At 44.0% G+C, this 288358-nt stretch overlaps 5 protein-coding genes across 10 annotated transcripts in view; all 5 read right to left on the bottom strand.

Moving 5' to 3' along the window:
* Positions 1-9838: 9838 nt before the first annotated feature.
* On the bottom strand, positions 9839-161267 carry klhdc8b (kelch domain containing 8B). Its single transcript, XM_039007425.1, has 5 exons — positions 160892-161267; positions 86741-86905; positions 79838-80062; positions 44010-44111; positions 9839-10035 (listed from the first exon to the last, which is right to left on the bottom strand). The coding sequence occupies exons 1-5, from the start codon at positions 161265-161267 to the stop codon at positions 9839-9841; spliced, it is 1065 nt and encodes a 354-aa protein (XP_038863353.1).
* Positions 11270-19581, bottom strand: LOC120059345. Of its 2 annotated transcripts, XM_039008334.1 has the most exons (8): positions 17537-19581; positions 16522-16585; positions 16094-16192; positions 15847-15990; positions 15509-15629; positions 15349-15420; positions 12219-12290; positions 11270-11695 (listed from the first exon to the last, which is right to left on the bottom strand). In XM_039008334.1, exons 4-8 carry the CDS (start codon positions 15988-15990, stop codon positions 11490-11492), a joined length of 615 nt encoding a protein of 204 aa, XP_038864262.1. In that variant the 5' UTR covers positions 16094-16192; positions 16522-16585; positions 17537-19581; the 3' UTR covers positions 11270-11489. The 2 variants fall into 2 exon arrangements, with proteins under 2 accessions (XP_038864262.1, XP_038864261.1); XM_039008333.1 differs by having other exon boundaries at positions 16522-19581.
* Positions 161268-199474: 38207 nt separating the features above from the next.
* Positions 199475-205842, bottom strand: si:dkey-32e6.3. The gene is made up of 5 exons (XM_039007671.1): positions 205223-205842; positions 204531-204925; positions 202888-203048; positions 200557-200689; positions 199475-200417 (listed from the first exon to the last, which is right to left on the bottom strand). Exons 1-5 carry the CDS (start codon positions 205536-205538, stop codon positions 200241-200243), a joined length of 1182 nt encoding a protein of 393 aa, XP_038863599.1. The 5' UTR covers positions 205539-205842; the 3' UTR covers positions 199475-200240.
* A 266-nt stretch (positions 205843-206108) lies between these two features.
* Positions 206109-250211, bottom strand: usp19 (ubiquitin specific peptidase 19). Of its 5 annotated transcripts, none has more exons than XM_039008340.1 (25): positions 249876-250210; positions 246738-247038; positions 234725-234853; positions 230929-231065; positions 230207-230740; positions 229753-230089; positions 229369-229528; positions 229196-229267; positions 228970-229085; positions 226404-226585; positions 226038-226230; positions 225758-225891; positions 225434-225592; positions 225200-225310; positions 224590-224700; positions 224240-224482; positions 222985-223103; positions 222672-222815; positions 213516-213856; positions 213249-213359; positions 212877-213093; positions 212496-212648; positions 211759-211925; positions 210933-211108; positions 206109-207605 (listed from the first exon to the last, which is right to left on the bottom strand). In XM_039008340.1, the coding sequence occupies exons 2-25, from the start codon at positions 246892-246894 to the stop codon at positions 207465-207467; spliced, it is 4344 nt and encodes a 1447-aa protein (XP_038864268.1). In that variant the 5' UTR covers positions 246895-247038; positions 249876-250210; the 3' UTR covers positions 206109-207464. The 5 variants fall into 5 exon arrangements, with proteins under 5 accessions (XP_038864268.1, XP_038864267.1, XP_038864265.1 ...); XM_039008339.1 differs by having other exon boundaries at positions 226404-226591; XM_039008337.1 differs by lacking the exon at positions 206109-207605 and adding an exon at positions 207849-209709 and having other exon boundaries at positions 226404-226591; positions 229369-229525; positions 249876-250211.
* A 450-nt stretch (positions 250212-250661) lies between these two features.
* lamb2 (laminin, beta 2 (laminin S)) overlaps positions 250662-288358 on the bottom strand; it is a 42359-nt gene continuing 4662 nt past the window's right edge. Inside the window, exons 3-34 of the mRNA XM_039008341.1 lie at positions 273190-273359; positions 272943-273078; positions 270356-270429; positions 269385-269573; positions 269002-269065; positions 266114-266313; positions 265829-265949; positions 265485-265673; positions 265053-265232; positions 264741-264853; positions 264067-264146; positions 263834-263969; positions 263550-263708; positions 261152-261279; positions 260866-261001; positions 260097-260289; positions 259855-259998; positions 259369-259600; positions 259100-259269; positions 257009-257233; positions 256654-256871; positions 256299-256395; positions 254531-254903; positions 254195-254379; positions 253788-254029; positions 253453-253656; positions 253153-253297; positions 252757-252964; positions 252062-252203; positions 251794-251970; positions 251554-251713; positions 250662-251296 (exon numbers count right to left, since the gene is read on the bottom strand). Of these exons, the coding sequence (XP_038864269.1) occupies positions 251160-251296; positions 251554-251713; positions 251794-251970; positions 252062-252203; positions 252757-252964; positions 253153-253297; positions 253453-253656; positions 253788-254029; positions 254195-254379; positions 254531-254903; positions 256299-256395; positions 256654-256871; positions 257009-257233; positions 259100-259269; positions 259369-259600; positions 259855-259998; positions 260097-260289; positions 260866-261001; positions 261152-261279; positions 263550-263708; positions 263834-263969; positions 264067-264146; positions 264741-264853; positions 265053-265232; positions 265485-265673; positions 265829-265949; positions 266114-266313; positions 269002-269065; positions 269385-269573; positions 270356-270429; positions 272943-273078; positions 273190-273359 (5327 nt within the window). The 3' untranslated portion in view covers positions 250662-251159. The remainder of the gene's footprint in view (positions 251297-251553; positions 251714-251793; positions 251971-252061; positions 252204-252756; positions 252965-253152; positions 253298-253452; positions 253657-253787; positions 254030-254194; positions 254380-254530; positions 254904-256298; positions 256396-256653; positions 256872-257008; positions 257234-259099; positions 259270-259368; positions 259601-259854; positions 259999-260096; positions 260290-260865; positions 261002-261151; positions 261280-263549; positions 263709-263833; positions 263970-264066; positions 264147-264740; positions 264854-265052; positions 265233-265484; positions 265674-265828; positions 265950-266113; positions 266314-269001; positions 269066-269384; positions 269574-270355; positions 270430-272942; positions 273079-273189; positions 273360-288358) is intronic.

Below are 288358 nucleotides of genomic sequence, written 5' to 3' on the forward strand. Positions count from 1 at the left end.
TTCCGTTTCTGGTGCTTCAGAACATGATGCTGCCCAGTCATCAGGCATCATCTGGGGGACGTTATCAGGTCTGTTAGAGGGCTGACTAACTGGCTCCTCTCTTCTGGCTGGTCAGTACCAAAGCTGAGTTATTAAGAGGTCTGGATATCAATATTTCTCTGTTGAAATATAACCTAATCAAACTAATTGTTTGGGCTGATGATCACCTCACCTCACGTTATAGGAGTAAAACAGTTCCTGCTGATTGTCAGTTAGAACATGAAAGATGCCACACACAACAGATAAGTCATGGGAGTGTCCTATTTGGACTCAGATGATTTGTATTGGTTTTCAGGAGAATTGACTGAGGTTCAGCAACATATCTTATTGGCACAGCTGTTCCTCTCCTCATCCATACTGTACCATGTATAGGAATCTCCTTCTCCAGATGTGGATGTGCTGTGACATAATTAGTGTATCTTAACCAAAGCAAACTTATCTGGCTTCATGGCTTCAAACATCAATTGAACCCCTCTGTGATATTCAGACACATACCGTAGCCTCCCTCATTGAGACAGGAGTCAAGACACACAGACACACAGTGCACTTGATACAGTCAGAGATCATCAGCAAACACCATCACCGTGGTTACGCACCATGGAAACACGTCACAGCACAGCATCATAGAGAGATAACAGGCCTTTGTCAACACGACAGGGCAACACCACCACAAACCTGACTCTGTACAGCTCAACCCACACAACACAAATAAACACCTGTAGGAGAAGCACTGTGGGGATAAAACAACAGAGATAACATCAATTATTTAAATACTCATTTCTTTTGGAAGGAAAAGCAACAATACTTGACTCACTATAACACAGTAATGCTACTCGCGGGTGTGACACAGTGACTGTTGCCTGGACACCACATGGTCACAGTGAACCGCATAAAAACAGAGGCTTTGATGGTGAAAATAAGACACAGTTCTGAAATGATTTCCATCAATCAAATGTAAGTATGTTCGGAAATATGTAGTGTATGGACTCATCATACACTATTTTATCCCATGAAGAGAAGGCAGAGAGACATGTTATAAAACCTGACTGAGTCTAATAGACTGTTTAAGGAGATCAGTACTACAAAGAAAGCAAATGGGGAAAGTAAATGTACTGAACGCTCTACAACACTGTACTATGTTTATAAAACCAGCAGCGATGAGATTACAGTACAGAACTAGAGTAAACAGCAGTTTACACGGTTGAGTCATATGTCTCGTCAGCGCCAGCGGAGCACATCTGAAAATGTATTTTACCTCGGAAATGATATTCAGAACGACAGAGAAGCCCCATAGAATGCCTTGAGGGTGTGTGAGCACTGTCTAAACTGAACTGTACTCAAGAGCTTAGAAACCAGGGTTTATTTTCTACAGAGGAGACTGTGGGCCCCCTACAAACTGCTAATGAATACAGCATTCTCTCCACTGATGAAAATGTATTTACGTACGTATATACATATATGTGTTATATTCATCATTTTATGGTTGTGCCACTAACCCTGCTGAGTCACCCCCTAACTAGCCACAGCCCCAGCACTCCTAGCCAGTCACAGACCGGGCCTTCCTTACCAGCCACAGCCCCAGCCCTCCTTACCAGCCACAGCCCCAGCCCTCCTTACCAGCCACAGCCCCAGCTCTCCTTACCAGCCACAGCCCTCCTTACCAACCACAGCCCCAGCTCTCCTTACCAGCTACAGCCCTCCTTACCAACCACAGCCCCAGCCCTACTAACCAGCCACAGCCCTCCTTACCAACCACAGCCCCAGCTCTCCTTACCAACCACAGCCCTCCTTACCAACCACAGCCCCAGCTCTCCTTACCAGCTACAGCCCTCTTACCAACCACAGCCCCAGCCCTACTAACCAGCCACAGCCCTCCTTACCAGCCACAGCCCCAGCCCTCCTTACCAGCCACAACCCTCCTTACCAACCACGGCCCCAGCTCTCCTTACCAGCCACAGCCCCAGCCCCAGCCCTCCAGCCTGTAATTTAGCACATCAAAGGTCTGCGCAACAGGAGAAGCTGATAAACACAATAATGAATAAAGTCATGAACCAGGTGATTCTTTTATTGTAATGTTAATTTTTGTTCCTGTTGGTGAGAAACATGTTGTATTCAGGGCATCATTGGTAAAGAGACCCTGGTCTCAATTGTGTTACCCTGAATAAATAAAAGTCAATAAGACAACCAAAGAGAGCAGAAGCCACAGCCTGAACAGGTGTAGGAGACAGTTGGGCCAGCTTAGGTTAGGATGACATCCTAAATAAAGTAAAAACTCATGATCCAGAAAATGTGGGGTTGTACATAGGTGGCCAAGGAAAGGAAAAAACTTGTATCAATAAAATACATACTAAAAATATATTTTTAGGACAAGCAAATGTGAACTCCACCCTCTGTCCTCTAATACTAGCTCTAAAACCACTCCTGCTCTCTCTATTTCTTATCTGGTCCTTGAGAAGGCAAGGCTGAACAAGGAAGGTATTTTTACAGGAGGGCTCAGGAAAATGCAGCACGGTCTTTCTATTAAAGGGACATTTTACCACTGCTCTTTTACTGTATATGTCCATTGGGAGTCCCGTAAGCCGGCGCACAATTGGCCCAGCGCCGTCCGGGTTTGGCTGGGGTAGGCCGTCATTGTAAATAAGAATTTGTTCTTAACTGACTTGCCTAGTTAAATAAAGGTTAAATAAATCAAATAAAATGTATATGTTAATGTGTCATAATGTATCATAAAAAATGTTTACTTCCTCACTACATGCAAAAGCGAGTGTTTCTGCAGAAGAAACAGGCCATCTACATTTCCTGGTTGTACGCAAACTACAATATCCAGAATTCATAGCGAATTCATATCAGAACGTACTACCACCCCTGTCGAGGTGGATCCAGTTGAGAATGGGTGTCAGCAGGTAGCTAATGTTACTCACTGGACAAGCCACTCGGTCATAGAACATCAGCTTGAGAATAACTATTTATTTTTATTTTCGTGTCGACAACAACTGTAAAGTTCTGTCATGGTGTGGTGCTCAGTACCTGGATGTGCAAACTACAAGCAAGAACAGGATGATGGGGTAACATTTCATTGGTTACCTTACTAAAGAAGTCAAGCAGAGGTAACATAGCTAAAATATCTACAGTAGCTAGCTAACTAGCTAGCGAACTACATTTGTTTATCTAAACCAAATTCTAGCTAGCTTTCATAATATGCTGGCTAGATATCACAAAGCAAATCAATGTAATTAGCCAGCTGCTACGTAACATAAACTCACGTAAACTCGTACATCGCCTTGGTCCGTACAATTGCCCTTATTTTAGCGCCCCAAAAACGTAATACTTCCAGATCAACTGTAATGTCAATACCATTGTAAAGCACAATTTCTCCCCTTTCCAACAGAATCAATTACATGACCTAAACGCTGCCCGTTTCTGCATAATTGAAGCAGGCAATGAGCCCCGTCGGGTCTTTTTAAAAATGGCGGGTGGGGAAGCGAAACTAATGAGTGATAGTGAGAAGGAGAGATGTTGTGTGGGAAAATTGCTTTTTTTCACTCGATCTGTCCAACTTATCACCTTATCGCCTCTAAAAATGTAAATAAAACACTATAGAGAGTTTATATAATGTGTCATTACATACCTATTTGAAGGGTTGTGTCGAATTTGAATTGGGTTTTTAGGGCGGTGCTAAAGTGATCTTAGAAGTAAACAGCGGCTTTGAGAATGATGATCGCATGCAATGATGATGCAAAAATGACTAGGCATCCCCCCCTTACCCCCGTCACTGTCCATTTCTTGTTTTTAAACGATGAGAGAATCGCTACGCCTGGTGGAGAGAGATTGTAAGGCAGAAATAGTTGCTTTATGCGTGCTGTACGTTACGACATGACACGTCACGATGTAACGGAGGGTCCGTTTTTTCAACTTTTCTCCAATACTATAGAGCCATTACCATGTCGATCAACCCTTGAATAGAAACCTAGTTCACACCCCCGATTTTGAAGTCAACACAGTCGCTACAGTCCCATTAGTTTTCTTTGTAGCCTCGTTTGAATGATGTGGTTGCACACATTTGTACGGAATGGGGTGAGTTTACGTTATATGGCGATGTGATTTGTAACTTTGCAAGCTAACGTTAGGTTACATTAGCAAGCTAACTACCACAGAGGCTAACATGACTAGCCTTTGTGTTCCCGTTCAACTTATGCAGCGGCATCAACATCAAGCTCAGCACCAGGTACTAGTGTAAGTCACCTTTTCCTTCCATGACTCCATGAGCAAAAAAAAACACTGGAGCTTGGGATTAACATGGTCTGTGTCTAGTTGTCATAGTTGGTTTGTTTAGAAGTAGGCTACAACTTTTCTCTGTATTATGGAGACTTAGTTGATTGTTTATGCAAAACCTGAAGTCTAAATTGGAGAAAAACATGAGTTATTAGTAAGGAGGGGATGGTGTGGGTGACTGACTGGTGTCTGTTGGGGGTGTGTATTGTGTGTGACAGTTAGTATGCATTATCTATAGACATACTTGTTCAAGTGTGAATTGATGGGGACAAAGTAGTACAAAGTTGGCTAATCACTGACTAGTGTGTGTTCTAAAGACTCATCCTGCTGCTGATGATCTTGACACCAGCTTTAGTAGTACAGATCCTGTAGACCCATTGGATGAGAGCTTTCAGCCGTGAACATGCTTAAGCTCAACTTCATCTGACTCGGAAGAGGAAAAGACTGCACAGGTCTGGCAAAAACTCATGAAGTTCTGCCAGACCAGCTGCCATTGCCCAACACAAGACAAGGTTTACCAGATTAAGAACATTCAGGACCCTGCCTGGAATATTCAACCAACACAACATCCATATTCAATTAGAGTGATGTTGTAGTATAATATAGAATGCCTAGTATGCTCACAACTGCATTGTGGTATAGCTATTGCTAGCTCAGTAGATATAAACTCAGCAAAAAAAGAAACGTCCTCTCACTAACAACTGCGTTTATTTTCAGCAACTTAACATGTGTAAATATGTGTATGAACATGACGAGATTCAACAACTGAGACATAAACTGAACAAGTTCCACAGACATGTGACTAACAGAAATGGAATAATGTGTCCCTGAACAAAGGGGGTCAAAATCAAAAGTAACAGTCAGTATCTGGTGTGGCCACCAGCTGCAATAAGTAATGCAGTGCATCTCCTCCTCATGGACTGCACCAGATTTGCCAGTTCTTGCTGTGTGATGTTACCCCACTCTTCCACCAAGGCACCTGCAAGTTACCGGACATTTCTGGGGGGAATGGCCCTAGCCCTCACCCTCCGATCCAACAGGTCCCAGACGTGCTCAATGGGATTGAGATCCGGGCTCTTCGCTGGCCATGGTAGAACACTGACATTCCTGTCTTGCAGGACATCATGCACAGAATGAGCAGTATGGCTGGTGGCATTGTCATACTGGAGGGTCATGTCAGGATGAGCCTGCAGGAAGGGTACCACATGAGGGAGGAGGATGTCTTCTCTGTAATGCACAGCGTTGAGATTGCCTGCAATGACAACAAGTTCAGTCCAATGATGCTGTGACACACCGCCCCAGACCATGACGGACCCTCTACCTCCAAATCGATCCCGCTCCAGAGTACAGGCTCGGGTGTAACGCTCATTCCTTTGACGATAAACGCACATTCGACCATCATCCCTGGTGAGACAAAACTGCGACTCGTCAGTGAAGAGCACTTTTTGGTGATGGAGGGATTGTGCGTTCCTGCAATAACTTGGGCAGTTGTTGTTGCCATTTTTTTTATTTAACCTTTAACTAGGCAAGTCAGTTAAGAACAAATTCTTATTTACAATGAAGGCCTAGGAACAGTGGGTTAACTGCCTTGTTCAGGGGCAGAACAACAGATTTTTACCTTGTCCGCTCGGGGATTCGATCTAGCAACCTTTCGGTTACTGGCCCAACACTCTAACCACTAGGCTACCTGCCGCCATCCTGTACCTGTCCCGTAGTTGTGATGTTCAGATGTACCGATCCTGTGCAGGTGTTGTTACACGTGGTCTGCCACTGCGAGGATGATCAGCTGTCCGTCCTGTCTCCCTGTAGCGCTGTCTTAGGCGCCTCACAGTACGGACATTGCAATTTATTGCCCCGGCCACATCTGCAGTCTTCATGCCTCCTTGCAGCATGCCTAAGGCACGTTCACACAGATGAGCAGGGACCCTGGGCATCATTCTTTTGGTGTTTTTCAGAGTCAGTAGAAAGGCCTCTTTAGTGTTCATAACTGTGACCTTAATTGCCTACCGTCTGTAAGCTGTTAGTGTCTTATCGACCGTTCCACAGGTGCATGTTCATTAATTGTTTATGGTTCATTGAACAAGCATGGGAAACAGTGTTTAAACCCTTTACAATGAAGATCTGTGAAGTTATTTGGATTTTTACGAATTATCTTTGAAAGACATGGTTCTGAAAAAGGGACGTTTCTTTTTTTGCTGAGTTTATGTATATAATGGAGTTTGATCAAATGTTTTATATAATCTTTTTTCCATGAGTACTGACAAGTGACTAAATGATTCCAGCTGCATCAGAAACCAATAAAGTGTTGACTTCTGGATCAATTCATTGTGATATTCATTAAATGTATTTGGAAGTAACTACCTACAATCTTACTACTACAACAAATGATGCAGGGAGTTGCTGCATCATTTCAACTTTAATTTGTTTAGAATTAAACATGTTTTAATAAAATAATAGAATAGTCTGTCAATGTGGCAAATAAGTAGACATGGCTTCTATTCCAGACATAGTTTATTTGCTCTGGAGACCAAGGTGAGTTTACACAGCAGTATGCAGGAACAGTTATGGCAATGTACTGTATGACATTTATACAGTAGAAGAAAAATATACTACTAACACCTATAATAAATACTACAGTTCTACAATGTGAATACTTGCATATGGCCTGTTTGGGCGGTGCAGTGAGGTGTTCAGAGTCACTTTGATACAAGGGGAGATTGTTGTTATGGACCTTACACTCTCCTCTTGAGTCATCAACTTATTTGTATCTAACATACTGTCCTCTGTGTGAGGGATACATTGCTAATATGGCTCCAACAACACATGCAGGCAAGGGGATTCGGTGCCTAGCTTCTCCCATGTAGAACAAACTCCCAAAATAATCTGTAGGCCACCAAGAAGTATTGTCTGTAAGAGAATGACAAAAACACTATTAGACTTTCATGGGCAATTGTTGTGTACTGTCTGTATTCCTACTGTAGCAGCACGATGCAGAATATTTCACATCACACAGGCGCACATTAGCTAGTTAGCTACTGAGGCTAGCTAGGCTAGCTAGCGAACGTTAGCTATCTAGCGAGCTACATTAGGCTACAGTACATTTTGGGTATAGCAAACAGAGCTAGTTAGCTTAACTTGGCTTGTGGTATTAGCAAGCCCTGTTATGGCCGAATCGATCACAAAATTACACTGTAGTGAAAAATACTGTCTCATGTGAAAAGAGAACTTAGCTAGCTACCGACAGCAAAATAACTTACTTGTTTGTCATTTGCCCTCCTGGTCCAGCTGGTCTAGGCTGCCTCCGCCAGTTGATCTTGAAGGTTCTGAAGAACGTCTCGCGCACACCAAAATCCATATGTGAGTCAACTTCAATGGTCTGTCACATACACATGATCCATTGGGTCTGCAGTGACCTCCTCCAGCAAGAGAATTTGTTGAGCACAGACAGCACAGTTCCTCTTTTGTTGGCATGGCTGGACAGCACCCGCATAGGTACCACCAGTCGGAGTCTAACCGTGGCTCCCCATCGTTGTTTGCTGGTCTCGCAATTCTTGTTCTCGCTGTCTCAACTCGGCTTCAGTGTATTCCGGCTCAAATGAATAGGGCAGTATATCCCTATGTTAGTATGTAAAAGAACATCAAAAAACTGTTTCGTCGTCAAGCTCTTCTTGGAAAGAGGAATTATCAGAAGCAGCCATTGTAATTATTTTGCCATCTTGGATAGACAGTGCACGGTAACATAGCTCCCGTGTAGAAACTAGTACCGACGCCATTTTGAAAAGCAAAGTAGGGCTCCTGTCAGGCTGTAGTCTTTACAAAGCCAGGGAAAATTTGTCAACCTAGGTATCCTGCGATGTCGTGGCAGATAGGAACATCGTTGAGACAAGTCCAATGGCTCTATTGAACAAGGCCAACCATATCTACTCTCTGCTAGCATGTATGTGTAATTGGCAAAACACAAAGGCCACAATAATTGCTACAAAACATGACTCCATTCATTTTTAGATCAGACAGCAGGCTCAATCAAACAATTATGTCATTGGTTGAACTCTCCCGGGGTGAAAATAAAAAATACTGCTATGGTGCATAATTATGTCTGAAACACCTCTCATCACTCATAATTATGTCTGAAACACCTCTCATCACTCATAATTATGTCTGAAACACCTCTCATCACTCATAATTATGTCTGAAACACCTCTCATCACTCATAATTATGTCTGAAACACCTCTCATCACTCATAATTATGTCTGAAACACCTCTCATCACTCATAATTATGTCTGAAACACCTCTCATCACTCATAATTATGTCTGAAACACCTCTCATCACTCATAATTATGTCTGAAACACCTCTCATCACTCATAATTATGTCTGAAACACCTCTCATCACTCATAATTATGTCTGAAACACCTCTCATCACTCATGTCTGAAACGCCTCTCATCACTCATAATTATGTCTGAAACACCTCTCATCACTCATAACTATGTCTGAAACACCTCTCATCACTCATAATTATGTCTGAAACACCTCTCATCACTCATAATTATGTCTGAAACACCTCTCATCACTCATAATTATGTCTGAAACACCTCTCATCACTCATAACTATGTCTGAAACACCTCTCATCACTCATAATGTCTGAAACACCTCTCATCACTCATAATTATGTCTGAAACACCTCTCATCACTCATAATTATGTCTGAAACACCTCTCATCACTCATAATTATGTAGGGAGACTGGAAAAACTCCCCAAATATTGTTTAGCGGTGACGTTTCCATTTACAAACACACTTCCAATTTCCCTCTCTTTCGCTCTCTTTTTTTAAGCCGCCACCTAAGGATTATCTGAAATAAATACACTTTCTGAGCATGCACTTTGTCCAAAGCTCTTGAGGTAAAATATATTTTTCTCTAAAAAAGGGAAATGTTGCTTTGTGCCAAAGCACTCTTGTCTCTGGATGCTACAGTGCAGGGATGGGCCTGGCCATTCTAGAGGTGGTATTCATGGTGTGTGGGATTTTAACACCACGTGTATAGCAGTGCTATATTCACACACGCCTGGCTGTGAAGGTACCAAAACACAGACAAATACCCCAATGTTATATCCTAAACTCTCTACTTTTTTAAGGTGATAGAAAAGTGTCTAAACAAGCCACTGCAGCCTGACTGTTGTAGTGAAACAGATATGGCCCGAAGTTCCTTTAGTTTCCAGAAAAGTACCCTGTTTTTTCCAGAAAAATGCTGTACTGTTCAAAGGCGTCTTTTGTGTAGTGTGTGTATGTGTTTCTGTGGTGTTGTTTTTTGCTTATTTATTTGACTCCTCTTATGTCTCTAAAATGTAGAAAAGTATTTGTTTCTCCATTGAAAGAAACAGGTGTCAGGGTCACTGTCCTTGATCCTGCCCACCAACTGCAAGGTCCAAAGGCAAAAACAAAGTCTGTATGAGTGTCTATCACCTGCACACATTGAATTTGCTTGCATTGAGTCCTTCGTCTGTCTCTGTGTACGTGTGTGTGTGTCACACAGTCTCTCTGAGACAGAGAGCCTCCACGGCGTTGCTGGGTCCCTGGGCCACGCCCCCGATGAGAAACAGCATGTTGGGTGTCTGCAGGGGTGAACAGGAGCAGCGGGGACTGGGCATGGGGGCAGCGTACTCCCAACTCCGCTTCACAGGATTGTAGCTCTCCACCGACGACAAGGGCGACGGCTGGTTACCTGGACACACACACACCGATGAGATCATGAACACCAATTTACAAATAGTTTGCCCCCTAAAATTAGGACACAGATGGATCTTCCCTGAAAAAGAACAGCTATTCCCTTCTTAACATGAAAATGTGACCGTCAATATTTTACAGTTGAGCTAACATTATAGAGAGAGCAGTAGAACACAGGATTGAAGCTTCACAAATAGCTCTGTGTTAGTCAGTGCCTGGCGTAATAGAGGAGCACAAAGGCATGTCCTGTGTTACCCCCCTCACAGCCACATCATTAGTGTGGCTCGCCTCCAAGCTACTCCATCACTCTGACCTGTCTGGGGCCGGGACTGCTGCACCCCCCCCAAATGTCACATTGACGCACACACACCACAGGAGACAGGCAGACCTGTTCATCTCTCTCTCACTCACACACACACACACACACACACACACACACACACACACACACACACACACACACACGGTCTTGCATTTCTAACCAATTTAGGACTCCTCACATTTACATACCTTTTTAGGACCCTGCTTTCCAGACATCATAGAAGCACAGAAATTACACTCATGAGCTAGAAAAAAAATCTAATATGAGGAAATCACCGAAAGTTGCTGACTTCTTGAAAAAAGATCACTTGTAATTTTACCACCTACTTGAGACCGCACATTGCAAATCAAATCAAATCAAATTGGTCAAATACACATGGTTAGCAGACGTTAATGCGAGTGTAGCGCATTGCTTGTGCTTCTAGTTCCGACCGTGCAGTAATATCTAACAAGTAATGTAACAATTTCACAACAACTACCTTTTACACACAAGTGTAAAGGAATGAATACGAATATGTGCATATAAATATATGAATGAGCGATGGCCGAACGGCATAGGCAAGATGCAGTAGATGGTATAGAGTACAGTATATACATATGAGATGAGTAATGCAGGGTATGTAAACATTATATAAAGTGGCATTGTTTAAAGTGACTAGTGATACATTTATTACATCGATATTTGATGCATTCATTCTATTTTATGACTGAAAATATTGCATGTAGAATGCCACAATGATGCAACACGGATGGCAACTCAACGGCTGTAGTGTAGTTCTACTGTAGTGTAGTTCTACTGTAGTGTAGTTCTTCTGTAGTGTAGTTCTACTGTAGTGTAGTTCTTCTGTAAAGTATTTAAACTGGAACAACCATTTCAGTAATGGAGTCATTATATCCAAGTAACAGATTAATAGTTTAGAAAAATGTATTTTATTTTTCTGTAACATTCAAAGTCAGCAGGCTTTGTATTCTTGAGACCTTAGTCACTCCAAAAGTGAACAACCCACCTGGGAAAACTTCCCCCAAACAGAGTGAGATGGAGGACATTCATCAACTGCCTATGAGCTTAAGTCAAGTAAGTCCCATTAAATCCTCAGAGGTACACCAAGATAGAAGCATCTCATACACTTATTATCTCTGATCTGCAACTATTCTGTTGTGTACATAGAACTTTACTGCTCTCCAGTCCCTGTTTACTAGCGCTTGGCCAGAAGCAGCAATGCATTTCTCACAGTCTTGTTTTCCAGGCGTTTTTCCCATTCGGATAAAATTCATCAAGGAATCTTCAACTGCATCCACCTCTATTGTCGACCAAAACCTTTTTGTTCCTTTGGCACCTTTGGAAAGAGATGACATTATGAATGACTACATTAAATAAAGGTTGAGTACAATACAGTATGTGTTCATCTCTGTATTAACTCTACCAGGTTGCAGCTGTATCTGCAGAGAGTGTTGAGGTTAAACTAACAATCCCAACTAAATAACTACATAGAGAAGGATGTGAGAGAAGAATGTGCAATGCTGACATCAAGGCAGAGTCAATCTGTATGAAATCTAAGCCCATCAAAAGGTTTGCAATGTAATCCTTCTAATAAAAGCAATACTTATTAAATTAAGTTCCCTCACCCAGGAAAAACAATGTAAAGTGTGGTAATCCTTCTGTGTTATCATCTATCCTGACACACTAGTTCAGATCTAACGTCTTGACTTGTGTCCAATCCAAACTGAACCGTTCTGTGCTGGCATGGTTGGAAATACACTAACTGATGAAAACAGGATTGATCTGGACCAGCACAGTACCATAAGCTGACACTACAGAGTGAAAACGCACTGACTGAAGGCAGCAGGAAACATGCTTACTGTGTGAGCCTCTCCTTTGTCCCAGCTTTCCCTTGGTCATTGGCTGTTTGGCCCGAATCGCTGACATCTCTCCTGGAAAACATCAGTGGAAATCATGTCAGTTTCACCCAATCCAACCTATCAACCAATCCATAAGCGATAACTGTTGGAAAAACTCAAAATGCAGGTTTATAACAGCTGTGCCATTCAAGCCTATTGAATATGGTATGAGAGGGACGGCTACAGCCACCCAAACCCTACAGATACAGCCATGTATTGAGAGGGGAAAGCACAATACCATGCTGAAATGAAGGCAGACTCCATCCTAACCTTTTTCACACCACTGTACAATCCAAACTGAACCGTTCTGTGCTGGCATGGTTGGAAATACACTAACTGATGAAGACAAAACAGATCTGGACCAGCACAGTACGGCCAGAATACTTATGGCACCGACAGAGATGGTCGCCTCGCTTCGCGTTCTTAGGAAACTATGCAGTATTTTGTTTTTTAATGTGTTATTTCTTACATTGATACCCCAGGAAATCTTAAGTTTTATTACATACAGCCGGGAAGAACTACTGGATATAAGAGCAACGTCAACTACCAACATTAAGTCCAGGAATATGACTTTCCCAAAGCGGATCCTCTGTTTCGACTATCACCCAGGGCAATGCATCAGATCCCAGTAGGTGACCCAAAACAACGGCGCCACAGATGGCAGATGGCGCGGTCTTCTGGTCAGGCTCTGTAGACGGGCACATCGCCCACATCTCACGAGTATACTACTCGCCAATGTCCAATCTCTTGACATCAAGGTAGACGAAATTCGAGCAAGGGTTGCCTTCCAGAGAGACATCAGAGATAGTAACATTCTCTGTTTCACGGAAACATGGCTCACTCGGGATACGTTATCAGAGTACGTAGAGTCACCCGGTTTCTTCACGCATCTCAGAAACAAACATCTCTCTGGTAAGAAGAAGGGCGGGGGTGTATGCCTTATGATTAACAATTCGGGGTGTGATCATAACAACATACAGGAAACTCAAGTCCTTTTACTCACCTGACCTAGAATTCCTCACAATCAAATGCCGGCCGCATTATCTACCTAGAGAAATCTCTTCGATTATAATCACAGCCGTGTATATCCCCCCCAAGAAGATACCTCAACGGCCCTGAAAGAACTTCATTGGACTCTATGTAAACTGGAAACCACATATCCTGAGGCTGCTTTTATTGTAGATGGGGATTTTAGCGAGGCTAATCTGAAAACAAGCTCCCTAAATTTTATCAGCATATGGAATGCGTGACCCGGGCTGGCATGATTCTGGTTCATTGCTACTCTAACTTCTGCGACGTATACAAAGCCCTCCCTCGCCCTCCTTTCGCAAATCTGACCACGACTCCATTTTGTTGCTCCCAGCCTATAGACAGAAACTAAAACAGGAAACGCCTGTGCTCAGGTCTGTTCAACGCTGGTCCGACCAATCTGATTCCACGTTTCAAGATTGCTTCGGTCACGTGGACTGGGATCGAGTTTATTTGAAAGTGCATCAGTGATGTTGTACCCACGGTGACTATTAAAACCTTCCCCAACCAGAAACCGTGGATTGATGGCAGCATTCGCGCAAAACTTGAAAGCGCGAACCACTGCTTTTAATCATGGCAAGGCGACCGGAAACATGACCGAACACAAACAGTGTAGCTATTCCCTAGGCAAGGCAATCAAACAAGCTAAGCGTCAGTATAGAGACAGAGTAGAGTCGCAATTCAACGGCTCAGACACAAGACGTATGTGGCAGGGTCTACAGTCAATCACGGATTACAAAAAGAAAACCAGCCCCGTTGCGGACACCGATGTCTTGCTCCCAGACAAACTAAACAACTTCTTTGCTTGCTTTGAGGACAATACAGTGCCACTGACACGGCCCGCTACCAAAACCTGCGGGCTCTCCTTCACTGCAGCCAACGTGAGTAAAACATTTAAACGTGTTAACCCTCACAAGGCTGCTGGCCCAGACGGCATTCCTAGCCGCGTCCTCAGAGCATGCGCAGACCAGCTGGCTGGTGTGTTTACAGACATATTCAATCAATCCTTATCCCAGCCTGCTGTGCCCACATGCTTCAAGAAGGCCACCATTGTTCATGTTCCCAAGAAAGCTAAGGTAACTGAGCTAAATGACTAGCACCCCGTAGCACTCACCTCCGTCATCATGAAGTGCTTTGAGAGACTAGTCAAGGACCATATCACCTCCACCCTACCTGACACCTAGACCCACTCGAATTTGCTTACCGCACCAATAGGTCCACAGACAACGCAATCGCAATCACACTGCCCTAACCCATCTGGACAAGAGGAATACCTATGTAAGAATGTTGTTCATCGATTACAGCTCAGCATTTAACACCATAGTACCCTCCAAACTCGTCATTAAGCTCGAGACCCACCGCCCTGTGCAACTGGGACCTCGACTTCCTGACGGGCCACCCCCAGGCGGTGAGGGTAGGAAACATCTCCACCCCGCTGATCCTCAACACTGGGTCCCCACAAGGGTGCGTTCTCAGCTCTCTCCTGTACTCCCTGTTCACCCATGACTGCGTGGCCATGCACTCCTCCAACTCAATCATCAAGTTTGCAGACGACACTACAGTGGTAGGCTTGATTACCAACAACGATGAGACGGCCTACAGGGAGGAGGTGAGGGCCCTCGGAGTGTGGTGTCAGGAAAATAACCTCACACTCAACATCAACAAAACAACCTCAGGAGGCTGAAGAAATTTGGCTTGTCACCAAAAACACTCACAAACTTTTACAGATGCACAATCGAGAGCATCCTGTCGGGCTGTATCACCGCCTGGTACGGCAACTGCTCCGCCCACAACCGTAAGGCTCTCCAGAGGGTAGTGAGGTCTGCACAACGCATCACCGGGGGCAAACTACCTGCCCTCATGGACAACTACACCACCCGATGTCACAGAAAGGCCAAAAAGACCATCAAGGACAACAACCACCCGAGCCACTGCCTGTTCACCCCACTATCATCCAGAAGGCGAGGTCAGTACAGGTGCATCAAAGCTGGGACTGAAAAACAGCTTCTATCTCAAGGCCATCAGACTTACACTGACTGAAGGCAGCAGGAAACATGCTTACCGTGTGAGTCTCTCTTTTGCCCCAGCTTTCCCTTGGTCATTGGCTTTTTGGCCCGAATCACTGACATCTCTCCTGGAAAACATCAGTGGAAAACATGTAATTTTCAAACAGGACATTGTAATTAAGAATAGGTCCATGTGTATGTAAAGTATAGACATACCTGTCAGATTTTCTTCATAAAAATTGCCTTCCTCTGATGATCCTGGGACATAACCATCTACACTGTTGCCAATGCTGGTTATTGAGTCATCAGTCTTGTATCCAAGCATAGCTTTGGTCAACTGTATTGAAGAAAAAAATTATATTGGATAACTAGACAGATGACAAAGTATTTGGACACCGGCACATTTTGATTAGTTACGACTGTGCTCCTCTACTTGTTTATGTTATAATACTATGAATATGGGATGAAAGTGCACACTTGCCCATCTTTGATTTACAAAGCTGATTCACAAGAACTTACAGTATGTGCTGGTGTTGAATGACACTTTAACTTACGTATATACTGTCTGTTCTGATCAACGGTGGTGCATCATCCAACACATTGACTATCGACCCAGAAGTACTGGCAGCCTCAGAGGTACTGGCAGCCTCAGAGGTACTGGCAGCCTCAGAGGTACTGGCAGCCTCGGTGTCTGACATCTAAGGATACAATAAAATGATATTAGTCATGTGCAAATTAGGCAATAGGATATGATAACGATTCAACCATCCCCAGTATCCTCATTCTAAACAACTGACAAACCTGCGCTTCGGGATTTATCTTTTCCTTTTCAAATCTGGCCTCACAAGTTGAACTATGCTTCTTTAGATTTTACATGCGCCTTCTTAGCCTCTGCAGTGCCTTTGTAAAGGAAGACAAAAAGAATAGTTGAGACTTAATAGAATGACAAGATTGCTCGGCACACAACAGGGGATGGGCTGGGGGACACCAATGACTGTTATCATTGACTAATAGAGGTCCAACAAACATCTATTACAATTTCTGTTTTTTTAAACTACTTTCAAGGTAAAAAAGCAAGTATAAGCATAACATAAGCACATTATGCAAGTTCCTGCATGCAACTAAAGCTGAATCTGTTTTTATGGATGGACTAAAAGAGAATCAGTATGAGTGGTTTGGCTAAAGCAAGGCAAGCGTACTCTAAATACTAGGCAAATCAGAAAACATACCGCATTGGTTACTTTGTAGGTTCCTGGACTCTTATCTTCCATTATGTTTTAGATCTTAAAAAATCTGTGTAAGAAATAGGGATTTGGTTAAAGAATCTGCCAATATATGTATGTATTGTATGTATGTATTTTTCAAGACAGTGAATTGTCACAGTCCTACCAAAATTGACACTTTCCACAACCCTTATTCTTGTTGTGGTGTTTCACTCTTTTATGTGCAAAAAAAAAAAGAACTAGGAACCGCACCACGCCCCTCCCCCCACCCAAACTAATGTCCATGGTTTTCAATAAAAAAAATCTGGTCACTTATTTCTTAATTAGTTTAACATATTTCTTATTTTCATCTGAATTATTTCAATGTAAAAAACGGTATTTGGGTAAGAAAGGGCTATAAAAAACGGGCGCAACTTCAATACATGAATTTAATGAGGGGGTTTAAATATTTTAACACACATACAGGCTTATAACTTGACAAAATAGATGAAAAGGAACTGGCTTTTCTTGCTAGCTTGTTACACTATAGCAATATTATTTTCCAATGCATGTAACATTGTTAACCACAATCATGTATTCTGAATCAAAGACACGTTTACCAATTATGCTAAACTTATTAGCTAGCTTGCAACCATAGCTAGCATATTATTATTTTTTAACTAGCATGGGTAGCATGCTAACCGTTAGCTAGCACGCTAACCGTTAGCTAGCACGCTAACAGTTAGCTAGCACACTAACCGTTAGCAAGCCACAAATAACTATAAGGTAGAAACATGCAAAGTAACAATTGCGCATTAATGAATTGTTTGGATAAACCTGCCAATTTCAATCTGTCATGACGCAGTATATCTGACACAATGCGGCTTTCAGACATGTCAATGCATGTTGGATTCCACCGAAAGACATACATGACTGACATTAATTCATTAAAAATAAAGACAACGAGAACATGCATTGCTTGTCAATACACCAAATACAATTTTAGCTAAAATATTGGTTAACAGTTTAGTTAATAGCTTACCTTCTTGCATGAATGCAAACATCTGCAACCATCCTCCTCTTCCTTAAAACACGTGCTGCACAGCTACTTCAGTGGTGATCACGCTCAGGCAGGGACAGGCTTGCCAGGTCAATTTCAAATTTCTAGGAGTCTGCTCAAAACCAGACTTCAAAACCCACCTTCACTAGCACAATTTTAGCAGAATACAGGGAAATTAATGATTTTTTAAAAATGCCATGTTGGTAACGTTGCAATATAGAAGTAGTATAACAACTTCCACCTAGCGACCAAAACCTTTCACCTGCCGCAAAGTTTTAAAAGTACATCAATAAACCACAAAATAGTGTACATGGCAACCTTGGGCAGAGATTTATGCTGCAACATGGGGGAGGGGGAACTGTGTATCTTTTATTATTATTATATTTTTATTAACAACAAATCAATACAGGAAGTACATATGGGAACACAAGTATATATAAATAATATACAAAGGACAGGGGAGGGGGGGGACTGTGTTGACCTATAAAACCTTTGATAGTTTGGTACTTTTGTGCACTTTGCAGTGGGGGAGGGGCAGGACCTCAAGCGGAAATTATGGCCAGTAGATATGCATAACAATGATTCCATCAGCCCAGATTTCTGAATATGTCTGCAATGTTATTACTGTTAGCCACATTTCCTTAGACAATTTGGGTTTGTAGCTTACACAATCAGTATCAGTGAGGTGTTAAGTGCAGCTACTTGAATGGTCTGTACATGAGAGATGGAGTGGTGGATATGTACATTTTTCACTGGGGAGACTTGCTGACACAAAAGTAGCTTATGGCAGGTTAATATTCGATCTAGCAACCTAACCCATCAGCAATCAGATGAATTACCTGCCCACAGACCACTCAAACAGCCTACTGATATTAACAACAGAGAGTTATGGGGAGGGAGGTATAATCAAAATGTCTGCTTAATGCTTTTGAGGGAGCAGCAGAAAAGTGTACCCAACCTGGGGTACAACTTGCTAGAATTGGTAGTTGAAGCAGTAGTAGTAGCCATGCAATGGCAGTAGTGTTGTAGTTGAGTCACAAAAGTCAGAGTCAATTCACAAGACCCTATGGCTACTCTGAGTTGAGTCAAAGTCACCAATGTTGGAGTCAGGAGTCGAGTCACAAGTCCCTATGGCTGAAATCAGAGTCCCACTGTTTGGTCCAAGAGTTCAAGTCTAAGACAATGGGTCCATATTAACTTAATATTAAGTTATTAACCCAGTCAGATAGTGGCAGGAGGAATTTGATCAATCATTTTTCATATCCCCTTTCTTTCTGTGCCAACAAATGTTTATATGCTACAGGTCAACCAGATTGTCAGCTAGCTAGCTAATTAGGTAACATGTTGAACATGGTGTGGCTGCACAGCTTCTTCATATTTGATGTAGTCTAAATAGAAACTGAAAGACACAGACAGACAGATACACCTCTATAAACTATACTGATGTCAGATATTAGTGGCTAATGTGCACATTCTGTGGAGGTCAACTAGATCTGTTAAAAGGTCTACAGCAACAACAACACATTTTATGTTTGTGTTAGAGAGCACATAACATGCCTATCTGAATTTAACTTAATCATTTGAAATCACATATTTCAATGTTAAGCTTTGATTTGTAACATTAACTGTTTTTCAGTGCATAGTAGTCTACAAGAGTCTGTAGAACAGGTTCATATTAGTGGTACAGTTGAGTGAAAATTCCAGCCAGCAGTTGAAATTTTGATACATTGTATGACACACCCTACACTACAGCCAATCATTGAGCAGCCTCCCATCCCCCTCTCCTTTACCAGGTCATATGCTGTATATTAAGGCCACATATAAGTATTAATGAACAAACAGCTATAGACTGTACTGAAGTCAGATATTAGTGGCTAATGTTAACATTCTGTGGAGGTCAACTGCTCCTAGATCTGTTAAAAGGTCTACAGCAATAACAACACATTTTATGTTTGTGTTAGAGAGCACATAACATGCCTATCTGAATTTAACTTAATCATTTGAAATCACAAATTTCAATGTTAAGCTTTGATTTGTAACATATTAACTGTTTTTCAGTGCATAGTAGTCTACAAGAGTCTGTAGAACAGGTTCATATTAGTGGTACAGTTGAGTGAGAATTCCAGCCAGCAGTTGAAATCCACCCACAACCACAAAGTCATATACACTGCTCAAAAAAATAAAGGGAACACTAAAATAACACATCCTAGATCTGAATGAATTAAATATTCTTATTAAATACTGTTTTCTTTACATAGTTAAATGTGCTGACAACAAAATCACACAAAAATGGTCAATGGAAATCAAATTTATCAACCCATGGAGGTCTGGATTTGGAGTCACACTCAAAATTAAAGTGGAAAACCACACTACAGGCTGATCCAACTTTGATGTAATGTCCTTAAAACAAGTCAAAATGAGGCTCAGCAGTGTGTGTGGCCTCCACGTGCCTGTATGACCTTCCTACAACGCCTGGGCATGCTCCTGATGAGGTGGCGGATGGTCTCCTGAGGGATCTCCTCCCAGACCTGGACTAAAGCATCCGCCAACTCCTGGACAGTCTGTGGTGCAACGTGGTGTTGGTAGATGGAGCGAGACATGATGTCCCAGATGTGCTCAATTGGATTCAGGTCTGGGGAACGGGTGGGCCAGTCCATAGCATCAATGCCTTCCTCTTGCAGGAACTGCTGACACACTCCAGCCACATGAGGTCTAGCATTGTCTTGCATTAGGAGGAACCCAGGGCCAACCGCACCAGCATATGGTCTCACAAGGGGTCTGAGGATCTCATCTCGGTACCTAATGGCAGTCAGGCTACCTCTGGCGAGCACATGGAGGGCTGTGCAGCCCCCCAAAGAAATGCCACCCCACACCATGACTGACCCACCGCCAAACCGGTCATGCTGGAGGATGTTGCAGGCAGCAGAACGTTCTCCACGGCGTCTCCAGACTCTGTCACGTCTGTCACATGTGCTCAGTGTGAACCTGCTTTCATCTGTGAAGAGCACTGGGCGCCAGTGGCAAATTTGCCAATCTTGGTGTTCTCTGGCAAATGCCAAACGTCCTGCACGGTGTTGGGCTGTAAGCACAACCCCCACCTGTGGACGTCGGGCCCTCATACCACCCTCATGGAGTCTGTTTCTGACCGTTTGAGCAGACACATGCACATTTGTGGCCTGCTGGAGGTCATTTTGCAGGGCTCTGGCAGTGCTCCTCCTACTCCTCCTTGCACAAAGGCGGAGGTAGCGGTCCTGCTGCTGGGTTGTTGCCCTCCTACGGCCTCCTCCACGTCTCCTGATGTACTGGCCTGTCTCCTGGTAGCGCCTCCATGCTCTGGACACTACGCTGACAGACACAGCAAACCTCCTTGCCACAGCTCGCATTGATGTGCCATCCTGGATGAGCTGCACTACCTGAGCCACTTGTGTGGGTTGTAGACTCCGTCTCATGCTACCACTAGAGTGAAAGCACCGCCAGCATTCAAAAGTGAACAAAACATCACCCAGGAAGCATAGGAACTGAGAAGTGGTCTGTGGTCACCACCAGCAGAACCACTCCTTTATTGGGGGTGTCTTGCTAATTGCCTATAATTTCCACCTGTTGTCTATTCCATTTGCACAACAGCATGTGAAATTTATTGTCAATCAGTGTTGCTTCCTAAGTGGACAGTTTGATTTCACAGAAGTGTGATTGACTTGGAGTTACATTGTGTTGTTTAAGTGTTCCCTTTATTTTTTTGAGCAGTGTATATTAAGGCCAAATATAAGTCTTAATGAAGAAACTGCTATAGACAATACTGAAGTAAGATATTAGTGGCTCATGTTAACATTATGTGGAGGTCAACTGATCCTAGATCTGTGACTTTAAGTGCCTAAAGCCAACTCTAATATACAGTACCAGTCAAAAGTTTGGACACACAAACTCATTTAAGGGTTTTTCTTTATTTTTACTATTTTCTACATTGTAGAATAATAGTGAAAACATCAAAACTGAGAATAATACATATGGAATCATGTTGTAACCAAAAAAGTGTTAAACAACTCAAAATATATTTTATATTTGAGATTCTTCAAACCCTTTGCCTTGATGACAGCTTTGCACACTCTTGGCATTCTCTCACCCAGCTTCACCTGGAATGCTTTTCCAGCAGTCTTGAAGGAGTTCTCACATATGCTGAGTACTTGTTGGTTGCTTTTCCTTCACTCTACGGTCCAACTCATCCCAAACCATCTCAATTGGGTTGAGGTCGGCTGATTGTGTAGGCCAGGTCATCTGATGCAGCACTCCATCACTCTCCTTGGTCAAATAGCCCTTACACAGCCTGGAGGTGAGTTTTGGGTCATTGTCCTTTTGAAAAATAAATGATATCCCCACTAAGCGCAGACAAGATGGGATGGTGTATCGCTGCAGAATGCTGTGGTAGCCATGCTGGTTAAGTGTGCCTTAAATTCTAAATAAATCTCTGACAGTGTCACCAGCAAAGCACCACCACACCTCCTTCTCCATGCTTCACGGTGGGAACCACACATGCATAGATAATCCGTTCACCTGCTCTGCGTCTCACAAAGACACAGTTGGACCCAAACATTTCAAATTTGGACTCATCAGACCAAAGGACAGATTTCCACCGGTCTAATGTCCATTGCTAGAGTTTCTTGGGCCAAACAAGTCTCTTCTTATTTTTGGTGTCCTTTAGTAGTGGTTTCTTTGCAGCAATTCGGCCATGAAGGCCTGATTCACGCATTCTCCTCTGAACAGTTGATGTTACTTGAACTCTGGGAAGCATTTATTTGGGCTGCAATCTGAGGCTGGTAACTCTAATGAACTCATCCTCTGCAGCAGAGGTAACTCTGGTTCTTCCTTTCCTGTGGCGGTCCTCATGAGAGCCAGTTTAATTATAGCGCTTGATGGTTTTTGTGACTGCACTTGAAGAAACTTTTAAAAAGTTATTGACATTTTCCTCATTGACTGACCTTCATGCCTTAAAGTAATGATGGACTGTTGTCTCTGTTTCCTTACTTGCGCTGTTCTTGCCATAATAGGGACTTGGTATTTTACCAAATAGAGCTATCTTCTGTATACCACCCCTACCTTGTCACAACACAACTGATTGGCTCAAACGCATTAAGAAAGAAAGAAATTCCACAAATGTACTTTTAACAAGGCACACCTGTTAATTGAAATGCATTCCAGGTGACTACCTTATGAAGCTGTCAAGAGTGTGCGAAGAGAGTGCCAAGAGTGTGCGAAGCTGTCATCAAGGCAAAGGGTGTTTACTTAAAATAATGTCAAATCTCAAATATATTTTTATTTGTTTAACACTTTTTTGGTTACTATGTGATTCCATATGTGTTATTTCATAGTTTTGATGTCTACAATATTATTCTACAATGTAGAAAATAGTAAAAATATAGAATCCCTTGAATGAGTATGTGTGTCCAAACATTTGACTGGTACTGTATATCTATTTTGCGGTTGGCTAAAGCCTCAAGTATGAAGGTAGGGTGGCCACGCCCATCTCGTTTATGAACTTTATGGGGCCTAAGGCCATTTCTAATATATAGATGCTGCTATTGGCTCAGTATTCAAGTATGATGTCGGGGGTGCCACGTTGTGCCACCCAGTTAAGTTACAAGTGTCCAGGGGCAAGCCTTCTTATATCAATGGTCTGATTAGCTCGAGACTCACATACGCATCTCCCCTCATTGCCATAGACATGTTTAAGCTATGACCCCCTAGACAAATCCCCTCAATAGCTTTGAAGACTAGAAATGTACGAATACCCTTAGTTAGATAGAATTTGTAAACGTTCCAAAAAGGGCCAAAAAAAACGGATAAAAATCTGTTTTTATAATATGTACCAGTTCATGAGGGTTGCCTAATCGCACACATGACATTTTAGAAAGATGTGACCTTTTTAACCCTTTGAAACAGCCCCTATGACCCCAATTCAAGGCACTTCCGGTTGTCACAGGAAGCTGAAAATAAACACATATCCTCATTGGGGTAGGCTTTTACAGAATCCTGAGTTTCAAGTCTTTACGTTAAGAACTGACTGATTTACAGAGGGTTGAACTCAGTGTTTATACAAACTGCAGGTTGGGTATATCAAAACCACTTTTAGGGTAATTTAACCACTTCCGGTTGCTCTAGGAAGCTTAAACTCAACACAGGTAATCCTCATAGTGGCCTGATGGATTGTCATTGAAGACAGCTTGAGATGGCAATCATAACCCACATAGGCATCAGGTTGAATTTAGGGCAGCAGGCAATGTATTCCTATGGGGAGAGATGTCAATGTAAACTGTTAGAAGAAAACACCCTGTTTTCACTGTTAAGGGTTAATTCCACACTGTCAAGGTTAGGCTTGCACAGATCGGGAGGACCTTGGGAAGGTTCCTGTGATTGAATTGTGCTTCTAGCCTCAACGGTTCTGCCGCTGTCACCCAAAAGCACCTCACATTTAGGTCAGGCTTCGTTTTGGGCCTTGTGCTAAGACCTTTCTGGATGTCAATATCGTTCCCCAAAAACGTCAGAGACAGCTGCTCTTCACATATGTGGCTCTGTATATGGCCCCCAACCATAATCTGGAAATATATTAAATTCAGACTATACATGGATACATAGCACTACCTAGGTGGAACTTGTAAGTCCTCCAAAAAGAGCCAAAAAAAACGGATAAAAATCTGTTTTTATAATATGTACCGGTTCATGAGGGTTGCCTAATCACACACATGACATTTTAGAAAGATGTGACCTTTTTAACCCTTTGAAACAGCCCCTATGACCCCAATTCAAGGCACTTCCGGTTGTCACAGGAAGCTGAAAATAAACACATATCCTCAATGGGGTAGGCTTTTACAGAATCCTGAGTTTCAAGTCTTTACGTTAAGAACTGACTGATTTACAGAGGGTTGAACTCAGTGTTTATACAAACTGCAGGTTGGGTATATCAAAACCACTTTTAGGGTAATTTAACCACTTCCGGTTGCTCTAGGAAGCTTAAACTCAACACAGGTAATCCTCATAGTGGCCTGATGGATTGTCATTGAAGACAGCTTGAGATGGCAATCATAACCCACATAGGCATCAGGTTGAATTTAGGGCAGCAGGCAATGTATTCCTATGGGGAGAGATGTCAATGTAAACTGTTAGAAGAAAACACCCTGTTTTCACTGTTAAGGGTTAATTCCACACTGTCAAGGTTAGGCTTGCACAGATCGGGAGGACCTTGGGAAGGTTCCTGTGATTGAATTGTGCTTCTAGCCTCAACGGTTCTGCCGCTGTCACCCAAAAGCACCTCACATTTAGGTCAGGCTTCGTTTTGGGCCTTGTGCTAAGACCTTTCTGGATGTCAATATCGTTCCCCAAAAACGTCAGAGACAGCTGCTCTTCACATATGTGGCTCTGTATATGGCCCCCAACCATAATCTGGAAATATATTAAATTCAGACTATACATGGATACATAGCACTACCTAGGTGGAACTTGTAAGTCCTCCAAAAAGAGCCAAAAAAACCGGATAAAAATCTGTTTTTATAATATGTACCGGTTCATGAGGGTTGCCTAATCACACACATGACATTTTAGAAAGATGTGACCTTTTTAACCCTTTGAAACAGCCCCTATGACCCCAATTCAAGGCACTTCCGGTTGTCACAGGAAGCTGAAAATAAACACATATCCTCATTGGGGTAGGCTTTTACAGAATCCTGAGTTTCAAGTCTTTACGTTAAGAACTGACTGATTTACAGAGGGTTGAACTCAGTGTTTATACAAACTGCAGGTTGGGTATATCAAAACCACTTTTAGGGTAATTTAACCACTTCCGGTTGCTCTAGGAAGCTTAAACTCAACACAGGTAATCCTCATAGTGGCCTGATGGATTGTCATTGAAGACAGCTTGAGATGGCAATCATAACCCACATAGGCATCAGGTTGAATTTAGGGCAGCAGGCAATGTATTCCTATGGGGAGGGATGTCAATGTAAACTGTTAGAAGAAAACACCCTGTTTTCACTGTTAAGGGTTAATTCCACACTGTCAAGGTTAGGCTTGCACAGATCGGGAGGACCTTGGGAAGGTTCCTGTGATTGAATTGTGCTTCTAGCCTCAACGGTTCTGCCGCTGTCACCCAAAAGCACCTCACATTTAGGTCAGGCTTCGTTTTGGGCCTTGTGCTAAGACCTTTCTGGATGTCAATATCGTTCCCCAAAAACGTCAGAGACAGCTGCTCTTCACATATGTGGCTCTGTATATGGCCCCCAACCATAATCTGGAAATATATTAAATTCAGACTATACATGGATACATAGCACTACCTAGGTGGAACTTGTAAGTCCTCCAAAAAGAGCCAAAAAAACCGGATAAAAATCTGTTTTTATAATATGTACCGGTTCATGAGGGTTGCCTAATCACACACATGACATTTTAGAAAGATGTGACCTTTTTAACCCTTTGAAACAGCCCCTATGACCCCAATTCAAGGCACTTCCGGTTGTCACAGGAAGCTGAAAATAAACACATATCCTCATTGGGGTAGGCTTTTACAGAATCCTGAGTTTCAAGTCTTTACGTTAAGAACTGACTGATTTACAGAGGGTTGAACTCAGTGTTTATACAAACTGCAGGTTGGGTATATCAAAACCACTTTTAGGGTAATTTAACCACTTCCGGTTGCTCTAGGAAGCTTAAACTCAACACAGGTAATCCTCATAGTGGCCTGATGGATTGTCATTGAAGACAGCTTGAGATGGCAATCATAACCCACATAGGCATCAGGTTGAATTTAGGGCAGCAGGCAATGTATTCCTATGGGGAGGGATGTCAATGTAAACTGTTAGAAGAAAACACCCTGTTTTCACTGTTAAGGGTTAATTCCACACTGTCAAGGTTAGGCTTGCACAGATCGGGAGGACCTTGGGAAGGTTCCTGTGATTGAATTGTGCTTCTAGCCTCAACGGTTCTGCCGCTGTCACCCAAAAGCACCTCACATTTAGGTCAGGCTTCGTTTTGGGCCTTGTGCTAAGACCTTTCTGGATGTCAATATCGTTCCCCAAAAACGTCAGAGACAGCTGCTCTTCACATATGTGGCTCTGTATATGGCCCCCAACCATAATCTGGAAATATATTAAATTCAGACTATACATGGATACATAGCACTACCTAGGTGGAACTTGTAAGTCCTCCAAAAAGAGCCAAAAAAACCGGATAAAAATCTGTTTTTATAATATGTACCGGTTCATGAGGGTTGCCTAATCACACACATGACATTTTAGAAAGATGTGACCTTTTTAACCCTTTGAAACAGCCCCTATGACCCCAATTCAAGGCACTTCCGGTTGTCACAGGAAGCTGAAAATAAACACATATCCTCATTGGGGTAGGCTTTTACAGAATCCTGAGTTTCAAGTCTTTACGTTAAGAACTGACTGATTTACAGAGGGTTGAACTCAGTGTTTATACAAACTGCAGGTTGGGTATATCAAAACCACTTTTAGGGTAATTTAACCACTTCCGGTTGCTCTAGGAAGCTTAAACTCAACACAGGTAATCCTCATAGTGGCCTGATGGATTGTCATTGAAGACAGCTTGAGATGGCAATCATAACCCACATAGGCATCAGGTTGAATTTAGGGCAGCAGGCAATGTATTCCTATGGGGAGGGATGTCAATGTAAACTGTTAGAAGAAAACACCCTGTTTTCACTGTTAAGGGTTAATTCCACACTGTCAAGGTTAGGCTTGCACAGATCGGGAGGACCTTGGGAAGGTTCCTGTGATTGAATTGTGCTTCTAGCCTCAACGGTTCTGCCGCTGTCACCCAAAAGCACCTCACATTTAGGTCAGGCTTCGTTTTGGGCCTTGTGCTAAGACCTTTCTGGATGTCAATATCGTTCCCCAAAAACGTCAGAGACAGCTGCTCTTCACATATGTGGCTCTGTATATGGCCCCCAACCATAATCTGGAAATATATTAAATTCAGACTATACATGGATACATAGCACTACCTAGGTGGAACTTGTAAGTCCTCCAAAAAGAGCCAAAAAAAACGGATAAAAATCTGTTTTTATAATATGTACCGGTTCATGAGGGTTGCCTAATCACACACATGACATTTTAGAAAGATGTGACCTTTTTAACCCTTTGAAACAGCCCCTATGACCCCAATTCAAGGCACTTCCGGTTGTCACAGGAAGCTGAAAATAAACACATATCCTCATTGGGGTAGGCTTTTACAGAATCCTGAGTTTCAAGTCTTTACGTTAAGAACTGACTGATTTACAGAGGGTTGAACTCAGTGTTTATACAAACTGCAGGTTGGGTATATCAAAACCACTTTTAGGGTAATTTAACCACTTCCGGTTGCTCTAGGAAGCTTAAACTCAACACAGGTAATCCTCATAGTGGCCTGATGGATTGTCATTGAAGACAGCTTGAGATGGCAATCATAACCCACATAGGCATCAGGTTGAATTTAGGGCAGCAGGCAATGTATTCCTATGGGGAGAGATGTCAATGTAAACTGTTAGAAGAAAACACCCTGTTTTCACTGTTAAGGGTTAATTCCACACTGTCAAGGTTAGGCTTGCACAGATCGGGAGGACCTTGGGAAGGTTCCTGTGATTGAATTGTGCTTCTAGCCTCAACGGTTCTGCCGCTGTCACCCAAAAGCACCTCACATTTAGGTCAGGCTTCGTTTTGGGCCTTGTGCTAAGACCTTTCTGGATGTCAATATCGTTCCCCAAAAACGTCAGAGACAGCTGCTCTTCACATATGTGGCTCTGTATATGGCCCCCAACCATAATCTGGAAATATATTAAATTCAGACTATACATGGATACATAGCACTACCTAGGTGGAACTTGTAAGTCCTCCAAAAAGAGCCAAAAAAAACGGATAAAAATCTGTTTTTATAATATGTACCGGTTCATGAGGGTTGCCTAATCACACACATGACATTTTAGAAAGATGTGACCTTTTTAACCCTTTGAAACAGCCCCTATGACCCCAATTCAAGGCACTTCCGGTTGTCACAGGAAGCTGAAAATAAACACATATCCTCAATGGGGTAGGCTTTTACAGAATCCTGAGTTTCAAGTCTTTACGTTAAGAACTGACTGATTTACAGAGGGTTGAACTCAGTGTTTATACAAACTGCAGGTTGGGTATATCAAAACCACTTTTAGGGTAATTTAACCACTTCCGGTTGCTCTAGGAAGCTTAAACTCAACACAGGTAATCCTCATAGTGGCCTGATGGATTGTCATTGAAGACAGCTTGAGATGGCAATCATAACCCACATAGGCATCAGGTTGAATTTAGGGCAGCAGGCAATGTATTCCTATGGGGAGAGATGTCAATGTAAACTGTTAGAAGAAAACACCCTGTTTTCACTGTTAAGGGTTAATTCCACACTGTCAAGGTTAGGCTTGCACAGATCGGGAGGACCTTGGGAAGGTTCCTGTGATTGAATTGTGCTTCTAGCCTCAACGGTTCTGCCGCTGTCACCCAAAAGCACCTCACATTTAGGTCAGGCTTCGTTTTGGGCCTTGTGCTAAGACCTTTCTGGATGTCAATATCGTTCCCCAAAAACGTCAGAGACAGCTGCTCTTCACATATGTGGCTCTGTATATGGCCCCCAACCATAATCTGGAAATATATTAAATTCAGACTATACATGGATACATAGCACTACCTAGGTGGAACTTGTAAGTCCTCCAAAAAGAGCCAAAAAAACCGGATAAAAATCTGTTTTTATAATATGTACCGGTTCATGAGGGTTGCCTAATCACACACATGACATTTTAGAAAGATGTGACCTTTTTAACCCTTTGAAACAGCCCCTATGACCCCAATTCAAGGCACTTCCGGTTGTCACAGGAAGCTGAAAATAAACACATATCCTCATTGGGGTAGGCTTTTACAGAATCCTGAGTTTCAAGTCTTTACGTTAAGAACTGACTGATTTACAGAGGGTTGAACTCAGTGTTTATACAAACTGCAGGTTGGGTATATCAAAACCACTTTTAGGGTAATTTAACCACTTCCGGTTGCTCTAGGAAGCTTAAACTCAACACAGGTAATCCTCATAGTGGCCTGATGGATTGTCATTGAAGACAGCTTGAGATGGCAATCATAACCCACATAGGCATCAGGTTGAATTTAGGGCAGCAGGCAATGTATTCCTATGGGGAGGGATGTCAATGTAAACTGTTAGAAGAAAACACCCTGTTTTCACTGTTAAGGGTTAATTCCACACTGTCAAGGTTAGGCTTGCACAGATCGGGAGGACCTTGGGAAGGTTCCTGTGATTGAATTGTGCTTCTAGCCTCAACGGTTCTGCCGCTGTCACCCAAAAGCACCTCACATTTAGGTCAGGCTTCGTTTTGGGCCTTGTGCTAAGACCTTTCTGGATGTCAATATCGTTCCCCAAAAACGTCAGAGACAGCTGCTCTTCACATATGTGGCTCTGTATATGGCCCCCAACCATAATCTGGAAATATATTAAATTCAGACTATACATGGATACATAGCACTACCTAGGTGGAACTTGTAAGTCCTCCAAAAAGAGCCAAAAAAAACGGATAAAAATCTGTTTTTATAATATGTACCGGTTCATGAGGGTTGCCTAATCACACACATGACATTTTAGAAAGATGTGACCTTTTTAACCCTTTGAAACAGCCCCTATGACCCCAATTCAAGGCACTTCCGGTTGTCACAGGAAGCTGAAAATAAACACATATCCTCATTGGGGTAGGCTTTTACAGAATCCTGAGTTTCAAGTCTTTACGTTAAGAACTGACTGATTTACAGAGGGTTGAACTCAGTGTTTATACAAACTGCAGGTTGGGTATATCAAAACCACTTTTAGGGTAATTTAACCACTTCCGGTTGCTCTAGGAAGCTTAAACTCAACACAGGTAATCCTCATAGTGGCCTGATGGATTGTCATTGAAGACAGCTTGAGATGGCAATCATAACCCACATAGGCATCAGGTTGAATTTAGGGCAGCAGGCAATGTATTCCTATGGGGAGAGATGTCAATGTAAACTGTTAGAAGAAAACACCCTGTTTTCACTGTTAAGGGTTAATTCCACACTGTCAAGGTTAGGCTTGCACAGATCGGGAGGACCTTGGGAAGGTTCCTGTGATTGAATTGTGCTTCTAGCCTCAACGGTTCTGCCGCTGTCACCCAAAAGCACCTCACATTTAGGTCAGGCTTCGTTTTGGGCCTTGTGCTAAGACCTTTCTGGATGTCAATATCGTTCCCCAAAAACGTCAGAGACAGCTGCTCTTCACATATGTGGCTCTGTATATGGCCCCCAACCATAATCTGGAAATATATTAAATTCAGACTATACATGGATACATAGCACTACCTAGGTGGAACTTGTAAGTCCTCCAAAAAGAGCCAAAAAAAACGGATAAAAATCTGTTTTTATAATATGTACCGGTTCATGAGGGTTGCCTAATCACACACATGACATTTTAGAAAGATGTGACCTTTTTAACCCTTTGAAACAGCCCCTATGACCCCAATTCAAGGCACTTCCGGTTGTCACAGGAAGCTGAAAATAAACACATATCCTCAATGGGGTAGGCTTTTACAGAATCCTGAGTTTCAAGTCTTTACGTTAAGAACTGACTGATTTACAGAGGGTTGAACTCAGTGTTTATACAAACTGCAGGTTGGGTATATCAAAACCACTTTTAGGGTAATTTAACCACTTCCGGTTGCTCTAGGAAGCTTAAACTCAACACAGGTAATCCTCATAGTGGCCTGATGGATTGTCATTGAAGACAGCTTGAGATGGCAATCATAACCCACATAGGCATCAGGTTGAATTTAGGGCAGCAGGCAATGTATTCCTATGGGGAGAGATGTCAATGTAAACTGTTAGAAGAAAACACCCTGTTTTCACTGTTAAGGGTTAATTCCACACTGTCAAGGTTAGGCTTGCACAGATCGGGAGGACCTTGGGAAGGTTCCTGTGATTGAATTGTGCTTCTAGCCTCAACGGTTCTGCCGCTGTCACCCAAAAGCACCTCACATTTAGGTCAGGCTTCGTTTTGGGCCTTGTGCTAAGACCTTTCTGGATGTCAATATCGTTCCCCAAAAACGTCAGAGACAGCTGCTCTTCACATATGTGGCTCTGTATATGGCCCCCAACCATAATCTGGAAATATATTAAATTCAGACTATACATGGATACATAGCACTACCTAGGTGGAACTTGTAAGTCCTCCAAAAAGAGCCAAAAAAACCGGATAAAAATCTGTTTTTATAATATGTACCGGTTCATGAGGGTTGCCTAATCACACACATGACATTTTAGAAAGATGTGACCTTTTTAACCCTTTGAAACAGCCCCTATGACCCCAATTCAAGGCACTTCCGGTTGTCACAGGAAGCTGAAAATAAACACATATCCTCATTGGGGTAGGCTTTTACAGAATCCTGAGTTTCAAGTCTTTACGTTAAGAACTGACTGATTTACAGAGGGTTGAACTCAGTGTTTATACAAACTGCAGGTTGGGTATATCAAAACCACTTTTAGGGTAATTTAACCACTTCCGGTTGCTCTAGGAAGCTTAAACTCAACACAGGTAATCCTCATAGTGGCCTGATGGATTGTCATTGAAGACAGCTTGAGATGGCAATCATAACCCACATAGGCATCAGGTTGAATTTAGGGCAGCAGGCAATGTATTCCTATGGGGAGGGATGTCAATGTAAACTGTTAGAAGAAAACACCCTGTTTTCACTGTTAAGGGTTAATTCCACACTGTCAAGGTTAGGCTTGCACAGATCGGGAGGACCTTGGGAAGGTTCCTGTGATTGAATTGTGCTTCTAGCCTCAACGGTTCTGCCGCTGTCACCCAAAAGCACCTCACATTTAGGTCAGGCTTCGTTTTGGGCCTTGTGCTAAGACCTTTCTGGATGTCAATATCGTTCCCCAAAAACGTCAGAGACAGCTGCTCTTCACATATGTGGCTCTGTATATGGCCCCCAACCATAATCTGGAAATATATTAAATTCAGACTATACATGGATACATAGCACTACCTAGGTGGAACTTGTAAGTCCTCCAAAAAGAGCCAAAAAAAACGGATAAAAATCTGTTTTTATAATATGTACCGGTTCATGAGGGTTGCCTAATCACACACATGACATTTTAGAAAGATGTGACCTTTTTAACCCTTTGAAACAGCCCCTATGACCCCAATTCAAGGCACTTCCGGTTGTCACAGGAAGCTGAAAATAAACACATATCCTCATTGGGGTAGGCTTTTACAGAATCCTGAGTTTCAAGTCTTTACGTTAAGAACTGACTGATTTACAGCGTTCGCCACAATAACATCTGCTAACCATGTGTCTTTATATACGGTATGTTATACCATATATGGCATCTTGCCTATGCCGCTCGGTCATTACTCATCCATATATTTATATGTATATATTCTATTCCATCCCTTTACTTGATTTGTGTGTATTAGGTAGTTGTTCTGGAACGGTTGTTGTTGAATTGCTAGATTACTTGTTAGATATTACTACAATGTGTCCTAAAATGGTTACAAATACAAGACTGTGTGTGTGTGTGTGTGTGACAAGAACATTTGATTTGATTTGTTTTGATACGCTGCAGTATGGTATGTTACCACCAGGTGGCTTACAAAAATACCCCCTTCTTAGGACCCTGACAGTTTTGTGTGATTTTCAAACCAGGCATATTAGCATGCTATTTGCAGGCTATTCCAATGGTTTCCCTAGTTGAGACCATGGTTTTGGACCTAACTTGGTCAAAGGTCCTAATATGGAAGGTGTTTATATAAGTTGAGGTCCTAATACGATCTCAAAAACGAGAACACACACACACACACACACACACACACACACACACACACACACACACACACACACACACGTGAGCATGCACTTTACACCAGAGGAGGAGCTATAGGAGAACCATTTCATTGTAATGGTTGGAATGGGATACATGGAAGGAAGTCAAACATGTGGAGCCGGGTCCTCTGACATACACACATGATCAAACTAACACAACTATACTACCTACTATTGAACAATGTGAAACACACTCAACCTATTTCACTCTGTCACACATGAGCACACACACAAACACACTTCCGAAATTACACACAAAAACCAAAAAAGATAGCAATAGGCATGTAAGTGCTATTCTAAATAAAGGCATTTTTAATTCCACCCTCCAGTAAGGTTATATACTCAATGATACGACAGAAATTGATGATAAGACAAACGTGTCTAAGACTAGGGCCCCGGGGGATAGCTGTGTTGTCGTCTTGAACTGGGGGGTCTGTCTGTCTAGTTTAGCAATGGGATCTGCCTCTCAGTCTCTGAGCCACAGGTGGAATTATGCAGCATGTTGCATCCATCCAGATGGCTGGGAGAGTATACTGTAGTCCATGGGTGTCAAACTCTGGGTAATTATATTTGGCCCGCGAGACAATACCAAATTACTACTAGAGCTGGCCCACCGGTATTATACAGCGCATTCACCGCTAATACTACGAATCCCATAATGCTCTGCTGTTGTTTTCGCGCGCCAATCAGGACAGGACCCAGAAACGCCCTCTCCTCTGTGACAGAAGTCATAGCAACATAGACGCTACAACTGTCAGCGCGCTATCCCTTCCCAAAAATCGCGAAAAGAAAGGCAGAAAACAGGAGCTTTCTGGACAAGTGGGAGGCAGAATATCTGTTTACATATGTAAAAGACAAACCTGTTTGTCTTGTTTGTGGAGTCAACGTGGCTGTAAGTAAGGAGTACAACATTAGACGACACTATGAAACGAAACACCATGACAAATACAAGGACCTGGACATGACTCAAAGGAGCCAGAAAGTAGAGGAGATGAAAAGAAGTTTGGTTTCACAACAGAATATGTTCAAAAAAGCCACATCACAAAGTGAGGCTGCTGTAAAGGCTAGTTATATAGTGGCAGCAGAGATCGCAAAATCAGCCCGGCCCTTTAATGAGGGAGAGTTCGTGAAAAAGTGCATGATGAAAGTTTGTGACCTCGTATGCCCAGAGAAAAAGTAAGCATTTTCAAACGTGAGCCTGAGCAGGAACACAGTAGATTTCTTCAGCTCAGAGCCTGAGCCCAGACATTGATGAACTAGCATCCAAGAAGAGATGCCAGGTATCTGGCTTGGGCACATCAGATTAGATCAGTGTGCAATAATTAACGTTTTCTTTGTGCACTTTTTCTTGCTACAAGGCATGGGCTTGAATGGTTGATTGATTTATTATAATTTTATTTGTAAAATTATTAGCCAGTGGAAAAAGTTTATTTTGGTATTTAAATCAGAAGGCTGCAAATAGAAAAGAGGCATACGATTTTTATTTAAATTTTATTTATTTAATAAATGAATGCCATTGATGTGTTTTTCCATTTGAAATGCGATTTTGCATGTCTCCACTATTAAATTATATATTGTATGGTAATAAGCGATGCTTGTTCCATATTCAATGTTAAAGCAAAACTTGTTTGGGTCCATATTAAAAGGTTCATTTGTTCAATGTTGGCCCGCGACTTTGTTCAGGTTTTACATTTTGGCCCACTGGGTATTTGAGTTTGACACCCCTGCTGTAGTCTGTAAAAAACATTTAAATGCACTAGGGGAGATTGTAAGAAGCAAATTAAAACTTGAAATTAACTCAAAAACAAAGCACAGTTGTCACATTTCAATGCCTTAAAATGTCATCTAAAATGGGATTACATTAGAATTTCCCCCTACAGATCTATACAGCCTTCTCCACTATCAGTGAAAGAAAAAGTACATAACGTTTTCTAAATGAATAAAGAATTAAAAACAAAGATGTCTTGATTGCATATGTCTTCACACCCCAGAGTTAATATTTGGTGGAAGCACCTTTGGCAGCAATTACAGCTGTAAATACTTTTGACTCTTAGGGCAACATATCTCCATTGTTTTTGTCAAAATTGCTCACGCTCAGTAAATTTGGTTGGGAAGTATTGATGGACATCAATATTCAAACATTGTCTCTTATTTTTCAAGATGATTTTTGTCAGGACTGACACTGGACCCCTCAGGACCACTCCATTCTGGTGTGTCTTTGACATGAACATTTGTGTAATTGTCCCACTGAAAATAAACCTCTACACCGGGTTAGGTATTCAGAAAACCCAGGCAGGTTTTCCTGGGCTTGGCTCCTTTCATATCCCCAGTCACTGCCACCACATTACTTGGAAATACAGAGCATTTCACTATGTGATGTATTGTATTTGATTTGACCAAAATCTAAAGTTTTTATTTTAAGCCAAAAAGTGCATTTATTTGCTATGTTGTCTTGCAATATTTTGCATGGGCCATGTTGTAAACATAATGGACAATTTTAAATAGATTTAATACAGGCTTTCTTCTTTTCACTTTTTCCTACAGGCCAGTAATGTGGAGTGAATGCAATGTTGTGAAACTCTGTATTTTCAAGTATTGTGGTGGCAGCATCATGTTATGGGTATGCTTGTCACTGAAATGGACAGGGAGTTTGTCAGGGTCAAAATAAATACGAAAGGAGCAAAGCCCAGCTTAAAAGTTAGAGGAAAATATCAGTCTTCTAAATACTTAACCCTGGGATAGAGTTTTATTTTTCAGCGGGACAATTACATAGATGTTAATGCCAAAGACACACCAGAATGTCTTTCCAAGAGGTGAGTGTTCCTGAGAAGTCCAATCTCAGTCCTTAATTTAAATCTGCCTGAATATCAGGGACACGGTTTGAACATTGCTGTCCAGGAATGATTCCTAACCAAAATTATCTATGCATAGTCACTTTACCCCTACCTACATGTACAAATTACCTCGACTAATCTGTACCTCCGCACATTGACTGGGCACCGGTACCCCCTGTATATAGCCTCGTTATTGTTATTTTATTGTGTTACTTTTTATTATTTTTTACTTTAGTTTATTTGGTTAATAATTTCTTTACTCTTTCTTGAACTGCATTGTTTGTTAAGAGCTTGTAAGTAATCATTTCACGGTAATGTCTACACCTGTTGTATTCGGCGCATGTGACAAATAGTTTGATTTGAATTTACTTAGCTTGAGCAATTTTGACAAAATCAATGGCCAGTTTATTTACCCTGTTCAGGAAAATGGTTAGCTCCTACAGACAGTGACATTTGCATCATGCTGATGGCAGAGTCAGGATTTGGCCCCATCCTGTCTGGTGTCAATGTTTTTCTGGCACACATTAGATCCCTTGATACCAATTGAGTAATGTTTCCATGCCCCAGAGAATTCAGGCTGTTCTGGAGACAAAGGGGGGTCCGACCCAGTAGTAGATGCCTGTACCTAATAAAGTGGTGAATTAATGGATGTTGTCCTTATTTATAAGGATTTACAGCTATAAATGCTGCCAAAGGTGCTTCTACCAAGTATTAAGGCTTCATTACATTTACATTTACATTTAAGTCATTTAGCAGACGCTCTTATCCAGAGCGACTTACAAATTGGTGCATTCACCTTATGATATCCAGTGGAACAACCACTTTACAATAGTGCATCTAACTCTTTTAAGGGGGGGGGGGGGGGGTTAGAAGGATTACTTTATCCTATCCTAGGTATTCCTTAAAGAGGTGGGGTTTCAGGTGTCTCCGGAAGGTGGTGATTGACTCCACCTTGACTCATTAGGTGGGAGTTGCTCTTTTGTATTTATTCTTATTTTTGCAATGTCTCTACGCACACTCACAAGGCCCTACACACTACGCACACTGATACTCCAACACATACAAACACTCAGTCCATCATTTGCTCTCACACACATGCAGTAATATGCACATACATTTATACTGACTAAACACACACACCCACTCACATACAATCATCATATATGCTGCTGCTACTCCGTTTATCATATATCCTGATGCCTAGTCACCTTACCCCTATACATATCTACCTCTATCACTCCAGTATCCCTGCACATGGTAAATATGGTACTGGAACTGACCCTCTATATAGATAGTATGCTTAATTACTTCATATTCTATTCAACACAACAATGGGCCTCAGGACCTCAGAATGATCTGTTACTGATCCAACGTTACAGCTGGTTTAGTAACCGCATCAACAAAATGTTCTGTAACTTTTTAAAAACTACTGCCATTTTGACCACTACCCCCAACAAGTCAGACAAAAACTTAGAGCATATGAAATCCTCCTCTAATTTTCAAATCTGAAAACAGAACAGGAATAGCTTCTACCAATCAAGAGGTAGAGCTGTTTTAGTAACCCATCAACTGCTTTCATTAACCTTTTCACCATGTGTGTTCCGCCTCATTAATTCACATAGAAGTAGACCATTTCACTGTTGAGGACAACTTGAGGCTTGATTGAACCAGACAAGCACCTCTCCAGTGTTTCCCCAGATCAAGTATGCAGACATTTGCGCAGTCTAGCACGAACTCCGGCACATTTTCTGGCTGGCGCTCGCATTGCCTTCATTGTTGTTTTCCTTACAAACAATAACTTTGGACATGTGTGCGTTCCAATCAGTCCCTTATTTTCTGTAAACCGTGTGGTTGTTTCTACTGTAGCATATCATATGTATGTATGGAGCATTGTGTATTCACTGTTTTATTCACGTTTTCAAGTTCTGGTGACAAATCATGCATTCTAATTCTTGCAAAGATTGTAATGATGTGTATGATGTGTGTAAAATACTTTTTTTTTAAGGTTGTACTGATTATGATGATCTAATGCTCAGTCATGTGCTAGCTATGTGTGGCACCATGTTGCTGACAATATACAATGCATTATGGGTGTCATGTAAACAACTGTCAACTGTCAGACCAAAGATGTTATAACTTAATTAAGTGAATGACGTTTCACTCATCTTTCGAGTAAACTTCCGAAAGTGAATGAAGTGAATGACCGTAGACGACACACCCCTTTCAACATGCATACCTCAAACAGACCAAAAGTATCTTTGGTTGACGCGAATAAACAAAAATAGTGGCGTGCACAAATTACCCATTGTCTGATTAACTCAATTATTTTGATAAATGGTGAGCTCACCCGTGATGTGATGAATTGTAAATAGTAATTTATATTAGCTAATTCATTTTGTGGTTTCTGTCAGCCAAGAGTTAGCTAAATATGACTGCTTGTGTTACGTCAGTCTTTCCTCAGTTAGCGCTAGGACAAATGTAGCCTACATTTTCCGGTTTGGATGATTGTGTTATGTTGTCTCTACTTCTATGAATGTCTGAACACTGCATCCCAAAATACACTGGTCACATTCAGGACATAACTTTGTAAGGACTGTGTTTGTGCAAAATGTTTCTGTGAAAATAACAGTGGCCAGCTCAAACGCTGACAGTTGCGTCAATTGAAACTGGACATTCTAAATAAGTGTTCTAATCACACCGGTTTGAGCGTACGCTGCAGGGGCCACTGTAGAATAATCACACCCGTTTGTTGGTATATGTCAAAGGGTTAAAGATGCAGTAAGTCTTGTCAGAAGCTAGCAGATTCATTACTTTCCAACAACAGCAAATTCCAATAAAACTACATCATGTTTTGAAGTTCACTTTCCTTGCTTTGTTTAACAACACTGTCATGACTTGACTTTAACATTCATCTGAAGACTGTTATTTATCTAATAGACTGTTTAATTGTCACCCAATTATATTAATAATGTAACAATTAACTAATTAGGATCTGGGGCACCACGAGAGCGGTTCTTTAAAGAGTTACCATCTCCCGAATTAAACTCTAAGGGTGGGTTGCACCAAGATGAATTAACACTTAAACTGGGTTAAATCAAGGTTTATCTATTAATCTTGTTGGACCCAATTTTAAACCTAGTTTTAAATTAATCCTAGTTAAATTAAATCCTTCCTCTCATCTAAAATTAGTTTTCACTTTAAACCTAGATTCATTTTAAGCCTATTGCTCAATGGTTCTACACAACTGGATGTTTCCAGATGGTGGATGGGGACCTTTTTGGACTCCACAAGTCAACCGTCTGCAGGATTGTAGTCAGCGTGTCCAGTGCTATTGTCCAGTGCTATTGCCAGTCTGAAGAATCAGTACATAAGGTTCAAGCCTACAGAGGAAACAGCAACTGGATTTTACAGGAGAGCTAGATTCCCAGGTGTACTAGGGGCAATAGACTATGCACACATTCCTAATCCCAACCCTGGAATGGAGAACTATTCCGTAATCGGAAAGGTTACTGCTCCATCAACGTGCAGGCTGTCTGTTATGACAAAGGTCAGCTCACCAACATCGTAGCTAGATGGCCAGGATCCACCCATGACAGCAGAATCTTTGACAATAGTCGTCTGTGTGCAATGCTGCAAAGGGAGGTCTAGTAGGTGACAAATATATGCCTGGATATGCCTGTCGTGGGTACCTTATGACTCCCCTTTTAAACCCGCAAACACAGAAGAGAGAGCATACAACACCTCTCATATCCTGGCAAGAGGTCTAATAGAGAGAGTTTTTGGAGTGTGAAAAAAATGATTCCCCTACCAAAAGGAGGGGCTCTGCACAAAGATGGACACTACACTGACAATCATTATCGCAGTGCCGCTTCTGTGTAACTTTGGCAGTAGACAAGGAGACAAGCTACCTGAGGAGGCTAAGAAGCACCAACCTGAGGAGAATGTAGAAAATGGAAAGGTGCAACATGCTACCAATGCAAATGGGAATACTGTGAGGAGAACCATCCGGGCGTTCTGTACTAACAATAGCAATCAAGCACCCAAGTTAACTTGCTAGCTACTTCCAAACAAAAATGAGAGAACAGCTCACTGAACATTACTCGCCCTAGCAAAGCTGGTTAGGCTGTTTTCTTTTCCAGAGCGTTGGTTTCTGCAACTGTGCTGTCAGATTGTCCGTTTGTAAATTCAGAGCGTTTCGCTCTCAGAGCGCACACTGGCCGATGAGTAGGGTTGATCCGAACGTTCTGACCTCACAACGCTAGCTAGGTACACAATAAACCAGAATCCCTACTCATGACGTTACTACCCTGCATGAATCTGCTATCCAACCAGCTATCCAACCAGGTTCAATGTTAGCTAGCTAACATTAGGCTATAGCTAGCCAAGAAAATGGTTCTGAGATAAGTAATAAGATTAAACATGTAACGTTAGCTAGCGAGCCAGCCAGTTAACATTAGCTAGCTAGCTAACAGTACACTTTAACTTGAAAGGAAAAGACTTCATGTCAAAATTAGAAACGTGTAATATCTGAAAAATCTGAAAAAAATGAATTCCCAAGTTTATCAAGACATTTTGCAGGAGAATGTCAGGCTATCTGTACGCCAATTGAAGCTCAACAGAAGTTGGGTGATGCAACAGGACAACGACCCAAAACACAGAAGTAAATCAACAATAGATTGGCTTCAACAGAAGAAAATATGCCTTCTGGAGTGGCCCAGTCAGAGTCCTGACCTCAACCCGATTGAGATGCTGTGGCATGACCTCAACAGTGCAGTTCACACCAGAGACCCCAAGAATATTGCTGAACTGAAACAGTTTTATAAAGAGGAATGGTCCAAAATTCCTCCTGACCGTTGTGCAGGTCTGATCCGCAACTACAGAAAGTGTTTGGTTGAGGTTATTGCTGCCAAAGGAGGGTCAACCAGTTATTACATCCAAGGGTTCACATACTTTATCCACCCTGCGCTGTGAATGTTTACATGGTGTGTTCAATAAAATCATGAAACGTATAATTGTTTGTGTGTTATTAGTTTAAGCAGACTGTGTTTGTCTATTGTTGTGGCCTAGATGAAGAAAAATGATGACCAATTTATGCAGAAATCCAGGTATTTACAAAGGGTTCACATACTTTTTCTTGCCACTGTAGCGACTTAAATGTGCATAAATTTGCATATAATACCAACCAACAATAATTGTAATTCTTGAACCATTCACAACTGTCACATGTTCAGTGTATCTTATCCTATCAGCCAACCAATCAATTAATATTTTCATCTACCTACTTTTTCAACTAGTTACATTAATAAGGGATCATAGCTTTCACCTGGCCAGTCTATGTCATGGAAAAAGCAGTTGTTCTCAATGTTTGTTATACTTACTGTATATCCTCCACAATCACACATCTTATTCTCCCTCCACCACACACAAAGTAATATCTCATATCTTTAGGAGGGTCAGTCAAAGTGAGTTCTCTCCTCAAGCCTCAGGATTTGTGCTCCTATCCGTGTCATGATACGCCACCAGCTGCTGCTAAGTTTTTCTGGTTTCCATGGAGACACTCAATGAGCTGCAGATGATATGGACTGGTCAGTGGGGGTTAGGCTACTGTTGTTATCATAATTTCTGGGGAGAACAAAGTGCCGAGCTGAATCGTCTTTTCATGGTAATCAGAGTACTGCTCAGACCTGCTCCTTTTTTATCTTCACAGGAACACACTCCGCCATAGCGCTGTGCGGGAAGAACCGCTCCTCCACTCCGCTCTTCTCGGCGCTCAAAGCTTCCTGTCACGCCTTTGATTTCCAGCCCAGCTTCCCAACGCTTCTTATCAACCCACAACCCAGCTCCCTCTCTAACACCTAACCTATATCTCCCCCTCTCTGCTACTAGAAGTTTGTCTTCCCGAGGGGAATGTTTTTACTAAATTGGATTTGACCACGTGTTCTGTGTCAAATGGACCAAGATCATTTTGAAAAAAAGTTTTCATTTAAGTCTTCTAGCAGACGCTCTTATCCAGTGACTTACAGGAGCAATTAGGGTTAAGTGCCTTGCTCAAGGGCAAATCGACATATTTTTCACCTAGTCGGTTCGGGGATTCAAACCATCAACCTTTCAGTTGCTGGCCCAACACTCTTAATCGCTAGGCTACCTACCACCCTAATTGGATTGGCCTCAGCAGTGTAGGTTAGTGTCATAATGGGGGTTCTAGCAGAAGTGGATTAGGCACACCACAGCTACTGCTGACCACTTGCCTGCAATAGATTTTAGGACAGAACTGAACAACGGCACAAAGAAATGTGAGGTCACCGACCTAAAAGCAGCTAAAGAGGGTTAAGCTTCGGTGACTAAATATCACACCTGAAATAAGCCAATCCCTGAAATGACCAAAAGACATTTAAATCATTAGACCTCTTAGGATTTGTTAGGATGTGTGTGTGTGTGTACACATGAGTGACATTCTATTGGGCTGTGCACATAATTGCATATCATCCACCTTCACACAGCCATCTCTTCAAAGTTAATTCAAATATTTTCTAATCATAATATTCATACATATATCAATGTGTCTTCTATATGTGATAAGTGAGGGGAGGTCGAGAGAGGGGAGGTCGAGAGAGAAATTAAAATATTTGAGAGAAAAAAGACAGTGGGAGAGAAAAAGTGAAGATACTCAGAAATGTTTGGGAGACAGATGAAGAGAGAATACAGAGATAGAGTGAGTTGGAGGAGGAGGCTCCAGCTTTTCAATGGCAATCTGATGTCACCCTGAAAAGCAGCCCTTTGTCTTCCACACATCCAACACTATGAATAATAAATAGGTGCTTCATTCAGCCTCAAAAGACAGAGACAATTCTCCCAGCTGGCTGTTAAACTAAGAGCAGATCCCTCATTTACCAGCTTTTGACAAAAGTCAGAGGAAGGGAAATATGCCATATAACATACGTGAATCAGAATCCAAAAATATCCTTCTTGGATTAAAATGATCATGCCCAGACTCTGTTGACATTTCTGAGTGTAACATTTCCTAATTCGTTCTCTCCTCCCGTCTCTCTGTACCAGCCCCCCCCCCCTCCCCTTGGTCAAACTGTATTCTCTCTCTTTGCATCCTCTCTTCCCTGTGTCTGTCCTCTCTCTACATCCCTCTCTCCCTCTCTCCTTCCCTATCTCTTGCACAGAGACAGTGGGAGCAGTTCTTATGACTCGCTTCATTGTCTCCTTAAGCTGTGACATGGAGACCCAAATGAACAAATAAATTAACCAAATTACACAGAATGTGTACAAAGACAGAGAATAGAATACATTCCCACAATGTCTCATTATGAGGTAAACACTGCTTTATATCCTACTGAGCCACGGCTATAAATGTAAACTGCTTACAATCATGCAGTGGAGGAAACCCTAACCCTCTGATTACTTATTCTAAACATGATTCATTGTTTTTTTACAGTATATTTATGATGCAATTCAATCAAGGGGAAAATTAGAAAGCAATGGGAACTTCATTTGCCTAAATTAACATGATTACTTCTCATGGTGTGACTGTCACACTGTGTTACTAAGATTAATGCGCAGGTGTTTTGTTTGTTCACATGAACTAGACCTTGAGGTTGTTGTTAGTGCTGTACGTGGTGTTGTTATTTGTCAGGGTCAAGTAGTTTATTGGTTCTGGGTTATTTTGGAACCCAAGCATCTATTTGGGCAGTAAAGTGCTCACCTAGTCCACCAGCAACGATGACCCTTCCACCGAGACATCCGGCCACAAAGTCTGCTCTCTTAACCCTCATCCTGGAGGTTCGGGTTGGTTTGATCCAGATACCTGCAACACACAGGGGTCAGAGGGCAAAGGTCAGAGAGGAGACTGTAACATCAAACACTGTTTGACATAAATATTCCAAAATCCCTTTCCAAGCATCATTAACTACATGTATCCAACATAAATGTCTAATACAACACAGATGGTTGACCTATTTACAGTGAGGGGGAAAACAGCACCGCTACTCTAAATCTGTATCTGTTGTATGTCTTTCTCTCCTCTCTAACCCTCTCTCCTTGCCCTCGACTCTGCCTGGGTCTTACTCACCACCTCAGTGTTTCCATCATTCCCTGACACTGCCATACCCTCTCTCTCTATTTGCCCCAGAATCTTTCCTCACTCTGCCCCTATCTAGCTCTCCCTCTTCCTTTCCTCTCTCTCTATCCTCGTTCTCTCCATTTCTCACTCTCTGCCCCATTTTATCTCCCCCCTCTCTGATCTCTCCCTCTCTTTCAGGTAGATAATGTAGATGAAGACGAACGATACTATAGATAGGGAGGCTGCCTTTGCTAAGCCTGGGGGAGCTCCATGAATCACTCAGCGCAAAGAGGCCATCCCAGGTGCACTCTGCTCTGGCTGCGTCTGGCGACATGTCTGCCCCACAGCAGATTACATTTTCTAAATTTGGGACAGCGTGCCCTCATTCCCTCTCCACCCTCCCCTTTTCTCCTCTCTCCTGCACTGCCGGCTAAAAGCCTGACTTCAAGCGCTCCATCTTCTCTCCGTGCCAGGTCTGTCCAGTCCGGGAGAGGACAGCACTGTTAAGGTAGATGAGACACCATTTACTTCAGTGGTTTAGTCACAGCAGCAAAGTCTGTGACCTCAGGCAACCCCTGAACTTTCCCTGATAGCTCAGCAGCTCACAATAGGAGGCAAAGAGAAAACCCAACACCTCTCTATGTGACAAATCAAGCTCTCTGTATGTGAGAGACCAGAACACTCCAAGGTCCAGACAACTCAAATGACTGTTACCAGAGTGTATGCAGCCCAATCATAACTGTCATTAAAAAAAGCGATATAATTAAACAAAAACACTGGATTTGGAATAATGGACAGAAAGAAAATGTGTCACTAATGTTATTATTTATTATATCCCAGAATGTACAGTTCAGATTCTTTCCCTATAAAGCCATTGCTCCAAAGCACACCCTGTGAGCTTAGAACAGACACTGTTGTTGCTAATTTGCGTTCTCCAAAACGAATTGAACACTCTTAATGAGCCTTCAGCACTTGGATGAGTAGCCAAGAAAACAACTAGGAGGTCAATAAAGGATGATAATAAGGTAGGGAGCGAGGAGGGTAGGAATAAGGGGGTAGATGACAAGAGAGAGAACATGGGTCGCGTTGATGAGAGAGGAAGGGAGAAGGAGAAATATGCAGTGTGTGAGTGTACAAAACTTTAGGAACACCTTCCTAATATTGAGTTGCACCCCGTTGCCCTCAGAACACCCTCAGTTCGTCGGGGCATGGACTCTACAACGTGTCGAAAACATTCCACCGGGATGCTGGCCCATGTTGACTCCAACGCTTCCCACAGTTGTGTCAAGTTGGATGGATGTCCTTTATGTGGTGGACCATTCTTGATACACACGGGAAACTGCTGGGCGTGAAAAACCCAGCAGCGTTGCAGTTCCTGACACACTCAAACCGGTGTGCCTGGCACCTACTACCACCCTGTTCAAAGGCACTTAAATCTTTGTCTTTCCCATTCACCCTCTGAATGGCACACATATACAATCCATGTCTCAATTGTCTCAAGTCTATAAAATCCTTCTTTAACCTGTCTCCTCCCCTTCATCTACACTGATTGAAGTGGATTTAACAAGTGACATCAATAAGGGATCATAGCTTCACCTGGACAGTCTACAATACATCACCAAAAGTATGTGGACACCTGTCTATGTCATGGAAAGAGCAGGTGTTCCTAATGTTATGTACACTCAGTGTTTTTTTAGGGAGGGAGAAATTGCCACATGCAGAGAAAGACACACGCACGAACACACACACGTATATATACACTACCGGTCAAAAGTTTTAGAACACCTACTCATTCAAGGGTTTTTCTTTCTTTTTTATTATTTTCTACATTGTAGAATAGTAGTGAAGACATGAAACTGAAAATAACACATATGAAATCATGTAGTAACCAAGAAAGTGTTAAACAAATCAAAAAATATTTTATATTTGAGATTCTTCAAATAGCCACCCTTTGCCTTGATGACAGCTTTGCACACTCTTGGCATTCTCTCAACCAGCTTCACCTGGAATGCTTTTCCAATAGTCTTGAAGGAGTTCCCACATATGCTGAGCACTTGTTGGCTGCTTTTCCTTCACTCTGCGGTCCGACTCATCCCAAACCATCTCAATTTGGGTTGAGGTCGGGGGATTGTGGAGGCCAGGAGATCTGATGCAGCACTCCATCACTCTCCTTCTTGCTAAAATAGACCCTACACAGCCTGGCGGTGTTGGGCGGTGTTGGGTCATCGTCCTGTTGAAAAACAAATGATAGTCCCACTAAGCCCAAACCAGATGGGATGGTGTATCACTGCAGAATGCTGTGGTCACCATGCTGGTTAAGTGCGCCTTGCATTCTAAATAAATCACAGACAGTGTCACCAGCAAAGCACCCCCACACCATAACACCACCTCCTCCATGCTTTACGGTGGGAAATACACGTGGAGATTATCTGTTCACCCACACCGCGTCTCACAAAGACACGGCGGTTGGAACCAAAAATCTCCAATTTGTACTCCAGACAAAAGGACAAATTTCCACCAGTCTAATGTCCATTGCTCGTGTTTCTTGGCCCAAGTAAGTCTGTTCTTATTATTGTTGTCTTTTATTAGTGGTTTCTTTGCAGCAATTCGACCATGAAGGACTGATTCACACAGTCTCCTCTGAACAGTTGATGTTGAGATGTATCTGTTACTTGAATTTATTTGGGCTGCAATTTCTGAGGCTGGTAACTCTAATGAACTTATCCTCTGCAGCAGAGGTAACTCTGGGTCTTCCATTTCTGTGGCGGTTCTCATGAGCGCCAGTTTCATCATAGCGCTTGATTGTTTTTGCCACTGCACTTGAAGAAACTTTCAGAGCTCTTGACATTTTCCGCATTGACTGACCTTCATGTCTTAAAGTAATGATGGACTGTTGTTTCTCTTTGCTTATTTTAGCTGTTCTTGCCATAATATGGACTTGGTCTTATACCAAATAGGGCTATCTTCTGTATACCACCCCTACCTTGTCACAACACAACTGATTGGCTCAAACTTATTGAGAAGGAAAGAAATTCCACAAATTAACAAGGCAAACCTGTTAATTGAAATGCATTCCAGGTGACTACCTCATGAAGCTGGTTGAGAGAATGCCAAGAATGTGCAAAGCTGTCATCAAGGCAAAGGTTGGCTATCTGAAGTGTTTAACACTTTTTTGGTTAGTACATGATTCCATATGTGTTATTTCATTGTTTTGATGTCTTCACTATTATTTTACAATGTAGAAAATAGTAAAAAATAAAGAAAAAACGTTGAATTTGCAGGTGTTCTAAAACTTTTGACCGGTAGTGCACACCTCTATCTACAACCTTGACCTTCTCTTGGTTGGATCCATCACGTCTCTAGTGCGCACGCACGCACGCACGCACGCACGCACGCACGCACGCACGCACGCACGCACGCACGCACGCACACACACACACACACACAGCAGGCAAGCTGGCTGTGCAGTGTAATGGAAGAGGGCAGTCACAGAGTGGCCAGAGCAATTTCCGCCCCAGAGGGGGAGAAGCAGAGCAGCCAGCGGCTCAATAACAGATAAGCTTATTGGAACAGATTGGTTTTTCAGCACAGGCAAATGGAGGCAACATAACATGTAAAAATAGCCAGAGGGGGAAAAAGTGAGGCAGTTTAGGAAGCAGGCACAACTTCCCCTGCTCTCTGAGGATAAATGGCCATTTCTTCTCCCACACAGTGTTTCTGTGCCCAGGGCTCTCTTAGAAGATCTGTCTGCAGCTCTACTGCTCCTCTACTGTTATGATGTATAGGATGATAGCTACAGCAATGACATACTGGAACAATCTGCCAGTGGACTCTGTCTCTGTTTAAAACTTACTGACACACATTGATGGTTTGAGGTGCTAATTCAATCAAGTACAGGCTCCTTGTTGGTTTGACAATCTTAAGCCCTGAGACTTTGTTTCTGGTATGTTGTTGCCTTATATATATATACACACACACACACACACACACACACACACACACACACACACACACACACACACACACACACACACACACACACACACACACACACACACACACACACACACACACAGTGTGTTGACTGACAGGTGGGTTAGGCAGAGAACAGTGCCCCAGCTGGAGTATAGAAGCCGTGTGTTTATTTAAAGCCCAGAATCAATCCTCTCTCTCTTTCACACACTACCACTTCTGACTCCAATCACCTCGCTCAATAACCCACAGCCTACCTCTCTCTCTCTCACCCACCGCAGCATCTCCTGCCACATACCCTGACATCTCCCCAACGGGAGGATGCAATATTCCTCTCCACTACATTTCCAATGACATCAAGCGGCCGGGAGTGGAAAGGAACATATATAGCCTAGTAAATGCAATCCCTCCATGTGGTCCCATTCACTGAGTCTCTGGAGGAGCAGAATGTGCTGTCAGAGGAATTATGGGAAAAGGATCCCTATCTTGTTCGATATGTGAAAATGAAGCCTATTACTGAGCAGAACAGTACTTTTTGAAATACGGTGGGCAATATGGCATTGAGGTCCACGTTGGTCTCCTTTGTGCCATCCATTCTCCAGATTGTCTGCTCCATCGACTGACTGACAGGAGTGTATTCATGATGACATACACACACATACATGCCCTCATTAAAAATACACATAGATCTTTACAGTCTGTCTGTGTCAGAGTCATGTTTGAATCTCAGGTCCTCCCTCCGATACGCATGATGGATAAATATAGCCTGTTAATCAGGTCCACTCACACACACACACACACACACACACACACACACACACACACACACACACACACACACACACACACACACACACACACACACACACACACACACACACACACACACACACACACACACACAAAACCAGGGTCTCAGGTTTGATTAATTGCGTTCTGAGATTAATTACAAAGATCAATGCGATAATCCACAGGTCTCATGAGGCGAAAGGGACTGTATAGAAGCCCACTCCACATGCCATTTTCACACGCTGCCACGCTTAGCTTCCAACTGTGTGTGTGCCTGTGTAGTATATGTACTGTATGTGTGTGGCTGTGTAGTAGATGTACTGTATGAGTGTGGCTGTGTAGTGGATGTACTGTATGTGTGTGGCTGTGTAGTGGATGTACTGTATGTGTGTGGCTGTGTAGTAGATGTACTGTATGTGTGTGGCTGTGTAGTAGATGTACTGTATGTGTGTGGCTGTGTAGTGGATGTACTGTATGTGTGTGGCTGTGTAGTAGATGTACTGTATGAGTGTGGCTGTGTAGTAGATGTACTGTATGTGTGTGGCTGTGTAGTGGATGTACTGTATGTGTGTGGCTGTGTAGTGGATGTACTGTATGTGTGTGGCTGTGTAGTAGATGTACTGTATGTGTGTGGCTGTGTAGTAGATGTACTGTATGAGTGTGGCTGTGTAGTAGATGTACTGTATGTGTGTGGCTGTGTAGTAGATGTATTGTATGAGTGTGGCTGTGTAGTATATGTACTGTATGTGTGTGGCTGTGTAGTAGATGTACTGTATGAGTGTGGCTGTGTAGTAGATGTACTGTATGTGTGTGGCTGTGTAGTAGATGTACTGTATGTGTGTGGCTGTGTAGTAGATGTACTGTATGTGTGTGGCTGTGTAGTAGATGTACTGTATGTGTGTGGCTGTGTAGTAGATGTACTGTATGAGTGTGGCTGTGTAGTAGATGTACTGTATGTGTGTGGCTGTGTAGTAGATGTACTGTATGTGTGTGGCTGTGTAGTAGATGTACTGTATGAGTGTGGCTGTGTAGTAGATGTACTGTATGAGTGTGGCTGTGTAGTAGATGTACTGTATGTGTGTGGCTGTGTAGAGATGTACTGTATGTGTGTGGCTGTGTAGTAGATGTACTGTATGAGTGTGGCTGTGTAGTAGATGTACTGTATGAGTGTGGCTGTGTAGTAGATGTACTGTATGTGTGTGGCTGTGTAGAGATGTACTGTATGTGTGTGGCTGTGTAGTAGATGTACTGTATGAGTGTGGCTGCGTAATAGATGTGTGTGGCTGTGCTGTGTTGTCCCTCTCGTGCTGTGAGAAATGCGGTGGAGGTGAGACAAGGTCCTGAACTGTTCTACTCTCCGTTATAGCTGAGTCCTGTGGATCACATGGATGAAATCACCCTCCTCCACTTTACCGGCCGGCCGGCAGGCAGGCAGGCAGGCAGGCCGGCAGGCAGGCAGGCAGGCAGGCAGGCAGGCAGGCAGGCAGGCAGGCAGGCAGGCAGGCAGGCAGGCAGGCAGGCAGGCAGGCAGGCAGGCAGGCAGGCAGGCAGGCAGGCAGGCAGGCAGGCAGGCAGGCAGAGGGATTCAAGTTCATGGGGTTTTAAGTGAGAGGAAAGGTAAAGAGAAGGAGAATTGTTTGACAGATGAAGAGAGGAGGAGATGGCTAAGAGGGGTGGCATCAGTGGAGTGGTGAGAGAGCGGCGAGGTGTTACTGACAAAATGTGAATGTATTTTTGATGGCATCATTGGATACAACCGTAACATGCTTTTACAATACAAAGAGTGTGTCAGTGGTTGAATACAGCACAAAGGGAACACAAGTTGTGTATGAACAGTACTATTACAGCGATAGCCGGGGCATAATATCTAAATAAACAGCGGTGAAAACAGAAATCCAAACACACTAGGTTACACTCCCAAAGTCTGTCAGTGGACATGATCAACTCTAATACAGGCAATTAGACTTAGAAATGAGGCCTGTTGTTTGATTCTGCAGTGCTTTGTCACTGGGTTGAATAGTGAAATAAGGCACAGTCACACGCGCTAGGGAGGTAGCGTAGGAATAAAACCCACAGAAAGCTTACTTACAGCTGGCCTCAGCCCGTGAAACACACCCCATAATCTACTGTACAGTCCCTGTTCATTACCCTGAGCCCCAGAGAAACCATATCAAATCTGCCTCGCTGGCTGATTCTACAGACGAAAATTAAGACAAATAGGTAGTTTAATACGAGAGATAAACTACTAGAAGTGCCCTAGCTTTACGCACAAAAAACATATTTATTTCAAATTTCGTGTTGTTTACATCCCTGTTAGTGAGCATTTCTCCATTGCCAAGATAATCCATCCAGCTGACAGGTGTGGCATATCAACAAGCATATTAAACAGCATGATCATTACACAGGTGCACCTTGTGCTGGGAAAATAAAAGGCCACTCTAAAATGTGCAGTTTTGTCACACAACACAATGCCACAGATGTCTCAAGTTTTGAGGGAGCGTGCAATTGGCATGCTGACTGCAGGAATGTCCACCAAAGCTGTTGCCAGAGAATTGAATGTTCATTTCTCAACCACAAGCTGCCTCCAACGTTGTTTTAGAGAATTTAGCAGTACGTCCAATCGGCCTCGCAACCGCAGACCACGTGTAACCAAGCCAGCCCAGGACCTCTACATCCGGCTTCTTCACCTGCGGTATCATGTGAGACCAGCCACCTGGACAGTTGATGAAACTGTGAGTTTGCACAACTAAAGAATTTCTGCACAAACTGTCAGAAACCGTATCAAGGAAGCTCATCTGCATGCTCGTCGTACTCACCAGGGTCTTGACCTGACTGCAGTTTGGCGTCGTAAACGACTTCAGTGGGCAAATGATCACCTTTGAAGGCAGCTGGCACACTGGAGAAATGTGCTCGGATGCACGGATGAATCCCGGTTTCAATTGTACCGGGCAGATGGCAGACCGTGTGTATGGCGTTGTGTGGGCGAGTGGTTTCCTGATGTCAACGTTGTGAACAGAGTGCCCCATGGTGTCGGTGGGATTATGGTATGGGCAGGCATAAGCTAAGGACAATGAACACAATTGTATTTTATCAATGTCAATTTTAATGCACAGCAATACCGTGACGAGATCCTGAGGCCCATTGTCATGCCATTCATTCACCACCATCAACTCTTGTTTCAGCATGATAACGCACGGCCCCAAGTTGCAAGGACCTGTACACAATTCCTGGAAGCTTAAAATGTCCCATTTCTTCCATGGCCTGCATACTCTACTCACCAGACATGTCACCCATTGAGCATGTTTGGGACACTCTGGATCGACATGTACGACAGCGTGTTCCAGTTTCCACTAATATACAGTGGGGCAAAAAAGTATTTAGTCAGCCACCAATTGTGCAAGTTCTCCCACTTAAAAAGATGAGAGAGGCCTGTAATTTTCATCATAGGTACACTTCAACTATGACAGACAAAATGAGAAAAAAAAATCAAGAAAATCACATTGAAGGATTTTTAATGAATTTATTAGCAAATTATGGTGGAAAATAAGTATTTGGTCAATAACAAAAGTTTATCTCAATACTTTGTTATATACCCTTTGTTGGCAATGACAGAGGTCAAACGTGTTCTGTAAGTCTTCACAAGGTTTTCACACACTGTTGCTGGTATTTCGGCCCCATTCCTCCATGCAGATCTCCTCTAGAGCAGTGATGTTTTGGGGCTGTTGCTGGGCAACACGGACTTTCAACTCCCTCCAAAGATTTTCTATGGGGTTGAGATCTGGAAACTGGCTAGGCCACTCCAGGACCTTGAAATGCTTCTTACGAAGCCACTCCTTCGTTGCCCGGGCGGTGTGTTTGGGATCATTGTCATGCTGAAAGACCCAGCCATGTTTCATCTTCAATGCCCTTGCTGATGGAAGGAGGTTTTCACTCAAAATCTCACGATACATGGCCCCATTCATTCTTTCCTTTACACGGATCAGTCGTCCTGGTCCCTTTGCAGAAAAACAGCCCCAAAGCATGATGTTTCCACCCCCATGCTTCACAGTAGGTATGGTGTTCTTTGGATGCAACTCAGCATTCTTTGTCCTCCAAACACGACGAGTTGAGTTTTTACCAAAAGGTTCTATTTTGGTTTCATCTGACATTCTCCCAATCTTCTTCTGGATCATCCAAATGCTCTCTAGCAAACTTCAGACGGATCTGGACATGTACTGGCTTAAGCAGGGGGACACGTCTGGCACTGCAGGATTTGAGTCCCTGGCGGCGTAGTGTGTTACTGATGGTAGGCTTTGTTACTTTGGTCCCAGCTCTCTGCAGGTCATTCACTAGTTCCCCCCGTGTGGTTCTGGGATTTTTGCTCACCGTTCTTGTGATCATTTTGACCCCACGGGGTGAGATCTTGCGTGGAGCCCCAGATCGAGGGAGATTATCAGTCTTCCATTTCCTAATAATTGCTACCACAGTTGATTTCTTCAAACCAAGCTGCTTACCTATTGCAGATTCAGTCTTCCCAGCCTGGTGCAGGTCTACAATTTTGTTTCTGGAGTCCTTTGACAGCTCTTTGGTCTTGGCCATAGTGGAGTTTGGAGTGTGACTGTTTGAGGTTGTGGACAGGTGTCTTTTATACTGATAACAAGTTCAAACAGGTGCCATTAATACAGGTAACGAGTGGAGGACAGAGGAGCCTCTTAAAGAAGAAGTTACAGGTCTGTGAGAGCCAGAAATCTTGCTTGTTTGTAGGTGACCAAATACTTATTTTCCACCATAATTTGCAAATAAATTCATTAAAAATCCTACAATGTGATTTTCCGGATTTTTTCCCCGTCATTTTGTCTGTCATAGTTGAAGTGTACCTATGATGAAAATTACAGGCCTCTCTCATCTTTTTTTTGTTTTGTTAAATTTTGTTAAAATTTTATCCCATTTTCTCTCCAATTTTCGTGGTATCCAATCGCTAGTAATTACTATCTTGTCTCATCGCTACAACTCCCGTACGGGCTCGGGAGAGACGAAGGTCGGAAGCCATGCGTCCTCCGAAGCACAACCCAACCAAGCCGCACTGCTTCTTAACACAGCGCGCCTCCAACCCGGAAGCCAGCCGCACCAATGTGTCGGAGGAAACACCGTGTACCTGGCCCCCTTGGTTAGCGCGCACTGCGCCCGGCCCGCCACAGGAGTCGCTGGAGCGCGATGAGACAAGGATATCCCTACCGGCCAAACCCTCCCTAACCCGGACGACGCTATGCCAATTGTGCGTCGCCCCACGGACCTCCCGGTCGCGGCCGGCTGCGACAGAGCCTGGGCGCGAACCCAGAGACTCTGGTGGCGCAGTTAGCACTGCGATGCAGTGCCCTAGACCACTGCGCCACCCGGGAGGCCCCTCTCTCATCTTTTTAAGTGGGAGAACTTGCACAATTGGTGGCTGACTAAATACTTTTTTGCCGCACTGTACAGCAACTTCGCACAGCCAATAAGAGAATTGGGACAACATTCCACAGGCCACAATCAACAGCCTGATCAACTCTATGTGAAGGAGATGTGTTGCGCTGCATGAGGCAAATGGTGGTCACACCATTGGTGGTCACACACAAATGGTGGTCACACCTTCCTACCTGTATTCTCAGTCATGTGATATCCATAGATTAAGACCTAATAAATGTATTTCAATTGACTGATTTCCTTATATGAACTGGAACTCAGTAAAATCTTTGAAATTGTTGCATGTTGCGTTTATAATTTGTATTCAGTGTATTTTATTAGTGGAGTGCTGGAGAATGGAGGATGTTGACAGACCTCTGTCTACAACCTTGACCTTCTCTTGGTTGGATCCATCACATCTCTACAGATGAAGAGAGAAGATGTAGAAGGAACCAGAGAATGACTGGTCTGAGACCGTAGCCACAAAGCATCTCAGAGTAGAAGTGCTGAACTAGGAGCAGTTCTACCTTTTAAATCTTAATTTATAATATTACATGAACAGATCCAAGATCAGCTTTGTGGATACAGGCCCTGGTCTGGTCTGGTGAAGCACTGTGATTGCTGTAGAGTGAATGTTAACGTTAGCTAAATGAGACAGTGCCAGCCAGAACCTGCTGCTGTTGACTCATCTCAGTCAAACTGTTGTGGGCTCCTAGAATATAGTACAGGATGCAAACCTAGCTACAGTAATTCAAACTGCTGTATACTGCCCAATTTCCTTTAGGAGGCCATTGGATTTAGCTGTACGGAACATGATTTCTGACCCCTAGATAATGCTTCTGTAGTCTACACACATCACTGTTCTTTCACTCCCCCCTACTTGCTTCAGTCATAGAAACATTTGACTAGCAGTGCAATGCTCTGTTTGAATATAAATAAGGCCATCGGTTCTATTATCATTATGGCGGAAGAAAATCCATGCTGCAGGGAGTATTTACCCTGTTTGGATGCAGCGTCCGACATATCTGCGGCAATGCAGGTTTACTCGAGTCATTTACTTTTAATCACAGGATTTTTCATTAAAGCAGTCAAATGACTTGTTAAACATGTATCAACATAATTATCATTATCAAGATGCACAAGGAGCATAGTTAATCATTTTAATTGAAATATAATTCCGCCCTAAACTACCTCGAGGAATTTCCACTATTCAGTTGGTGGGAAAGAAATGGTTATAATAATCTGTGCAATTTTCTCAGTCAGAACAACTCTCACGTTCTATTTAAAATATGTTCTTATGATTATAATCTCATTATCACCATTGGGAGTTAACCATGAGACTGAAAGCTGAATAACAAGCATTGATTTTTTCCAGTGAAAATGTCAGCTTCAGAGACATTTTTCTGTTTATTATTTTCACGTCCCATAATTCATTTCAGTTCATTAGTGTGTAATCTGCTTCTCTGTATTATCGGTGAATGGGCATCATGCTGTGAATACTGTATCAGTAGCAACAGATGTAAGGGAGAAATGGAAGGCTATGGAATGGGATTGAGGTTTTGGATTCAGGTTATGTTCTTTGCAGGCCTTCATACACTACAAACACATAGTAGTCGAGAAAGAAAGAAAGGGGAAGTCAGTTTGAGAAGGGGTAAGAAGGTCCCTGGTGACATTAGGGTGTTTTCTGTTGGAAAATCAAAGAGGTTCCTCTCCATCCCTTAGAGGTGGGACTTTGATTGACAGGTCGTCTCTAGGAAACAGCTCTGTCTGAGGGTGGCGCTACCCCATCATGCACCACCAATTGAACTTGAGAGTAAACGGTAACTGTGACGAACCTTTGATTGATAGGAGGGAGACTGGTTCATTTTCTGATTGACAGAGGCATAGAGACTAGCTCCATTTTGATTTAGTGATGACTTCTGCCCAGATCTAATCTCTTTATATTTCAGATAAACCTTTTCTTAACTGGAGGCTTTTTGCCGAATCAAACTAGTGGGGAATGCGGAGGTTAGAAACTAGTGTTTGATCATGAGGTGAGGTACCACCTCAAAAGGCAGCCAGTATACAACAGAACATCCTATTTTCTAAGATCTAGAACATAGAATCTATGTAGATCAACCCCTCCCTCCATCGCATCCCATAAGCCCCCCCCCCCCCCCAAGCAGCCCCCACACAAACAGAAGTGTAGACTCACCAGGGACATAGTACGATTTGTGTAGGCCTCTAAGCCCTGTTTGCACCAAAGGCCTACTCTCATCCCCCTACTCTGCCCTAAGCACCATAACCTACACTAATCACATTAACAGCTGGTTTTCAGTGAGAGAGGAGGGAAGGAAGTGCGTTAAAGGTGGTAGAGACAAACACAGAAAGTAACAGACCCAGATAGGGCATGATATTGAGTGGGATAGAGGGTGTACAGTGTATTCAGCTGCTCTGGTAAAAGTTATTGATTGATCAATTAGCCAGTAGCCATTAAAGTTTGTCAGTACCTCTCCCCGATAACAGCAGAGTGAAAGGGAAGTGTGATGAAGTTGGCCGTTACCTCATGCACATAAGGTTTTTTGAAGTCAGAAACAGTTCCTCAACATTTTGAATTTGTCAATAAATAGATAAATACAGGTTAAAATCAGGCTAAGAGCTAAAATGCTGAAACAACAATTAAAATATCATAAAATCTAGCAAAGATGCTTTCCTCTATCCTTGCTTCCAACTAACGCCTTCTTATTTAACAGCAGTTGGCATCCTATATATTGCATTACCACCCCCAACTGAACTATAGTATAGATCCATTACACTGTGATATAAAAAGGGAACCGGGAAAAATAAAAATAAAAATATATATATTTTTAATTACCCTACCAACTAACCCTATACTCATTAAAACCTTATTCCACTACTTTAACCCTCTCTGATCCAACCCCAGGCCGACGACCTGAGAGGACGGGACACTACCACTCAACACACCCTGTCACTCTTCTGAAGTCAAATCTCCTACCCCCAAGAAGTTCTCTGCAGCTGCCACCACAACATCTATTTTCTGTGATTTACGTTCCATCTCTGCGGTACAGTTGATAACCATTGCTATGAATGCTAAAAAGCCAACCTTAATGAAACATATCACTCATTAGCCAATCCCTCTGTTCTGTCACAGAACTACTATTCACAGGGATCCTCTCAGAATCCCTCACCCTTCATCCCTCCTCTACCTTCTTCACTACCTCAGCATACGACACTTTCTGCACTACTCTGACCCTGGCCACCTCAACCTGCCTCTCTCGTACCGGACGCTGCGTCTGCGTCGCACCAAACGGCGGGCGTCACAAACACCAGGAATCTTCAACTGCTCCACCTCCACACTTAACGCCACCCCAGAAATCACTCCCTCCAATGGTGCCCAGTACCTAAGCGTAAAGCAAGATACAGGTCTTTCCCCAAATTGCATCACATGGAGCTCCTGCTCCCTTCAACAGATTCACACCCATCCTCTGCCTCCCTCAGTCTTTTCAACCTCATCTCCCGTTCCCTCCAATCCTCCTCCTTTAACCAATTACCGACTTGTTCTGAAAATGTTCTACTTTTCAAGTCTAAATCTCTTTTTTGCCTCATCAAGGGAAATGCTATGCCCTATACTCGACCTACAGTCGTCCACTATCCCCAGGTCCTTTCCATGATATAGTGGCGGTCCGCAAACAAACGTTTAAGGTGCATGCCGCCACCTACTGTGCTGGAGTGGGTGGTCAATCACGGTTCACAACATTAGCTCCACATTACTAAATCCTCCTCCCTAACTCAGTACTCCTGAGAAAATAAAAAAGAGCCCTACTAACTTCTAAAAGACCCTCCCCCATCTTCCAACTGCCTTTCTCCCCCAAACACATATACACCTGTATTCAATCAACTCAAATTGGTGGGAGGGACCTATAATTGCACAATTAGCCGATCCGTATTCTACACACATTCCTCACACATTCAATTGACACGCTTAACTGCTGCAGGTGAAATGGTGGAAAACACGTTAACTATGGCAGAATATGACTGAAAACAGGGCATTTTAACATCACTAACACAGTCACACACAAAATATTTTAGTGAGGATGTGCCATCATTCTCAGAGGAACTATTAACCAGAGAGGCAGCCAGAGGATAAAAACTCACTCTCCACCCGCGGCCCTCTACAAACCAACCACCATAATGGCTTTTAACATGGCGTCTGGGGGGGTGCTTAAGAGGGAAGGATCTTAATATTGAGTCTTCAATAATAGCTCCTCCATGGGAACTCAAGATGATAATTCAGCCATTAACAGAGAGATTAAAGTAGATGTCACACGTCAAAATTTTGATTGATGACCCTATGTGAACCTATGTGACCGCTATGTGAACCCTATGTCCTGATGACGTGTACATGTCCCAAGGGCTGCCGGTCAGGCCAGCCTGGTGGTTAGGTGGGGGCTGGTTGGGTGAGTAAGGGTCCAGTTGTCAGGTCAACCGGTAATGATTTATGACCCAAGCCTGATTGGGGGCTGGCTGGTTGAGTAAGGGTCCAGTTGTCAGGTCAACCGGTAATGATTTATGACCCAAGCCTGATTTATGACCCTATGTAATGATTTATGACCCAATGGCGTGTAGAAGGGTGCATGCCAATATTTGGGTTTCAGGTCAGGACAACGTGGTGGTTAGGGGGGTAGGGTTGGGGGTAAGTAAGTGACCAGGTGTCAGGTCAACCTGTTACTGTTTCTCACGGTTTGGGGTGGTTAATGCCCCTTATAAAGCCCCAGAACAATTCCTGTTTAAGAGTGCACAAGATCTTAAGAATAAACATGGATTTTGGGATCGGTGACAAAGAAGTGATGACTGTAACAACTGAAGCAGGCCCTCGGGTTGCCCATAGAGCAAGGGCAAAGTATCAACCCGCAATATATGATGCGCCAAAAAAACGTTTTTTAAATGTGTATAGAACCCAAATACCTCCAGCAAATGCTCTGACAGATCAAGTGTTGATGTCTAATGGTCAGCAGTGGGGGTATCGGTTTGATTACCTGGCCTGTAGAGTGACCCTCTATACGGTAGCTGAAGGAGAAGAATATACAGACCAGACTGTAGGCTTGGAATATGGTGTTGAAGACTGGTCGGTTTTTCGCAAGGTTGTGTGTCCTGAACTGAGCCTTATCACCAAGGGGTATAGTGTGTTCACGGGCCACGAGACCCGTTGGGAAGGTACCCCTGACTCCTCAGGACAAATATTTCACAGGGTGAAAATACAAAGACAGAATGGACGACCGTGCGGCTGCGTGGAGTTCTATATCGGCAACGAGGCAATCCGAAACCACAACATTAGGGGTGGTGGCCTGACTGGGGATACCCGACTGCGTCTGCTTATTCCTTTTAAAAGTTGGGATGTAACGGAATTGAAAATGTTGCAACCGTTGGATGCTCTCTTTGTACAGAGCCAACAGCGGCAGAGCCTTGTTCATTTAAAGAAGTGCATAATATATACGAATCGTAAAGATTACGATGCAAAAGAGCCTCAAGAAGATACAGCGTCAGAAGAAAACTAAGTAAGCGGATGCTTTAACCACGCCCCCCCAGATACCCAATGGCCTTGTTCTACAATAAAAAGAAAAAAGCAGCCAGTTCTTCATTTCAGCATACACCATGGATCTCCAGACCATCTACGAGGAAGCCACTACGTCATGGGGGCCCGACACTAAAGACTCTATGCCACGAAGCCCTACACTCTACGCACCCCTGGCAAGACCCGTGACACCCCCGACATTTACACAGCCTGAGGATGTGTTTGATGGGGTGGCCAGTACTATTTTTGTGGATACCATCAAGGCCTCTGTAGCTACACTTTTAGACGTGGTGATTGGCGAATATATACGAGAAAAATGCATCGGCTGTGAGATCAATCATCCCAGCCAGCGTCGTCATCCTTGCCTCTACGACCCGCCTAGATACTACTTTTTCAATCATTTTGAGGAGCTGGTGAAAAGACTGTGGTCCTGCCGTTTTATACCAGCGCTGGTCATCGCCCTGGAGTCTATGGGTATTGTGCCGTCTATCCCTAGAGTTTACGGGGTAACCGAAGCCTTCCTACATGAACTGAAGGAGGCCATCTTCATCCACGAGAAACTCAAAGAAATCCGACACACCCTGGTGGACGACAACAAATACCGGGAAGCTGTGGTGGCTGATGTGATGCTTTTCTGGCTCAATAAATCCCAAGAGACCGAGTGACATTTTGTTATTTAGAGCTATGGGTAACTATGTGTCTACGATGTTTGAGCGAATAAATACCTTTTTTCTTTTGAGAGACCTTACATATGTTATGCATCAGATTATTGAAAATAAAGTGAACAAGGGATCGTTCTACACGACACACAATACCTGGGCTAATGTAGAGCGTTTGCTGAAAATGGAGCAAATCATGAAACAGGTCCGACATACGGGCGAGAGTTTACAATGGACACATATGGTATCAAGGCTTGTTGAGGATTCTGAAGAACTAGAAATAACTTTGGCTAAGATTTTACATTATTTGTTTGAACCACCCTTTAATGTGAATGTGTATCATATTTGTTGTTTATATACTTATATATCAGACGTGTGTGTTTTAAAAATTCAGCGACACAAAACTGTAAATCTAAACCATATATACAGGGTGTTGCATGCTGTGATTGTTGAGAAAACTGGGACTTGTATCTTGCAACAAATCCTGAATTGTCTGTATACGTAATACTTGTTGCATTCTTAAAATAAAAATTCACAAACTGAAATGTTGTCGTTATATGAAAGTGGCTCATTAACGTTATTGTACCTCAGAGAGGCAAGAAGGATGGCTGAGCAGCTGTTGAAAAACATATATTATAATCCCGCTAACCCCGGGTCTTATGGGGGTAAAGAGCGTTTACAGAGAGCTATAGTCGAAGAAACAGGTAGTCTGTTAAGCGATGCTAAAGTGAATGAATGGTTATCCGAGCAAGATGCCTACACTCTACATAAACCTGTAAGAAAACAATTTCCAAGAAATAGAGTTTTTTCTACGCACCCCTTATCCCAATTTCAGGCGGATCTATGTGACATGCAGTCCCTGGCCGATAAAAATGATGGAAAGCGCTACATGCTAACGGTTATAGATATTTTCTCTAAATTAGCCTATGTAAGGGTGTTAAAAAATAAGAGCGGGGCAGAGGTGACCAGGGCCTTTGAATCGATCTTGAAGGCAGGAGGCGCACCCAAGAAAGTGCAGACGGATGGCGGAAAAGAATTTTTTAATAAAACATTTCAGAAGCTAATGAATAAGTATAATATAGTACATTTTGCTACAGGCTCTGATTTGAAAGCTTCGGTTGTGGAACGCTTTAATAGGACTTTGAAAGAGCGGATGTGGCGATATTTTACAGCTCACAACACCCACAGATATACAGACATAGTTCAGGATTTAGTAAACGGGTACAACCACAGCTTCCATAAGAGTATACGTATGAAGCCCTCTGAGGTCTCTTCGGAAAACTCTTTTCAAGTCTTTAAAAATATGTATGGTTTGTTCCCACTTCGCCGTAAGAAAAAAATGACTTTTAAATTCCTAGTGGGTGACTTGGTGCGTATATCAAAGTTGAGGGGTGTTTTCGACAAAAAATACGAACAAGGCTTTAGCTCGGAGTTGTTTACCGTTACAGAATGTCTGCCACGCATTCCCCCGGTCTACAAATTAAAAGATTATGACGGGGATCTTATAGAGGGATCTTTTTATGAGAAGGAATTACAGAAGGTCCAGTTGGGTAAAGACAAAGTCTTTCACGTGGAGGAGATTCTAGATCAGAAGAGAGAAAAGGGTAAAAAATGGTTGCTGGTCCGCTGGAAAAACTGGCCTCAAAAGTTCAACAGTTGGGTATTGGAGCATGATGTGGTGGAGGCAACGGGGATTAATTTAAACCCCTAGTCATGATAACTAGCGCATCAGTCGCGTGTACACAGTTGGGCATCATGGAACACAGCGGCTTCTACCTGACTCTCCCCAGTAATGCATCGGCACAGATATATCGTAATAATCAGAGTTCGAATTATACAACCAATTTTCCAAAGCCTATAGAGTTATCAGAGGCTTGGGAAGTAGGTCTCAGCGAGATTACATACCCCCATAGTTGGTATAATATCAAAGCTAAGGACCGTGATTTTTATTGCAAAAGGTTATCGGAACCTGCAAAACTTATTAAGCTTAAAAAAGGTTTCTATAGAACCGTCGACAGGATCGTCTCAGAGTTGAATGAACACCTAACCCTGAACAAGATGGAAATATTCCTATTCTACAATCCAATCCATAAAAGGATACAAATCTCAGGGCCTGCTAACGGAGGTATAAAGACCAGCGGTAATTTAGCCTACATGTTGGGGATGGGTCCCAATAAATGGACGTATGTGAACGATAAATTATTCCCATTCCCTGCGGATATACATGCAGGATTTTACAACATATTTGTGTATACCGACATCATAACCTATCAAAGGGTCGGAGACACCTGTGTGCCCCTCCTGCGAACAGTTCATATAGACGGAAAGGATGGGGACATCGTCACTGTCAATTATGACAAGCCGCACTACGTACATGTCAGCAAGAACTATATTGAAAACATTCTGGTTGAGCTTAAAACGGATCAGAACGAAAACATTGAATTTACTTATGGTAAAACGATTGTAAAACTCCACTTTAGACCCACCAAAACCTCTCTACATATATAATATCTGTATTATATTTATAAACATAATACAAATAAAAGAGTTATGGAGCACCATCAGCTCGACCCTAACCGTTATGTTTCATACTATGTGGATCAAGTTGGTAATGGACTACCAGGATATCATGGAGCACCGACAATGTATGGTGCGGGGATAGGCGGTATATTCCGTAACCTCTTTAGGATGGTTTTACCGTTTATGAAGAGGGGCTTCAGCATAGCCAAACCACATTTAAAATCCGCGGCTAAAAATATAGTAAGTGAGGTTGTAGCCAATGCTATGACCCGAAGGGCGTCACCAGATGTGGAGCATCAAGAAGGCTCGGGGCTTATGATATTGTCTCGAAGACCAAAAAAGAGACCCCCAGGTTTAAGACGCAGGCCGGCACCTAAAAAGCGGCGGTTAACTGTTAAAAGAACCTCAGTAAGTCAAAGACGTGGTAAAGTGAGGAGGTCTGAACCAAAACAGGCTAAAAGAATACTAGAAAGTATTTTCTAAAAGAATAAGTGACATGGCTCTTTTACATCGAATGTCCTCTGAAGCTATAAAGACAGAACTCGATCTTTTCACGGCCCCGTTAACGCAGCATTCAATAGATAGATCCAGTTATGTGGAGATAGCCCCTCTCTCTGCTATTACCGATAACGGGCCTATCGAATTTTTCATACCAGGCCACGGTGACAACTATCTGGACCTCAACAACACCTTGGTGCATTTACGTCTAAAAGTGACCAAAAGAGATGGGTCTAATATTGCAGGCGATGCCAAAGTGAGTCTCATTAATTACCCCTTGGCCACCATTTTCTCCCAAGTTGATGTGACTTTGGGTGAACGCCTAATCAGTCAAAGCAGCGCCACATACCCTTATAGAGCCATCATGGAGTGTTTACTAAACTACTCCGAAGACACTCTCAAAACACAATTTAGCGCCGGGCTGTTTAGCAAGGATACTGCAGGAGCCTCTATGGAATCGACAGACCCTTCCACCGGTGCAAACAAAGGACTAGCGGCACGAGCTCGCTACTGCGCCGAATCTCGAGAGTTTCATTTGCTAGGCCCTATACACTCTGACATTTTCTTTCAAGAACGGTTACTCTTAAATTCGGTTGATTTAAGATTAAAATTAACCAGGGCCAAGGATGATTTTTGCCTGATGTCTCCACAAGACGGGGATTTTAGTTTGAAAGTGTTGGGGGCCACCCTTTTTATTAAAAAAGTGTCTGTATCTCCGGCCGTACGCCTGGGTCACTCACATGCTTTGATGAAAGGAAATGCCCTTTACCCTCTCCAAAGAATTACCATGAAAACCTTTAGCATACCTGTGGGCAGTAGAATCTGCAGTCAAGAAAACCTATTTCTAGGCCCTTTACCTAGATATGTGGTTATAGGTCTGGTTGATCACGCCTCTAATACGGGGAGTTTAGATAAAAAACCCTTTAATTTTCAACACTTCAATGCAGAGTATGTAGCTCTCTGTCAGGATGGACGTCAGGTTCCGGCGAAGGCTTTCCAACCCCAATTTAATAACAACATATCTGTGCGAGAATTTTACAATCTATTCCTGGCTACAGGGCGACATCTAAAAGATCTCTCTTTACCTATTGACAGAAATGATTTTGCAGAGGGTTACACGTTGTATGCTTTCAATTTATCCCCTGATGATGACACCTCAGGAAATCTGTCTGTGGTGTCCCAAGGTAACCTCAGGCTGGAAATGCGTTTCCGTACACCTTTAGCCTGTACAGTTAGCATGATTGTTTACGCATGCTCTGATTCAATCTTGGAAGTGAATGCCCGAAGACAGGTCTTAGTGGATTATTATTAAGAACCTTTGAGCAAAGACATGAATACCCAAGAGTTGGACGGGCTCATGAGCCGCTTGATTGGAAAACAATTTTGTGGAGTGTTGGCTTGTGATGAATTACCTATTGAGATATGGCCTGAGAGGCCTGCAATGTTTATTGTCAATACCCATCCTAAACACATGCCTGGTGAACATTGGCTAGCTATGACATTAGAACAGGAAGGTGGACGAAAAATCTCAACTTTTTTTGATTCCTATGGCTTTCCCCCCGGTTTTTCACATTTCCCTAAATCTATTAAAGATTTTTTGACCCTAAACGGTACAAAGATCTACTACAGCATCAAACAAGTGCAAGATAACCTTTCCACTACATGCGGTCACCACTGTGTATTTTACCTGTGCCAAAGAGCCCGGGGAGTTTCTTTTGAAGATGTTATGTCTCTTTATAAGGATGATTTAAGAAGTAATGATAACCTTGTATCTTGTTTTGTTAGAAAATATCAAAAGTGTTCAAATGTGTGTCCTTTAAGAACGCGTAATCAAGGCGTATGCTCACGTCATATGTTTCAAGAATGCCACAAATGTTAACTTGCTTATTTTTCAAATAAAAAATTTATTGAATTTAATCATAGTCATTCAAAAGTCATTTTCAAAAGTCTAACCACCCCGAGAGATCGGGATTAGGAAAAGGTCCTGAGACGTTCATGGGAGTAAATGAGTTAGCATCATCGCTTTCATAGGGGGACGGTGTCGTTGGGGCATCTTTAGGGGTGCTGTATCTCGTTGAAGGCTTTTGTTTTAAAGCTTGAATCTGTTGACGAAGCTTATGGTTGGGTACACCGGAGAGGGGGATGTTGAGGATTGCCAGGGCCTTAAGAAACTGACGCCAGCCGGGAGGCCTTCGGTCATCAGCAACCTTGTGGGCAGCCGTGGTACTTTTAAGCAAGTCCAGCATATGTGACCCCCTGACCACAGAGCCCTGAAGGATAAACTCTCCAGAGTCGTTCCAAGCAGCTATCCCCTTTGAGTCTTTTATCTTGTTCATAATGTATTTAACATTCTTCCTGTTACGTAAAGGCACATGTGTCAGTAGGTCATGCATAACTTTATCTTCAAATGGCATTTGAGCTTCACCAGACATATTATCTCCACTAGGTAAGATCGCCGGTACAGGCCTTACAGGGGCATGGCTATCGTTAGGTTCGACATCTGTTAAAGGGTCCGGTAGGGAAAGGGTTAAATGGTTAGTCTCTCTCTCCCCTTGCTTTACCCGAGTCAAATACCTTTGCATTAGGTTTGTGTATTTTTGAATCTTATCATAGGGGTTCAATCCTTTTCGGTTCAAAACATCCTTCATGGCCGTATCCAAATCATTTTCCGCTGTTTGTCTGATATCTTCAGGACCCTGCATTTGTTTTTTAAGTCTATCCAACTCTTGTTGAGGCACCAAGTACATTTTAGTGGCCATCACACCACGTGTTCAACCCCCACGTCTGGCCGCAATAAGGCTGGTGATGAAGGGCACGGCTATACTGAGTAAAGGTAGAAGAAAACCCCCAGACTGTTGTATACTATGTCTTTTCTTTTGAAGACTGGCCCTTTTATTGGCAAAGAGTTTGATCGCTGTCTTTTGTCTCTTTAATTTTTTCAATTGGTTCAGGGTGAGTGGAATGCGTCCTTTGAGAAGATTCAAAGCAATCTCACATAGGGCTAATATGAGATCTGAAGAACAGCGACCCAAGATGGCCTTCCGTTCTTTAGCTGTAGACCCAACTAGCCTTCTCAAGAGGGGCAGGTTTCTTTTTAAACGCAGAGACATAGCGTTTACTTTTTAGGAAGGTATGCAGCAGGCCTCTCCCCCGGAAACAGCCCTGTACGTAGCCTAAGGTGTTCTGGAGTATTTGCTTTTAAATCCACGATTAAATAAGAAAATGGCTCTTTGGTAGCGTCCTCATAGCTCTCCATAAAGTATGATTTCCGTCCAGGGTACATCTGCTGAGCTAGAGTGCTAATTTGCAGTTTGTCTCTAGGATTTTTAAACAATACCATGTAGTTGGCATTCAAGCTAATGGTCCGACTATTTTTACCTTGGTGAAACACATTCTGGACCAAGTAAAGCACGGACAGGTTTCTATGATGAGTATATTGGGTAAAAGCTCGTGCAATTTCGGGGTGTTCGCTACCAGCAAATAGCATATCGTCCAAAACCAGCAGATTATATTTATGTGGGGGGAGAAGTTCGTCATCAGACAGAGATTCGGGTATTCCTTCAACAAACTTGATTTTTATTGTCTTCAATAATTCATCATACAGAGGTTGGTAACATGAATAACACCATACAATATTGTCAGGCTTTTGAGATAACACATGTTCAGAATTCTCTAAAATACTTTTTACAAAAAAAGTTTTACCACTGTTTGAAGGGCCTGCAATTAATGCTGAAAAAGGCAATTGTAGACGGGGGTCAAAACCCTCGACAGCAGTCATAATATCTTAAGCTTTAAGACACACTGGGGGCTTGTAGCATAAGTCAGTAGCCAAAGGGCAATGTGGTACCGTCAGGCAATAGCTGTCTCTTGTCATAGACTACCCTGAATCTTTTAGTGAGTGGTGCGTTTCTTAGATGGAACCCCTTTTTATCCCTCACTATTTTGTTGTAGGAGCTCAAAATCTCCAAGTCACTATTCCTGTCCTTTACGAACCCCTCGACCAAGCGCGTGATTGATTCCAAGTTTACACGCGGGGCATTTTCGTAGTTTTGAGTCACGCCTTTGGCTTTCAACACCACGTGATTGGCTTTAGTCCTAAAAGCATAGCTTTTTGGACCACATGAGGACCATTCTGTAATATGGTCACCCTCTTCGAGTTCACTAGTTAAACCCCCAAGATAGTTGCTAAGTGGGGGGTTCCAATCCCCCGGTTTGCTTACATAGACCACAGAGTCTGTGTCGTGGTAAAGAACCCGCCTCTGAAGCTGTTCCATGAGGGTGTACAGTTCAAGTCGGCCATAGGCTGTGGTAAATGCTGCAAGAAACACATTTACATTACCAGGGGGTAGAACCCACTTTTGGTTGCGCCGCCATTGCACCAAGGCAATGTCTTGACTCAAGAAGGAAAAATGTGAAATTTCGTATTGGTCCGAAAAAACAAATTCCAAAAATTCTTCGGGGTCTTTAATGATCGAAGTTGTTAGCATATTGCATCTCTGCGCTAATTTCCCCCAAAGGGAGTTCAAGTACAATTTCGAAACATTTCTTTTGGTTTTGTTGACCTCTATTCTGTCAGGGTCAAGAAGTATGCCTTCTCTGTCATGGTAGTCTTGAATGTATTTGTCTTTACTTTCTTGATCTGTGACCGATGCAGGATAGCCTGAAGCCATCTGCTTGCATCTCAAGAAGGTCTTGATGTACTCTTTAAAAAGTGTGTCTGATTTCCTGGAAAAGTTCCACACTTCAAAGATTTTGGCCACACGATACCCCTTCTCTAAAGCCTTAGAGAATTCTACGGTGACCCATACACCGGTCAGGGCTCTTTGTTGATCTGAGTGATCACATGGGTTTTCCTGGTTGTTGTTTTCACAGCATGTGCGACAAAGGGGGAAGAAAAGTTTTCCTTTAGGACCCTTGTACGGCAACACAGGTATAAACAGCCCCCTAGGAGGGTAGACAGTCGCTTTGATTAAACCAAAATAATTTTGAGGTATGTCAAAGTCGCTGTGAATAATTTCAGGATGCCCTATAGGATAGAATGAGGAACTCATTACATGAGGATATAGGGATGTAAAATCTACATAGCCTATGGTCTCGTCGGGTTGAGCTACATAACGCAATGTCAAAGCATTGGTCCGGCCTCCAAACAAGGCCTGTCTCGGTTCCAGGGGCTCTGGAGGGTCATAATGGGTAAGGAAGGCCTGAACACTAGGATCCGCCTTTTTGAGGGCTGTCCATTCGTGCTCCCACAAAACCACAACTTTTAACCCGTAAGTAGCCTTTAAAGAATTCAGTTTGTCTTGAAACTCTTGGTACATTTCCCCAAAAGTCTTTTGGGTTAGGACACACAGGGCCTGGGGGACAAAGCATAATTTACAACCGTGGAAGAAACAACCGTTGTACTCATACACTGTCTCAACCCCGTCAAGCTGTGTGTATCCATCTACATGGTAAGGCCCAAACGCCTTCTCACCCCTATTCAAAGCATGTTGGATAAAAATATCTTTATCCTGGGCCAAGTACTCCAACCATTGAATGGAACCACTAGAGTAGGCCTTGAATTGGCGTCGGTAGTTGTCTGGCGATGGGATAGCTATAGATGCAGGAGTTAGATAGTGTGTACGATAGGTTTTCATGCACGCTGATGCAATAGTTGTACAGCTCCAGGGGTCAATGCCCGCATCTTTGATTACCTCTTCTCTGAATCTGAGGCATCCTTCACGAAGTATAACAACGTCATTGTCACAGTATGATTCCATCTCTTTATGGAAATCAAAAGTGCCATGTCTTACTGTCTCGTACCACGTCATGAATTTCTCACGCTCTTTGGGAGACATTTGATCACACCCGTACATTTCGGGGGATGGATAAGATCCTATATAATGTAGATTCTCCTCAGATGTGAAGAAGTGGGGGAAATAACCTTTGACAGAGTTTTCAAAACCCAAGGCCTCTGGCATTTGAGCCAATCTCATGGGTAAGAAGCTTAAGCTGTCAATGTATCTCTGTTTGAAGGCTGGGTCAACAAAACATAAGATTTTACTCCCTTGAGCAATAACACTTGGCGCAACGCCTTGCTGTATCAAAGGGTTCAGAAGCAGATAGGAGTCATAGGCTCTAGCATTGTGAGCTATAAACGTGAAGTTTCTGTACTGGGCCTTTCTAAAATGTTTTAGAAAGAGCCGGGCACAATTGGGCCCCTCGGCCGACCACTTTTCACCCTTGAAAGTCATGGTGGATACAAAAATAGGCAAGTGAACCCCTGATTGCTGATTTGTCTCAAAATCATAAAAAACATATTTCTCTGTATGTTCATCTTCAGCCAAGGGCTGAATGTAACACTCATGTGGTACTTCTTGAAGCACTTCTGCGTCTCTGCTTTTCAAAGGCCCTTTACAGATTGGGCAATGTAGAATTCCACAAACATGGGGTTTAGGGCTGTCTATTTTAAGGTTGTAATTGCAATGACATTTTGGACATTTCTTGTTAATGTCACAACTGCTTACAGATTTACAGGCCTTGGGGTGCCATGTTTCAGTTTTGTGTTTTTCGTAACAGTAGGCCGAACGACATGTGCGGTGACAATCCTCACAGGGTGTCAAGTTTAGCATTTGCATAGGGCAATGTTTATCCAGACATACTGAACAGTTATAACGGCACGAGTGCCCCCCCATGCGTGTGTAGCCGGTATGACAGGCTGGACAGACATATGGGGCGCCTAAAAAGGCTGTGATGTTAGTTACGGCATAGTAATGCTCATTTTGCACATAAAAATACATAGTCTTAGGGTGTGGTTCGTGTATATTTTGAAACTTTAAGAGAGCGTCATTAGCCCTACTGTGGTACAAAACCACAATCTTGATGTTCAGAAAGTTTTCAAATTTGACTATGTCTGAGAAAGCCACAGCATCCTGTATACCGAGACCCACAGCAGTTTGTAGCTCTCGAGCTTTTTGTAACGCGGCTAGATCTGTACATCCTGGGCTGAGTAAGTGGGCCAGCCCTAGGGCAAAGCATAGCTTATTACCAGGATTGGGAACGATTATGAGGTAGGCCCTTTTATTGCTTATGATTTCTGACTGCATTAGGCTATCGAGCTTCCTTCTCTGACCACCGCCCCCTTGTGGTTGACGTACTAATTGTACTACAAGTTCGAGGGTCCTATCTGCTAGCACGTTTAAATTTGACTGAACAAGGCGTTCTAGCAGTTTAACAAATTGTTCAAGATCTGCTTCACCATTCTGTAAAATAAGCGATACACGGCTCTGCAGACTGTCTCCACAAATTTCCAACTGTAAGAGATCCCTAGGTTCGCTATAATCTCTAACCCTATCTAACAGTTCATTCAAAGTGTCCATAAGCATTACGTAAAACACAGCATATTCCCGAATCTGACCCCCCCATGCGAAATTGAAAAACTGTCGAACCTCAATATTGTGGAATTTATTTCGGCGCAAAACATGTACACTTGGATCAAGACCTTCCCCCTCCAGATTTGCTAGACAATTGTCCAACTGTTCAAAAACATCGTATTGGGTTTCAGACTCTTCGGACAAGGGTGTTAAAGGATGGTTTATAGGTGTCTGGGGTGTCGAATTAAACCTAGGGCTCTCGTTCTGTACACTGCGCTCAAGACCTTCCCCCTCCAGATTTGCTAGACATTTGTCCAACTGTTCAAAAACATCGTATTGGGTTTCAGACTCTTCGGACAAGGGTGTTAAAGGCTGTCTTAGAGGTGTCTGTGGGGCCGAATTAAACCTAGGGTTCGCGTTCAGCTGGGTAATTAGAGATATGATTGTTTCGGGAATCTGTGATAACATGTTTTCATCGGAAGGCCCAGACTCATTCATACGGTTAATAAGGTCTATGAGTTCGGCGGGAATCTGTGATAATAGATTTTCATCTATAGTCATTATGTCAATTACCCCCGAATCATTCATATGGTTAATTATATCTTGGAGCTCTGTAGGGATCAGGGCTAAGAGGCTTTCAATTGTCTCGCTTAGGTCTATAGGGGGCGCCATTTGTCTAATTAAGGATGTGTGGGTGTTTACATGTGTGTTTTTTAACGGCGGTATTTGCTTGTTTTAACCCTAATGTTTTTTAACATACGGGGTAGCTCGCTACGCCAGAATGACACATCCTGATTGTATTGCTGCTCTAGTAGAATACACATGCGCCTCTGTAGTAGAGCCTTTCGTGATTTTAAACCCAGGGTAAAAGCTTTGAAAAAAAGGGCTTGGTCTATTTCAGAATCGGCTGTTGCCCCCACAGAATTGGCCGATTCAAGAAGGTTGGCAGCTTCACAGAACATCAAATCGTCTACCTCAGAAATTTCATTTAAATCTTTGAAATCATCAGGTTTCCCTGTTTTCTTGACTGGTGTCTTTGGCGCCTCCTCGGGTTCTCTATGGGTAGCTTCTTCGTTGTCTTTATAAGCCGGGGAGGAGTCTGAAATAAAAATAATACATACAAAAATAGGTTATTAACCCTAAAATATGTTAGCTAAAAATGTCAAATACATTTCAGATATAAGCCTATATATTAACAATACATTAATTAAATACCTCGGCTTTTTTGACGAGGGCTGTTCTGAAGAAGCTCTGAGAACTCGGGAACATGTCTTTGGTCAACCTGTATTACAGCATCTGCAGGTTCGGTAGATGGTGAGCCTGAAAAAAAAAAAAAACAATATAAGGCCTTGTTTTAACATATTCAGGCATAAAAATAAATAAAAAATATATAAATATTAAAATAATAATATATCGATATAAATAATAATATATAATTGATTCATACCTTGTCCTTGGAACGCTGTCTCGTGAATACTGGCCACGTAGAATTGTTCGGGTGAAGCGGAACTGTGGATCTGGGCACTGATTGTCCGTTGATGTTTAGAAATATGGGGCGCACCGGGGTCCTGGCCCAGGGGAGTTGACCTGCCTTTTAAAGTCTCTGTTCGCGGCTTGTGTGTAAATACATCCTGGGAGTAGGGCAGAATTGTCTCGTAGTCATATGCTTCGCAGAAACCGTTCAGGCTCCATAGGGCCTCGTTTAACCTTCTAGGCTGTATGTCCGCTGTAAACACATAAAATAACTTTTAATATAAGATGCCGACACTTTTGGTTTTTAAGGTATAAATATTTTTACGGAATTCTTGGAGCTTACTTACGTTTACAATTCAGGGTCGGCGTTTGGATGTCTGCAATTTGTTCCGGAGCCCCTATGGATGGTTCGAGCTCAGTTATACCTCGGAGTATCTGCGTGAATGCTTCAGAATCTATAAAACATTCGACAATATTAAAGCTATAATCACTTTAGCTAATATTGACTTGTTATACGGTAAGCATACTGGTCCTAATGATTGTTTAATATTTCTATAACATACCACGCTTTTCAAACAATTCCCCACAACAACCAAATCTAATATAAATATATATTTATTTCAAGAACTCACCTTCCGATAGATCCATTAGACTGTTTTCCCAGATTATCTTTTTAACGCTTCAGTCCGTTAACTATTCCTGGGGGATGCTGTAGGGTAAATTTGTAGCGGCGCTAAAACGGGTCTAACAGGGGACCTGTTTTGCCTAGCTTTTGTACCCCCCGACCTAGAGAAAGCATTGAATGCTTTTTACAGAGCATCTGGGGTTTGTCGTTTTTTCGGGCTATACCCCTCCCAAGATATATTTGACACATTTCAAACACATGGTATTGGGGGTGTCTAAACATTAGGATCCTTTTGGATATTCTAAAATCTCCGGGGTGCTAGCACCTCGATGCAGGGGTGGGGTGGTCTCGACATCGCTGGGATGAATGATTTTTTAACCCACCTAAAAAATAGTTTTTGAAAGGACTTTGTGTTTAGGAGGCTTAAGACACAATATTATTTTTGAGGGGGTAGGCATCTGTTTTGCAGGATAGTGTAAACCTTGGTTTCAAACGACCCACCAGGCATAGAGAGAGAGAGAGAGAGAGAGAGAGAGAGAGCCTTGAGCGCAGATGCAAGGGTATTTTTTTAACAAACACCCCGCCCCCTTTTTCTGTTTTTGAAACACACACACACACAGCCACTACAGAAAACTCCCTCACACACATACGCGCGCACATGGCTTTTTCAGCAAGTTTTTTTCTCAGGGACAGACTGGGCTAAGAGTGAACAAACTAACGAGTTCATGACGTGGTGAGATTCTGCTTTTAAAACCATTTATTTCATTCAAAATATTTAGTACATACATTTTATAGCCTTACATTATTAAGGTCTTTTACGCAGCCTTTCTTACAGATCCAGGGATCTGATGCAACCATCCCCCATTATCAGTGTCCAGTTGGCCATCAAAATGCCGGGATCTCTTGCAAGGTTCATCAACACTTGGTAAGTTTTCACTCCAGGGGTAGATCCGACGTCGGGCCTTTTGGTCTTGACTCTGTCTCAAGGAAAGCCTCGCCCAGCGCTGTAACTGTTCACCATTTTGGAAGAGAATGTCCAGCTTATTCATAAGTGTTATGAAAATTGGATAATCCACCCATTTAAAACTAAACACAGGAATAAAAAAGTTTACATGTTTGCGTGCTCTGGAAGCTACAGGAGAATTGACAGACTTTGTAGCATTAGACTTATCATAAAGGTCACAGGCTAAAATTGTCACTTTGTTGTCAGGGCTATAGTCCATTGAAGCAATTCTTAGAGCCTTGAGATCACTGCGGCCGCAGACCTGTTCTTCCAACGCATATCCTGGCACATTTGTACCACTCAGGACCTGTTCAATTTTACAAAGAGCCAGCCTGATGTTTAGCCATTCTCTCATCCCCAGAGCCGGGGGAAAACTCCCAGGTTTTGCCGGATAAAGGGGTTTGGGTCCACTGTCTGTGAATATCTTTACCGTAGAATCCTCCGGGTGGAATATGTAAGACATGTGGCCCTCACTCGTACCCAAAAATCCTTTAAAACATTCTGGAGCTTCACACAGAACTTTTTCAAGGCTTTGGTCACTGGGTTCATGACAAGCCGAGCATAACATCCCTAAAATTGGCATAGGTGTCATTTTTGTTTAATATTCAGGGGGGGTTATCATGTACAGTCTTAAACAGGTATTGTTCAGGCGCTTTATAAGGGGCATTAACCACCCCAAACCGTGAGAAACAGTAACAGGTTGACCTGACACCTGGTCACTTACTTACCCCCAACCCTACCCCCCTAACCACCACGTTGTCCTGACCTGAAACCCAAATATTGGCATGCACCCTTCTACACGCCATTGGGTCATAAATCATTACATAGGGTCATAAATCAGGCTTGGGTCATAAATCATTACCGGTTGACCTGACAACTGGACCCTTACTCAACCAGCCAGCCCCCAATCAGGCTTGGGTCATAAATCATTACCGGTTGACCTGACAACTGGACCCTTACTCACCCAACCAGCCCCCACCTAACCACCAGGCTGGCCTGACCGGCAGCCCTTGGGACATGTACACGTCATCAGGACATAGGGTTCACATAGCGGTCACATAGGTTCACATAGGGTCATCAATCAAAATTTTGACGTGTGACATCTACTTTAATCTCTCTATTAACATTAAGCAGATGTGCAGTACTTAACGTGAGACTGGGATGGGAATTCAAATGCATGCATAATAATAGCTATAGAGCACCGGGTCAATTGGATCCCCTTCATATGGCTGAGTGGCATGTTTCCCAGGCATGGCTGCTCCTTCATATGGCTAAGTGGCATGTTTCCCAGGCTCCTTCATGCGGCTAAGTGGAATGTTTCCCAGGCATGACTGCTCCTTTGTATGGCTGAGTAGCATGTTTCCCAGGCATGGCTGCTCCTTCGTATGGCTGAGTGGCATGTTTCCCAGGCATGGCTGTTCCTTCGTATGGCTAAGTGACATGTTTCTCAGGCATGGCTGCTCCTTTGTATGGCTGAGTAGCATGTTTCCCAGGCATGGCTGCTCCTTCGTATGGCTGAGTGGCATGTTTCCCAGGCATGGCTGCTCCTTCGTATGGCTGAGTGGCATGTTTCTCAGGGATGGCTGCTCCTTCGTATGGCTGAGTGGCATGTTTCCCAGGCATGGCTGCTCCTTCGTATGGCTGAGTGGCATGTTTCCCAGGCATGGCTGCTCCTTCATATTGCTGAGTGGCATCTCACACGTCCCTGCCTTCAATTCATGGTTCGGTTTGATGGAAACTAAAAGGTTTTCTCCAAAAGTAATTTCAACTGAAAGAGTAAGTCAAATATTCCGTTCAACAGTGAAATCATAAAGACATGAATACTCAGTTTAAGCACATGGTCGATAGCCAGTATTGATTGAGGTAAACACTGTGTAGTCAAGAAGGTGTATGGTAAGAGCCAGAGTGGTGGGACTAGTCCCTCTGTCTGTCCCTTCTTCTGCACAGACACCCTATTAGGCTCATAGTCACACATGCTGTCACCCACCAACACACCCACAGGTTTCCTCAGCTCAGTGATACACAGTTGTAAATGGGCAGATAAGAGATGTGTAATTGAGGATATGGCCTGTAAACTGTGTGATGGTGATTACTGTACATAAAACAAACTGTACATAAAACATACAGTATATAAAACATACTGTACATAAAACATACTGTATTATCTCCAGGCTGCACAGTAATAGGTGAGGTGATAATGGAATTATGGCCACCTCGCTCTCTCTCCAGCTCTCTTACACACACGCACACGCACACAACCCACACAGAGGGGGCACACTATGTTCCATTAACTGGACATGCTGTTCTGCCTTGTGCAGCCATTCATTTTCATGATGGGACATTTACATGCAAATTGTCTTGATTAAAACATTTGAGGATGTAAAAATGAACCGGTTACAACCTGCATAACCCTCCTGCTTCATGTAATCAGCCCTAATGTATTAGACTCAAATATATTACATTGCAGCACAGTACAATGGAATTTTCTTCACGACAGGCCTATCTTTCATAGCCTGGCTGACGCAACTCACGTGACTCACAGCGCAGGGAGAGCTGAGACACACTGGTCTGGACAGGAGGCTATTGTAAATGCAGTATTCGCTCAGAAATCGAGCGGACGCATTGATTGGTTCTCTCAAAAGTTGTATTGATTGGTTCTCTCAAAAGTAACTTTTGAGAGAACCAATCAATGCATCCGCTCAATTTCTGAGCGATTTGAAAATCCAACAGTTATAATGGAAGGGGGCAGCTCTCAGGGCTGTGTGTGGCTGTCCATGTGGGTGTTTGTGTGAGAAAGACACAAAGGAGAACCAACCAGTAAAAGCACAGCCCCCTTCATTATCCATGCATCATACCGACAACATCAAAACAGCCTTTCCAGACTCTGAAGTCAGGAGGACTTTGAGTTAGGTGTTAGCCAGACTATATCTTCATGCATTCCCCTACAAAAGAGAAACTCCATGAAATGTGTAACAATGGCAGAACACTGTGCATTGACACCAGTAGGAAGCGTTTAAAAATCCACCAGTTTATTTCTTTACAACAATTTTCTCTTTCTACTATTCACTGCATCGGAACAGACACTTCTAAGATGGAATTTCATGACTATCCTACGAGGCAGAGGGAGATTGAATATAAATGCACTTCGTTGACTGGGCCTCTTTTTGTGCTGCTATTCTATTATCTGTCTGAGGCGATTGCCTGGCCACCATGCCTTGAGTTTACCCCTGGGTCCTAGCAGGGATGCAATGAATGGAAAGGAATTGAGAGGGAGACAGAGCTAACCACAAAATCGCTCAGCCATAAAGGACACACACGGGATGACACACACACACAGGAGGTCACCTTTTCACCGTGAAAACCTTGGGATGCTTTGTTCTTCAGAATAAATCCATATCTTCAAAAGCCAAATTAAACTAAACCCATCTGGCTTTTAATTTCAGAAACTGCAAAGGTTATACAGTATGCCTTATATCAGGACCGGAAATGCACAGCAGGGAGTATAATATAAAATGTTAATATGGACAGAGAATAAGATTCCCCTCGCACACGCACACAGACACAGACACACACACACGCTGGGCTTAATCCAGAAGTGGAAGGTGAATCATACACAGCACAGTTCTGGAATATCTGTCTCAGTGTACCAGTAAGCTGCTGTAGTAGGAAAACATGTGTGATCAAGACCCTATTCGATGGCTCTGTGACTCAGTAACACCCCAACCCACCTTGCCTGGCCTCAAGCAGGGATATGCTTTCAAAAGTAGTGGAAAGATACAGAAGTGTTTTCTTGGTGGATGTGTTAGGAGAGTAAGTTGAGTGTGTAACAGTAGATAAGGGTTGAGTTGAGTTTATATGACTGAGGTTGATATTACGGATGTATGGGTAGCATATACAGTTGAAGTCGGAAGTACATACACTTTAGCCAAATACATTTAAACTCAGTTTTTCAAAATTCCCTGTCATAGGTCAGTTAGGATCACCACTTTATTTTAAGAATGTGAAATGTCAGAATAATAGTAGAGAGAATGATTTATTTCAGCTTTTATTTATTTCATCACATTCCCAGTGGGTAAGAAGTTTGCATACACTCAATTAGTATTTGGTAGCATTGCCTTTCAATTGTTTAACTTGGGTCAAACATTTTGGGTAGCCTTCCACAAGCTTCCCACAATAAGTTGGGTGAATTTTGGCCCATTCCTCCTGACAGAGCTGGTGTAACTGAGTTAGGTTTGTAGGCCTCCTTTCTTCGCACACGCTTTTTTAGTTCTGCCCATAAATTTTATATAGGACTGAGGTCAGGGCTGTGTGATGGCCACTCCAATACCTTGACTTTGTTGTCCTTAAGCCATTTTACCACAACTTTAGAAGTATGCTTGGGGTCATTGTCCATTTGGAAGACCCATTTGCGACCAAGCTTTAACTTCCTGACTGATGTCTTGAGATGCTGCTTCAGTATATCCACATACTTTTCCACCCCCATGATGCCATCTATTTTGTGAAGTGCACCAGTCCCTCCTGCAGCAAAGCACCCCCACAACATGATGCTGCCATCCCCGTGCTTCACGGTTGGGATGGTGTTCTTCGGCTTGCAAACCTCGAACCTTTGTCCCCATGTGCAGTTGCCCCTTTGTCCCCATGTGCAGTTGCAAACCGTAGTCTCGCTTTTTTATGGCGGTTTTGGAGCAGTGGCTTCTTCCTTGCTGAGCGGCCTTTCAGGTTATGTTGATGTAGGACTCGTTTTACTGTGGATATAGATACTTTTGTACCTGTTTCCTCCAGCATCTTCACAAAGTCCTTTGCTGTTGTTCTGGGATTGATTAGCACTCTTCGCACCAAAGTACATTCATCTCTAGGAGACAGAACGCGTCTCCTTCCTGAGTGGTATGACGGCTGTGTGGTCCCATGGTGTTTATACTTGCGTACTATTGCTTGTACAGATGAACCTAGCACCTTCAGGCATTTGGAATGAACCAGACTTGTGAAGGTCTATAATTTTTTTTCTGAGGTCTTGGCTGATTTCTTTTGATATTCCCATGATGTCAAGCAAAGAGGCACTGAGTTTGAAGGTAGTTCTTGAAATACATCCACAGGTACACCTCCAATTGACTCAAATTATGTCAATTAGCCTATCAGAAGCTTCTAAAACCATGACATCATTTTCTGGAATTTCCCAAGCTGTTTAAAGGCACAGTCAACTTAGTGTATGTTAAACTTCTGACCCACTGGAATTGTGATACAGTGAATTATAAGTGAAATAATCTGTCTGTAAACAATTGTTGGAAAAATGACTTGTCAAAAATGACTTGCCAAAGCTATAGTTGGTTAACAAGAAATTTGTGGAGTGGTTGAAAAACGAGTTTTAATGACTCCAACCTAAGTGTATGCAAACTTCCGACTTCAACTGTATAGGGCGTGACAACATGCTGAGCCAAATAAGTTCATCTTGCAAGTCTGGCTGATTGAACTAGAGTACTGGAGCCCCAAGACAAGATACATTAGAAATTAACAATATATATTGTTTTCTTTAATTCTGTGACTGGAGCCCCTGTAAGTATGTGTCTGTGTAAACTCTGAATTGACTCACCCTGTTCTGGGTCGTACTCCTCCACTGTGCTGACGAAGTGTGGTCTGGAGTAGAAGTTGTGGGGGCCAGGCTGCTGGAGCCCTCCCAGGCTGAAGAAGCCCCGCTCGGTGGCAGCACAGCAGGCGAAGGCCCGGCGGCTGGGGATGCAGGGGTAACGCGTCCAACTCTTCATTTCCAGGTCAAAGGCCTCGAAGGCTGTGACAGGAAGCTTGCCCTGACGCCCACCTGCCAGGGAGGAGTGGAGAGAAAGGAGAGAGGGTCAGAAGGAGTGGGCAGCAGGGCATGAGAGAGAAGGAATGAGAGAGGAGAGAGATGAAGGGTCAGAATAGGTGGGAGGGACGAGATGTGAGAGCGAGGGAGAAACAGTTATAAAAAATGAATAATAATAACTAAATAAAAAGAAAAAACGTTGGCACTAAATGGATGGTAGGAAATGGTTAACCTTCATTAGCTGATTCCATATCTGATCGGAGCAGCCAAATATCTTGGGATGTGTTCTCAAATATAAGAGAAAGAGAGTGTGTGTAGTGATGAGTATTCCACTTTGGGTCTGGCTGGCAGTGTGTGTAGTGATGAGTATTCCACTTTGGGTCTGGCTCGCAGTGTGTGTAGTGATGAGTATTCCACTTTGGGTCTGGCTGGCAGTGTGTGTAGTGATGAGTATTCCACTTTGGGTCTGGCTGGCAGTGTGTGTAGTGATGAGTATTCCACTTTGGGTCTGGCTGGCAGTGTGTGTAGTGATGAGTATTCCACTTTGGGTCTGGCTGGCAGTGTGTGTAGTGATGAGTATTCCACTTTGGGTCTGGCTGGCAGTGTGTGTAGTGAAGATCATACACTGTGTCAGTCACTCTGCTATGCTTTTGGACCTGCAAGGTTTGGATCCTATTGGACTTGGGCTAAAGTTTCTATCCGTGTTTGAGTAGACAGTTTGCACTACAGCATGTCAGTGTCAGAGGTTTGATCAGCCTGGACCTGCCGACAGTATTCCCACTGTGATCCCACACTGATTGCTGACACAGACACAAAGCCTGACATGGCGTACTTCAGGTAATATTCATCTGGTTTTATTCATGGACATCACATGTCACGGTCTGTGTATTCAGTTAGATACGACATTATTATTCATCCAAAGAAAACAAATCAAAGGGAGTAAACAGACACATCCTACTGTAGTCCAATGAGCCAAGAAAAGTGTTTGTGCCTGTTCAATTATACATAACACAGAGTAGAGCGACATTAGATGAGGGCACTGCTTCATTTTTCTAATTGTAAACATTTAATCGATTTACAGTAGGTGCATGTACTATATTGTACAGGGGTGTGGTTGTTATATTGTAATAGTATAACAATGTGATTAGCATAAGGCTAATGAACAGCCCCGGCCCCTCTCCTACTCAGGAAGCTGAAACATGGGAGTCTGGGAAATGCTCTGTGGAAAATGTCCCATTTACTACACGTCTTCAGTTCAGATCCCTGGTTGTCACACTGCAGTCCAAAAGTATGGGTCTGCTCTGCAGGCTGAGCCTGTTACCCCACGCCAGCCAGCACTGTCTGGCAGCCCTGTCTGGCAGCCCTGTCTGGCAGCCCTGCGGTCCTCCATCAGTAGACAGAGAGAGAGAATAAAAGACAAGATAGGAGCAAAGAATAGCTACACATTCCGGGCTGTACACCACTCAGAGTAGCAGCTTATGTACAAGATGTTCTCAGAGAGAGTGTATGGAGGGGCTCCGAAAAGCATCTCACAGTCAAGATGGGCAGTATTCACATACACACCCACTCAGACAGCTTTGATGACAGACCGCCATATTGAACTGAACCTTATACACACTGGGCCGGGTGAGAACTAACAGTCTGGCAGCCTGAAACACAGTCCCATATGCAAGCAAAATCATTCTAGAAACCAATGCCACTTTATGACAGTTCAACCCATATAAGGTTAGCTCTCATACTACAATTTCAGCACCAATCTTATTTTGCTTGTACAGTAACGTGTTTGTTTCACATTAAATCATTGAGTTTATGGAGTGCACTGAAAAGGGTACTATATACATGAAAAGGGCATCAACATGTAGCTAGAGTACACTATACATTGTGAACACAGGATCCTTCTCCCACACTTCAGTAGGGTGAAATTGATGGGAAGAACCTCGTCCACTTACCCTCAAATCAAATCTTATTAGTCACATGCGTCGAATACAACAGGTGTAGACCTTACAGTGAAATGCTGAATGCAACCAGCGTAGACCTTAAGGTGAAATGCTTACTTACGAGCCCCTAACAAACAATGCAGTTTAAAAAAATACAGATAAGAATAAGAGATAAAAGTAACAAGTAATTAAAGAGCAGCAGTGAAATAACAATAGCGAGACTATATACAGTGGGGTACCGATACAGAGTCAATGTGTGGGGGCACCGGTTATTTGAGGTAGTATGTACATGTAGGTGGAGTTATTAAAGTGACTATGCATAGATGACAACAGAGAGAAGCAGTGGTGTAAAGGGGGGGGGCAATGCAAATAGTCTGGGTAGCCATTTTATTAGATGTTCAGGAGTCTTATGGCTTGGGGGTAGAAGCTGTTTAGAAGCCTCTTGGGCCTAGACTTGGTGCTCCGGTACCGCTTGCCGTGTGGTAGCAGAGAGAACAGTCTATGACTAGGGTGGCTGGAGTCTTTGACAATTTTTAGGGCTTTTCTGAATGTCAGGAAGCTTGGCCTTTGGGATGTCCTGGGCCGTTCGCACTACGCTCTGTAGTGCCTTGCGGTCGGAGGCCGAGCAGTTGTCATACCAGGCAGTGATGCAACCAGTCAGGATACTCTTGATGGTGCAGCTGTAGAACCTTTTGAGGATCTGAGGACCCATGCCAAATCTTTTCAGTCTCCTGAGGGGGAATAGGTTTTGTCGTGCCCACTTAATGATGGTGTTGGAGTCGAGCCTGGCCGTACAGTCATGAGTGAACAGGAAGTACAGGACGGGACTGAGCACGCACCCCTGAGGGGCTCCTGGGTTGAGGATCCGCATGCGGATGTGTTGTTACCCACCCTTACTACCTGGGGGCGGCCCGTCAGGAAGTCCAGGATCCAGTTGCAGAGAGAGGTGTTTAGTCCCAGGTTCATTAGCTTATTGATGAGCTTTGAGGGCACTATGGTGTTGAACGCTGAGCTGTAGTCAATGAATAGCATTCTTCTAGGCAGAGTTCCTCTGTCCTGTGTCTGTGTTCTTTTGCCCATCTTAATCTTTTCTTTTTATTGGCCAGTCTGAGATATGGCTTTTTCTTTACAAATCTGCCCAGAAGGCCAGCATCCCGGAGTTGCCTCTTCACTATTGACATTGAGACTGGTGTTTTGCGGGTATATCTATCTGCCAGTTGAGAACTTTTGAGGCGTCTGTTTCTCAAACTTGACACTCTAATGTACTTATCCTCTTGCTCAGTTGTACACCGGGGCCTTCCACTCCTCTTTCTATTCTGGTTAGAGACAGTTTGCGCTGTTCTGTGAAGGGAGTAGTACACAGCGTTGTACGAGATCTTCAATTTCTTGGCAATTTCTCACATGGAATAGCCTTCATTTCTCAGAACAAGAATAGATTGACGAGTTTCAGAAGATTGTTCTTTGTTTCTTTGTTAGCGCATATAAAGCACCCACAAGCTGAATACACAAACATCTTGGGATGAACGAGTGACGAATTTCCAGCCAAGGGTGGTCCATTTAAAAATCATTCTTTCCTCCCTCTCAAGTGTCAACTCGTCAGACGTATTGATACTTCATCAGAAATGTCCACTTAATTTGAGGGCAGAGGGGATAGGGTGTGTTTTTTAAGTGTTTGGACTGCAGCCACTGATAGACTGATAAACAACATGAATCAAATAATTCCCCTCCGCCCTCATTGTTCCCTGTAATATGAATCTGCATCATAAGCCTGCTAGCTAGCAAGCAGCGGCCATTCATCTGTGTCTAGAGACTGGATTCCAGCAGGCAGTAACACAGTAACACCAGATAGAGGTACCAGCCAGCCAGCCAAACAGTAACACCAGCTAGACGTACCAGCAAGAAAGAAAGAAAGAAAGAAAGAAAGAAAGAAAGAAAGAAAGAAAGAAAGAAAGAAAGAAAGAAAGAAAGAAAGAGACAGACAGACAGACAGACAGACAGACAGACAGACAGACAGACAGACAGACAGACAGACAGACAGACAGACAGACAGACAGACAGACAGACAGACAGACAGACAGACAGACAGAGACAGACAGAAACACAGTAACACCAGATAGATGTACCAGACACACAGCCAAACAGTAACACCAGATAGACGTACTAGCCAGAAAGGACAGACGTACTAGCCAGAAAGAAAGGAAGGAAGGAAGGAAGGAAGGAAGGAAGGAAGGAAGGAAGGAAGGAAGGAAGGAAGGAAGGAAGGAAGGAAGGAAGGAAGGAAGGAAGGAAGGACGGACGGACGGACGGACGGACGGACGGACGGACGGACGGACGGACGGACGGACGGACGGACGGACGGACGGGCAGGCAGGCAGGCAGGCAGTAACACAGTAACACAGTAACACCAGATAGATGTACCAGACAGACAGACAGGCAGGCAGTAACACAGTAACACCAGATAGATGTACCAGACAGACAGACAGACGGGCAGTAATACCAGATAGATATACCAGACAGACAGACAGACAGTAACACAAGAAAGATGTACCAGACAGACAGGCAGTAACACCAGATAGATATACCAGTCAGACAGACAGAGAGACAGACAGACAGACACAGACAAGCAGGCAGTAACACAGTAACACCAGATAGATATACCAGCCAGCCAGCCAGCCAGACAGACAGACAGACAAGCAGGCAGTAACACAGTAACACCAGATAGATGTACCAACCAGACAGACAGACGGGCAGTAATACCAGATAGATATACCAGACAGACAGACAGACAGACAGACAGACAGACAGACAGACAGACAGACAGACAGACAGACAGACAGACAGACAGACAGACAGTAACACCAGATAGATATACCAGCCAGCCAGACAGACAGACAGACAGAGAGACAGACAGACAAGCAGGCGGTAACACAGTAACACCAGATAGATGTACCAGCCAGACAGACAGGTAGTAATAGCAGATAGATATACCAGACAGACAGGCAGACAAGCAGGCAGTAACACAGTAACACAATAACACCAGAAGATGTACCAGCCAGCCAGCCAGCCAGACAGGCAGTAACACAGTAACACCAGATAGATGTACCATCCAGCCAGCCAGACAGACAGGCAGTAACACAGTAACACCAGATAGATGTACCAACCAGCCAGCCAGACAGACAGGCAGTAACACAGTAACACCAGATATATGTACCATCCAGCCAGACAGACAGGCAGTAACACAGTAACATCAGATAGATGTACCAGCCAGCCAGACAGACAGACAGGCAGTAACACAGTAACACCAGATAGATATACCAGAGAGCCAGACAGACAGACAGGCAGTAACACAGTAACACCAGATAGATGTACCAGCCATGGAGAGGAGAATGTGGTTATACTCTTTTGCTGGGAATGGAGATCACTTATGAATATTCATAAGAAGTTTAAAATGTTTTCCCTCCTACACAGACATACATGTAGATGTCTCTACTCCTACACGTTAAAAAGTATTCTAAAACTAGGACTGTTGTCCACAGCTGCAGTGCTGGTACCAGTGAATGAATGTGAATAATTACCTATCTGTTTAATCTGTTCTCATGACCTATTTGAAATCAGATCAATCATGTTTGCTCAGAGACTCAGAGAACAGATCTACAGCTTTCCATCACTCCCTGTCTGTTTTCTTTATGTCTGTCCCTCACTCCCTGCCTGTTTTCTTTCTGTCTGTCCCTCACTCCCTGCCTGTTTTCTTTCTGTCTGTCCCTCACTCCCTGTCTGTTTTCTTTCTGTCTGTCCCTCACTCCCTGTCTGTTTTCTTTCTGTCTGTCCCTCACTCCCTGCCTGTTTTCTTTCTGTCTGTCCCTCACTCCCTGTCTGTTTTCTTTCTGTCTGTCCCTCACTCCCTGTCTGTTTTCTTTCTGTCTGTCCCTCACTCCCTGCCTGTTTTCTTTCTGTCTGTCCCTCACTCCCTGCCTGTTTTCTTTCTGTCTGTCCCTCACTCCCTGCCTGTTTTCTTTCTGTCTGTCCCTCACTCCCTGCCTGTTTTCTTTCTGTCTGTCCCTCACTCCCCTGCCTGTTTTCTTTCTGTCTGTCCCTCACTCCCTGCCTGTTTTCTTTCTGTCTGTCCCTCACTCCCTGCCTGTTTTCTTTCTGTCTGTCCCTCACTCCCTGCCTGTTTTCTTTATGTCTGTCCCTTACTCCCTGCCTGTTTTTGGAACTCTCACAGAGTGAGTCAAGACTCAGAAAGTTCTGTAGAGCATGAGAGGCCGATGGGCCCGACCCTTCCCAGACGTCTGAGCAAGAGTGTGTGTGTGTCTGTGTGTGTGTTTGTATGTGTGAGAGAGTGTTGCTCTCCTATTCAGCACAGGTTCCTCTGATCCTCATGGTCAATTAGAAATGTGCATATTTAAATGTGTGTGTGGTACAACAGCATGTACATGTGGAGTGTGTGGCCGTACTGTAGGTCAGATCTGACCAGAGTGACACACAGTTGGGGGAGAGAGAGAGGGGCCAGTGTTGGCCGGTGCTTGAGCCTGTTTGGCATGGAGGACACTATGTTCTGAAACATGTCCCGCAGGCTGCCATTTAACTACAGGCCAACAATCTAACTGTGGTCCACCTGCCTAACCTCTCTTTTGACCTCTCTCTGCATGCTGTCTTCTGAGTGGTCAGAGGCGATGATACTGCCATTCCCCTGGGATGTGACTGGACAGAAGGGGAAGGGATGGGGGTGTGGGGAGATGGGGGAGTGGCCTACCCAGCACGTAGATCTTGTTGCCTCTCAGGAAGGAGGCGGCTCCATAGCGGGGCGTGGGCATAGAGGTCAGGGGCTGCCATTGGTCCTTCTCCGGCTCATAAACCCTCACCAGAGCCTGGGGCGTCGTGTCAGCTGCCATCCCTCCCAGCGCATATACCTTCCCATCTGACAGAGGAGAGAGAGAGGGAGGGAGAGATAGAGGGGGGAGAGAGGGAGGGAAGGGGGAGAGAGGGAGGGGGAGAAGGAAGGGGGAGAGAGGGAGGGAGTGTGAGAAGGAGAGATGGGGATAGATAAAGGGAGAGAGTTAAATATTTCCCATGTTGAACTAAAGAGTGGGCGTAATTTCATCAGTTCACAATTCCACTATCCAGAGAGTTAAAAGAATAAAAGTAAAGAACCAACTCAACCAACCAAACAAAAATGCACTTTGGTCTCTGACACTAACCTTGCTGTCATGCTGTGCCCCTATTCTTGATTATGATGTGTGTTATGATCCTCTGCATCTCTTTTTAAAGTAATGATTCACATGTAAACACAATCCATGGGCCTGATTTAAAAATACAGATAACCCTGCCTGAAGTTTCAAGGACAAATGTAAATATCTCTGCTGCAGTGACATTAGAATATTAGAAAAAAAAGAACTGGAGAAAGAAAAACACAAGCTAAGCAAACATGGCCATCCTGCTGAAACGCTGCGGTTGCCAGCCAGATTAAAAGGGAGGGAAAAAGAGACTAGCGAGAGATGGAGCCAAACCCAAACAGATGTCTGCCTTAATGCCACTGAACATCCCTGTCAGATACCGAGGAGAGTAATACAATGTATCACTCCCTGCAGGGTCTGGAAATAGATGGAACGATGGATGGATGGCTGGATTGATTACTATATGGATGGATAGATGGCTGGATTGATTACTATATGGATGGATGGATGGCTGGATTGATTACTATATGGATGGATAGATGGGTGGATTGATTACTATATGGATGGATAGATGGGTGGATTGATTACTATATGGATGGATAGATGGGTGGATTGATTACTATATGGATGGATAGATGGGTGGATTGCTAGAAGGCAGAGTAGAGGGAGGGGTTGGAAAGGTCAAGGGGAAAGAGGAGAGGAGGGTTGGGGAGAAGCGAGGAGAGGAGAGGAGGGTTGGGGAGAGGAGGGTTGGGTTGGGTTGGGGAGAGGAGAGGAGAGGAGGGTTGGGGAGAAGCGAGGAGAGGAGGGTTGGCGAGAGGTGAGGAGAGGAGAGGAGGGTTGGGGAGAGGAGGGTTGGGTTGGGTTGGGGAGAGGAGAGGAGAGGAGGGTTGGCAAGAGGCGAGGAGAGCAGGGTTGGGGAGAGGTGAGGAGAGGAGAGGAGGGTTGGGGAGAGGTGAGGGGAGGAGAGGAGGGTTGGGGAGAGGCGAGGAGAGGAGGGTTGGGGAGAGGTGAGGAGGGTTGGGGAGAGGCGAGGAGAGGGAGGGTTGGGGAGAGGCGAGGAGAGGAGAAGAGGGTTGGGGAGAGGCGAGGAGAGGAGGGTTGGAGAGGCGAGGAGGGTTGGGGAGAGGCGAGGAGAGGAGGGTTGGGGAGAGGCGAGGCGAGGAGGGTTGGGGAGAGGCGAGGCGAGGAGGGTTGGGGAGTGGCGAGGAGGGTTGGGGAGAGGCGAGGAGGGTTGGGGAAAGGAGAGGGTTGGGGAAAGGCGAGGAGAGGAGGGTTGGGGAGAGGCGAGGAGAGGAGAGGAGGGTTGGGGAGAGGAGGGTTGGGATGGGGAGAGGAGAGGAGGGTTGGCAAGAGGCGAGGAGAGCAGGGTTGGGGAGAGGCGAGGAGAAGAGTGTTGGGGAGAGGAGAGGAGGGTTGGGGAGAGGAGAGGAGAGTAGAGGAGGGTTGGGGAGAGGCGAGGAGAAGAGAGGAGGGTTGGGGAGAGGAGAGGAGGGTTAGCACTCTATTAGCAGTCAGATTTGCGACCGCAGCATTGCACTAATCCAGAGAAGCAGGAGGATTTACTGGAACACTTTCAGACAGAGAGCTAGAGCTCGGAATACAAAAACTATCATGTACAGATACCCCTGTGTCCCTGTAGCCTGCTGCACAGAGTCTGACAGAGGTTTTGACCTGCTTACTGATCAGAACATGACTCAGTGCCAAACACACACACAGACAAACACACACACACACACATACACAGAGAAACGAGGGAGAGAAGAATGAGAGAGGAGAGCATGAAGGAGGATAAGCCAGAAAGAAGAGAGAAAAGACACTGGCAAAGCAAACTAAAAAGGAGAGATACGTGGAGAAGAGGCCTGGCAGAGAGATGACAAAGAATAAGTGCTGAGGAAGTCAATCTGAATGCATCCCTGCTTGTTAATTAAGCCCATCACTGATTTGACAGTACCAGATTACAAAAATAATTCCAAAACCATTGGAGATTGTACTGCCGCCTCCTCTTCCAGGTCTCCTACAATATCCCTTTATTCCCTACTCATCTCCTTCTATCTGTGTCCACCCTCACCTTCTCTCTGCACCACTCACCTTCTCTCTGCACCACTCACCTTCTCTCTGCACCACTCACCTTCTCTCTGCTCCACTCACCTTCTCTCTGCACCACTCACCTTCTCTCTGCACCACTCACCTTCTCTCTACTCCACTCACCTTCTCTCTGCACCACTCACCCCCCTCTCTGCTCCACTCACCCCCATCTCTGCTACACTCACCCCCCTCTCTGCTCCATTCACCCCCCTCTCTGCTCCATTCACCCCCATCTCTGCTCCACTCACCCCCATCTTTGCTCCACTCACCCCATCTCTGCTCCACCCACCCCCTCTCTGCGCCACTCTGCCCTGGTATGGAGGGCCTCCTCTCAGTGAGCACCGTGGCCTGCTCCCTGTTAAAATCACAGGTCATAATGGCCCCTCACTTCTCAGAGGGAACAGAGCAGAGCCCCTCTCACACACACACAGACCTGTGATTATCTGAGATTATCTGAGATGCAGAGGAGAGAACCCTCTCTCCCCGGCCCGCCCACACACCACTCATTAACATGTTACATCTAGCCAGGGTGTTCAGCACATTCAAACAGAGGAACAACTAAATCAATGACTACTTACAGATATGATGCATAACCATAACCATGGGAATGGGAATGTGTGTATGTGTGCGTGTGTGTGTGAATGAATGGGTATGAAAGTATCTGTGGATAAACTAATTCAGAAAAGAACAAAGAAAATGACAGTCAATACTTTTGAGTAACTGCATTCCCATTTTGAGCTTTCACCACCAAAACCTCTTTAAATAGGCTTTGATAGGCCTATCCCCTGAATGAATGAATGAAATGACAACCTATAAACAAGCAAATATCAAACAGCCATTCAAAAAGACCTGTGGGAACCACTATCACAGCAGTCTAAATTGTTCAATGACATTCCTGGGTTTCACTCATTATAATCCTCCACATTAGATTGTCACAGATAAAGATGCTTTGGTTGTAATATTTCTGGAGGGCTTGGAGTTCTGCAGGCTATGAGACTCTACACATATCCTCTACACTCATTGTAAACAATACATGAACACCAAACTAATGATATAACATTCTCCATCCTTGCAAGTTCATTCTAATAACATTGAAAAAGCTAAACGTACCCCTTGGGTGTTAATAACAAAACATCAGTAATCACCTGTGGTTTTTCTCTGTGCATATAAAACTAATCAGCATATGTTTACTGGCTGTGGTTGTAACAGGGAGAGGTAGGGAGGGGGAGGAAGAGGGGGGTCCCAGCTTCCGCTCTGGGCCGCTGGAGCATCCACCTCCTACCGGCTCGCCGCCCTGAGGTTCCACCGCACAATCACACGCAGTCTCCTCTAATTAAGGTAACTCTGCTCTGATCTATGCCCGTCTCCCAGGGAGACGCCATGGCAACCGCCACCCAGTAGACATTTATGGGGTGGAGCACATGGAGCTTGTGCAGGTGGTGCTGACTGGTGGACGATAATAACTTACATCATGACCCATGACCAGTGTGACACACCAATTAAAGATGAACAGAAGAATCACCGTTACCAACACAGAGCAGAGAGCCCACACAGCTCTGTGCAGTCACAGAGGGGCAAGACGCAACAACAATAACAGGAAATTAGATATGGAAAGTCGTTTTCTAACAGATACAAATAATCAACAGCTTTATTCACATGAACAAAGCATAAGATAAAGTCACAAACACACACAGCAGAAAATGTGATGTACTGTATACCCAATCGACACAGAAACACATCAACCCTGCACGAAGCACATCCTGTTTCTCCAAAAGGAGAACAGTCTTATTAACTGACCACCCGTTGCTCATCCAGCAACTGCTCTCTTCATCTCACATCCTCTCACTTTGCCTCCACACACACACATAAACACGCACACATGCATACACACACACACACACACACACACACACAGACAATCTTTTGAAGTTTGGTTGTTATGTGAAAAAGACACAGAGGCCATCGTTGTCACACGGTGCCTGTACACAGGGCTGACAGGTAACCAGACTGAGAGCTATGCACCATAGTCATGGAACACAAGACAGGAACAAACACTCTGGGAGATTTAAGGATTTACAAAGGAGGAAAGACACACAGCGGCGAGATTGAGGGACAATCTAAATAAGAGATAAGAGAGAAAGAGTTGCAGGGAGTACAAAGAAGGGTGATATCTAGTGAAGATGATAGGCGAGAGCCTAAAGACAGTTAAAGATCTGTTATGAAGGTTTTGTATAATTTCAGCCAGTAGATTTGAAATCAGCGCTCACGAGCCAAAATGATTCCCCAAAATGATTAATCTTTAACTGACTTTAATTTATTTGTAATTTTATCTTGCAATTCGTATGATATGTTACGAATTCCAATTTGTACAATATGTTCTGAATTTCTAAGTGCTTAACTTCTACTTCCACACAATCCCGGATCCGGGAGCACCCCCATCAGTAAAAAAGCTGACTAGCATAGCCTAGCATAGCGCCACAAGTAAATACTAGCATCTAAATATCATTAAATCACAAGTCCAAGACACCAGATGAAAGATACACATCTTGTGAATCCAGCCATCATTTCTGATTTTTAAAATGTTTTACAGGGAACACACAATATGTAAATCTATTAGCTAACCACGTTAGCAAAAGACACAACTTTTTTTACTCCACCATTTTTTTCCTGCATAGGTAGCTATTACAAATTCGACCAAATAAAGATATAAATAGCCACTAACCAAGAAACAACTTCATCAGATGACAGTCTGATAACATATTTATTGTATAGCATATGTTTTGTTAGAAAAATGTACATATTTCAGGTATAAATCATAGTTTACCATTGCAGCCACCATCACAACTCTCACCAAAGCGACTAGAATAACTACAAAGAGCAACGTGAATTACCTAAATACTCATCATAAAACATTTCTGAAAAATACACAGCGTACAGCAAATGAAAGACAAAGATCTTGTGAATCCAGCCAATATTTCAGATGTTTTAAGTGTTTTACAGCGAAAACACAATATAGCATTATATTAGTTTACCACAATAGCCAGAAACACAAGCCATTTACCAGCAGCAAAGGTTAGCGATCGTAACAAGCAAGCAAAAGATATATAATTTTTGACTAACCTTCATAAACTTCTTCAGATGACAGTCCTGTAACATCATATTACACAATGTGTCACGACTTCTACCGGAGGTAACTCCTCTCCCTGTTCGGGCGGCGCTCGGCGGCGCCGGTTTACTAGCCGCCACCGATCCCTTTTTCCTTTTCTGGTTGTTTTGTCTGTGTTCCTTTTCACACCTGGTTTCAGTTGCGTTTATTTCTGTGTGTATATAGGGCACCTGTTACCTGCCTTATTTCGTGCGGGATTAAGCTTGTGGGTATTTTGCGCTCGTTTATCGTTGATGTTTCTTGTTCTCGTTATTACGCACGTGTAGTTTATTTTCGGAACTGAGTTTGTTCCTCCGTGTGGTTGGCACGAGTTTCTGTTTTGTTTTCACTATTTAGGCACTGTGATCTGTGGGACCTTATATAGACAGATCTGTGCCTCGACAGTATCCTGTCTCTGAGCTCTACGGACAATTCCTTCGACCTCATGGCTTGGTTTTTGCTCTGATCTGCACTGTGAACTGTGGGACCTTATATAGACAGATCTGTGCCAATTTTGTATTGGTGGACTATGTATATATAATTATTATATTAAACACGCTTCTCAGTAATCCCTGCTCTCCTGCACCTGACTCCTACACCTCTCACCGAGACGCACCTTACCACACAATGCATATAGGGTTTGTTCGAAAATGTGCATATGTAGCGGCACAAATCGTGGTTATACAATGAGAAAAGTAGCCAAACTTCAAGCAATCTGTCCGGCGCCATCTTGGAGAGGCACCTAATCTAATCGATAACTAATCATAAACTTGACTAAAAAATACAGGTTGGACAGCAAATGAAAGATACATTAGTTCTTAATGCAATCGCTGTGTTAGATTTTTAAAATTAACGTTACTACGACATACAGCGTGCGCTAAAGCGATACCGCACCGAAATTCATGGCGGAATTATTGTTTAACATTTTTCAACATAAATACGAATTAACAGCATAAAGACTTCTTACTATTTGATGAGCTTCCATCAGAATCTTGGCCAAGGTGTCCTTTGTCCAGAACAATCGTCTTTTGGTTGAAAGATGTCCTCTTCTCCTGTAGAATTAGCCGCTAACGCTAGCCATGTGCCGGAGAGGTGTCCAACTCGCGATAGTGCGTGACAAAGAAATTCCAGAAAATCGCAATAAACTGATATAAACTGTTATAAGTCGGTTTAAATTAACTACCTTATGAAGTTTTTAAGACAAAAATCAAATTAAATCAGAGCCGGAGATATAGAACTGCTAAAACGAAAGCTTTTCAGGACGCCATGGTGATGTCCCTCCTGCGTCAGGCCCCCCGTTGAAAAGGTCGGACCTTCCGTTCCAAGAGCTTTTATAGTGCCCCAGATGGTGCAATCCACTCCATTCAAATTCTCACCGCTTACTGACACCTAGGGGAAGGCGTATGCAGTGCATGTAGCCCCATAGCTTACATGGGAATTTATAAACTGACCCTAGAACAGAGACCTCGATTTCAGAAATCTCACTTCCTGACAGGAAGTGTGCTGCAGAATGAGTTCTGTTTCACTCAGAGAAATAATTCAAACGGTTTTAGAAACTAGAGAGTGTTTTCTATCCAATAGTAATAATAATATGCATATTGTACAAGCAAGAATTGAGTACGAGGCAGTTTAATTTGGGAACGAAATTTTTACAAAGTGCAAACAGCACCCCCTATTGAGAAAAGGTTATTAAGATCCCGTTAATCTCTTTAAGGGCCCAGTGCAGTCAAAAACGTATTTCCACACTATGAGGTTAGAATAATGCCCTTTAAGTGGATGTTTCAGTCTGTTTGGTGGGATGGAGCTTTGGCCTTTCCACGGTGAATGATGAATAAGCTAAATCATGCAAATTATAATATAATATAACGGGACTGCCCCGAAAGAGCTCCTGATCGACAGTGCTAGCCTCTCTACATTGGAATCCTGTTAAGGCTAGGGCTGATTTCAATGTTTTACTGCTAACTTACAAAGCATTACATGGGCTTGCTCCTACCTATCTCTCCGATTTGGTCCTGCCGTACACACCTACACGTACGCTACGGTCACAAGACGCAGGCCATCTTATTGTCCATAGAATTGCTAAGCAAACAGCTGGAGGCAGGGCTTTCTCCTATAGAGCTCCATCTTTATGGAATGGTCTGCCTATTCATGTGAGAGACGTAGACTCGGTCTCGACCTTTAAGTCATTACTGAAGACTAATCTCTTCAGTAGGTCCTATGATTGAGTGTAGTCTGGCCCAGGGGTGTGAAGGTGAACGGCAAAGCACTGGAGCGACGAACCGCCCTTGCTGTCTCTGCCTGGCCGGTCCCCCTCTCTCCACTGGGATTCTCTGTCTCTGACCCTATTACGGGGGCTGAATCACTGGCTTACCAGTGCTCTTCCATGCCGTCGCTAGGAGGGGTGTGTCACTTGAGTGGGTTGAGTCACAGACGTGATCTTCCCCTCCCGTTTTGCGCTCCCTCGGGCTCGTGCTGTGGAGGAGATCTCCGTGGGCTATACCCAGCCTTGTCTCAGGGTAGTAAGTTTGTAATCTGCTGATATCCCTCTAGTGGTGTGGGGGCTGTGCTTTGGCAAAGTGGGTGGGGTTATATCCTGCCTTGTTGGCCCTGTCCGGGGGTATCGTCAGACGGGGCCACAGTGTCCCCCGACCCATCGGTCTCAGTCTCCAGTATCTATACGGCAATAGTCTATGTGCCGGGGGGCTAGGGTCAGTCTGTTATCTCCTGTCTTATCTGGTATTCTGTGTGAATTTAAGTATGCTCCCTCTAATTCTCTCTCCCTTTCTCCCTCCCAGAGGACCTGAGCCCTAGGATCATGCCTCAGGACTAACTGGCCTGATGACTCCTGGCTGTCCCCAGTCCACCTGGTCGTGCTGCTGCTCCAGTTTCAACTGTTCTGCCTGCGGCTAGGGAACCCTGACCTGTTCACGGGACGTGCTACCTTGTCCCGGACCTGCTGTTTTCGACTGTCTCTCTACCGCACTTGCTGTCTCAACCTCTGAATGGTTATCTATGAAAAGCCAACTGAAATTTACTCCTGAGGTACTGACCTGTTGCATCATCTAAAACCACTGATAATTATTTGACCCTGCTGGTCATCTATGAACGTTTGAACACATTGAAGAACAATCTGGCCTTAAATTGCCATGTAATCTTATAATCTACACCTGGCACAGCCAGAAGAGGACTGGCCACCGCTCAGAGCCTGGTTCCTCTCTAGGTGTCTTCCGAAGTTAATGCCTTTCTAGGGAGATTTTCCTAGCCTGTTTGGGGTTTAGGCTGGGTTTCTGGATAGCACTTTGTGACATCTGCTGATGTGAAAAGTGCTTTATAAATAAATTTGACTGATTGATTGATGTGTACTTTGCATTGAGTTGATTGGAACCCTCCAGTGCGCTGATAATAAAGAATGATTCATTTAAGATTGACTTTGAGTTTTATTTTCTTGAATATATATATTTTTTTGAATATTGTATTTTCAGCAGTTTGAAGCTGGTGTGCAAAAATGAAAGTAAAAGACACAAGAACTAATCTAAGAACGGGAAGCATATAAATAATGCACATAGAACAGATCTACCGCTTCTTAGACATGCTTTCAATGAGAATGACAGACCTATAACTGACATTTCTATGTGAATTGGTCAGTCGCCCAAAAAGTTACATATAGCAACTTTAACAGACCAATAAGAAAGAGAGTCCAAAACCTCTCTGACAATAACAGCTAGTTTTCAGGTTGTCCCTCTCCACTCAGACCACTCCCAGACAGTCCTAGCAACATTCTTGCTTGGGAAATTGCTCTTTGCTAAAAAGCAATTTTTGTTTCTTTTTTACCATTTTAATAGAAAACAATCACAGTAAGGTATTTAATTGTTACGCAGAAATGACTTGATATTGAGATAAAAACAGCTGCACTGGACCTTTAAGAAGTTTAGTGAAGTAAACACAGTACCTTACGTGATGTTCAGTGGAAGTTACAGAGAAGAGCACATAAAAGGGTACATACTGTATGGTACAGTATATAATGACAGCTAGAGAGAAGTATTTGGCACGAGTTAGGTGAGGAGACACTGACAGGGCTATAGAGAGTTATAGGTAGACAGAACTAGACAGAGGAAGCTTGTAGTTCTTAGCTTACAGCGTACAGTACATACATGAACTTACTGCATGTGGATTTGTGTAATATATTCTTCTACATACTGTACCTGTATGTTGTCTGTACTCCCTTAGAAAAAAAAGGTTCCCAAAAGGGTTCTTTGGCTGTCTCCATTAAAATAACCCTTTTTGGTTGCAGGAAGAACTCTTTTGGGTTCCATGTAGAACCCTCTTTGTAAATGGTTCTACAGTATATGGAACTCAAAAAGGTTCTACCTGTCACGTTCCTGACCTTATTTCCTTTGTTTAGTCTTTGTTTAGTTGGTCAGGACGTGAGCTGGGTGGGCATTCTATGTTTTGTGTTTCTATGTTGGGTTTATTGTTTGGCCTAATATGGTTCTCAATCAGAGGCAGGTGTTTGTCATTGTCTCTGATTGGGAACCATATTAAGGTAGGCTGTTTCTCACTGTTTGTTTGTGGGTGATTGTTCCTGTTCGTGCGTTCATGTGTTTTATGTTCTCTCGTTCAAGACTGTAGCGTCGTTGGTTTCGTTTTGTTTATTGTTTTGTTCGTGTTAAAGTAAGGGTTCCAATAAATATGGAAACGTACCACGCTGCGCTTTGGTCCTCCTCTCCTTCCAACGACGAAAGCCGTTACAGAATCACCCACCATAAATCGGACCAAGCAGCGTGGGAATGGGCAGCAGCGACAGCAGCAGCAGCGGCCCATTACACAGGACCCGTGTACTTGGGAGAAGGATCTGGGCTATACAACCTGGGAGGAAATAGAGCACTGGTCGATCGATCCAGAGAGAGTGCCGGAGCCCGCCTGGGATTCGTTGGAACAGTGCGAGGAGGGATACAGGAGAATGGAGGAACGGATACGTTATCAAGGTACGCGGCTAGCACGGAAGCCTGTGAAGCAGCCCCAAAAATTTCTTGGGGGGGGGCTAAAAGGGAGTGTGGCGAAGTCAGGTAGGAGATCTGTGCCAACTCCCCGTGCTTACCGTGGAGAGCGAGAGTACGGGCAGACACCGTGTTATGCGGAAGAGCGCACGGTGTCTCCTGTACGTGTGCTTAGCCCGGTGCGGTACATTCCAGCTCCACGTATCGGCCGGGCTAGAGTGGGCATCGAGCCAGGTGCCATGAAGCCGGCTCAACGTATCTGGCCTCCAGTACGTCTCCTCGGGCCGGTGTACATGGCACCAGCCTTACGCATGGTGTCCCCGGTTCGCCAGCACAGCACAGTGCGGGCTATTCCACCTCGCCGCACTGGCCTGGCTACGGGGAGCATTAAACCAGGTAAGGTGGGGCAGGCTCGGTGCTTAAGAGCTCCTGTACGCCTTCACGGTCCGGTATATCCGGCGCCACCTCCTCGCCCCAGCCCAGTACCACCAGTGCCTACACCACGCACCAAGCCTCCTGTGCGTCTCCAGAGCCCTGTGCGCCCTGTTGCTGCTCCCCGCACTAGCCTTGAGGTGCGTGTCCTTAGCCCGGTACCACCAGTTCCGGCACCACGCACCAGGCCTACTGTGCGCCTCAGCCGGCCAGAGTCTGCCGTCTGCCCAGCGCCGTCTGCGCTATCCGTCTGCCCAGCGCCGACTGAGCTACCCGTCTGCCCAGAGCCGCCTGCGTTGTTCGTCTGCCCAGCGCCGCCTGCACTGCCCGTCTGCCCAGCGCCGTCTGAGCTGTCCGTCTGCCCAGCCCCGCCTGTGCTGCCCGTCTGCCCAGCGCCATCTGAGCTGCCCGTCTGTCCTGAGCCTTCAAAGCCGCCCGTCTGTCCTGAGCCTTCAAAGCCGCCCGTCTGTCCTGAGCCTTCAAAGCCGCCCGTCTGTCCTGAGCCTTCAGAGCCGCCCGCCAGACAGGATCTGCCAGAGCCGCCCGCCAGACAGAATCTGCCAGAGCCGCCCGCCAGATAGGAGCTGCCAGAGCCGCCAGCCGCCAGCCAGCCAGTTCTCAATCAGTCATTGTAATCAGTCATTGTCAGTCATTGTCTCTGATTGGGAACCATATTAAGGTAGGCTGTTTCTCACTGTTTGTTTGTGGGTGATTGTTCCTGTTCGTGCGTTCATGTGTTTTATGTTCTCTCGTTCAAGACTGTAGCGTCGTTGGTTTCGTTTTGTTTATTGTTTTGTTCGTGTTAAAGTAAGGGTTCCAATAAATATGGAAACGTACCGCGCTTTGGTCCTCCTCTCCTTCCAACGACGAAAGCCGTTACACTACCTGGAACCAAAAAGGGTTATTCAAAGGGTTATCCTATGGGGACAGCAGAAAAACCCTTTTAGGTTCTAAGTAGTGTTATGTTCCCTAATAAGAAAACCAGAAATATCATCACTCAACAGAAATAGGGAACAAACAAATAAGCCACGGACAACCAGAACAAAACAGGTGGAGTTTTAGGAGACACCCACCATAAGTGCCCACTAAAGACACTCATGGGGGTGTCCACTGAAAGTTGACTAGCAACAAGAATCTGAGTCCTAAAAGACACCCACCATAAGTGCCCACTAAATTTTCCCCAGAAAAGGCAAACCAAAATAAAACCCCACACCAACTTGTAATTTGGAGCTAAAAATGGAGCATACCAAATAGGGAGACAAAATAAAAGGCTTTGTATTCAAAAATGTAAAGAGGGAGAGCTAAACAGCGGTTAAGCTCTTCCAACATCTCTCATGCCAACTGGAGCATTGGCTCTGCAGCTCTTATTAAAGGAGAAGTATACCCCAATCCAGAAACTCCCAAGTGATTTGGGTCACGTGACTTGTGATGTTGCTGGATGCAGGCCTTGCTCTGCTCCATTGCCAGTGAATTCACAAAGTGTGGACAAATATAACGTTTATTGAAAGTGTACAGCTGAATCAGCTATTTTTGTCAAATGTACAATAGTTTTTGTGTCAGGAAATGTGTACTTTTCCACCTCAAACATTTACCATTATTATATTTAGCCGACTGCCACAGCTGCGGAGATGGGTAACAACTGTATATGTGCGCCCTCGTGGGGGAGACCTTTCAGCCTCGACCAGAAATGTTTTCAAAATGATTGAAAATTCAACAAAGAGATATATAATTTACATAAGTATTTACACCCATGAGTCAATACTTTGTAGAAGCATCTTTGGCAGCGATTCCAGCTATGAGTTTTTCTGGGTAAGTCTCTAAGAGCTTTCCACACCTGGATTGTGCAACATTTGCCCATTATTATTTTTTAAATTCTTCAAGCTCTGTCAAATTGTTTGTTGATCATTGCTAGACAACAATTGTCAGGTCTTGCCATAGACCTGAAAATGGTCAAAACTCTAACTCGGCCAGTCAGGAACATTCACTGTCTTCTTCGTAACCAACTCCAGTGTAGATCTGGCCTTGTGTTTTAGGTCACTGTCCTGCTGAAAGGTGAATTAATCTCCCAGTGTCTGTTGGAAAGGAGACAACCAGGTTTTCCTTCCTTTATTTTATCCTGAAAAACTCCCCAGTCCTTAACGATTACAAGCATATCCATAACATGATGCAGCCACCACTATGCTTGAAAATATGGAGAGTGGTACTCCGTAATGTGGTGGATTTGCCCCAAACATAACACTTTGTATTCAGAACAAAAAGTTGTTTACTTTGCCACATTTCTTGCAGTATTACTTTAGTGCCTTAAAGCAAACAGGATGCATGTTTTGGAATATTTGTATTCTCTACAGGCTTCATTCTTTTTGCTCTGTCAATTGTGGAGTAACTTCAATGTTGTTGATTAATCCTCAGTTTTCTCCTTTCACAGCCATGAAACACTGTAACTGTTTTAAATTCACCATTCACCATGCTGAAATCCATGAGCGGTTTTCTTCCTCTCCGGGAACTGAGTTAGGAAGGACGCCTTTATCGTTGCAGTGACTGGGTATATTGATACACCATCCAAAGTGTAATTAATAATTTCACTATGCTCAGAGGGATATTCAATGTCTGCCCTTCTTTTGCAAAGCATTGGAAAACCTCCCTGGTGTTTGTGGTTGTATCTCTGTTTAAGGGACCTTACAGATAATTGTATGTGTGGGGTATGAAGATGAGGTACTGTAGTCATTCAAAAATCATGTTAAACACTATTATTTCATATAGAGTGAGTCCATGCAACTTATTATGTGACTTGTTAAGCAAATGTTTAACTTATTTAGGTGTGCCATAACAAAGGGGTTGAATACTTATTGACTCAAGACATTTCAGTTGTTCATTTTTTATACATTTCTAAACATTTTGAAAAACATAATTCCACTTTGACATTATGGGGTATTGAGTGCAGGCCATTGAATTTAATACATTTTAATTCAGGCTGTAACACAACAAAATATAGAAAAAGTGAAGGGGCATGAATACATGAAAGCACTTTAAATACGTCTTCAGCCAACCTAGCAGCACTGCGTGTGTATAGACAGCCCTTCAGCGACGATGCATAAGAACAAGATATACAATCAGAAATGATGCGGACAGAAAACCGAAGGATATTAAAAGATACAGTTGGGCTAATGTGAAAACAAAAACCCACTAATGATTCCGCTCATAGAGGTTTATAATACGTTATCATTCAATAAAGTGAAGGTTAGCTACTTATAGTACTCTTTGGATAGGCCCAGCTGGAACAGGGTTGCATCTCTGATTCATCCTTGGAATACGTTTTTAAAAATCCAGGACACCAGAGTTCCTCATCTGTCGGCATTGGACCAGTTGCCACAACTGCACCACCAGTCTGTGTTGATCCTGGGGATGGGTTGGGGCTGTGGTCCAGCTGCTGTTGCGGCTTCGGTGGCTAGAGCGGCAGCGGCCATCTGAAGCTCAATTATTCATCCGAATACTCAGGCTCAAATAAATATGGTTCGACAACACCATCGGCACCCGTCCAGTAGTTTCTTCATCACTTGTGAGAATTTCGTCATTAGACATATTTGTAGTTGTCACGACTTCCACCGAAGTCGGGCCCTCTCCTTGTTAGAGCGGTGTTCGGCGGTCGACGTCACCGATCTTCTAGCCATCACTGATCCATTTTTCATTTTCCATTGGTTTTGTCTTGTCTTCCATCACACCTGGTTCATATCCCATCAATTACATGTCTGTTTCCCCTCATGTCCTTGTCGGTGATGGTTTGATTGTATGTTTGTGCAAGTTATGTGTTGGTGCGCGACGGGTTTTGTACCCACCTTGATTATTATATATATTTTGGTTTTTGGAGTTTTGTTCATTTTTATTAAAGGTCACACTGCCGGTCGATGCCGGGTGGGTTCCTCTGGAAATCGAGGCAGCAGGCAGGGCGCTCTGGCGTCACCCCAGGTGAGCTGGCACCATCCTCACCCAGAGTCCTCTGCTGCACATATGTTTGTTTCTGTCACCTTTCCTGAGTTTTCCCTGCATTCCCAGCATAAGGCGCTCGTCGATTCAGGCGCGGCTGGGAATTTCATTGATAAACACTTAGCCCATAGTTTAGGGATCCCCATTTTCCCGTGGACGTGCCTTTCCCCGTTCCTTTGGGGAACCGCTCCTTTGGGCATGGTGATGCAGGGGGGTCATAAGGAGAGAATTAGTCTCTTCCTTATTGACTCTCCTACGTTTCCCGTGGTGCTGGGCCTACCCTGGTTAGCTTGCCATAACCCCACTGTTTCTTGGCCACAGAGGGCTCTCACGGGGTGGTTGTGAGAGTGTTCAGATAGGTGTTTAGGGGTTTCCGTTGGTGCTACTACGGTGGAGAGTCCAGACCAGGTCTCCACCGTGCACATTCCCCCTGAATATGCCGATTTGGCTCTCGCCTTCTCTAAAAAAGAAGGCGACTCAATTACCACCTCATCGACGGGGCGATTGTGCGATAGATCTCCTGGTAGACGCTGCACTTCCCAGGAGTCACGGGTATCCTCTCTCACAGGCGGAGACGGAGGCTATGGAAACATATGTCTCCGAATCCCTGCGTCAGGGGTACATTCTGTCCTCCACTTCACCCGTCTCCTCAAGTTTATTTTTTGTGAATTAGGAGGGAGGTCTGCGTCCATGTATTGACTACCGGGGTCAAAATCAGATCACGGTGAGGTATAGTTACCCGCTACCGCTCATAGCCACAGCGATAGAGTCAATGCACGGGGCGCGCTTCTTCACCAAACTAGATCTCAGGAGCGCTTACAACCTGGTGCGTATCCGAGAGGGAGACAAGTGGAAGACGGCTTTCAGTACCACCTCAGGGCACTATGAGTACCTCGTCATGCCGTAAGGGTTGATGAAGGCGCCATCAGTCTTCCAAGCTTTTGTAGATGAGATTTTCAGGGACCTGCACAGGCAGGGTGTAGTGGTGTATATTGATGACATTTTGATATACTCCGCTACACGCACCGAGCATGTGTCCCTGGTGCGCAGGGTGCTTGGTCGCCTGTTGGAGCATGACCTGTACGTCAAGGCTGAGAAATGCTTGTTCTTCCAACAGTCCGTCTCCTTCCTAGGGTATCGCATTTCCACATCAGGGATGGAGATGGAGAGTGACCGGATTTGCAGCATAATTGGCCGACTCCCACCACAGTTAAGGAGGTGCACCGATTCTTAGGGTTTGCCAACTACTACCGGAGGTTTATCCAGGGTTTTGGTCAGGTAGCGGCTCCCATTAGTTCACTGCTGAAGGGGGGTCCGTTGCGTTTGCAGTGGACTGCTGAGGCGTACTGGGCTTTTGGTCACCTGAGGGCTTTGTTTACCTCGGCTCCCATGCTGGCCCATCCGGATCCCTCTTTGGCGTTCATAGTGGAGGTGAACGCGTCCTAGGCTGGGATAGGAGCTGTGCTCTCTCAGCGCTCGGGTACGCCACCGAAACTCCGCCCTTGTGCCGTCTTCTCGAAGAAGCTCAGCCCGGCGGAGCGATACTATGACGTGGGGGACCGGGAGTTGTTGGCTGTCGTCAAGGCCTTGAAGGTGTGGAGACATTGGCTTGAGGGGGCTAGACACCCTTTTCTCATCTGGACTGACCACCGCAATCTGGAGTACATCTGGGCGGCGAGGAGACTGAACCCTCGCCAGGCAATGTGGGCCATGTTTTTCACCCGTTTTGTGTTTACCCTTTCCTATAGACCAGGCTCCCAGAACGTTAAGGCAGACGCATTGTCCCGGCTGTATGACACTGAGGAGCGGCCCATGGATCCCTCTCCCATACTCCCCGCCTCTTGCTTAGTGGCGCCGGTAGTGTGGGAGCTGGAAGCGGACATTGAGCGGGCGTCACATGCAGAGCCCACTCCCCCTCAGTGTCCAGCTGGGCGTCTGATCATTCCGTCTGCTGTCCGCGACCGGCTGATCTATTGGGCCCACACGTCACCCTCCTCTGGTCATCCTGGGATAGGTTTCTTAGGTCTTATTGCCAGGACCGGCCGGGAGAGTGGGCAGCATTCGTGCCCTGGGCAGAGATGGCCCAGAACTCGCTCCGCCACTCCTCAACTAACCTCTCTCCCTTCCAGTGTGTATTGGGGTATCAGCCGGTTCTGGCTCCTTGGCATCAGAGTCAGACCGAGGCTCCTGCGGTGGATGACTGGTTCCGGCGCGCGGAGGAGACATGGGACGCCGCCCATGCTGCGCCAACTTTGCGCAGACCGGCACCGCAGCGAGGCCCCGGTGTTCGCCCCGGGGGACCGGGTCTGGCTCTCGACCCGAAGCCTGCCCTGTCGGAAGCTGGGTCCGCGGTTTGTGGGGCCATTTAAAGTCCTGAGGAGAGTGAACGAGGTATGTTATAGGTCACAGCTTCCCCCCGATTACCACATTAACCCCTCGTTCCATGTGTCTCTCCTCAGGCCGGTGGTGGCTGGCCCACTCCAGGAGTCTGAGGTGCGGGAGGTTCCTCCGCCCCCTCTGGACATTGAGGGGGCCCCGGTGTACTCTGTTCGTTCCATACTTGATTCGAGACGTGGACTGGGAGGGGTATGGTCCGGAGGAGAGATGCTGGGTTCTGGTGGAGGACGTGTTGGATCCTTCTATGCTGCGAGAGTTCCACCGTCTCCATCCGGATCGCCCTGCACCTCGCCCTCCGGGTCGTCCCCGAGGTCGGTGTCGATGTGCTGCTGGAGCTGCACGTCGGGGGGTACTGTCACGACTTCCGCCGAAGTCGGCCCCTCTCCTTGTTCGAGCGGTATTCAGCGGTCGACGTCAACAATCTTCTAGCCATCACTGATCCATTTTTAATTGGTTTTGTCTTGTCTTCCATCACACCTGGTTCATATCCCATCAATTACATGTTGTGTATTTAACCCTCTGTTTCCCCTCATGTCTTTGTCGGTGATTGTTTGATTGTATGTTTGCGCAAGTTACGTGTTGGTGCGCGACGAGTTTTGTACCCACTTTGATTATTTTATATATTTTGGTTTTTGGAGTTTTGTTAACTTTTATTAAACGACTCCGTTTATACCAAGTTCGTTCTCCTGCGCCTGACTTCTCTGCCACCAACACGCACCCATTACAGTAGTTTGCTGTCTACTTTGTATAACTAATGTGTAATGCTCAGTTATTACCCATCTCTGCTGCTGTGGCAGTCGTCTACATAAAATCATTATTTAAAATAATCGCAAATGTTTTAGGAGGAAAAGTACACATTTCCTGACCCAAAACTGATAGTACATTTGACAAAAATAGCTCATTCAGCTGTACATTTTCAATAAAACAATGAATTTGTCCATACTTCGCAGATTTCTGAATCATGAATTCACTGGCAACGGAGCAGAGCGAGGCCTGCATCCAGCAACAGCACGACTAGTTTTTGCAGCTATTTCAGTACAGCACAGCCACGTCATCTCCTTGCTCTCAGGACGGGCTCTGGCCTGGGCCACGACCATATGGGAGTAGCAATCAGACATTTGTTTTAATTGGCAAAACTTCACCCAGGAGATGAGGGTTTTTGATCACCCCATCAGTGGCAGGAACGCTGCTCAAAGACTCATTGCGCTTCGGCAGGGCAGCCAGAGCATAGCTGATTACACCATTGACATTCAGATGCTCACCGCTGAGAGCGATTGGAATACAGAGGCAGTTCACTCAACCTCGCTGAGTATGTTCAGAAAGGCTATCAAGGATGAACTGGCTTTCCAGGACAACCTTGACACTCTGGATGAGCTTATCGTTCTGGCCATCCGGATTGACAACTGGCTTCGGGAACGTCGTTGTGAGAGGACGGAGGGGTTCCGAGTTGTTTCCAGTGTTCCGGGTTCCACTGAGGGAGTCGATTCTTCGTTTGTTGCACTGCCTTATTCTGCATCTGCTTGTCCTGTACCCCGTCAGAGTTCTCAATTTGGCTCTGATTCGCCTTCGTATCCTTCAGAGGAGCCGATGCAATTGGGACGCACAAGACTTTCCGCGCTGGAGAGAAGGCGCAGGATTAACGAGCAACGTTGTCTTTACTGTGGACAGTCTGGACATTTCTGTGCTTCCTGTCCCAAGCTGACGGGAAACGGGATGACTCGTGAGTAGAAGGGAGAATACTGGCGAGTCAGACACAGTCTCCAGCTACCAACATGGTATGCACCTTGCTTTCGGCCAACCTGCGGAGGGACAATGAGCAGTTGGACATTCCTGCTTTCATAGGCTACCGGCTGTTTTCTGGATCGCACATTAGCTCGCCAACAGGTGCTGTCTCTCACTAAGCTGGACATTCCGTTCTCGGTCACTGCGCTGGATGGTCAACCATCCAAAAGGTCTGGGAAGGTGAAGCAACTCACCATGCCTATTCAGCTATGAGTTCTGGATAATCATGTGGAGTTTATCCAGTTACTTTTGGTGGACTCTCCTGAGCTTCCCCTGGTTCTTGGACATCCGTGGCTTTCAAACCATAATCCTCAAATTGACTGGCCATCGGGAAGAGTTCTGGGATGGAATCCTTCATGCCAGTCCACATGCCAGCAACTCTCTCCACATCTTTCCGGCCCTGCTTGTCTGGAGGCTTCTCCTGTTACCCCGGCTGGGGATGACAAGCCTGATCTTTCCCGCGTACCTCGGGATTACTGGGATCTGGGTCAAGTCTTCAGCAAACGAAGGGCCAGTGAACTGCCCCCTCACAGGTCCTACGATTGTGCCATCAACTTGCTCTCAGGTCCAGAGACCGCAGCCATGAACAGTTATACTAAGGAGAATCTGGCCTCCCGGGTGGCGCAGTGGTCTAAGGCACTGCATCGCAGTGCTAGCTGTGCCACCAGCGACTCTGGGTTCGAGCCCAGGCTCTGTCGCAGCCGGCTGCGACCGGGAGGTCCATGGGGCGATGCACAATTGGCCTAGCGTCGTCCGGGTTAGGGAGGGTTTGGCCGGTAGGGGTATCCTTGTCTCATCACGCACTACGACTCCTGTGGCCCTCCAGGCGCAGTGCGCGCTGACCAGGTCACTAGGTGTACGGTGTTTCCTCCGACACATTGGTGCGGCTGGCTTCCGGGTTGGATGCGCGCTGTGTTAAGAAGCAGTGCGGCTTGGTTGGGTTGTGTTTCGGAGGACACATGGCTCTCGACCTTCGTCTCTCCCGAGCCCGTACGGGAGTTGTAGCGATGAGACAATACAGTAACTACTAACAATTGGATACCACGAAATTGGGGAGAAAAAGGGGAGAAAAAAAATATTTAAAAAATAAGGAGAAGCTGGCGGCTGGTTTTATTCGGCCGTCCACTTCACCTGCAGGAGCGGGTATTTTTCTTTGTTGAAAAGAGGGGTGGGGGATTACGTCCCTGTATCGATTACCGGGGTTTAAATAACATTACCATCAAGAACCATTACCCTCTTCCTCTTTTGTCGTCAGCCTCTGAGAGACTCCAGGGAGCTACGTATTTCTGAACATTTTATTTATGGAACACGTACAATCTGGTGCGCATCAGACAGGGAGACAAGTGGAAGACAGCATTCAACACACCAAATGGACATTATGAGTACCGTGTCATGCCGCTTGGACTTACAAATGCTCCAGCCTTTTTCCAGGCCGTGCTGTGCGACTTCCTTCACCAGTTCGTGTTTGTGTACCTGGATGATATCCTCATCTTCTCCAGGTCTATGTTTGAACACATCCAACATGTTCGCCATGTTCTTCAAAGACTCCTCTCTCACCACTTCTTTGTGAAGGCCGAAAAGTGTTTCACGTTCCTCAGATCTCCTTCTTGGGTTACATTGTGTCTCAGGGCTGTGTACGGATGGACTCCCAAAAGGTCAACTGGCCGCGCCCCAGCACAGTCAAGCAAGTCCAGCGTTTTGGGGGTTTTGCTAATTTCTACTGGAGATTTGTGAGATACTTTAGTTCGGTGGCTGCGCCATTGACAGCGCTCACCAAGGGTTCAGCTGGGCATGTAACCTGGACCCCTGCTGCTGAGAAGGTGTTCTAAGACCTGAAACATCGGTTTTCGTCTGCACCCATTCTAGTTCATGCGGATTCTTCTCTTCCCTTCGTGGTAGAGGTGGATGCCTCTGACGTTGGCGTGGGTGCGGCTCTGTCTCAGTGCTCAGTTACAGACAAAAAGCTTCATCCCTATGCCTTCTTCTCCAGGCGTCCCACTCCAGCAGAGAGGAACTATGATTTCGGCAATTGGAGCTTCTTGCAGTCAAACTGGCTTTGGAGGAGTTGCGGCACTGGTTGGAGGGTTCAGAACATCCCTTTACGGTTTGGACTGAATACAAGAACCTGGCCTACATCCAGGAGGCTAAACGCCTCTGTCCCGACAGGCTCGTTGGGCTCTTTTCTTCACTCGGTTCAGATTCACGTTATCTTACCGTCTGGGGTCTAAGAACGTGAAGCCGGATGCCCTTTCTCGTCAGTTCCCCAGCTCCAGTGAGGATCGGCTGCTTGGATCTATCATCGCCAGGTCGCTCATCCTTGCGCCATTGTCCTGGAGTATAGAGACTGTAGTGAGGGAGGTGCAATGTAGGTAGGCAGTTCCTGATGGCTCTCCATCTAATATACTTTTTGTTCTTCTTGAGGCATGGTCCATCCGGGAGGGCAGCAAACACTAGAGTCTCTGAGGAGGTGGTTTTGGTGGCCCTCGGCGAAGGTGGACACTCGGACATTTGTGGCTGCCTGTCCGACATGCACCCGGAAACAAGACTGCTCGTCAGCAGCCTCTGGGGCTTCTTCATCCGCTGCCAACACCTTCTCGACCCTGGTCTCATCTCTTTATGGATTTCATCACGGGTCTTCAATCCTCAGAGGACCACAATGTCACCCTGGTCATTGTGGACCACTTTTCCAAGGCGACACATTTCATTCCGCTGCCTAAGCTTCCATCTGCCCGTGAGACTGCTCAGCTACTTATTCAGCATGTTTTCCGCCTTCACTGACTTCCTCTGGACATCGTTTCCGACCGAGGCCCCCAGTATGCCTCCAGATTCTGGAGGGCGTTCTATACTCTTCTGGGGTCATCAACCAGTTTGTCCTTGGGCAATCACCCTCAGTCCAATGGTCAAACGGAGCGGGTGAATCTGGATCTGGAGACCGCCTTACGGTGCTGTGTGTTCGCCAACCCTGCCACTTGGAGTCAGCATCTTCCCTGGGTGGAGTACGCACACAACACTCTCCAGTGTTCCTCCAACGGCCTGTCACCATTTCAGGTTTTGTACAGATACCAGCCTCCTCTGTTTCCAGATCAGAAGATTGAAGTGTCGGTTCCATCCACTCAACGTCTCATCTCTCATTTCCACCGGACCTGGAGGAGGGATCGGTCAGCACTCCTGAGGTCCTCAGCTCGGGTTCAATGACAGGCCAACCATCATCGCCGTTTGAATCTTCTCCTGCATCCAGGCCAGATGGTCTGGTTGTCTACTAGGGATCTGCCTGTGTGCGTGGAATCAAGGAAGTTGGCACCCCGGTACGTTGGGCCATTCAAGGTTCTGCGGCGCATTAATCCAGTGGCCTATCGTCTTCGTCTTTCCCGGTCCATGAGGGTTCATCCCACCTTCCACATCTTCAGACTCAAGCCTGTGGTGTTCAGTCCTCTGGTTCCGGTCAACCAGCCTCCACCAGCCAGCCTATACTGTGCGACGCATACTCTCCAGTCGCCAGTTCCAGCATGGGACTCAGTATCTCGTGGACTGGGAAGGTTACGGTCCTGAGGAGCGATCCTGGGTTCCGGCTCGGCACATTCTGGACCCCGGACTCATTCGGGATTTCCGTCGCAGTTCAGCTACCCCTGGTGGAACGTCAGGAGCTGTTCCTTGAGGGGGGGGGGGGGGTGGTCCTGTCACAATATCTGTGTTATTTGACTGTTGTTTCCTTAGGTTACTGCTGGAGGGCACCCTTACCCTGTTTTCTAGTTTCCAGGTTACCCTGAGTATTACTTATTGGATTCACCTGTGTTTAATTACCTTCTTTGTTCACCTAGTTGCCTTGTTATTTAGGTTCCTCAGATGGCCTGTATCTTTGCTTAGGTCTCATGTTTAATTAGTGTGCTCTTGTGCGGTTGCCTTGTTTCTGTTAAGACTAAATAAAAGTTCTGGATTTACCCTTACCTCTGCTTGCTGGGTTTCTTTGCACCTGGGTTCGAGTTCGTACTAGCATTATTGTTACAAGCACTACAAGAAGAGAGAGGGAGAGAGGGCAAACTCCACTAGTTTTAATGACTTGGGAGCTTCTGGATTTTGGATACACTTCTCCTTTAAATATCACCTGAGAGAGAGAGAGAGAGAGAGAGAGAGACTAACAAGGCGAAAAAGTGCAACAATTCCTGCCGAACAAGGATTAGGGTGACCACATGCAGGACAACAGGATGATTTTGCGGGACATTTGCGGGACAGTGGAGCCTACATGACATTTTTGGGGAGCTTTCAAAAAAACATCCTAAAATGTCATAATAAAATAAGCGTTTTTTTGGTGTAACTAACGAAGCTATAACATTTGGTTCTGTTATGTAGAAACCTACGTAATCATTATGTGATATTCCAAGACTTTACTAAATCAGCCCCATTCTGTGAAAAGTGACAGAGCCACCCTCCGGTGCGCACTGCACTGAATGAGCTAATTGATGCAAACCTAGCCTACACTGTATGATTTTTATGTCGAAGATAATAAGTGTACAGTTGAAGTCGGAAGTTTACATACACCTTAGCCAAATACATTTAAACTCCGTTTTTCACAATTCCTGACATTTAATCAGAGTAAAAATCCCTGTCTTAGGTCAGTTAGGATCACCACATAATTTTAAGAATGTGAAATGTGGGAATAATAGTAGAGGGAAACAACGTTGATTCAACCAGTGTGAAGCCCAGTAGGAAATTCCTGCACATGCAAACGTATTTGGTGATTCTGAAGGATGATACTCAAGGTGTGTTGGGCTAAGAGTGAGACAGCACCCTCTGTAGCTTACACACACACACACACACACACACACACACACACACACACACACACACACACACACACACACACACACACACACACACACACACACACAGAGAGTGATGACAGCCTTTAATAAGCTGGTGATAATGATACGCAGGCGGCTGACTAGAGTAAAACTCTTCCCTGCTCTGGCCTATTCTTTGTCGGACCGCTGATGGATTGAGGGCTGACTCCCGCTGTGCCATTTAAAGGGCACACTGCTCTGTCCTCTGAGAAGCAATCAATATCTACACCCTTTATTAGCTCTCAAGATATGTATGGAATGGATAGAAGGGGGTTGGAAATGTATTCAGACAGTTCAACATAAATACAAAAGTCAATGAGAGTTTGAAGACTGAGGCTGTCGGAAAGTGAATGGGCTGCTGTGGTTGGCACACAGACAGTCAATGCCCATTACAATGGCCCCTTTAAACACTGAACAAAAATTAGGGCCTAATTTATTTATTTTGATTGACTGATTTCCTTATGTGAACTGTAACTAAAATCTTTGAAATTGTTGCATGTTGTTTTCATATTTTTGTTCAGTATAGAATGGATGGATGCTCAATTACTCTGTCAAATCCTTATTTTGTAAACGACCTTGAGGATGAAATTGATCACATAAGATTGCCTCACACAGGCAAGCACACACACATCAGTTTTTTTCTGGATCAAAAAGAGGCTTAGGTGGTGGGCATGGCAGAGGGGCGTGGCAGAGGGGCGTGGCAATGGGCGCAGTCGACCTGTTCGCTGCAGAAGAAAAATCGAACATTTTACAGGTGGTGTTGCCTTTTTAACTCAAATTCCTGTCATTCTACACATTTCTCCGTGGAGGTGAGATGAATTCTTGCCATTGTAAAGCTCATTTCCTACAATGACACATTTTGCCTGCAACTGACAGAAGATATAGCAGTTGAAAGCAAATTTCCTGCAATTTTACATACAGTTGAAGTCAGAAGTTTACATACACTTAGGCTGGAGTCATTAAAACTCATTTTTCAACCACTTCACAAATTTCTTGTTAACAAACTATAGTTTTGGCAAGTCGGTTTGGACATCCACTTTGTGCATGACACAAGTAATTTTTCCAACAATTGTTTACAGTCAGATTATTTCACTTATAATTCACTGTATCACAAATCCAGTGGGTCAGAAGTTTACATACGAGGTTGACTGTGCCTTTAAACAGCTTGGAAAATTCCAGAAAAGTATGTAATGACTTTAGAAACTTCTGATAGGCTAATTGACATAACTTGAGTCAATTGGAGGTGTACCTGTGGATGTACTTCAAGGCCTACCTTCAAACTCAGTGCCTCTTTGCTCGACATCATGGGAAAATCAAAAGAAATCAGCCAAGACTTCAGAAAAACAATTGTAGACCTCCACAAGTCTGGTTCATCCTTTGGAGCAATTTCCAAATGCCTGAAGGTACCACGTTCATCTGTACAAACAATAGTACGCAAGTATAAACACCATGGGACCACACAGCCGTCATACCGCTCAGGAAGGAGACGCGTTCTGTGTCCTAGAGATGAAGGTATTTTGTACGTAAAGTGCAAATCAATCCCAGAACAACAGCAAAGGACCTTGTGAAGATGCTGGAGGAAACAGGTACAAAAGTATCTATATCCACAGTAAAACGAGTCTTATATCGACATAACCTGAAAGGCCGCTCAGCAAGGAAGAAGCCACTGCTCCAAAACCGCCATAGAAAAAGCCAGACTACGGTTTGCAACTGCACATGTGGACAAAGATCGTACTTTTTGGAGAAATGTCCTCTGGTCTGATGAAACAAAAAAATAACTGTTTGGCCATAATGAACATCGTTATGTTTGGAGGAAAAAGGGGGATGCTTGCAAGCCGAAGAACACCATCCCAACCGTGAAGCACGGGGGTGGCAGCATCATGTTGTGGGGGTGCTTTGCTGGAGGAGGGACTGGTGCACTTCACAAAATAGATGGCAACACGAGGAAGGAAAATTATGTGGATATATTGAAGCAACATCTCAAGACATCAGTCAGGAAGTTAAAGCTTGGTCACAAATGGGTCTTCCAAATGGACAATGACCCCAAGCAACCTTCCAAAGTTGTGGCAAAATGGCTTAAGGACAACAAAGTCAAGGTATTGGACTGGCCACCACAAAGCCCTGACCTCAATCCTATAGAAAATTTGTGGGCAGAACTGAAAAAGCGTGTGCGAGCAAGGAGGCCTACAAACCTGACTCAGTTACACCAGTTCTGTCAGGAGGAATTGGCCAAAATGCACCCAACTTATTGTGGGAAGCTTGTGGAAGGCTACCCAAAACGTTTGACCCAAGTTAAACAATTTAAAGGCAATATTACCAAATGCTAATTGAGTGTATGTAAACTTCTGACCCATTGGGAATGTGATGAAAGAAATAAAAGCTGAAATAAATCATTCTCTCTACTATTACTCTGACATTTCACATTCTTAAAATAAAGTGGTTATCCTAACTGACCTAAGACAGGGAATTTTTACTTGGATTTAATGTCAGGAATTGTGATACACCTTAGCCAAATAGATTTAAACTCAGTTTATGTAAACTTCCGACTTCAACTGTATTTTTCCATGGCGCTCAGAGAAAATGTTGCTGTTTTAAAGCGAATTTCCTGTAATTCTATGCATTTTGCCATGGCATATGTGATCTTTTGCTAAAAAATGACATCAAAATCAATAATGCTAAATTCATTGTTTTTGGAATTTTCAAATCTCCCTCACTGTCTAGCTTTTACTTTGGTGTATACAAAAGAATGTGCACACCCCTTCAAATTCGTGGCTTTGGCAATTTCAGCCCCACCCGTTGCTGACAGGTATATAACATCGAGCTCACAGCCATGCAATCTCCATAGACAAACATTGGCAATATAATTGCCTTACTGAACAACTCAGTGACTTTCAACGTAGCACTGTCATAGGATGTCACCTTTTCAACAAGTCAGTTCAACAAATTTCTGCCCCGCTAGAGCTGCTCCGGTCAACTGTAAGTGTTGTTATTGTGAAGTGGAAATGTCTAGGAAAAACAATGGCTCACATGCTGACTAGACCGGGCACACGTGCATGTGCGCCATCGCGCACATGTTGATTTTGTCCATCCACACCAGACGTGATCTGGACACGCAGGTTGAAATATCAAAACGAACTCTGAACCAACTATATTCATTTGGGGACAGGTCGAAACACATGAATTATTCATGGCCATTTAGCTAGCTAGCTTGCTGTTGCTAGTTCATTTGTCCTGGGATATAAACATTGGGTTATTTTACCTGAAATGCTCAAGGTCCTTTTTTTTTGGGATCTTCTGGATCTTTTGAGTCACACAAAAGTGATCTTTACTCCGACAATTAATCCACAGATAAAAGGGGAAACCTAGTAAATGTGTGTAATCTCTCCTCCATCTATCTTCTTCTTCTTCTTCTGTGGACTTTATATGGTGGTTGGTAAACAACTTTAAGGTGCATTACCACCACCAACTGGACTGGAGATTGGACCTCAGTTCCTCTTTAAATCACCCATGTGGGCATATGCTCCAATGAGGAGAAAACCAATGAGGAGATGGGAGAGGCAGGACTTGCAGCGTCAAAAATAGAACAAAGTTCTATTCAGAACTAAAGTTCTAGTCAGAACTTGACTGGCCTGCACAGAGCCCTGACCTCAAACCCATCACACACCTTTAGGATGAATTGGAAAGCCGACTGTGAGCCAGTTTGGATGAAATGATTGAATAACATGTATGTGTACATTTATTTTGCAATTCTTGCACACGTAACGCGAGCGGTGTGGTCAGCATGTCAGCGGCAAAGTGGTAGGCCACACAAGCTCACAGAACGGGACTCACTACCGAGTTCCAAACTGCTTCTGGAAGCAACGTCAGTACAATAACTGTTCGTCAGGAGCTTCATGAAATGGGTTTCCAATGCTGAGCAGCCGCACACAAGCCTTAGATCACCATGCGCAATGCCAAGCATCAGCTGGAGTGGTGTAAAGCTCGCCGCCATTCGACTCTGGAGCAGTGGAAACACGTTCTTTGGAGTGATGAATCCCGCTTCACCATCTGGCAGTCCGAAGGACGAATCTGGGTTTGGCGGATCCAGGCGAACGCTACCTGCCCGAATGCATAGTGCCGACTGTAAAGTTTGGTGGAGGAGGAATAATGGTCTAGGGCATTTTTTCATGGTTTTGGCTAGGCCCCTTAGTTCCAGGGAAGGAAAATCTAAACGCTACAGCATAATGACATTCTAGACAATTCTGTGCTTCCAACTTTGTGGCAACAGTTTGGAGAAGGCCCTTTCCTGTTTCAGCATGACAACGCCGCCATGCACAAAGCGAGATCCATACAGAAATGGTTTGTCGAGATCGGTGTGGAAGAACTTGTCTGGCCTGCACAGAGCCCTGACCTCAACCCCATCAAACACCTTTAGGATGAATTGGAAAGCCGACTGTGAGCCAGGCCTAATAGCCCAACATCAGCATCCGACTTCACCAATGCTCTTGTGGCTGAATGGAAGCAAGGACCTGCAGCAATTTTCCAACATCTAGCGGAAAGCTTTACCAGAAGAGGGGAGGCTGTTATAGCAGCAAAGGGGGAACCAACTCCATATTAATGCCTGTGATTTTGGAATTCGATTTTCAACCAGAAGGTGTCCACATACTTTTTGGTCATGTAATGTATTATTATCTTTTCTACATATTTTATATAGTCATTTAAAATGTATTTACAAAAATAGTATTGTTATTATTTTCTTTTTTTAACACTATTTGGACTTTGGCGACCCGGAGAAACGTTTAGGCGGCCTGTCCAAGGAATAAAATAGCAGAAACTCCCTGCACAAATACTGTACACACAGACACAAACAGCCACCATAGAAAATGAGTCCAAACCCTGTTGATATGAGATCTGAGGGGAATGATAGGAGGTGAACAGAGAGATATTTACTGGGTGACTTTGCAGGGGTTTTCTGGGACACCTCTCCTTTTGATACCATGAAATGTCATTTACAGAGGGCAACACTGTAAACATCTTACTTACACACCTTTACAGTACAGTGTGTTGACTCGTCTAGACTAGATCATCCTAGCCTGTTCGATCTGGGATACAAGAACCTACATCCTATCCTACATCCTAGCTCATTGTGTTGGTCCGCGTCTCTTGCTCTCTCTCCATACACTCTCTCTCATCTCTTTAATTGCTACTGAGATGGACAGTCTTTGTTATGTTGGCTGTAAAATAACAAGGCTGGGCTGCATAAACAAACCCATGATGATGTTCTTTCTTTAATGATCAGTCTCTCGTTAGAACCACTAAATTAGAACGCAGAGCATCACAGTCGTTCAATTTCACTTACTGACCTTTCCTCACCCCTCCCTGTCACACAGGTGCATAATGCAATCACTAGGCCTCCACTGGCATTTCAATGCCTAGCTGTCTGAGGAAAATAATGAATCAAATAATATCACAATTAACTACGCCTAACACTGAACCCACGGGGTGGTACATCCCTGGGATATTTTCTCTGCTTCTATGTCTACTTCCTCTCTCTGCTGTAAGTCTGATTCAAAGTGAGAGGTTATAGTGAATGTCCTCTCTCCATCACTGAAGTCCCGTTTTGTCTGTTCGTCTCCCTCCCTCTCTCTCTCCCTATTTTCTGTCCTCTTGACCCACAACAGCAGCCTAGTCTCACCTCATAGTATCCTCATTGTCAGAGGGAAGCTGAAAGGGAATGACATCTGAGCCTCCCAAGAACGTAGGAGCTTAAAAATCCCATGGTTTGACAACAGACTGAATTAAAATGACGAGAATAAAGAGAATGAAAAATAGGATATTTTATCTTGTGGGTCATTTTCTTCAATTGAATAGGTAACTGGGTGCAACGAGTGGAGGAGAGAGATACAGAAGAGCATGATACTCTGTCACAGATGCTGGACATTTGGCTCCTGTATGGATATGATGGATATGTCTACAGTGATAGCCTTGGTAAGGCTTCTTTGTAAGACTAAAACTGGTCCAGTATAATCAGACTTCCCCAGCCTGTCTACCAGGTTATACACACAAATCAAATTACGTATAAGTAACCATTAAACTGACAATTAGCAGCAGTAAAGGAGAAAAAGGAGACACAGTTTGGAAGCCTCTCTAGAACAACAGAGTGCTACATCTCAGAGGAAGCATTTACTAATTATTTGTTTCTCATTAAGGGCTCTTGTTGCTTTTTTTCCACCACTCTCTTGATGAATTCTCTATCAACATAAGTGCTAATGTGATTATCCTGAAACTGAAATGAGCATCTTGAGAAAAGTGTGTGTGTATGTGAGAGAGAGAGAGCACTGCGGAGAGAAACAGTTCTGCTCCAGGCAGGACGGGGGCAAGGATGAGGTGGAGCGAGACAGGCTGGCTGAGAGATTGTGTGGGCTTGTTTGTCAAACACAAGAGTAGGAACAGAAACCTGAAGTGACAGGCTGCTGATACACAGCAGAGGCTAAAGCAGCAGAGTGGACCAACAACAACACACACCACCCAAGCGCACACACTGTACACACACATTATTGGATACACAAATAAAAACAAATGTGCTGAATACACTTCAAACCACATACACACATTTGACTGCATAAACATTCTAACATAGGTGCACGTACACATGCATGGATCTGCAGATAGAAACACACACACACACACACACACACACACACACACACACACACACACACACACTGTACTGCCTACACACTGTTCCCTGGTCTCGCGAGGACATCAGCTGAAATAAGGTAGCTTGTAAAGCTGTCAGCTAGGCTCGGTGGTGACAGATCTGGGTTAATCAGAGAGAGGTTAGAAGAGCCTTCACTTCACACACTATGAAAACACAGCCCCATCACATCATTCTCTTCTGATTTATCACTGACTGAACAAACCCCTCAAGCAGACACAGAAATTATGCCAAAAACAACAGCTCACAGCTTTGCCTTTGCACGAAAGGTACTGTAAGTGTCTCAAGAATTAGTTGAAAAGTTATTCTTTTTAACAACCAATGAAGGCTCCATGCTGTGTGTGTGTGTGTGTGTGTGTGTGTGTGTGTGTGTGTGTGTGTGTGTGTGTGTGTGTGTGTGTGTGTGTGTGTGTGTGTGTGTGTGTGTTTGTGTGTGTGTGTGTATGTGTGTGTGTGTATGTGTGTGCAGGTGAGCGAACGACCATGCATCTGGCTGTTTGTCATCACACAAAGCGTCATCACTGTGCCAGATCCTTTTGTCATCACTTCCACAGATACCAGTCTCTGACAGACACCAGTCTCTGACAGACACCAGTCTCCGGCAGACATAAATGTAGTGTACAAATAGACATAGATACAACAAGACCATCAGAGATTACAGGGGAACAGCTCCTCTTGCATTAGGTTGCACTCCTTCCCGGGCCTAGGAGATGTATCTGTGCCTTATGTCCCAGATTGTGTGACTGTCTCCCTTGGGAGCCTCCCTTAGGATATGTTGAGTGTCCTGGCCTCTAACTCCTAGGCAGCCAGAGTCAGGAGCATGGCCGTTCTGCTGGTTTCACCCGCCATCTCCCCAGGCTCCCCAGCCGGAGCCAGGAACCAGCGTTCCACAGGCAGCCGTGTGTTTACTTTGAGGGCTGGTGCTAATCGCAGGCTTGATGGAATCGTTAGCTGATATTGTAGAGATAATAGAACTCTGATGTAGCGGAACGAGACAGATGGAAGGGATTCACAGAGGAGAGAGAGGAAAACACATTGCATTTCCCCTGCATCTTGCGGCATCCTGCAGACAGCATTTGGTGGGGTGGGTTGGACAGGAGAGGAAATGGAATGGATTGGGTAAACTGTTGTGCAATAATTGGCTGACGTTGCCAGTTGCATTGTTCGTAAAACACCTGACAACCCCCATTGGGCCACTGATAGATCTTTCTACTTGATTGCAACTGTTATTTTGTTACACAAGCTCTCTTTCTACCCACACAAACTGATGTACAGCTTTACCAGGTATAGACAGACATTTATTACAGATGACAAAAAAAAGGGAACACATAAAGCCTGATGAAAGTCACCACCCACAGATATATCCTTTTGATCGACCTGACAGGAGAAAGAACACTTGAAACAGATAAAAAAGTATATGAGCAGCAACCAAAGCAAATTAATGTTAAGAGGTGAAAGTGTTTTGGGGGCTTCTGGCATGCAGGTCTCTGTCATTCTGAAAGCTGAGTGGATTTGCAGGTGCTTTGTCTCCGTGGACACTATTCTCCTCCTCCCAGACAGAGAGAGAGCGGAACATCTCCCGCTCTTTGGTTTCATCTAAGCAGCAGGCAGCCAATTTGAAGCCTTTTGTCTCCTTAAGTGTTTCTAAGGACTCGAAGGACATGGTGGTTTTATTTTTTATTGCGAGTGGAGGAGACAGAACTAAAGACAGCAGGAAAAGAGGAGAGAATGGAGAGAGGGGGAAAGACAGAAACACACACAAACCTGATGCTACACACAGCCAAAATACCACCAGGTACAGTAGGATACAGTACGGACTCATCCGTGTTCTAGATAGACACATAAACATAGAGAAATTACACACACACACAAAATCACATTTGTCTAGGAAAATGTTTTGTCGTAGATAATAGGTAATAGACAATACTGTTATTTCCTCAGAAGCTGCATTGAAACCAGGGAGATCGTTCAAGATTGACGTTGAAATTGGATGTCTACAGTTGAAGTCGGAAGTTTACATCTTAGCCAAATACATTTCAACTCAGTTTTTCACAATTCCTGACATTTAATCCAAGTCCTTTGCTGTTGTTCTGGGATTGATTTGCACTTTTTGCACCAAAGTACGTTAATCTCTAGGAGACAGAACGCGTCTCCTTCCTGAGCGGTATGACGGCTGCGTGGTCCCATGGTGTTTATACTTGCGTACTATTGTTTGTACAGATGAACGTGGTACCTTCAGGCGTTTGGAAATTGCTCCCAAGGATGAACCAGACTTGTGGAGGTCTACAATTGTTTTTCTGAAGTCTTGACTGATTTCTTTTGATTTCCCCATGATGTCAAGCAAAGAGGCACTGAGTTTGAAGGTAGGCCTTGAAATACATCCACAGGTACACCTCCAATTGACTCAAGTTATGTCAATTGAGTGAGTGAAGGATTGGAGCGTGAGTGAAGGAGGCTTTGTTGCGAAATAGGAAGACAATTCTAGATTTAATTTTGGATTGGAGATGTTTAATATGAGTCTGGAAGGAGAGTTTACAGTCTAGCCAGACACCTAGGTATTTGTAGTTGTCCACATATTCTAAGTCAGAACCGTCCAGAGTAGTGATGCTAGTCGGGTAGGTGCGGCCAGCGAACGGTTGAAAAGCATGCATTTAGTTTTAGTAGCGTTTAAGAGCAGTTGGAGGCCATGGAAGGAGTGTTGTATGGCATTGAAGCTTGTTTGGAGGTTAGTTAACACAGTGTCCAAAGAAGGGACATTCTGTATACAGAATGGTGTCATCTGCGTAGAGGTGGATCAGGGAATCACCCGCAGCAAGAGCGACATCGTTGATATATACAGAGAAAAGAGTCAGCCCGAGAATTGAACCCTGTGGTACCCCCATAGAGACTGCCAGAGGTCCGGACAACAGGCCATCCGATTTGACACACTGAACTCTGTCTGAGAAGTAGTTGGTGAACCAGGCGAGGCAGTCATTTGAGAAACCAAGGCTGTTGAGTCTGCTGATAAGAATACGGTGATTGACAGAGTCGAAAGCCTTGGCCAGGTCGATGAAGACGGCTGCACAGTACTGTCTTTTATCGATGGCGGTTATGATATCGTTTAGTACCTTGAGCGTGGCTGAGGTGCACTGGTGACCAGCTCGAAAACCAGGACACCCCAACTGGAATCGAACACACAACCTTTGACCCAGAGTCATGGGATCGATCCCGCAACCTTTTGATGGTTGTGTGTTCGATTCCAGTTGTGGACACTGTTTTTTGTTTTTGTTTTAACCCTATTCCAAACCTTAATCCTTACTTAACGATTCGGAATGAGTGCCTAAACTTAACCTTATAGCAACTTCGAAATGTGATGCTTGGAGAACGTGGATGAACGTCTAATTCTGCAGTGAGACGTTGAGAGCTTGTTGGCCAGGCAGGGTGTCCAGACAGAGTAATGACGTCATTATGGGCCGGTGTGTGCTAAAGATGAAACCAGGATACCCCATAACCTTGGAAAGACAGCCTAAAGCCAGGACACCCCATAACCTTACTCTAATGGATGTATCTAGAAGGCCCTGGAACAGCTGAGAGGACTGAACTGAAGTGAGATCTGTGGCACAGCTTACAAAGGCCAGGATCTCACCTTGGGCCAGTGCCAAGTCCTGAAAATGTGTCTGTCCTTCAGGGAGTGGTTGGATGAGCTGCTACACAAGGGCTGAGAGGAGAGCTGGGAGGTGAGAGGCCACACAGAGCCAAGATAACACTTCCCACTGGGAGGTAAAGAGGGCCCTTGTTACAGACAGACACACACTCCAGAGGTGGGGAGGTTGCGGGCAAAAATGTGTTTAAGTTTAAAACATCAATATATGGACTTTTCTACCAGTGTGACCAGGCCTTTCCCAGGTGAGGGGTGAAGAGGTAATAACACAACATCAGTCCGCACATTACTTTGCTGGGAGAAGCGACGGGGGTGTCATTATAGATGACCTTTTCTACACGCCTGGACACAGCTCAGCTTTATTAAAACTACAGCTAGTTGGCATCAGCTGCAGCCCAGAGAGTAGACACTGTGCCATCTAATATGATAGCTGTGTGCATGTGGAGCTAGAATCATTGAGCCTTGACCTGAGTAACGCCTCAATGACAGAATAACTCTGAGAAATTGAGAATCCCCTCATTAATGCAACTCTTTTCACTTTCTAGAACCCTCTATTCTCTCTTCCTCTCTATCTCTTCTCCCCCTCTCTCATTCAACTGTATCTCTCTCTGTCCCTCTCTCTCATTCTACCGTCTTTCTCTCTCTCCCTCTCTCCTCTCTGTACCAGGGCTCTAAAAGGCACCATATGGTCTGTGATTCTTCTGTATGAGTGTGAAACATGGGAAATGGCTTCCACAATCTTTTATTCTACAGCCATGCCACTCAGAGACGAGACTGGTGTAGGGAGAACGATGTGGCTACAGCTTGGGTGTGGGTAGTAGGATAGGGTTGGGTACACTATACAGTATATCAAACCGAATATGTTACACCACTGTGCCTCATTATGGCTGTGCTTCCGCCTTCCAACCTTTAACAGTGACACTGATGCCTTAGCAAACTGGGCTCTGTTCACCAATTACAGACACACTAAATATAGCTCCCATAATGAAAGGAGAGAGGGGTTGACTCCACTCAAGAAACCATACAGCTGCATGTTAGAGGATCTGCGTTTGTGTGAATGTGGAACGGTTGTGTCTCCATTTGTGTGAAAGTGAGTATGTAGCTGTAACCTATATTTATGTAAATTGCCTGACCGACTGTAGAGGGTATTCATGTGTGTAAGCAGTTTGGAGTGAAATCTATCCTCCTACATTGACAATTGGTTGTTGCAGGTTGTTGAATAATAAAGGTAGAGACTGTATTAAATAAACTGTATATCAGCATTTTGACATTTTAAGCCAATTTCCTGCAATTCAAACATTTTCTCCATGGAGCTGAGAGACAGTTTTCAGTTTTAAAGCTAATTTCCAGAAATTCTACATAATCTGCTTTGGTTTCGTTTTAAAGCTAATTTTCTCAATTTCTATGCATTTTGACATGGCTAATGCCTAGTTCTTACGCTCAAACATAATAACAATATCAATACTGCTAAAGTCATTCTTTTTGGAATTTTCAATTCTCCCTGACTGTCTAGCTTTTATTCTGGTGATTGTTAGTTATCAAATATTATATTATGCAAAAAATGTATAGGTATATATACTTTATATATGTTTTTTACTCAGTTAAGTTTACACTGAAATAGTTTTTCCATCCCGAATATGTTTATTATTATTGTTTAATGTTTTAATACTGTTTGTACTTAGGTGGCCCGAAAAAACACCCATAGATTACAATGTCAGAAAACCTCTGGCTGTACATAAAGTCCTCATACTGCTTAGAGAGGAGTAGAAGTCGCCTTGTGCCACAACCTGAGAACAATAGAATAGACATTGCAGTTGTTAGTGTTTTTGTTTTGTTTCGTTATGTTTTGTCATGTTCTCTTTTCGATTTGTTTCCTTATTGAGTTATTTAACTAATTTCATTTCTGTACATACACACAACACCTCATGTATGCACTCTAAATACACATCAAATAATACATCAAACAACATATAATACACTCATACACTTATCCACACACTCCCATATGTACTGTACACACTCCCATATGTACTGTACACACTCCCATATGTACTGTACACACACACATATGTACTGTACACACACACATATGTACTGTACGCAAAACCATGTGCACAAGTTGGTGTGTGTGTGCTTGCGTGTGTGCAAACACGCACACACGCGATTGCACACACACAACTGACACCTGCATGCACACCTACATTCCATAGATGACATAATTTTATCTCATTGTACCTAATCATGATCTCACTGTACCTATCAATGTTGTTACACGTACACACTGCATGATCTCACTGTACCTATACAATGTTGTTACACGTATACACTGCATGATCTCACTGTACCTATTCAATGTTGTTACACGTACACACTGCATGATCTCACTGTACCTATACAATGTTGTTACACGTACACACTGCATGATCTCACTGTACCTATACAATGTTGTTACACGTACACACTGCATGATCTCATTGTACCTATTCAATGTTGTTACACGTACACACTGCATGATCTCACTGTACCTATTCAATGTTGTTACACGTACACACTGCATGATCTCACTGTACATATTCAATGTTGTTACACGTACACACTGCATGATCTCACTGTACCTATTCAATGTTGTTACACGTACACACTACATGATCTCATTGTACCTATTCAATGTTGTTACACGTACACACTGCATGATCTCACTGTACATATACAATGTTGTTACACGTATACACTGCATGATCTCACTGTACCTATACAATGTTGTTACACGTATACACTGCATGATCTCACTGTACCTATACAATGTTGTTACACGTACACACTGCATGATCTCATTGTACCTATACAATGTTGTTACACGTACACACTGCATGATCTCATTGTACCTATACAATGTTGTTACACGTACACACTGCATGATCTCATTGTACCTATTCAATGTTGTTACACGTACACACTGCATGATCTCACTGTACCTATACAATGTTGTTACACGTATACACTGCATGATCTCACTGTACCTATACAATGTTGTTACACGTACACACTGCATGATCTCACTGTACCTATTCAATGTTGTTACACGTATACACTGCATGATCTCATTGTACCTATTCAATGTTGTTACACGTATACACTGCATGATCTCATTGTACCTATACAATGTTGTTACACGTACACACTGCCTGATCTCACTGTACCTATACATCTTTTCTTTTTGATTACTTATCAAAGCAAAAGGCTTTTTAGATTGTCACATTATTATTACTATTTTCATGTATTTATTTTATTTCGGTCACAATTAATTTGGATAGTCTGGATTGTCCATCTGTAGATGCTCTACAGATGGTCATACTATCAACAAACTGTTTAAAGGAAATGCTTGCTATGGTCACGGTTAGGTTTCGAATAAGGGTTAGGGTAAGGGTTAAGGTTAGGGATAGAGTTATGGATAGTAGATAGTTAGTTGAAATGTTACTGACCGTCTGTATATAGTCTGTTAGTCCAAATAAAGCGTACCATTATTTATAGTCCAAATAAAGTGTACCATTATTTATAGTCCAAATAAAGTGTACCATTATTTATAGTCCAAATAAAGTGTACCATTATTATTATTTTTTACTGTATTGTTGATGTCATCATCTCCCTTCGATTTAGCAACAGTGGCCTTGTCATTCATGCTAATAAAGCTTATCTGCATCTGAGAGAGATAGAGAGAGAGAAAGAGAGATAGTTTGAAAGAAGCTAGAATGTATGATCCTACATCTCACGCCTGCATACGTATCCATATTTCATGGAGATTAACATAACATAACTGGACTCCTGAGTGTCATAACAACCTATAGAGTTATATGTAATCCAATTCATGACAACACAATGCAGGGTTAGAAAAAATAACACTGTATTTTCAATTACTGTACCTGTACAGAGGGCAGGTAAAATCATATGAGTTACATGAAAACATGCATAAAACGTTGGACTAAAAGTTGTTACTTTCAAATTCATGGAAGTTGACAAGGAGCTCTTCATACAGGATGGTTCATTAATGTAAATAAAATGGTTGCATAAGTCACAGTACACTCTCTCTCTATCTCTCTCGCTCTATCTCTCTCTCTCTCGATGTATGAAGAGAAGAAACAGGAGGGAGTAAGCTGGATGTTGTGAGAGAGACAACCATGTGTATGTGACAAATAAAATTTGATTTGAATGATTTTGATTTGATATGGCAGAGAAATTAACATGCAATTCTCTGGCAACAGTTCTGGTGGACATTCCTGCAGTCAGCATGCCAATTGCACTGCTCCCTCAAAACTTGAGATATCTGTGGAATTGTGTTATCTTACAAAACTGCACATTTTAGAGTGGCCTTTTATTGTCCCCAGCACAAGGTGCACCTCTGTAATGATCATTCTGTTTAATCAGCTTCTTGATATGCAGCACCTGTCAGGTAGATGGATTATCTTGGCAAAGTAGAAATGCTCACTAACAGGGATGTAAACAAATTTGTGCCCAATATTTGAGAGAAATAAGCTTGTTGTGCATATGGAACATTTCTGGGATCTTTTATTTCAGCTCATGAAACATGGGACCAACACTTTACATGTTGCATTTACATTTTTGTTCAGTGTAGATGTTGGAAACAACCAAGCTGCAAATATCAACCCTGTTTCTTTATTCCATCGGCTAGTTATCATGAATGTGTATCATCCTAACCACTGTGTGTGAGTGTTGAGGGAGGGTGATCAATGATCTCTCTCTCTCTCTGATTCTCTCTTTCTCTTTTTGATTCTCTCTCTTTCTACGTCACGTTCAGAGTCTACTCCACCACAGTGTCCAGCTCGACGGGTGTACGTTCCATTCGATGTTCGCGACAGGTTGATCTGGTGGGCTCACACGTCACCCTCCTCTGGTCATCCGGGCATCGGTAGGACAGTGCGATGTCTTAGTGCGAAGTACTGGTGGTCCACTTTGGCCAAGGACGTGAGGGTTTATGTTTCCTCCTGCTCGGTGTGTGCTCAGTGCAAGGCTCCTAGGCACCTGCCCAGAGGGAAATTACAACCCCTTCCTGTTCCACAGCGGCCTTGGTCACACCTGTCGGTGGACTTCCTGACCGATCTTCCTCCGTCACAGGGCAACACCACGATCCTGGTCGTTGTGGATCGGTTTTCTAAGTCCTGTCGTCTCCTCCCTTTGCCCGGTCTCCCTACGGCCCTACAGACTGCGGAGGCCCTGTTTACACACATCTTCCGGCACTACGGGGTGCCTGAGGACATAGTTTCTGATCGGGGTCCAAGGTTTGGAAGGCGTTCATGGAGCGTCTGGGGGTCTCGGTCAGCCTTACCTCAGGTTTTCACCCCGAGAGTAAAGGGCAGGTGGAGAGAGTAAACCAGGATGTGGGTAGGTTTCTGCGGTCGTATTAAAACTTCTTCTCAATAGGGGGTGCTGTTTGCACTTTGTAATAATTTTGTTCCCAAATTAAACTGCCTCGTACTCAATTCTTGCTCGTACAATATGCATATTATTATTACTATTGGATAGAAAACACTCTCTAGTTTCTAAAACCGTTTGAATTATATCTGTGAGTAAAACAGAACTGGACTTAGAGCAATTTTCCTATGAGGATGTGAGAATGCTGAAATCTGCTTGCTGTTCTGAGATCTGTTTATAAATCTGCCTGTCTTCTATTGGTTGAGATGCACTGCATACGTCTTCCCCTGGGTGTCAGCGAATAGTGAGAATTGAAATGGAGTTGCTAGGCAGAACTGAGAGGTTATAAATGGCCTGGGAACGTAGGGTCCGGTCTTTGTTCACTTCGCTCTGACGCAGGAAGGACCTCTGGCTGTGGCTCTAGAACGCTCCGGTTATAGGCCTTAGATATATCCGGCTCTGTTTTTATTCGTTATAGGTGTTAAAGACATCATAATGTTGTTATATTAAACCGAGTTATATCAGTTTATATCTTTATATTGCGATTTTCGGATATTTATTTGTCCTGCGTTTTAGTGAGTCGGACACGTCTTTGTCACATGGCTAATGTTTACTGCTAATTCGAACGTTGAAGAGGACAATCTACAACCAAGCAACGATTCTTTTGGACAAAGGACACCTTGCCCAAGATTCTGATGGGAGTTCATCAAAAAGTAAGAAGTATTTATGATGTTAATTCGTTGTTCTGTTGAAAAATGTAGAACAGATATTCTGCCAATAATCTAGGTGCGGTCTCGCTTTAACGCACGCTGTATGTTGTAGTAACGTTAATTTTAAAAATCTAACACAGCGATTGCATTAAGAACTAATGTATCTTTCATTTGCTGTCCAACCTGTATTTTTTAGTCAAGTTTATGATTAGTTATCGATTAGATTAGGTGCCTCTCCCAAGATTTCTCCCGACATATTGTTGGCAGCCTGGCTACTTTTCTCATTGTATAACCCCGATTTGTGCCGCTAAATATGCACATTTTCGAACAAACTCTATATGTATTGTGTAATATGATGTTATAGGACTGTCATCTGATGAAGTTTCGAGAAGGTGAGTCAAAAATGTAATATCTTTTGCTGGTTTATTCGCTATCGCTAACGTGCATGAATCAATGCTGCTGTGTGGTTGGCTATTGTAGTAAGCTAATATAATGCTATATTGTGTTTTCGCTGTAAAACACTTAAAAAATCTGAAATATTGGCTGGATTCACAAGATCTTTGTCTTTCATTTGCTGTACGCTGTGTATTTTTCAGAAATGTTTTATGATGAGTATTTAGGTAATACACGATGGTCTCTGTAGTTATTCTAGTTGCTTTGGTGAGAGTTGTGATGGTGGCTGCAATGGTAAACTATGATTTATACCTGAAATATGCACATTTTTCTAACAAAACATATGCTATACAATAAATATGTTATCAGACTGTCATCTGATGAAGTTGTTTCTTGGTTAGTGGCTATTTATATCTTTATTTGGTCGAAATTGTGATAGCTACCTACGCAGGAAAAAAATGGTGGACAAAAAAAGTTGTGTCTTTTGCTATCGTGGTTAGCTAATAGATTTACATATTGTGTCTTCCCTGTAAAACATTTTAAAAATCAGAAATGATGGCTGGATTCACAAGATGTGTATCTTTCATCTGGTGTCTTGGACTTGTGATTTAATGATATTTAGATGCTAGTATTTACTTGTGACGCTATGCTAGGCTATGCTAGTCAGCTTTTTTACTGATGGGGGTGCTCCCGGATCCGGGATTGTGTGGAAGTAGAGGTTAACAGGACCGGCCAGGGGAGTGGGCGACGTTCATCCCATGGGCAGAGATGGCCCAGAACTCACTCCGCCACTCCTCTACTAACCTATCGCCCTTCCAGTGTGTGTTGGGGTATCAGCCGGTTCTGGTACCGTGGCATCAGAGTCAGACCGAGGCTCCTGTGGTGGACGAATGGGTGAGGTGCTCGAAGGAGACCTGGGAGGCCGCCCACGGGTACCTTAAACGGGCCGAAAGGCGGCAGAAGACGAGAGCTGACCATCACCGCAGTGAGGCTCTCGACCCGAAACCTGCCCTGCCGGAAACTGGGTCCGCGGTTTGTGGGGCCATTTAAAGTCCTGAGGAGAATAAATGAGGTGTGTTACAGGTTACAGCTTCCCCCTGATTACCGTATTAACCCCTCGTTTCATGTGTCTCTCCTCAGGCCGGTGGTGGCTGGTCCGCTTCAAGAAGCTGAGGTGCGGGAGGTTCCTCCACCACCTCTGGACATCGAGGGGGCCCCAGCATACTCCGTTCATTCCATACTGGATTCGAGACGTCGGGCGAGGGGCCTTCAGTACCTCGTGGACTGGGAGGGGTATGGTCCGGAGGAGAGATGCTGGTTTCCGGTGGAGGACGTGTTGGATCCTTCAATGCTGCGAGAGTTCAACTGTCTCCATCCGGATCGCCCTGCGCCTCGCCCTCCGGGTCGTCCCCGAGGTCGGTGTCGATGCGCTGCAAGAGCCGCGCATTGGAGGGGGGTACTGTCACGACTTCCGCCGAAGTCGGTCCCTCTCCTTGTTCGGGCGGTGTTCGGCGGTCGACGTCACCGACCTTCCAGCCATCACTGATCCATTTTTCATTTTCCATTGGTTTTGTCTTGTGTTCCATCACACCTGGTTTCAATCCCATCAATTACATGTTGTGTATTTAACCCTCTGTTTCTCCTCATGTCCTTGTCGGTGATTGTTTGGTGTATGTATTGATGCTATTTATGTTCTGGTGTGCAACGGGTTTTGTACTCACGTTTCATTATTTTGTATATGTTGGTTTTCGGAGTTTGTGAGCACTTATTAAACGACTCCGTTTACACCAAGTTCGTTCTCCTACGCCTGACTTCCCTGCCATCAGCACGCACCCATTACATTATGACTTTTCAACCTCGGCCATATCATGGATTCAGAGCTATCTATCTAACAGAACTCAGATGGTTTTCTTTAATGGAAGCTTCTCTAATGTCAAACATGCAAAGTATGGTGTACCGCAGGGCAGCTCTCTAGGCCTATTTTTTTGCCACTGGCATTAAAGAAATCATGTGTGTCCATGTATGCTGATCATTCAACCATACATACATCATCAACCACAGCTAATGAAGTCACTGAAACCCTTAACAAAGAGTTGCAGTCTGTTATGAAATGGGTGGCCAGTAATAAACTAGTCCTGAACATCCCCTAAGAGAATTGTATTTGGTACAAATCATTCCCTAAGTTCTAGACCTCAGCTGAATTGTCACAATTCCGATGGTGAAATGAAGGAGTCAGGTGCAGAGAGCAGGGTAATAATGAGCAAGTGGAATTTATTATTTCAACCAGAAATAATCTATGAGACGGCTACGCCACACAACAACGGGCGCGTCAAAAATACTGTCCAACATAAATTAGGACCGAATCCACTATACAAAAACACCACCACAACAAACAGAATAACAAGCCCGTACAAAAGTCGGCGGGCCAACTGGGTTTAAATAACACCCTACCCTAAACACAAAACAGGTGAAACCAATTAGACAAACCTAAATGAAAACAGAAAAGGGGATCGGTGGCAGCTAGTAGACCGGAGACGACGACCGCCGAGCGCCGCCCGAACGGGAAGAGGCACCATCCTCGGCGGGATTCGTAACAGTACCCCCCTCCCGACGCGCGGCTCCCGCAGCGCGCCGACCCCGGCCTCGAGGACGACCCGGAGGGCGAGGAGCAGGGCGATCCGGATGGAGGCGGTGAAAGTCCCTCAAGAGGGACGGATCCAAAATGTCCCCCACCGGTACCCAGCATCTCTCCTCCGGACCGTACCCCTCCCAGTCCACGAGGTACTGCAGGCCCCTCACCCGGCGTCTCGAGTCCAGGATAGTTCGTACCACGTACGCCGGGGACCCCTCGATGTCAAGAGGGGGTGGAGGGACCTCCGGCACCTCATTTTCCTGAAGGGGACCAGCTACCACCGGCCTGAGGAGAGACACATGAAACGAGGGGTTAATACGATAGTAAGAGGGAAGTTGTAACCTATAACACACCTCGTTTATCCTCCTCAGGACTTTAAATGGCCCCACACACTGCGGCCCCAGCTTCCGGCAGGGCAGGCGGAGGGGCAGGTTTCGGGCCGAGAGCCAGACCCTGTCCCCTGGTGCGAACACAGGGGCCTCACTGCGGTGGCGGTCAGCGCTCCTCTTCTGCCGTTCACTGGCCTGCCTGAGAGAGTCCTGGACTGCCCGCCAGGTCTCTCTAGAGCGCTGTACCCACTCTTCCACCGCAGGAGCGTCGGTCTGGCTCTGATGCCACGGAGCCAGGACCGGCTGGTACCCCAGTACGCATTCGAAGGGCGACATGTTCGTTGATGAGTGGCGGAGTGAGTTCTGGGCCAACTCTGCCCACGGGACGTACCTTGCCCACTCTCCTGGCCGGTCCTGGCAATACGACCTCAGAAACCTACCCACTTCCTGGTTCACTCTTTCCACCTGCCCATTACTTTCGGGGTGATACCCAGAGGTGAGGCTGACCGAGACCCCCAGACGCTCCATAAACGCCCTCCACACCCGGGACGTGAACTTGGGACCTCGATCAGATACGATGTCCTCCGGCACCCCGTAATGCCGGAAGACGTGGGTAAATAGAGCCTCCGCAGTCTGTAGGGCCGTAGGGAGACCAGGCAATGGGAGGAGACGACAGGACTTAGAGAACCGATCCACAACGACCAGAACGGTAGTGTTCCCCTGAGATGGAGGAAGATCAGTCAGAAAATCTACCGAGAGATGAGACCATGGCCGTTGTGGAACCGGGAGGGGTTGTAACTTCCCTCTCGGTAGGTGCCTAGGAGCTTTACTCTGAGCGCATACCGAGCAGGAGGAGACATAGAGTCTCACGTCCTTAGCCAAGGTGGGCCACCAGTATTTCCCCCTAAGACCCCGCACTGTCCTCTCAATCCCCGGATGACCCGAAGAAGGTAGTGTGTGAGCCCACCGAATCAATCGATCACGGACACCAAGCGGTACGTACCTAAGGCCAGTCGGACACTGGGACGGCACAGGTTCTACCCTCAACGCCCGCTCGATGTCCGCGTCCACCTCCCATACCACCGGGGCCACCAGACAAGAGGCTGGAAGGATGGGAGTCGGATCGATGGGCCGGTCATCCGTGTCATAGAGACGAGACAGCGCGTCGGCCTTAGTGTTGAGGGAACCTGGTCGGTAAGAGATCATGAATCTAAAGCGAGTAAAGAACATGGCCCACCTAGCCTGACGCGGATTCAGTCTCCTCGCCTCTCGGATATACTCCAGATTGCGGTGGTCAGTCCAGATGAGGAAAGGGTATTTAGCCCCCTCAAGCCAGTGTCTCCACACCTTCAGGGCTTTTACCATAGCTAGTAACTCCCGGTCCCCCACATCATAGTTCCGCTCCGCCGGACCCAGCTTCTTAGAAAAGAAAGCACAGGGACGGAGTTTCGGTGGCGTGCCCGAGCGCTGTGATAGCACGGCTCCAACACCAGCCTCGGACGCATCCACCTCCACTATGAACGCTAATGAAGGGTCCGGATGCGCCAACACGGGAGCCTCAGTAAACCGTGCCTTCAACTGGTTGAAGGCTCCCTCTGCCTCGGCCGACCACCGTAGACGCACCGGCCCCCCCTTCAGCAGTGAGGTAATGGGCGCCGCCACTTGGCCAAAACCCCGGATAAACCTCCGGTAGTAATTGGCAAACCCTAAAAACCGCTGCACCTCCTTTACCGTGGTCAGAGTCGGCCAATTACGCACGGCGTTAACGCGGTCACTCTCCATCACCACCCCTGAGGTGGAAATGCGATAACCCAGGAAGGAAACGGCTCGTTTGGAGAACACACATTTCTCAGCCTTGACGTATAGGTCATGCTCCAGCAGCCGCCCAAGGACCCTGCGCACCAGGGCGCGGCGCGGCGCGTGTGGCGCGTGTGGCAGAATAGATCAAGATGTCATCAATATATACTACCACACCCTGCCCGTGCAAGTCCCTGAGAATCTCATCTACAAAGGATTGGAAGACGGCTGGAGCATTCTTTAACCCATACGGCATGACGAGGTACTCATAGTGGCCTGATGTGGTACTAAACGCTGTTTTCCACTCGTCTCCTCCCCGAATACGCACCAGATTATACGCGCTCCTGAGGTCCAGTTTTGTGAAAAAACGTGCTCCGTGGAATGATTCCACCGCCGTAGCGATGAGAGGTAGCGGATAACTAAATCCCACTGTGATTGAATTTAGACCTCGATAATCAATGCACGGACGCAGTCCTCCCTCCTTTTTTCTCACAAAAAAGAAACTCGAGGAGGCGGGTGACATGGAGGGCCGAATGAACCCTTGTCTCAGAGCTTCCGTGATATATGTCTCCATAGCCAACGTCTCCTCCTGTGACAATGGGTACACGTGACTCCTGGGAAGTGCAGCGTTCTCCTGGAGGTTTATCACGCAATCCCACCGTCGATGAGGTGGTAATTTTGTCGCTTTTTTCTTACTAAAAGCGATAGCCAAATCGGCATATTCTGGGGGAATGCGCACAGTGGAAACCTGGTCTGGACTCTCCACCGACGTGGCACCGATGGAAACTCCCACACACCTACCTGAACACTCCTCTGACCACCCCTGAAGAGCTCCCTGTCTCCAAGAAATGAGGGGATTGTGAATGGCTAGCCAGGGAACCCCCAACACCACTGGAAACCCAGGTGAATCAATAAGGTAGAAACTAATCTGCTCCCTATGATCCCCCTGCGTTACCATGTCCAGCGGAATCGTGGCCTCCCTGATCAGCCCTGACCCTAACGGTCGGCTATCTAAGGAGTGCACAGGGAAAGGTGGGTCTATCTGCACCAGCGGAATACCCAACTTACGGGCGAGTCCGCGATCCATAAAACTCCCAGCTGCGCCTGAGTCTACTAGCGCCTTATGCTGGAGAGAGGGGAAAAACGCAGGGAAAAAAATAACCAAAAACATGTGACCGACAGGAAGCTCTGGGTGAGTCTTGTGCCTACTCACCTGGGGTGGCCGAGAAGTATTCCGCCTGCCATCTCTACTCCCAGAGGCACTCCTCCAGCACCGGTCCGAAGTGTGTCCTCTTCGGCCACAATAGGTGCAAGAGAAGCCACCTCCTCCGGCCCCCCTAGATGCAGCCCCTCCCAACTCCATCGGAGTTGGAGCGGGAGGGCTGGGAGGTGGAACTGACAGGACCCCCTCTGAACGCCCGCGGGCAGCTAGCAGGTTGTCCAGTCGTATTGACATGTCAATAAGCTCATCGAGGGAGAGTGTAGTGTCCCGACAAGCTAGCTCCCGACGGACGTCCTCCCGAAGGCTACATCGGTAATGGTCCATCAGGGCCCTGTCATTCCACCCCGCACCAGCAGCCAAGGTCCGGAACTCCAACGCGAAGTCTTGCGCACTCCTCGTCTCCTGTCTGAGGTGGAACAGTCGCTCACCCACCGCTCGGTCCTCCTGAGGGTGGTCAAATACGGCCCGAAAGCGGCGGGTGAACTCTGGGTAGTGGTCTCCAACCGAGTCTGGGCCGTTCCAGACCGCGTTAGCCCATTCCAGGGCTCTACCCGTCAGACAGGAGATGAGGAGGCTAACACTCTCCTCTCCCGAGGGAGTCGGATGAACAGTAGCCAAGTAGAGCTCCAACTGGAGCAAAAACCCCTGGCACCCAGCCACCGCTCCGTCGTACTCCCTCGGGAGCGCGAGACGCAATGCGCCTGAACCAGACGCTGACGTGGAAGGAGTAGGTTGTGACGTCCGTGAAGGAGCTGGGGTAGATGTCGGGAAACCACTCCTCTCCCATCGCTCCATCCTCTCCATCATCATGTCCATCGCCGACCCAATCCGATGGAGAACGGCGGTGTGATGGAGGACACGCTCCTCCATCGATGGAAGAGGGGTGGTTGCTGCTTCTGCTGACTCCATGGGTTGGTGCGGGCTTCTGTCACAATTCCGATGGTGAAATGAAGGAGTCAGGTGCAGAGAGCAGGGTAATAATGAGCAAGTGGAATTTATTATTTCAACCAGAAAAAAATCTATGAGACGGCTACGCCACACAACAACGGGCGCGTCAAAAATACTGTCCAACATAAATTAGGACCGAATCCACTATACAAAAACACCACCACAACAAACAGAATAACAAGCCCGCACAAAAGTCGGCGGGCCAACTGGGTTTAAATAACCCCCTACCCTAAACACAAAACAGGTGATACCAATTAGACAAACCTAAATGAAAACAGAAAAGGGGATCGGTGGCAGCTAGTAGACCGGAGACGACGACCGCCGAGCGCCGCCCGAACGGGAAGAGGCACCATCCTCGGCGGGATTCGTAACATGAATATGGTAATGAATGGTGTGGCTGTTGAACAAGTTGTGGAGATTAAGTGACTTGGTGTTACCTTAGATTATAAACTGTCATGGTCAAAACATATAGATTCAATGGTTGTAAAGATGGGGAGAGTTATGTCCATAATAAAGAGATGCTCTGCTTTTTTGACACCACAGTCCACAAAGCAAGTCCTGCAGGCTCTAGTTTGATGGTATCTTGATTATTGTCCAGTCATATGGTCAAGTCCTGCAGGCTCTAGTTTGATGGTATCTTGATTATTGTCCAGTCATATGGTCAAGTACTGCAGGCTCTAGTTTGATGGTATCTTGATTATTGTCCAGTCATATGGTCAAGTCCTGCAGGCTCTAGTTTGATGGTATCTTGATTATTGTCCAGTCATATGGTCAAGTACTGCAGGCTCTAGTTTGATGGTATCTTGATTATTGTCCAGTCATATGGTCAAGTCCTGCAGGCTCTAGTTTGATGGTATCTTGATTATTGTCCAGTCATATGGTCAAGTCCTGCAGGCTCTAGTTTGATGGTATCTTGATTATTGTCCAGTCATATGGTCAAGTCCTGCAGGCTCTAGTTTGATGGTATCTTGATTATTGTCCAGTCATATGGTCAAGTACTGCAGGCTCTAGTTTGATGGTATCTTGATTATTGTCCAGTCATATGGTCAAGTACTGCAGGCTCTAGTTTGATGGTATCTTGATTATTGTCCAGTCATATGGTCAAGTCCTGCAGGCTCTAGTTTGATGGTATCTTGATTATTGTCCAGTCATATGGTCAAGTCCTGCAGGCTCTAGTTTGATGGTATCTTGATTATTGTCCAGTCATATGGTCAAGTGCTGCAGCTGGCCAGAACAGAGCGGCACGTCTTGCTCTTCATTGCAATCAGAGGGCTAATATTAATACTATGCATGCCAGTCTCTCTTGGCTAACGGTTGAGGGAAGACTGACTGTCACTTCTTGTTTTTATAAGAAACAATGTGTTGGAATTTCCAAATTGTTTGCATATTCAACTCATACACAGCACTGACACACACACTTACCCCACCAGACATGCCACCAGGAGTCTTTTCACAGTCCCCAGGTCCAGAACAAATTCAAGGAAACATACAGTATTATAAAGAGCTATGACTGCATGGGACTCCCTTCCGTCTTATATAGCGCAAGTGAACAGCAAACCTGGTTTCAAAAAACAATAAAGCAACAAATCACGGCACAACGCCTCTCCCCGTGACCTACTTGTTGTGTGTATGTACTGACATGTATGTGTAACTGATAGATGCACACACACACTACATGTTCATGCTTTTAAACGTATGTCAATTGTAAAGTCTTTTGCATGTAATGTATTTTTTGTTATGTGTTGGACCCCAGTAAGACTAGCTCTCGCCATTGACGTCAGCTAATGGGGATCCTAATAAATCAAATCAAACAACCGCAGACCACGTGTAGGGCGTCGTGTGGGCGAGCGGATTGCTGAGGTTATGAACCGAGTGCCCCATGGTGGTGGTGGGGTTATGGTATGGGCAGGCATAAGCTACGGACAATGAACACAATTGTATTTTATCGATGACAATTTGAATGCACAGAGATACCGTGACAAAATCCTAAGGCCCATTCTCGTGCCATTCATCTGCCGCCATCACCTCATGTTTCAGCATGATAATTTAGATTTTTTTTATTTAACCAGGTAGGCCAGTTGAGAACAAGTTCTCATTTACAACTGCGACCTGGCCAAGATAAAGCAAAGCAGTACGACAAAAACAACACAGAGTTACACATAAACAAACGTACAGTTAATAGCACAATAGAAAAGAAAAGAAAATAGAAACATCTATGTACAGTGTGTGCAAATGTAGAAGAGTAGGGTGGTAGGCAATAAATAGGCCATAGAGGCGAAATAATTACAATAGTGGAGTGATGAATGTGCAGATGATGATGTGCAAGTAGAGATACTGGGGTGCAAAAGAGCAAGCGGGTAAGTAATAATATGGGGATGAGGTAGTTGGGTGGGCTATTTACAGATGGGCTGTGTACAGGTGCAGTGATCGGTAAGCTGCTCTGACTGCTGATGCTTAAGTTTAGAGAGGGACATATAAGACTCCAGCTTCAGAGATTTTTGCAATTCGTTCCAGTCATTGGCAGCAGAGAACTGGAAGCAAAGGCGGCCAAAGGAATTGTTGGCTTTGGGGATGACCAGTGCAATATACCAGCTGGAGCGCGTGCTACGGGTGGGTGCTGCTATGGTGACCAGTGAGCTGAGATAAGGCGGGGCTTTTGCACAGCCACATGCACGGCCCATGTCGCAAGGATCTGTACACAATTTCTGGAAACTGAAAATGTCCCAGTTCTTCCATGGCCTGCATACTAACCAGACATTGAGCATGTTTGGGATGCTCTGGATTGACGTGTACAACAGCATGTTCCAGTTCCAGCCAATATAAAGCAACTTCTCACAGCCGTTGAAGAGGAGTGGGACAACATTCCACAATCAACAGCCTGATCAACTCTATGTGAAGGAGATGTGTCACGCTGCATGAGGCAAATGGTGGTCAGACCAGATACTGACTGGTTTTCAGATTCACGCCCCTAGCTTTTAAAAAAAAGTTATCTGTGACCAGCAGATGCATATCTTCATTTCCAGTCATGTGAAATCCATAGATTAGGGCTGAATGAATATATTTAAATTTACTGATTTCCTTATATGAACTGTAACTCTGTAAAATCTTTGAAATTGTTGCATGTTGCGTATATATTTTTGTTCAGTATAGTTTATGAATACTTCATTTAATAACTCAATTTAGCAGCATGTCCCAAATGTGCCTTAAATGGTTTGTGTGGTTTGTATTTTACTGTTGGAAAAGCATCGTTTTCTCTAGACAAAATGTAACATGTTTTAAGTCAATTACAGGGTCCGCTGAATATCTCTACTCCATGTTAAATCATGTCACAAAATAATCATGGCAAATATGAAAAGTTAACAAGGTAACACTCATAACAATAGCAATTATGCAACACCTTATTCTTCACTTTGCTCATTTGATTGCTGATACTAGATGAAAACCCTCTGCTGTGAAGACAGATTCTGGAAGTCCAGTAGGCTAATGATATGGGCCTAGTGCTTAGATTCCTAGCCTCAATTGATTACTAAACCATCACTGCCGTGTATTTCATAATCAATACATACACTATATTTTAGAGCACACTATAAGGAGTATAATGGCACCAAGATGTATCAAGTACTGTTCACAGATCATAGGGTCTTACAGGAGGCATATACCAAATATTAGGAACACCTTCCTACTGTTGAGTTGCACACCACCTTTTGCCTTCAGAACAGCCTCAATTCGTCGGGGAATGGACTCTACAAGGTGTCAAAGTGTTCCACAGGGATTCTGGCCCATGTTGATTCCGATGCTTCCCACAGTTGTGTCAAGTTGGCTGAATGTCCTTTGGGTGGTGGGCCATTCTTGATACACATGGGGAAACTGTTGAGAGTGGGAAAACCCAGCAGCGTTTGAGTTCTTGACACAAACCAGTGCACCTGGCACCTACTACCATACCCCATTCAAAGGTACTGAAATCTTTTGTCTTGCCCATTCACCTTCTCAATGGCACACATACACAATCCATGTCTCAATTGTCTTAAGGCTTAAAAATCAGATTTTTAACCTGTCTCCTCCCCTTCATCTACACTGATAGAAGGTCTAAAAAGGGTTTAAAATGGCCACTTTCATCATGATTTTTTTTTAAATGTTTGTGATACAAATGTAAAAATCATGTAAAGCATACTTCCTCCCAATAAAGTTTATATGTGACAATTGCCAGAACAATCTGAGATACAAAAACTATGTCCACAGGGACCATAGACAGACACAGGTTAGGGTGGCAGGGTCACAACTTCATCAATAATTCCCTTCCATGGGCTTTCTGACACTACTACTGTACAGGCCAGGGACCTATTAACCTCTGATCCTTCCTGTCTGGATCAATAGAAGAGATCCACACTCATCCACAGTCACTAAGATGGATTCACATTAGAGGTCTTCACGGATCCACCTGTACCTGAATACCGGAGACTCGATCTGGACCCCAATTGTTTTGAGCCCCACCTGTTTAGCTAAACAAAAAGTATATATATATATATATATTTTTAAATATATTTTTTGCATGTCACATACCAGTTTGCAAACAATCCCCCCAAAAAATATTAATTTAGTTAATAAAGCCGCATACAAACATGGCCTCTTTTTTGCTTTCTTGAGTAACGCAGCTCTAAAATGCAGGAGCTTCAGCCTAGCTCAGTGCTTTCTGTGGTGGTGGGGCTGCCAGCGGAAAATACTGATCGTAGTGGTTGGTTCTCTAGTTGAGCCGTGATTGGCTCTATGTTCTGTCACTCATGGGGACACTACATCACCGCAAAACCTACTGGGGGAGCCCAAAAATTCAAGCCCCTTTGGTGCTGCCATAGAGTTACATTAGAAGTGCCCATCCAAAAAGGCTCAAGGTCATTGGCCACAGATAAAATTACATCAAATCACTAATATCTACCGTAGCTTTGATTGGACTGCATCATCATCCTTGGACTGTCAACATCATACTTTCAAAATCTTAGCTAGCAAGCTAGCAGTCATCATCCTGAATCAAGTCGAACATCTACTGGCAAATCCCTTTCAATCCTCGTCATATGAAGAAAAATGATAGATAAAACGTATCGGTGCTCATCGGCTATTGGTCATAAACAACTTTTTGGACCAGTGCAGATCTCTAATTCACATACATGACAGCAGCAATACAGCTGTTCTCAGCTTTCTGAAAATGTGATGCATGCAGTGTATCATCTATGAAGAGAATCTGCAAGACATCTTCAAATAAATCAGGATAATATTTTGGGATTATTTGATCTCAGATTGGATTCTGAAGTGTAAAGACGGCACACAGAATTACAGGCATATAAATAGACATGTGCATCACGTACAATAGCCTCGACAAGCAGGTGTCCACATACTTTTGGCCATGTAGAGTAATTCTGTCACAGTGCTTCAGAAACAGAAATGAAAGGGAATATGTTTAGAGTAGAGCCAGTGCTGAGCCAAGGGCGGTGGGGGATCGATGGCGGCAGGACACAGAAAGGGTTCTGTGGACAGGGCCCTCGGTGTAAAATTGTTTGGTGGGAGCTGGTGTGAAAGCACTGGGCTGTCTGCTCACTAATGACATGTCACTGTGAGGACCTATGGAGGGAGAAGGAGGGGATGAGGAGAAGAGAGAAAGAGAGAAATAAGGAGGTAGGGAGAGGACAGAGAGAAAAGAGGACAACAAAGAGAGAGGGAGAGATAATTGAGAGAGCATTGAGAAAGAGAGCAACAGATAGAATGACAGAGTAAGAAAGAGATGGGCCAGATGACTCAGGAGTGCTGTCTAATTCACCTCATTAATGAGAATGTTCCCGTCAATCTGACAATTTGTCTGCCCCTGCTTCAACAGCTTCAACAGCTTCAACAGCTTCAACAGCTTCAACAGCTTCAACAGCATAACGGCAGCCGTCTCACATTTCCTCTTCCTGCTCACAGCACTACTCCAGACTCTAACAGCCATGGATGCCGTCACTCCTCTCATCTCCTTTCTCCCAGTCTAACAGAGCATCCTCTCACCTCAGACAGAGAAACGAGGCAGACAGAGAAAGAGCAGCCACAGGCAATTTCCTGAGACACACACAGAATAAAAACTGCAATACACACCAAACCCAATGGAGCAGATTTCATAAGAGAGCAACAATTCTCCAATTCTCCAAGAGAAGCTGAGAGGGCTGTGTGAGAGAGAGATAATCCCGACTATCCCAACAGTGAGCGACACATTCTCTCCCCTCTCTGAAATTAATCAGCTTATAGTTTGGGGTGTCTGGGTGTCATCCTTGACTTCAGGAGGAGAAAATCAGGGGGTGTTGACAGCTTGTGGGTGGCTCCCGTCACTGCCACCCCCCTGCCTCTCTCTGTTGAATTACAGAAAGCAGCTTTCCCTGCCACTCCAGTTGTTTACTTTTCTCATTCCCTCTCCTGACACGGAGATTGCCACCGAGGCACCTTCTGCTCCTGAGGTTTCCGGGGTTGGTTTCCTTCATTTGCAATGCAGATGAGTCTGAGGAGGAGATGAGCACACCTGACACCTAGATAGCTAGCACTGAGGCTAAGACTAAAGTCTCCTGTGATGCACCACTCAATGTGTGTTTGGCTAGGTTTGAATGGGTGGAGAACAGCTATGAAGCTAACAAGCTCTGATCTAAATGTGAACACTGAAAGATTAGCCCATCAACATCTACAGGTGAAGGGTGTGGGAGTGATTGAATGGCTTTTCCACTGCTTTTTAACACTAAAGCCAAGAGATTTTCAGCAAGAGATTAAACTTTATACTTGAGATAAGAGTAGGTAGCCCAGACTCAGGATGATAAAGTTATCAGACCTGTCTCCTGCTGCCTCTGAGACTCGGTCCCTGATTAAAGCATGTGTGCAGTTTATCAAACAGTTGGGATCAGAGCAGAGGATGTCTACCGCACCTACTCAGAGTCAGGATCAAAAGAGAGCAGGGAGTTGAAGGGCTGGGCTCTTTCTGGATGAATGCCATCAACTTGCTCATGTCCACCAAGGACAAGGTCCCTGAAGTGCTGGTCAGTAACCACTAGAGTCTAAACTGGAGTAGTTGGTCAATACTGACTAGTCACTGGAGCACTAATAATCTCTACAGCACTAGGAGGTGCTAGATTAGATTATTGGTCTAAGGCAGGCCTGGGCAATTTTTTTCCATGGAGGACCACATTTGAATATATTCTTGCCATCGCGGGCCATGATCATATTGCAGAATTACACATAATGTGTATGACTGTGTTGACAGACATACACTACTGTTCAGAAGTTTGGGGTCACTTAGAAATTGACATTTTATGTCCTTTAAAATAACATAAAATTGATCAGAACTACAGTGTAGACATTGTTAAAGTTGTAAATGACTATTGTAAACCAACCTATGTGTATGTAAACTTCCGACTTCAACTGTACATAGGTTGACCCAAACAGTACAAACATCTTCTGAGCATGACTCCTAATCTTTGGAAAGTGTTGTTCATCGAGAGATGCATGGAACCTCGTCAGTGACATTGTTTTGAATAGTTCTCCAATCACTGCATCAGACTGAAGATCGATAAGCTCAAGTTGCAGGTCAGTAGGACCAGGTCCACATTGAAGGTGAAAGGAGAGGAAACCAACAGCATGTAATTTTCCAACACTTTGAAATCCTCAAAACGACGAGAAAACTCACTGTTCAAAGCACGCAGCAGCGTCATCTGATAAGGAACAGACTAGTAGTGTCGGAAGATGGGTGAGATTGTTGGCTTTTACTTGGCGGTTCAGGAGGAGTATTTTTCCCTTGAAGGCTTTGGCAAGGCTGTACATCTGATGTGCAAAAAGGCCATTCCTTTGTACTTTGGAATTCAGTTCATTCATGAGGGCCATGATGTCCACGGTGAAAGTAAAATCAGCCAACCATCCTTTATCTTGCAGTTGAGGGAAATCCACATATTTTCCTTTCATTTGCAAAAACTCAGCAATCTCCGACTTAAGGTCCCACACCTTTTTAAGCACCTTCCCCAAACTCAGCCATCTCACGTTTGTGTGGTAGGGGAGATCTGCATGACCTGACTCTGTCTCTTCCAACAGTGAGATAAACTACCTGTGGTTTAAAGATTTTGCTCTTATGAAGTTTACCACTTTAGTGACTGTATCCACAACATGGCTCATTTTCAGAACACATTTACAGAGCACCTCCTGATGAATAATGCAAAGCAGGAAAATAATTTTCTGATCTGGGTTCAGCTCAGCTACTTGATCTTGTATCCTTTTCTAAAGGCCAACGTTTTTTCCTGTCAAGTTTGGGCACCCATCAGAGGTCACACTGGATAACTTTTCAAAACTCAGTCCCAGCTTTGCCACACACTTATTAACCTCCTCCAATAAATATTTCCCTGTGGTTGTGCTCTTCATTAACTGCACTGAAGCAAACTCCTCTGTAATTTCAAAGTCTGGGGTTATGTCTCATAAGAATATCAACAACTGAGCCATGTCGCATGCATCTCTGCTCTCATCCAGGGACAAGGAGAAATAGGTGAAATCCTTTACCTTGTCTTTCAACCGTATTCTCTGCAATGTTCTCAACATCTGTTTCTATTGACAGGGAAACATTTTCAAACAGCTCTTTCTTTTCGGGGCAAAGTATTGCTGCAGAGTCAATTAAACATTCTTTAATGAATTCGCCCTCAGCAAATGGCTTGCTATTTTTTTTTTTGTGCTATTGTTCAGCAATTTTGTGGGACAGTACATAGCTAGCTCTCGCAATTCCGTAATTTGCTGAACGCAGTTTTGTGAAATGTCCTTGCTGCTTTTGCAACTGAGAAACTCTTTCGATGCACTTGCCCTCTGCTAAAGAAGACATATTCCTATATTTCTCTGCATCCTTTGTCTGGAAGTGTTTGGACAAGTTGTATTCTTTCAAGACAGCGATGCTGTCTTTGCACACTAAGCACACAGCTTTCCCTGATACCTCAATAAAGAAATATTTCGATGTCCACTCTTGCTGGAACACCCAACATTCATTGTCTATTTTCCTTTCCTTTGAAAAACTATTTTTTGCACAATTTCTAGCTAGCTACTATTTGTAACTGTGACGTGTGTCAGCCTGTCAGTCACTGTCTGTCCTCGTGCAGTTGTTATTTATACGTGCCTTCAAAATAAATGTCCCAAAAGCAGTGGAAGTTACAGTTGAAGTCAGAAGTTTACATGCACTTAGGTTGGAGTCATTAAAACACATTTTTCAACCACTCCACAAATTTCTTGTTAACAAACTATAGTTTTGGCAAGTCGGTTAGGACATCTACTTTGTGCATGACATAAGTATTTTTTACAACAATTGTTTCCAGACAGATTATTTCACTTATAATTAACTGTATCACAATTCCAGTGGGTCAGAAGTTTACGTACGCTAAGTTGACTGTGCCTTTAAACAACTTAGAAAATTCCAGAAAATGATGTCATAGCTTTAGAAGCTTCTGATAGGCTAATTGACATCATTTGAGTCAATTGGAGATGTACCTGTGGATGTATTTCAAGGCCTACCTTCAAACTCAGTGCATCTTTGCTTGACATCATGGGAAAATCAAAAGAAATCAGCCAAGACCTCAGAAAGAAAATTGTACCTCCACAAGTCTGGTTCATCCGTGGGAGCAATTTCCAAACATCTGAAGGTACCACGTTCATCTGTACAAACAATAATACGCAAGTATAAACACCATGGGACCACGCAGCCGCCATACAGCCCAGGAAGGAGACATGTTCTGTCTCCTAGAGATGAACGTACTTTGGTGCAAAAAGTGGAAATCAATCCTAGAACAACAGCAAAGGACCTTGTGAAGATGCTGGAAGAAACAGGTACAAAAGTATCTATATCCACAGTAAAACAAGTCCTATATCGGCATAACCTGAAAGGCCGCACAGCAAGGAAGAAGCCACTGCTCCAAAACCGCCATAAAAAAAATCCAGACTACGGTTTGCAACTGCACATGGGGACAAAGATGGTACTTTTTGGAGAAATGTCCTCTGGTCTGATGAAACAAAAATACACCTGTTTGGCCATAATGACTACCGTTATGTTTGGAGGAAAAAGGGGGAGGCTTGCAAACCGAAGAACACCATCCCAACCGTGAAGCACGGGGGTGGCAGCATCATGTTGTGGGGGTGCTTTGCTGCAGGAGGGACTGGTGCACTTCACAAAATAGATGGCATCATGAGTTAAGAAAATTATGTGGATATATTGAAGCAACATCTCAAGACATCAGTCAAGAAGTTAAAGCTTGGTCACAAATGGGTCTTCCAAATGGACAATGACCCCAAGCATACTTCCAAAGTTGTGGCAAAAAAAAAAAAAGTCAAGGTATTGGAGTGGCCATTACAAAGCCCTGACCTCAATCCTATAGAAAATTTGTGGGCAGAACTGAAAAAGCGTGTGCGAGCAAGGAGGCCTACAAACCTGACTTAGTTACACCAGTTCTGCCAGGAGGAATGGGCCAAAATGCACCCAACTTATTGTGGGAAGCTTGTGGAAGGCTACCCAAAACGTTTGACCCAAGTTAAACAATTGAAAGGCAATGCTACCACATACTAATTGAGTGTATGTAAACTTCTGACCCACTGGGATTGTGATGAAAGAAATAAAAGCTGAAATAAATCATTCTCTCTACTATTGTTCTGACATTTCACATTCTTAAAATAAAGTTGTGATCCTAACTGACCTAAGACAGGGAATTTTTACTAGGATTAAATGTCAGGAATTGTGAAAAACTGAGTTTAAATGTATTTGGCTAAGGTGTATGTAAACTTCTGACTTCAACTGTAAATCATTACACAAAGGCGAGTATTCTTTGGGCTTTTAATTTGAATAACAAAAAAAAAAAAAAATACTTTACTATTGCAAATTCTTTATGTGATCTGAGCATGATGCCGCAGGCCGTATTGAATCAAGTCGCGGGCCTCATACGGCCCCCGTTCCGGCCTTTGCCCAGGCCTGGTCTAAGGGGTAGTAAAAAAAAACGTTGTTATTTGTGCGGAAGCAGCATCACTCTTTAATTGTCCAAATAAAATTTCCCCTCTGGGACAATAAAGTGCCATAGCTCAATGAATTGGCAGAACTTCGGCTATGCCGTTACACACTCTAACTACTCCATTTCAGCGTTGGTCTAAACAAAATAAAGTGAACAAATAAAGTCTGTCTTCACAACAAATGAGGACAAAGACTTTTACTGTGGATAGAACATGCTGCTCAGAATTACTTCACAAAGACAGGAAGATGGTTCAACATATATATCCACGAGGGACTACACTGAAGCTTTCTTTCATCTTTCACCACTATTACATTATTCATTTGATGAGCTTCTCTTGGGCAAAACCACTCTCTGTAGATTTCACATAGTCTTGTATTTATTCCATTTACAAAACCATATCTTCTCAGTGGCCGACTTGTGAGGTAATCTGGCTGCAAGTAACCTTATGTGCTTTAATTAATTTTTTTATATTCGATTTTTTTAACCTTTATTTAACTAGGCAAGTCAGTTAAGAACAAATTTATATTTACAATGATGGCCTACTGGGGAACAGTGGGTTCAGGGGCAGAACAACAGATTTTTACCTTGTCAGCTCAGGGATTCGATCCAGCAACCTTTCAGTTACTGGCCCAACGCTCTAACCACTAGGCTACCTGCCGACCCAAGAGTAAAACCCAGCTCGGCACTCCCTCTTGCCAGTTCCAACATATACATTCTGAAATACAGGCTGAATATAACTGGCACTGCCAGTAAATATATACACTTCGTGATACTTCTGAGATGTCTTCTATGCCTTACTCATATGCCCCCCCACCCCACTAACCTTCCATTAGCAACCGCATTGCATAGAAACAGACATCGCCATAGTAACTAAAGGAAAAGGAAAAGCTCCCTATGTTTTGATAAGTGGCTAACTATTAGTGGTGGTAGCAAAATATAGTGAGTCAACATGTTTTCAGATCCTTTATGTCCCTGACTGATCAAAACTCGGTTTCTTGTGCTCTCTCATCTCTCTGCAGCAAACATATAGTGAGCAATATGTTTGGAACATTAAATCGCTATCAAATCGCAGTATCGAATCGCAATACATATAGAATAGTGAGAATCACAATACATTTCGTATCGATACCTAAGTTTTGTAATATTATCGTATCATAAGGTCACTGGCAATTCCAAGCCCTAGTCACTATGTGATTACAAAGTAAAGAAACAGAAACAAAGTTTTGCTCTATGGTATCGTATTGTATGGCTCTACATTACTTTGTGACAAAGTCCTTGGAGGATCTGTATACAGTCTGTGACGTCAGGGAGGACATTAGTTGGAGAAGGTGAAGGATAGATGGAGGGACAGAGGTGACAGAGGGATGGATTCATCTTCATTTCTCCTTCAGCCTCTCATCACTTAATGGTAGATTTCAGATAGAGTGGTGTGCCAGTGAAGGCATTAGCTGAATTGCTAATGAAACTTCCCCATGTAGGGCCCACCGCAATCCTCCCTCTGCTTCCGAACACCCTTCAGCCAAGTGAAATAAATGAGAGAAACACAGCTCGGAGAAGTAGAGGGAGAGAGACACAGAGGGAGAAGATGAGAGGGGGTTGAAATGGGTGGGTGAAAATACATTTTGGAAAGTTATTTTCTGCAGAAGCATGAGGCAGACATAACTAATGAGAAACTACTATAGCTTTGAAATAACATTTCAAATGTGTTCTGCAATCTTCATGAACTCAGGAAACAGACACCAACAGGACACTGGACTGCATGCTGGATTGAACTTCCTTTCAGTGTAATTCTGTTGAAATTACAAGCACTAGGAACATTTGTGAGTTTTGGGGGGACTTGCTGCTTAGAGAAAGGGATTGAGGAGTGGGGCAGGAGGGTTGGTGACAGGGGCAGGGTGCTGGTCAGAGTGAGACAAATTAAATCAGCAGATGATCTCAATAAGCTGTCTTAATGAGACATTAATCCATATTCATATCCTAGTTACTAATTCTCACCAACTCCAGGGGGTATTTGCTTCTTATCGTTTTGCGTATGTGTGTGTGTTTGTGTATGTGTGTGACTGTGAGCTGCTATGTTGGTTGAAAGCAATACTGGATGGTGATATTGTCTATGCTCTGTACATCCACATCATAAAGCCCTGTAGCTTCATCTATTCAAGCAGAGAGGAGAAAGAGGAGAGAGAGTGTGAGAACAAGCATGTGAGAAAGGAATACCTCACGGGGGACATAGGAAACATCCAACTTTCTTGGACCAGAGCTCCTTCCTGTAGCTGGCCATCAATCTATTATGTCGCTTATAAAGCAGGCATGGATTCTACTTGAAAGCAGTGATCCTCATTCCTGCTCCTGGAAAGCTTTAATATTTCATGTTTTGCCCCAGCTCAGCAGTGAAACACCTGATTCAAGTCTTACCTACTAAGATCAGCCTATTAATAATCATTGCATACAGAATACACTAATAGATAAAATCAGCCTCTGTGAGAGAAGTTGGCCCCTCAGATTTTTTGTGGCCCCCACTCTCATCAATGTTGCCCATGCCTGAACTAGACATTAGGCGGTGACAGATGAGGACCAACCTGTCTGACTTGACCTTGTTCTGTAACCAGAATATCTAGTGGCATGTAAACAAGAGACAGATCGATCTCTATCTCCTATTCCAAAGCATCAAGTTGAAGTATTGACTACATTATCGAACAATAGGTTCATCTACTGCACTACTGATTGATACACTTGATTTTACTGTGTGTAGGCCTACTTTTAATGTAAGGTGTCCTTCAGTGTTCTGAAAGTCATCTGCCAAGCAAAATGCATTATTATTATTAATCATTAATGCACTGCTACTATATGTCCTGTCAGATAAATCACCAGACAGACCCTTTTTGTATCAATAACACAACTGCAGTACGCAGATACAGTATATAGAAGTAGGTTCACAGAGAATTAAATCTCTATTCAAATCTATAGAATCTTTCATGACTTTTATGGGTGCTAAAACTGGCATTTCTTGGTTAGCAGCCAGTTTTCATAATACTTTTACTATGGTTGTTGCAACAGTGTCTGATCTCAAGATCTCATATGTTAAACAGTTGGCCCTCGAGGACAGGTATTACTACGGATGCTTCCCATCCATTTACTTTAGGGGATTTTCAGGCTCAGTAGTCTGCAGTTGATTGGTTTACATTACGGATAATTGGTAATTCTATAGCGGGCCTCAACTCATAGGCCTAGAGACAGCATGTTGCACACTAGGCAAATCACATTTCAGGCAACTCATATTCAATCAGCACAACTCTTCATCCCATCACAACAGTTTTATTCTCAATACTAAGATACCTGCTACTTCCTATTCTACAGCATATGCTCCAGGCCCCCAGACAAGGCAGTTTCTCTCTGCATTGATGTTTTGGTGAGGATATCTTCTTACTGTTTTCTTATGGTTTCCCTCAAATGGCGCATTCACAACTCCTATCACTTTTATTCCTTCACGTGATCTAGGTTTTTCCTGATCTGGTCTTTTCACCCTAATCATTACAGCCTCATTCTTAAGCATTCTAAATCGGGTTCCTGGTGTACTATCATAATAGCTCGCACTACCACTCAATCCTTTCTCATGCTTTAGGCTAATATATCTTCAAGCTCGACCCTGTTCTGCTCATCATTCTTTTCTCATCCCTCCTCTTCAACCCTCATATGTTTCACTTCTCTTCCTTTCTCAAGTAACACAAAGGTGTTTTCTTTCACCTCAACGCTATCTGTAATCTGTCCCTATCGCTTTGTATTACTGCATGCATGACTGGGTTTGAAGCAAAGAAAACGTCCCATTATATCATACAAATCGCATTACAGCATACATGGTTGGGTTCTACATATAAGCATACTGTACGTAGCATTTCGTCTAAACACATCAGAAAATGTTTGATTCTGGTGCCAGCGTGCCATGCTTTATTTACAAAGTTCACATAATACTTATCCAATTACACCCATGCATATAGAGGTGGCAATCACTCATCATTCACCTTCTCATATTGTAACAATGCAAGGGACTCTGCAGATCAACATTAGGCTGGGACTCTTGGCAGGTGCCCATATCTTCCCGCATTTCGGCATGCACTATTGAGGTCAACGCTAAGCTAGCGTTTGATGTTAATTATATACGTACAGTACCAGTCAAAAGTTTGGACACACCTACTCATTGCAGGGTTTTTCTTTATTTTTACTATTTTCTACATTGTAGAATAATAGTGAAGACATCAAAACTATGAAATAACACATACGGAATCATGTAGTAACCAAAAAAGTGTTACTCTTGGAATTCTCTCAACCAGCTTCCTGAGAAATGCTTTTCCAACAGTCTTGAAGGAGTTCCCACATATGCTGAGCACTTGTTGGCTGCTTTTCCTTCACTCTGTGGTCCAACTCATCCCAAACCATCTCAACTGGGTTGATGTCGGGTGATTGTGGAGGCCAGGTCCTCTGTTACAGCACTCCATCACTCTCCATCTTGCTAAAATAGCCCTTACACAGCCTGTGTTTTAGGTCATTGTTCTGTTGAAAAACAAATTAAAGTCCCACTAAGCGCAACCAGATGGGATGGCGTATCGCTGCAGAATACTCTGGTAGCCATGCTGGTTAAGTGAGCCTTGAATTTTAAATAAATCACAGACACCAGCAAAGCACCCCCACACCATCACACCTCCATGGTTCATGGTGGGAACCATACATGTGGAGATCATCCGTTCACCTACTCTGCTTCTCACAAAGACACGGCGGTTGGAACCAAAAACTAAAATTTGGACTCATCAGACCAAAGGACAGATTTCCACCGGTCTAATGTCCATTGCTCGTGTTTCTTGGCCCAAGCAAGTCTCTTCTTCTTATTGGTGTCCTTTAGTAGTGGTTTCTTTGCAGCAATTTGACCATGAAGACAGTTGATGTTGAGATGTGTTTGTTACTTGAACTCCGTGAAGCATTTATTTGGGCTGCAATCTGAGGTGCAGTTAACTCTAATGAATTTATCCTCTGCAGCAGAGGTAACTCTGGGTCTTCCTTTCCTGTGGCGGTCCTCATGAGAGCCAGTTTCATCATAGCGCATGACGGGTTTAGCGACTGCACTTGAAGAACATTTCAAAGTTCTTGAAATTTTCCCGGATTGACTAACATTCATGTCAAACCTCTTAAGGATCGGACCCTTTGTTTCAATTTTCACCTAAAATGACATACCCAAATCTAACTGCCTGTAGCTCAGGACCTGAAGCAAGGATATGCATATTCTTGATACCATTTGAAAGGAAACACTTTGAAGTTTGTGGAAATGTGAAATTAATGTAGGAGAATATAACACATTAGATCTGGTAAAAGATAATACAAAGAAAAAACATGCGTGTTTTAATTTTTTGTACCATCATCTTTGAAATGCAAGAGAAAGGCCATAATGTATTATTACAGCCCAGGAGCAATTTAGATTTGGCCACTTGATGGCATCAGTGTATGTGCAAAGTCTTAGACTGATCCAATGAACCATTGCATTTCTGTTCAAAATGTTGTATCAAGACTGCCCAAATGTGCCTAATTGGTTTATTATTAATGCATTTTCAAGTTCATAACTGTGCACTCTCCTCAAACAATAGCATGGTATTATTTCACTGTAATAGCTACTGTAAATTGGACAGTGCAGTTAGATTAACAATAAGCTTTCTGCCCACATCAGATATGTCTATGTCCTGGGAAATGTTTTTTTTACTTAACCTCATGCTAATCACATTAGCCTACATTAGCGCAACCGTCCCGTGGGGGACACACAGATCCCGTAGAGGTTAAATTAATGACGGACTGTCGTTTCTCTTTGCTTATTTGAGCTGTTCTTGCCATAATATGGACTTGGTCTTTTACCAAATAGGGCTATCTTCTGTACACCACCCCTACCTTGTCACAACGCAAGCTGGTTGAGAGAATGCCAAGAGTGTGCAAAGCTGTCATCAAGGCAAAGGGTGGCTAATTTGATTTGTTTAACACTTATTTGCAAAATATATTTTGATTTGTTTAACACTTATTTGGTTACTACATGATTACATATGTGTTATTTCATAGTTTTGTGTTATTCTACAATACAGAAAATAGTAAAAATAAAGAAAAATTCTGCAATGAGTAGGTGTGTCCAAACTTTTGACTGGTACTGTATGTTGCATTATGGCATGCATGGTTGGGTAGATATACATGCAGACGTCTCATGTCAACCCTACACATTAAACAACATTTGAATCCTACGCTCAACGCACCTCGCATTAATACAAATGTTCATATAATACTTTCCATTACAGCAGAATTGCAGTTTTGTTCTATTCTTCGCATGCATCTCTTTTAAATCTAATAATCATTGTTTCAATCTTTAGATCCAACCGTTTCTCCGCTGTGCCCCTTCTCCCTGGTGAGTAACTTATTTATTTTGGGGGGGGGGGGTTTCGATGCCAGCTGTCCAGCAAAGGGCTATGTGTCATCAGCACTTGGTTCCGAGGAGCATTCGACGGAGACGAGGCAATACCCCATGGTACAACTATTTCATAAAATTCCACATTGCATTCTACCTCTGTTCATTCAGTTAAGCCTATACTCGATTGAAGTGTGACTGGAGGGAATAGCTGGTGCAGGATGAAGCTATAATCCTAAAGATGAAACTGCCTATGAGAATGTAATGTTCTATTAGCAAGTCAGCATTATCCTATTAGGCTCTGATTTCAGTTAATGGTAATATATATCCCTAGAGAAAGGAATAGTGGGTTGTGTAAGTCACTGTGAATATGAAGGTGTGCTGGGAGGTTCAACAAAGTGACGAATAGGGAGGTAATTATACAGTGTGTTCTGGATCTGTCAGCTTGATACTCCTTCCCACCCTGGACAATAGGGTATCTCTGCCTCCGGCAAAGGCAACCTGTCAGACTCTTGCTGTCTACTCTACAGTACAGAAACACAGCATAGTCATCCCAAAACCCTCCCCTCTCCCCTGGGTGAAGGAAACTTCCTGTCCGGAAAGTGAAGTGAGCCTGAGAAACTACTCTACATAGCCTGCTGTCTGCTGCCAGGCTTAAGACACTAAGCTAGCAAACTTTCTCTTTGTGGTGGGTTTATTTAATTGTCTCCCTCCCTAAGCATCACATCAGCCACAGCAAAGCCCTGGGTTTTCTAACATACTATGAGTGACTTTACTGTGTGTGAGAGTTTGTCAGGATGGGGCAGCCAGCCCCTAAAGAAAAGAGAAAGGGAGAGTCTCCATGTTTCATTAAATTTTACCTAATCTATACACAGCACTATCTATTTGCCAAAGTAATGCAATTCTACAAGTTTTTAGTCACAGTGGATCAGCTTTCAAAAGCAGTGCAGTAGCATTCAGAATCTGTGCAACAAACAATTACATCTCATGGGGATGCTGTACTTTGTTTTTTCCCAGAATAGCAGTACAAATTGCTTCAGGAGCATAAATTGAATGTTTTCCTGTGAAGGTACAGTGTACAGACAGACTATCAGACATGGGAGGCGGGTGGGCGGTGGGACAGAGGATAGGCAGGAGGGCTTCACACACAACACACACTACTGGGCACAGGGATAATGAGCTCCGATGTGACTCGTGAAAGAACCTAAACCGACTCCATTACTGCTGCAGGCAGATAGGCATTTCTGAAAGCCCGAAAAACACCCCCGTTTGTACACTGCGTTAGTATGTGTGTGTCTGTGTTTGTGTTGCTCTCCTATTCAGCGCAGGTTCCTCTGATCCCCATGGTCAGACAAAAACACTGACGCACACTGGGGGTCATGCATGCTGTGTGCGTGTCTGTGTGTGTTTGTTTTCCTACATTAACTGGACCCCAAAGTACTAACATTTCACCTGAATGTCATGAAAAGGTAGTCTGGACTTTTTTCAGGTCCTGAATTTGTTCAAATGTTTAAGGCTTAGATTTAGGGTTAAGGTTAGGTTTAGGGTTACGTTTAAGGTTAGGTTTAGGGTTTTGGGGGTTTAGGTTAGGGTTAGTATTAGGGTAAGGGTAAGGGAAAATAAGATTTTTAATGGTGAAACATTTTTACACCACAAAAAGTCATGAAATTTCACGAAAACAAAGTTTGTGTGTGCGTACATCTTTAGTGTGTGTATATACACTACTCAAAAAAATAAAGGGAACACTAAAATAACACATCCTAGATCTGAATGAATGAAATATTCTTATTAAATACTTTTTTCTTTACATAGTTGAATGTGCTGACAACAAAATCACACAAAAATTATCAATGGAAATCAAATTTATCAACCCATGGAGGTCTGGATTTGGAGTCACTCAACATTTAAGTGGAAACCCACACTACAGGCTTATCCAACTTTGATGTAATGTCCTTAAAACAAGTCAAAATGAGGCTCAGTAGTGTGTGTGGCCTCCACGTGCCTGTATGACCTCCCTACAACGCCTGGGCATGCTCCTGATGAGGTGGCGGATGGTCTCCTGAGGGATCTCCTCCCAGACCTGGACTAAAGCATCCGCCAACTCCTGGACAGTCTGTGGTGCAACGTGGCGTTGGTGGATGGAGCGAGACATGATGTCCCAGATGTGCTCAATTGGATTCAGGTCTGGGGAACGGGCGGGCCAGTCCATAGCATCAATGCCTTCCTCTTGCAGGAACTGCTGACACACTCCAGCCACATGAGGTCTAGCAATGTCTTGCATTAGGAGGAACCCAGGGCCAACCGCACCAGCATATGGTCTCACAAGGGGTCTGAGGATCTCCTCTCGGTACCTAATGGCAGTCAGGCTACCTCTGGCGAGCACATGGAGGGCTGTGCGGCCCCCCAAAGAAATGCCACCCCACACCATGACTGACCCACCGCCAAACCGGTCATGCTGGAGGATGTTGCAGGCAGCAGAACGTTCTCCACGGCGTCTCCAGACTCTGTCACGTCTGTCACATGTGCGTGTGAACCTGCTTTCATCTGTGAAGAGCACAGGGCGCCAGTGGCGAATTTGCCAATCTTGGTGTTCTCTGGCAAATGCCAAACGTCCTGCACGGTGTTGGGCTGTAAGCACAACCCCCACCTGTGGACGTCGGGCCCTCATACCACCCTCATGGAGTCTGTTTCTGACCGTTTGAGCAGACACATGCACATTTGTGGCCTGCTGGAGGTCATTTTGCAGGGCTCTGGCAGTGCTCCTCCTTGCACAAAGGCGGAGGTAGCGGTCCTGCTGCTGGGTTGTTGCCCTCCTACGGCCTCCTCCACGTCTCCTGATGTACTGGCCTGTCTCCTGGTAGCGCCTCCATGCTCTGGACACTACGCTGACAGACACAGCAAACCTTCTTGCCACAGCTCGCATTGATGTGCCATCATGGATGAGCTGCACTATCTGAGCCACTTGTGTGGGTTGTAGACTCCGTCTCATGCTACCACTAGAGTGAAAGCACCGCCAGCATTCAAAAGTGACCAAAACATCAGCCAGGAAGCATAGGAACTGAGAAGTGGTCTGTGGTCACCACCTGCAGAACCACTCCTTTATTGGGGGTGTCTTGCTAATTGCCTATAATTTCCACCTGTTGTCTATTCCATTTGCACAACAGCATGTGAAATGTATTGTCAATCAGTGTTGCTTCCTAAGTGGACAGTTTGATTTCACAGAAGTGTGATTGACTTGGAGTTACATTGTGTTGTTTAAGTGTTCCCTTTATTTTTTTGAGCAGACTATGTGCATGCATATTAAAACCTTTTCTCAATAGGGGGGGCGCTATTTCCACTTTGTAAAAAATCGTTCCCAAATTAAACTGCCTCGTACCCAATTCTTGCTCGTACAATATGCATATTATTATTACTATTGGATAGAAAACACTCTCTAGATTCTAAAACCGTTTGAATTATATCTGTGAGTAAAACAGAACTCATTTTGCAGCAAACTTCCTGTCAGGAAGTGAGAAATCTGAAATCGAGGGCTCTGTTCCAGGGTCAGTTTATTAATTTGCATGGAATCTATGGGTCTACATGCACTGCATACACCTTCCACTAGATGTCAGTAGGCAGTGAGAGTTGGAATGGGGTGTTTAGCTAGATCTGAGGCCGAACAAGACCTCTTGGAACCGTGGGTCTGGTCTTTTCACCGTTTGGCTTGACTATGTGCATGCATATTAAGTATGCCTTAAAAGTCCTGCTGTGAGTAAGTATAAAACAGTGTTTTCAGGCTGAAAGATATAAAGACCTTCAAAATGTTAATTAATTACAATCTCTGTTGTATTGTTGAGTGTCCCAGGGGACAGTGCCATATTGGGTTCATGTCCTGTTGGGTTTGCTATTTGATTGAGACAGGAGGGTAGCTAATAGCGCTGTAATCTCTGTCTATTTCTTCTTACAAGAGAAATCCTACCATTTCCTGTCTTACTTCTTTGTGTGTGGATGTTGATGTTGTTCACATAATAGTGACACTGTAGCTGTGAAATATAGATACAAACAAGCCATGAAAACGTTCAATGTGTTCAGATCAACCCAAAAAACTGGCTATTAGCATATCATACAAAGTATTTCAGAGACCCTGCTTGCTCTGAAACGATGTTGCATAATACATTATTCTCTAGCAAGACCTGAAGCTTGATGCGACCAAACGAGGACATAAAAGACTATTTAAGCGAGCCAAGCTCTTGGAAGTAATTGGCAGAGGAAGTTCTGAGACATGGTTGTAATAAAACCTAAGTAGATGACAACACAATGGAACTGCTTTTTAATCAGGCAAGTAGCAGGCCAGCCAATAGGGAAGGCTTGACAGCCCATCAAAAGACTACAGCCACTACTTGGAATAATCTTAGATATGAAGCACATATTAAGTAGAAAGTGAAATTTACCAGGCTTGTTCCTGATAAATGTGAAATTAAAAGCACTCTCTCTAAGCTTTAACCTCCATTGGCAAGACATGGGTGGCTGTGGTAACGGAGCTGGTTGAACAGGAGGAAAAAACAGGAGAAGACGGATTCAGTTCAGAGGTGGAGAGGCCCAGTTCATAGGTGGATAGGAGAAGAAGGCAGGGCCTAACCCCAGCCATGCATGCCATTTCACAAAACCAACAGAAACAGCAACAGAAGAGAAGAGAAGAGGGAATCAAAGGTTGGCACGGTGACGCAACCATGGTTAAAAACGATGCTATTGTGCTCTCTGGATTGTGTCACCACGGTTTAAAATGATGCTATTGTGCTCTCTGGGTTGTCACCACGGTTAAAAACGATGCTGTTGTGCTCTCTGGGTTGTGTCACCACGGTTAAAAAAGGTGCCGTTGTGCTCTCTGGGTTGTCACCACGGTTAAAAACGATGCTGTTGTGCTCACTGGGTTGTGTCACCACGGTTAAAAAAGGTGCCGTTGTGCTCTCTGGGTTGTGTCACCACGGTTAAAAAAGGTGCCGTTGTGCTCTCTGGGTTGTCACCACGGTTAAAAACGATGCTGTTGTGCTCACTGGGTTGTGTCACCACGGTTAAAAAAGGTGCCGTTGTGCTCTCTGGGTTGTGTCACCACGGTTAAAAACGATGCTGTTGTGCTCACTGGGTTGTGTCACCACGGTTAAAAACGATGCTGTTGTGCTCACTGGGTTGTGTCACCACGGTTAAAAACGATGCTGTTGTGCTCACTGGGTTGTGTCACCACGGTTAAAAAAGGTGCCGTTGTGCTCTCTGGGTTGTGTCACCACGGTTAAAAAAGGTGCCGTTGTGCTCTCTGGGTTGCTCTTCGCCCCAACACACACACACTCTCTCGCTGTCACACATCTAAATACAAACATACACACACACACACACACTTGTTGCTAAGCAACAGCAATGCTCGCTTGATCAGTTGACTGCACGACCAAGAGTGTGAGTGAAGGAGTGAGAAGGAAAATGGTTAAAGAGAGAAAAACAGAGTTTGATAAGAGGAGTGAGGGATGGGGAAGAGGTGGGTGAGAATACAGCTGTCTATTCTGCATGATGTGATGTGCTGAGGGGCTGAGGGGCTAGCCTCAGAGCCAACCGTCACTCAGCTGTCAGAGAGCCATCAGGAAGTATCAGTTGAGAAGCTGATAGGTTGGGAAGTTTAGAGTACAAGTCAGAGACCAGAGGGGTACACTACAAAGCTAAATCAATGAGTTAGCCAGCTAACTTTGATAAGCAACCAGAAATAACTATTGATTTTATGGTTAAAATCATAGCTGAACTTAAATATGTCATTCGTTTGTTAAATTAATTAGACCATGCCCATTTCAAGTGTATCTTTCTACAAAATATCATCACAAATACTTAGACGAGTTAGCTGGCTAATCCTGCTTTGTAGTATACCTCTCCGGCTTATTTACCACACACAGCTTACAGCTGCCAGTCCACACAGCACATGAAGCCATCACTACCTCACTGACAGACCTCACTGGCACAGTAGGAGCACTACTGAGACTTAGCAAATGAAATAGAGTACTGTTGAAACAGAGCTACTGCTCCGCATAGTTCACCTTTACACTCAATACTTTACAGAATACAATGATAATCAATTTTGCCATATCCTGTCTCAAAGGTACTTGTTGCCTGATTTGTGAAAACAGCATTAGACGCTAGCAGGCATATTGAAACGGAAAACTCTACAATTCATTATTTGTACACCGGGATGTTTTAGCTTGCACCTGTAACCAAGATGTTATATCATGCCAGACAGCCAATTAAACATGACGGCATGTAATGTCTGTGGATGAAGATAAGGTAGCTGTAGGTCAAGGCTGATATTGGACATGCTTTGGGACAGAGCAGGAGTCAGGTACGCTCTCTGTCTACTGTCTCAACTGATAAATCATTGGCATCCTCTCACATCACACCCCATGTCAACATCACACTCCAACACACAGAGACTAATTGACATATTCCAGAATGAGGCCATCTCTCAGCCAGCTGTGTGACACCCCTATCAAACACTTGTGATGAATAATTCAAACTAAAACAAACAAGAGGGGGAAGTCAGTCACAAAGGCCTGAAAAGGTAACAGAAGTATATTTCCATAAGCTTTACCAGTGATTATTCACAGATTTTAAAACCATAATTGCTCCCACTCATAGTACACTGAGAGTGTTTTAACTAAGTTCCACTCTCTCTTGTACCCAGGGATACTTGTGAAAACCAGAGGCCTAAAGTAGAAGCATGTTCACATTCAGACAGCTGTGTATAAACAAACTGAAACCGCCTACAGAAAACACAATGGAAACAACACTTCACCTATGCTGAACAAAGTCACTTGTCTACCTGTGCTGTTTCCTATCTTCAGTATGACTCTATATTATGACCTTGAAAGGTCATAGTGATACAGCCATCTGATAAGTAGTAATGTAAACAGAGCAACAGGAAACTGCAGAGGAGCACATAAAGCTAAACATCCATATCTCCTCTCTCCAGCAGCTCTTCAATCTGCATAAACATACAGTACCAGTCAAAAGTTTGGACACACCTACTCTTTACAGGGTTTTTCTTTATTTTTACTATTTTCTACATTGTAGAATAATAGTGAAGACATCAAAACTATGAAATAACACATATGGAATCATGTCGTAACCAAAAAAGTGTTTAACAAATCAAAATATATTTTGTATTTGAGATTCATCAAAGTAGCCACCCTTTGCCTTGATAACAGCTTTGCACACTCTTGGCATTCTCTCAACCAGCTTCATGAGGTAGTCACGAAGTTGCTTGCAAGTTTAGTAGATGGCTGTACTAGTTGCCATGGTAACCTAGAGAACAAACTTGCTAGCTAGTCAAACCATCAGTCCTCCTAAATATTAGCTTGCTAACTATTTATGAAAATCGATTTCAACAATGCCAATAATGTTTTTACCTTTTCACACGTGAGCTCTGACGGCGTGAGTCGTTTTATGCAGGTGATGTCAGAATGCACTCACTGTTCCAAAATGTGATCGTTACGCAACAGGACAGTTAACACGCGCTGCCTGCTAATTATCTATAGGCTATGTTTCAATTTCTAATTATTTTCTAATAAGTTTTATTTTCTAACAACAGTTTGAATTTAGGTGTGTTCCGCCTCTTCATTAATTCACATAGAAATAGCCCCTTTCAATCTAGGGTTGCTAACCAAGCCGGCTGGTCGTTCTATCGGTTCGGTTGCCAGAGACAAGACCCAGTCATTCAGTCTTTTTGTTCTGTATCTATGAACGCGACCCAGTCTTTCGTTCTAAATGTTCTATTGCCATACTGGCTGGCAACGTTCTTATCCCTTGCTTGCTAGCTAGCCAACTACAGCTAACCTAGTCATGTCAAAAAGTGCAGCCAGAATAACAGAAAAGAGTCACGCCAAAAAGTGCAGCCAGAATAACAGAAAAGAGTCACGCCAAAAAGTGCAGACAGAATAACAGCAAAGTAGGTTGCATTTGTTTAAGCTGTTTTCTAGTGACATACAGTATATTTGTATACATCCATAACAATGAGCTAATGAGACATGATCTCACCTGTGATAAATGTGCTCACTCGTCAGGACACTGTTGGTCAGAGGATCTAGCTAACAACACAGCTAACACAATCACTTCAAACAGAAGCTGGAAAGACTGCAAACTAGATGCACTTCATTTCGTTGTACCTTTTTTAAATTTATATTTCTTTGTATATATCCATACAAATAATGCCAGCTGATTCATGATTTCGCTGCCTTTGTCTCGTTCCGACTCCCGACATGTTCATTACTATGAGACAGCTGGAGATCGAATTTGAATATTGAAACAATGTTGCAAATGTCGGAGAGACAGACAGCAAGGTTTATATAAATCTCCACTGTTGAAAACGAAATGTTAGTCGAAAAGAAATGTGAGATAATGTAGTGGAGATCAAGTTTATAAATTGCAGAAAATAGTAAAAATAAAGAAAAACCCTGCAATGAGTAGGTGTGTCCAAACCTTTGACTGGTGCTGTACATAACTTGAGACAACTCTCAGATGACAGGGAAAGGGGAAATGGTTTCATATCCAAAATGTTTACTTAATCAGGATGAGGTATTCTTCTAAACCACAGCTCGAGAAAACAACTAAAGCTCCTCGCTATGCATAACAGTCTTAAAGGTCTTAGTGACACTAGTTAATTAGAACTAAAGAGAATCTGCTCCTGGGAGAACTTGTCAGGACTGTGGAAAGCCTTTTCCAGTATGATTCACAGTTAAATTATGAAACAGCAGAGTGAGAGGGTTGGAGCTCAACATTATATTATCCTGTTGCAGCAGTAGTACAGTATGAGGTGGACTCTTACCTTTCTCTAATGAGGTGATGCCCATGGAGGGTTGTCCTAGGCTGGCCTTCCTCTCCCACTTGCCCTCGTCAGGGTTGTAGACCTCCACGGAGGACAGGGGGCTCTGCTGGCCATCCATGCCCCCCATTACCATCACCTGACCCCTGAGGGCCACCGCTGATGCCCCCGCCCGGGCTGTAGGGAGTGGAGGTAGCTGGGTCCATGTCTGGCTCTCTATGTCCAGCACCTCGGCAGTGTCTAGAGGCAGGCCTGTCTCACTGCAGCCCCCGAGCACATAGAGCAGGCCGTCATGGAACACAGGGGTGCAGTAGACCCTGCACGTGGACATGGGGGGGAACACCTCCCAGTACAGGGACTTGACTAGGCTCACTGCCATCTCGAGTATAGGCATCTCTCCTGAGGCTGACGAAGGTGATGGGTCATTACATGCACGGACGGGTGGGGGGACAAACAAAAACACAACAGAGAAGCAGGGGCACTGCGGATCAACCTCCGGTCTTTCTGCTCTGCTACCTGATCCCCTGTCTCAAGTGAGAGAGGGAACGTGACAGAGAAAGAGAGAGCGGGAGAGAGAGAGAGGCTACTTCAGCACTTTGCCAAATGCCTCTACCACCCAATGTTGTATTAATTCATTTGTTGATGTTTTAAAGCAGGGTTGCCATCTGCCCTTTATTTCTCCTTTTACTCCATTCGAAGGGCCTTTATTTTGGTAAAAAAATCCCCGCAGTTGATTGTTGTGCAGCTGTACGCTGCTCTCTAGAGAGGAATATGCTAAAACAAGGTTTTTTGAAGGCTTCCTATAGCGAACACACGCAAAAGGTGTGCATGCCTTTATGCACAATCCCTGTGAAATGTTAGCGTCAAGTGGAAGATGGAGCTGGATCAAACAACGAAGGATAAAAACCTACAGGGTGTGACCTTCACGGTAATGATAATCCACTGCAACTTGGAAGGAACCTGCATTCACATTCTCAGCCAAAGGCAATTATCCTGGGCTTCAGCTGTTATTTGAATCTGGTGAAGAGGGTAAAAACCAAAACCGAAAAGTCTTTAAATGAAAACTCCCTCCAAGTATAATAGGAATAAGCTCTCGAGGTGAGACAGAATATTTCTAATTAGACCAAACCACTAAATTCCAGAAGGCAGCTGTCAGGGCCCAACTGGGGCTGAGGAGTAACTTTTGTTCCCCTGAGACACAGTAAGGCTCCCACAGAGATCCCTGGCCTGTGGAAAATAAAAGAGCCAGCCCTGTGACCCTGTGGACGATTCAGCCGCCGCCGTGACATTTACAGCCAGGGCCAATGACAGGGGGTACTGGGGGGTGGGGGGGTGGGGTGGGGGTCTAGAACAGCACGATCCACACACCAGCAGCACTCCAAAGGTCCCTACTTCCACTGGGGCTCTCAGGGTTTGGGTCGCACCGACTGAAAGTCTAATTGGTACACAAGCATCGTTAATTATGAAAACAGAGAGAGCATGTGACAGGAATGGGTGTTGTGGAAAAGGAGAAAAAGAGAATGAATGGGGAGGAGAGAAATTGAGAGAGGGTGAAGTAAAGTAGACAGGTGAAAAAGAAAGATAAAGAGAAAACAGACCGAGATAGACAGATATGGGGAGATGTAGAGCAATCGTTAGAGTCCCGGTGGTGTGACGCTGGCTGAGTGCAGGAAGGGGTTTCTCCACCCAGGGAGAAAAGATGGACAGCTATCTCCTCAGAGATACCATGTGTGTTTACAGTTCAGGAAGGATCAGGTCTTCTTCTGCAGGGCCTCCTATAAGTACACAGGTGTATCTTCCACTAGCTCTAACACACCACCCACTGGGCACACACTGGTTGAATCAATGTTGCTTCCACGTCATTCCAATGAAATTAGGTTGAACCAACGTGGAAAAGACATTGAATTGACATCTGTGCCCAGTGGGCACACTCCAGATGGGCCTCTCCTCTCTACCTCTTCTGATAGGGCTTGTTGTTAGGTTACAATGTACCAACGTATCCCTGCAGCAGAGTACTACATCTATGTGTTAGTTCCTGAAAGTGTTCAACAGAAACACACCAGATGGTCCGAGTCAGCTGAAGCAATGCAGGCTCAAAACTAGAACAGTTCCCACAGGATCGATTCCAAGAGGCCAGAGATGCTAGCAAACGTCCCCCCCCCCCCCCCCCCCCTCGTAATCAGAGTAGGTGGATTTGAAATTAAGGATGAAAAGTGTAAAAGGATGCACACTTGTTGGTATTCCAGGGGCAGGAATCTGACTCTCCCGGTAGTCTCCTGAAGCTCTACCTCAGTGGTAGGTGTAGTCCAGGGGTGATTGGAGGAGAAGCGGGGAGTTGTGTTGTGGCAGAAAAGGTCCTGGAGGAGCTTACCTAAGCTCTTACTTCTGCAGGAGGGTAAATCAAACAAGACAGAACAAGAGAAAAACAATCAATTAACTTGTAGGTAAACCGTGGAGAGATAAAAAGAGGGAGAGAGATAGAATGAGAGAGAAAGAGAGCACCAGTAATTGAGTGCCTCCTCAGGTGAGACTACCTGTCATGTAATTAAATCAAGCTAAACAAATCCCAACAGAACGAACCACAGTGGAATAAACTCCCTTGACGACAACAGTCAGATGCACTTTTATAATTTCCCCTCACAGATTGAAAAAGACATCAAAACACAATAGTAATGGGAAATAGTCTTGACTTCGTTCGTTGGTACATATTTATTGCAACAATGTTCAGGTGCCACTATATTTCCCGGTGGAGTGGGTCCTGGATATCACTGTGGGTTTTTTCACAAACCTTTTGAGCTGCTGTGTGTGACCTACTAGATAGATTGTCTTTGATGTGTTTTCCTCTCAATAGGTGAATTCAAAGCACTTGACTCTGCAGGCTCAGTCAAGGCCACTGATACTGAGATCAGTACCATGACAACAACACTAACATTACGCCTTTTATATCTGCCTGGCTCACTTAACATCTATTTATATGTTAGTCCACCAATGTTCATTTTACTCTTCAAAAAGAATATGTACTGTATATGAATACCGAAGAAATGGCAGCTATTACATTAAGAATCCCAGAGACTGTGGCGTGTTGAGTATGGTACATTGGTTTGGATGTGCAAATGCCAAACTGTTTTCGAGGGTCTTTAATGTGTAAATTCACCCTTTCAGGACTATACTCCTTTTGTTATCTTCGGACGCCCTTTCCCTCTCTCTTTTCATCCCTTTCTTTCCCTTCCTCATTGAGCCGGCTGTGAACTCCCCCTCTCTCTTTGAGCAGACAGACAGCAGATAGAGACCCTCTGAAACGGGGAGAGAGTGAAAGAGAGACAGAGACAGGGAGAGAAAGAGACAGGGAGAGAGATAGCTAGAGACAGAGGCAGGCTTCAGACCCAGAGAAGTCCCACTTCCAGCCGCTGAAACCCCATCAGACCCCAGCAGGGCTGCTCAGCTGCATATGATGTCAATGCCACAGTAATAAGCTGTGAGGCGACCCATACGGCGGGCCCATACGACAGGCCCAGCATACCCCTGGGCCCCTCCTGAGCATCACATCAAACTCATTCAGTCACGCGTGCAGTTGATATTTTACCACTAGAACGGTTTTGTCAGGAGTACTCGACTCATATTTAGAAGGGAACTTAGGTATTCACACAAAAGACAATAGTCAATAGGCAGGATTGTGAAACAAATACGCATATTATTTTTGGTTCTGATTAATATTATCAATATGTAAATTTGAATTGAGATAAATGTTGAACTAATGATAAAATAATTGATGTGAATCTGAATTGCAGAGTGACTTGTTAATCAGGGGATCACTAAGTGAAGCAGTATTATGAATATCTTATTATTACTATCATGAGTCAGAATCTGGTCAGCAGTATAGGCTATAATAATGTGCTTTTCTTCATGTTGCCTCAGCCCTTGAAACCTCTTGAAGGCTACAGCAGGAGTACATGTCTTACTAAGCAGCCTCAGGAGGAGGATGTGTTTCACTTCTTGGCATAGCCAGAAAGTAGGGGTGCTGAGGCAGCTGCAGCACCCCCTGAAAAAAAAAAATATATATATATACAGTGCCAGTCAAAAGGTTTGGATACACCTACTCATTCAAGGATTTTCTTTATTTTTATTATTTTCTACATTGTAGAATAAAAGTGAAGACATCAAACCTATGAAATAACACATATGGAATCATGTACTAAGCAAAAAAGTGTTAAACAAATCAAAATATATTTTATATTTGAGATACTTCAAAGTAGCCACCTTTTAATTTGATGACAGCTTTGCACACTCTTGGCATTCTCTCAACCAGCTTCACAATGTAGAAAAAAGTAAAAATAAAGACAAACACACCTCAACATCAACTGTTCAGAGGAGACTGTGTGTATGAGCAATGGACATTAGACTGGTGGAAAGCTGTCCTTTGGTCTGGAGTCCAAATGTGAGATTTTTGGTTCCAGCTGCTGTGTCTTTTTCAGACGCACTGTGGGTGAATGGATGATCTCCTCATGTGTAGTTCCCACCGTAAAGCATGGAGGAGGTGGTGTGATGGTGTGGGGGTGCTTTGCTGGTGACCCAGTATGTGATTTATTTAGAATTTAAGGCACACTTAACCAGCATGGTGACCACAGCATACTGGAGCGATACGGCATCCCATCTGGTTTGGGCTTAGTGGGACTATCATCTGTTTTTCAATAGGATAATGACCCAACACACCTCCAGGCTGTGTAAGGCCTATTTGACCAAGGAGAGTGATGGAGTGCGGCATCAGATGACCTGGGCTCCACGATCACCCGGCCTCCACGATCACCCAACCTCAACCCAATTGAGATGGTTTGGGATGAGTTGGACCGCAGAGTGAAGGAAAAGCAGCCAACGAGTGCTAAACATATGTGGGAACTCCTTCAAGATGGTTGGAAAAGCATTCCAGGTGAATCTGGTTGAGAGACTGCCAAGAGTGTGTAAAGCTGTCATCAAGGAAAAGGGTGGCTACTTGTCTAAAATATATTTTGATTTGTTTAACACTTTTGTGGATACTACATGATTCAATTTGTGTTATTTCATAGTTTTGATGTCTTCACTATTATTCTACAATTTTAGAAAATAGTAAAAAATAAAATAAAAACTTGAATGAGTAGGTATGTCCAAACTTTTGTATATACAGTACCAGTCAAAAGGAGCGGCAGGTAGCCTAGTGGTTCGAGCATCGGGCCAGTAACCGAAAGGTTGCTGGATCGAATCCCCGAGCTGACAAGGTAACAATCTGTCATTCTGCCCCTGAGGTGTGCCCCCTTAACCCACTGTTCCCCAGGCACCGTGGATGTCGATTAAGGCAGCCCTCCACACCTCTCTGATTCAGAGGGGTTGGGTTAAATGCGGAAGACACATTTCAGTTGAAGGCATTCAGTTTTTACAACTAAAAAGTTGTGCACTGGGCCTTTAATCGTCCTGTATTTGCGGACCGATACTGGGTAGGTTTTGTGAGGGCTTTTCTGTCTTCTCTTCAGAAAATGCACCCAGAGACAATTGCATAATTACTACAGCTGGCACCTTTCAAGACTAAAACTCAAAACGGTTAAACATTTTTACAACCACCTCATCATGGTTCTCCTCTGTAACAAACACCCCTCTCCCGTCCCTGCTGACAGTCGTCTTACACAAGCTTCCCCCCCCCCCCCCCCATGTCCCAGAGGGACTGAGCACAGAGAGGATCTGAGAGGAAGAAGAGCTTAAAAAAACAGTATCAAGAGAACAAGCCACAGGCAATACCAAGCTCAGAATATATCATATACAGATAAAACCTCAATAGTAATGATAGCCTACATGCAGTAAATTGAAAATTACACACACATTGACAGAGATATGCATGAATATACGCATGGACATGAGGGTTAAGTTCATTATGGAATGGTAGTAGAACACTGAAATGTGTTGCATATTTAAATCATTTGGGGGTAAATTATTTTCCACTGATCAGTGCAAATGAATGCGGAGAGACGGTAAATAACGTTCTTCAAAAGGGATCCTCAAATCCTCTTTGAGTATGCATGCCTACAAGCTTGGTAGCTCTTCAGTTTCACAGGAGGTCCAAATATTGCAATCAAAGGAAATGTTAATGTTGCCAGCAAAAAAACACTTTATGTCAACCCTGAAATGACAAAAAATGTGATGTTATCTCTATAAATAACAAAATGTCTATCTACATTGTCAGAAACACTTTAACAGTTGGTATTACAGCATGTCCAAGAGCCTTCTGGTTCTCTGGGCTTGGCAACTAACATGCTGATGAGACCATCACAACCACTCTGGTCGATTTGGCTAAATGGGGATGCCCATGGAGGGCTAATGTCTGTCAACTGTCTGGGCAGATCCAGCACATCGTAGAACTAATCAAAGCGTCTTCACAAAGATCAGGCTGCCCCTTCCCCAAAGAAAAGAGTGATTAACAAATGGAGGAACCAGCAGACACACACAAAGAGGATGGAAAATTTCAATTGAGATTAAAGTAGCGTGTGAAAAATAATTTACAGTATGACAGTACACACACACATGCATACACACACGAATTTATATTGTGAACAAGAGAAAGAGAGAGAGATAGAGAGAAAGAGGAATGGAGGAGGGATATATCGAGAGAGACAGAGAGGGAATGAGTACAGGGGGAGGAAGAATGTGAGAGCTAAATACAAAGTGAGAGAGAGAAAGAGAGTGATATGATGAATGGTGAATTTGCATTTGAATTTGAGATAGAGGGACAGGGTTGTGACTACAGGAATTACAGCTATGGCCGGAAGTGACTTTTCGTAGCAAGTTAGGAGAGCATTTTAGCTAACCCTAACCTTTTTCCTAACCTGAACCTAATTTTCCTTAACTACCACAAGAATTATCCTAACCTGCTACAAAAAAGTAACTTCCGGTCATAGCTGTATTCCACCTAATCAGAACCGAGGAAGAGGTGGGAAGAAATAAATAAATAGATTTCTGATCACTGGACTCAGCTGCCACTCTGATGAAAAAGCAGGAAAAATGGCCACTGGTACCCCTTAGGTCAACTGTCCAATCAGACGCTCCACTGGCCAACACCATGAAGACAGCCCAATCCAGCCTTGGATAATCAGAACTGAAGGCCCTGGTATAACTCGCACCACAGCAGCCACACAACAGACTCATGACCGTATAGGCTCACATACCGGCTGACAAATACCCATGAGCCAGAATAACACCTACGAGGGTTCATCCACCATCCCCATGATCTTAATCTCATCAGTAGTAAAGTCAAGTTTGAAATCTGTACAGCAATCTACAGTATTTCCCAGAATATAACAGTATTTCACTGAAGTCAATCAAATTTATTAAGCCATTTTTACATCAGCAGATGTCACAAAGTGCTAGAAACCCAGCCTAAAATCCCAAACAGCAAGCAATGCTGTTAGGTGTTAGGAACCAAACTTAGCTGAGAGACTGATGGTCATTCTAAAAGAGCCCTCCTCTCAGTCCTGTATGTACAGCTCCGGATAACAAGAGGTATTTCCTACTGAGCCACTGAGACAGCCAAGAGATTAATCTCACAAAAAGAGGCTAAGAGAGAAAATGTAACATGTGTCCCAGCAAATATAAACTGTGATAGAAACATCAGCAGGTTTGGCCATTTTCAGAGAACTATCCATTAATACAACCATGATACAGACTACAAGCTGTAAAGTTAACCCCTCTCCTTCTTCCACCTAATCAGATGTAGATTTACCTACTGACTTTATATCAAGTCTCATCGATCCCCTATCACTTGCATTGTGCCATCTTTGTCATATTTGTTGTCATGGCATAGAGTGCAGGACTGAGACTTCACTGCTAACTGCGTACGTATCAGCCAGAGAGACAGGGAGAGAGAGAGGAAATAGGAGCTGTCATGTCTATGATACCACCACAGCTAAATCTGTGGCCAACAGGGCACTTGCGGAGACAAAACACCTTCCCTTCCACTGATCAAAATCTCTCCACAGAGAGCAAGCAGAACAGCACTGGCACTTTCTCTCTCGGCTGCAGCTTTTTGACATGACTGGGTGTCTAGGGACCTCAGACGTATTCCATTCAGATCATCTACTTCTGAACCTTGATATCCTAGATCTCATGTCCTCTTTAAATAGATACAGGGAGGAAGGGGAGTGAGAAAGGAAGGGAGAGAGAGGAGAGAGGTGGATGAATAAAAGGAGAGAGATAGAGGGAGGAATGATATAGAAACAGCTGAAACCAACAGAGAGATACAGGGAGGAAGGGGAGTGAGAAAGGAAGGGAGAGAGAGGAGAGAGGTGGATGAATAAAAGGAGAGAGATAGAGGGAGGAATGATATAGAAACAGCTGAAACCAACAGAGAGATGCAGTAAGGATGGAAAAGCGATGGGAGTCAACAAAATAGATGCAGGAATCATCTTCTGTCTCCATAGTGTAGTGGGCTGGGGCTGTTAACCAAACACCACTAACGTCCTACTTTTACTACCCAGGCAAGAACGTACCCCCTCACCCTCTCGCTCACTCACTCTCGGGGCACTTTCTAATGGAACCCTAGGCTCCCAATGGGACTACCAACAAGCTGTCTAAGAGCAGCAAAGGAACACTGTATGCCTCTTAATTAATGAAGTTCCCTGAGTTCCTGAGGGGAGGGGAGATAAAGAGCTAAATAAAGTGATGAAGCAAGCAGTTTATTAATAATTAATAATCATGCTGGGTTGAGCATATGCCCTGACAAACCTAATTTGAGAGGTAAAATATGCTATGGGAGAATTCAGTCCCCTCTTTACAGGGTATCAATTCATTGGATATTGCATAACAATACACCTTACACCATCTGCAGCAGGGCAATTACACATTTCCCCAACAGATTGTACTGATAAACCAACTGAGATAAGTGTGTGTGTTCATCTAAACCCGAGCAATGTGTAGTAATTAAGAAGTAATGTTATAGGATTATCTTTTTAGAAACGGGTGTCATTCCTGATCGGGAAGGCAGAAATTACCATCTGCAACAGGCCCCTTCAAACCTTCTTTTAGCGGCTTCAAGTCAAATAAAATGTATTTGTAAAATGCACAGTTTAAAATCAAATCAAAGTTTATTGGTCGTGTACACAGATTTGCAGATGTTATTGTAGGTGCAGCGAAATGCTTATGTTTCTAGCTCCAACAGTGCAGTAATACCAAGCAGTACAAAACAATAAACATAATCCAAAAAATAAATGAAAAAATTGGAAATTAAGAAATATCAGAATGAGCAATGTCATAGTCTGGAATATAAATATACTGTATATACATACAATGGTGGGTATAGACAGTATGGACAATATATGAATAGAAAAGGTGTGCATAGCAATAGTTATTTAGGATGAGCCATGACTAGAATACAGTATATACAGTCGTGGCCAAAAGTTTTGAGAATGACACAAATATTAATTTTCACAAAGTCTGCTGCCTCAGTTTGTATTATGGGAATTTGTATATACTCCAGAATGTTATGAAGAGTGATCAGATGAATTGCAATTAATTACAAAGTCCCTCTTTGCCATGCAAATGAACTGAATCCCAAAAAACATTTCCACTGCATTTCAGCCCTGCCACAAAAGGACCAGCTGACATCATGTCAGAGATTCTCTCGTTAACACAGGTGTGAGTGTTGACGAAGACAAGGCTGGCGATCACTCTGTCATGCTGATTGAGTTCGAATAACAGACTGGAAGCTTCAAAAGGAGGGTGGTGTGGGAGGGAGGGTGGTCATTGTTCTTCCTCTGTCAATCATGGTTGCCTCCAAGGAAACATGTGCCGTCATCATTGCTTTGCACAAAAAGGGCTTCACAGGCAAGGATATTGCTGCCAGTAAGATTGCACCTAAATCAACCATTTATCGGATCATCAAGAACTTCAAGGAGCACGGTTCAATTGTTGTGAAGAAGGCTTCAGGCTGCCCAAGAAAGTCCAGCAAGCGCCAGGACCGTCTCCTAAAGTTGATTCAGCTGCGGGATCGGGGCACCACCAGTACAGAGCTTGCTCAGGAATGGCAGCAGGTAGGTGTGAGTGCATCTGCACGCACAGTGAGGCAAAGACTTTTGGAAGATGGCCTGGTGTCAAGAAGGGCAGCAAAGAAGCCACTACTCTCCAGGAAAAACATCAGGGACAGACTGATATTCTGCAAAAGGTACAGGGATTGGACTGCTGAGGACTGGGGTAAAGTCATTTTCTCTGATGAATCCCCTTTCAAATTGTTTGGGGCATCCGGAAAAAAAGCTTGTCCGGAGAAGACAAGGTGAGCACTACCATCAGTCCTGTGTCATGCCAACAGTAAAGCATCCCGAGACCATTCATGTGTGGGGTTGCTTCTCAGCCAAGGGAGTGGGCTCACTCACAATTTTTCCTAAGAACACAGCCATGAATAAAGAATGGTACCAACACATCCTCCGAGAGCAACGTCTCCCAACCATCCAGGAAGAGTTTGGTGACAAACAATGCCTTTTCCAGCATGATGGAACACCTTGCCATAAGGCAAAAGTGATAACTAAGTGGCTCGGGGAACAAACATCAATATTTTGGGTCCATGGCCAGGAAACTCCCCAGACCTTAATCCCATTGAGAACTTGTGGTCAATCCTCAAGAGGCAGGTGGACAAACAAAACCCCACAATTTCTGACAAACTCCAAGCATTGATTATGCAATAATGGGCTGCCATCAGTCAGGATGTGGCCCAGAAGTTAATTGACAGCATGCCGGGGCGATTTGCAGAGGTCTTGAAAAAGAATGGTCAACACTGCAAATATTGACTCTTTGCATCAACTTCATGTGATTGTCAATAAAAGCCTTTGACACTTATGAAATGCTTGTAATTATACTTCAGTATTCCATAGTAACAGCTGACAAAAATATCTAAAGACACTGAAGCAGCAAACTTTGTGGAAATGAATATGTGTCATTCTCAAAACTTTTGGCCACGACTGTACATAGTGGGTAAAACAGTATGTAAACATTATTCAAGTGACCAGTGTTCAATTACTCTATGTACAGTGCATTCGGAAAGTATTCAGACACCTTGACTTTTTTTCACAATTTGTTACGTTACAGCAGTGTTCATATACAAAAACAGGTTTTTAGAAATGCTAGCAAATGTATAATAAGAAAATGGAAATATCACATTTACATAAGTATTCAGACCCTTTACTCAGTACTCTATTAAAGCACCTTCGGTAGCAATAACAGCATAGTCTCTTCTTGGGTATGACGCTACAAGCTTGGCACACCTGTATTTGGGGAGTTTCTCCCATTCTTCTCCGCAGATCCTCTCAAGCTCTGTCAGGTTGGATGGGGAGCGTCGCTGCACAGCTATTTTCAAGTCTCCCCAGAGATTTTTGATCGGGTTCAAGTCCAGGCTCTGGCTGGGCCACTCAAGGACATTTAGAGACTTGTCCCATGTCGTGGAAAATCAGTACTGAGAGAGACTTGGTTTTGGTCATTTCTTCAAACAATCATCTTTATTTAATATTGATTAATTATTGCAATAACGAGACCCGTCAGCCCTCCAGTCTTGACTGACTGTTAGGCTGAGAGTCTAGCCTTTACAGACGATGCACTGTTTTTATATACCAAGATTGCTTACTCAGTCACTTTTAACCTTCCCATAAGCCACCTTGGTTATCTACACAGGATGGTATTTTACTTTGTTTCCCAGATGCCAGGAAGATGAGACAATGAGGCAATGTTCTTAACTCTTCCAGGCTCTCTCTATCTCCAGTCACACACATCACATCTTCTCAATAGAATCCTAGCTTTCAGGTTATCACCAACACAAGTCAATTGTCAGTTTCAAGCTATCTCTAGTAGAACCCATGTCCTCAACACCCAGACAAGCTGCAGGGTGCTATAGTGGAGACCATAAAACACAGCATTAGCAAAACAGAAATATCGACTGTTCGTTAAGTAAATAATTGTTACACAGCCAACAAAGAAGGTGAAAACATAATTTTTCCGTCACACCTGAAGCAACTCCTGCTTTGTCTTGGCTGTGTGCTTAGGATCGTTGTCCTGTTGGAAGGTGAACCTTCGCCCCAGTCTGAGGCCCTGAGCGCTCTGGAGTAGGTTTTCATTAAGAATCTCTCTGTACTTTGCTCCGTTCATCTTTGCCTCTATCCTGACTAGTAAGCATGACGCACCATGCTTCACCGTAGGGATGGTGCCAGCGTTCCTTCAGACGTGGCGCTTGGCATTCAGGCCAAAGAATTCAATCTGGGTTTCATCAGACCAGAGAATCTTGTTTCTCATAGTCTGAGAGTCTTTAGGTGCCTTTGGCAAACTCCAAGCGGGCTGCCGTGCCTTTTACTGAGGAGTGGCTTCCATCTGGCCACTCTACCATAAAGGCCTGATTGGTGGAGTGCTGAAGAGATGGTTGTCCTTCTGGAAGGTTCTCCCATCTCCACAGAAGAACTCTGAAGCTCTGTCAGAGTGAACATCGGGTTCTTGGTTACCTTTTGTTTGAAAAGTTTGTTGTTTGAAAGTGTATTGGAAAGCTAGCTAGCTTCTTAGTTTGGATCACGCGAAGCAGTTGGCATCAGTTGCTGGGACTGCTGGTCTCTTTCCAGTGATCCTGCCAAACAAGGACCGGTCTGAGGAGCTATTTGGCGTCGCAGCTAGCCTAGCTGCTAGCTAGCTGCATATCAAGCTAGCGGGGTTTTCTTGAACGCAGCCCGCGACGTGGTTAGCCATTGTGGCTGGGACCGCGGATTGTCCCGGGTATGTGGCTGTCTAGATCCGTGTTGTTTGTGGTTGAAAATTTTCCCCGTGACCTGCCCTGTCTGAAACTGCGAGGAGTAACAGCTTAACCTACGTTGCTAGCTACCATGACAAAGACCAAAGCCGGCGGGAGTACCGTTGAGGACAGTGGTGTCTATCACACGTGAAGGATCTTTTATTATTAAATGAACAAAAAGAGACCTACAAGCAGTTGCTACAACAACAAGAAAATATCTTCAAGTGTTTTGTCCAAATACTCGTGGATTCTACTAATAAAAGAATGGACGACCTGACCAGAGAGGTCCAGGACCTGAAGAACAGTTTGCAGTTCTCCCAGGGTCAGCTCGATGAGTTGAAACAGGAGAACGGCAAGATGACAGCAATCTGTAAGTCATTGAGAGAGGTCATCGGTTCTGTGTGTGAATCCATGATAACAATGACAGATAAATCAGACTAAAGGGACAATCAAGGCAGAACAACATGGTTGTGGATGAAATCGCAGAATCTCCACATGAGACCTGAAGGACAAAGTGTCTGAGGACAAAGTGAGGGAAATGATCTCTGAGAAATTGAAGCTGGAGCACAGGAAGATTGAGGTGGAGCATGCCCAAAGGACTGGAAAACCCAACACCGGCCCAGGTGATAGGCCCAGGCCAATAGTGGTCACGTTCCTGAGGTTCAAGGACAAGGTAGATGTTCTGGAAAGAGCCAAGAACTTGAGAGGAACGTATATCTTCCTCAACGAGGACTATCCTGAAGCTGTTCGCCAGAAGAGGAAACAACTGATCCCAGCTATGAAAGCTGCCAGAGTGCGTGGAGACATTGCTTACATCCGCAATGACAGGCTCATTGTCCACCCTCACTCCCAGAAGCCTGGATGGGATGAGAGGGCCAAGCCTATGGGTTTGTATCTTCAACCCTGCAGCACACACACACACACCAATTGATTAATGGACTACTGAATGTATATTTTTTTCTATTGCTTTGTTTGCTCTTTTCAGTATTAAGTCTATCTCTGATAAGCTACCCAGGAAAGTGCTGAAAATAGCCCATAATAAAATATGCAGCCTTAGAAATAAGGTTCATGAAATCAATAACTTGCAAACATCAGGTAACATTAATATATTAGCCATTTCCGAGACTCACTTAGATCATTCATGTGATGATACAGTTGAAGTCGGAAGTTTACATACACCTTAGCCAAATACATTTAAACTCAGTTTTTCACAAAAGAATGTGAAATGTCAGAATAAGAGTAGAGTGAATTATTTATTTCAGCTTTTATTTATTTCAACAAATTCCTAGTGGGTCAGAAGTTTACATACACTCAATTGGTATTTGGTAGTATTGCCTTTCAATTGTTTAACTTGGGTCAAACGTTTTGGGTAGCCTTCCACAAGATTCCCACAATAAGTTGGGTGAATTTTGGCTCATTCCTCCTGACAGAACTGGTGTAACTGAGTCAGGTTTGTAGGCCTCCTTGCTTGCACACGCTTTTTCAGTTCTGCCCACAAATTTTCAATAGGATTGAGGTCAGGGCTTTGTGATGGTCACTCCAATACCTTGACTTCGTTGTCCTTAAGCCATTTTGCCACAACTTTGGAAGTATGCTTGGGGTCATTTGGAAGACCCATTTGCGACCAAGCTTTAACTTCCTGACTGATGTCTTGAGATGTTGCTTCAATATATCCACATAATTTTCCATCCTCATGAAGCCATCTATTTTGTGAAGTGCACCAGTCCCTCCTGCAGCAAAGCACCCCCACAACATGATGCTGCCACCCCCGTGCTTCACGGTTGGGATGGTGTTCTTCGGTTTGCAAGCCTCCCCCTTTTCCTCCAAACATAACGATGGTCATTATGGCCAAACAGTTGTATTTTTGTTTCATCAGACCAGAGGACATTTCTCCAAAAAGTACAATCTTTGTCCCCATGTGCAGTTGCAAACCGTAGTCTGGCTTTTATATGGCGGTTTTGGAGCAGTGGCTACTTCCTTGCTGAGCGGCATTTCAGGTTATGTCGATTTAGGACTCGTTTTACTGTGGATATAGATACTTTTGTACCTGTTTCCTCCAGCATCTTCACAAGGTCCTTTGCTGTTGTTCTGGGATTGATTTGCACTTTTCGCACCAAAGTACGTTCATCTCTAGGAGACAGAACACGTCTCCTTCCTGAGCGGTATGATGGCTGTGTGGTCCCATGGTGTTTCTACTTGCGCACTATTGTTTGTACAGACGAACGTGGTACCTTCAGGCGTTTGGAAATTGCTCCCAAGGATCAACCAGACTTGTGGAGGTCAACAAAAAATGTTTTTTGAGGTCTTGGCTGATTTCTTTTGATATTCCCATGATGTCAAGCAAAGAGGCACTGAGTTTGAAGGTAGGCCTTGAAATACATCCACAGGTACATCTCCAATTGACTCAAATTATGTCAATTAGCCTATCAGAAGCTTCTAAAGCCATGACATCATTTTCTGGAATTTTCCAAGCTTTTTTAAGGCACAGTCTATTTAGTTTATGTAAACTTCTGACCCACTGGAATTGTGATACAAGTGATTTATAAGTGAAATAATCTGTCTTTAAACAATTGTTGGAAAAATTACTTGTGTCATGCACAAAGTAGAGGCCCTAACTGACTTGTCAAAACTATAGTTTGTTAACAAGAAATTTGTGGAGTGGTTGAAAAACGAGTTTTAATGACTCCAACCTAAGTGTATGTAAACTTCCGACTTCAACTGTACATCAGTAGCAATACAAGGATATAACACCTAAAGAAGAGACAGAAACGCTTATGGGGGAGGTGTTGCTGTATATATTCAGAGCCAGTCCCCTGTAATGCTTAGAGAAGATCTTATGTCAAGTGTTACTGAAGTGTTGTGGTTGCAGGTTCACTTGGCACATCTAAAGCCTTTTCTTTTGGGGTGTTGTTATTGGCCACCAAGTGCCAACAGTCAGTAACTAAATAATGTGTGTGAAATGCTTGATAGTGTATGTGATGTAAACAGTGAGGTTGACTTTCTTGGGGACCTAAATATTGACTGGTTTTCATCAAGCTGTCCGCTCGAGAGGAAGCTTCTGACTGTAACCAGTGCCTGTAATCTGGTTTAGGTTATTAATCAACCTACCAGGGTGTTTACAAACACTACAGGAACAAGATCATCCACATGTATCGATCACATTTTTACTAATGCTGTAGAGCTTTGTTCTCAAGCTGTTATCTGTACCCATTGAATGCAGTGATCACAATATAGTGGCTATATCTAGGAAAGCTAAAGTTCCAACAGCTGGGCCTAAAATAGTGTATAAGAGATCATACAACATATTTTGCTATGACTCTTATGTGGACGTTAAAAATATTTATTGGTCTGATGTGATTAATGAGGAGCATCCAGATGCTGCACTTGATGTATTTATGAAATTGCTTCTTCCAATTATTGATAGACATGCACCTGTTAAGAAACTGACTCTTAGAACTGTTAAGGCTCCATGGATTGATGAGGAATTGAAAAACTGTATGGCTGAAGGAGAAGGGGCAAAAGGAGTGGCTAATAAGTCTGCTTCACATCTGACTGGCTGATTTACAGCAAATTGAGAAATTATTATTACATTATTATGAAGCCATGGTCAATGATATAAAGAATGATGGAAAAATAACCTCCTTTGGAGCACTTTAAATTAAATTATGGGCATAAAGACAAATTCAACTCCGTCTTTCATCGAATCAGATGGCTTATTTATTTTAATGATTATTTCATTGGCAAAGTGGGCAAACCTATGCAGGAAATGCCAACAATGAACCGTGAGCAATTGTATTCAGGCATAAAAAACTAATAATGAAAGAAAAGCATTGCAAGTTCGAATTTTGTAAAGGTAGTGTGGGAGAGGTGGAAAAATTATTGTTATCAATCAATAATGACAAACCTCCTGGCATTGACAACTTAGATGGAAAGCTACTGAGGATGGTAGCTGACTCTATAGCCATTCCTATCTGTCATATGTTTAATCTGAGCCTAGAGGAAAGTCTTTGTCCTCAGGCCTGGAGAGAAGCCAAAGAATTTCTGCTACCCAAGAGTGGTAAAGTGGCCTTTACTGGTTCTAACAGCAAACCTATAAGCTTGCTACCAGCCCTTAACAAACTGTGGGAAAAAATTGTGTTTGACCAAATACAATGCTATTTCTCTGTAAACAAATTAACAACAGACTTTCAGCATGCTTATAGAGAAGGGCACTTAACATGTACTGCACTGAAACAAATGACTGATGATTGGTTGAAAGAAATTGATAATAAGAAGATTGTAGGAGCTGTACTGTTAGATGTCAGTGCATCCTTTGATATTATTGACCATAACCTGTTGTTGAAAAAACGTGGATTCATATATCGTAGATTCAGAGCTATCTAATATAACTGAAAGAGTTTCCTTTAATGGAAGCTTCTCTAATGTCAAACATGCAAAGTGTGGTGTACCGCAGGGCAGCTCTCTAGGCCCTCTACTCTTTTCTATTTTTACCAATGACATGCCACTGGCATTAAACATGCGTCCATGTATGCTGATGATTCAAACATACACACATCAGCAACCACAGCTAATGAAGTCACTGAAACCCTTAAAGAGTTGCAGTCTGTTTTGGAATGGGTGGCCAGTAATAAACTGGTCGTGAACATCTCTAAAACTAAGAGCATTGTATTTGGTACCAATCATTCCTTAAGTGTGGGACCTCAGCTGAATCTGGAAATGAAAGGTGTGGCTGTTGAACAAGTTGAGACTAAATTACTTTGCGTTACCTTAGATTGTAAACTGTCATGGTCAAAACATATAGATTCAATGGTTGTAAAGATGGGGAGAGGTCTAGACGTAACAAAGAGATGCTCTGCTTTTTTGACACCACACTCCAAAAAGCAAGTTCTGCAGGCTCTAGTTTTGTCTAATCTTGATTATTGTCCAGTCGTGTGGTCCAGTGCTGCAAGGTAAGACCTAGTTAAGCTGCAGCTGGCCCAGAACACAGCGGCATGTTTTGCTATTAATTGTAATCAGAGGGCTGATATAAATACTATGCATGCATGTCTCTCTTGGCTAAGAGTTGAGGAGGAACAATGTGTTGAAAATCCCAAATTGTTTAAATAGTCAACTTACACACAGCTCTGACACACACTTATCCCACCAGACATGCCCCCAGGGGTCTTTTCACAGTCCCCAAATACAGAACAAATTCAAGAAAGCATACAGTATTATATAGAGCCCTTATTGCATGGAACTTCCTTCCATCGCATATTGCTCAAATAAACAGCAAACCTGGTTTAAAAAAAAAGATAAAGCAACACCTCGCGGCACAAAGCCTCTCTGCTTTTTGACCTAGATTGTTTGTGTGTATGCATTGATATTCATATGCATGAATATTTTACAGGCAAAGTGGACAAGTTGAGGAATGCTATGATTCCAACTGATGGCTCCATGTCATATACCCTTATAAAAGATTGTATCATGAAGGAGAGGCAATGCATGTTTGAATTTAATCAAGTAGAAAGGGAAGAGGTAGAAAGGATGCTGTTGTCTCTTTCGGATGGCAAGTCACCTGGTCCAGATAATCTTGACGTCAAATTGCTTAGAGATACCAAATATCTACCCCAATCTCTCATATTTTTTATAAGTGCTTGATGTATGGGCTGTGCCCAGAAGTCTGGAAACAGTCAAAGGTTATTCGACTACCTAAGGATTAAAAAGGATCTGCATTCACTGGTCCTAATTGTCGTCCTTTAAGCTTGCTGCCTGTGTTAAGTAAATTATTGGAAAAAAATGTATCTGTACAAATCAAGGATAATTTCTCATGTAAATGTCTGATAACGGGTTTCCAGCATGCATACAAAGAAGGGCATTCTACGAGTACGGCCTTAGCACAAATGACAGATCCTTGGTTAAAGAGTATGGATGACACGAAGTTAGTTGGTGCAGTGTTGCTAGATTTCAGTGCTGCTTTTGACTTAATTGATCATGAACTGTTATTCGGTAAACTCAAATGTTGTGGATTTAAGTCTGCAGCTCTATCCTGGATGGAAAGCTATCTATCCAGGAGAAGGCAAAACGTGTTCTTTAAAGGTAGTTTTTCAAAAAGTAAAGATATACACTGTGGTGTTCCTCAAGGAAGTTGCCTAGGCCCACTTCTCTACACTACCTTCACTAATGATTTACCTTCAGTAATGAACAAAGATGACTCCACAATGTATAGCGCAGCATGAGAATATAATGAGCTAACAGATGTAGCAGTGAACTAAGAACAGTGTCTGAGTGGGTTGATATGAACAAATTTCTAAAACTAAATGTATTGTATTTGGTTCAAGATATATGCTTGCTGATGATCCCCAATTGAATTTGTAGATGAAAATAACACTTATTTAACCTTTAACTAAACATGTTATTAAGAACAGATTCTTATTTACAATGATGTCCTAGGAACAGTGGGAGCAGAACGACAGATTTTTACCATGTCCGCTCGGGGATTTGATCTAGCAACCTTTCGGTTACTGGCCCAATGCTCTAACCACTAGGCTACCTGCCGCCCCACGCATGTAGAGCAAGTGAAAAAAATTAAACTACCAGGCGTTGGACACAGCTTTATCATGGTCAGAACACAGATAATATTGTTATTAAGATGGGTAAGGGAATTTCTGTTACAAGAAAATGTTCAGAGGATGTAACATCGAGCACACTGAATCAGGTGATTCAATCCCTGGTCCTATCACACTTAGAGTACTGTCCAGTTATATGGTCATCTGCAGCAAAGAAAGATATAAAAAAGCTCCAAATGGCTCAGAACATGTCACGCCCTGACCATAGTTTGCTTTGTATGTTTTATGTTTTGGTTGGTCAGGGTGTGATCTGTGTGGGCATTCTATGTTGTATGTCTGGTTTGTCTATTTCTATGTGTTTGGCCTGATATGGTTCTCAATCAGAGTCAGGTGTTTTGCGTTGTCTCTGATTGGGAACCATATTTAGGTAGCCTGTTTTGTATTGTGGGTTGTGGGTGATTGTCTATGTGTAGTGTTTGTGTCAGCACTAGTTTTCATTAGCTTCACGTTCGTCGTTTATTGTTTTGTATTAGTTTGTCAAGTGTTCTTCATTTTCGTCTTCATTAAATAAATCAAGAATGTATTCATTTCACGCTGCGCCTTGGTCCTCCTCTCTTCAACGTTACGACGAGCGTGACAGAACAGGGCTTCCAGATTAGCTCTTCATTGCTCTAACCGTATGAATGTTATCCAAATGCATCAGAATCTCTCATGGCTTCACGTTAAAAACAAATTACTATCCAGTCTTCTGATTTTCTTTTGGAATGTTATATTGGAAAAAAACACAGTATTTTTCAGTCCAGTTAGTACATATCGGCAACATGCATGGAGTCATGTTTGGCCACACAGTCATGGGTGTACAGGGAGTACTACCCCATTCCTTGGGGATTTCAATCAGGAAATTACAAGATCATAAAGAAATCCCTACAGGGAAAGCCTGGAATGTATCCACGATGGAGGGACATCTAACCATTCCTGTTGCAAACCCTCCAGCTGCTAAAAAGGACATGGTTGGCCACAGATATCCCTTTTAATTGGTTAAGCAATACATTGGGGCCGCATTTACAACCGATGCGTCACAGTTTAACGCCAAAATCTCAGCTACTATACCTGTTTCCCATGCTATGACTGAGCCTGAACACTGTATCTGCCCCTGACCCCTGACATCCTTGAAATTGGCATCAAAGCATCAGAGCATGGATTCTAACAGCACGGTTATTAACGTGATGGGTTTGGGGTTCCGGTGGGTCACCAAGGGCCGGCAATGAGCAAGGGAGGGCAGGGTGGCAGGGTTAAGTGAGGGATGTGTACAGCCATCCACCAGACCTCTCATACAGCCAAGAAGAGGCTTCACTAGAGGAGAGAGACTGCTGTTCCTCTCTCACAAACCACTAATTATGTTTCCTGGGTCTGGGCTCCTCTCGATAATCAAACCTGTTACTCATGTATTTATCCTAACGAAGAAAAAAGCATTTGCTAAATGGCCTATATTATATTACATCTCTATATGTTGTTAGCAGATTTAATCACTACATTAATTAAGAGTAAATGGAAAGTCTCTACTGAAAAACTATTTAGGGAATATTTTTTTTTACTTAATCAGAAACCAAATTTTTCAACGAACAGGTGTTAAAGTGATTGTGATACATGTTAAGCATCTCCATTTAGCAAGGATGTGGTGTACGAAAATGTACATCTCTCTCGCTCTCTCTCAGCGGTACCCAATATTTTTGTTCAAAGTTAGGGGACGGAGTTTTAGTTTCCTAAAAATCAAATGACATTTTATTGGTCACATACACGTGTTTAGCAGATGTTATTACGGGTGTAGCGAAATGCTTGTGTTTCTAGCTCCGACAGTGCAGTAATATCTAACAATGTCACAACATATACCCAATACACACAAATATAAGTAAAGGAATGGAATATATAAATATACGGAAGAGCAATGTCAGAGCTGCATAGACTAAGATACAGTAGAATATAATAAATTACATACATATGAGATGAGTAATGCAAAATATGTAAACATTATCAAAGTGACTAGTGTTCCATTTATTAAAGTGCCCAGTGATTTCAAGTCTATGTATATAGGCAACAGTCTCTAATGTGCTAGTGATGGCTATTTAACAGTCTGATGGCTTTGAGATATAAGCTGTTTTGCAGTCTCTCGGTCCCAGCTTTGATGCACCTGGGGGTTTGAATGGTGTGGAGTGCGCGATGGCTTTGCAGCCTAGCGTGGAAACAATGCTGTCATTACAGCATGGATTCAGGTGTGTTCCTGAGAATGGAGTGTAGGTGGAGGCGGTTCTGCTTGTGGTTGGCGAACAGGTAGGAGCTGAATTTATACATTCTGCATCCAGAACGAACAAAGCTGTGGTTGTGTTCATGAAAAGAGTACATTTAGTGGTTAGGCTAATTACTAGTGGAATATTTGTAAGGGATGTGTTGGTGCCAATTTCTCCTCTTTCAATTCCTTCGACAAGAGTGGTAGTTGCCAATCTGCCTCCATTTATTACGGATGTTCAAATCCGGAAAAAGCTGCGTCGTTTTGGTAAGTTTGCAAGTAGTTTTCGTGTACTGTCGGCAGGTTTTCAGGAGCAGATGCCGTAAAGCATGTTGTTTAGTTCCAGAGGCAAAAATTCATGTTTCTGAATAACATTGAGCAACAGTTAAACGTGCATTTTAAAGTGAGACATGGGGAGGGGCTCTACGCGAGGTTTGCTAGCACAGATAGTCTGCAGTGTTTTGAGTGTGGGGATTTGGGGCATAAGAGGTTTGTGTGCCCACATAAAGGCCGTAGACAAGGTGAGGGTACAAGCGCCAGTGCGCAATATCGAGGTCAACATGCAGGGGGCCATCAGACGCAGGCAGCAGAGGTTGGGCCTAGTCATTCTATAGATGGTGGTGTAGATGAGGCTGGGTCTAGTCATGCTATCCACAAGTTTCCTGGGGAGGTTACTGGGGAAACGATTATGGGTGGCACTTCCGGCAGAAGTAGCTGTGGTATTTCTGGTTTTAGAAGCCAACTGGGATAAGCAGTAATAAGATATTCACTCGCTAGATGATGAAATGTTACGGAGCTCGGGGACAACATGTGCTGTTTGTCGTGGTTGTACATACAACCAGACAAAACTTCATGATTGGCTTAAATTGGAGTGCTTCGACCATAAACTTAAAACTAAATCACAATGTCCCTGTCAGATAGTACAGTTTCCATCACCTCCCAAAAAGACGACGAAGCGAAAAGAAATTGGCTCAAAAATTTAAACTTAAAAAACACCCCCAAAAAGTTGTGTTTGCTCGTTTCACTTTGTTGATAAGACGCCAACGCAGGATAAACCATACCCAACGCGCTTTCTCGGTTATGAGAGGCCACCAGAAAAGAGACGCCCCCTTAGCAGGAGGGCTGACAGACACTTCACAAGAATAGGTAGGTCGACTAGTTTTGATCGCGTTTGTCTCAGTTTTTGTTACTAGAATCTGACTATGGTCAAGGTCCTAAACGATATCATAACCGCCATCGATAAGAGACATTACTGTGCAGCCGTATTCGTCGACCTGGCCAAGGCTGTCGACTCTGTCAATCACCACATTTTTATCGGCAGACTCAACAGCCTTGGTTTCTCAAATGATTGCCTCGCCTGGTTCACCAACTACTTCTCTGATAGAGTTCAGTGTGTCAAATCAGAGGGCCTGTTGTCCGGACCTCTGGCAGTCTCTATGGGGGTGCCACAGTGTTCAATTCTCGGGCCAACTCTCTTCTCTGTATACATGAATGATGTTGCTCTTGCTGCTGGTGATACTCTGATCCACCTCTACGCAGACGACACCATTCTGTATACTTCTGGCCCTTCTTTGGACACTGTGTTAACTAACCTCCAGACGAGTTTCAATGCCATACAACTCTCCTTCTGTGGCCTCCGACTGCTCTTAAATGCAAGTAAAACAAAATGCATGCTCTTCAACCGATTGCTGCCCGCACCTGCCCGCCCGTCCAGCATCACTACTCTGGACGGTTCTGACTTAGAATATGTGGACAACTACAAATACCTAGGTGTTTGGTTAGACTGTAAACTCTCCTTCCAGACTCACATTAAGCATCTCCAATCCAAAAGTAAATCTAGAATTGGCTTCCTATTTCGCAAACAAAGCATCCTTCACTCATGCTGCCAAACACCCTCGTAAAACTGACTATCCTACCGATCCTGGACATCGGCGATGTCATTTACAATATAGCCTCCAACACTCTACTCAACAAATTGGATGCAGTCTAACACAGTGCCATCCGTTTTGTCACCAAAGCCCCATATTCTACCCACCACTGCGACCTGTACGCTCTCGTTGGCTGGCCCTCGCTTCAGACTCGTCGCCAAACCCACCAGACCCACTGGTCATCTACAAGTCTCTGCTAGGTAAAGCCCCGCCTTATCTCAGCTCACTGGTCACCATAGCAGCAGCCACCCGTAGCACGCGCTCCAGCAGGTACTGTATATCTCACTGGTCTCCCCCAAAGCCAATTCTTCCTTTGGCCGCCTTTCCTTACAGTTCTCTGCTGCCAATGACAGAAACGAACTGCAAAAAAATCACTGAAGCTAGAGACTCATCTCCCTCACTAGCTTAAAGCACCAGCTATCAGAGCAGCTCACAGATTACTGCACCTGTACATAGCCATCTGTAAATAGCCCAGCCAACTACCTCATCCCCATACTGTATTTATCTTGCTCCTTTGCACCTCAGTACCTCTAGTTGCACATTAATCTTCTGCACATCTACCATTCCAGTGTTTAATTGCTATATTGTAATTACTTTGTGACCATGGCCTATTTATTGCCTTGCCTCCCTTACCCTACCTCATTTACACATGCTGTATATAGACTTTTTCTACTGTATTATTGACTGTATGTTTGTTAATTCCATGTGTAACTCTGTGTTGTTGTATGTGTCGAACTGCTTTGCTTTATCTTGGCCAGGTCGCAGTTGCAAATGAGAACTTGTTCTCAACTAGCCTACCTGGTTAAATAAAGGTGAAATAAAATAAAAAATAATAATAAGCAAAGAGAAATGACAGTCCATTATTACTTTAAGACATGAAGGCCCGTCAATGCGGAACATTTCAAGAACTTGAAGTTTCTTCAAGTGCAGTCGCAAAAACCATCAAGCGCTATGATGAAACTGGCTCTCATGAAGACCGCCACAGGAAAGGAAGACCCAGAGTTACCTCTGCTGCTGAGGATACGTTCATTGGAGTTAACTGCATCTCCGATTGCAGCCCAAATAAATGTTTCAGAGTTCAAGTAACAGACACATCTGAACATCAACTATTCAGAAGAGACTGCATGAATCAGGCCTTCATGGTCAAATTGCTGCAAAGAAACCACTACTAAAGGACACCAATAGGAAGAAGAGACTTGCTTGGGCCAAGAAACATGAGCAATGGACATTAGACCAGTGGAAATCTGACCTTTGGTCTGATGAGTCCAAATTTGAGATTTTTGGTTCTAACCGCCCTGTTTTTGTGAAACGCAGAGTACGTGAAAGGATTATCTCTGCATGTATCGTAACCACCGTGAAGCATGGAGGAGGAGTGATGGCGTGGGGGTGCTTTGCTGGTGACATTGCCGTGATTGATTTAGAATTCAAAGCACACTTAACCAGCATGGCTAGCACAGCATTCTGCAGCGATACGCCATCACATCTGGTTTGCGCTTAGTGGGACTATCATTTGTTTTTCAACAGGACAATGACCCAACACACCTCCAGGCTGTGTAAGGGCTATTTGACCAAGAAGGAGAGTGATGGAGTGCGGCATCAGATGACCTGGCCTTCACAATCACCCGACATCAACCCAGTTGAGATGGTTTGGGATGTTGGACCGCAGAGTCAAGGAAAAGCAGCCAACAAGTGCTCAGCATATGTGGGAACTCCTTCAAGACTGTTGGAAAAGCATTCCAGGAGAAGATGGTTGAGAGAATGCCAAAAGTGTGCAAAGCTGTCATCAAGGAAAAGGGTGACTACTTTGAAGAACGTAAAATATAAAATCTATTTAGATTTGCTTAGCACTTTTTGGTTACTACATGATTCCATGTGTGTTATTTCATAGTTTTGATGTCTTCACTATTATTCTACAATGTAGAAAACAGTACAAATAAAGAAAACCCCTTGAATGAGTAGGTGTGTCCAAACTTTTGACTGGTACTGTATATACAGGCTTTCCAAATACAAAGTATACAGCAAAAGGTTCCTTGATTTGGACAATTTTACCATTTGCATTTACTGAGTAACATGTATATACTGTAGGAACTATGAAATATGAACTTTTCTTAGAAAGCATCATGATTGCACTGATTATAAGTACACAACAATGATTCTCCTTTTCTACCACAGAAGCAGTTTGGGACATAACAGCAGGAACAGGTCCTATTCTGTGGCACAGTCAGGCATTGTGCAATCCAGTACTAGACTGATTGAGGGTGGTATTTAACAGCACAATGGGGACTCAGACACAACAATGCTTCTCTCCTACTATGTAAGACGGGCAGGAAAGCTGCGTGTCAAACTGTAGAAATAATTATGCAAATAAGGACAGTCTGAGCAGGTTATCATTACAGAACAGAACATATTGCAATTATCACAATGTGCTGACAGTGTTACAGTAAAGGTGCAATCTGTAACTGTTGTTGACAAATATTGCAATTGGCTGAGTAAAAATAGCAGCGAGTGGCATTGATTGTGCTTACATAATGTAGTAGGAACATTGTTAATAGAAAACAATGGCCGCGTCCGAATACCCATACTAGCGTACTACATACTTAAACTGCATACTATGTACTCATCGTTGCATACTATTTAGCACGTACCGTTTAGTAAAACGTATGCAGTATGCTACAGCCGCAATGCAGTAGCAGCTCCTGACTGGCTGAGTAGGTGGGGCGGGGCTGAGTGGGGGTGGATTTAATCAAATTCAACAGACACGCGTAACATTAACCAGCCTGATAATGGCTCATTTCCAATTTGATTATTATTATTTATTTTTTTACTCTGAATAGAATAGGAATGGAGTTATAGGCCTACTCAGGCTGGTTATAGGCAGACTATCACATTGGACCTAAACCGTAGCCCATAGGGCCCATCTATCCTATTAAAAAAGGGCTGAAGATAGAAACAGATAATTTGGTTCCATTTCAACACAATTATTAGTGAAACCAAAGTGCTGTAACATATATAAATGCAATCAAATAGCCTAGTACACACACCAAAACTTTTCAAATGTTCAAGTCAAAAGGCTACTGCACAGAAAAAAGTGGACAGTTCGGTGTATCGCAAATTCAGAACCGCTGGACTGGCTGTTTGAGAAGATTTGAATCTGAAGTAAATACCACATAGCTACTGTAGGTCAAAGCTGTGAGCTGGAAAACCTTGGTAGACATGGGTGAAATAGGCATTGTTGTGCTCATGTGAATTTCCTTTTTTTTCCCGGATTCAGACCAATACCGATTCTCACTTAAAAAAACATTGTTTGTAATAAACTAAAGCACTCATCATTGGGAACGAGATCATGACTGCTAAGGCTTGATCCATAAATGAAATCGTTAAATAGGTAGCGTAGCCTACTAAACTAAAACAATCCATATAATTCAAATCAAAAAGCCTGATTAACATGACATCAGTAACGCAGCCACATCCAGAGTCCCCGGTGCCGACACATTCACAAATCAAAAGATGGTTTAGTATTTCGTTTAAAATCTCTGACGAAGGCTAAGAAACACTTTTCAATGAGAAAACACAAGTCCACTTTGGGTTGTGCCACTCATAGGAACTTCAAAAGTAGAGCAGTGCATGCTGTGCATGAAGGTCAGAGATCATTGGACATTATTTTTGATCGGATCATTACTGAGCCTGGCTGGGATAAAGATTAAAATCACCCACAGCAGTGCTCTGAAACAGAAAATTAAGGATTTCATGTTACAAGTACATCAGCTGACAGGTAATTTTCCTGTAAAAACCTACCTATGCAATAGTCGTGGACAAGATAGACTCAAAAATGTAAATGGAAACGTGTGTCCTGCATGAATTTAAGTCCAGTGGAGTAGACTACTGTATGACAGAGTCATTTACCAATTTGCCAGCATGCAAGAGAGGATGATGACATTCCTCTACAAGTAGGGTGAGTCAACATGTTTTTCTCTTTACACGCACACACACACTGATTGATTGGACTGAATTGTTTTTGGTGTTTTAACATTTCTATTGTATTAGGCTGGGCATGTAGTTAATGTTTGTGTTGTCATCTTCGCTGTAAGATGATCCATTTCTGTATGCGTAACACGATATTCATTGTTTTAGCTCAGTTTGTTTCATGTTTGCTTCCATCTTCGCCGCGAGATGGTAATACTTAACTATTTATCTAGTCTGAACTGTTGGCATATATTCTCCACATTTCTTCTAAGTTGCACATATTATTTTTATGAGTCAGTGTGAATGTGCTCGTTGAGATGCTGCCTCTGCCAGAGAAGTGCTGTCCAACTGTTGGTGCTGATAGCGGTAGGCCACTCTCTCCAGTAACTCCATGGTTCTGAATATATATTTAGAGTGCACTGTTTTTATGCACATCTTGGGGATACCACAGGTTAACATGAGTATTCTGGTGGCTTCTCGAAAGTTAGCCTACAACATCTCAAAGTAGAAGTGCATTGCGGTTACATTTCCCATAGGCTATTTTAATCTTGCTGCTTCGGAAACATTTTTAGTAATGACATTACAACTTAAACAAACAGGTGGTGAAATTAACTTTCCCAAATAACTAACTTGCATTTGACCATGCTGTGTGGGTCATGTAACTGTTTGTTACATACAATATTTTCTTTGTGGACTTAAATAGGACAGATGTTACTCTCCGGTTTTAACTGTGATGAAACACAAACGTATGTGGTTGATTTATTTCGCCACGGTGTGACGGTTGTCTTTTGGAACTGTCTGTAAACGAGGTAGGCTGTGGCTTATCAGCCTTATATTGGCTATCACGGTGCCCAATACATGCATTTCTAACGGGTTATAGAGCAAACAATGCAATTATCACAACATAGGTTGTAAAAAATATATATTCTGCTTGGCTTCCCCATTGATTTTACAGACTCACAGCTACTGGAATGGAAAGAGACATATGTTACAAAACACCCAAAAGTTTAATGACATTCTGAGATTGTCAAGCCAAGCCTTCGATACTGGGTAGGCCTACAAGATTTGGAGGAATGTAGTTTCTGTTTGTCAAGATTGACATAGTCTATTTATTGTGGTGTTGAAAACAGAAACCATGATATACTGCCCTTAGTCAGTATGCTGTTTATTGGTTGTGTGGTGCATTGGCACAGAAACCTGTTGGTGGAAAACTTGTTGCATATATTTTATAGAATTCTAAATATGGCATCAACATGTAGAACAGCTGACTTCCTTCTAGCTGAACATTGTCTGCAGCCGGCGCTGATCGTAGTGTAATGAAACAGGCAGGGAGAGTGAGCTCGTCTGTGCTGGTCGGTGAACTCTCAACCTTCTGGCCTGTAGCCCTGCGTGGCATCGACTGTGCCACAAAAGCATGCTGAAGTGGCAATGTTGATATCCACATTTATAAACACAGGGTCACTAGAGTTGTTATTTGTGGTCGTTGATTCTATGAGGGGGGGGTGTGCAATTTATTTTGAAGTACATGGGGAGGGTCATGTGAAAATATTTGTAATGTTGGGGAGGGGGGTGCATTTTATTATGAAACCTTGAGTTGGACCAGCCTTCCCCCCAGTAAATTTCGATCTGTCCCTAATCAGTGCAGAATCTCAAACAGCATTGATACCTTTCGCCATGTACATTTAATGTAATCTCAACTGCAAACCAGGTCATTTGGTTCTGCTATTAGATCAAGAACAGTGATAATACTGTTGTTTTGTATAAATATACCAAATATCTGACATTGTATTCCTATTTGAACTTTGCTGTGCTTTTAAATGGTTTAAAGCTCATTGATAGATATGTGACAATTTAACCAAAAATAAGACATTGTTTTTCCATTGTAATGCGGTTGTGCTTTTAGGTGGTGGTTGAAAAGACAGCGATAACACATTGTAAATTCAACTAACTTTTGGCTGTCTTTTTGAGTGGGTGAATATAAGTCTCATTGATCAACGTCTCAACCAAATATTACCCAATTATCAAAGTTGAAATGACGTGGTGTGCCCAGTGGGCAACGATCCATCAAATCTCGATAAAGCAGACAACGATGTGTGTATTTCACACCACGATCATTTTTCACAAGGGATGAAAAACATACGCCCAAGTTTTGTATTGTCAAAGTGCCCTAAGAGTGGCGCGGTAAAAAAACGCACACGTCGAAAGCGTCTGCGCGTGAAATGTGGACAATGCTCATCACCAAATATATAATGCATTCACGTTGCAGTTATAGCCTACCCTCGCATCAGAAGTCAAGCATAGCCTATTTGCGGCACACATACAATGCAGAGATATATTAGCCATTTAAAAAATGCATTACACTGTGGGCTATAGCAGCTGAGTGTCACCTGAAACCTATTTTCCATTACTAAAGTAACCTAATAAAACACGAACTATAAGAAAAGTAGACAGGAAACAAAAATACAAAAGTTTTAACAAAACGCACAATACCGTGTTCGACTGCAAGGATATAAACCCAGTCACTGAGATGATGAGTCCTCTGGACTCCACACTCGAAGAAGGACAGTATGCGCCTGACAGATATATTGTTCCCGTTTTAGTCTTGAGCAAAGCCGACAGTGAGCAAGTCTTGGGCGCCTTTCCATTGGCTCACTATCACTCGCTCTGCCCTCCTCCCAACTTCGTGCGCAACAGTATCTGAATGGCGCTCTCGAGTTAATTAATTCATATAAAATACATTTGTTGGCCCTCTTCAACATTTACTCATTATTTACTTTTCTTTTCTTTATATTATTGTTCTCTCTGCATTGTTGGGAAGAGCCCCTAAGTAAGCATTTCACTAACTACACCTGTTGTTTACGAAGCATGTGACAAATAAAATTGGATTTGATCAGTTTGATATTTCAGATGATATTTATAGGCTATTCTCACCTAAACGTATTTTTTGGTTGGGAATTCCACATCAATGCGCACAAGTTCGTGGTTTCCTCATAGTGATTGGTGTTACCTTATAATTTATTTGAAATAGCCAATCAATAACAAAGACCATCGTGCATTGTTCTTTCAATCAATGATTGAGTCTGAGTATATAACCTGAGCTATAGCGTGGGTCAGCTAACATTGTAGGTTATTGAGTCGCCATTTACATGCACAAACACAATCCATATTGTCATTTCCTTTAGCCTGGGGTGTATTTTGGAATGTCTACACAACCTTGGAGAGCAACAGTGAGCAATTTCCATTCTTAGAATAATAAGCTACAACAAATGTATTCCCTGTGGTGATTCTCTGATGCTCAATAACTTCTACTTCAATCATAAATTCTACTAGTTTGAAATCCGTGTTGCACATCTCATTTACACAGTAAACCTTCACATGAGATTGATGAAAAGATATATAGCAAAATATCCATCATCTCCACTGCCCTCTTGAGGAAGTTAAAGCCATGAGGTGGAGAAAAATATCCATCATCTCCACTGCCCTCTTGAGGAAGTTAAAGCCATGAGGTGGAGACTGGGGTAGGCTTTATAATGTTTCAGATCAACCCGTGTGTGTGATTGGAAAGATGGCGGAAGCGGTTGATGAAGTGGACTCAATCTAATGGCGGTATAATCAAGGAGAATTGGAATAATGTCCAAAAGAATGTAAAACAGAAAAGTAGAGTACAGGGATGAGAATGTCACTTGTAGGAGTGTACAGTATGTACATGAGGAGCAGTTGATCAAATTACCAATCTTGAGGAATCCATATGAGATTTCCAAACTGGTGGAGAGAATGCTGAGTAGAGTGAAGGCTGTGAGGATCAAGAGAGGCGGGCTTGTTTAGATTTTTTGTGCTTCTGAGGATCAGAAGAAATGTGTGTTGCATCTCACCCGATTTGATCAATTTGAATTGTTGTGGTGTGTCTCTTAGGAACAGGGCACCCCTCAAGGGGTTATATCTGGAGTCTCATGGGAGGTAGATGTTGAAGAGATGAAAAATATTCCTGGTGTGATTCATGCACAGCGGATGAATCGTGTGGTGCATGAAGAAAAAGTGAAGAGTCTATCTGTTCTTTTCTTTTTTGATATGGAGTCTCTCCCTACTCAAGTGCAGTTAGGATATATTAACTACAAAGTCAGAGCATTTATCCTAAGACCAATGCAGTGTGATCATTGTAAAGCTTTTGGTCATGTTTCAAGTGTTTGCAGAAGGGAGAAGCCGAGATGTCCAAGTTGTGGAAAAGATAATGTGTTATAAAAGAGATGAAAATGTAACCTGTTGTAATTGTGGTGGGAACCATGAAGCCACGTCTTTCGAATCCCCCCCCCGCCCCCAAGGGTGGAAGAGAATGAGGTGTCCAAAGTCAGGGCTATCCAAAGCATATAATATGCAGCAGCTGTTAAAAGGGTTCAGGGTGTGAATGGTGCACTTGAAGAGTCCATGGTGGTGGATAGGCCTTCACTGCAGGCTGCAGGGGTTTCCTTTCACCAGCAGGATCCTGACATTTTAAAGGTTAAGAAGGTGGACTTTGTGGCCTTTATAGCTATGGTGATAAATGGCACTGCCAAGGTGGAAAGAAGGTCCAGGAAGATATAAATCATTGTGGAAGCGGCGGAGCGATTCCTGGGGCGCAAGCCAGGCCCTAATGCCTGAGAAGGGAGACATGGAGATTTAAAAGGAGGAAGAAGTGGGAGTTTTGTTTTGTCGATGTACTATTTTTATTTGGGTGGATTAAGTGAGTTTCACTATCACGTATGGATTTTCTTTTTACCTTGTTTTGGTTTCAACCCGTCCAGTTGGTGGCGGTAATACACCTTTTGGGGTTGTAGTCCGCTGTAAACCCACAGAAGAAGAATGTGTGTGAGATGGAACAGTACTGTATGGCCAACTTTTCTCATTTTGTGATTATTTTGCTGTTTATCTTAACTGTTTTTGCACGAACTGTATCTGCTATTAATTTCTTATGATCGAACAAGAACTTTTGAACATCAGATCGACAGTTACTAACCTCAATTCTGTCTACCCAAGAGGAAACGCCGGCATTACAGAGGCAGGAGAAGGGGAGTCCTGGTGGGAAAGCTAGCCACCTCTTCCCTCCATTCTATTGGCCAATCAGTCACTTGATAATAAGATGAATGACCTCCGATTGCAGATTTGCTATCAACAGGACTCTCCTAACTGAACTATTCTTTGCTTTTCTGAAACATGGCTTTCGGACAAGATACCCCCATGGCCATCCAACCCCATGGATTCTCCATTCACCGAGCGGACAGGGCATTGCATTCAGGTACATCGAGAAGAGGAGGGGTATGCCTCTTCATCAACAGCAAATGGTGCGCTGACTAGCGCAGTAGATCTCTCGACCCATTGTTCACCCATCTTGGAATACCTGATGGTCAAACGCCGACCCTTCTACCTCCTGAGAGAGTTTTCAGCTGTTATTGTGATTGATGTAAATATTCCACCCCAGGACAAGAAAAACAACAAGCTGACATGTAAACTGTACCAGACTCTAAACAAGCAGGAAACCATGCAACCAGGTTAGGGTTTGGCCGGGGTAGGCCGTCATTATAAATAACAAATTTGTTCTTAACTGACTTGCCTTTAAATAAAGGTTAAATTAAAAATAAATAAATAAAACCGGAGGTTGCTTTCCTTGTTGCTGGTGATTTGAATTCCGCAGCATTAAGACACCTGAGGCCAAACTTCCATCAATGTGTCTCCGCCAGTAGGGGCGATAAAGTCCTAGACCACTGTTAATATACCTAGAAGCAAGCATACAAGGACCTCCCTTGTCCCCCCTTCAGCAAATCAGATCATGACTCTATACTCCTGATCCTGTCTACAAGCAGAAGCTCAAACAGGAAGTACCCATGACGTGATCCATATAGAGAAATGGTCCTCCATATCGGAGGCTATGCTACAGGACTGCTTTGCTAGTGCTGACTGGAATATGTTCCCGGACTCCGCCGATAGCATTGACGAGCTAACCACCTCAGTCACCGGCTTAATTTGGAAATGCATCGCCGACGTTGTCCTCACTGTGAATGTTTGCTGCTTCCCAAGTCAAAAGCCCAGGGCTACCTATGGCTGAGGACACAAACAAGTACAAGAAGTCCCGCTACGACCTCCGCAGAGCCATCAGAAGGACAATATAGGAACAAGATGGAATCCTATTACACATGCTCCACCACCCGCGGCAAGGGCTACAGTCCATTATGGTTTAAAGGATGACCCAGCCTTGATCTGCCCAACGACGCTTCCCTACCAGACAAACTCAATGCATTTTATGCATGCTTCAACAAAAACATCCCCAACATCTCGCTCTCCAAGGCCGCCGTGAGTAAGGTTTTTAAATCAGGTCAACAGTCGGAAGGCCGTGGGGCCGGTATTTCAGGGCGTGTTCTCAGTGGGGCGGCAGGGTAACCTAGTGGTTGGAGCGTTGGACTAGTAACTGAAAGGTTACAAGATCGAATCCCCAAGCTGACAAGGTAAAAATCTGTTGTTCTGTCCCTGAACAAGGCAGTTAACCCACTGTTCCTAGGCCGTCATTGAAAATAAGTATTTGTTCTTAACTGACTTGCCTAGTTAAATAAAGATTTTTTTTAAAAGAGCATGCGCAAAACAGCTGGCAGGCATATTCAAGGTTATTTTAAAACTCTCCTTGTCCCAGTTTGTAATCCCTGCATGTTTCAAACTGATCACCATCATTCCTGCTCCCAAGGCAACCTGCCACAATGACTACCAACCTGTAGCACACATCTGTAATCATGAAGTGATTTAAAAGGCTGGTTACGGCACACATCAACACCATCATCCCAGACCTGGGATCATCAACTAGATTTAGCCACGGGCCAATTTTTTCTTGAGCAGATGGTTGGGGGGGCAGAACATAATTACAAATAATTAGCAAATTGACCGCAAGAGTAGCAAACAGATATTTGACTAAAACAACATTTCAAACCTTGCTTACGTTAGTGTACGATCACCTCTCTATTATGCGTGGGAATACTTGGGAACAGATTTCCAAAATTAAAATCACTTGGAACAGAAGTCCTGGTGTTTTTACAATATTTTATGTCCAACAACGAAAACTGATTTTTTTTTTTAAATACTTGAAAGAAAAAAAATTGCCCTGGGGCCAAATAAAACCACAGCCAGTTGAGGAACCCTACCCAAGACACACTTCAATTTGCACACCGCCCCAACAGATCCATGGACGACACAATCTCAATTGCACTCCACACTGCCCTCACCCACCTGGCTAAGAGGAATACCTATGTGAGAATGCTGAAAATCGACTACAGATCTGCAGTCAACACCATAGTCCCCTCCAAGCTTGTCACCAAGCTTCTGACCCTGGGACTAAAAACCGCCCTCTGCAACTTGATCCTGGACTTCCTGACTGGCCGACCCCAGGCAACATCACCTCTGCCACACTGACTCTCAACACGGGGGCCCCACAAGGGTGTGTGCTTAGTCCCCGACTGTACTCCCTGTTCACCCATGACTGCGTGGCCACGTACGACTCCAGCACGATCATCAAGTTTGCTGATGACACGACGGTGGTAGACCTGATCACCTACGACGATGAGACAGCCTACAGGGAGGTGGTCAGTGAAATGGCAGTGTGGTGCCAGGACAACAACCTCTCCCTCAACGCCAGTAAGACCATGGAGCTGATTGTGGACTACAGAAAACGGGGGTGTGAGCATACCCACATGGACGGGGCTACAGTGGAGTGGATCAAGAGCTTCAAGTTCCTCGGTGTCCAAAGCGCCTCTTCCCCCTTAGGAGGTTGAAAAGACTTGGAATAAGCCCTCAAATCCTCATAAATTCTACAGCTGCACCACTGAGAGCATCTTAACTGGCTGCATCACTGCTTGGTACGGCAACTGCACCGCCCTCGATCGCATGGTGCTATAGAGGGTGGTACGGACAGCCCAGTACATCATTTGGGGCTCCCTGCCATCCAGGACCTCTATCAGGCGTTGTGAAAGGAAGGCCTGAGAAATTGTTAAAGACTCCAGCCACCCAAACCATAGACTGTTCTCTCTGCTTCCGCATGGCAAGCGGTACCGGAGCAACAAACAAGTCTGACACCAACAGGCTCTTGAACAGCTTCTATCGCCAAGCCAAGTATCTGCATTAACCCTTCTATTTTTGCTGACTCTATGCACTCACAGATTCCTACACACTCACTAACACACTCCCACCCACACACAAAGACACTTAATTTGCTCACACACACACAGACATTCATACTGACTCTACACACACTCACATACAATCATAATATATACTGCTGCTACTCTGTTTATCAAACATACTGATGCCTAGTCACCCTACCCCTATACATACAGTAACTACCCCTACCACTCCAGTATCCCTGCACATTGTAAATATGGTATTGGAACTGACCCTGTATATAGCTGACCTTGAAACTGGCCCTGTATATAGCTACTGACCCTGGAACTGACCCTGTATATAGCTACTGACCTTGAAACTGATCCTGTATATAGCTACTGACCCTGGAACTGATCCTGTATATAGCTTACTTTCTCGTGTTTTTTTCCTACTTTACTTTTTTTATAATACTGATTACTGCATTGTTGGGAAAGAGCTTGCAAGGCATTTCACTGTACTTGCACATGACAATAACTTTAATCTTGAACCTAATGACACTCAAATGAAATGTGTCTCTAAATTCTCTTCCACATGGTAGCTCGTGTCAGTTCCAAACATTTTAAATTGCAACATTTGTACCATTTCAAACCTAGTGCTAAATAAGCCCCTGCGCATTTTTTATTTGGGCCTAAAATAAACAGCATAAAAGAAAGGCAATTCTTTCGAAGGGAAAACATGTACTGTAATGTGTGTGATAGACTATCATGCCATTTAGGTTTCATATTTATAAAGTCAATCTGACACAGGCTACAACTCAAATCTAATGATTTCCCTGGAGACCTTTACTTGGAGTCAGGAGTTAAATGCAACCTAGTATTGTGAACAGACCATAAACCACAATGAGCACACTGGACATGCACACTCTAGTGTACTCTGAGTGAGGGAGTCTCCCTACTGTACACACTGTTCTGCCCCATTTGGCTTGTAATGAAAGAACATAGTGTCTGCTGCTGCAATCAGGCAACACAACAATGGCCATTACATCACATTAGCCAACCCTGTACATATTGTGCTGGAGATCAGAGATGATGATTGGGTAAGCCCAGCCTGAAGAGTCTGCAGAGATAGGACCACAGTATTTCTTTCCAGTAATCAGGCAGTCAACTCCACAATAATGTTCCTTTCAGGTTACACGTGTCCAGTCACATGTAGTGAGCTAACTATTTATTACAATGCCATTACTAATCGGTCTAAACTATTTTCCAGACTAAAATGCTCTAAGAACTATGTTTCACTGTTCAAGTCCCTGTAGTCTACACACACTGAACTGCTTATGATTCCTGATTGATTAGTTCCCCAAGGTACATTATTCGTGTTCACCGTGTAGGCTGTTAATTGATTTTACATGTTCACTTAACTGTATCCAAAAGGCCTGAGGGGAAATCAATAGTGCTTTTAGGTGACAGTAATACTCTGATCAATACTTGGTCAGTACATTCACACACACACACACACACACACACACACACACACACACACACACACACACACACACACACACACACACACACACACACACACACAGTGTGTCTAGGTGATACAAAAGTACATTTTCTTCCACTCATGAGGTTTATTGAACACCGCACAAGCTGATTGTTCAGAATGTTCATCATGAAACATACAAGCATTGTTTTACGTCAGGTGGCATCACGCATTCGCGTTACTCGTCCCCCAACTGACACTCAGTGCAGACGATTAGTCACGCTATCTGACGTAAGACAATGACATACAAAAAGACACTAAGTATATTCAGATTCAACCATTCAGACTGACTTTGTGAGTGCATGATAAGGTAACAGTCAGTCGGTCCAACAGACAATCTTGCATCTGAATCGGTCTCCCATCAAATGTGACTTTGCCTTAGCAACAACGCCCCATGCCTCTTTTTGTATAATTGCAGTCAAAGGCCTGATTGTGCTTTTAAAAGGCGTCTGCATGCTTCCCAGCTAAAACAGTTTGTGCATATATAATGACGGCACTGGGATGTTTTTGTTCGTTGTGGACTTCAATTAAGGTTTTTTCGGCTGTTCGGACACACAAAACAATGTTCTAGAGGCAAGCCAAAGTCAGTAGCCAAAGTCTACGCCTCTTGGTCGGTGATTGGTCAACAGTAGGGATTATTCAATGAAGTCTTTGTCATTCAACGAGACGACTCGTTTTCATGAAAAAAATCGAATTGAAAAATACTGCACCAAACAGTTAAATATAAAACTGCACGACTAAGATCTCCTTGGCAAAAACATAAATATGAATGAACGTTTTTTTTAGTTATTCTGACTAGTTTGAGGAAGTGTATACAACTAGTGTCTCAAAATGGACAAACCATACTATTGTCGCTTTTTTCAAGCAAAGGGAGTATGCGAGCACACTCATTCGGTTCTCCAAGCTGAGTTCAGCTAGGTGCTAGCCGAACTGAAGCATGCTGACGCCTTTATCTTCCACAATTACCCACATCCTGGTGATTGTGATGTGCTACTTTGAAAAGGTGTCTCAAATTTGCAGTAGTCAAACGCCACACTTCCTTCAAGCTTAAAAATAAATATGCTAATACTAATCATTGATTCGACTTATATACAGAGTAAAAAACATTAAGGACACCTGCTCTTTCCATGACAGACTGACCAGGTGAATGCTAAGATCCCTTATTGATGTAACTTAGGTTAAAGAAGGATTTTTAAGCCTCGAGACAATTGAGACATGGATTGTGTATGTGTGCCATTCAGAGGGTGGTGAACAGGCAAGACAAAAGATTGAAGTGCCTATGAACGGGGTATGGTATTAGATGTCAGGCGCACCGGTTTGGGCCAAGAACTGCAACGCTGCTGGGTTTTTCCAAGCTCAACAGTTTCTCGTGAGTATCAAGAATGGTCCACCACCCAAAGGACATCCAGACAATTTGACACAACTGTGGAAAGCATTGGCGTCAACATGGGCCAGCATTCCTGTGGAACACTTTTGACACATTGTAGAGTCCATGCCCCGAAGGAAGGTGTCCTTAATGTTTTGTACAGTCGGTGTATAGCGCTTTTCTAGACACCCAAAGAGCTTTACATTGTAATGGGGCCGCTCACCTCATCCACCACTATGACAAACCTTCAAGAGAAAGCGTGACACACATTCCCTGGATATATACTTTTTCCCCACATGAGAGCGCTTCCAAAGAAAGTAAAGTCATTTTCAGTGCAAATAAACTCCAAACCACATAAACCCAAATGATATTAGGTCAAACTCATCCATTGTTTTGCCATGATAAATAGTCAAACAGTAATACTAATTGTGGTTAATATTAAAGTAATTTGTCTGTAGACTAGAGTATGATTTAAGTTGTAACAGTTAGTCTTACTGCTCAAACATGCAGCTCTCTCTCTCTTTGTAATATTAGAAACATTCAAGTATGACCATTCAAGTCTTTTCTGAATACATTTTGGTGCACGTAAACAATGCCTTTATATCGATTACCAATTTTTTTTAAATATATATTATAATTTAAAAACAGCAGCAAAATAATACAAAATAATGCCTTCTACATATGCAATATATTGGTTGCCAGTGTCACACACCCTGAGAATATTGACCTTAGAGGACGAGTTGGAGCAACTACAGGAGCTCCCTTTTACCTTCCACCTCCAGTCTACAGACCTGAGTTCTCCCAACCCCTTCTCACCCTGGACCTCTGGGCTACAGACAAACCACTCTAGCCTGCCCCCTGCTGAAGGTTCCTGTCATAGTTATCCTGGCAGATGCTGATGCGCTGGGTGAAGTACTCTGGGTCTGAGATGGCCCTGAGCAGGTCGTTCTGGACCAGACAGAGGTCATACAGCTCTGAGGTGGAGGCTGTGCGGGTTCCTGAGCCGTCTCGGTCCAGAAACACCTTCAGAACCATGGAGCAAGAACAGAAACAACATGAGGATATTGAAGGCAAAAAACGTATCTGCAAGGGGAAACTAATCCACATCCATATGAGTATGCATAAACCATCCAAAAGCACATTAATCGAGGCAAAAACACACCTTTGGGTGGACAATGGTGTCTTTGTCATTCTGTCGAATGTTGTCATCGATGAAGATGTGCTGGACATTCTGGTCGAAGGGGTCCACCCACAGAGGTTTCCCTCCCAGGATGGAGTAGGTGTTCCTGGCCCACCTACAGATAGAGAGCCCAATGTCCTGACTAGAGGTCGACCAACTAATCGGAATGGCCGATTAATTAGGGCCGATTTCAAGTTATCATAAAAATCGGTAATCGGCATTTTTGAACACCGATCACGTCCGATTACATTGCACTCCACGAGGAGACTGCGTAGCAGGCTGACTACCTGTTATGCGAGTGCAGCAAGGAGCCACGGTAAGGTGCTAGCTAGCATTAAACGTATCTTATGAAAACAATCAATCTTAACATAATCACTAGTTAACTACACATGGTTGATGATATTAATAGTTTATCTAGCTTGTCCTGCGTTGCATATAATCGATGCGGTGCCTGTTAATTTATCATTGAATCATAGCCTACTTCACCAAACGGTTATTTAACAAGCGCATTCGCGAAAAAAGCACTGTCGTTGCACCAATGTGTACCTAACCATAAACATCAACGCTTTTCTTAAAATCAATACACAAGTATATATTTTTAAACCTGCATATTTAGATAATATTGCCTGCTAACATGAATTTATTTTAACTAGGGAAATTGTGTCACTTCTATTGCGTTCTGTGCAACAGAGTCAGGCTATATGCAGCAGTTTGGGCCGCCTGGCTCGTTGCGAACTGTGTGAAGACTAACTTCGCCAAACGGGGGATGACTTAACAAAAGCACATTTGCGAAAAAAGCACAATCGTTGCACGAATGTACCTAACCATAAACATCAATGCCTTTCTTAAAACCAATACACAGAGGTATATGTTTTTTAAACCTGCATATTTAGTTAAAAGAAATCCAGGTTAGCAGGCAATATTAAACTAGGGAAATTGTGTCACTTCTCTTGCGTTAATTGCACGCAGAGTCAGGGCATATGCAACAGTTTGGGCCGCCTGGCTCATTGCGAACTAATTTGTCCGAATTTTACGTAATTATGACATAACATTGAATGTTGTGCAATGTAACAGGAATACTTATGGATGCCACCCGTTAGATAAAATACAGAACGGTTCCGTATTTCACTGAAAGAATAAACGTTTTGTTTTCAAAATGATAGTTTCAGGATTTTACCATATTAATGACATAAGGCTCGTATTTCTGTGTGTTATTATGTTATAATTAAGTATATGATTTGATATTTGATAGAGCAGTCTGACTGAGCGGTGGTAGGCAGCAGCAGGCTCGTAAGCATTCATTCAAACAGCACTTTCCTGCGTTTTGCCAGAAGCTCTTCGCTGTGCTTCAAGCCTATGAACTCCCGAGATTAGGCTGGTGTAACCGATGTGAAATGGCTAGCTAGTTAGCGGGGTGCGCGCTAATAGCGTTTCAATCGGTGACGTAACTCGCTCTGAGACCTTGAAGTAGTTGTTCCCCTTGCTCTGCAAGGGCCGCGGCTTTTGTGGAGCGATGGGTAACGATGCTTCGAGGGTGGCTGTTGTCGTTGTGTTCCTGGTTCGAGCCCAGGTAGGGGCGAGGAGAGGGACGGAAGCTATACTGTTACACTGGCAATACTAAAGTGCCTATAAGAACATCCAATAGTCAAAGGTATATGAAATACAAATGGTATAGAGAGAAATAGTCCTATAATAACCTCAACCTGAAACTTCTTACCTGGGAATATTGAAGACTCATGTTAAAAGAAACCACCAGCTTTCATATGTTCTCATGTTCTGAGCAAGGAACTTAAATGTTAGCTTTCTTACATGGCACATATTGCACTTTTACTTTCTACTCCAACACTTTGTTTTTGCATTATTTAAACCAAATTGAACATGTTTCATTATTTATTTGAGGCTAAATTGATTTTATTGATGTATTATATTAAGTTAAAATAAAAGTGTTCATTCAGTATTTTTGTAATTGTCATTATTACAAATAAATAAATAAATAACATTTTTAAACAAAATCGGCCGATTAATCGGTATCGGCTATTTTTGGTCCTCCAATAATTGGTATCGGCGTTGAAAAATCATAATCGGTCGACCTCTAGTCCTGACTACATCAGCGACACTGAAACTTTCACTGAGGACAATACAGAAAGAACTTCTCCATTACAACTCAAAAATTAAATTAAAAATTAAAGACTAAATTACCTATTGAAAGATGGATTTATGAGCTTGCCCGAAAACTAGGTCACCTCCAATACTCGAGTGCCTTCATTGGTGTGATTAGTCTAGCCACTAGTCTTTCGGAGAAAGTCCACCTACCAGTCAAAATGGTCCTGGAAGCCCCCCAGGCACTGGACAGAGCTGAGGTACTGGTACAGGGCTCGCTCCCCGTCACGGGTCGACAGACGCTCCTCTGCCCGGGTCAGGACCGCCCCCTTCTTACTGCAGCGGATCTGGCCTGGCGTCTCATTCACACTCAGCTGGGGAGGGAGCAGAAAGAACACAGCTGGCTTTAGCATCTGTTACACTCTCTCTGACCAGCAGCGTATTAGAGATGCACAGGTATCAGGTATCTAGCAGAAATTATGGAAATCCTCTGTACTTCAGCACAGCTATCATTTTAGAATCAGGGGAAACAATTAAGCTTACAGGTCATGCAAATTCCAAACCTGCTAAATCAAATGATCTTCTTTCACCCTCAATCTCGGTGCCGACACTCTTACACAAATAGTCCTTGACAGGAGACAGTTTGAATAAGTCATCATCTGGATGTTTATTTTTTTTTTTATTGCAGCTAACTGTGTGTGCCGTAGCAGCCTTTGAGCATCCTCCTAGCAGAAATCGATGTGTTCTGCTCCAGTAAACGAACAGGTACAAGAACACACTGAGGGGGCTGAGAAGAGACTGCATGCACACTCTATACCCAGGAGAGTCGCACCACCCACCCTACATCTCACTGTGAATGACCTTCTGAACAGGGCACTGTTCCAACATCTGGGAACAAGCTTACAGATCAGATTTTTGACCCCTATATCCCACTGCCACAAGCTCACAAACACAAGCCCAGATGCACACACACACTAACGGGAGTCTTTCAGATGACACAGACATGGCCCAAGTTTAAAAATGGGTCTATAATTGTGAAGTGTGGTTGACCTCTTCAAATCAGGCAGAGGAGGAAGAACATAATTCCTCTCAAAGTACTATGACTCACTCTCAGTAGCACATCCACCTGTAACATGGTGTCACCCTCTCAATGACAAGCTGCAACAGAGAGCAGCCCACAATGAGTAATGATTGCAAGTACTGGGCTATTGGCAGGTTAGCTAACAGTAGTGATTATGATAAGAGCAATGTGGCCATTTAATATGGTAGCCTGTGAGTAAGAGCTTGGTAAAATGCCAGGACAACAATCATTATTGCTACTGTCCTAATGACACCACATCCAGCATCACACCCACAACCCAAAGCACTCATCAAAATGGTCAAAGAATCCAGTCACCCAAGTCATAGATATAGACTCTCTGCTACCGCACAGCAAGCGGTACCGGAGCGCCAAGTCTAGGTCCAAAAGGTTCCTTAATAGCTTCTACCCCAAGCCATAAGACTGCTGAACAATTAATCAAATGGCCACCTGGACTATTTGCATTGACCCCCCCACCCCTATGTTTTTACACTGATGCTACTTGCTGTTTATTATGCATAGTCACTTTAACCATACCTACATGTACATATTCCCTCAACTAACCTGTACCCCTGCACATTGACTCGGTGACGGTATCCCCTGTATATAGCCTCGTTATTGTTATTTTATTGTGTTACTTATCATTATTTTTTTTACTTTAGTTTAGTAAATATTTTCTTAACTGCATTGTTGGTTAAGGGCTTGTAAGTAAGCATTTCACGGTAAGGTCTATTGTTGTATTCAGCGCATGTGACAAATACAATTTGATTTGATTTACCTTAAGTGCTGGAAGGTCAGGGAAGAGTGGGTGGGAGCCCTGAGTGAGGGCACGGGACACTGCAGACAGCACACGGGGAAGGTCAGAGCCAAAAGTGCGGAACAGGATAGCAAAGTCCCTCCCTTCTGCCACCAGGTCTTTCAGTAGCTGGAAGAAGGAGGGCAAGATCCAGTGGTACAGCTGTCCATCCTCCCCCTTCACAGCCAGCTCCTTGTCCCCCTTCAGCTCCTTCGGCCATCGCAGCATCGCCAGGTGCTCATCCAGCACGCCCCGGAATCGCCGACCTGCAGTGGAGCTGGTGAAGCCTGCCACCCGGCCAAACTGGGAGTAGTAGCTGACAGCGCCCTCACATGGTGGAAGTAGGGAAGGTGAGTCACTCATCCACATCCATTTACCTACAGAGCAGATAAAGAAGCAGGTGTTAAGCAATTGCACACAACAATGACATCACCATGGCAGGTAGGCACAGTAGTGACTCCACTTACTGAATTTTCATGTCATTTATAGAAAAAGGATAGAGGTGTGCCACTACATTGTAAGTGGGGCATTTGCTCCTTGAAAAATATTTTGTTTCATTTTCATAGACCACTACTTCAAATAAAACTGTCAACATGTAGGAACTAAGTGACCTTTTAGACTGAGGTCACCTGGCCCCTCAGAGGCTTGTTACTTATATTGCAACCTGGTCTTACCTTGTTTACTCATTTGTCCCCATGTCACTGTGGAAATAAAGTAATCCAAAGCTGCAATAGTTCCTTGACTTGTCACAGCATCAGACACTAAGATGGTGTTATTGAGGTCAATGTGAAGGACAAGCTTTTTCTTCTTTACACACAACCCATGAGGGACAGACACTGTTCGGGCTTCTTCAGTGGCACAGCAATCGTTCGCATTTCCTTTGGAGTGTGGAGTCGGGTGCTTATCTGTCAACGGGTCATGTCCATTACGATTGTCCTCATTGTTTAGAGAAGCTGAGGGAAGATCACCTGTCTTGTCGCAGTATGCCATTATGTGGCTCCACTCTCGAATTATCAGTTGTGGAAACCTGATTTTCTTTGACTAACTAACGTTGGCTAGCTAACCAAGTTGTCATTGAGAATACCCAGAGGGTTAATAAGGCAAGTTACTGAAACCCGAACCTCTTCGTCCACAACAGTAGCTGTATTTGTAGCTAACTAGCTACATGGCTATAAGACAGCTATTACACTTGTCAAAACAGGTTCGTTTTGCAAAACATAATTTAAAAGAGCTGTCTAAGTTGGTACAACTAGTCACATAAAAATACCACACTCCGGCTTTTCCGTTGACTCAGCGCCAGTAAATGTTTTTTTACTTCCTCATTCTTTAACGCCTTTTCTTCTTCCCTTACTGTAGTGTGGCGTCTGCAAGTAAATACAGTAAGAAGCGCCATCTAGAGGAGCAGTGCCGGTTGGAGGACCAACAACTTCACAAAACATACACATACTGAGGGTAAAGAAAATAGCTGATTTGGTGGAAAATTAAACGTTCCCAAACTAATCTCTACTAGGAAACTTCATTCACGTTACTACTGAATCAGTGTGTACACAAACAACCTTGTAGCGCTTCTCAAAAAGGGTTTTATTTATATTAAACCATTTATTATATTCACAGCAGCATTCTCATTAATCCCCACTTTATATATGCAGTCCATTACAAAGGAAGGGAGGGGAGGGGTGTACAAGACAGTCCACTCAAACAGAAATAAAGATATGTAGCAGGAGAGGTAACCGCATTCTATTCTAGGGCTACTGTGTATCAACATGCACATTTCAGTGTATATCAAGCCGGTATCTTGCCAAAAATTGCATCCACAGGATTGGATAATTTACCAAGTAAAAATAAAATACATCTAAAGGAAAGCAACTAAATCCAGGTGAGTATGAAAGTAGTAAACAGAAAGACAGTAACTTGTTAAAACCTTTAAAAAGGTAGACTCAGTGAAATGAGCAGCACCAGAGAGATGAGCGAGATGCAACACGTTTGTATTTATTAGGAACCCCCCCATGCAACACTTTGCTCTCACACGGTGTATCTGCACGGGTTCACTTCAGGCTGTTCAGTGTGGTAGCCAAGGCACCAAAACAGCAGAGAAGCTTAGCCTCACGCGTCACTCAGTTTTAGACATTGACACACTATGCCATTTACTCTCTGCATCGGTCATACCGCTGAGTCTACCTTAAATTTCTTCACCGTCACACTTTTACATCAATTTCAACCCAGCTTACAGAATCCAACAGAAATTACAAAACATCAGACCAGGCAATACCTCAATGAGAAGTATCAAATAAAAACAAATGCTTACACACAGACACACACATCTCCCATCCTCCCACCTCACCATTTCCCCTCATATCCACAACAGGTTGTTGTTCTGGGGGGGAAATTAGTTTGGTGTTGGCGACTTCCCTTTGTGACCTCTGAGCCAAAGCATGATCATGGGATAAATAGGTGTCATTTAAAGTGGCGTTTTAGGGGATACCCAAACAAAGGTGCATTCTATCAGCCAACAATGGGCTGCAACCCAGAGGCTCTAGGACAACAGGAGTGTGGAGGCTTTTGTTGTATGTGCAAACATGCCGTTTGTATGCGTGTGTGCGCTTAGTATGTGTAAGGAAATACATTGCATGGATATTACTACCTATACAGTATGAGTTGGTCTGGATCGGTTGATGTGTAAATACAGATGAACGTGGAAAATGTGTGAGTCTGTGGGTCTGTCCACCGCATCTGTGGTGACGGGTACATGTGCTGGTCTTTCGGCCACAGAACCAGTTCTTTAATTTCTAGCATTGCACCAGTGAGGGACACACTAAAGATGCCGAGTTAATTAGTAAGCACTGAAGTGTCTTTTACTGAGGAGAATATTTCCACAACTGGAACTTAACGCCGTGTCGGTGGCACCTCAGCTATGCCCTAGTCCACCTCCTCCATGTTGCTGTAGGACGGAGTAGCACATTCTCCAGAGTGTGCAAACAGCTCAGAGGTCACTTCTGGGGTCAGCGGAGGGGGTCCTTCAGGGTCCAGGTCTGTCCCAAAGAGGGCCTGGCTAGAGGCCTGTAAAATAAACCAGTGTAAATCAATCATGCCTTTTCTGGACCTGACAGGAAGACCAGACCTGTCGGTAAACAATGCAAAAGCAAAAACACTGGACTGACAGACTGACCACTCCTTGCAGCAAAAATAACATTTGGGAAAACATAACCATTTCCAACTGGCAGGACAATTTCCATGTTTGAAATAATATCTGAAAGATTCCTGACAGTAACTGATTGAAAAATAATATTCATTAACACAGCATAAGATTGACAATTTAAGTGCTTGTTTATTGGAGCATCATTGAGATGGAAGTACCTGAACAAATTGCTTGGGAAATGCATTTCTTTTTAAATAATAGAACTATTCCAACAACAGAGCGCTCTTAAAAGGAAAAATCTAGCTAAAATCTATCTTTTGGTATTTATTTCATTAGTCCATTGTTGATATAATCCCAAAATGTTTTGCATGTCAGCGATTACATTTTCAAGATGCATCTTTCAAAATACAGCCAGTATGATGCATTTTAAGAATGAGATGAAATACACATACTAGGGACACATACTGGGCATTTAAAGCAGATATAGTGACTAGACTCAGCTCTGAAAACCCACCTACAAGGGAGAGACATGACAGAATGCACTGTGAAATCCCTAAGACTTGAACATATCACTACAACACTGTTACAGGGCGTAGTCTATATACCAGCAGCACCAATAATCATGAAACGTTGTAGCAACTTATATTGAGAGACATACAGTCTCTCTTTCCTAGTGTCTTTAAATCCCTGCTAAGCAAGGAACTGTACATTAGTGCACTTTAGAGGCTGCTTCTCAAACAGTCATAAAGCTCAGACATAGCTAGCTACTTCACCAAAAGTGTAATGCAAAGCAGCACATTAAAAAGGTTACTTTTGCTTAAATAGGTTTCATGAAACAAAGAGAAAACAGTTCCAATACAAGTATGACAGGGATAAGTCAAATGAATGGGCAGAAATAAATAAACCTGCTGAATTAAGAGCCGTTAACAACATAAAATCTAAAATAATCAGCAACGTGACAAACAGGAAAAAGCGAAGGCATTTAATAGCTTAGTGAGTCTATAACACTATTCATTGAGAAGGCAAAAACACAATGTTAACTGTCTTCAGGCTACAGTACAAAGTCATGAAGGTACAAGCAAGCAGATATCGCCAACTTACAATGACCACGGTGGTGTTAAGGATGACATATCTGAGTGAGCAGTTCTACCCATTATTACAGTAGGACTACAACGCTATAGCCTTCAAGTCATCTCAGCAACATTACTTGTGCAAAAAATGGGCCTATCCATTTCTAAATGTGCATTTCATATTTTAGTACAAAAAAACCTACATGGTGAGAGACTTGGGAGGAAGACAAATAAAGGGGAGAGTACAGTTGAGACCTGTTTTGGTATGTTGAACTAGAATATAGGGTAGATTATAAGGGCCTAAATTATGGACTGCAGTACACAACAACAAAAAAAGTCAACCAGGCAAAGCCATGCTGAGCAAAGTAACTATTTTGTTTAAATGAACCTTTATTTAACTAGGCAAGTCAGTTAAGAACAAATTCTAGTAGCAGCTCAGTCGGTTTCTCTTTAACGATGCATAGAATTGATTAAAGGATATCATGTGTATACTTTTGTTTAATTTCAATGTGTTCAGCAGAATGTTGATTTATAGGCCATCTACAAATACAAAACAATAAAAAATATATAAATAATGGCATAGACATTTAATTTAAAGTGCAATAAATTTGACTTAATTTCTCAGTGTATAAGCTTTCATGTGCATCTGTATTGTGGTGTGTATGTAATGGGGTGTGAGACTGGCCACTTAGCCCCAGTTGGCTCAGTAGAGCAGGGGGTAGATCAGGTCCAGGAACAACGCTAGCAGAGCAGCCAAGGTGCCCAGGACCAAATATCGCACGCAGTCGTCATCGGAATAATCTGAGATCCTTTGGCGCCGCCGTCGCACCTGCCCCTCCACCCCCTCCTCCCTCCTCCTGGCTGCTCTTCTCCCCAGGCTGGTGCGGAACAGGCCCCGGGGGCCCTCTTCAAGACCCTCCTCTTCCTCCTCCAGTTCCTGCCATATTAGAGAGGCCTGCGATGGCGGAAACCTGTGTCAGCTTCTGGGAAAGGCTTGGTTCTAAAGCACAGTCCCCTCACCACAGCCAGACTTCCAGCGGCAGGGGTCGGCAACAGGTGGTTTCTTTTGGCCGCCCAAAGGGGAGGGGGGGAATTCAGCATAATCAATGATTGAAATGATTGTTTGAAAAGAACAATCTCTTTGTGGGCTTAGTTGTAGTCAATTTTCTTTGTAAATTATGTTCCGGCCCCCCGACCATCCACTTTGTCAAAAATCGTCCCGCAGCGGAATCGAGTTGCCTACCCCTGCCATAGGGTCAAGGACAAGCCAGACTCTTTCAAGGAATACAGTACTGGGTTTCTGACAAATTAACCAAGACGCCCCTCACTCATTCACATGGCATACACAGCATGAGGACAGCTCAGAGCGATGTGAGAGGGGTGCTTTTCAGAAAACAGATGGATAAGACAGAAATGTGGTGTCTCATAAGAGTTAGCTAATAGATTAATTAAATCACACATATTTAGACAGATTCCAACCCCCAATATAAACTAATGAGTTCAAGAGAAAATGTACCATACACCCAATCTTTCTCATAGGCATGAACAGACCACTTGCACAAAGGTTTGACTTGATGGTGAATACACACAGCCCCAACTTATTAATTCTGGCAATTAACTTATTTTTCAGCATTTGGACAGAATACAATACATCTTAAATGCCAATACAGATCAGATCAAAGAGTCAGGAGAAAGCCAATGTCTGTCACTTCAAAATTGTGCATAGGATAATAAGTTGTAAGTGTGAACGGCTTTTTCTCCAAGCACCTATTCAACTTAGAAACAGCTGGTCTTGTATCAAACACTTTTGATGAACAAACAAATGGCCTTGAGAGCAATGAAATTAGATCAAACCTCTTACTCTCCATAGCTTTATCCATAGCTTTAGAAGCAGAAACACACATTAGCCGCTTAGCATCGGAGATCATTTCTCTAAAAGGACCACAAGCAAGCAATCAAATATCCGGCCATGAAGAGGAAAAGATTAACACAGTACTACATTTCTTACTCAAGTGGTGAACATTGAATAAAAATTGTTGGAAAAAAATTACAATATACTTCAAGAAAGTTGAATTGAATATACTCCTGCTGCACTACACCTTGAAGATGCTTTCCTACTACCACCATATAATGGATCCTGGGGAGGGGTCTCTGAAAGGTAAAGATGGGCACCCTCACCTGGCTGGCGGTGGCTCCTGCAGCGGTGGGGGACTCGACCCCGAGGGGCCCTAGGAAGCGAGGTGGTCGTTCCACGGGGGAGTTGCGGCGGCGGTAGAACAGCACGTAGGCGTAGCGTGTCACCACCTGGTTCTCCTCAACTGTCGTCACTGTGCTGTCATCAAACAGACGCCAGCCTGGGCGAGAGAAAGGACGAGGAGTTTAGTTTAGTTATCCCCCCCCATGTACATTAGTATGAACAAAAAACAAACATATGTTTAAACCAATGTTTGCCATGGACAGAAATACAATATACACCGAGTATACAGTACCAAACATTAGGTACACCTTCCTAGCAGAGTTGCACCCCCCTTTTGCGCTCAGAACAGCCTCAATTCATCAGGGCATGGACTCTAAATGGTGTTCCACAGGGATGCTGGCCCATGCTGACTCCAATGCTTCCCACAGTTTTGTCAAGTTGGCTGAATGTCCTTTGGGTGGTGGACCATTCTTGATACACATGAGAAACTGTTGAGCTTGGGAAAACCCAGCAGCGCTGCAGTTCTTGACACAAACCGGTACGCCTGGCACCTACTACCATACCCCGTTCAAAGGTACTTCAATCTTTTCTCTTAGCCATTGTCTTACCCCTTCATGTCTCAATTGTCTCAAGGCTTAAAAATCCTTCTTTAACCTGTCTCCTCCCCTTCATCGACACTGATTTAAGTGGATTTAACAGGTGACATCAATAAGGGATCATCGCTTTCACCTGGTCTGAGTATACACTGAGAATGTGTTGTATTCTCAGTGTATACTAATGTGAAGCCTATTTCAGTCAACCACTCACCAACATCACTGCGCTGGCTGTTCTGGGCACTGGGCAGGCGTGCGTAGGCTGTGTAGTGACCTCCGATCATGCCTCCATAGTGATTAATGACAGCATAGAGGTCATAGATTGGCGGCTGCTGCATGTCATCCTTCTGACCAATACAGAACTTACTGAGGTCCAGGTTCCTGAAAAACAAGAAAACATGCCGTGAAAACCTTGTCGTATTTGAGGGAATTCAACCCAAGTCATCGAGTGGTGTGAAGGGTAGTATAAAGGGTGTGATATATTAAAGGGATAGTTCACCCAAATTACACAATTATATATCAGTTTTCTTACCCTGTAAGCAGTCTATGGACAAGGTATGACAGCAATCCATGCTTTGGTTTAGTTTCCCTGGCACCGTTTCCTCATGCTAACGTTTTAGCATTTGTGGCACAAATCCCATTCAAGTCATGGGACAGATATGAGCATTTTTTATGCATCATGTTCAAATAATCTCTCCACAATCAATGAGACACTTTTGGATGATTTAGACATGATGAGCAAAAAATGCTAGTAGCAGTCCCACGGCTTGAATGGGATTCGTGCCACAAATGCTAAAACGTTAGCGTGTGGAAACAGTGCCAGAAAACTAAACCAAAGCATGGGTTGCTGTAATACCTTGTCCATAGACTGCTTACAGGGTAAGGAAACCAATGAGTAATTTTGTTATTTGGGTGAACTGACCCTTTAACGTCTGTGTATGTCATTTTTACCTGACAGGGAAATCGACCATGTCGTTGATCTTGTCCCTCCAAATGAAGCTGCGGAAGGAGAAGCGCTTGAGCTGGATGATGAGGACGTTGGGCAGACGCCACAGCAGCAGCTGCTTGGAGGCTTCCCTGTGCTGCTGGCACTTTGGACAGTACCTGAGAGAGAGCGAGAGAGCGAGAGCGAGCGAGCGAGCGAGTTCCTGTTAGCTTTGTAATCCATCAAAACAATTGCGAAATCAGTAAGAGAACAATGACGATGTTAACTGTGCATGTATACGTGTGTTAGTTCATCGCTTTATGTGACTGTAGGGCTACATTTGATTGAGTATGTGCGCGTGTTAGTGTATGTTGAAGGCTATGTTGATATGTGTGTGTTGTTCCTACCATGCCTCCTCTGGTGCCAGCACCTCAGGCCTAGTGAAGAGGTTAAGGCACTGCTCCAGGGTGAAGTGTCCAGCCCTGGCCGTCTCACTGACCGACCCAGGGTCCTCCTTAAAGTCCAGCTCCTTGGACCGGACCAGCACATACTCCTTGAGACGCTCGTTGTTCTTCCACACTAGTGCCAGGGTGGATTCGTCAGGGAGGTCCAGAACAGCCTCTTCTGGAGGGGGGAAAGACATGACAAACACTGAAAAATACATATTGTAAAAGGAATAATGTTGAATAACACACAGCAGATCAATGCGTTTCTGCTTTGTCTTACATTAGGGGTAAAGGATGGGTACGGGATAGTGACCTATCAGGACCTTGTCTTACCCTTTTCCTCCAGTTTCTGCTCCCTGCTGTTGGAGTCGAGGATGGAGATGTAGAACTGAGAAGCGTGGCTGGACGCAGATTCTGATGGTTGCTGGTAGCCTGTCACTGCAGCTAGACACACAAACAGTAGAAAATACAGTCACAAATCACAGAGTGACAGGATTAAACAATGAAAGATATCTATGGTCAGGTGAAAAACCTAATGGAAAAAGTGGAAGTTAAAACAATATTATCGATAACTCAATGACAGACTATGCTTGCCTTTACCTTCTGGCCTGACAGCCTTCTCATATGAGGTCTCCTTCTCTCCCTGGGGGTCCTGGGAGCAGGAGGAGGGCTCAGAGAAGCCAGAGTCTGTGGTGCGGGTGGAGAGGGCGTCTGGATCTCCGGCTGGGTGTGCTGAAGCCTGAGCTGTTTCTAATGGAGACTCAGGGACCAGAAAGGGGCTCTCCTGATCAGAGTCTCCCGCCCCACCGCCCCTAGCCTCATCCCCTGGCCTCACACCATCAGGGGTCTCTGCTGGAGGGGGGAGGTCAGCCCGGCACTGGGTGCCCTCTGGGGACGTTCTGCCAGACTGGAAGGGAGGCTGGAACACGTTCACTGAATACCTAGAGATGGGGAAAGGGGTGTGAACAAAGGAATCTGTGACAGTCCAACAATGACAAAATCAGCATGTTGTATTGACTAGGGATGTGACAAATTTAAAAATGTTAATGTTGAAACTGCCATTTTTGCATTATTTAACCACCTAGAGTCGACCTTCATGCCCCCGCTTAAATCTAATTAGCATAATAAAAAATAAAAAGTCCTTCAAAATCTGTCTGATTAAGCTAGAGGTATGTTTTTGTATGGGCTCATCTGAAGACGGTACCGCCAATCAACCTCTGTCTGTAGCGTCCGAACAGTTTGGCTACACACTAATAAGACACCTCTATGGAAATCTGAGACTAACGAACGCGTACATGTCGGTTGTTTTGCTTTAGGACCCCCAAAGTCTCACAAAACTCGTCTGAAGGTAGCCCGGTACCACGGATTACAAAGGGAAAACCAGCCACGTCACGGACTCCAACGTCTTCCTCCTGGACAAGCTAAACACATTCTTTGCCCGCTTTGATGATAACATGGCCACCGACGCGGCCCGCTCCCGAGGACTGTGGGCTGTCGTTCTCCGTGGCCGACTTGAGTAAGCCGGAGTGTTTACGGACATATTCAATCTCTTCCTATCCCAGTCTGCTGTCCCCACTTCAAAATGTCCACCACTGTTCCTGTACCCAAGGTGACTAAACTAAATGACTATCGCCCCGTAGTACTCACTTCTGTCATCATGAAGTGCTTTGAGAGGCAAGTTAAGGATCATATCACCTCTACCTTACCTGACTCCATAGACCCACTTCAATTTGCATACCGCCCCAATAGATCCAAAGCCTATGCAATCACCATCACACTGCCCTATCCCATCGGGACAAGAGGAATACCTATGTAAGAATGCTGTTCATGCACTATAGCTCAGCATTCAACACCATACTACCCTCTAAGCTTGGGGCCCAAGGTCTGAACCCCGCCCTGTGCAAATGGGTCCTGGTCTTCCTGACGGGGCGCCCCCAGGTGGTGAAGGTAGGAAACAACACCTCCACTTCGCTGATCCTCAACACAGGGGCCCCCTCCTGTAGTCCCTGTTCACCCATGACTGCGTGGCCAAGCACGCCTCACTCAATCGTCAAGTTTGCAGACGACACAACAGTAGCAGGCCTGATTTCCAACAATGACGAGACAGCCTACAGGGAGGAGGTGAGGGCCCTGGGAGTGTAGTGCCAGGAAAATAACCTCTCACTCAACGCCAACAAAACAGCAGAGGGAGCACCCCCCTATCCACATCGATGGGACCGCAGTGGAAAATGTGGAACGCTTCCGTGGCGTACACATCCCTGACAATCTGAAATGGTCCACCCACACAGACAGTGTGGTAAAGAAGGCGCAACAGCACCTCTTTAACCTCTGGAGGCTGAGGAAATTCACCTTGGCCCCTAAGACCCACAACTTTTACAGATGGACCATTGAGAGCATCCTGTCGGCTGTATCACCACCTAGTACTGCAACTGCCCGCAACCACAAGGTTCTGCAGAGGGTGGTGCGTCTGCCCAACGCATCACCGGGGGCAAACTACCTGCAGCACCCGATGTCACAGGAAGGCAAAAAAGATCAACCACTCGAGTCACGGCCTTCTCACCCCACTATCATCCAGAAGGCGAGGTCAGAACAGGTGCATCAAAGCTGGAGCCAAGAGACTGAAAAACAGCTCCTATCTCTAGGCCATCGGAGTGCTAAATAGCCATCACTAGCCAGCTACCACCCAGTTACTCAACCCTGCACCTTTAAGGCTACTGCCCTATGTATATAGACATGGAATCACTGGTCACTTTAATAATGTTTACATACTGTTTTACTCCTTCATATGTACAGTGGGGCAAAAAAGTATTTAGTCAGCCACCAATTGTGCAAGTTCTCCCACTTAAAAAGATGAGGCCTGTAAATTTCATCATGGGTACACTTCAACTATGACAAACAAAATGAGGGGAAAAAATCCAGAAAATCACATTGTAGGATTTTTAATGAATATATTTGCAAATTATGGTGGAAAATAAGTATTTTGATTTGTTTAAGGCCAGGCACCACAGGCAAAAACTGGGATTTTGCTTCCATCTGTCAATTTTCAGATTGAAATATTTTGCAACTATAAAATTTACAAAAAAATACACTGCTCAAAAAAATAAAGGGAACACTTAAACAACACAATGTAACTCCAAGTCAATCACACTTCTATGAAATCAAACTGTCCACTTAGGAAGCAACACTGATTGACAATACATTTCACATGCTGTTGTGCAAATGGAATAGACAAAAGGTGGAAATTATAGGCAATTAGCAAGACACCCCCAAAAAAGGAGTGATTCTGCAGGTGGTGACCACAGACCACTTCTCAGTTCCTATGCTTCCTGGCTGATGTTTTGGTCACTTTTGAATGCTGGCGGTGCTCTCACTCTAGTGGTAGCATGAGACGGAGTCTACAACCCACACGAGTGGCTCAGGTAGTGCAGTTCATCCAGGATGGCACATCAATGCGAGCTGTGGCAAAAAGGTTTGCTGTGTCTGTCAGCGTAGTGTCCAGAGCATGGAGGCGCTACCAGGGGACAGGCCAGTACATCAGGAGACGTGGAGGAGGCCGTAGGAGGGCAACAACCCAGCAGCAGGACCGCTACCTCCGCCTTTGTGCAAGGAGGTGCACTGCCAGAGCCCTGCAAAATGACCTCCAGCAGGCCACAACTGTGCATGTGTCAGCATATGGTCTCACAAGGGGTCTGAGGATCTCATCTCGGTACCTAATGGCAGTCAGGCTACCTCTGGCGAGCACATGGAGGGCTGTGCGGCCCCACAAAGAAATGCCACCCCACACCATGACTGACCCACCGCCAAACCGGTCATGCTGGAGGATGTTGCAGGCAGCAGAACGTTCTCCACGGCATCTCCAGACTCTGTCACGTCTGTCACATGTGCTCATGTGCTCAGTGTGAACCTGCTTTCATCTGTGAAGAGCACAGGGCGCCAGTGGCGAATTTGCCAATCTTGGTGTTCTCTGGCAAATGCCAAACGTCCTGCACGGTGCTGGGCTGTAAGCACAACCCCCACCTGTGGACGTCGGGCCCTCATACCACCCTCATGGAGTCTGTTTCTGACCGTTTGAGCAGACACATGCACATTTGTGGCCTGCTGGAGGTCATTTTGCAGGGCTCTGGCAGTGCACCTCCTGGCACAAAGGCGGAGGTAGCGGTCCTGCTGCTGGGTTGTTGCCCTCCTACGGCCTCCTCCACGTCTCCTGATGTACTGGCCTGTCTCCTGGTAGCGCCTCCATGCTCTGGACACTACGCTGACAGACACAGCAAACCTTTTTGCCACAGCTCGCATTGATGTGCCATCCTGGATGAACTGCACTACCTGAGCCACTTGTGTGGGTTGTAGACTCCGTCTCATGCTACCACTAGAGTGAGAGCACCGCCAGCATTCAAAAGTGACCAAAACATCAGCCAGGAAGCATAGGAACTGAGAAGTTGTCTGTGGTCACCACCTGCAGAATCACTCCTTTTTTGGGGGTGTCTTGCTAATTGCCTATAATTTCCACCCTTTGTCTATTCCATTTGCACAACAGCATGTGAAATTTATTGTCAATCAGTGTTGCTTCCTAATTGGACAGTTTGATTTCACAGAAGTGTGATTGACTTGGAGTTACATTGTGTTGTTTAAGTGTTCCCTTTATTTTTTTGAGCAGTGTATATATATATAAAAATAAAAATAAATATTAAAAAAATAAAAAAATCGGCAATAATGTATATAAATACTTTATTTGTATAATTCTCTCTCAACTCTGTCAACTACACCTACCTTATATGTCGTTCTTGATAGCATGTTTCATGTGGAACTTCAACTACTATTAAAAACTCTCCATGTTGAATCATATCATTCAAAAGCTTGTTTAGTGGAGCATAGCGTTAGCTAGTCCATACATGGCTATATCCTTTGTAGACGTAGTGCTGAAAGAGTAGTAATTTCCTGACATTAGGTCCTTGTGTAATGTGATATTGTACCTCCTAGCCCAATGTCCTTTGTTTATTATTTATATATACACTTGTGTTCCCATATGTACTTCCTGTATTGATTGGTTGTTAATAAGAAAGAAAAAAAGGAAAAAAGAAAAATACAAAAACAAATCCTGACATCCGATTGGTTACTGGCATTTAAAGACTCTATCCGGCAACCTGATTGGTTCCCCCGTGAAGAAGAATCAACATAAAGAGAGACAAAATCTCAAAAAATATACCTACAGTATGTGAATAAAAATAGGCTCGCTCCGTTAGCCAATGTCAGAAAAGCAGTTAATGAAAGAAAATTTTGCCTGATCCGCTGATTGAGGCAGTGGCAGTACAGGTAGAGGAGGCAAAGGGAAGTAGCCCGCAGCAACGCAAATGAGTTGAGATGAAGATGACAACTAGCAGCAATCAACCAGACAGTCAACAGTGGCTTTTATTCTACATGTCTCAAATAAATCAACTTGTACATGATTTGATTTGCCCTAAGTGTCTAAACACTGGACTGAAAATCACCATAGACCCCACCAACCAGGGATTCTGTAATTCTGTCATGATAGAATGTGCAGACTGAAGGTGATCGTGATACATTTAGGAGGAGTGTTTACACTTCCTCCAGGATGCAGGAGCGCTCCAGGGGAGATGTAGCATTATAAATGTGAGGATGGTTCTTCTAGCCCACAAACTTGGACTTGGTTATGCAGCGCTGAAGAAAATAAGCAAAGTCCTAGGGATTCATTCCTTGCGTCTCAGCTCATAGAGATCTGAGAGAAGAGTGACAGGTAAATAAAAAGGGAGTGTGGCCCATTATTGTCAGGTGACTTGCTGTGTATACATAATATTTATTTCCTTGCTCCAGCAAATGTATTCAAAGATAAAACAGAGTGATAGGACAACAAACTATACAATGAGGCTGTCACATAGGCCTACAGTGTCATAGGGCTGTAGCCGAATGCAGGGATACAAACTGGTGAGGGCCCAAAAAGGTGACCCCTTTATTTTGCACTGAAACATACAACAACAAAAAATCCCTGCTAGGGGGAAATGCAGGTTTTAACTAATTAAACAAAGAATATGATCTACATGATCAGTCTGTGTGTAAAATAGTGGTTAATGTGAACTCATAGCTAAAAAAAATGTAAGAAAGCAATCCAATATTTGTTGCCTAGACTTTACTTCAAATGACACAAGTCTTGAGAAAAAAAACAATACACTAATATTGCAGTTAGCCATGACAGCCTTTATAATATAACGCTTGTGACCACACATAAATATTGCACTTGGGAAAAAAACATTTTAAAAGTATAAATTGTTTCATTCTAACAAGCATTCTATTTTTGCTCTATTATAGTGGCCACTATAGACAACGATCAAGTGCACAAGGATACACGTGTGCAAAAATTACATTCACTGAGTTTAAAAAAAATTATAATCCCCCCCTCACGTGTGTTAATGTCTAGTTCAACACAACAAAAACAATATCTTTGGGCTACACTGCACATTATACACTTTCTGCCTGTGGACATCTGTTCTACAATGTGCCAGCAAAAGTGAGAAAGAGGGAAAGTGTGTGGTGTTCCTTTCACCTCTATAGAGGCATCCAGCTTAAACTTCTTAGGGCTAGGCCCCTTTTTTCTCCACTTCCTGTCTGAATGACATGCCCAAAGTAAACTGCCTGTAGCTCAGGCCCTGAAGCCAGGATATGCATATAATTGGTGCCATTGGAAAGAAAACACTTTGAAGTTTGTAGAAATGTTAAAATAATGTAGGAGAATATAACAATAGACCAATAGAAAAACCAACCAGAATTTCTTTTTTTTTATGGAGACCATCCTCTTAGAAATGCAAGAGTAAGGTCATATTGAAAATTAGCTCCCTGGATGCAAATCCTATGGCTTCCACAGGGTGTCAGCAGTCCATGTTCAAGGTTCAGGCTTGTAACTTCAAAAACGAATAAGAAATAATCGTTTTAGCAGAAGGCCAGTCTTGGAAATTCATGTTTGCTCACGCCATTAAGAAATTACGCACCTGCTAAAATCGGTTTCCTATTGAACATACTTCTTTCTGTAAGACATATTATAGTTTGATTACATTTTATGGTATCTGAGCAGTCAATAGAAACGTATTTTGACTTGTTGAAACAAAGTGTAGGGGTAGATTTTCGAATTCCTTTCTTTGCATGTTGAACGAGTGGATTACTCAAATCGATGGCGCCAACTAAAGAGACTTTTTGGGATATAAAGAAGGATTTTATCTAACAAAACGACACTACATGTTATAGCTGGGACCCTTTGGATGACAAATCAGAGTAAGCAATTGGCTGAGCCTTGGATACAGCCAGTACTGCTCCAAACGCTCATCACTCATTAGCTTACAACCAGTAGTGATCCAACCCCCCCCCCCCAAAAAAAACTTTTCTCATGGGATCTACACGAATCAGGTAGGTCACATATTTTGGATTCAAAACGGCGAATTTCACAGAAAGGTGACTAGTTTGCATCCCTACTAATGTGATTAGTGAGAAATTTGCTTTACATAAAGTAAATACATGCTGATATGCTAATATTTAGTCCTGCAGTTACGTCTGTAATGTTGACAGACATGAGTACTTTCTCCCCCACGTTAGTTGCAGAGATTCAGAGAGGGCTACAGTCAATGGAGAGTGCTGCAAAGATAATTAGAATAGCATACAGATATAGACCCAGACAGGCGGCAGGTAGCCTAGTGGTTAGAGCCTTGAGCCAGTAACCGAAAGGTTGCTAGATCGAATCCCCAAGCTGAAAAGGTACAAATCTGTAGTTCTGCCCCTGAACAAGGCAGTTAACCCACTGTTTCTAGGCCGTCATTGTAAATAAGAATTTGTTCTTAACTGACTTGCCTAGTTAAATAAAGGTTAAATTAAAAAAAAACATTAAAAAAATAGCAGAGTTGCTGAAGGAGGATGACAATGCCATCATATACATTAATGTATCCTTTGATGGCACTTGGCACAAGAGAGGATTCACTTCCAACTACGGGATAGGTGTGTGCATTGGTGCTGGTACGAGCGAGCCAAAGAAAACAGTGAATATCCACCCTGTCACAAAAACCTTCGTATCCATCCATTTTTTTATAGAAGTTACACAGAAAATGGTACCTGTATATCATAGGATGTCAAATCATAACGTCCTCAAAAGAATGTAGCACGGAGGAGACCAGAATGTAAATGAATGTCTGAACTCCGTAATATGGTCGCGATGCCCCAAAACTGTCTTTGTGGGCAAAACCCTCATTGACAGAGCAGCCAGTAGCCACGTTCAATGAGGGAGTCATTGCTATAACAAATGCGATGAACAAATTGTGCATTGACAGCACTTTGGTGACACTGGAGCAATCAGAGAGGAGTTGTGACAGCCGATGCTGCTTCAATGGAGTGTGCCAAGCGTAGGCACAGGTCCCATGACTCAGTCAAGCAAGTAAAGCGTCACCAGCAACAACTTATTGGGCAGGCATAGCTAATTAATGTTCTGCACATTTCAACAGCCATACAAAATCCTTGTATGTGACAAATTGAGCAAAGTGATGAGAATTTGCCCAAAACTGCATATTTGCCCAACAGACCAGTATTCAAAGCATATGCTCTATTGCTTGAAACAAATGTATTAAACGTGCCAATGTATATTTGATGTTTATTTGTCAGTTTAGAAGTGATATGTGAATAAGAGTTTGTGACATATTTATGGAAAGTACATTTTAATTGCATTAGCCTATCTTTATTGGCCATTTTCTCAAAATAACATGTTCCCGGTACACAAATAAATTTTTCTCAGTCTTCAAAGGACGCACATTCCCATTATTCCACACAGAGGTTCTTAGGTCTTATAGGCAGACTTTTAGAGGCTTTAAAAAATATATATTGTGTCGTTTTGATTTTAATGTGTAAATACGTGCAAAATATGCATCAGTCATACATTAAGTGTTTTTTAAATAATTCCATGGCGTGACAATATTTTGACAAACTGATCTGAAAAAGCCTGACCATTGATTGTCTTATCACAAAAGCATTCTGCCTTGAAGCAATGTGCTAAAAACGGATTCCCATAATATGCAAATTAGCGCATATTTAAGGACAGTTTGCCTCATTTGCATAAAACTTGTAATACAATAATATATTGTATTTATGTATACTTTCAACTGGTAAAGATTCAGTCTGATGAGAGTAAAGGGAAAAAATCCCTATTAGCCTGGCCTTAACACTTTTTTGGTTACTACATGATTGCATGCGTGTTATTTCATAGTTTTGATGTCTTCACTATTATTCTACAATGTATTGCCATACAGAACTTCACTGCTGTCGCTTCCCTGTCTAACTCTCTGCCATTCTTCCAACTTAACAACGATGACGTGCAGAGCGCTTTCTATCCCTGGCAACTATTAACAACGATGACATGCGGATCGCTTTCTATCCCTGGCAAATATTAACAACGATGACGTGCTTTCGATCCCTGGTAACTCATTTGAAAGATGCATATCTTCTCCTACTAACGTATAGCATTGTTGTGTTAGGTATTTGTTATGATGTACATATGATGATAAACGGGACCTGTTAATGGTATTTCTGCGTTTACTGCACTGTGATTTTAACTATGTTAAAAAAAATATCAGTTCCAGGTTAAGATTTTTTTTCTCTCAACGTTAACGACCTCAAATTCATTTAAACGTCACACCCCTAGTATTGGCATCTATATTTGATTTTATAAAGAGCAGCATTCATATCATCCATCGATTGCGGAGATCCCAGTGGTACCTTGAGTATCCTTCCAGCAGCTGGGACAGACGGGCGTAGGTGAGTCTGGACTCAGGGACGCTGACCAGGAAAGGAAGCCCCACGTTCTCCATGTTGGGGTGACACAGACTCTTGTGGTTGGACCAGTGATTTTTCTGGCAAGCCCTGAAACATGAAGAGAAAAAAGTTTGGTTTTTCATGAGTTAGGAATCATTTAGGAGAGAATGGGCAATAGTTGTGAAATAGTTATCCTGTGTCATTGTGTTTTTATTGGTAGAGAAACTCAATTGCCTCGCGACATTAGTGCCAGCTGACATTTAGTGTGTTGACTCACTGATTGCAGTAGCCCACGCGGTAGCAGCGGGTGCAGCGCTTCAGCTTCTCCTCCTCTGAGAGGGGAGGCTTCAGGCAGGCAGCACACTTCGAGATGGGGATACTGGGGACCTGAGGCCTCTGGAGGGGGGACAGACACACAGATGTGACTTAAACACAGATACTAGGTACCGTAATTTCTGGACTATTAAGCGCACCTGAATATAAGCCGCACCCACTGAATTAAAAAAAAAAAAAATGTATTTTGTACATAAATAAGCCGCACATGTCTATAAGCCGCAGGTGCCTACCGGTACATTGAAACAAATGAACTTTACACAGCCTTTAAAGGAAACACGGCTTGTAACAAAAATAAATAGGCCTTTAAACGAAACACGGCTTGTAACAAATTTTAAAAAATAGCAGTAAACAGTAGCCTACCAAGAAAGTCATTGGTCACTATCTTCCTCCTGTGCACTGAAACCACTGAAGTCATCTCCTTTGGTGTCGGAGTTGAATAGCCTCAGAATTGCTTCATCCGATGTTGGATCGTTTTCATTGTCGCTCTCGTCACTTTCATCCGGAGGCAAATTCCCCGCTGAGCTCATGCTGCCCTCTTCAATACGCAGCAGTCCAGCCTTTCGAAACCCGTTGATGATAGTGGATTTTTTTATTTTTTTTGACAATGCTCCACGCTGTCAGGACCCACTGGCAGACTTGACCATAAGTTGCTCTTCGCATGCGGCCCGTTTTAGTGAAGGATTTCTCCCCACTTGTCATCCAAGCCTCATTTTCTAGTTCGGGCCATCTGCTTTTCTTTCCTCTGAAAGCTTTTGTTGTCTTTTTGCACTGAGTCAGTTTCTCACGCTGCTGTTTCGAACGTCTTATCATCGACTCATTAAGGCCAAGCTCCCGTGTAGCAGCTCTATTTCCTTTTCCAACAGCCAGATCGATCGCCTTCAAATTGAAAGCTGCATCATATGCATTTCTCCGTGTCTTTGCCATGATGTGGGTGACAAAATGACTACCGTAATCAGAATGATGGGAAGTTTGAGCGCGCTCGATTTACGTCACATTATGTGACGGTGCTCAGTTTTTTGGCGGCATGAATCTTGTGAAAGCGGGAAAAATCCATAAATTAGCCGCATCATTGTATAAGCCGCAAGGTTCAAAGCGTGGGAAAAAGTAGCGGCTTATAGTCCGGAAATTACGGTACTTCTGTCATAGTTCCGTATGGCTTAAAATAGGAAGGCTAGGGAATTTAAGCTGCCGTTTACCTGCTGGACTCTGAGCACCACCACCCTCTCCTTGGCCAGCTCTTTAGACAGCACCTCGAAGCAGAAGAGCATGTCTGAGGAGGAGACCGTGTCCAGGGAGTGGGAGGGGAGGAAAATCCTATGGAAGCGACTCTTCACCACCTCTGCCAGTCTCAGGTTCTCTGCCTTGATCCTCACACTCCGAGAGATTGACTCCAGGACCTCGGCTGTGCTCGAGTTCTCTTTACTCACACTCACCAGAAACTGACACACACAAGGTACGAGATTCAGAGTAAATAGAGAACAATCAAATAAATCTGTAAAATAAAATTAACTGAAACCATCCGAACAAAACCAACATCTCATCTTACCTTGATGGGTTTCTTGTGAGGCTCTTTAGCAAAGTAGAACACGGTGAGGACCTTCTGCTTCTGGGGCAAGGGCACGGGCAGGTAGAGGAAGGGGTCAAAGGTTATGGAAACCTTGAGATAGCGAGAGGAGAAAGACATTTGACCTTTACAAAACATACAGGTCAGAACAATGGCACTGTGAATCAGATTACTGAGTTTTAGTGCTCCCTATCGCACCACTGAAGAAATAAGTTAGTTCCACTCTGCCACACAGCCAGCAAGCCATCCACACAGTAAATGCTTCTGATGGGTCCATTTCCTCTATTATTAAATTAGGTTTTCCAGCTCAGCCTGACAGCCAGGCCCCTGAGTCTCTCATTATCTGCATCATATTAAAATGGCCATTATCATGGTGCCTTTGGAACAGACATGCCTAAAACAACAGTCAGGGTATGTATTCAGGAGTGGACGGTCGCAGCAACAGAGGTACTATAGTATCATCCCTGTGAGTTAATCTTAGAATACATCAGTCAAACAAAAAAAATCCAGCTCCAGCCTCAATACAAACACCTAGATATATTCAGACAGGCGAGTGTTGCTTGGGAATTGCAATAATTCCTCTGTCTCTTACCTTGGAGCACATAGGGCAGACAAGCTTGGACTTGTACTGGCCTTGGAAGAGGTCCACGATGAACGAGTCGTTCCTCATCTTGTGCCTCTGCCACGCCTCCTCCGCCACCACCTATTGCGTCACAACCACGCCATCATGTCATTTTCCAGGACAATTGGGCTCAAGGGAACAGTGACACAGCAGTCATCAATGTGGACATGTGAATGGTGCTGCTCGAACCTCTATTTCACCCACCTCGTCCAGCCGTCCGTCTGAGTCCACCGTCTCTGTGTAGGGCTTGTTCTGGATGCGGTTCAGGTCCTCATGGAGACCATCCAGGAGGAAGGCCATGAACTCTTGGGCATCGTGCTGGGCATAGCCTGTGAACTGGCTGGCCTTACTGGCCACGATCGCCTGGGGGATAAAATACAAAACATAAAGTTGAGAAGACTAAAGGGAGAGGCTGTACTTAACCTGAATACTGCCGGTGTTAATCCGTGTAGAAGGCATGATGGTATGGTGGTTAAAATAACAGGAGGGGGTTAAAGATGGGACTCTCAAAAGAGTGTGGATTGCCACCTTTAACTTGGAGGGCTGGAAAGCATGGTGGGTACCCTTCCACAGAGCCCGCAGCAACACAGCGAACCCGATGGCCAGCCGACCACCCGTCCCCAATGGGTTATTACAGTTGATCTCAGTTTCAAACGCCCGGTCTGCACATAGGGGGAAGAGAACACAGTTCATTGTTTAATATCAATCTACAGCAACAGATACTAGCTCCATATGCACATTACAAGAGATGTATTTCATAAAGGTAAAATGTGATCAACTAAAAGAATGAAGAGTAGGGAAGACTGACCATGAAAGTAGTCCCTGAGTTCTCGGGTGTTGGACAGAGACTGGATGACGCTGTTCATGAAGCATGTGTTGCCCAGGTTGACCAGGCCTGTGAAGCCTGGCACACACACCTTCTCCTCCTCCTCCTCAACACTGCGCTCGCTGCCAGCAGGAGGCGCGTGGGTCATGGGCTGGACCATACAGGTGGGTTTGGGCTGAGGGGGAGAGGCCGAGAAACAAAGGGATGAAATACCAACCTTCAAGGCTCAAAGGATAGCATGATAAAGAAAACAAATCCCTTCCCCCTACTCATTTCCAAATAACCACCTCAATCACTTCAAACCGTTTCCCTTTTTGGCCAGTTCTCTCACCCTCTCGTCCAACTCACCGTGACTGCAGGCTCCTGTTTGATAGGGGCATGGTCTGAGACGGTGCGGGCGGACACATTGTCCAGGCCTCCGTCTTCTGCCCGGGGTGGCTCCTCCTTGGCAGGGAGGCTGTGCTGGCTGCTGCCCGGCTGACTAGTCTGAGATGACGGCCCGGAGGGCACAGCAACCTTGGCGCCCCCCACTGCACCTTAAACAGAGGGGGATGGAGCTTGTGGTCAACGACAAACGACTGTCAGGACCAAGAGAAGAACAATTGCATACGGCCGATGAACTGAGTATTCATTCATCGAAGTACAAAAATGATATTGTCTGCTTGCTGTGTTTAGACAAGAGCAACTTGTACAAGTACCACCTACTGCATCTAGGCCTACTAGTATTGTAAACTATATCAAAAGATACCAGTGCCAGCACAACAACAGATATTAGAAGTTAAGGACATAGAGCAACACTGCAGTGCCTAGGCTAAGACACCCAGAGACCCGTTGAGTTGGGAGAGCAGCAGACGGGACTGAAGCACACATATTGAGTTACTGGATTAGTTTCAGTGCTCAGATTCCTGTCTGGAAGTGCTGTCTTGAATGTACACACCCACACGCCTGCCCATCACCCAAATTAACACAGTCACGCATGGCACACATACCCATATACACATACAGTGGGGAGAACAAGTATTTGATACACTGCCGATTTTGCAGGTTTTCCTACTTACAAAGGCTGTATAGGTACACTGTATAGGTACACCTACTTACAAATCCTACTTATAGGTACACTTCAACTGTGAAAGACAGAATCTAAAACAAAAATCCAGAAAATCACATTGTATGATTTTTAAGTAATTAATTTGCATTTTATTGCATGACATAAGTATTTGATCACCTACCAACCAGTAAGAATTCCGTCTCTCACAGACCTGTTAGTTTTTCTTTAAGAAGCCCTCCTGTTCTCCACTCATTACCTGTATTAACTGCACCTGTTTGAACTCGTTACCTGTATAAAAGACACCTGTCCACACACTCAAACAGACTCCAACCTCTCCACAATGGCCAAGACCAGAGAGCTGCATAAGGACATCAGGGATAAAATTGTAGATCTGCACAAGGCTGGGATGGGCTACAGGACAATAGACAAGCAGCTTGGTGAGAAGGCAACAACTGTTGGCGCAATTATTAGAAAATGGAAGAAGTTCAAGATGGCGGTCAATCACCCTCGGTCTGGGGCTCCATGCAAGATCTCACCTCGTGGGGCATCAATGATTATGAGGAAGGTGAGGGATCAGCCCAGAACTACACGGCAGGACCTGGTCAATGACCTAAAGAGAGCTGGGACCACAGTCTCAAAGAAAACCATTAGTAACACACTACGCCGTCATGGATTAAAATCCTGCAGCGCACGCAAGGTCCCCCTGCTCAAGCCAGCGCATGTCCAGGCCCGTCTGAAGTTTGCCAATGACCATCTGGATGATCCAGAGGAGGAATGGGAGAAGGTCATGTGGTCTGATGAGACAAAAAGAGCTTTTTGGTCTAAACTCCACTCGCCGTGTTTTGAGGAAAAAGGATGAGTACAACCCCAAGAACACCATCCCAACCGTGAAGCATGGAGGTGGAAACATCATTCTTTGGGGATGCTTTTCTGCAAAGGGGACAGGACGACTGCACCGTATTGAGGGGAGGATGGATGGGGGCCATGTATCGCGAGATCTTGGCCAACAACCTCCTTCCCTCAGTAAGAGCATTGAAGATGGGTCGTGGCTGGGTCTTCCAGCATGACAACGACCCAAAACACACAGCCAGGGCAACTAAGGAGTGGCTCCGTAATCAGCATCTCAAGGTCCTGGAGTGGCCTAGCCAGTCTCCAGACCTGAACCCAATAGAAAATCTTTGGAGGGAGCTGAAAGTCCGTATTGCCCAGCGACAGCCCCGAAACCTGAAGGATCTGGAGAAGGTCTGTATGGAGGAGTGGGCCAAAATCCCTGCTGCAGTGTGTGCAAACCTGGTCAAGAACTACAGGAAACGTGTGATCTCTAATTGCAAACAAAGGTTTCTGTACCAAATATTAACTTCTGCTTTTCTGATGTATCAAATACTTATGTCATGCAATAAAATGCTAATTAAATACTTAATCATACAATGTGATTTTCTGGATTTTTGTTTTAGATTCCGTCTCTCACAGTTGAAGTGTACTTATGATAAAAATTACAGACCTGTACATGCTTTGTAAGTAGGAAAACCTGCAAAATCGGCAGTGTATCAAATACTTGTTCTCCTCACTGTATCTATATAAAGTCCACACACAAATCCTGGTATCAACCCTCCCACGTAATTCACATGCTTACAGACATATCAGGATTAGCCTTAATGGTTTACGAGAACATTGGTTCAACTGAAAACGTATCCGTGTGCTTTCCAAAACAGCGATATAAAGTAAGTCAGTGAATACATTTGTGTGGAAGTAACTGTGTGTAATGTTTATAAGGGATGCTATATTTCAAACTGTGTGATAGCTAGTGTAATAGATGTGTGTGTATAGTGGTTGCAGTGTGCAGTAGAAGCCAGGCAGCAGGAAGACCTTGTGTAGCGGGGGCTTCTAGGCCCCCCCAGCGCTGGCTGTGTCTCTTCTTCAGAGTGATGTCTATACGGGACGGGGTGAAGGAGTACGTAGACTGCTCAGGCTGGATGAGGTTCCTGCAACATTGGATCACTGCTTGTGAAAGTCATGATCTCATTGAGTGCCAAGGGCCCAATTCACATATCAATAGAAACTCCACACACCAAGTTCAAATTCAAAGGCTTACCTGAGTTTGACTTGCCACTTAAAAACTGTATTCACTCCACAGTCCGCATGAAGGCGCAAGAAAATTGCATCGCTGTTAGAAAGGGAAGATAATTCAGTAAACCAGAAATACCACTAAAATCCCATTAAGTTTGCAAAGGCCACCGAGGTGAAAAGTCAGAAGGACCAAGTTACCTGGTCTGGAAGAGGAGGGTGAAGTCCTGTTCCCTGAAGATCACCCTGGCCGTCTCTCTGCAGATGCTCTTCATGTAAACGTTGACCACCATTAGGTCTGTGCCTTTCTCGTATGAGTCGTTCTTCACAAAATTGAGGTTCACCATTGGCTCTGGAACTGCTAAAAGATAACCGCAGGCAGGCTAAGTTTCAGATCACTTCGGACCTCAAACCTCAGTGCAGTGTCTATCCTCACTGCAACTGTTCTGTCCATTTCACTTACAAACCACAGTTCTATAGTCATCTTCTGCCTAGAGCTATCCTGACAAATTAATGACGTGAGAAAAAGCACATTTCAATCATGATTCTGAAATATCAGTGGCCTTTTGACCCCAGTCTACTGACCTTCCTCCAGCTGCTTAATCTCCAGAGGTTCCTCTTTAGACTGGTCCTTCTTCTCCTCCTCTGTACTGCTGGTGAACTCAGCCTGCTTGCTTGGTGTTGCAGTCACAGGCTCCCCTGATCCTGACTGCTGGGTTGGTGTTAGAGTGGCCTGGTCAGCCTCATCCTTCGACTTTCTCACTACCGTAGAGGACTCGGTCCGCTCAGCCTCCCCTTGCCGCTCTGTTCTGTTTGTGGAGTCTTCAGCCTTGTGGCTGCTCACAGCACTGGACACAGTGGCTGACGGTATGCGTTCCTCTCCCGCCCGAGCCTTGAAATCAGACTCTGGGGCCTTCTCCAGCTGAAACAAGAATGGGCTTTACAAATCAGATCGAGAGCAGCAGATAATCAAACACATTTGAACCCACAGTACTCTGTGCCTGGTGAGATGCTACAGTCTAGAGAAATGGGGACTCACCTGAACTTTCATCTCCTGCTTTGTGTGGCTGACGGCTATCTCGTGTGGTGTACACTCATGACCGTTGCCTAGCCTCTCAGCACGATTGTCACCAGCTGTATACGTCTGGGGGTCCCGGTCAGTGGGAGTAGGGGTGTGCGGTTTCCCATTGGCTGTGGACTTGGGGTGTGTATCCCTGGGTGTCTGTGAAGTAGGGTCCTTGGAGGCCTTGGGGGGACGGACAGTGCGCTTGGCACTAGGCTCCTGAGGCAGGTCCCCTTTACTGAGAGGTTTGGTCTGCCCCTCTTCTGCAGCCCTCACCCCAGATTCTGGTCTGTCTGCTGCTGGTTTGTTCTTCATGGTGCGTTTGACACCTCGCTCAACTTTGCCACGTCTCTGTTCACTCTGTGCAGGCGGAGCAGGCGGCTGGGTGGACAGTTTGGGCTTGTCTGCCGTCTCTGGGACAGATTTCTCAGGCTTTACCACAGGCGGCGGTTTCTGCTCTTTGCCGTTCTTGGCCTGCACATTCACAGGCTCCTTCTCCTTTTTAGTTTGCTACAGGAAGAAGAGACAAAATGGGTTTTTTCTACGCATTTCTTTTGAAATTGTGTTGAAACCGTCGCAAGGGATAGGCAATAGGCACATTTAAGGTTGGCAGTTGATGCTTTTCAATGAAAGAACCATAAAGCTAAACGACAGGAAGGAGACAGGAAGGAGGCAGGGAGGGCAGCAGGCAGACTCACCTTAAGGGAGGGCCAGGAGTGAAAGGGGATCTTCTTGTGCATGACCAAAAGCAGGAATCCGCACTTCTCTTTGTACTGCACTTTGCTGCAGGAGCCCTCAATCTCCTCATGCAGGTGACAGTCCCACTGGCGCCCATCTGAAGAGAGAGCAGTGGGCCATTAGACTTGTGCTAATGCTGCACGTTCACAGTGAAAGACTAATGCAACACAAGCACACGCAGCTCAAAGACACACACACGTAAAAACACTAACAAAATCATTCAAACACCATCTTAGCACACGCAGCAGACAGGTACACTGCCTTGCAAAAGTATTCATCCCCATTCGTGTTTTTCCTATTTTGTTGCATTACAACCTGTAATTTAAAGGGATTTTCATTTGGATTTCATGTAATGGACATACACAAAATAGTCCAAATTGGTGAAGTGAAATTTAAAGAAATAACAAATTAAAAAAAAAAAATGAAACAAATTTAAACAGAAAAGTGGTGGGTGCATATGTATTCACCCCTTTGCTATGAAGCCCGTAAATAAGGTCTGGTGCAACCAATTACCTTCAGAAGTGACATAATTCGTTTAATAAAGTCCACCTGTGTGCAATCTAAGTGTCACATGATCTGTCACATGATCTCAGTATCTATACACCTGTTCTGAAAGGCCCCAGAGTCTGCAACACCACTAAACAAGGGGAACCACCAAGCAAGTGGCACCATGAAGACCAAGGAGCTCTCCAAACTGGTCAGGGACAAAGTTGTGGAGAAGTACAGATCAGGGTTGGGTTATAAAAAAATATCCGAAACGTTGAACATCTCACATCAGCCATTATTTTAAAAAATGGAAAGAATATGGCACCACCAAAACTCACGGACCAGGCAAGGACGGCATTAATCAGAGAGGAAACAAAGAGCCCAAAGATAACCCTGAAGGAGCTGCAAAGCTCCACAGCGGAGATTGGAGTATCTGTTCATAGGACCGCTTTAAGCCGTACTGGGCTTTACGGTAGTAAAGCCAGAAAAAAGCCATTGCTTCAAGAGAAAATTAAGCAAACACGTTTGGTGTTCGCCAAAAGGCATGTGGGAGACTCCCCAAACATATGGAAGAAGGTACTCTGGTCAGATGAAACCAAAAATTAGCTTTTTGGCCATCAAGGAAAATGCTATGTCTGGCGCAAAGCCAACACCTCTCATTACCCCGAGAACACCATCCCCATGGTGGTGGCAGAATCATTCTGTGGGGATGTTTTTCCATCGGCAAGGACTGGGAAACTGGTCAGAATTTAAGGAATGATGGATGGCGCTAAATACAGGAAATTCTGTTTCAGTCTTTCACAGATTTGAGACTGGGATGGAGGTTCACCTTCCAGCAGGACAATGACCCTAAGCATACAATGACCCTAAGCATACTGCTAAAGCAACACTTGGTTTAAGGGGAAACATTTAAAATGTCTTTGAAGCCCAGACCTCAATCCAATTGAGAATCTGTGGTATGACTTAAAGATTGCTGTACACAAGCGGAACCCATCCAACTTGAAGGAGCTGGAGCAGTTTTGAAGAATGGGCAAAATTCCCAGTTGCTAGATGTGCCAAGCTTATAGAGACAACCCCCAAGAGATTTGCAGCTGTAATTGCTGCAAAAGGTAGCTCTACAAAGTATTGACTTTGAGGGGGTGAATAGTTATGCATGCTCAAGTTGTTTTTTGGTCTTATTTCTTGTTTGTTTCACAATAAAAAATATTTTGCATCTTCAAAGTGGTAGGCATGTTGTGTAAATCAAATGATACAATCCCCACAAACATCTATTTTAATTTCAGGTTGTAAGGCAACAAAATATGAAAAATGCCAAGGGGGTGAATACTTTTGCAAGCCACTGTCTTACATCCACAATCGTCACGTACACTTAAGCAGAAGACATGTAGGCGGCCTAGTTAGTTTCAGATGTGTGTAGCTTGTTATCCTGTTGAGGACAGAGGGCGCTGTTTTCACTTTGGGGGAAAATCGTGCCCAATTTAAACGGCCTCGTACTCAATTCTTGCTCATACAATATGCATATTATTATTACTATTGGATAGAAAACACTCTCTAGTTTCTAAAACAGTTTGAATTATATCTGTGAGTAAAACAGAACTCATTTTGCAGCAAACTTCCTGACAGGAAGTGGAAAATCTGAAATCGATGCTCTCTTCTAGGGGCTGCCTATTAAAGTCCTTGATATTTATTAGTTTAGATGCACTTCATACGTCTTCCACTAGATGTCGACAATCAGTGAGAGAAGAAATTGAGTGTGTAACTTGATCTGGGCTCGCATAATAGCTCTTGGCATGACGTGTCACCAGTTTCCTGTTTTCTGGAGAGCGAGCGAAGGGACCTGGTTTTGCCTTCTGTACAGCTGTCGTTATAGACGACTAATATCTCCGGCTTTGATTTTATTTGATACGTGACAATATCATCGTAAAGTATGTTTTCAATATAGTTTCATTAGATTATTGCATTTTTTTCGGGACGTTAGGCGTGTTGCGTTGTGTGCCTTTGTTCAGGAAGGAGAGCTTCGCGCTACTTTGCTAGCTTTCCGTGCTAATTGACTGGAGAAGAGGACATTCTAAATCCAAACAACGATTGTTCCCGACAAAGGACCCCTTGTACAACATTCTGATGAAAGATCATCAAAAGTAGGACCCATTTTATGATGTTATTTCATATATCTGTCGTACATGTGAACTAGTCGTTTGCGGCCAGGTTTTGGGTACTCTCTCGTCATAACGTAAACTGCATATCGTAATGAAGTTATTTTTAGAATTCTAACACGGCGATTGCATTAAGAACTCGTGTATCTATCATTTCCTATACAACATGTATTTTTTTGTTATGTTTATGAATAGTTATTTGGTCAGAATATGTGTGTCAGAAAAAGTGTCAGAAAAATATCCGGACGTTGTGGGAAAAAGATGCTACGTTAGCACAATGTATAACCACTGATTTCAGCTCTAAATATGCACATTTCCGAACAAAACATAAGTGTATGTATAACCTGATGTTATAGGACTGTCATCTGATGAAGCTTATCAAGGTTAGTCAAAAATTATATATCTTGCTGGTTTATTCGCTATCGCTAACGTGCCTATTGCTATCGCTAACGTGCCTTGATGAATGAATGTGGTAGTGTGGTAGGCTATTTTAGTAAGCTAATATAATGCTATATTGTGTTTTCGCTGTAAAACACTTAAAAGATCGGAAATATTGGCTAGATTCACAAGATGTTTGTCTTTAATTTGCTGTACACCATCGATTTTTCAGAAATGTTTTATGATGAGTATTTAGGTATTTGACGTTGGTGTCTAATTATTATGGCTGCTTTCGGTGCAATTTCTGATTGTAGCTGCAATGTAAACTATGATTTATACCTTAAATATGCAAATTTTTCAAACAAAACATAGATTTATTGAATAACATGTTATAAAACTGTCATCTGATGAAGTTGTTTGTTGGTTAGTTTGGTTGGTTCTTGGTTAGTTAGGTTGGCTTTGTGCATGCTACCTGTGCTGTGAAAAATGTCTGTCCATTTTTGTATTTGGTGGTGAGCTAACAAATATATGTGGTGTTTTCGCTGTAAAACATTTTAAAAATCGGACATGTTGACTGGATTCACAAGATGTGTATCTTTCATTTGCTGTATTGGACTTGTTAATGTGTGAAAGTTAAATATTTCTAAAAAATATCTTTTGAATTTCGCGCTCTGCCTTTTCAGTGGAATGTGGGAGGAGTTCCGCTGGCGGAACGCCAGAGCCAGACAGGTTAACTCACCTGGGAAGCAGGCCTGACAGTCTGTGTCAGTGAAGGTAGTGGTGACGTCCTCCACACTCTGAACCCCCTCTCCACAGCGCAGCCTCACTGTCACCTCATTCGCATTCTGCTTCCAGTCCACAAACACATCTACACAGCACCGAGCAGACAGAAAAATCTGTCAGAGGAATAATTGTACACTCAGCATATCACAGAGAGCACCTTCAAAATAGATTCTGTAAGAAGAACAGCATGTGCTGTGACTGTGTGGCAAGTAAACAAATCAAAACTCAAGTCAGCCTACAATGGTCTACAACAGATGAACAGACTACATCGATACCTTTACAATTACCACTAGATAAAGATCAAAGTCATTTATTCATCAGAGAAAAGACTTCTAAATATACTGCATCTACACAAGAGACAGATCTACAGAAATGCACACAACACTGAATCAACTTCTTTGGACAATATAGGCCTTAGACAAAGAGGAACCTACTACTAAATAGTAAACTAAGCCCCCAATGACAGCTGGTCAAAACACTCAAAATAAGATTAGAATAATCATCTTTCTGGCAACAACAAACCGGAATCAGAAATCACAACAAACATTGGCAATGCCTCGGCTAGTCTACACTGTACCTTTCGTCATAGCGAAGCTAGAGTGCCGTCGGTCATGCATGTGCCATGTATGAGTTCAATTCAGTCCAAGGTGCTCACGTTCACCACTACTACAGACTATGCCTTGTTTATTCTCCCTCTCTATGGCTCTCACACACCTCTCTCTCCCTCACACTCTCTCACACACAGCTGCTGTAAATAAAAAGGTCACAGGCAACACCAAACCCTCTACAGCTGGGCTCCTAGTCGGGTTGTATTCCATGTGACAGCCTCTCCCTAAACCCTGCTACGGTCCACTATGATATCACTGTAGCATTGACATTTTTTGTTCTAATTTGAACTGCCAACCCACTTTACCAATAGGCTAGTCTGTGGTGTCATTTGTATTTTCTATAAATTGTTGAATGGCCTGTCACTTATTATCAGGGCCTGTCTACCAGCCACAGTGGTAGCTAGATTTTTTTACCAGGCAAAATTGTATTTCTCAAACTATAAAAAAAAAAAAAAAAAAAAACATTTTAAAAAAGGAGGAGCAGGCTTAGTAACGTTTTTAAAACAAGGAATGTATTTCTAGTAAAAAGTTATGGTATATTGCTCAATTTAATATTTTGTGATCCGAGTCTATTAGCCAAAATATCAGACGACAAAAATGTTCAGCCGCCCCTTTAAGGTTACCATGATACCGGGGCCACTCCGGCAGTGTAGCCACCTTAGCGACTTTGTGGCTATATTTAGAGAGTTTTAGACCCCTCCAGCGACTTTTATTGGTATATGATTCTAGCGACAAATTCAGCTACTTTCAGCAGACCCGGAGCCAGAACGAATCTACCAATCTGCGTGGCAGTTATGAAGCACTAGCCCCTGCCATATGAACACACTGATACACTGTGATCCATTCATTGGTGGCTAAAGAAATTAGCATATAACCCAGAGATACGCTTACTGCTACATTGGCCTATAGGCTATAACTTCCATAATCAACTAAGTAAAATACATAAGTCAAAAGCCGACATAAAAAAAATAAAAAATAACCTGAAATAAAAAATAAAACAATTACATTTTCCGCCTGTCTACCTCCCTTTCCATCGGTCTTGACTTAAGCTATTGCTAGTGAAGTTCAACATTGTATTAAATCATCACAGGGTCTGGCCCAAAGCGGTGCGAACAAACTTTCAACATTGTATGAACTAACCTATTCCGGGTCCTCAAAGTTCCCTGTGCCAGTGAGCTCAGGACAGAAAGCTGTTTTATGATATTTCCACTGGATATGTGCGATCATCAGATCATGATATTCTGCTATTTACATTTAACATTTCAGTCATTTAGCAGATGCTCTTATCCAGAGCAACTTACAGTAGTGAGGTCATACATTTTCATACTTTTTTCATACTGGTACCCCGTGGGAATCGAACCCACAACCTTGGCGTTGCAAGTGCCATGCTCTACCAACTGAGCAACACGAGGCACACCGAAGCCGGAAGTGTTGGCAAGATTTTCCAAATTCTGAGAAACTATCATGAGCAGTAGATGTATAAAAAAAAAACAAAAAAAAAACAACTTGACCTGTGTGAAAAAAATGAGTGGTATACGTGCTGAGTTAATACAATCAGAAATAAGATATTGCCAAACGGGCACATTACTACATATGCATGCATTCCGGAGACGCACTCCCCTTCTTGATGCAACATTTTAAATTATACTCAAAACATTACCTTCACACATATTTTAGACGCTTTTCACTGGACAGCTACAACTCAATCAGCTATACCTCTTGCCACACACACCACCCAAATTGCGGACTTCCTAAACACACTTGTGATTTGAAACAATCCAAATATATTTATTTTTTTAAAGAAGCTAACAATCCTCTGTGGCTAAACCATGCTCTCTGGTGAAGTATTTTGAATGATTTTATTTAGACAGGAGCAATTATACACAAAATAATACGCAACTTCTGATGGCATTGAAGAATACACCACATCAGTCACTGGCTTCATCAATAAGTGCATCGATGACGTTGTCCCCACAGTGACCGTACGTACATACCCCAACCAGAAGCCATGGATTACAGGCAACATCCGCACTGAGCTAAAGGGTAGAGCTGCCGCTTTCAAGGAGCGGGATTCTTAACTTCTCTAGGGTAGGGGGCAGCATGCCCAAATTAAACTGCCTGCTTCTCGGGCCCAGAAGATATGATATGCATATAACTGGTAGATTTTGATAGAAAACACTCTAAAGTTTCCAAAACTGTTAAAATAGTGTCTGTGAGTATAACAGAACTGATTTGGCAGGCGAAATCCTGAGAAAAATCCATTCGGGAAGTCTTTTTTTTGTTTGTTGGTTTTGTAGTTTTATATTCAATGCCATTACAGTATCCATTGACTTAGGACTCAAATTGCAGTTCCTATGCCTTCCACTAGATGTCAACAGTCTTTAGAAATTGTTTCAGGCTTGTATTCTGAAAAATAAGAACGTAAGAGCAGTCTGAATGAGTGGACCCTAAAGTGTCACAGAGCTTTTTCATGCGCGCGACCAAGAGAGTGCCTTTCTTGTTTACCTTTTATATTGACAACGTTATTGTCCGGTTGAAATATTATAGATTATTTAGGCTAAAAACAACCTGAGGATTGAATATAAACATCGTTTGACATGTTTCTATGAACTTTACGGATACAATTTGGATTTTGTGTCTGCCTGTTTTGACTGCGTTTGAGCCTGTGGATTACTGAAGAAAACGCACGAACAAAACTGAGGTTTTTGGATATAAAGAGACTTTATCAAACAAAAGGAACATTTATTCTAGTACAAGACACACAGCTGAGGAAACAAATGTACAGCAGCTTTTGCCTATGTATTGTGTTTGAAAGTAAGATGTGAGTGCTGATGTTGTGAGCTCATGCATGGTCACCGGCCGTTTATGTTGCTGCTCTCTGCTTAATGCTAAAGATTTGTAATCCTAGCTGGTGTAAGGCCGGCCACAGGGAAACATGCCTTGTCAAGGTCACAAGAGCGGCTGTGCTTCTCTGGTCAGCTCTCTCCAACCAGAACACGAGCCCAATCAATTCAGAGGGCAGGCCAGCATGAGTCTCTACCTACCCACACAGTGACCTCCTCTATTGCCTTATCTAGCTACAGGCAATTCCACGGAAACGGAATTACGCTGAGACGCAAAGTTATTTTACTTGAAAATGTATGCCAAAAAACTTTGAAAACATCTGGGAGTTTAACAAACCATTACAACTCTATGCACAATTACTACTTTGAACAATTTACACAGTACAGTCTAAAACACTGCATCTCCAAGTGCAACATAGCTTCAGCGTGTAAATCAGCTAGAAAGATGTGTCGGCATCGAGTAATTATCTCTGGCCCCCTCCCAGTTAGGGGGAGTGACGAGCTCTACAGCAGAGTCTCACAACTCAATCGCTGGTTCAAAACTGTTTTCTGCCCCTCCCAAAAGATAGAATTTGTAGATAATTGGCCCTCTTTCTGGGACTCACCCACAAACAGGACCAAGCCTGACCTGCTGAGGAGTGACGGACTCCATCCTAGCTGGAGGGGTGCTCTCATCTTATCTACTAACATAGATAGGGCTCTAACTCCTCTAGCTCCACAATGAAATAGGGTGCAGGCCAGGCAGCAGGCTGTTAGCCAACCTGCCAGCTTAGTGGAGTCTGCCAATAGCACAGTCAGTGTAGTCAGCTCAGCCATCCCCATTGAGACTGTGTCTGTGCCTCGACCTAGGTTGGGCAAAACTAAACATGGCGGTGTTCGCCTTAGCAATCTCATTAGGATAAAGACCTCCTCCATTCCTGCCATTATTGAAAGAGATCGTGATACCTCATCTCAAAATAGGGTTACTTAATGTTAGATCCCTCACTTCAAAGGCAGTCATAGTCAATGAACTAATCACTGATCATAATCTTGATGTGATTGGCCTGACTGAAACATGGCTTAAGACTGATGAATTTACTGTGTTAAATGAGGCCTCACCTCCTGGTTACACTAGTGACCATATCCCCCGTGCATCCCGCAAAGGCGGAGGTGTTGCTAACATTTACGATAGCAAATTTCAATTTACAAAAAAAAAGAAGACGTTTTCGTCTTTTGAGCTTCTAGTCATGAAATCTATGCAGCCTACTCAATCACTTTTTATAGCTACTGTTTACAGGCCTCCTGGGCCATATACAGCGTTCCTCTCTGAGTTCCCTGAATTCCTATCAGACCTTGTAGTCATAGCAGATCATATTCTAATTTTTGGAAATTTAATATTCATATGGAGAAGTCCACAGACCCACTCCAAAAGTCTTTCGGAGCCATCATCGACTCAGTGGGTTTTGTCCAACATGTCTCTGGACCTACTCACTGCCACAGTCATACTCTGGACCTAGTTTTGTCCCATGGAATAAATGTTGTGGATCTTAATGTTTTTCCTCATAATCCTGGACTATCGGACCACCATTTTATTACGTTTGCAATCGCAACAAATAATCTGCTCAGACCCCAACCAAGGAGCATCAAAAGTCGTGCTATAAATTCTCAGACAGCACAAAAATTCCTTGATGCCCTTCCAGACTCCTTCTGCCTACCCAAGGACGTCAGAGGACAAAAATCAGTTAACCACCTAACTGAGGAACTCAATTTAACCTTGCGCAATACCCTAGATGCAGTTGCACCCCTAAAAACGAAAAACATTTGTCATAAGAAACTAGCTCCCTGGTATACAGAAAATACCCGAGCTTTGAAGCAAGCTTCCAGAAAATTGGAACGGAAATGGCGCCACACCAAACTGGAAGTCTTCCGACTAGCTTGGAAAGACAGTACCGTGCAATACCGAAGAGCCCTCACTGCTGCTCGATCATCCTACTTTTCCAACTTAATCGAGGAAAATAAGAACAATCCAAAATTTATTTTTGATACTGTTGCAAAGCTAACTAAAAAGCAGCATTCCCCAAGAGAGGATGGCTTTCACTTCAGCAGTAATAAATTCATGAACTTCTTTGAGGAAAAGATCATGACCATTAGAAAGCAAATTACGGACTCCTCTTTGAATCTGCGTATTCCTCCAGGGCTTAGCTGTCCTGGATCTGCACAGCTCTGCCAGGGCCTGGGATCGGGAGAGACACTCAAGTGTTTTAGTACTATATCTCTTGACACAATGATGAAAATAATCATGGCCTCTAAACCTTCAAGCTGCATACTGGATCCTATTCCTACTAAACTACTGAAAGAGCTGCTTCCTGTGCTTGGCCCTCCTATGTTGAACATAATAAACAGCTCTCTATCCACCGGATGTGTACCAAACTCACTAAAAGTGGCAGTAATAAAGCCTCTCTTGAAAAAGCCAAACCTTGACCCGGAAAATATAAAAAACTATCGGCCTATATCGAATTTTAGAAAAAGCTGTTGCGCAGCAACTCACTGCCTTCCTGAAGACAAACAATGTATACGAAATGCTTCAGTCTGGTTTTAGACCCCATCATAGCACTGAGACTGCACTTGTAAAGGTGATAAATGACCTTTTAATGGCGTCAGACCGAGGCTCTACATCTGTCCTCGTGCTACTAGACCTTAGTGCTGCCTTTGACACCATCGATCACCACATTCTTTTGGAGAGACTGGAAACCCAAATTGGTCTACACGGACAAGTTCTGGCCTGGTTTAGATCTTACCTGTCGGAAAGATATCAGTTTGTCTCTGTGAATGGTTTGTCCTCTGACAAATCAACTGTACATTTCGGTGTTCCTCAAGGTTCCGTTTTAGGACCACTATTGTTTTCACTATATATTTTACCTCTTGGGGATGTTATTCGAAAACATAATGTTAACTTTCACTGCTATGCGGATGACACACAGCTGTACATTTCAATGAAACATGGTGAAGCCCCAAAATTGCCCTCGCTAGAAGCCTGTGTTTCAGACATAAGGAAGTGGATGGCTGAAAACTTTCTACTTTTAAACTCGGACAAAACAGAGATGCTTGTTCTAGGTCCCAAGAAACAAAGAGATCTTCTGTTAAATCTGACAATTAATCTTGATGGTTGTAAAGTCGTCTCAAATAAAACTGTGAAGGACCTCGGCGTTACTCTTGACCCTGATCTCTCTTTTGACGAACATATCAAGACTGTTTCAAGGACAGCTTTTTTCCATCTACGTAACATCGCAATAATCAGAAATTTTCTGTCCAAAAATGATGCAGAAAAATTCATCCATGCATTTGTTACTTCTAGGTTAGACTACTGCAATGCTCTACTTTCCGGCTACCCGGATAAAGCACTAAATAAACTTCAGTTAGTGCTAAATACGGCTGCTAGAATCCTGACTAGAACCAAGAAATTTGATCATATTACTCCAGTGCTAGCTTCCCTACACTGGCTTCCTGTTAAGGCAAGGGCTGATTTCAAGGTTTTACTGTTAACCTATAAAGCGTTACATGGGCTTGCTCCTACCCATCTTTCCGAGTTGGTCCTGCCGTACATACCTATACGTACGCTACGGTCACAAGACGCAGGCCTCCTAATTGTCCCTAGAATTTCTAAGCAAACAGCGGGAGGCAGGGCTTTCTCCTATAGATCTCCATTTTTATGGAACGGTCTGCCTACCCATGTGAGAGACACAGACTTGGTCTCAACCTTTAAGTCTTTACTGAAGACTTATCTCTTCAGTAGGTCATATGATTGAGTGTAGTCTGGCCCAGGAGTGTGAAGGTGAACGGAAAGGCTCTGGAGCAACGAACCGCCCTTGCTGTCTCTGCCTGGCCGGTTCCCCTCTCTCCACTGGGATTCTCTGCCTCTAACCCTATTACAGGGGCTGAGTCACTGGCTTACTGGTGCTCTTTCATGCCGTCCCTAGGAGGGGTGCGTCACTTGAGTGGGTTGAGTTACTGACGTGATCTTCCTGTCTGTGTTGGCGCCCCCCCTTGGTTTGTGCTGTGGTGGAGATCTTTGTGGGCTATACTTGGCCTTGTCTCAGGATTGCAAAGTTGGTGGTTGAAGATATCCCTCTAGTGGTGCGGGGGCTGTGCTTTGGCAAAGTGGGTGGGGTTATATCCTTCCTGTTTGGCCCTGTCCGGGGGTATCTTCGGATGGGGCCACAGTGTCTCCTGACCGCTCCTGTCTCAGCCTCCAGTATTTATGCTGCAGTAGTTTATGTGTCGGGGGGCTAGGGTCAGTTGGTTATACCTGGAGTACTTATCCTGTCTTATCCAGTGTCCTGTGTGAATTTAAGTATGCTCTCTCTAATTCTCTCGTTCTCTCTTTCTTTCTCTCTCTCTCTGAGAACCTGAGCCCTAGGACCATACATCACGGCAAACCGGGCATGATGACTCCTTGCTGTCCCCAGTCCACCTGGCCTTGCTGCTGTTCCAGTTTCAACTGCTCTGCCTGCGGTTATGGAACCCCTACCTGTCCCAGACCTGCTGCTTTCAACTCTTAATGATCGGCTATGAAAAGCCAACTGACTTTTATTCCTGATTATTATTTGACCATGCTTGTCATTTATGAACATTTTGAAAATCTTGGCTCTCTCTAATTCTCTCCTCTCTTTCTTTCTCTCTCGCGGAGGACCTGAGCCCTAGGACCATACGTCAGGACTACCGGGCATGATGACTCCTTGCTGTCCCCAGTCCACCTGGCCTTGCTGCTATTCCAGTTTCAACTGTTCTGCCTGCGGTTATGGAACCGCCACCTGTCCCAGACCTGCTGTTTTCAACTCTTAATGATCGGCTATGAAAAGCCAACTGAAAATTATTCATGATTATTACTTGACCATGCTTGTCACTTATGAACATTTTGAACATCTTGGCATAGTTCTGTTATAATCTCCACCCGGCACAGCCAGAAGAGGACTGGCCACCCCTCATAGCCTGGTTCCTCTCTAGGTTTCTTCCTAGGTTTTGGCCTTTCTAGGGAGTTTTTCCTAGCCACCGTGCTTCTACACCTGCATTGCTTGCTGTTTGGGGTTTTAGGCTGGGTTTCTGTACAGCACTTCGAGATATTAGCTGATGTACGAAGGGCTATATAAAATAAACTTGATTGATTGATCTCTGTGCTGGAGGCGTCACTACAGACCCTGGTTCGATTCCAGGTTGTATCACAACCGGCTGTGATTGGGAGAACCATAGGGCGGCGCACAATTGGCCCAGCGTCGTTAGGGTTTGGCCCGGGGTAGGCAGTCATTGTAAATAAGTATTTGTTCTTAACTGATTTGCCTAGTTAAATAAAACATATATATTTACTGGAAAAACTGTGCATATAAAATTGTAAAATCTCCCTCAGTTTTATTGTTACTAAACTTTTGTAATTGCACAGTTCTACCTGTAAAAGTGTTTACATAAAGTGTTCAGTGGAAATTGTTAAATACGGCTGCATTGGACTTTTTATCTCAATATCAAATCATTTCTGGGTGAAACTTAACTTCTTGACGCTAGGGGCCGGATTTTCTTTATTTTATTTTTATTTTAAAAAATAAATAATTTTTTTTACATAACGTTCCCAAGGTAAACGGACTATTTCTCAGGCCCAGATCGTAGAATGTGCATATAATTTACAGATTAGGATAGAAAACACTCCAAAGTTTCCAAAACTGTCAAAATAGTGTCTGTGAGTATAACAAAACTGATTCTGCAGGTGAAAACCTGAGGAAATCCAACCCGGAAGTGCTTTTTTTATTTTATTATCCCTGTTTCATTGCCTTCCCCTCTTCCATTTAAAGGGGTATCAACCAGATTCCTTTCCCAATGGCTTCCTCTGGCTGTGACCAGGCTTTAGACATAGTTTCAGGCTTTTATTTTGAAAAATGAGTGAGATTTTTCAAAACGAGTCAGGTGTCCTTTGATTAGTTCCTGCGCGCGAGAGGGGTAGCTCGACATTTTCTGTCTCTCTTTTATTGAATAGGTTACCGTCCGGTTGAAATATTATCAATTATGCATGTTAAAAACAACCTGAGGATTGATTATAAAAAAACGTTTGACATGTTTCTACGAACATTACGGATACTTTTTGGAATTTGTCTGCCTTTCAGGACCGGAACGAGGCTGTAGTTTTCTGAACATAACGCGCAACCCAAATGGCGTTTTTTTGTTATAAAACTAATATTTATCGAACAAAAAGAACATTTATTGTGTAACTGGGAGTCTCGTGAGTACAAACATCCGAAGATTATCAAAGGTAAGCGATTAATTTTATTGCTTTTCGGACTTTCGTGACCAAGCTAATTTAAGGCGAACTGTTCTAGCATTGACTGATACACTCACAAATGCTTGGATTGCTTTCACTGTAAAGCATATTTTCAAAATCTGACACGATGGGTGGATTAACAACAACCTAAGCTGTGTTTTGGTATATTTCACTTGTGATTCCATGATTATAAATATTTTTAGTATTATTTTTGAATTTGGCGCTCTGCAATTCAGTGGTTGTTTAGGAAAATGATCCCGGTAACGGGATCCGTAGCATCAAGATTAAGTACCTTATTGTGATTGTTTTTAATGGAAATTGTAAAAAATATATATTTAAAAAATGGCTTGGCAAAGAGCAATTTATCAAGCAAGAATTTAGCTAGCATTGTCTGAGTGGGGAAAACTGAAAACTAGCTGTTATTGGCAGAGAGGTTTAGAACTCTCTTATTGGTCTATTAACTAATTTACCACCTGGTAATGTCACCAGGCAGGCCAAAACTCCATCCAACCAAAACAGGCTGAAATTCACAATGTCTTTTCAAACAACTATAACACTGAAAGGGCATTTTCATCAATTTCACAGTATTATTCCAACCTCATAGTGTTTTAATATATATAAAACACAGGTAAATCATGTTTTTGGCTGCACTGGGCATTTAAAAATAGTAATTTTGCTCTTTTGAAATCAATATTTTTTTGTTTGGCATACATGATGATGTGAAAAATCATGTATAAAAGCAACATATACCATTATCACCGCTCCCGAGTATACTACTCGCAAATGTCCAGTCTCTTGACAACAAGGTAGACAAAATCCGAGCAAGGGTTGCCTTCCAGAGACACATCAGAGATTGTAACATTCTCTGTTTCACAGAAACATGGCTCACTCGGGATACGTTATCAGAGTCGGTACAGCCACCCGGTTTCTTCACGCATCGCGCCGACAGAAACAAACATCACTCTGGTAAGAAGGGCGGGGGTGTATGCCTTATGATTAACGAGTCGTGGTGTGATCATAACAACATACAGGAACTCAAGTCCTTTTGTTCACCTGACCTAGAGTTCCTTACAATCAAATGCCGACCGCATTATCTACCAAGAGCATTATCTTTGATTATAATCACAGCAGTGTATATCCCCCCCACCCCCCCAAGCAGACACCTTGTCAGGCCTGAAATAACTTCATTGGACTCTATGTAAACTGGAAACCACATATCCTGAGGCTGCATTTATTGTAGCTGGGGATTTTAACAAGGCTAATCTGAAAACAAGGCTCCCTCCCTAATTTTTATCAGCATATCGAATGCACGACCCGGGCTGGCAGCATTCTGGATCATTGCTACTCTAACTTCCGCGATGCATACAAAGCCACCCCTCGCCCTCCTTTCGGCAAATCTGACCACGACTCCATGTTGTTGCTCCCAGCCTATAGACAGAAACTAAAACAGGAAACGCCCGTGCTCAAGTCTGTTCAACGCTGGTACGACCAATTTGGTCCCACGCTACAAGATTGCTTCGATCACGTGGACTGGGATATGTTCCGGATAACCTCAGATAACAACAACTGATGTATACGCTGATTCGGTGAGCGAGTTTATTTGCAAGTGCATCGGTGATGTTGTACCCACGGTGACTATTAAAACCTCCCCCAACCAGAAACCGTGGATTGATGGCAGCATTCGCGCAAAAATGAAAGCGTTTTACTGCTTTTATGGGAAAAGTGATAATTCCTGCATTAGCACTTTTACCTCTTATTTTCACCTTTATTTAACTAGGCAAGTCAGTTATGAACAAATTCTTATTTTCAATGACGGCCTAGGAACAGTGGGTTAACTGCTTTGTTCAGGGGCAGAAGGACAGATTTGTACCTCGTCAGCTCGGGGATTTGAACTTGCAACCTTCCGGTTATTAGTCCAACACTCTAACCACTAGGCTACCCTGGCGCCCGACAAAATATTAAGCATTATATTTTCTACATACTTTATACCTGGTTTTAGGCGTTTAAAAAAAAAAGTCCTTTAGAAACGACAAACGGGGAACTAAGCAGTACTCCCCATAGATGACACAAAGTAAACCTGAAGTACCCTTCAACACAACTAGTTATCCCCATTGTATAGTCAGGTTTTTGCATTGAGGCTCAACACAACAAATAGGCTTGCTCACAGCAAACACTGCACACATTGCTAATAAAGCAACACCTCCTGCCTTACCACACCCAAAATATCTAATCTCCAACCTTTCTTGTGCTCTGCATTGTCCCCTGCTGCTGCTGCTGCTCGCTTTGCCTCCCTGCTCTCTTGGTTGGCCCTGTCCTTCTGCTTCTTCTTGCTGGTGCTGGCATCGGTGCTGCGCTGACCCCCATTCCGCCGGCCTGATTCAGTGCTGCTGGCCATCTTCAAGCACTTAGCGTTCACGGGACGCCCGTCGCCTGTGTCGCTGCTGCTGGGGTCTGGTTCTGAGGTGTGCCGCTTTCTGCCCGGTCCAGCTATCTTGGCGACGTAACAAGTTAGAACTCTCCCAAAACAGAATCAAGGGGCCTGAATAGAGTCAGGAGACCAACACAGTTATCAATGAGTGTTGCAGAGCTACATAAGAGTCATAAAAGTGTCATTTATGCAGTTGGGCCCCAAGTTCAGAACCCCTTTAAAAGACATGTTCCGGTACTTTGGTGACTAGTAAGTATATATTTTTTAAACCTCCTGATTTGGGCTGGATGTGTCAATGCGTAGTTCATATATGCATAATCTATAAGCAGAATTACAGTCTTACCTCAATTAGCCACAGAATCCCTAGTTTAAAAGAGTGTTTTATGGAAGCAATGAGCCACCGTTTTCCCTACATTTACCCCCACGTGGGCCAACCCACAAGCAATTCAAGTTTTAGCCCCTTGCCATTTGAGTGACAGCTAGCAAGATACACACACAGTAGCACGAGATAGAAAGCAATGACGTGGTGCACATATCTGCATATTTGTGACGTAGTAGCACAGAGTTTCTAAACCCAGAAGTTCAACATCGCGAGACTTACGGGAACGCTTGCGAAACAAACCAAGCTGGGTTTTGAGAAGTCAATGAGAAAAGTGCAAAAATCTTCCTTAGTTGTTAATTTTCAAAAAATGTAAAAGGCACAACCTAGATTCAAGCCAATGTCTTAAGTAGTTGAACATGTTATTACTCCAAATGTGCTAAAGTTAAACCTTTTTATTTTCGTCACAAACAACTTTGTATTGAATTTTGTTGGTGTGACCAAATTTTGTGACCAAATTTTGTTGGTCACATACACAGTACAGCGCGAGACGACCATTAGACTCAATGACGCATTTCTGCACATGAGCTTAGGTAACCAATGTCGCCATGACATTGCCTACAAGTGTGATCGTGAATTTCTATTGGAGAAGCAATTTCTGCCCATCTTCAATAGTTGGCCATTTTCACAGACCCCTTTTGGCTCGTTGGCACTACTTTCAGAACTACTGGCTAAAAAGTATACAAAAGTACCAGATAATATCTTTAAGTTGAATGCAGTAACTGTAGCTAAGTCACTCTGGAGATGAGCTCCTGCTAAATTACTTAAATGTAAATGAAGTGTAAAATGAACCCTCACCCCTTTCAGATTAAACAATTTAATTCCAAACATTTCCTGTATATTGATCAGATTGCATTATCGCTGCATCCATTATTTTATTTAACTAGGCAAGTCAATTAAGAACAAATTCTTATTTTCAATGACAGCCTACCAAGAGGCAAAACACCTCCTGTGGGGACAGAGGCTGGGAATAAAAATGTAAATGTGGGACAAAACACATCACAAGCGAACAACACTACATAAAGAGAGACCTAAGACAATGCCACAACATGGCACAAACATTGTTAGGCACAGACAAAAGCACAACGGGCAAAAAGGTAGAGACAACAATACAACTGTCAGTAAAAGTGTCCATGATTGAGTCTTTGAATGTAGAAATGGAGATAAAACGGTACATTTTTTGTGTTTTTTGCAGCTCGTTCCAGTCACTATCTGAAGCGAACTGAAAAGAGGAGTGAAACTGGGATGTGTGTGCTTTGGGGACCTCAACAGAATGTGACTGGCAGAACGAGTGCTGTATGTGGAGGATGAGGGTATTCGTAGGTATCTCAGAGGGGAGTGAGGCCTAAGAGGGTTTTATAAATAAGCATCAACCAGTGGGACTTGCGCCAGGTATACAGATATGTCCAGTTTACAGAGGAGTATAGAGTGCAATGACGAGTCCTATAAGGTGCATTGGTAGAAAATCCGATGGCCCGAATGGTAAAGAACATCTCGCATGCATAGTCACTTTAATAACTTTACCTACATATTTACTCAACTAACCAGTGCCCATGCACATTGTACCGGTGCCCCCTGTATATAGCCTCGCTATTGTTATTTTATTGCTGCTCTTTAATTATTTGTAACTTTTTTTCCTTCTGATTCTTATTTTATTTTTTTCCTGCATTTTTGGTTAGGGCTTGTAAGTAAGCATTTCACTATATGGCTACACCTGTTGTATTTGGCGCATGTGACATAACATTTGATTTCATTTTTATTTGATCTATAAATTATGTCTCCGTAATCTAGCATGGGTAAAATTAATCAGGATTAGTTAGTATTATCTAGCTACTAGAAAGCTAAACCGATTGGTAGTGGCTGTCTAATTTAACTACAAATTAAACACCCCATCAATGTGATATTGACTGCTGAATCTAGCTAACGTTAAATATCTTGAACGTTTTGCCTTGGCTGTTGCAACCTGGATTGTTAGCGTTAGTCAAATGTGGCTAGCAAATATCTACCTTTTTGGTACAATGCTGGCTAACTACAATATCTTTAAGTAACTAGTTATAATATTTAACTTTACAAATTGCATTTGGCTATAGCTAGTTCCCTAGTTAACGTTACACATTGATGTACATTTCTGCCACAGCCTCTTTATCCTCAATGTAATGGCGTCATGTTGCTGCGGCAAGTCAGCTAGCTACTGTACCTACATCACGTTCGCTATCTAGCATACTAAAATAAGTTACTTGGCTGTCAATGATCATTGGCAAATCAAGTTGTTCAATAATCAGACAATTCAACATTAAAATGTGAACATGTGATTTCTCATGTCATTAATGACAGGAATAGCTAAATTGCCAATGTAACGTGAGTCGGCTAACGACGTTACTAGCCAACGTAGCTAGTTAACGTTACTCAACTAACAGTTTAACGTTAGCTAAGCAAACAACAGTTAGCTATCTTTAGTTTGTTAGCCAGCTCAAGTTCGTTATGTTGACAAGCTAGACAAACAATGCATATTGACAATATCACCTCATGCCTTGTTATAATAAAATAGCAATTGTGGCGGACTACTTACAAAACGTGTATAATTTGGAGTATGGTCTCCGGGTCTTTGGGCACAATGCCGGCGAGTCCGTAACGTTACTTCTTCAGTCCTCGCTAAGCTTAATGAAACAGCCGCGGGCCTCTGCTCATCCCTGCTTGCAATCGAAACCCCGTACTCCGGTGTTTCTCGAAAATTCGCGTTATCCAGGACCCATTTCTTATATATACCGAATATATAAAGCAAATAAATGTGACGTAAATGACAACAAATCTATCAATCGCGTCAACCTACTTTACCGGCCCCCGCGCAATGACTCGCACTTTGTTTAGGAACAAAAACAGTACAAACCGAAATCCACTCTGAAGACTAGCCACTTCCTGAAGGCAGCACTGTAGCTACCAAACCCTCACCATGTGATCAAGGTTTTCTTGGTTGGTTCTACAGGCGGCAATGCAAGCAGGGCATGCGATTTCTAACACATTATTCTTCTTCTTCTACTATCATGGCGGTCCGCAAACAATCGTTTAAATGCATTTCGCCGTAACACAGGATTATTATAGGGAGGTTATTATAAGGGGATATTTAATAGGACATGACATTTGTTGAGATCTTCTCCTCAGGGGATCCATACCTCTCTCCCCACCATGCAATGTATGTTTATTATGTGCAACGATGGTGTTCCGGTGTTATAGTCACACAATTTCAGTTTCTCGAATGGAGGGTGGAAATGTTTTTTCAATGTCTATTTTCAGGTAACCCCAAAACAGTTCTGTCCATTACAAAAAAAAGAATACAAACCATTTAATGTAAGTAGGGTTTAATGAGCACATTCATCCATCATTGATCCAGGAGAGATATCAGAAACTATGTCAGAGTGACGTTTCAGCCAGTGGGTAGGGTACACAACTTTTATTCATTTTTTTTGTTTATCCAGAACAATGTATTCATACGTAATTTTTTGGGCATTCTTTATATTATGAATGTGGCAGTGTTTTAGGGGGTGATCTGAGTTTTGGGCCAAATATCATGTGCAAATGTCTGTATTTTGCATGCACACATTGACACATTTTAATTGAAATGTCATGTGGAGGCACTTCTATCCTTCAGTTGAAAGTCACACAGTAATACACAATGTGTCCACACAATGTTATATTAGTTGTGTGAAATCTCACAATCAAAAAGGCACGGTTACACAGTGTAGTCGGACAGGCACCTCCATGGCGAGGTGCATAGTGTACAGGCTCAGCAGTGTGAAACAGTAGTCGTTTCATATAGTGTCTGTCAGTGCTGGTTTGACCAGCCAGGTCCTGGCTGTTACTGACAGGTGTTGTAGATCTGGATCTGTTTGTTGATGTTGTTGAGGATAGCCTTCATCTTGTCTTCTAGGCCGTCCAACTGCTGTGCTTTGCCCTCCAACGTTTTCTGGTTCTCTTCATAGTCTTTCTCTAGCTCTGTGGATATAAAGTATGTCAAGTTTATATTTTAATGTTTCATCTTAGAATAACCAGGACTGGCTGACAGACCTATATTTTGGTCTCTGGTCGAAGTACACCACAATCAGACAAATTCAGACAATACAGTGACACTTTTTAACCACAAGAGGGCAATGTTGCCTTCACTATTCTCCAAGGTTAGCGTGTGAAAATCAAAAGTAATGCTGCTTTAAAACAAAGGCGGCCCAGTTCCCTCAGGGGTCCCTCCTACACACCTGCTAGTCTCTGGAGCTTGTTCTGGGCATCCTTCAGTAGCTCTTTGGCCTCATCTCTTAGGCGCTCTGCTTTCTTCTTCGCCTCCTGGACGGTCTTGGCTTTCGTGTCCACCAACTCCTGCACTGTGTGATACTTATCCATCAGCTCGCCATCTAAAATCTGAGAGAAAGAAGACTGCATAATCAGTAACAGACACGGTATTACAGTCACAAATATACACAAACAAACAACACACACACCTGCTTGGCCTCATTGGCTTTGTCCCGTGCCATAGTGGCTGTCTCCTCAGCTCGAGCTGCTGCCACGCTGTTGTGGGCACGTTTGAGCTTCAGAGCATTAATCTCCCGACCTAGGTTGCCCATGCGGTCCATGGCATCATTCAGGTCATGTTCACTGCTGGAGGTCTCAGACTCAATCTAAAAGCAGGGAAAACATCAGGAATGTATTATCTTTTGATCCCTTCATCACACCAAACTGCATGCAGATGGTGTCCACACACTTGAGTACCTGTGCTAGTCGAGCCTCCGTTTCACCAATGTCAGCCCGAGCCCGCTGTATGGCCTTCTCTGCTGCGGCCTGGGCCTTCTTAGCATCCTCAAGTGCCTGTTTTACCGTCTCTGCTGTGGATTTCACCCCCTCTGCCCGATTCCTACATAACGGAAACACATGTCAGAATCAGGAGCGTCTTGCTCTGCTGAACCATTTCCTTTGACTTGACACGGCTATAATCTACACAGTGTACAAAACATTAAGAACACATTCCTAAGATTGAGTTGCACCCCGCCCCTTTTGCCCCCAGAACAGCACAATTTGTTGGGGCATGGACTTTATAAAGTGTCAAAAGCATTTCACAGGGATGTTGGGCCATGTTGGGTGGTGGACCATTCTTGATACACACGTGGAACCGTTGCAGTTGCAGCACTTACTACCGTACCCTGTTCAAAGGCAATTAAATCTTTTGTCTTGCCCATTCACTCTCTGAATGACACACATACACAATCCATGTCTCAATTGTCTCAAGGTTTAAAAATCCTTCTTTAACCTGTCTCCTCCCCTTCATCTACACTGATTGAAGTGGATTTAACAAGTGACATCAATAAGGGATCATAGCTTTCACCTGGATTCACCTGGTCAGTCTATGTCATGGAAATGTTTTGTACCTTCAGTGTATAACCCTCTACATACAAGGCACACACACACACCTGGCCTTCTTGGCCTCCCGCAGCAGCTGCTCTGCTTTGCGCACATCGTCCTGTGTCTGTTGCAGAATGGCGTCTACGTTGGAGAGGCTTCGGACCCGGTCCTTGATCTCCTCTGCCAGGTGTCTGATCTGCTGTGGTGAGGCTGGGATGGACAGCTCCAGGACACGATTGGCAACCGTCTCAATGCTGTCTGGATCAGCACCCTCCTCTGCAAGGAGATGGATATTCAGATCAGCACAGATATTTTTTATGTTGATTGGGAAGTTAACACTTAGTGATGATGCTGATCATGATGATGATCCTGAGTTTAAGATAAATTGCTTTTATGGTCCCATGTAGACAAGGAACTTACTGTTCCTCGAACATCTGAATTGTCTATCACTTTAGCCAACTCACGCATGAGGAAGTCCCGGATCTGCTTGATGAGGTCTCGCAGGTCATTGTTGGAGCGCTCCACCTTGTTCTTGGTGTTGGTGGCCTTGTCCAGAGCTGCCTGGGCTTTACTCTTCGCCTCCTCCGCCTTGGTCTTGGCATCTGCAACCTGAGAAGCCATCAGAATCAGGGATAACTGTTATCAAGTACCCTCATGCTGTAGGTCATACAGTTGTATGCATTAGTGGCATGCTGCAATAGATTTTGCAGGTCTCCATTTGCTGTCAAGACAGTGTTGGTTTAGGTACACTTAGTGTAACTGACCTTGTGGAAGAGCTCCTCTACCTCCCCCATGGCTTTGTTCAGCTCCTTCTCTGCGTGCTTGGACCTCTCCAGGGCGTTATCTGCCATCGCTACGGCACCGTTGCAGTTCAGGCCTCCGCAGTGCCTGTTCCCCTCATCGTCACGGCAACCTGCTCCTCCGCAAAGGCTCTCTGCACAGGGGGCATCGCCAGGGGTCCCACAGACCTGATCAAAGGGTGTGGGGGTGGAACATGTATCAGATTACTACATTTGTTTATAAGTTTGCCTGAACTCTTCTTCTGGTCTTGTGCTGTTTAAGGGGTTTAATCCAATCAGACAGATGATGCATGCTTCACCTTCTCATTGATCTTCTTCATGTCCAGGGTCTGAGCCTTGGCATTGAGGTCCCCCAGGGTTCGCTTGTTGGCAGCGTTCTTACGGTTGAAGTCATCTTTCTTGGCAGAGATGAGGCGTTCTGTCTTGCGGCGTGTGTCTGCTGATTGGCTAACAGTGCTGGGCGTGGTGATGGTTGACTGGTTGGCTCGCCGCTCTGCATCACGGGACTTGTTATAGGAGCTGCGGATGCTGTCATATGCACCTGGAGGAAAGAGAGTGCCAAATAATAATAAGAACACATTTAATACTTCATTTAACTCATATTTTTTAAGTATTTCTACAAAAGAACATTAATAACATCAGTCATTAGGGCACTATGTATCCCAGAAACCCTATGTTGGAAGGGGGAAACGAAGTCTCTGCTCACCCAGGAAGTTGGAGTTCTTGAGGATGTCTAGTTGACGGTGGAGCTGATCTGAGGTCAGGTTTAGCTGTTTGGCCTCTCTCTCCAGAGCACTGAGCTCATTACTGGCCTCAACGTTGCTGTTCTGCACACTGGTCAGGTCTCCCTCCAGATGATTCAGTGTGTCTGTTGTCTCACCTATCTGAGACCTGCAGGAGAAAGGGACAGGAAATTATAGTTAAACTCCAAAACTGAAGGAGAGGCATATTTATGGTGAATCTTTATGCAGATTGAAAGTCTATCTATGTATGTGTATTGTTATGTACAGTATAATACAGTGTCTGTGTGTATGCCTTGTACCTGAGGTCTTCAATGAGCTCCATCAGGCTGCTGACTGCCTCTGCGGTGGTGTTGCGGGTGTTGACGATGCCCTGGGCCTGTGCCAGCTTCTTCTCCAGGTCTCTGAAGGCCTTCTCATAGGCTCCAGTCAGGCCCGTGGTCTGGATCTCTTGAGCCCGCTCCGACAGGGTCTTGGTTCGGACAGCCAGGTCCTGCACCACCCGGTCCCAGTCCCCAAAGCACTGATGGCAGGGCTGGCAGTTAGGGAACTGGCCTGAGAAGCCCCGGGCACACTGGTCACAACGCACGCCCGACACCCCCTGCTGACACACACAGTGGCCTGACTTCTGGTCACACTGGGATGTTTCTATGCCCCGGGGGTCACAGTCACAGACTGAGAGAGATAGAGAGAGAGAAAGTGAGGCATTGTTAGCATACAATGCATTCGGAAAGTATTCAGACCCCTTGACTTTTCCACATTTTGTTACGTTACAGCCTTATTCTAAAATTGATTAAATAAAACATTTTCCTCACCATTCTACACACAATACCCCATAATGGCAAAGCGAAAACAGGTTTTGCAAATGTATTTAAAAAATGAAAATAATAATACTTATGTAAATAAGGTATTCATACTCTTTGCTATGAGACTCGAAATTGAGCTCAGGTGCATCCTGTTTTCATTGGTCATCCTTAAAATTGGAGTCCACCTGTGGTAAATTCAATTGATTGGACATAATTTGGAAAGGCACACACCTATCTATTTAAGGTCCCACAGTTGACAGTGCAGGTCAGAGCAAAAACCAAGCCATGAGGTTGAAAGAATTGTCCGTAGAGCTCCGGGACAGGATTGTGTCGAGGCACAGACTTGGGGGAAGGGTAACAAAAAATGTCTGCAGCATTGAAGGTCCCCAAGAACACAGTGGCCTCCATCATTCTTAAATGGAAGAAGCTTGGAACCACCAAGACTCTTCCTAGAGCTGGCCGCCCGGACAAGGGGTCAGGGGAGAAGAGCTTTGGTCATGGAGGTGACCAAGAACCCGATGGTCACTCTGATAGAGCTCCAGAGTTCCTCTGTGGAGATGGTAGAACCTTCAAGAAGGACAACCATCTCTGCAGCACTTCACCAATCACGCCTTTATGGTAGAGTGGCCAGACAGAAGCCACTCCTCAGTAAAAGGCATATGACAGCCCAAGAAGACTCGAGGCTGTAATCGCTGCCAAAGCTGCCTCAACAAAGTACTGAATACTTATGTAAATGTGATATTTCCAGTTTTTATTTTGAATAAATTTGCACAAATGTCTAAAAACCTGATTTTGCTTTGTCATTATGGAGTATTGTGTGTATAGATTGATGTGGGGAAAAAAACAATTGAACACATTTTAGAATAAGGCTGTAACATAACAAATGTGAAAAAAAGTAATGGGGTCTGAATACTTTCCAAATGCACTGTATGTCTGCTGCTGATATTGATGCCACACTTATAACACATTCCATGACTCATGAATAACACGTTCCATGACTCATGAATAACACCTTCCATGACTCATGAATAACACCTTCCATGACTCATGAATAACACGTTCCGTGACTCATGAATAACACGTTCCGTGACTCATGAGTAACACGTTCCGTGACTCATGAATAACATGTTCCATGACTCATGAATAACATGTTCCATGACTCATGAATAACATGTTCCGTGACTCATAAATAACATGTTCCATGACTCATGAATAACATGTTCCATGACTTATGAATAACATGTTCCATGATGTTAAAGCTGACCTCTGCACTGGATCCTGGGGTCTCCCCAGTAGTTCCCTTGGCAGTCTGTGCAGGTCTTTCCACCAAATCCATCACGACACTGACACTTTCCAGTGAACTGGGGCACAGGGAGGTCAAACATGAGCATGAGGTCACAGAAGAGGTCTGTCTCAGAAAGCACCGTCGTAATGCATTTCGCTACACTATAATCATTTCGCTATACTTTCATCATTTCGCTGCACTCACAATAACATCTGCTAACCATGTGTATGTGACCAATAAAATTAGATTTGATAATGGAACCACACACACACACACACACACACACACACACACACACACACACACACACACACACACACACACACACACACACCTCGTTGCAGGCCGAGTTGACAGCGTTGTTGGGGTCACAGCCGCAGGCCTCACAGCCCCGCCCACTAGCCAGGTTCCAGTAGTTGGGCTTACAGTGGTCACATGTCAGGCCGATGGTGTTGGGTAAACACTGGCACTGCCCCGTGGCACGCTGGCAGACACACTCATCCCGCGCTGTACACTGGGTATGCTCTGTGCCCAGGAAGCTACAGGTGCACTCTGGGGAAGCATACAGAAGAAAATAGATTGAACCTTTACTAGGGTGCACGACACATACAGTTTCAATGCAACATTCCTAAAATGAATGGTTCTTAAGTTTTCTGGTGTGTGACGAGGATGTGTCAACAGAGACTCACTTCTGCAGTTGCGTCGCGAGGCGTCTCCATAGTAACCGCTCTTGCACACACCACAGTCCGGTCCCTCTGTGTTGTAGAGACACTTCTCACACTCTCCTGTCCGCCGGTCACACGCATCCAGATCTGACATGTCAATGTTATTACTGCACCTGCACGGCTGGCACCGCCCACCTGGCTGGGAGGGGTTACCGTAGTAACCAGGGGCGCACTCCTCACACCGGGAACCTGTGACCAATAGGAAAAAAGGTTGAGGGAGAAGGTGTGACATTTTTGAAAAGAAAGAGTAGTTAAGTGGAATGTCTCATGTTGAGATTGAGATATTTATTGGCTGGGTGATGGAGAAAAATTACTTGATATTTCCAAGTATTTCCAAACTGTTTTCCAGTGGATTTAAGTGAGACAGTTACAGCGTGACAGCTTCTGCAGACAGAGAGTCATGTGCTGTGTGTGATACCTACCTCAGTGACTATCAGTAAAGTAGTTATCAGAATGTTACTCAAACTGTACACATCATGTTATAAACTTAATTCGTTTTGATATTTTATCATTGTGCAACGCTATTATATCTTGGGTTAAAAGGGAGTTGGTTACCCAGGAGATTAACAGTGATTAGTGAGGATCTCTGTGATCACACTGTTGCAAAGTGGATTATGTTCAGTCTTTCGGCAGACATCGTGAACAATTAGCTTTTCTCACAAAGAGCCCATATCTTCTTAAGATGTATTCAGAGGAAGGGAGATTTTTGAGTCCAGCTGACGGCTGCAGGGGGCAGAGTATGCTGGTGTGGGAGGGGGCTGACTTTTGGGTCTGACAGACAACTTACAGCTGCTGGTCTTGTAGTCTCTCCAGCATACTCTTTCCCCTGCAGCCGTTAGCTGGGCAAAAAAATGGGAAGTACTGTATTCTAACCCATAGTGGAACAAAACATAGGATTTCCTCATTTAACGGACAAGATTTCCTCACTGATTGATAAAGGGGCATTGTGATACTATTATTTTGTGTTTAGGGGATTCATTGTATCTTTGTTTCTTTGGGGGGTTTTTGTCTTTGTTTCTTTGTGTCTTTGAGGAGCAAACTAAATATATTGAATAAAAGGATATGACACATAGAAGGGGCTGTTGATGCTAAGTAGGTTTACAGTAAAGCACATCATATTGAGCTCATTGCAGCAAAGCTGTCTAAAGCAGAGTAAGCATAATGCTTGTTTGTCTTTCTGTCACAGGCTCACAGTGCATGTGAATGTACAATAGGTTGGCGTAATCTCACAGCTTCAGCTTGTCTACTATGACTGATATACCTGTTACTGTCTTTTGTGTCTGCAACAGAGGCAGAGAATCAAAAGGCAAAATGCAGCGTGGCAGAGATTCTGTTGTTTTCAGCTGGTTGACTGTCTGGCTGCTTAGTGCCTGTGTAAGCCAGCAGGAGTAACAAGCACTGACTGTATGTGCCCAGTATAACATTATAGTTGTTATACACAGGAGATACTGTGATACTGTTATACACTGTAGAAGATGACCCAGACTCAGTGTCGGCCATCCAACTCAAACACAGTTATTTGTGTTATACAATCAGTCAAAACTGATTCTTGGTCAGTTCTTGGGAGCTCCATCTACTCTGAAGCAGGAGTGCACTGTGGCACAGCACCATAGATGGGTGGGGTGCTGAAGCCATGCAGGTGGCAGGGGGGGTTGGTAAGAAGGGTGGGGGGGGGGTCACCATCATCACTACTCACGCTTGAAAGAACCCTCGGAGCGCTTAACCATCCCCCCTGTGCCAAGTTGGGTAAGGGAGGAAACAACACACGTTATCATTCCACATTTTTCCTGGTAGGATAAACGTTCTACAAGAGAAGTGTCTTCTCTCCCACCATGGCGAATCACTTAGAATATCACACCATGGACATTTCCCTGAGTTAAATCACACTAACAGATCCTCTTTCACAGTACATCATCAACCCTAGGAAGCATCTGCTCATTCATGCAGACATGATCAAACTGTTCTTCGTCCGCTTGCCTGGCTGAAGAAGAGGAGGAAGAACAGTAAGGAGAGAGAGAAGACACCTCAATGGAGAAATGGATGCGTGGGTTGTACCTGTGTATCCTTGGTTACAGTTGCAGACCACCTGTCTGTTGCGGTTGTCCTGGTAACAGGAGGCAGCGAAGTGGCGTCCGCTGTTTGGGCCATCTGGGCAAGGGCAGGGCCGACATTGGTTACCCATACCTGTGCCCAACTCTGGGTTGCCGTAGTAACCGTTGGCACACCTTGAAATACAGCAATAGCAGTATGCTTGTCAATAACATTACATTGACTACCTTAATTCTTATTCAAGATTCCCCACTGTCCCCGTGGTGAATCGTAACCTGTCACATTTGTCCCCTCCAGTGTTGTCCCTGCAGTTGAGACAGGCTCCGGTCCTCTGGTGGCACTCCTCAGAATGACCATTACACAGGCATCGCTTACAGTTGGGGAAGCCCCAGTGTCCTGCCTGGCAGCCATCGCACCGCTGGCCAAACGCACCCGGGCGGCACGGGCACTGCCCAGTCAACTGGTCACAGGACCGAGTGACCGCACCTTCCAGATTGCACTCACATGCTAGAGAGAGAGGGAGGGAGGGAGAGAGAGAGAGAGAGAGAGATTTATTGGAAAGTATAAATCAAGAGAGGAGTGGGTCAGTAGGTAATGAGGCAGCAGGGGGCGCCACCAGTACAGCTGTTCACATAAGTGGGATAGACAGACTGTACAGTCCAATGCACCTTTGCAGAATAAACTATTTGTGTACCCGACAGGATAACACCAGGAGTTTTGCCCTTACTCTTTGTGCGGTTGACTGGGATTACGACACTAACCTTTACATCCTGCAGGTCCAAAGCCGTACGTCCCAGGAGCACACTGGTCACAGCGAAGTCCAATCACGTTTGGCCTACAGCGACACTGACCTCCGTGCGTGTCACACACTGAGCTGACTGAGCCCTGGGGGTCACACTGGCAAGCTGTGAAGAAGAAAGACGTGATGAAAACGTCTAAAATAATTACCAGGCATCCTTGATGATAGCAGATCGTGATTATGTGTACCCCTGGAATGACTTACGCAGGGCTCCATGGTTAATGATGGCTGACATGCTGGTGATGAGCTTGGCACAGACGTTGCTGATCTGGGGGCGTGTCACGCTCTTGGCCCCCTCGTGGCAGCGGTAGCGTTCGTAGCTCTGCTTCCTAGCGATGGAGGCAGGGTCACCGCCAATGAACATCTCCAGGGAGGAGTAACGAGGGATCAGGGAGATCTGGAGAGGAAGCAAGGAGGAGTATTAGCTGGATTGCATAAGAAGAACACAATTAGCCAGAGAGAGAGGGAGAGAGATAAAGAGAGAGATGTGCAGACAAGCATAATTTGTTGAGTAAGTTCCTTTAAATTTCATATAATTTACTTTGTAATTGTTGCCCTTTTTTAATTGATAGTTACAATCTTGTCTCATCACTGCAACTCCACAACGGGCTAGTGAGAGGCGAAGGTCAAGTCATGTGTCCTCCGAGACATGACCCGCCAAGCCGCGCTGCTTCTTAACACACTGCTCACTTAACCCGGAAGCTAGCTGCACCAATGTGTCAGAGGAAAAAACTTTAAACTGACAACCGAAGTCAGCTTGCAGGCGCCCGGGCCGCCACAAGGAGTCGCTAGAGCACGATGAGCCAAGGAAAGCCCCCCCAGCCAAACCTTCCCCTAACCCAGACAACAGTGGGCCAATTGTGTGTCGCCCTATAGGCTCCCAGTCACGGCCAGCTGTGACACAGCCGGGATCGAACCCCCGGCTGTTGTGGTGCCTTAGACCGCTGCACCATTCGGGAGTCTTGATACTCACAGAGTCCACTAGAATGTTGGCAGCGGTTGTACCAAGAATGAGAATACTGTTCCCATCCAGATAGCGACTGAACTCAAAGCGAAGAGTGTAGCTCACTCCTCTCTCCATGCATATAGGTGGAGGCAGCACGACAAACCTGCAGCAAACACACACACCACACACAGGAAAATACTAACTTTTAGGAAAAGCAAAATCCACCATGTAGTAACGTAAGTGTATCACTGTCACCTGAGCCAGACACAAGGGCACTGTATATTGAATGGTGAGGTGTGTGTGAGTTTCTCACCTGGATCCTGCAGGCAGGGACACAGTGAGCATGTCGTCTGCAGGGATGGTGTTTCCACATGGGCTGCTGGTGGGAATGGGCCCTGGCCGAATGATCGTCACACGGACCTCCCCCCAGTCCCGTGGCATCTTACACAACACACACACACACCACAATAACAGTCATATGTACACACTGTACTGTGCACATCCAGAAAACAGAGGGGAGTGTGTGTGTGTGTGTGTGTGTGTGTGTGTGTGTGTGTGTGTGTGTGTGTGTGTGTGTGTGTGTGTGTGTGTGTGTGTGTGTGTGTGTGTGTGTGTGTGTGTGTGTGTGTGTGTGTGTGTGTGTACAGTTGAAGTCGGAAGTTTACATACACTTGGGTTGGAGTCATTAAAACTCGTGTTTCAACCACTCCACAAATTTCTTGTTAACAAACTACGGTTTTGGCAAGTCGGTTGGACATCTACTTTGTGCATGACACAAGTAATTTTTCCAACAATTGTTTAAAGACAGAATATTTCACTTAAAATTCACTGTATCACAATTCCAGTGGGTCAGACGTTTAAAAACACTAAATTGACTGTGCCTTTAAACAGCTTTGAAAATGTCAAGAAAATTATGTCATGGCTTTAGAAGCTTCTGATAGGCTAATTGACATCATTTGAGATGTAGACCTCCCCATGTCTGGTTCATCCTTGGGAGCAATTTCCAAATGCCTGAAGGTACCACCTTCAGCTGTACAAACAATAGTACACAAGTATAAACACCATGGGACCACACAGCCATCAAACCGCTCAGGAAGGAGACACGTTCTGTCTCCTAGAGATTAATGTACTTTGGTGCAAAAAGTGCAAATCAATCCCAGAACAACAGCAAAGGACCTTGTGAAGATGCTGGAGGAAACAGGTACAAAAGTATCTATATCCTGTCACGCCCTGACCTTAGAGAGCCTTTTTATTTCTCTATTTGGTTAGGTCAGGGTGTGATTAGGGTGGCCATTCTAGTTTTTCATTTTCTATGTTGGCCTGGTATGGTTCCCAATCAGAGGCAGCTGTCTATCGTTGTCTCTGATTGGGGATCATATTTAGGCAGCCTTTTCCCACCTGTTGTTTGTGGGATCTTGTTTTTTGTGTAGCTGCCTGTGAGCAGCCCAGAACGTCACGTTGTGTTTGGTGAGTTTATTAAACATGTGGAATTCTACGCACGCTGCGCCTTGGTTCAATCATTATGACGATTGTGACATATTCACAGTAAAACGAGTCCTATATCGACATAACCTGAAAGGCCGCTCAGCAAGGAAGAAGCCACTGCTCCAAAACTGCCATAAAAAAAGCCAGACTACGGTTTGCAACTGCACATGGGGACAAAGATCGTACTTTTTGGAGAAATGTCCTCTGGTCTGATGAAACAAAAGTACAACTGTTTGGCCATAATGACCATCGTTATGTTTGCATTTGTTATGTTTGGAGTAAAAAGGGGGAGGCTTGCAAGCCGAAGAACACCATCCCAACCGTGAAGCACGGGGGTGGCAGCATCATGTTGTGGGGGTGCTTTGCTGCAGGAGGGACTGGTGCACTTCACAAAATAGATGGCTTCATGAGGTAAGAAAATTATGTGGATATATTGAAGCAACATCTCAAGACATCAGTCAGGAAGTTAAAGCTTGGTCGCAAATGGGTCTTCCAAATGGACAATGACCCCAAGCATACTTTCAAAGTTGTGGCAAAATAGCTTAAGGACAACATAGTCAAGGTATTGGAGTGGCCGTCACAAAGCCCTGACCTCAATCATATAGAAAATTTGTGGGCAGAACTGAAAAAGCTTGTGCGAGCAAGGAGGCATACAAACCTGACTCAGTTACACCAGCTCTGTCAGGAGGAATGGGTCAAAATTCACCCAACTGATTGTGGGAAGCTTGTGGAAGGCTACCTGAAACGTTTGACCCAAGTTAAACAATTTAAAGGCAATGCTACCAAATACTAATTGAGTGTATGTAAACTTCTGACCCACTGGAATGTTATGAATGAAATAAAAGCTGATGATCCTAACTGACCTAAGACGGGGAATTTTCTTCCTTCCGAAAAGCATGCATCGTAACTTTTTTTATTTGCAATTTCTCTCGTTCACTTTCGCTTGTAAATGTCCACACTACTACTAGCTATGCTTGTATAACTTTATGAGCTGGATTCGCCTGTCTTTGCAATTCATTTATGTTCGTTTTCGCTCGTTAGCATTTTGCATCTACGTGACTTCGCTATTCGTCTTGTGCAAATTTTGTTAGCATTCTGGTAATAGAGGCCCAAGGGCTTTTCCTGCGTTTTATCGCCCCCGTTTGTGCTATGCTGGTAACAGCGTAAATCCCGGTATGAGAGAAGGACGGTATGACGATATGAACATCTGAATACCGCCCACTAACCTGTGGCTCATAGCGGATGAGGAGGTCGTACTCCATGGAGTAGGGGATGTTGTTGATGGAGAACTCCAGGCTGCTGCCCTCTGGGACCTTGGCAAACCCAGTGCCAGTCCAGGTGGCAGGGCGCCCAGGCTGGTGCTCCTTCTGCTCCACACTGCAGCCCTGGAGACAAACACAAATACCATCAAGCATTCACACAAAGTCAAACATAGACAGTACAAACAATGCAGGGTCCACCCAACAAATAAGGGTCCACCCCAGTCTTATCCATAAGAAGTAGTAGTTACCTGTCCCAATATGGCCAGCTCAGCCTCATAGGTATAGTGGTCCAGAGCCATGAAGTACCACCCAGACTCCACCTGGGTACATTGACGGCCCATCATATGACTACGACAGCGGCACTGCCCATTCTCCATAGAGCAGCTGGGGAAGACACATAAGAAATCTATGCAGTAAGCATGTAACCCGTCGACAGCACCCCCAACCCAAAACATCTTCCCGCGGCCACATTGCCACTCACTGGTTATCTGTGGCTCCGCCCACATCACAGTCACAGTCTCTGCAGCCATTCAGGTCGTGACTCAGTGCCCAGTGTTCTGGCTGTGGGCAGACAGACAGACAGCTGTTAGCACCAGACAGATGACATTCCCGACTACATCAGCCAGGGTTACTGGACCGTTACATCATAGGTAACTACTCAGATACCTCAACCAGGTGTTCCTAGCTCCAAAATGAGATACTGTAGATACATGCTGCCTATCAAAGTACAGGCTGGTAGAGCTTAAGTTATGGGTGCAAAATAGTGGTTGTCTGTTCTTGACTTTAAAACAAGCCTTTATGCAGCTTATGAGAGTTTAGGATCCACTTAGTCCGGACTACAGCTGACCAATTTTAGCATGCTGTAACCTACACCAACCGGAGAGGCCTGACATCCCTGGGCTACATTTAGATATGAAACCCCAAGCAGGGCTTTACATTCCTGGGTATTGTTACTGGCACGGCAAGGAAGTTATGTGAGTGACAGGGGGATGTGAATGACTCAGAAACACCTATGACTCTTCGGGAGGGTGCATGTATGTATGTATGTACGTATGAATGAATGAATGAATGAATGAATGGAAAGAGAGAGAGAGAGAGAGAGAGAGAATCTCTGTGTGTTATGGTTCGAAGAGGGAGGCTCTCCTGGAGCCTTACCAGACACTGGTCACAGCTGCGTCCGGTGACCAGTCGCTTGCAGAAGCAGTCCCCGCTCACAGGGTCACATTTTGGGCTCTCTGACACAGTACCCCTGGGGTCACACTGGCAGACTGAGGGGGGCAGAGCAGGAATTATGGGAGCATGGGAACACAGAAATGTGGCACATGATTTTATTCAAAGCACTGAGAGAGATTAACAAAAGATTGCTCCAAAATCTCTAACATAACAACCACACAAAATGAGGGTCATTTGGATTACAATCAGTTCAATGTGTCAGAATGATTCATGATTGTGCTCCTCTCCACTCACGTTGGCAGCCGCGGAGGTTTGCTGCACTCAGGCCAAAGAAGCCAGACTTGCATTTGTCACAGCGATGCCCTTCCACGTGGTCCTTACAGCGGCACTGCCCAGCGATCATGCCCAGGGACGGCTCGTCATGCCCGTCACAGATGCCCCCGTTCAGGGAACCATCAGGATCACAGTCACAGGCTGGTAGAAGGAATACAACAAACATCCTGTTAAACTTAACAACAATAACCATACAGTAGTACGTACTACCTAGAAAACGTGTACACACACTCACATCTAATGGACATAAAGTGGTACCAGGGTTTCAAACGTGAAAAGAACCTGTACACGTACATACCTATGCCATCACTCATACACAGTATGATAATGTGAGAAATACACACACAGTTCCTGTGCCCCAGTTCTGAGAAGCGGTCGACACCCTCTACTCACCAGTACAGACCCCGGGGTCTCTGATGTCCCTACTGAGGTCCTTGTAGTAAAATGGTTTACACATCTCACAGTTGCGTCCCATGGTGTTGTGGAGACAGTGGTCACAGACGCCACCGCCGGCATTGCCCGTGGCCAGGTACACCGCCATGTCAAAGTGACACTGGTTGGAGTGGCCATTACAGTTACATTCTGTGAGAGACCAAGGGTACAGATACTAACACCATAATCAAGATTCTCATTCCTTTGGTCATGACTTATGACTGGTGTGTTCATAATAATAATCAGTGATGTTAGGAGAGGACTAAGAGACGTTTCTTGTTATGGTGTGGTACACTATCACTCACTCTTGCAGGCGTTGGTGTTGCGTCCTTCAGCCGGTCTCCAGGGCATGTCACTATGGAAGTCATCACACAGCTCACAGTTCAGACCCTTCGTGTTGTGCTTGCAGACACACCTCCCATGGACCTGGGGGACAGGGAGGCTGAATTACACAAATCACAGAGAATTCTAAACAAAACCTCCCATTCTAACTCCCCTCTGCACAGATGCCTCTGCTTTCATACACAGCAATCTATATAGGGTAGTCTTCCTCAATACAACTAAGGGCAGTTCTGTATCCCCTTACTCACCATGCCCTCCTCATCCTTGATCCCATCGATGGGGGCACACTCGGAGGCGTGGCCATAGCAGAAGCAGTTTCCGCGGACGACCAGCTCGTACATGGCATAGTAGTACTTCTCCTTGATCTCCACGCGGGAGTCCAGCAGGTTATCTCCCAGAGTGTGCAGCTTGGTGAAGTTCACACGCAGGTTAGTGATCTTCAGCTGGTCTTCAGGATGCAAGAGGAAGAGAAGAGAGGAAAGGGGGGCAGAGAGATTAGGAGATATACAACAAGCTATTTGAACATCCAAATTAATACTTCAAAGCCGAAAGGAAAGGTTCCAGGTACACCATTAATTAACCCCCACCACAGACATAAGCAGAGAGACTCTCCCCCGTAAAAGGAAGAAGTCAAAGCCAGCCGAGCATGACATTGCTGAAGGGGGCTGGGGGGGGGACCTGGAGAGGAGGGGTGAAAATAAGGGGGGACTGAAAGGGGGATGGAGGGTGTTGTTAGGAGACTTGAGTTGCGTCCCAAATGGTACCCTATTTCCTATGTAGTGCACTACTTTTGACCAGAGCCTTATGGCCTTGTGGGCCCTGGTCAACAGTAGCGCACTAGAAAGAGAATAGGGTGCCATTTGAGACGCACCCTTGATAAACTCTCACAGAGGGGCGGTAGGTTGCTACTTTGCACAGAACATTCCTGCTGTCAGTCACGTTCCAGCTGTTCACTAGGAAACGATACACAAAATGTATCATTTGACCAAATTATTATGAAGAGGGCATCACTTCAAGGAGTCTGTGAAGGAAGAAACCACATGGAAGAGTGGAAAGCAAGTTAGGTCCAAAAAAACGGATTTTCCCCAATGGCTCATTTACCCCTACAGACTAGAGAGATGCGCTGCAGACAGCATGTGGAATCAATCAGCACTCTCTCTCTCCACTTGAACACAGTGTTTCAACACAAACAAATGGAGAACAAGTCACACCTCTAAACGAAAAAGTGGTGTTTTGGGGCGGCTACCTTCACTGTACTCCTACGAAACACTTAGTATTCTTTGTGTGGTTACTTCCATTACCTACCTTCATTTGACTCGCATACAGTGCAGGAGTTATTGTTTCATTCAACTAAAGTTAGAGAAGAACATCGAAAGAGTTTAGTGTAGAGTTCCTCTGTTACATTCATCTACACTGAAAATGAGAGAGAGGGGAGAGTGGCAGAGCAGCCTCAAATCCGGGCCCTATCAGTACTCCTGGCCTCTGTTATCTGAGCGTATCCTTTCTCACACACAGAAGATGCCTGTTCTCTAGACCTTGACAGGCAAAACACCACTCCCTTTCTCACAAACCAGTGGAACAATAAGTCCCACTGTTCCACAGGACTTTGGGGAATATCAGGCTGTTGCCAGGGCCACAACATGCCATGTCCAACTCTTATGAGTATCAGTCAAGCCACTGGTAAAGTCATTTCATTGTTATTATTAACATACTAATGTACCTCCTGCTAACAGCTCCCCCAACTTCCCTGACAGGATTACCTCTATCAGGACAGAGCCATCCATCTTTAAACTCTCTAGCTGTGGAGGAGCTCTGCATGGGAAAGTGCTCAAACTAAACCATAGGCATTCTGTAACGGTATACACCCCTGACAGGCAGGCTTCATTTTAACGCCCTCCTCTCAGACATCCTCCCTCCATGTCGATATTCTGTGGCACGCTAGCAGATTCCACTGCCTCCTTTACAGCAGGAACACATCAGGTTTCAGCACTTTAATTACTAAACCCCCTCAAAATGTGTCTCTCTGTCAAACCCGAGCTAAAGTCGATATAGGGTGAGAGCTCTTTATCTATGCATAGCCACTTTACCTGTAAGGTTCTGCTTTTCTTAGTCAACCTTGTGTTCTGGAACGTAGCCCTGTCTTTCATTTTTGTTCATTGATTTCACCTGTGTTCATTTCTCACCTGGTCTCATCAGCTCCTTATTTAGTTCACTTCTTTCTGTTTATATGGTTGTGAGTTATTGTTTGTTTTTGACTCCATACCTGTGTTTGACCATTGCCTGCCTGTGACCACAATTCCTGCCTTCTGCGAAGGCTTGATAAACATCTCTACACCTCTACACTCTACACCTTTTTCTCCCTGAGTATTCATTACATTACCTCTATCTACATGTACATATTACCTCAATTACCTCGACTAACCTGTGACCCCGCACATTGACTGTACCAGTACCCCCTGTATATAGCCTCGCTACTGTTATTTTACTGCTGCTTTTTAATTATTTGTTATTTTTTTACTTATCAATTATTATTTTATACTTAACACTTACTTTTCTTAAAACTGCAATGTTAGTTAAGGGCTTGTAAGTAAGAATTTCCCTGTAAAGTGAATGTTGTATTCGGCGCATGTGACAAATACATTTTGATTTGATTTGAGAGCTCCCATTAGATGTACCGTAAGGGTGCACTAATGAGTGACATAGTCTAAGGTTCCCTTAAACAAGTGGAGAGCAGTAATGAGCATGGCAGTGTGCTAGCTACTCATTCAGAGTGTCTGTCTGGACAACATGGAACATCCAGTTAAAGGGTAAGGGTCAATCCATACCTTAGTTTTATTAAGAACAGAACCTCCCCTGTCACTACTTAGGGAAGGCTGCTCTTACTCCTGGGGAAACAGTGAAGTCATGCCAGTCAAAATAGAAGGGACAGCTTGTGTGGGGGAGAGAAAGCAGCTGGTTTTCCCATCCCGCTAGGCTTCAGAGTGCAGACCGTCATGTGCCATTCTGTTTAGGTGTTGTACTGTACTGAAACTATACGGTAGGGTGGCAGTGTCTGTATCATGTCAGCGATGTGAGTTTGGCTTAACATGGGGGGGGAAGTGGTTGCTAGTTGTGGTGACTGGTGAGTGTATCTTACTCTGAATGTTGGGGCTGTAGGGGTCCTCAATGTGGATGGCAGGGTCCAGAACCCTGTAGATCGCCTGGAGTAAGAAGAGGGACAGGACAGGTGGTTGAATGCCATTTTAATGTATGTGTACAACTGTAGTAACCTAGTGAGCACAACACATTGAAAATACACATTTTCGATGTCTATTCAAACAAAAATAAGTATTTTCAACCAAAAATAAGTCTTTTCAACCAAAAATAAGTATTTTCAACCAAAAATAAGTCTATTCAACCAAAAATAAGTCTTTTCAACCAAAAATAAGTCTTTTCAACCAAAAATAAGTCTTTTCAACATCTTTCCAATGTTTTGTGATCATAGGGAAGAGGGATTTATCCCTAGCCAATCAGACTCACCTCTCCCTCTGTGGACGGCTCGATGTCAGAGTAGCGCGACTCACAGATGACGTTGTCTACTTTGCGTAGGGGTCCCTTGGATACCCCGGGGAAGACCGAATCACAGTCGTAGGCAAAGTAACGGTACACCTGCCAGTTACGTCCAAAATCTGCCGATCGCTCAATCACCATGGCTGCTGGGCGAAATGTCTGTGTGCCAGGAGAGGGGTATGATATGTGATGTGTGTAGTTGCTCATTTGAAGACACAGAACATTTTTATATTCTGCATAGATTTGACACACTGTTTAAGGCAGGGGTCTCCAACAGGTTGATCGTGAACTACCACCTATGTAGCTCGCCAAACAATTCTGAAAGTACATGCAATTTTCACGTGTTCCACCACAAATTGTCATAAACAAATCTCACAAGTATCCCGACACCGCAAGCTCCCAGCTACTATCTAACCAACTGAACATTGACATTATCCCACCCCTGGTTAGCCACTAATGGCATAAAAAGACAAACCTAACACAATATCTGCCAATTAATTTCCAGCAATATTGCCTCTTTCTGTCTGTGTGGTGCAGGCGTTTGTCCATCACTCCATGTGTAGCCAGTTGATATGACAACCATCTTGTGGGTTGACAGAAATGGAAAAAAGGGGAATTAGACAAAAAAAAGTATTCTGATGTGATTTAAGCATTGACATCAACTCAGAACATCCAATTTCGCTGTTTCTCTATGAATAACTGTAATGAAAAACAAAACAAAACATAATTTGGGAAAAAAACAACAGATTTTATAGGGCCCCCTTAGAGTTGTTTATTAACCATTATTTTACCAGGTATATTGACAGAAAATACAGTGCACTACTTTCTCTTGTACACTAAAGACCCGTAGCTCGTGACATGTTTAATTTGTTAAGTAGCTCTCATGCTAGAAAAAGTTGGAGACCCCTGGTCTAAGGTTTACTAAGTACTCTATGTCTAACCTTGAAGATCATGATAAGATGAGTAAAATGGAATTCTGCCTCAAGGTCCAGCTGAATGAAGACATCAGGCTTTCCTGAAGACAAAACAAGAGGGATGGAGGAAGAGAGGGAGAGAGAGAGAAAGAATGAGAGAGGGCATGTCAAGCTTTATGTTGTTGCTATTAAATCTGTATTGTATGCACTCAATCAACCTGTCAATCTGTCTGTTACAGGAAATGCAAACGCATGTTTTCACCAGTGATAACTCAACTACCAGCTGTGAGGGAAACCCCTGTCCATCTCTTGGCTTGAGTAATGGCATCTGAACAGGAAAAAGCATTCTCCTCTTGGCTGGAGTGATGGTCGTCCACATGGGTAATCCCACACACTTCCTGAGCATGATCCATCCTTAAGAACCACTTGAGTTGGTCCATTAATAACAATGAATTGGTAGAAGAAGTCTTAAGTTCCAATAGTAGTGTAGGGGTTTCTGCCTTATGCTCAGGGAGCATGTCAGGGAGCATGTCAGGGAGCATATCAGGGAGCATGTCAGGGAGCATGTCCCCTTCTAGCAGTTGGAACATTTAACTGCTACAGCATATAAATAACATAATAACCACAGTAAATAGTCCCATCAGAAATGTCTACATGCCACAACGTAGCTCAAAGGGAAATCTCTGAGAACACCCAAAACACATGCTCATAAAGCTAAGTGCTTTGAGGATCCTTTCCCCATCTCCAAATGTAGTCTGAAGTGAATACAAACAGCAGGAAGACAACAGTAAAATCCATAACTCAGCACATGAAAAAATGAGAGAGGTAATGACAGAGTACAGCTTCCGGGTTGGCACCTCAACATTAACATCACTAGCTATCTACCACTCAGGCAGACTGTGGTGTGGTGTGATGGGAGCCAGGCCTGTGGAAAAGTAACACAATAAAATAAAACAGTATCTGGAAATAACAGAGAGAGAGTCTCACAAATCTTCTAAAGATTCATACAATCATAAACCAACCTGACACACACATAGACACATTGGTGAGTAAGAGGTCTAACTGGATTTCGGCCATTGGGTCTGTGAGTCTGTGCTGTAGGCTGTGAACCATAACCTGCACTCCTTAATGAAAGGCTAATCAGGAAGGAAACGGAGGCAGAGGAAACAGTGGCAGAAGAAAGGAGAGGCAGAGGAAAGGAGAAGCAGAGGAAAGGAGAGGCAGGGTGTGCTAGAGCCAAGGAGTCAAGATGGAGGAGAGGGAGAGAAAGAGAGGGAGAATGAGAATGAGGAGGAGAGAGAAGCAAAGAGAGGGAAAGGGCAAAGGAAGGGAAAGAGAGATAGAACTGGAGAGGGAGAGGGGACATAGCAAATAGTTTAATTTGTGTTTCTCCCATCACCGCTGTTGTGAGGCTTTGCTAACGGAGAGTAATTAGTAACTGGTACACTCCACTAACGGAACCAACCCACTCGCACATCCTTCTAGTAGCCTACTTGGTACCACTTCAAACAGAGTAGAATTGGCCCAAGCTGCTCTACAGAACAGTGGATAAGGTACCCACCCAACCTAGCCTTCCACTCCAAGCCCTTAAGGAACTAAGTGAAGGAAGGGGCCTCACACCAGAGGGACACAGGGACTGTGGTCTACACACATGTAGCACAAGCAGCCCACTGTGCTCCATGTCACATACTCTAAAGCCCTGCTAGAAACGCCTTGGAGACTGGGAGTAAAAATAGTTACTGTTTCCTGTCCCCCACCTCTCAGTGTTCGACATAGAGTACAGGCAGTGCTATACTGGTCCACAGCAGTCAATCACTCAGAAATAGACCTGAAATGGGGCTTTTGTTTGCAGTGATGTGGGCTCTGTATTAACAATGAAGAAGGAGAATTGCTCAGCTGGTGTCTTGAAATCCATTCTCCAAATCTAATTTTCTATCCCTCCCTCAATGTACACCCTCTCACTCTTTCTCTCCGGCTTCCCACTCTTCCTCTGACCCCTTCCCTCCCCACCCTCCTTTCCTCTCTTCTCTTTCTCGTTCCTCCCTTTGTTGGTGTGCCAGGGTACAGCCTGCACTGTTATTATCCCCATACAAACAGCTGTGGGCCTGTGGCTGGTCTGGCTCTGGTCCAGGCAGAGTATAGTAGGCTACTACAGAGTACAGAGGGTGATTTAGTGTGATGGAGCCCGTGGACCTCTGGGCTTTGAAGGCCCTTCAGAACAGAGCTACCAGAACTCACTGTAATCACGCACTGTGGCTTCCAGGATCGTCGGCCTCATCTCTCTCCCCCATATCTCACCCTCTCACTACTGCTTCCTTTTATGCTCCACTCATGATCTCTCCCTCTTCCACTCCCCCCTCTCTTTCTCGGTCTCTGAACAGACCTGTTATTAATAGTAGTAACCAAGATTAGGGCTCTAATAATACGGATGATATAGATTCTGTATGAGTTCATACCACTGACAGCTGCATGTTAGGGGTATGTCATGTAACCGAAGGCAGGGGGCACAAATAGAGGACAAATCTGTTTTAACACTGCTTCTCATAAAATCAAAGGTTCACTATTTAAACATGGATATAATTGCAACCTCTATGAATGCAATCTCAATTCTCACCATTCTCTGACTGCCACCATGACTTCTTGCGGTGTGGTTTGAATGTGGTGATGACGTTCTCAATGCGGTGACTGATGGTGTTGTAGACAGGATCATATGGGCGGCGAGAGTCACACTGGAAACACTTCTTCTCATCCTACAGGGGTCAGAGGTGACACAGGTCAGAGGTCGAACAGAAGCTCAGGACAGAGGGAGGTAGGGGGAGTGAGAGGATGTGGGAGACCAACACACACACACACACACACACCTGTAAGTGACTGACGATGCAGTAGGGGTCTTTCTTCCTGGAGCCGCATGTAGATGATGCCTTCAGGCTCTTCTCACGGCCCACCAACAGGTCTCCTGTTGCCGGGTAACAGCTGCCATGGGTACAGCCGTGGGCGTGGTCTGGCTCCCGGGCGGTGGCATATGCCAGGGCTGGAGAATAGAGGAGGGAGAGGAGGTTAAGGACAGGAAACAACATCACAGCTGGGCGGTGGTATTGCAGAGTCACTTAGAGTGAAGAAAGAAAGACGATGGTTTCGCTAGACGGATCACTCCTCTGTCTTAGAAAACAAATCACTCTCTCTCACTCTCTCTTTCTACGACATTACCACAAACTCTAATCAGTACAGGAAAAGGACATCAAGAGAGGAAGTAAGCCTACGTTTAATCTTGAGACCAAAACAGAGCCCAACTAAAGCTGCTGCTAGCCCACCTGCACCTCAACAGTCAATGTTTAAATAATAGGAGTAACAATGTTGAAAAAACACTTAGAGAGATTATCTTTTGGGGGAATATGTTAGCAATGCCTCTCTCTCCTGAAGTCCAAAAAGCTTGACCTGACATGGGGCCCTACAGCCTACAGCTAAATCTGGAAACGAACCCAAAGGTCAACTAGGAGGTTAACGAGGCCAGGTTCTGACAGCACAGCAGGAAAGTATGTGTGTATGGGTGTGTGTGTGTGCGTGTGCGTGTGCGTGTGCGTGTGAGCATGTGAGCTTGTGTGTGTCTTTTTGTGTTCGTTTGTGTGGGTGTGTCTGTGCATGCATTTTCGTGTGCGTGTGACTCGATGGATGAACTGTGTGTGGGGTGTTTGAAAATAGCCCAACAGTCGTCAAGCAGTCCAGTCAACATCCTGAAATATATTCCTAGTGAAGCGCCAGTGGGACGGGGAGACACTCAGTCTAAAGAGCAGGGCCAGGGAGGGGGTCTGACAGGGTCTTACTGAGAGGCTCTGTCTGTCTCTGTCTGTCTGTCTGTCTGTCTGTCTGTCTGTCTGTCTGTCTGTCTGTCTGTCTGTCTGTCTGTCTGTCTGTCTGTCTGTCTGTCTGTCTGTCTGTCTGTCTGTCTGTCTGTCTGTCTCTGTCTGTCTACAACAGGTGCTTCGAAGGCACTCTATGGATACAGGAAGCAAAAACATGCAACACAAACAGAAATAAATACGTACACAATGAATCAACATTCTGTATTCTGCTGCATATTACGATTTTAGGACAGCTTTGGATTGTGAGTGTCCTAGGAAAAGTCCTGAGGAGATTTCACAGAGATGATCAACAAAAACATGACACTCTCTCGAGGAAGCCTGTGTTTGCCTGGCATACAGACAAGTCTCACGCTGGTACCACTGCCAGGCACCGAACACACACACACACTCACAAAAACACACACACACACCACAGTGATACACTTGGCATTCAGTCAACACATAATAATGACTGTACCTTCGAAAATGTCTTGATCATGTTTCCTATGCCAACAGTGCATTTATGTACACAGACAATGATGGGAATATGTTAAACACTTTTCTTTGAGTAAGGATATCACCTCAACACGGAGGACATGTTATCTGAATGCTATAGTAATGTTATCTCAGTTCCCTTTCCTGTTGCCAGGAAACCTCTGTGGTAAATCAAGCTATGCCTGTGTAATTATGCTGTAAACCCCAAAAATCTGCCCTCAACAATTACTTAGCCAATTAACAATAGAAGAACAGAGATAAGCAAGGCTTTAAAAAAAAAGCAAAACCAAACTAAATGGCCTGAGACATAACTGCACAGGAAACTTTTCCTTATTTTTCTGAAAAGGCTATAGTCTTCGGTCACGAGGGGTATATAGAGAGGTGGGAAGAGAGAGAGAGAGATAAGAAACAGAGTGAGATGTGAAAAGAAAAAGGAAGAGAGGGAGAGATGAAGAGGGAGAGGGAGAGAGATGGAGAGAGAGAGAGGGAGAGAGAGAGGGAGAGATGGAGAGAAAGCCGGTGTATAAATACAAAGCCTCTGTAGTGACATAGCAACATGATATCTATTTTGGTCGTTGGCACACACTCAAAGGTGTGTGTATAGTCTGTAAAGAGCGGAGATGGAAGGGGGGGGGGGGGGGAAGAGAGGGCTGATGTACAGACTATAATTTCAGGGCCTCTCCTAAACTCTTTTATCTTGTCTCTGTCTTGTCTGTCTCTGTTGAAGAGCTTTCACAGACATCCTATACCCCTGTCCCAGTCCCTGGACAGAGGCTGAGGGAGTTGACATCACAGTCCCTCCAGAACACAACAAGATTGGCTCACCAGGTTATAGTTATAACATCAGTCAACTGAAAGTATTTATTTAATTTCAGTATTTATTTTTCAAGGGTGAGAGTTATTTTGATCAAAGCACCACGTGTGAGAAGAGGACCTGTAAGCCTATCTGATGATTAACCACCCTCTTTCTGTCAAGTAAGTCATATGGAAATTGGTTTGAACAAATTACATTCCCACTTGATGCTTTAATAACGAGCATATTTGGAATGTTTGATTTCAACCAGAGAGGATGGAAAGGAATGGTTGACTAAGCAGCAGTGTGGCCATCTCATCTCAGCAGCTCTCTCTTACTCTCTGCCATTCTTTCCTCTTACCCATACATGGACAGGCAGTGAGGAATGCAGGCTGATCAGCTGAGAGGGGGGCGTACCTCCGAGCTAATAAAGCCTAGCCTAGCCACAGACCAGGATAGGTTTTTATTTGCTTAGCCACAGAACAGGAGTTGTATTAGCCTAGCCACATACCAGCAGAGGTTGTATTAGCCTAGCCACATACCAGGAGAGGTTGTATTACCGTAGCCACATACCAGGAGAGGTTGTATTAGCCTAGCCACAGACCAGGAGAGGTTGTATTAGCCTAGCCACATACCAGGAGCGGTTGTATTAGCCTAGCCACAGACCAGGAGAGGTTGTATTAGCCTAGCCACAGACCAGGAGAGGTTGTATTAGCCTAGCCACATACCAGGAGAGGTTGTATTAGCCTAGCCACAGTCCAGGGGAGGTTGTATTAGCCTAGCCACAGAACAGGAGAGGTTGTATTAGCCTAGCCACAGACCAGGAGAGTTTGTATTAGCCTAGCCACATACCAGGAGAGGTTGTATTAGCCTAGCCACAGACCAGGGGAGGTTGTATTAGCCTAGCCACAGACCAGGAGAGGTTGTATTAGCCTAGCCACATACCAGGAGAGGTTGTATTAGCCTAGCCACAGACCAGGAGAGGTTGTATTAGCCTAGCAACAGACCAGGAGAGGTTGTATTAGCCTAGCCACATACCAGGAGAGGTTGTATTAGCCTAGCCACATACCAGGAGATTGCACAAGTGAGCTTAGCCACAAACAATAGATTCTGCTGTACAAGTCAACAGTTGAACGTAATGCTAACAAGAAGAAACATCCTCCCCTTTTTAGCAGAAATAAGGAGATCAAATCCATTAAATGTGCTCTAAACTGACCATCATTATAAATCTTAGTCAACATGCTGTTCCATTTTGAGTGATTCTCTCCTCTTCCCTGGGCTATGACTGGAACCACTGCACTATGCACTACTAATGTGGTTTATTATGTGAAAATAATAGTTATTTCCATCTCTTCCCAAAACAAGTGTAATGAGTTTGGATTGGACAGCTCCCAGCATCCTCTCTGTTCTGCATTCAGCCTTGCCAAGGCTAATCTCCCTGTAATGGCCTGGACCACTACACAAAGAGAGAGGGCTTTTTTCTTACCCCCTCTCTCCCTCACTGCCTCTCTCTCACAATTCTCTCCCTCAATCTCTCGATTCTCTCTCTTGATTTTTCATTCAATCTCCCTCTCCCTTTTTCCCCCATTGTCTCACTCTCTCATCTTCTCTCTATTTTCTCTGTCTTTCTCTCTCTCTCTCTGTCTGTCAGTGTGGTATGTACTGTACTATAAGCATCTATGTGAAGCCCCACTGCCTGTCCTGGCACACTCTGGAGATATGGGATTAACACCGCTGTGCCTGTCAGCTTTGTTACACCGCTGTGCCTGTCAGCTTTGTTACACCGCTGTGCCTGTCAGCTTTGTTACACCGCTGTGCCTGTCAGCTTTGTTACACCGCTGTGCCTGTCAGCTTTGTTACACCGCTGTGCCTGTCAGCTTTGTTACACCGCTGTGCCTGTCAGCTTTGTTACACCGCTGTGCCTGTCAGTTTTGTTACACCGCTGTGCCTGTCAGCTTTGTTACACCGCTGTTTCTGTCAGCTTTGTTACACCGCTGTCTGCCACCGAGTCACTTTCTTCTGTTTCTTCTACTTTTCCTCAACTTTCAATAAAGATTTTTGCCACTTTGTTTTCCTAGGAAGGTTTAGGTGGAGGATTGTAAAAAATTAGACCTCCAGTCATTGTCCCCCATAGTGAGAGGAACAGGGACCTGACATGTCACTGCTTTGTGTTAGGAACGAGACAGGAGGGATGGCGATGTGACATCAAGACAACACATTCCAATCTGACTGGGTAACAGAGACGAGAAAGAGTCTGCTCTCAGCATCTTCCTAGGAGTAAATACTGGAACCAATTATGAAGACAAACACACTCGCATTCAGTACACAAATACACAGACACTCATAGAAGATTAAAGGGAGATTTTTACCACCAAAAAAAGAGAGATTTGGAGATTATGCTACTGTACATCTAGAACACTTGCTTTTAGGATAATTGATGGCAGCATTTTGAGCTTTTGGAGCACCTTGCATGGGACGTGAGGAAACAGAATTAGAATAGCACTGCAGACAGATAAACGTCCCTCCATAGCATACAGTACCTGACCTGACTGTGAGTGTGTGTTTGAGAACACAGATAAGTATAGAACTGGCCCAGAGCAAACTAGTCTCCACAGGGCAGGAGAAAGTCAACAGCCTTTTATTTTTAAACCCTCATGCAAATTAGTTTACATTCGCTCTATCCTCCTTTCTTTCCCTCCTCTCTCTCTCTCTCTCTGGTCTCTTCTAATGATCCGTCTACTCCCACATCCAGAGAAGGGTGACTCTCTGCTCCTTCTTCTCCTCCCTTCCAGCATGGAATTATGGATACACCTTACAGTGAAATGCTTACTTACAAGCCCTTAACCAACAATGCAGTTTTAAGAAATAACCTAAAAATAAGTAAGAGATAAGATGTAGCAGTAAATAACAATAGCGGGTCTATATACAGGGGGTACCGGTACAGAGTCAATGTGCAGGGGCACTGGTGTCGAGGTAATTGAGGTAATATGTACATGTAGGTAGAGTTATTAAAGTGACTATGCATAGATAATAACAGAGAGTAGCAACAGCGTAGAAGGGGAGGGGGGGGGGGGAAATGCAAATAGTCTGGGTAGCCATTTGATTAGCTGTTCAGGAGACTTATGGCTTGGGGATAGAAGCTGTTTAGAAGCCTCTTGGACCTAGAATTGGTGCTCCGGAACCGCTTGCCGTGCGATAGCAGAGAGAACAGTCTATGACTATGGTGGCTGGGCCTTCCTCTGACACTGCCTGGTAAAGAGGTCATGGATGGCAGGAAGCTTAGCCACAGTGATGTACTGGGCCATACGCACTACCCTCTGTAGTGCCTTGCGGTCTGAGGCCGAGCAGTTGACATACCAGGCAGTGATGCAACCCGTCAGGATGCTCTCGATGGTGCAGCTGTAAAACATTTTTAGGATGAGAACCTATGCCAAATCTTTTCAGTCTCCTGAGGGGGAATAGGTTTTGTCGTGCCCTCTTCATGACTGTCTTGGTGTGCTTGGACCATGTTAGTTTGTTGGTGATGTGGACGCCAAGGAACTTGAAGCTCTCAACCTGCTCCACTACAACCCCATCAATGAGAATGGGGGCGTGCTTGGTCCTCCTTTTCCTGTAGTCCGCAATCATCTCCTTTGTCTTGATCATGTTGAGGGAGAGGTTATTGTCCTGGCACCACACGGTCAGGTCCCTATAGGCTGTGTCATCGTTGTCGCTGATCAGGCCTACCAATGTTGTGTCATCAGCAAACTTAATGATGGTGTTGGAGTCGTGCCTGGCCGTGCAGTCATGAGTGAACAGGGAGAACAGGAGGGAACTGAGCACGCACCCCTGAGGGGCACCCGTGTTGAGGATCAGCATGGCGGATGTGTTGTTACCTACCCTTACCACCTGGAGGCGGCCCGTCAGGAAGTCCAGGATCCAGATGCAGAGGGAGGTGTTTATTCCCAGGGTCCTTAGCTTAGTGATGAGCTTTGAGGGAACTATGGTGTTGAACGCTGAGCTGTCGTCAATGAATAGCATTCTCACATAGGTGTTCCTTTTGTCCAGGTGTGAAAGGGCAGTGTGGAGTGCAATAGAGATTGCATCATCTGTGGATCTGTTGGTGCGGTATGCAAATTGGAGTGGATCTAGGGTTTCTGGGATAATGGTGTTGATGTGACCCATGACCAGCCTTTCAAAGCATTTCATGGCTACAGACGTGAGTGCTACAGGTCGGTAGGCATTTAGGCAGGTTACCTTAGTGTTCTTGGGCACAGGGACTATGGTGGTCTGCTTGAAACGTTGATATTACAGACTCAGACAGGGAGAGGTCGAAAATGTCAGTGAAGACACTTGCCAGTTGGTCAGCGCATGCTCGGAGTACACGTCCTGGTAATCCGTCTGGCCCTGCGGCCTTGTGAATGTTGAACTGTTTAAAGTTCTAACATCGGCTGCGGAGAGCGTGATCACACAGTCGTCCAGAACAGCTGATGATCTCATGCATGTTTCAGTGTTACTTGCCTCGAAGCAAGCATATTTAGCTCGTCTGGTAGGCTTGTGTCACTGGGCAGCTCTTGGCTGTGCTTCCCTTTGTACTGTAGTCTGCAATAGTTTGCAAGCCCTGCCACATCCGACGTACGTCGGAGCCGGTTTATAAGTACGTCGGAGCCGGTGTATAACGATTCGATCTTAGTCCTGTATTGACGCCTTGCCTGTTTGATGGTTCATTGGAGGGCATAGCGGGATTTCTCATACACTTCTGGGTTAGAGTCCCGCTCCTTGAAAGCGACAGCTCTACCCTTTAGCTCAGTGCGAATGTTGCCTGTAATCCATGGCTTCTGGTTGGGGTATGTACGTACGGTCACTGTGGGGACGACGTCCTCGATGCACTTATTGATAAAGCCAGTGACTGATGTGGTGTACTCCTCAATGCCATTGGAAGAATCCCGGAACATATTCCAGTCTGTGCTAGCAAAACAGTCCTGTAGTTTAGCATCTGCTTCACATTACCACTTTTTTATAGACCGAGTCACTGGTGCTTCCTGCTTTAATTTCTGCATGTAAGCAGGAATGAGGAGGATAGAATTATGGTCAGATTTGCGAAATGGAGGGCGAGGGAGAGCTTTGTACACATCTCTGTGTGTGGAGTAAAGGTGGTCTAGAATTTTTGAACATGGTATAGAATTTTTGCTGATAGAAATTAGGTAAAACTGATTTAAGTTTCCCTGCATTAAAGTCCCTGGCCACTAGGAGCGCCGCCTCTGAATGAGCATTTTCCTGTTTGCTTATGGCGGTATACAGTTCATTGAGCGTGGTTTTAGTGCCAGCATCAGTCTGTGGTGGTATGTAGACAGCTACAAAAAATACAGATGAAGACTCTCTAGGTAGATAGGGTGGTCTACAGCTTATCATGAGATACTCTACCTCAGGTGAGCAAAACTTTGAGACTTCCTTAGATATCGTGCACCAGCTGTTGTTTACATATATGCATATGCCCCCGCCCCGTGTCTTACCAGAGGCTGCTGTTCTATACTGCCGATAGTGTATAACCCGCCAGCTGTATGTTCTTAATGTCCTCGTTCAGCCACGACTCGGTGAAACATAAGATATTACAGTTTTTAATGTCCCGTTGGTAGGATATATGTGCTTTCAGTTCGTCCCATTTATTTTCCAGTGATTGAAGGTTAGCTAGCAGGACGGAAGGCAAAGGCAGATTAGCCACTCGTCGTCTGATCCTAACAAGGCACCCTGACGGGGATCTGGGCCTGGTTGGGTGTCTGTAGTATATCCCTCCTGTCCGACTCATTGAAGAAACACTTTTAGTCCAATTTGAGATGAGTGATCGCAGTTCTGATGCCCAGAAGCTCTTTTCGGTCATCAGAGACGGTAGCAGCAAAATTATGTTCAAAACAAGTTACAAACAACGCGGAAAAACAAACAAAATAGCACAGTTGGTTAAGAGCCGATAAGACGGCAGCCATCCCCTCCAGACGCCATCATCTCACTGCAGATCGTGATTCCGCAGGGGAGGGGAGAGGTGTCACAGGCAGGCAGGAAGATTGGCTGAGCGGGGATGGAAAGCAGAACTCCCGAGTGGCCCACGTTGCCACGGTGCTGCGCTGAAAGAGCCTGCCTCGTTACTTACCCAGCCGTAAGAATAACTACGCCTGCCACTGAGAAGCATCAGCTCCTGCTGGGTGTAAAACACTCTGGTACTTCCACCTCGGGAAAAAGTTGAGGACCACCAGACAGGTGAGTATGAGAGACCAATGCTGGATACACTGCTGTTGCCCATGGACTGACTGCCCCAGTTCCATTCCCAGAACCTGACATAACATAAAGCACAAGCCCCAGGTCTCTGACTCCAGTCTCCAGAGTCCTATGACTGCCCCAGACCCATGCCATATCTCTTATCCCCTATGGTACTCCCAGGTCCCAGACCTACTCCCAGGCACCAGCCCCTGGCCATGTTGCTGAGTCTAACTCTAAGGCGCAGTCAGACACACATGTGCAGCAGATGTTGGGTGCAGCCAGCCAGTCAAGTGGCTGTGAGTTTGATTTACATACGGATTACTGCGCTTGGTTTGCCTCCTCACCAGCTGGAGTGACGAATGGAGATTCAGTAGACTTCTCCATTGGATCTAGAGACCGAGCAGATGTGAACATGAGCTAATTACACTCACACAAATGTGTTTCTACTTAGAAAGTACATAGGGGATTTGTCATTTTGTTATACTCCAAGTGTACTCCAGTCTCCTGATACATTTTATCAGGGAGACAATCAAAGACTTTTGTGTAAATCTGTCTGGTATTTAAATAGATTTCCTGTACAATCTTTGAATAACTATGGGATTAGGTAAAGTCTGTTCTGTGTGTGTGTGTGTGTGTGTGTGTGTGTGTGTGTGTGTGTGTGTGTGTGTGTGTGTGTGTGTGTGTGTGTGTGTGTGTGTGTGTGTGTGTGTGTGTGTGTGTGTGTGTGTGTGTGTGTGTGTGTGTGTGTGTGTGTGTACTGTACATCTGAGCCTGAACATAACTCCGTTCATATGTGTGACGGTAGGAAGCCATTTCTAGTTCCCCTTCAGTTGAACCAAGACGAACAGCTGGCCCTTCCTATGCCTTGGAACGCAGAGGAATGCGGCAGGTAGCCTAGTGGTTAGAGCGTTGGACTAGTAACCGAAAGGTTGCAAGATTGAATCCCCGAGCTGACAAAGTAAAAATCTGTCGTTCTGCCTCTGAACAAGGCAGTTCACCAACTGTTCCTAGGCCGTCATTGAAAATAAGAATTTGTTCTTAACTAACTTGCCTAGTTAAATAAAGGTAAAATGGGCCTCCTGGGTGGCGCAGTGGTCTAGGGCACTGCATCGCAGAGCTAGCTGCGCCACCAGAGACTCTGGGTTCGCGCCCAGGCTCTGTCGCAGCCGGCCGCGACCGGGAGGTCCGTGGGGCGACGCACAATTGGCCTAGCGTCGTCCGGGTTAGGGAGGGTTTGGCCGGTAGGGATTAGGGATATCCTTGTCTCATCGCGCACCAGTGACTCCTGTGGCGGGCCGGAGGTGCACAGTGTTTCCTCCGACGCATTGGTGCGGCTGGCTTCCGGGTTGGAGGCACGCTGTGTTAAGAAGCAGTGCGGCTTGGTTGGGTTGTGTTTCGGAGGACGCATGGCTTTCGACCTTCGTCTCTCCCGAGCCCGTACGGGAGTTGTAGCGATGAGACAAGATAGTAATTACTAGCAATTGGATACCACGAAAATTGGGGAGAAAAGGGGGTAAAATAAAATTTAAAATTTAAAATTTTAAAATAAAGGTAAAATAAAAAAACTGAGGAATGACCTGAGTAAGGCAGGTGTCTGCCATCCAGAACGCCAGACCATTTCTGTCCAGGTATTCCCAGAGACAGTGAGATGAGAAATGGAGCAGGGAAGCCCTAAGAGATCTCACTTCCAGACGACTGGAACATACAGTGTCTTCGGAAGGTATTCAGACCCTTGACTTTTTACACATTTTGTTATGTTACAGCCTTATTCTAAAATGGACAAAAAAATTGTCACGCCCTGACCATAGTTTGCTTTGTATGTTTCTATGTTTTGTTTGGTCAGGGTGTGATCTGAGTGGGCATTCTATGTTGTATGTCTAGTTTGTCTGTTTCTGTGTTTGGCCTGATATGGTTCTCAATCAGAGGCAGGTGTTAGTCGTTGTCTCTGATTGGGAGCCATATTTAGGTAGCCTGTTTTGTCATTGTGGGTTGTGGGTGATTGTCTATGTTAGTTGCTTGTGTCAGCACATTTCTTATATAGCTTCACGTTCGTTGTTCGTTTATTGTTTTGTATAGTTTTTTCAGTGTTCTCTGTTTATTAAATTCATGATGAACACATACCACGCTGCATTTTGGTCCTCCGATCCTTCCAACTACTCCTCCTCAGACGAGGAGGATGACGAGCGTGACAAAAATATATACACTACCGTTCAAAAGTTTGGGGTCACTTAGAAATGTCCTTATTTTTGAAAGAAAAGCACATTTTTTGTCCATTAAAATAACATCAAATTGATCAGAAATACAGTGTAGACATTGTTAATGTTATTTATGACTATTGTAGCTGGAAATGGCAGATTTTTTTATGGAATATCTACATAGGTCGTACAGAGGCCCATTATTCGCAACCATCACTCCTGTGTTCCAATGGCATGTTATGTTAGCTAATCCAAGTTTATCATTTTAAAAGGCTAATTGATCATGATGTGCCCTGGGGGGAGGATCATAGCCCACCCCTCTCTCTTTCTCTACAGTTTATGACTGTCGTAAATACACTGCTTCTGGGTCTGTAGGATTGAGGTTGGAATGTGTGACTGTGGGACACAGAGCAATCTACACACAATACCCCATAATGACAAAGCGAAAACAGGTTTTAAGAAAGTATTTAGACCCTTTGCTATGAGACTCGAAATTGAGCTCAGGTGCATCCTGTTTCCATTGATCATCCTTGAGATGTTTCTACAACTTGATTGGAGTCCACCTGTGGTAAATTCAATTGATTGGACATGGTTTGGAAAGGCACACACCTGTCTATATAAGGTCCCACAATTGACAGTGCATGTCAGAGCAAAAACCAAGCCATGAGGTCGAAGGAATTGTCCGTAGAGCGCCGAGGCAGGATTGTGTCGAGGCACAGATCTGTGAAGGGTACAAAAAGCTTTGAAGGTCCCCAAGAACACAGTGGCCTCCATCATTCTTAAATTAAAGAAGTTTGGAACCACCAAGACTCTTCCTAGAGCTGGACGCCCGGCCAAACTGAGCAATCGGGGGAGGAGAAGGACCTTGGTCAGGGAGGTGACCAAGAACGACATGGTCACGCTGACAGAGCTCTACAGTTCCTCTGTGGAAATGGGAGAAACTTCCAACCAGCTCTGCAGCACTCCACCAATCAGGCCTTTATGGTAGAGTGGCCAGACGGAAGCCACTCCTCAGTAAAAGGCACACAACAGCGGGCTTGGAGTTTACCAAAAGGCACCTAAAGATTCAAGATTCTCTGGTTTGATGAAACCAAGATTGAACTCTTTGGCCTAAATGCCAAGCGTCACTTTGGAGGAAACCTGGCATCTTCCCTACGGTGAAGCATGGTGGTGGCAGCATCATGTTGTGGGGATGTTTTTCAGTGGCAGGGACTGGGAGACTAGTCAGGATCAAGGCAAAGATGAATAGAGCAAAGTACAGAGAGATCCTTGATGAAACCTGCTCCAGAGCGCTCAGGACCTAATACTAGGGCGAAGGTTCACCTTCCAACAGGGCAACGACCCTAAGTACACAGCCAAGACAACACAGGAGTGGCTTAGGAACAAGTCTCTGAATGTCTTTGAGTGGCCCAGCCAGAGCCTGTACTTGAACCCGATCGAGCATCTCTGGAGAGACCTGAAAATATCTGTGCAGCAACGCTCCCCATCTAACCTGACAGAGCTTGAGAGGATCTGCAGAGAAGAATGGGAGAAACTCCCCAAATACAGGTGTGCCAAGCTTGTAGCGTCATACCCAAGAAGACTCGAGGCTGTAATCGCTGCCAAAGGTGCTTCAACAAAGTACTGAATAAAGGGTCTGAATACTTACGTAAATGTGATATTTCCGTTTTTAATTTTGTATAAATTAGCAAACATTTCTAAAATCCAGTTTTTGCTTTGTCATTTAATCAACTTTAGAATAAGGCTGTAACCAAACAAAGGGTGGAAAAAGTCAAGGGGTCTGAATACTTTCAGAAGGCACTGCACCTTTAGCCAATAGGGGAAGACATTCACAATTTCACATAAACCAAATCCACATGTAATGCCAAAGTAAGCAAGCCAACCCAGCACTCCCTACGGGGTATCTTTAAATCAGTCAATTACAGGTGAGCACTGACCTGTCTTTTTATGACCACACATAAAGCTCATCTGGGTTTAAAGGTGAGTGGTTTTACGAGGCAACCGTCTGTCCCTATGATTATAACTGGGGCAGTGGAGACTGGAGACTGTGTAGGGAAAGGGAGGGTGATGTTAGAGGGACATTGGTTGACTGACTGTCCTCCTCAGGCACCATGCAATGAACTTCATGGCCACTCTTAAAGCGGCAATCAGCAGAAGATATATAATGTGTGTATATATATATATATATATATATATATATATATATATTAACAGTTGAAGTCGGAAGTTTACATACACTTAGGTTGGAGTCATTAAAACTCGTTTTTCAACCAATCCACAAATGTCTTGTTAACAAACTATAGTTTTGGCAAGTCGGCTTGGACATCTACATTGTGCATGACACAAGTAATTTTTCCAACAATTGTTTACAGACAGATTATTACACTTATAATTCACTGTATCACAATTCCAGTGGGTCAGAAGTTTACATACACTAAGTTGACTGTGCCTTTAAAAAGCTTGGAAAATTTCAGAAAATGATGTCATGACATTAGAAGCTTCTGACAGGCTAATTGACATAATTTGAGTCAATTGGAGGTGTACCTGTGGATGTATTTCAAGGCCTACCTTCAAACTCAGTGCCTCTTTGCTTGACATTATGGGAAAATCAAAAGAAATCAGCCAAGACCTCAGAATGTCTGGTTCATCCTTGGGAGCAATTTCCAAACACCTGAAGGTACCACGTTCATCTGTACAAACAATAGTACGCAAGTATAAACACCATGGGACCACACAGCCGTCATACCGCTCAGGAAGGAGATGCGTTCTGTCTCCTTGAGATGAACGTACTTTAGTGCGAAAAGTGCAAATCAATCCCAGAATGACAGCAAAGGACCTTGTGAAGATGCTGGAGGAAACAGGTACAAAAGTATCTATATCCACAGTAAAATGAGTCCTATATCGACATAACCTGAAAGGCAGCTCAGCAAGGAAGAAGCCACTGCTCCAAAACCGCCATAAAAAAGCCAGACTACGGTTTTCAACTGCACATGGGGACAAAGATCGTATTTTTTGGAGAAATGTCCTCTGGTCTGATGAAACAAAAATAGAACTGTTTGAAGATAATGACCATCGTTATGTTTGGAGGAAAAAGGGGGAGGCTTGCAAGCCGAAGAACACCATCCCAACCGCGAAGCACGGGGGTGGCAGCATCATGTTGTGGGGATGCTTTGCTGCAGGAGGGACTGGTGCACTTCACAAAATAGATGGTATCATGAGGATGGAAAGTAATTTATATATATTGAAGCAACATCTCAAGACATCAGTCAGGAAGTTAAAGCTTGGTCGCAAATGGGTCTTCCAAATGGACAATGACCCCAAGCATATTTCCAAAGTTGTGGCAAAATGGCTTAAGGACAACGAAGTTAAGGTATTGGAGTGGCCATCACAAAGCCCTGACCTCAATCCTATAGAGAATTTGTGGGCAGAACTGAAAAAGCGTTTGCGAGCAAAGAGGCCGACAAACTTGACACAGTTACACCAGCTCTGTCAGGAGGAATGAGCCAAAATTCACCCAACTTATTGTGGGAAGCTTTTGGAAGGCTACCTGAAACGTTTGACCCAAGTTAAACAATTTAAAGGCAATGCTACCAAATACTAATTGAGTATATGTAAACTTCTGACCCACTAGATGAAAGAAATAAAAGCTGAAATAAATCATTCTCTCTACTATTATTCTGACATTTCACATTCTTAAAATAAAGTGGTCATCCTAGCTGACCTAAAACAGGGAAGTTTTACTTAAATGTCAGGAATTGTGAAAAACTGAGTTTAAATGTATTTGCCTAAGGTGTATGTAAACTTCTGACTTCAACTGTTTGTATACACACACTATATTTACAAAAGTATGTGGACACCCCTTCAAATTTGTGGATTTGGCTATTTCAGCCACACCCGTTGCTGACAGGTGTATAAAATCGAGCACATAGCCATGCAATCTCCATAGACAAACATTGGCAGTAGAATGGCCTTACTAAAGAGCTCAGTGACTTTCAACATGGCACCGTCATAGGATGCCACCTTTCCAACAAGTCAGTTCATCAAATGTCTGCCCTGCTAGAGCTGCTCCGGTCAACTGTAAGTGGTGTTATGTTGAAGTGGAAACGTCTAGGAGCAACAACGGCTTAGCCGTGAAGTGGTAGGCTACACAAGCTCAGAAAATTGAACTGCTGGGTTCTGAAGTGCGTAGTGCATAAAAATTGTCTGTCCTCGGTTGCAAACACTCACTACTGAGTTCCAAACTGCACCTGGAAGCAACGTCAGCACAAGAACTGTTCGTCGGGAGCTTCATGAAATATGTTTCCATGGCCGAGTGGCAGCACACAAATCTAAGATCACCATGTGCAATGCCAAGCGTCGGTTGGAGTGGTGTAAAGCTCGCTGCCTTTGGACTCTGGAGCAGTGGAAACGAGTTCTCTGGAGTGATGAATCACGCTTCACCATCTGGCAGTCAGACGGATGAATCTGGGTTTGGCGG

Source organism: Salvelinus namaycush, chromosome 14 (genome assembly GCF_016432855.1).
Source record: "Salvelinus namaycush isolate Seneca chromosome 14, SaNama_1.0, whole genome shotgun sequence".
In the NCBI taxonomy this organism is placed as follows: Eukaryota; Metazoa; Chordata; class Actinopteri; order Salmoniformes; family Salmonidae; genus Salvelinus; species Salvelinus namaycush.

Excerpts from the sequence above, each read along its gene's own strand:
- LOC120059345 (XM_039008334.1), bottom strand. The coding sequence starts at position 15,990 with ATGTCAGACACCGAGGCTGCCAGTACCTCTGAGGCTGCCAGTACCTCT. Across the intron at positions 15,421-15,508 it reads TTATGAAGAAAATCTGACAG|GAGAGATGTCAGTGATTCGG; the intron begins GTATGTCTATAC and ends GATGTTTTCCAG. Across the intron at positions 12,291-15,348 it reads GCAAAAGAGAGACTCACACG|GAGAGATGTCAGCGATTCGG; the intron begins GTAAGCATGTTT and ends GATGTTTTCCAG.
- klhdc8b (XM_039007425.1), bottom strand. The coding sequence starts at position 161,267 with ATGGCAGTGAGCCTAGTCAAGTCCCTGTACTGGGAGGTGTTCCCCCCC. Across the intron at positions 80,063-86,740 it reads CAACAAGATCTACGTGCTGG|GTGGGCGTCAGGGCAAGCTT; the intron begins GTAGGCCACTCC and ends CCTCCCTGGCAG. Across the intron at positions 44,112-79,837 it reads GGAGTACGACCCAGAACAGG|GTATCTGGATCAAACCAACC; the intron begins GTGAGTCAATTC and ends TGTGTGTTGCAG.
- si:dkey-32e6.3 (XM_039007671.1), bottom strand. The coding sequence starts at position 205,538 with ATGGCATACTGCGACAAGACAGGTGATCTTCCCTCAGCTTCTCTAAAC. Across the intron at positions 203,049-204,530 it reads CTGACCTTCCAGCACTTAAG|CTGAGTGTGAATGAGACGCC; the intron begins GTAAATCAAATC and ends CTCCCTCCCCAG. Across the intron at positions 200,690-202,887 it reads TTCCAGGACCATTTTGACTG|GTGGGCCAGGAACACCTACT; the intron begins GTAGGTGGACTT and ends CTCTATCTGTAG.
- usp19 (XM_039008336.1), bottom strand. The coding sequence starts at position 246,894 with ATGGCCAGCAGCACTGAATCAGGCCGGCGGAATGGGGGTCAGCGCAGC. Across the intron at positions 230,090-230,206 it reads AGCAGGAGATGAAAGTTCAG|CTGGAGAAGGCCCCAGAGTC; the intron begins GTGAGTCCCCAT and ends TTCTTGTTTCAG. Across the intron at positions 209,710-210,932 it reads CAGGAGCCACCGCCAGCCAG|GCCTCTCTAATATGGCAGGA; the intron begins GTGAGGGTGCCC and ends CCGCCATCGCAG.